We start from the raw sequence: 288,358 nt of genomic DNA, 5'->3' as shown, positions 1-288,358 counted from the left end.
TGCTCACATGCCACAGTCTTCATTAGCCCAAGGCTTCTGATCTGTTCTCATTCATGTTGGCATTTTTGGTTCTCAATAAGTAATAGTGGTCTTAGCTGTCACGTTCATGGAAGCAATTCCTGCTGTCACACTTCCACATGCACTGAGCATCCCCATACTGTATGCTGCCTCCTCACATCACCTCCACAAGGTAGGTTTCATCAGCACCTATTTCCTCTCACTGATAAAAAATGCAGCAAGTGTTGGGGCTCAGGGTAGAGCTTAGGAACCCCTGAACTCTCAGCCCAAATACAAGGTTCCCAAAGATGAAAGTGATTAGCAGTGACAAGCTGGAACACAGTCACCCCCAGGACTTATAGTCTTGAGACCAGAACTGAGAGACCCATGAGAGAAATAATATAGGACCCCATTACAGCACTGGAGAGGGAAAGCCATCTTAGAAAAAAGTAGGCTGAATGAGCTGCCTGTTCACCAGTGATGGCAGGTTGGATGGATGGGCAGAAAGGTAGCAAAAGAAAAAAGATTTTAGGAAGAAAGGCAGGGTGGTCTGTCATTGGATGTTTACCCAGAACATCAAAATTTTTCTCCCCTGCTTCCATCCACCATTTATGAAGCCCTTCATTTGCCTGATATCAAGTTTTTTCCTAATGTATATGCTTTGCTGAAGGTCCTGTGTATTCTTCCTGTAATGAAGGTTGAGAATGACCGCTATGAAAATGGATGAAAGCATCTTAAAGCATAATTGAGGAACACTTTGACAGACCAAAGGTCAAGTAACTTGGCTTTGCTTAACATAAATTTTGATATAAAACATGATCTGGATTTAATGGTAGACACATATATCAAACTATATACAACTAAGTCAGAGCTTCCTACAGATAATTCAGAAACTGTTGAAAATACCTAAAAGACTTTTTAAATGGGCTTTCTCTTATATTTGATATTTGGAAGAAAAGCCATAAGGTATATGTAGGTCACTTATCACTGAATATCTTTGCCTACAGGCCTCATGAATACATTAGCCATTGGTAATCTGCCTATGTACATGGCACCTGTTTGAGCTCTCGTGCTTTGAAAAATTGTTCTTCCAGAAGACTGCATTGGAAGTACTACATTTCACCTCTGCGTGACCTCTGCTAGTAGCACTCTGAAATTGTTTTAGTTAAGTCTTTTAGGTTATAAAATGTATTATTACCATGGATCCAGTTGTCAGGTATTATTATCAATTTTGAAGAAATAAATTTTGAGGAGGTATAAGAAAAGAATGCATCTTATGAAATGTTACAATGAAGCCTACTGTTGACCTTTGTCTATTAGGAGTTTTAAGTGTGTTAAAATGTGTAATGGACAATTAAGGGAATTAACCAGAGTTGTGAGCTCACCAAACAGATTTCAGTATAGATTTTGTCTTTATCAAAAGAACTTCAAGAACAAGTTACAGTTAAAATTTGAGTGGAAGAGCTTGCCGTAGTTGTTCCACATCTGGTTGTTGCTGTTTACATTCCTTTGTTGAGCCTATGTCTTCATAAGCCTACACCTTCATTTTAGCAGGTAAATGGTGAACACTTCTGCTTCACGGTCAAGACAGAATCAGAGGCTGTGGATACGGGCAACTTGTCTGTTTTCTTTTTCCATGACTGTATCTACTGCCTGGTCTTGATTTATAAGCAAAACCTGGAAAACCTTCAAAATAAATGTTTCACGGTTTATCTAGAAATAATACAGAAAATATTGCTGTTATTTTTGGTGAAGAAAATCAATTTTGTATAGTTTATTTCAATCTAAATAAAATGTGAATTTTGTTTAAAAAAAAAATTCTGCCCTATGTAGTGTCTATGACTGTGCACGGAACCCAAGGATGAGCTCTTCATTCCACCTGAAATCACCAAAGCTCAATGCCCAAGGAGGTATGCAGGTGATGTGTACTGAACGCATGAGTTAGTGTTAAGCACCTTTTCTTCACCATGGAAGACTTTTGTGGCATTCGTAATCTGATTCTGCAAAATGCTTAATTGAAATCCACATTATTTAGGTCTCATATCTTGATATTTCCGTGTAATGAAAGGTTGGTCTGCCTCTCTTTCTTCCTCGGACACACACAAATATACTTACAACCTCCCATTGAAAGCCTAATGTATCTTCAGGCTTCCATGAAGTACATTTGACAAAGTCCCATTTCCAGTGTTAACCATCAAGCTCCAGCTGCCAATCAAACTACAGGTCAGACAGGTACAAGTCCTTGGGTTCTCTAAACCAAGTCTGCAAGATCAGATAACAATACAGACTCCCCACAAATTTCCTAAAAGACATGACGTCAAGCCACGGTTGCAGGAGGAAAAGAGTTTCTCAGTGGAACTGCTAGTTCACGTTCTGCCATCAGAGAACAGGGATATTTCCAGAAAGAATCACACGACAAGATTATGTATATGTGTATATATGTATGCATATACACCTCAATACCACATGTAAGCTGAAAATTACAGACACACACACACACATAATGTTTGTATTTGAATTATTTATTTAAAAATAAATGAGGGCTGGGGCTGTGGGTCAGTGGTAGAGTGATCACCTGGCATGAGTGAGGCACTGGGTTTGATCCCTGGCACCAAATAAAATTAAAACAAATAAAAATGAAATAAAGGTATGACATCCTACAACTACATACTATATATGTATGTAATATATATATATATATATATATATATATATATATATATATATACACACACACACACACACACACACACACACACACACAAATATTTGTACATATTTTATGTGTGTGTGTGTGTGTGTGTGTGTGTGTGTATATCAAATAAAAATCATAAATGAAAAAGGGACTGGGGATACAGCTCAGTTGGTAGAGTGCTTGCCTAGCATTCACAGGGCCCTGGCTGGGTTCAATCCCCAGCACCATCCCCCAAATAAATAAATAATAACAATAAAAATGAGCACACCCATAATCCCAGGAGCTCGATCTGGGAGGCTGAGGCAGGAAGATTTCAAGTTTAAAGCCAGCCTCAGCAACTTAGTACAGCCCTGAAAAACTTAGGAAGACCCTGTCTCAAAAACCAAAAATATGCTGTGAATATGGCTCAGTAGTTAAGCACCCCAGGCTCAATCCCTGGTACCAAAATAAATAAATAAGAAGGAAAAAAAGAGGAATAAACAAAGACACTGCTCAAAAACTACAATGTGTGGCATTTATCTGTATTTGATTCAGGCAAACTCTTAAACAGAAAGGTAAAAGAGTAAGTAAAGTGCAAATACTGAAACAGCTTTATCTTTTAGTGCTACATGTTGAAACTGTCAACATGCAATCCAGAGGTAGTGATAACTACTGAAGTGTGTGCAGGGGCAGGTACATGGGAACATATCTCACCATGCTTTCATGTATGTTTGAAAGTCTTGGTGATAAAAAATAAAACAATAAACTCAGAGGCAGCTCAGGAGGCAGCAGTTTCTACAGAAGGATTGGTCCAGAACATTATGGGAGGGATGACTATTCCAGGATCCCAAGTAAAGCAGGATTGATCATGGTCCAAGTAATGGATTTGTAGGCAGAAGGCCTGGGCCCTATCCGGATCTTATTCTTCCTAGCTGAGTGATGCCAGACTGGTGACACATCCCACTGAACCACAGTTCCTCATCTATGCATGGGGACATTCCACCTAGTCCACCTATTTGAAATGTGCTGTGTACCACAAACACTGGTGTTATAGGTGCTGTCAGTAACATAAACTCCTGTGTAAGCCTACTGTGACTGAGAAGCTATGATTCAAGCATTGACAAGGAGTGTAGTTGGCTTGATTAGAAGAAATATAATTCAGTCACTCCTTAGAAACAGTGAAACTGGGAAAACAGCCCCTTTTCTAGGGAACATGGGAAAACTCCAAGGACACTGCAGATGATGTTTGTGGGGGAAGGCACAACTGTCTGGCTCTTGAAGGCAAAGATCAGCCAGACACCATTTGAGGCAATTAATTGACCTCTGCTCCACACTGCTGACCAAGATGAGCCCCCATGAGATCTACACAGATTAAATTCAGCTGAGAAGTGAGCATAAGACACGGTTGTGAGACTTCCCCTTCTGAAGAAAATATTTATTTCACCCAAGGAAATGGCACCATGAGCCCACAGCTCACCACCTTAGGCAGAGCACTGTGAACAGGCCAACAGAACCAACAGAGCTTTGAAGTCAGACTCTGGGATCTCCATCTGGGGTTCTCCACTGGGCAAGGAATGCCCCACTTGAGGATCTCATCATCAATTTCATCACCTCCACCACTGGCAAAGTGGTCTGGAGAATGGGACATGAAGATATGAGGGTGCTGGATCCATCCCTAATATATAGAAGGTGCTCAAGAACAAAGCACTCCTTGTCACTAAGTGATTAGGTGCCAAGTACCTATCCCATGTATCATGGCAGGAGGTATATGATGATGTCACTCAGTCCTATTACTAGGGATGCTACTCTCAATTTCTTGTTCATGAGGCAAAGTAGACTTCTAGGCAGATACCATCATATCAGGAATAAAAAAGGTCCTTTAGGGAGAAAGGTGTCAATTCATAAGAGCACATAGTGATCCTCAACATTACGCTCCTAAAGAGTGACAAATATATGAAGGAAAAAGCCAGTATAAACAAACAGGAAAAATACACAATTATTAGAGATTTCAACATTCCTCTCAATTTTCAGAACATTGCACCCAAACAGCAGGACAATTTTCCAATTTTCATTGGTTTCCAGGGTACCAGGAAGAATACTTGCCTTGAACTCTCGATCCTCCTGCCTCAGCCTCCCAAGCCATTGGGATCACCAGTGTGTGCCATCAGGCCCGGCTTGCAAAGAATACTTTTAAGACACAACCTTAGTCTGAGCCACAAAACAAGTACCAAAAAAACCATAAGGATTTTAATTATACAAACTATGTTCTCTGATCACAATATAATACATTTAGAAAGTAAAAATCAGGATATCACTGGAGAGCCTATGAACTTTAAGAATACAGAAATAAGGAAAGATTATGAACAGCTTTAGGCCTACAAATTCAACAACTTTGATAAAAGAGAAATGCATCTACATTTCTTAAGAAAACGAGAATTATTAAAGCTTTTATGAGAAAGAGAGAACCCAAAGAGCCCTATAGCTATTAAAATAATTTGAATTGGCTGAAACATTCCCATTAAACCTAGGCTCAAGAGGGTTCACTGGTGAACTCTAAAATATTATTGTTTTAATTGGGCTGAGAATTAAACCCAGAGCATGACACATGGTAGGGGGCAAGGGCTTCACCACTAGCTGTTCTTTTCTTTTTTAAAAAAATTTCCCTCCAGTACCAGGGGTTGAATCCAGGGGCACGTGACCACTGTTCCACATCCCCAGCCCTTTTTTCTTTATGTATTTTTTTAAGAGACAAAGTGTCGGTAAGTTGTGGAGCCTGGCTTTGAACACCCATTCCTCATGCCTCAGCCTCCCAAGCTGCTGGGATTACAACACTAGCTGTTTTCATTTTTAGAAAAGTTCTCACTGGATTGCTGAGTTTGGCCTTGAATTTGCAATCCTCCTGTCCTCAGCCTCCTGAGTACCTGAGATTACAGACATGCACCCATGTGCCAATTTTTACCAAACCTTTAAAAAAGAAATAATGATAAGTTTACACAAAATGATGCAAAAACTTGAAGATGCAGCAATATTTCTGTCCTCATCCTATGAGACCACTGGTATTTGAATTTTTTAAAGGAAAAAAAGGCATCACAAAATTAAACTATAGACCAATCCATCTCAAGAAGACGTGCAAAACCTGAAATTTTTGATAAATTGATCATGGCCATATAAAATATGGACAAGACATCATGACCAAGTGTGAATTATCCTAAAAATGTAAGGATGTATCAGCCTTTGAAATTCAATATTTCTTGTTTAGTTTGTTGATTCTTAATCACAGTAATGGATAAACATCTTAATAGATGCAAAACAAAGCACTGGATGTAATTCGATACCACTCACGATGAAAACTCATCACACTTTAAATAAAAGGAAAATTCCAGATGTTTTAGAGACTGCAATAAAGCAAAGTAAATAAAACCAGACTCTGAAGGAAAATATAAAGCTGTGTCTAGCACAACTGTCTATATAGAAACATTCTATCAAAAAGCTCCTACAACATACAAATTGCTGTAATCTGATCATGGGATACAAGATCTACAGGAAGATCAACCGTATTCATTCAAGAAAACAGAAGGAGGGAAAGTAAAGACATGGAAAACATTCATTAGCCATTTTGAACATAGAAATGAAAACCTCAGTGAGAAATCAATCCACATCCACCAGAGTGACTGAAATAAAGACACTAAAATAAAACCAAATTTTGGCAAAAAGGCAGAGAAACTGGGTCACATTACATATTGTTGGTGGAAATGTAAAGTTATAGAGCAACTTTAAAAATAGATTTGGCACTTTCTTAAACAATTACACATAGTCCCAAAAGTGGCTCTCCTTGGCATTTATGCTGGAAAAATGGAAACCGTTCCAAAATATCCCTAATCACATATGTCACAGCTTGATTCAAAAGCACCCACAAAACTAAAGACACCCCCAATGTACTTTCAGGGGTGGCCAATGAAGGGCTCCATTTCCACGCCATGGAACACCATGGAGCAATAACATGGACAAACATACTGACAGATACAGCAACTTGCATGGAGATTGATGCTGGTTGAACAGAGCTGATCCACAAAATTTTCACAATGTGTAGTTCATGAACACAACGTTGTTGAAATGAGAATATTATGGGTGGCCCCCATCTGCCTGAGTACCTGGAATTCCAGGCATGCAACACTGTGTACAGCTTTTAGAAACAAGTTAAGGAGGAAATAATACTAGTTTACACAAAGTTTTATGGAAATCTAGAAAGGACAGAATGAGGAATGCTTATGATATAACCCTCTATCTTGACTGGTAATCTGCACATGAATCTGCACACATGATAAAGCTGCAGAAGCATTCACACATACCAGTATATGTAACACTGGTGAATCTGAGCAAGCTTAAGCTGCACTACCTGAGACCAACTTTCTGCTTGTGCCAGCATCCTATAGTTATACAAGATGTTATACCATTAAGAGAAATTGAGTGAAATATGTATTTCTGGCCAAATGTGGTGGCACACCCTTGTAATCCCAGCAGCTTAGGAGTCTGAAGCAGGAGGATTCATGAGTTCAAAGCTAGCCTCAGCAAAAGCGAGGCATGAAGAAACTCAGTAAGACTCTGTCTCTAAAAATAAATAAGTAAAATGAGCCCCCAAACAATGGAGGGGACTTGGCTTATGTAAGTTGTGGGTGATTTAGTGTGTGTGTCAAGTCTGGGCACTCAGGAATTTGAGTCCTTGAGCTGGCAGTATTAGTGGCCAGTACCGGCCAGTACCTCAGGAGAAGTTGTCTTAAAAGAGATTAGTGTTTCTAGAGACTGTCACTCCCAGTTTGGATGAGACGCTTTCTCTCCACTTGTGGCCAGTGTTTAAGGTTCATCTTGGGAGAGAAGAAAATCATCACTGTATGGCTTTCTGTTCTATTTATTTCTCCTAGGCTTTACCATCTTTTTTTTGTTGTTGCTTGTTTGTTTACAGTTCAAATCCAATAATGTCATTATCGAATGTTTGGAAATACTGGAACTTTAAGTCCACATAAAACACATTTCAAACATTAAAAAAAAACACACTATAATATGATGATTTTTGTCTTTCATTTTATCTGTACTTCCTAAAATTCTAATAAGTAGAAATTTATTTTACTGATGAAAGATTAAAACTTAAAATAAAAGGATAAATTCTGCAAATAAAGTTAAATATTAAAGTCATTGTAAAAATTATTTTAAATCAATAGTTCCTTTATATCATAGCAACAAATATCAGACAGTGATTTTTTTTTGGGGGGGCGTGTAGTTCTAAGGATCACTTCCAGGGCCAATCACAACCCCAGCCCCCTTCAATTATATTACTGTTAGTATTATTTATTTATTTATTCATTTACTTAGAGAAAGTGTCCAACTAAATTCTCCAGGCTGGCTTTCACTTGTGCCTTCTTCCTCTTGAGTGGGTGGAATTACAGACATGGCTATTTGCCTTCAGCAGTAATTGAACTTTTGAAATAGCACCACTTATGATGGACATAAAAAAAGTTAAGTACTTATAAATAAGTTTCACAACCCATCAAAGAAATGTTCAGATAACAACCCGAGGGAGATTTAGAACAGTGTGGGCAGTAAGGCCAGGATGGTGAAGAAAGAAGCCAGAGGCAGATCCAGACAGTAAGCGCACAATGAGGGTCCCCTAATAAGGCCAAATTCCTAGCTGACAAATGTGCCCGTGGACACAAATGGGGAATCAGCAGAAAGACTAAAATAGATGTGTGCACACGTGATTCCGATGAGCAAAAGTAAGGAGAGAGTAGAGGGAGAAAAGTTTGAAAAAGGAGGAAGGCCCAAAACCTATGAAAAGAACAAGTCAGTACTTTCATTTAGGATTCCAGGTTGTGGTTCCAGGGTACCTTTTCTTCAGAGAAGTCTGTTACTTATCTACCTTTGCTCTTGCAAAAATCCTGCTGCTTTCTTACTATCTTTCTGTCCTGTTCAATTCTTTGCTGAGTGAAGAAACTAACTCAATGGTAAAAATAAACAAACAAATAAATAAATAAATAGAATAAAATAAAAATCAAAAGATTTTTGATGTCGGGAGCGGTGGCATACGCCTGTAATCCCAGCGGCTTGGGAGACTGAGACAGGAGGATTGAGAGTATAAAGCCAGCCTCAGCAATGACGAGGTTCAAACCCAGCACCTCACATTTGCTAGGCAAGCACTCTACCACTGAGGTACAACCACAGCCCCACAGTACACCTTTTTTTCTCTGGACACTGAAAAGTTGAATCTAAAATGCAGTAAAAGAGCAAAGAATACAAAAGAGTTAAAACAGATTTAAATGTGTTAAAACAGCAGAAAAGAAAAAAAAGAATAGAAGAGTTATACAGATTTAAATATAAGAGTTAAAACAGCAGAAAAGAGAAAAGTTGGAGAGGGCTGGGGTTTGGCTCAGTGGTAGAGTGCTTGGCTAGCATGTGTGAAGCACTGGGTTTCATTGTCAGCACCACATACCAATGAATAAATAAAATTTAAAAATTTTGACAATGTGGAACAGTTGCAAAGAAAGTGCTTGGCAGATTCTTAAAGTGTACACCAATCTCATGGTCAACATATTCCACTCCTGTGTATCAACTGAGAGAAATGCAAACATGGTTCTACACAAATACCACAGAGAAATGTCTGCAGCAAGTGTGTTAATGAGAGCTAAATCTCCATGTATATCAAGGGTGAATAAGTGAATGGATAAATTTTAATATATACAAAAGAAATTTTCAGTACTGAAATAGAAGGCATAGATACAACATGTAAAACTCAAAAATATGCTAGAAGATGGACAAGAACACATAGAATGTATGATTATATAACATATTAAAAGGTTGGGGTCATAGCTCAGTGGTATAGTGCTTGCCTATCATGTGTGAGGCACTGGGTTCAATTCTCAGCATTGTATATAAGTAAATTAATAATAAAATAAAGGTCCATTGACAACACACACACACACACACACACACACACACACACAAGATTAGATTGAGAAAATGCACAGCAGCAGTTTCATGCAAATAAGAGGGTAATAAAGGGGGAGCAGAAAAATTCTGGGTGGAATGGATATATTTATTATGAAGGATGTGCTGAAGGTTCTTCAGGGCACAACCTAAACCTGTCTGATTTATTATAAATCAATCATACCTCAACAAAGTGTAAGGAAAAATCCCTGCCAAGTCATGTAGTATAAGCTTAAATAAAAAAAGGGTCCAAGGAACTAAAGGCTTGAGTAGGCAAAGGTAAACACAAGAACAAAATAAATATTCCTAAATAGAAAAACATATTTATATACAAACAAGCCACTGTGAGCAGTAGAACATGGTAAAAAGCAATGATATACAGCAGCATTATCAAGACAGGTTGTGGGAAAACAAGAGTTGCTTCTAAGGGACCACAGGTTCAAAGCTATTTTATTGTAATAGAAAAATGCTATTTGCCTTTTTAATTCTAATTCTCTCAAAAGTATAGTGATGATGTTTCTACAGGTTACATGACACAGGTTGAACATAAAATGTAGAAAGAGGGGAATCTGGCTGTATTTTAATTAGCCAAACAGCAAGATTTTTAAAACTTTCCAACAACGCCACTTCTTCCCTTGATATTTTTTGTGATCAAAATATATTTTACTGGTGCTGGGGTTGTGGCTCAGAGGTGGAGCGCTCGCCTAGCATGCGTGAGGCAGGCACCAGGTTTTATTTATCCTCAGCCCCACATAAAAATAAAATATCGTGTCCACTTACATCTAAAATAAACACACACACATATTACTAATAATTCTATGTGTGTTAATATGTAATATGTTTAACTGAATGCAGTGTTTTTTTAAATTCTCAGTTTTAATTCCCAACAGGGTAAATATTGGTAGATAAAACAAAGATAAATAAAAGCTCTTTAGGTTTTTCACTGTTGGAGAAGGGCTATTAATCTACCATCAATGAGTTCTCAGGCAGGCCCCTTGAGAGGGACAACTGCACTGCTAAGGCATGGCCTACCATCCTGAGGGAGAGTCACCACATTCTAGAGGGATGTTTCTCCATATGTGGGCTGCAGATGTAGCTGGTACAGACCATGCCTCCATCGTAAAAAGATCAGCATAGGAATCCAGACTCAACCTTTAGAAGCATGGACCATCTAACACTGACACACAAACCAACACCAACAAGATTTGCATTGTGAGTATCTCAGATGTTTTCATCTCATTTTTCTACATATGCATTTTCATTGTATCTCGTATGAGTGTTGTTCTACAGCAGTTTGGAATTGTTTAAAAATTGTCCTTCACCATGGAACCATGGAGAAACAGTAAAGTACATGTCTTTCAATAACTAACAATTGGTATGATCCCTAAAGCAAAATGTTATGATTAGAAAGTAATTCTACTTCATTAACAACAATGAAGAGGGCTTCCTCTCTATATACACTATTTCTAATACAATTATCAATGCAATGACACTTACAATGTGAATTGGCAATGACAAAGAAAATTATGCACACTCTTTTCAGTGAAGAACTTTTCCATGGGTCTCACAGATGGATTGATTTCATGAAGTTCACCTTTGCTATGTTCGGGAAATAAGGAAAAAACACAGAGAGAAACACTTTATTAAAAATTACATGTTAACCAAAACGTCCATCATGATACAAAGGGGAAGAAAAAGACCCACTGAAGGATGGGGAAAGCAAACCTCTCAGGGTGCTTTAGATATAGGAATTAGGTGAAAGACTCCACCTCCTTTCTCAAACAGGTTTATTCCTGATTTGGATCAGCTTCCTGTAATCAAAAATAACCAACATGGTTTCATCACCCTATGAAAACACAAAAAAGATCAGCAAATTTTTCTCTATTCTGCAGTAGAGACAATCAGTCAGGCATCGTAAGGGCTCATTTTCTGGGTAGAAAATGGTTGTCAGTTACAGAAGGAGTCCGAGTTTTAGTTTACAATGAGGTGAATTAATCATTGAAGACTGAGGCAAATGGGTCAGTTTAGGCAGTCAGGAAAAAAGTTGTAAAAAGTCTGAAACTCATTGTCGCTGAGAACAGCTCACAACTCTGTGTTCACTTCTTACCTTGTTCATCTGGGACTCACTGTTACCTAGAGCTTCACTATTTGTTTTTCTCTTTCCAGGACTCATCAGTAATGGGGGAGAGTCAAAGTCCAGAGCTCAGTATTTCAGTATTTGCCTCCTCCCTTCAGCACCTATTGTGGTTGGGAAGAGATGAAAAGTTTGCTTTTTCCCTTGGGGCCTACTGTTACTGGGAAAGGATGTGTTGGGAGAGGTCTAATTGTTTGGCTAGTTTCCCTCCCTTCCCTGAACCTGGGGGCTATCTTATAGAAATGTTATTTTCCATAGCCCTACACTTCTTATTAGGCATTGTAAGGGCTAATTTTAAAAAAATGAGGACTGTCCCTTAAAAGGGCTCATACTAACAGAAACACTGAACTTAGCCTTTGATATGTTGCTTACTAGTTGCAAATCCATTGGCAAATCACTTAATTTCTCAGTACTTCCATTTTTTCACCCATGATATGTAGGTAGCATTTTCTTCAGCTCTTGTGAGAAGTATGAAAGAAAATGAACATGAAACTCTTTATTAAAATGGAAAACTCTACATCACTTATTTTGTGAGGTCAAAATGCTGCCACTGAAAGAGTATCCCATGGGAACCAGGATGACTCCTTGAGCTGCTGCCCCTATTGTTGCTGACACATTCCCTGTTCTGAGTGAGGAAAGGAGCTGAGGGTCATCCACTGTAGCCAGATCAACCTGAATTCAACCTGGGCTTTGCCACTCTTTAGATATGGCTGGGACAACCCACATAGCCTTTCTCAGTGTTTCACTTCTATAATATAAATGTTTCTTCAACTGTGACATTAAAAAATGGCCACAAGTCCTGGAAAATGAATTAATTACATGTATTAGATTCTGGCTCTGCTCTTGTTCACACTGTGGTGTGGAGAATGACTTAGCTTCCAGTCGCTACTTCAAAGTAAACAGCAAAAATCAAAACATACAAACAAACAAACAAACAAACAACAACAACAAAAACACCAGGATTCCATGCTGGACCCTAAAATCATTCTGTCATGGCATAAGCCACTCTGGTCTACTGGAGTCCACTCCCTCCTTCTGGTGCCTGCATATTAAAGGGTAATGGAAAATAATATTACTACAAGACAGCTCCCCCAAGAAAAACAGAGGGACAGTGTGACTCAGGAGGAGGGAGGGGGAATTAGGCAATACTATCAATGGGGCCTGAGGGAAAAAGCAAACTTTCACCCCTTCCTGGGTTCATCCCTAGCATCTCCACCAAAAGCAAATATTTACCCATTCCCAACCACAATGGGTCCTTAAAGAAGAAGGAAAATTCTGAAACACTGGGCCCCGGACCATTGCAGATGAGTCCTGGTAAAAGGTTAAGCATAGTGAAGCTCTAGGTAACAATGGGTCCCAGAGGAAAGAAGATAAGCAGTGATTACCGAGTTGTGAGGTTTTTCCAGTGACAAGGAGTTTCAAACTTTTTACAACTGCCTGAGTTAAAATTTTAACCTGCACAACTAGGTCCCTGACTGTGCAAACTGCATTTCCACAGTCTCCAATGATTAATTTGCCCTCACTGTAAAACTATAAAACCCAGACTCCTTCCGCATCCTGGGGGCAATTTCATATACAAAGAAAATAAGCCCTCCGTGCCTGTTTGACTTCACTACAGAATAAACGGAAGCTTGCTGACACGAGGTTTGTTTCCCTTCTCCTGCCTCCGCTCATTTGTGGGCCATGCACTTACACATATGATGATATGAACTTGGATGTGCATTTGCTGATCAGTGATGGCTGCAATCTGCCAGGCCAGGAGCTCTGCCTCTTCTCCTGGCACCTCTTACCAAGTATCCAAAGAAGAAGTTTCTAGAGAAGTCATTAGCCTTTCTCCCAGGCTTTGTACATACAATCAATCACCTGGTTCCTCTTCTCTAGCAATGGGCCCCCAAATGTATTAGTTCCTCTTTGGTCACAGTGAATAGGAGAATAGATAAGAAAAAGATCAGGCAACCAAGATAACAGGCCCCAACTCAGGTTTTGTTTTTTTTTTAATTTTTTATTTTATTTTTTAGCTTTATTTTATTTATTTATTTCTATGTGGTGCTTGTTATTCTCGAATTCGGGATCCCCAAAAGACCACCAGAGACCAAGATCGATGTAAGCAGCAAAGAGGTGTTTATTGCAAGCTAGCTCGGTCCTCGTCGCACACACAGCAACTGGTGACGCTGAGAGGCCCTGAGCCCAGGGTTTGCAGCAGTTTTATACACTCTTTGGGGAAGGCAGGGACTTCACATACATCACAGCATCTCTTAGCAAATCATCATACACCGCAGAAAAATCATAAAACAACTCTAAAACATGATTAGCACATTCACTGCCGGGAATAAGTTGGGTAGGGGTGATTGGTTAGTTCAAGAGGGGGATTTGTTTGAACTGATTGGTTTAAGCCACGAGGGGAGTACGTGCTGAACTACATGATTTCCCAACATGTTATCAACCACCATAAACTACTGGGAGGATCATCTGGCATCCCAGGTATTTTCCCTGTCTCATGCTGATTGGTGGGTTGCTATGGGTCCCCACCTAGCCTAACTGAGTCAAGGACACCTGGCTCTGCAGATCTCTCTAGTTATTTGTAGGTAAACAACTCAGGTGGGTAGGTGCCTAGGAGTGCTCTGTGGGACTTTCCAAGGACAAGGGTCACGCCCTCTTCCTTGGACAGGCTTTGCTCTGAGGTGGAGGCTGGTTTTCAGTGTTGAGGATCAAACCCAGGGCCTCACATGTGCTAGGCGAGTGCCTTATACAAAGGCTGCTCCAGGAGGTTAGCCTGTAGAAACATTCCAAATAAGTCTTTGTCCCAGAATGGTAGGGAAAATGGAAGTGAGGGTGGACCCAAATGGAAGTTATAGGAATGTTTAAACTCAAGGGCTAAAAAGGACACAGCCAATTAGAAGGTTATGGGCTGAACCTATACCTTTGGTACTTTTCCAATATTTGTTTGCCATAGATTGTAACTAACAGTCTTGGTGCTAGGCTAGTATATCTAAGTGGAAACCTGCTATCAGGTTCCCTTTAACCTTTTCAGAGTTGCCTTTCCTTCTCACGCAAATATATCTTACTGCTTTCACTCCCTCCTGCCATGGTTATCCATGGATTTCATTGTTCAAATTTATGAGACAAAAACTCAGAAAGACATTGGTGGTGAGCTGCTGGGGTCTGCCAATAAGAGCTACAAAGCTATTCACTTAAAGGAATCCCTGTATCTATCACAACCCTGTTCTCAAACTAGTCTATAAAGAGGGGGAAAAAAAGGTAGATGAGCCCATCACTCAGCCTCTCAGAACAAATATTTCTCCTTCACAGAATCCACAGAAGTTCAGCCTATCCCTGCCACAATTACCTTCACAGCCTTGTGCCATGGGCAGGAACTTTGGAACCAGACTTCTGAAGAACCCCAGTGGCAAGGTGGTGCTTCATGGCTCACAGGAAGCTGGGGGAGGGGAAATGGCTGGGGGCGGGGGCGGGGGCGGCCAGTGTCAGTGGATAAGCAGAGATGGAGCACAACCCAACTGATGGTGGCTTAGTGACCACCACCCCTTATGCTTTCCCCAAATCGCCTGATAGGAAAATAGCTGCAACACTGTACCAACACTGTATAAACCACGTTTCCCAGCGCTCCTTGCTGTGGGAAGTTGTAGCTTTCACTCCTCAGGCTCCAGTGGGTCTCGGGAACATAGTTTCAGCATGCCCTACCCGACACAGGTGTGCTTGTCCAAAGGGTCTGGGGACAGTGACAAAGCTCAACCCCAACATGGCCTACAGGCAAAGAGTCACAGACAGCAAGGGTGGCCTGGAGTTTAACGTACTTTCTCGCTTCTGTCCAGAAAGAACTCTTTGGCACAAACTCGGCTACCATACAGCACGACTCTCGCTTTGGAGTCCAGCACAACCTCTCTGTCCACGTTGGAGTAAGAGCGCCTACGACCGCTCAAGCAGCTCACCTGTGCTGGCTACAGAAGGCGTCATCACTACGCGCCAGGCACCGCAATGACCAGCGCTAGCCGCGCCCCCTGATGACGCCACCTGCGCGCGCCGAGGTCCCAGCTCACCGCGCCAGCGTCCGCACCTCCTGGCTTCCCTCCCTGCCCTTGGGTTCGTGCTTCCTGTCCTCCCCGGAGGTGGTGGGTACTCTCCGCTCCTCCGGGGCGAGACGTAGGTGAGCCTGCTTGGCCAAGGGCAGCAGAAACGTGTTTTTGTCTTGTACCAGGAGCGTGGGGGTAAAAACCCAACTGATCTGTGGATATCCAAGAATCGGAGGGTGGCCCGGAGGCCTCCACTGTCCTTTTCTCTGTCCCTGGTGGCTACTAGGTTTTGTAAAACAGAGGAAACATGAGTGGGTGGAGGAAATTAGCCACCCTGGTGGAGGAAGCTCACAGTAAAAGGAATGCACTATTTGTAAGTGGCTAATGTTAATAATGGGAATCGCTTGGTTTCGCTTCCTAGCTGGCGGTCATCACAGTCTTTGTTTAGGGTAAGTTCCATTGACATGAAAATGCCCGCCACTGAGGACTTATTGCCCTGTCAAACTCCCTCCTGAAGGTTTGGCATTCTAAAATGACCAATGAGGATGAAGTGGTCAGTACTCTCATTTGACTTTGTAGAGTAACCAATGGGGAAAATTGGACAGTGTTTTTGTCATGTGTTATAAAGATAATCGGTGGGAACAAATAGTGTAAGGTCTTCAATCAGGTCCATATAGGTAAGCGAATGCCTCAGAGCCCAGCTTGTAAGATCCATTTGCAGACATGGGGGTCTTGAGTTTCTCTCTCTTGCTCGGCCCATTCCAGTCTACCCTACAGAAACGTTGTTTTCACCTTCACCGCCAACAATTCTTTACTTTGGGGCTGGGGCTGTAGCTCAGTAGAGCACTTGCCTAGCACCTGTGACGCACTGGGTTCGATTTCTCAACACTGCACATAAATAAATATCCATTGACATATTTAAAAAGCAATTCCATACTTTGCCTGTTTGCCTGTTACTTCTGTGTTTTTTGCTCAGTTTTTTCTTTAGGGGATCAAGGACTTGGATCCCACGTTGTGCCCCGACTATAACGGTACCTGAGCACTGTATTGGGAATATGCATCTTGTTGTAAACTGTGGGCAATAAGGCAGAGGCAAGACCAAAATTTAAAGGCAAAAATGATGAGGATTACATCTGCTATTTTAAAATAGTAAACCTTGGCCACCATGGTTAAAAACAAGAGTGACATCAATTTGAGGTTGCCATACAATTGTTGGTCAGATCCTCATAGAAGCACTTTTTGTATAAAGTTGTGATGGTCTCTGTGCAAGTTGTGATTATGGCAGTGTATTTTTTACTTGTCACTAACAAGTAACTATTGCCCCCTCTTCATCAGTATTCAATTATAGCCCGTCTGAACTACAAGTCAGGGATGAGGAGGCAGGAATTAGGGGCTATGGTCCTCCCTCAGATTCATGGCCATCTTAACAGACTGCAGATGTAGGAGGAGAGGTATACCACTGAGGCTGGTTTAAAAATACTTTTGTTTTTGCTGTATTAAAAATCCCACCAACTGGCCACTGCACTGTTGCCAGCCCTGGTACTGAGCCTTGCTTTCCACCCCTTCACCTGGCATGCACAGGCAGTTGGGCTTGACACTGGCATCTGCTCAGGGTGGCAGCTGCAGCAGCACTGGACAGGTAGGAAGCACCTGGACCTGGTATCTGTGACTAAGCTCTAGTGTTGTGTATTCTGGGAAGGAATATAAGAACAATACCAATAAACAGAATCAGTAGAAAGCCATGGGAAACTAAGTTGAAAGCATTTCTGCCAAGGTGGCTGCAGTATGTCAGCTTGCCCAATTCCTGACATTTACCCATTGTCTTCTTGTTTTTGCTATTCCTCCTCTCCTTCAGAGAGACATGGGTGCAAACCTCCCCAACCCTACCTGTCTCAGACCCCAGGTGCTAGAGCTTCTCAGTGCTTTAGAGTATTTATGCCTCTTAGTATCTATTTTATTCAACAAAGGGCAGTGGTTCTGCATTTTATGCTTTTCTTTACAACTGGTGCCTGTCCCCTGAGGTTTCTAAATGTGGTTAACCATCCCTGGCTTTCTAAACCCTCTGGGTGGGGGGAGGGGTCGCAGCTCTGGCTATCACTGGTCTTTAGCAGGAAGGTTCTAGAATCCACACTTAACCCTGTGCTCTCTCTGTTGGATGTTTGCTCAACTCTTAGCATCCAGGCTCTGCCGTCCCCATCAGTTCTCTGTGGAGTTTGGATGGCTGTCTGCAGTCAGGATGACATGAGACTGCTTAGTTAGCATGTGGGAGGAAGAACACCAGGAAAGACAGGAAGAGCTAGTGGGTTTCAAGAGATGTCATTTGTCCTCCAGCCTTCTCTCCAGTATTTTCTACATCTTAACCTCAAATTTCAGGTCTTCCTCTGGGTACTTTTTCTTGCCCTCAGCTCAGTGGAGAGGTACCAAGGAGTGTTTAGGTCAAGATTTCTGCAGTAACTTGAATCCCTTCACAGGTACATTTCTCCTCCTCCATCCCTGTCTACACACAGATCAAGGGAACTTTCACCCAGTCACTGTGACCTCAGACCTCAGGCATGCTGCAGGGGAAAAAAATGCTCATTAGTATTAGAGTAGATATGTCACTTGTGCTGAAGCTGCTGCACAGAAATGAGGTCACCTGTTTCCTGATGTCACTCCTACTTTTTGTGAGGGTCCAGCTCCCCCAGCTGTCTTGTACAATAGCATGAGAAAAGGTGAGAGCCTGAGTCCTGACTACCCTGCTCCAACTCTTCCACCAGCGAGTTGAGGTAAAGATTGGTCATGGGTAAAATTTTATATTCAAAAATCCTTTTCATGTATATGCTTCAAAATTTTTCTTAGTTTTTATTTTTCAGTCATGGGGATTGAACTCAGGGTCACCATAACCACTGAGCTGTACACCCCAAGACTTTTGTTTTTGAGATGATATAACTAAGTTATCCAAGCTGACCTCAAAGTTGAGATCCTCCTCAGCCTCCCAAGTCACTGGTACTACAGGCATGCACACCATACCCGGCTAGTGTTTTTAAAATCTTTTAATTTTGATTTCTATGAATTTTATTTGGGAGAATCCATCATTACCAGTTCTTGTATGTGATGGAAAGCTATATTAGCAGAGGAATATCCCTATCACTCTAAAGCATGTCTAATTCATCCTTCTTCCTACACTCCTTATTTGGAGAAGGTGTTCAAAGGACCCTGTCTAGGCCCACTGCCCTTGGCCCTAGTCACATCTCACTTACATTTGCCAGTCCTCTAGTACTCACAACACTCTTCCTGGCCATTATCTGGGGCCTACAGATAATGGGTTCATGGGCCGGCTTCATGGGCACCACATCCAGTACATCCACCTGTGTCAGAATCTCCTTTCCTCACCATGCCAGCACATCCAGTATGCCCATCAACATTATTCTGATTTTCACTATGGGGAACCCACCTGTTGAGGTATATGTGGACGGCAAGGAGCCATTGCCTTCAGACACCAACCTCCACCCAATCCATGTGGGACAATATTGCACCATCACCAGCAGTCCATATGCCAGCACGGACCAGCAGCAAACCCAGGCCTGGCACCTTTGTTTCCATTTCTCCATCACACAGCACAGTCAGGATGGAGCCCCATAAATCCACAGGGCTCATGTTTTTTGGGGGTGGGGGGCATGGGTTACCTGGGATTGAAGCTACCCAGCGAGCCATATCCTCAGTCTTATTTTGAATTTTATTTAGAGACAGGGTCTCACTGAGTGGCTTAGCACCTCAGTTTTGCTGAGGCTGGCTTTGAACTTGCAGTCCTCCAGCCTCAGCCTCCCAAGCCTCTGGGCTTACAGGTGTGTGTCATTGCACCTGGTCACAGGGCTCATCTTTTGTGGAAGAGCACTCCCGATTTAATTTTGCCTGGGTGCCCTGGGCTCCATTCACCTAGATCTTGCGGGGTGATCTTTAGCTACCATAAACCTTAAAATAGGTCCAAGTAGATGTTGAACTGCCTTCCACCTGACTGCTTTTAGCTTTCTTCTCCTTAATTTTACACACATATGAAAGACCAATCTAGAAACAGAAAACATCCCCCAGCCCCCCCCAAAAATTCCACAAACACAAAGAAAACCAAAATAAACCCAAATCTTACTTTATTTTTACTCTTTTATTGAAAAAAGGCAAACATTTAAGCATACCTGATATGGTTAATGAAAATATTTTTTTTAACTCAAAATGCACTATTGGTTAAAGGTATGAGAAGCCATTTTATGTACATTCAAGTATATTATTTAATTAAAGTAACAGCATAATTTAGAATTGATATTTGTTTTTTTTTTCTTTAAAATCAGTCATTATACTAGGTATTCCAAGATTTTTCCTTAAATCAATATCCTATTTTAATGCATTTAACAGTTTCACAGTTAGAAGTCTATGTGCTAAATTTGAACAACAAAAAAATTCCTCGGTATACATTATATAATATAGACACAGGCTATAAAAATATTGACATTAGTCATATTCTCATAATGCAATTTAGCTCTTTTAGTAATGACTATGCAAATAATCATCCCATAGGAAAATAATTTTACATCTACTACAGTTACCTACTATCACAGAAGTACTTATTTTCTGCTCATTGAACTTCAATAATAACTCTTTTTTTTAAAGAGAGAGAGAGAGAGGAAAGAGAGAGAGAAAGAGAATTTTAAAAAAATATATATTTATTTATTTATTTTAGTTTTCGGTGGACACAACATCTTTATTTTTTATTTTTTTATTTTTTTTTCTGTGTAACACCTTGGTTTTTTTTATTTCAAAGATAGATTGATCTAAACTGGCTGTTAACTATACCCCTACCTGAAATTAACATTTGAATGGAAAAAATTTGCAGGGAAATGGATGGCATTAGAGCAGATTATGCTAAGTGAAGCTAGCCAATCCCTTAAAAACAAATGCCAAATGTCTTCTTTGATATGAAGAGCATAAGATTAACATTAAACAGGGACGAGAGAGGTGGGAGGGAAAGGGAGAGAGAAAGTAAACTGCATGGAAATGGAAGGAGACCCTCAGGGGTATACAAAATTACATACAAGAGGAAGTGAGGGGAAAGGGAAAAAAATATAAGGGGGAGAAATGAATTACAGTAGAGGGGGTAGAAAGAGAAGAGGGGAGGGGAGGGGGGGAGGGGGGATAGTAGAGGACAGGAAAGGCAGCAGAATACAACAGACACTAGTATGGCAATATGTAAATCAATGGATGTGTAACTGATGTGATTCTGCAATCTGTATACGGGGTAAAAATGGGAGTTCATATCCCACTTGAATCAAAGTGTGACATATGATATATCAAGAACTATGTAATGTTTTGAACAACCAACAATAAAAATTAATAAAAATAAAAAATAAAAAAAATAAACACAACATCTAGGAGAGCCAATTTCAGTTCTGGTTTCACCACTATTAATAGGAAAGCTGAGACAGGTCACTTTGTCTTAAGGACGACCTGAAAAGTCATAATAGCATTTTAAATCCAAAGACCTTTAAGTCTTTTCACACCAAGTAGAAATTGAGGAAAGTACAACCTGATAAACAATGATACTGTTCCTCACATGTCACTGGGTCACTAGCAGTCACCCAAATCACACCTCAATTCCCAGTGACTTAAGTTAGAAGCTCCTTGCCCTGAAACACATCATTCTTCAGTTGAGCAAGACACGTTGACACCCTACCTGGGGTCCAGAGTAAAATACACAAATCATCTTCTATTGGCACCAACTGACTATCTACATACACACAGGACTGACTTAAAAATCTATTAAATTCTTCAGTTCATTAAAGAAAACAAAATCTAAATTACATGCTTAGTCAACAGAAGTTTAACTTTAGTTCAGTGAATTTTGAATTGGCCATTAGTGGTAAATACAACACTTTGCATTTGTTGTAGAAACCAAACAAATCAGGCTTTTCCCTTGACAATACAATGTTCATTTGTGTGTAAAGTGCCAGTTTTATTTACAAACTAGTTAAGTAAACTTTAAAGTCTTCTTTATAGCAGTGAGACTAACATCTGAACTCTCTGGTGGTTGTAAATGTTCAATCCTGCTGGGGCAGGCTTGCTTGAGGGTCCCTCACTTTGAAGCCGGATCGTCATCATTAGTGCTGGGAAGCTGGACAGCCTGCTTGCCAAAGCCAACAAGGATTCTGAGGTAGCTACACGGTTTTTTAGATGCCATTAATGAACATATGGACAATGGTGTAGCTGGTGGATTCATTTTAGCTGATTTTGGGGGGTGGCAGGTGGGTGATAAGGGAGGGGGGGAAAATCAGCCAAATAAAAGCACATCTTCTGTTCATTTAAAAGTCAGCATCCAAGGTAAAAGAATTATCTGTTGGATTCGACATCACTCCCATCCTCTGATACTCGCCTAATCTCTTCTCAAAGAAGTTAGTCTTCCCTTCTAGTGAAATATTCTCCATAAAGTCAAATGGATTTTCTACTTTGAAAACCTTGTTAAAGCCCAGCTCCAGCATAAGCCTATCTGCCACAAATTCAATGTACTGCTTCATCAAAGTGCAATTCACCCCAATTAGCTTCACAGGCAAGGCTTCTGTGAGGAACTCCTGTTCTATCCTGACAGCATTGATAATTATTTCTTTTACTCTCTGCTCTGATGGTTTGTGCAGCAGGTGTTTGAACATCAGGCAGGCAAAGTCACAGTGTAAACCCTCATCTCTGCTAATAAGTTCATTGGAAAATGTGAGGCCAGGCATCAGTCCTCGTTTCTTGAGCCAGAATATTGATGCAAAAGAACCAGAAAACAAGATTCCCTCCTCAGCAGCAAAGGCTACAACACGTTCTCCATAGGTAGCCTCTTTGTCCCCAATCCAACGCAAGGCCCAATCGGCTTTCTTCTTCACACAAGGCATTGTTTCAATGGCATTGAAGAGAAATTCCCTTTCTTTGGGGTCTTTAATGTAAGTGTCAATAAGGAGACTATAGATTTCAGAATGTATGTTTTCCATGGCAATCTGGAAGCCATAGAAACAGCGGGCTTCTGTAATTTGAACTTCTTGGCTAAATCGCTCCACCAGATTCTCATTTACTATGCCATCACTTGCTGCAAAGAAAGCCAGAACGTGGGATATAAAATATCTCTCCTCAGGCTTCAGGGATTCCCAGTGCTGAATGTTCTTGGAAAGATCCACCTCCTCGGCTGTCCAAAAGGAAGCCTCAGCTTTCTTATACATCTGCCAGATATCATGGTATTCGATAGGAAAGATGACAAAGCGGCGGGGGTTCTCTCTCAGTAGTGGTTCATCCTCCACGCTGTGGGCAGGTACTTTAGTTTTCGGCTCCTCCGGATCCTGGAAGATCCTCCTAGCGGTCTTGCTGGCCAGGACGCGGGTCGCGTTGAGGGTCGGGGGCGTGTTCTCCTTGTTGGCCAGGCTGAGCCTCTTCAGCGGCGAGAGCTGCAGCTGCTGCTGGTCTGCGATGGTGGCGAGTGGTGCGCGGACTGAGAGCATGGTGGTGGCGGTGGCAGACGTGGAGACGGTAGTGACCGAAGTGGCTAAGCAGGACCCCGAACACTGGCTTTATTTTTTATGTGGTGCTGAGGATCGAACCCAGCCGCCCCGCGCATGCCAGGTGAGCGCACTACCCCTTGAGCCACATCCCCAGCCCTTCAATAATAACTCTTGAGGTGCTAAAATAGTTCAAAGCCATTGGCAAGACTCATCTGGCAACTATAATTACCAACATTAAGGAGGGCAGTTTCAGATGAACATGAAGCAAGAAATTATCCCCAGAAGTTTTGTTAAGTTCCAAACTTTAAATGGGGAAGAACTGATGTCTGGTGATAGGTCCTCTTAAAGCCTCCACCATGCAACTTTTCACCTGGGCAAAGTCAGCAGCTCTAACATGCTCAACAACAATAGAAAGAAAAAACACCATGATCCCAACAAGATTAGTTTTGCCTCTGAACAACGTCTCCTTTTAACCAAGTTCATAGGGGATGGGGGTGGGGTGGTTGTACTTCAGGAAGTTCAAAATTTCTATTTCACTTTGATTCAGTTTGAGTTTTTGAAAATGGCTCTGCCATCTTGAAAGAGACTCAAGAGCTCTAGTGGTCCATTGGTCATCTCTGCCAAAGTTCTTCACCAAGTTTCCATTCAACTTCATCTTTTCTACCAGTACATGGATAAGGAAGGCCACAGGGCAGACAAGAGGGCAACTTACCTCATTCAATAAGTGCTAAGGCCACCCATCACTGCATATGGCTTAGTGGTCCATGACTGGGCCTCACCAAGCCCTGGTTACATTGGAGGCCAAGATGTTAACTTGCCTATTTTCTGTTTTTCTCTCACACCATACAGCAAATCCATCTGAGAAAGTTTTAGCTGCCTATGAAACTCACAAGTAAAAGCTCACTGTGGGTGAATCAGGCCTGTGGTCTCCTAGCCAGAAAGAGAATCCACCCCCCTAGGTTTTTGTCTCAATTCACCCAAAAATCTTGAAATTCAGAACTGATGTTAGCTGACCTATGTTCAGGGGAATCCCTGTCCAGGGTGACCCTAGAGATGGCTTCTTGCAGATCAGCAGGGCTTCTGGTTGAAGATGGCCCATCTATTGACTTCTTTATCCAGAACCTCCTCTTGGGAGCCAACTCCACTCTGGCTCAAAGGGAGTGCTGGTTGCTTCTTGTTTCATCCAGTTATCCATGTCCAGAACTGGTACTTGTGTAGTCCAGGGTTGGCTAAGCCCTAGCTCTCCAGAGGTCATGGGTATCAGGGGTATTTCTACCTTGTTTGAAGATGCCAGAGTACTCTTTGCCTTGACCCCTCTGGAACGATTTCAAAATACCTGTTGCTGGCCATCATCTGCTTGGACAGGGAGTGCGGTATCCGCTGATAGTGGCAGAGGGTGGCAGGGGCATGGCTCCCATCCTTGTCCTCTCCTTGAAGAAAATATTTAAATACACTTTCTCTCTCTCTCTCTCTCTCTCTCTCTCTCTCTCTCTTTCTCTCTCTCTCTCTCTCACACACACACACACACACACACACACACACAAACAAAATGTGGTGTATGTAGAATATGCATCTTAAGGAAAGAAAATTTCCAGTCCCTAAATTTTAAAAATGTGGACTTTATGAGAAACTCCATTTATGAAAGAATGAAAAGAAACATCAAATTAAAATGTTGGGGGGAAAATCAGTAAAGTAAATGTGGTAGAAAAAGTGAAAAAGAAATAGAAAAAAATCAGTTATAAAGATTTTAAAGCTATAAAGCTTATTTTATACAACAAGAGAAATAATGAAAAAGTATCTGAGGAAATTATTAAAACTGAGAAAAAATTTGGAGTTGAATAAAGAATGGTACACTTCCCATATTGAGTAGCATTATTTGCCAAGAAGATGTGAATTTTTCCCAGTTTAAAACCTTTGGAGCAGGGCTGGGGATGTGGCTCAAGCGGTACCGCGCTCACCTGGCATGCCCAGGGTGCTGGGTTCGATCCTCAGAACCACATAAAAATAAAATAAAGCTGTTGTATCCACTGAAAACTAAAAGATAAGTATTAATCTCTCTCTCTCTCTCTCTCTCTCTCTCTCTCTAAAAAAAAAAAACCTTTGGAGCAAGGTTGAGTCATATTTTACAGCCAGAAACAGGCCTAATTTCATGAAAATCTAAGAGTAATAAGGCATTGCAAACATTTCTTGAAAGCAATGTTTTTAAATGGTGGTGTTTCAGTTAGACTTTACTGCATAACAAAACACTCCAAATTTGACTGGCTTAACCCACAGTAACAATGTGTTGCCTCTCATCAAACTGAAGGTCCCTTGGGAAGCTCTTATGGTTCCAAGGAGCATCTTTCTTACAGAAGTAGTATGTTTAGTCATGGGTGGTGAAGAAATTGGTGGGCTACACCAGGCCAGATTTGGCCCACTATTTGGGGGTAAGGATCCCAATCTTGGAATTGTGATGTGGGAGTGGTGATAAGAAAGAGTGTGTGAGATGTTAGCACACAGGGAACTGCAGTTGGAACTCACTGTTGGAGTACAGGCAGAAGCAGCCGCAGATGGAAAAAAGTCAGATGTCCTGTGAAAAATCAGATGACCAGAAAGGCCCACCTCTCCTTCCTGTGGTCTTCCCCCAAAGTCTTCATTGCTAAGAGTAGAAGAGAACATTTTGAACTCAAGATCCATGATCATAGAGCAAGGCAGTTCACAATGGATTTGAAGCTGAGAGACAAAATGTCATTAACTACTATAATCCTCCTCCTTTGGCTACTCAACATCCATGTTCTTCTCTTGCTCATGTTTGAAATTCTGTACAACAAAGCAACTCTTCCTTGTAGCAAGATACAGCTACAGTTCAGACATATGAAGAAGTCCCCACAGTGAGATGCACAATCGCAGGGGTCACTGCTATGCATTATGGGCTATTTGAATGACTCATCAAATTCAGTTACAGTTCTGTCAATGGTACAAAGGACTAAGTTGTAAGTTCCACATTAAAACACCCTACAAGGAAATAGAAAATGAGAAGAAGGAAGTAGCATACACAGACACATAATATTTATCAAAGAAAGGGAAAATAAGAAATGCTAGTATTTTCTTTTGCAAACTCAAGGAAAACTGTACTTACATATCCCCAGCCTTCCTGCACAAATGACAGCTTGCTGAGAACACTGTTCTGCATCATCTTGTTTATCCATTAACAACCATTCCACTATATACTTGATGACTATGAGATCCAAATCCACCCTCTTCCTCTTGTTCTGAAATGATGCTGTTGACATGCCTCACGTCCAACTGGTGTGAAGTAAAGTTGGTCACTAGGCGGCATTGGTGGGTTAATAGCCAAGGAAGAGTTTCTTTTTCACTGTACAAGTGTCTCAGCTAGCTCATACCTGGGTATTATGGATTTTTCTTCTGCCAGTCCCAGTCAGGTATTTCCTGCCCAGGATATCTGGCCCACTGCATCCTAGCTGGGGTTTTTCTGCTGGCCAGGAACAGCCCATGACTCCCTACTTGCCAGCTGCCACTTGTAAATACAGACCAGCTCTGGCCTAGGCAACTGAGCCAATGTGCCATCCAAGGAGTAGCAAGCACATCTTCTCCAATGAGGCACGGCGGCGGTGGGTGGGGGGACGGGGGACCGTGGTGGATAGGACTTCCCTCTGTTCCTATGTCTACCTCTTTCTTCAACTTCTTCACCACCATAGGGTAATCTGCTCTATCTCTTCTTATCATTTACCCATCTAAATAGTTAAAGCCTCACATACTAAAGGTGCCTTTCTCATTACAGCATGCTTTGCATCTCCTGGACTCTTGACAGACACACAACTGGTGCCATGAGTCGCCCCAGAAGATATATCTAGAGTGGTGAAATGGGTAGAATGGTTAAATGGAGTGCTCTGACTCCAGGCAGTACTGTGTTCCTTGCTGATGGGACCGGGCTGTTGGCAATCCATGACATGCAGTGGCGTCACAGGGAATCAACCTGTCTTCTGTAGTTGATTGTGATAAAGTGTCAGTGGCAGCAAAGGAGTTTGGAACCAAGAAGTCCCTGAATTAGAAGACTATGGCAGTCCTGAGGATCACAGGACTGGGTGTGCCATGGATTCTCCTGAGATCATTCGAATATTCACGAGACAACAGGGCATGCTTCAACTCCCAGCCCTGTCTCTGCAAGGTAGACAGAACTCGGAGTTGAAGTTTGGCAGTCCTAGGCAAGGCTTTAAGTTTTTAACATACAGGACTGATATTGCTAAAATCAAGATAAAAAATTAATGTTCTAGACATCTGGATTTATAATGACAAGTTTATTTTTTATTTTATCATTATGTTTTTAATACCAGGGATTTTCTTTTTACAAACTCAAGAAAAAGCTGCACATATGTATCCCCAGCCCCTCTGCGGGCACTCAACCACTGACCTATCTCCCCAGCCCTATTTTCTATTTTATTTAGAGACAAGTTCTCACCAATTAGTGAGAACTTAGTGCCTCACTTTTGCTGAAGCTGGCTTTGAACTTGCAATTCTCTTGCTTCAGTCTCCTAAGCCATTGAGATTAAAGGTGTGGGCCACCGTGCTTGGCTCAGTCAAATTTTTTCCTACCAAGCAGTTCTTCCACATTTAGGAGCTGTAATTTTACACATCATTCTTAGCACAGGCTCAGGTTTATGACTATAATATGATTGATTGCAAATCTCGTGGTCAATGGACATTGTCAATCACACCTTGACTTGGGTGGCCTAGAAGTCTCACCAATGAAAGCCAGGGGGTTCCAGGAATCAGCATCTACCCAGGAGCACCTGATGTCTAAAATCTTATAATTGAGGCATGGGACCCAATATTTAGGGTCTAAAAACTGCTACAACTGGCCAAAGAATGTCTCTTTTAACTGGAACTGGGACACCCCTGAGGCAAGGTGGAATACCCACGTTTGAGCTGGTGAAGGCTCACAAACAGGGAGCATCTTCTGGGGATCAGGGAGGCCAAAACAGGCCAAGGCCTTCCATAAATACAAGGCTTGGTGACAAAGCTCTTCTCTTCTGCATGTGTGAGAGTCAGCCCTAAGTTGACTAGAGTCTGACCCCCTCTCACTGGGAGGTAGAGTTTGTGGCCTGATTCAGGTCAAAGTCATGTGAAGAGTGTTGAGAATGGAGCCAGAGCCTGGGCTCCAACCCCAGTTCCCACACCAGTCTGTTGAGCAACCTTGAGCAAGTTGCTCAACCTCTTTGAGCTTTGCCTTCTTTAAGATGAGAAGAGGAATGTTGTTTACTTTACAGGGTCATGTAGACTCCAAAAAAGTGCCTAGACCCATGGCTGGAACACCTTGAGTGCGGTGGAACATGCCTTTGCTTCTCTTCATTGCTGTGACCATGGAGTGATGTTAAGAAATCAGGAGATGACTGCCCTGGGAGGTCCCAGTACCCCTCACATGACCACATGGGGAAGGTATAGTATTGGTCAGAAGCAGATGGATGGGAAGAGTGGTAAGAGCATTTATTGTGGTTTCTTCAGGAAAAAAAAAACTAGTGAGGCAGAGTAAGCAGGCCTAGGATGGGCCAATTGAATGGCTTCAGACTCTGGGGTACATGGTCATCCTTGGTTGACTAATCTTGTCCCTGGGGTGCTTAAGGCAGGGAATTTGGCTCCAATGTGGGAATACAGTAAGGGTATTGGCATGTGGACAATGGAATGGCTGGATCACATTTAAAGATCACACCCCAGGGGAAAGAATTCTGATGGCAGAAGGGAGGGTGGGTGACGAGTGGAGTTGGGCCAAGGCCTGATGACTGAGGCATGTTACCAGGCTGTCTAATCAAGGAACGTCTGGCACATGTATGTAAGTGGGTGTTAGATCAGTCAAGTCCATGTTAGCCAGAAACATGGTCAGTATGAGGACAGAGCTCAAGTGTCACCATTTCTGCCTATGCCTTCTTCAGTGACGGCCTCCTCAACCGATGTCTTCCTCACTACTGTCCTCTTCATTTCCTCCATGGGATTCCACTCTTATCCACCTATGCTCAGCAGCTCTTGTGGCTCCTGACCACCTTGATTCACCTCATTATGGTGGACACAAGCTTGTGTGACCTGGGCCTCATGACCTCCCTTGTCTCCTTTCCTGTCAATAACCAGCCCTCTCAACCACTCCACCTCCACCCCTGCAATCCTGATTTCCCTCCACCCTAAGAGATATTCAAAGCACTTGTTTCTCCTTCCACCTGTGCCATGTTCCTGTGAGTCTGTTCTCCACACTGCTAGTTCCAAGAAACAGAAAGGATATTTTATTTTATTTTATTTATTCCTTTCTGGGTGCTACAGTCTTGGCCATTGCCAGGCATACAGTCATGGCTCAATGAACAGCAAATGAAAACAAAACAAAACAAAACTGTGACCCTTTGAGAAATCTGTGGCCTATGATATTCACCTACCCAGTGAATCAGGCAGTGGTGTCCGCTGTCATGGATGGGCAGCCTAATTGGGGTGACCTAAAAAAATTAGGTAAAATGTAGGAGCTGGGGCTGTAGCTCAGTGGTAAAGTGCTTGCCTTGCATGTGAGAGGCACTGGGTTCATTCCTCAGTACCACATGAAAATAAATAAAGATACTGTGTGCTCATCTATAAATAAATAAACATTTTAAAAAATAGGTAAAATGTAAATTAAGTCAGGTGATGATATGTGCCATGGAGAAAGGCAAGGTTAAAAAATGACTTTCAGGAGGCTTCTGGAGGTGTTTAGAGAATGAGCTACACATGTTGTTTATGTGTTAAGCTGAAACAACAGGGAATTGAAAGGCTCTGAAGCTGTGGTGGGCTGAAGGTTTGGCAAGAGGAGTTTTCAGTCTGGATTCTTAGCTTCCCCTAAGTGTGGATTTTGTTTCTTTGCTTTTAATGGTTTATCTCACCTAGCAAATTCACCTGAGACCAAGTCATCAATATGTTCAATTCATCATATCCTACTTGAGAGATTAGAAATGGAAACAGAGGTGCATTAAACTCCTATACAGTCCTATAAGACTGTATAGTGTCCTATACAGTCCTATAAGAAGGATCCAATTACACATGGCACAGAGGCCACACAACCAGGTCTCTAGGGATAAATATGATCTGTGTCGCAGCTAAGGACAGAAGAGGGATTCCCCATTATTGCTTGTATTGAGGGTAAATGGGCATGAGGGTGTGAGACAGGAACCCTGCCATGACCTGTCCCGTCCCACTACTCCCCAACTTGCACTATGCTTCCAGCAGTGGGCTGGTGAACTGCCTCACACAGAGCCCGGGCACTGAGTGCTCATTGCTCATGCTGTCTTCATTCGCTCACACATGCTTTACTCATGCATTTGGTTACTGAGCAGTGTCAGATACTGGCCATGTGTTGTCTGGAACCTGGATGGCCAGCTATCAAAAATCATCTCCTCCGTGAGGTCCTCTAGACACTTGCACTATCCCCAAGACCATTCTGGCCCTCATCAGGGACCCTCCAGTGTGGGTTCACAATATGATGACCTCCGTACCCTGTGGGCTGTGTGAGGGCCCTGAGCCAGACACCAAAAGGATCTTAGAAAATGTGAATGTGGACAAATATCTGAATAAAAGAAACCCCAAGCTCCTTTTGTGTGAATTTCTCCAAAGTCAGATTTCTTTCCTCTTGCTCTCTTTCACTGCTGATTTCCCTCCAGAACCCAGGTTTCTCAACACCATTACTAGAGCCTTAGCAGCTTGTGGACAACCTGATGTCATTCATACTACAGTTGGTATTTATGTTTAATTTTAAAATTTGATTTAACTTTTCAGACATCTCACAGCTGTACCCTCATTAGTGATACTCTGTCACCTCACGGACAAGAATACCTTTGTGCTGCCTGAGTAAAAATAGGACAGTATAGAAGCACCATATAGAAGGGTCCCTACCTTTGGCAGGGCAGGGTGTAGGTATGCAGAGCAAGAGGAGTCTCAGAGATATTCGGTTCGAGCTGCCAGGGTCTGGCTCAGGCAGAAGCAGATCTAAGTGCTGGCAACTCTGACACATCCTGCTTCCCGTGCTTCCATGCAGGAGCAGATAACCCAGGCTGAAGATCACCTCTCTGCCTAAGCTGGGCCTTCCTCACTGATGCTCTTTCACTCCAGCTGATAGCCCCTCTTACCCTTAAGACTCTGTCCTTCTGGAGAAATTGTTTCTGCCCCTGACTGTTCCACTGTCTCTGTCCCACCCAACACAGTCATCCTTCTGTATACTCAATTTGGTGTCAGACAATACTGAGTTCATGAGGGCCATGTTTAATATTTTAGTGTGTGAATTTTTTTAATCATAAAGGCAAAAAATCATTGGGCAATAGGAATTTACTGACTTGACTTTAATCAAGATGACTTTGGTGCCACATGTTAAACAGAATGGAATACCTTGTGTGGGAGCCAGTGATCAAATCAAAGAGCTCTAGGCAGGGTGAGGCAGAAAAGAGCTTGAGGATGTGGAGAGAAATAGATGGTTCCTGGAATCTTTGGAGGGTGAAATTCCTAAGAGCTTGCAGAGAGAATGGGTTGGGTAGCCAAGGACACGGGACAAAAATCCTAAATTCCAGGTTGCCGACCAAATGGTGACAACATCTTTCAACACAGGGGACAAAGGAGAAGACGTGGATTCTTGTGTGTGTTGCTGTGCCTATGATCATGAATCTGGTCATCCCGGATGTAGTTTATATCCAGGCAGATGTGGCCTAGTAATCTGTTTCTTTTTGAGATTGACGCCATGCGCCAAAGAGGGCCATAGGATGCCTATCTGTTTCTTGGTCTCTGCTGGAACGGGGAGTGTGAGTGGTTCAGTGAGCAAAGCAAAGCCCAGGGTAGTGGGCCCAGGGTGGAGATTGGAGAACAACAAGACTCTGAGAATGGCCTAGCCATCAATCATGATTTACTCAAAATAGGGAAGGATAATTTCTGGGAAAGAGAGGATGTGATGGATATTTGGACAAAAGAGGGAGGAAGGAGCCAGAGTGAGGCTGGAGAGGCTAGTCTGCTTTATTATCCGAAGCAGTCACTTTTCAGGCTTGGGTACAGAGGGGAGGCAAAGGCTTGCCTGTATTGGAGGTGAGTATGGGTCCCCCAGGCCTTTCTTCAGAGGGGACCAGATGTTGGACCTTCATATGTATTCAGGGAGTTTAGTCTCAGTTGTCATGTCATCTGTGTCCTGAGCTCAATTTGCAGGATAATCAAATAATATTTCAGACTGGACTACAAATGGATTAGCTTGAGAATTTGAAATTCTTTGTCCATGTGGTGGCTAGAGAATTAGGAAAGTCTTTCCCCAGGCCCTCTGATGGGCTCCAAGAAGTAGAGCAAAGCTTGAGTCCCAAGACCTAGATCTCATCAGTTGCAGTTTCTAGACAAAGGATTCTTCACCATTTCTCAGTACCCTCACTCTGCTTCCTTCAGGGACCTGGGCTTGCAAGCTTCCCTACCACACAGCTATGGGGTAGGCCAGAAAAGACCTGGGGTATCTTATCGGTGTGGGATCAAGAGGGTACCCACATTACCACCAGAGAAATATGAAAACACCTAAGTTCAGCAGCATCTGAGTGACCCAGGAACTTCTTGGCTCTGATATCTGGAATTTACTCTCTATATTTCTATTGCTTCTCCATTTTGTTCATGTCCACATTGGGCGTTTATGGGTCATTGGTGAATTTCTTCCAGTCCTGAGGATTGAGAGCACCAAAGTTTGTTAATTTTGGATGTCTGCTCTGAAGGCAGTGGGTGAGAGCCAGATGCCATGTGGTTGTCTACAAAGTGGGAGGAGAAGGGAAGATCTTTGGATTCTTTGCAATCTTCTCTCTTGTCTTCTCTCTGCATTGGAGGTGAGTATGGATCCCCGCCCCCCCCCCAAAAAAAGGCCCATACTAGCGGGGAAAGGAAATGCATCCAAACAGATGCATAAACAAAGAACAGGCTGAATTTTGAGTGGGCCAAGGGAAGTGCTTCAAGTTCCGTCACTGGGCATCAGCATGTGGGTGGAGGAAAACAGGCTCATCACCTGTTCCTGGGTTCTTGTCAAGAAAGGATGAGGCCAATCTGAGGGCAAAGCCATCAGGGCTTTCATTCCCCACAATCTGAAGGCCAAAAGATGGCTCTTGAGTTTTAGGCCCTTGGTCATTCTGCCAGGTATCAGAGGAGGAGAGAAGGGGCCTCTTGAGCATCAAGGGAGTGTCCTATACAGTCACCTCAAATAATTTGGGGCAGCAGACTGGACTTTTTCCTCTTCTGAATGGCCTCCAGACTCTGGATAACTTGAAGCTAGCTGTGGGTGTACCAAACCCAAGACCTATGTCCAGACCTTCCTGTTTCTACTTCTGAGCTCCTGAGGTCTCACACAGGGACATCTGCTGGTACAGCAAAACCAGAGAGAATTGGCACAAATTTATGGACATCACATGTTTAAGGTGTCTCAGTTGATATCATTCCTGTACCCCTTTAGAATAACAGAATTGTTAATTATAGAAGAACAATCACAGTATTTACTGCACATATCCTGCTGTATAAACACAGTCATCTGATCCACAAGAAGGACCCCTACCCTTGTAAGAACTATAGAGAAATTGGGATCCTCAAGCTCTGATACAATACAAAATGTATAAAAATACACTAATCACCATCAAAGAACTAGCAGAGAAATTATGCTCCAAAATCCATTTGGAAATACATTGAAAAATTCACAAAAACCTGGTATCACAGAACATTTTTCCAAGGGAAGACTGTGCCCTCAAAAGGCCCACACAAGGGGGAAAAGGAAATCCATCCAAACAGATACACAAAACCCAATACAGAAGTGTGAACATTATGAAAAAAATAAGATAACATGTCACCTCCCAAAGCTCATAACTTCATAACAACTGACTCCAGCGATATGTAGGTGGATGAAATGTCAGATACATAAATCAACAAAATGCATGAATCCCTTAAGAGAGAATTCAAAATAATGATTAGAAAAGTGAGCAATGAATTCTAAGAGAGCACAGAAAAAACAACAGAATGAATTAAGGAAGTCCATATAGGACGTGAATGACAGATTTAATGAAGACATAGAGACACTGAAAAAGAACAAAACAGAGGTCTTGGAAATGACAGGCACAATAAATCCAATAAAATGTTCATATGAATGTCTCTCTAACAGGGTAGTCCATGATAAGAAGAAGACAGAACCTCAGAGGTGGAAGACAAAATTACTTGTCTTGAAATTTAGACAGTGTTAATAAAGAGAAAATACGTGACCATGACCAGAATGTCCAAGAATTTTGGAACAACATGGGGAGGTCAAATTAAAAATCATTGGAATTAGAAAGAGTTGTGAGAGGCAGAATAAAAGCATTGATAACCTGTAGAGCAGGGCCCATTGTTGCATGCATTAATCCTAGAAGCTTGGGAAGATGAGGCCAGAGGATCACAACTTCAAACCCAGCCTCAACAATTTAGGAGGACCCTGTCTCTAAATAAAATATCACAAAGGGGTGGGATTGTGGCTCAGTGGTTAAGTGCCCCTGGGTTTAATCTCTGGTATCAAAAACAAAAGTGAAAACAAAAATGAATGCTATCAGAACTCTCAGTATGCAAGAGTAAAAAAACAAAACAAAACAAAAAAAACCTATGTTCATAATACAGAAAAAAAAGGAGGTTTGGGGATATGTCTTAGTTGATAGAGTATTTTCCTTGCATGCACAAGGCCCTGCATTCTATCCCCAAAACCACACACACACACACACACACACACACACACACACACACACACTGCAGGATAAAATAAAAATTTAAAAGCCTGAAGATAAAAAAATCAGGTCACATTTTGAGACAAGTTAATCAGAATTACTGATGGTAACTCTGATGAAATCCTCATACCTTGAAAGAATATAGCCCCAAACATTGGTTAACCTCATCTCCTGAAAGACGCTACTTGATTAAAGACTCAGATAGACTCTAGTACAATAATACTGAGTGATTTGAACATGTCTCTCTCACCAATGAGTAGGTCACTCCATCATAAACTTAGTAAAAAACTCTTCAGACCTACAAGCTTATAATTCAAGTGAACTGAACATACTTCCAGCAGTTTCAGTTTCAGAACATCAGCTCAAGTTGTCAGCTTGGAGTGGGCCATGTGTGATCACCAGAGGAAGCAGAAGTCATACTCTGCTGAAGCTCAATGTAGACAGGAAGTTAGAGGTTTGTCACTGTGGTGATTTTCCCAGGCAAGGCTCATGATGTATTACCAGGTGAGAGGGGTTAGAGATGTGTTGTGTTTATTCTCAATGGGGTCCTCCTTTTATGGTCCTGGATTGAGGAGGAGATTGCATCTGCTGAGATCAATAAGCTCCTGCTTCTGGTCTTCCTGATATAGTTTGGAATGTTCCCATGACCAGGTGCACCTTGATTAATTTAGATAAATTGACACATATAAGTGAGTTACTTATCAATTTGTGCTTTATGGTTGTACTGGGCAGGTGGTGGTTGTTTTCTTTTACAAACAAGTTATGAAGCTATTCCACTTTGGATCTTGTACTCAAAATGTAGTGGCTCAAGGCCAATTGCTGCTTTACAAAATATAGAAACTCAAGTTTAGGTGTAGCCTACTATTTACATCATAGTGTAATCCAGAGCAGGGCACAGCTCGCCCTCCACATGGCGCTAGCTGCTGCCCCACCTCAAGTCCCCAATAACAGGCACCTGAAACACGGTGCCAACGAGTGGCTGATGAGGACAGGGAGCTCAGATATCACTGGCCCTGTGGTCCACTCCTCTACTGCCTTCACCCAGCCCTCTCTCATTTCTTCCTCAATATAGGAACAACCCCCACACCCCAGAGAGAATTTCTGCAGCATCCTGGGCTCTATCTCCCATCAGTAGCCCTTTTCCTGTTCCTTTTATTACCCTTCCCCTTTGCAGAAATCTCCCAGGCTTCTCAATCCTTTGGTCTTTCAGAATTTTTATGAGGAATGCATTAGATCATACACACAGAGGTGTTCAAATACATTATTTTTATATAATTATTTTATTATCAATTAAAATGCATGACTATCTTTCTATTAATTTCATTTTATATTCCATTCATTTTTTTTCTTATAACAGCTGATACAAAGTTTCATCCTTCCCTTTGAATTTGTTCAAACTAAAATATGTGGAATACATAAAAAACATTTTAAGACCTGGTCAATATGTTATTTTTGAGAAGTAATTGCAACTTGGTTTATTCCACTTTTACACAGTACTGTTCTTTTCTATGTTATTTCCAACATCTCTCTCGAGTCTACTCCAAGGACAAACATTTTTCTGTAATGGTTTAGAAACTCTTTTAGTTTTTGGGAGCCAAGGGGAAATAGCATTCTTATATGGGCATATATATATATAATGAGAGAAAAAACATTTTCAAGATTTTTTTAATTGACTTCATTTTGTTTATTTATTTATTTTTACATGGTGCTTAGGATTGAATCCAGTGACACATAGATGCTAGGTAAGCAGTCTACCACTGAGCCACAATCCCAGCCCTTCTAAGAGATTTTAACTGATGGAATTAAAAATATAGTAACAATACTTGCATAAAGTAATTTTGTTTTATTCATTTTTTTTTCTTGTGACCATCCTGGATATGGAACCAAGGGCCTTTCATGCACTAGGCATGAGCTCCTCCTCTGAGCTACACCCTCAGCCACAGAGTGTAACATTTTTATGGGATATTGCTTAATTTGGTGCTCACAGCTAATGTTTCCTGTTATCAAGTTGGTTGCACATGTGCATCTAAAAAACACAGTCTTAGCTGGTACACAGACATCGTTTGGGCCTTAATTTGCTGACTCCTGATCTTGACACCAGCTTCTCTCACTTTGACTTGTCTCTTCAGGGTAATGCAGGACAGATTTATTTTAATTTTTATGAAAGATGATTTGATGAAGGAAAAAAAGAGATCTTCGGGACTTTTCATGTAACTGAGAAACTACCAGGTACAGAGGGTAGGGATTCCTGTCATTCACCAGCTCTTTATGAACCAGTGCCCCACTGACATATGTCAAATCGGAGGCATTATGTCAAACCTTGGGGAGCATCCAAGACTTGCCTGATTGACTTTTATCCATGTTCAGTGATGTTTATTGCACAATTATTTCAAATTGCAAAAAATAAGATATCAACAAGAAAAATTCCTGAAAACAACACAAATATCCCTTCACTGGGGGAGAGCAGAAGAAACCACAATGTGAGTATGGCCTGGAACTCCACAGCACTCTTCCAACCCAGACCCATAGTTTCTTTTAAGTTGACATGTAATTTAATACACCATCATGTTTACCATTTTAAAGTATACAATTCAAAGCCAGGCACAGTGGTGCCTTTGTGTAATTCCAGCCACTCAGGAGGCTGGGGAAGGAAGACTACAAGCAAAGCCCTGGGTTCAATTCCCAGAAAAGCATTTTAAATTAAATTAAGTTTAATACAAATAATGCAATTTATTATATTTTAGTATATTCATAAAATGGTACAACCATTACAACTGTAAAATTTTCAAATATTTTTTCACTCTCTACAAAGCTTCATGGCTTTAGTGATCACTTCTTAATTCCCCACATGCTCCAGTCCTGGAAGCATGAATATAAACCCTTTTTCTATAGCCTGTCCTACTCTGGAACCATATGTTGTGATTGGCTTTTTCAGTTCTCATGTTTTCAAGTTTTATTCATATTGCAGCATGTAGCAATTTTTGCTCTTTTTATTGGAAATATATTATATATATATACATATATATGGAAATAAATGTGTATATATAAATACACACTTATATATAAAATATTAAACATATCCTTTTAATCATTTTCTTTTTTGCAATAACTAGGGATTGAATATGGGGTTACAATGACTGTGGTACATCCCCAGTTATTTTTAATTAATATTTTTATTTTGTGCCTGCTATTTTTTTATTTAGCATATTTTTAAAAGAATCAAACCTGTTTTAGCATATATCAGAACTTATTTCTTATTAAGGTCAAAAGGTATTCCATAGCATGGTTAGACCATGAAAATGGCATCTTGATATTAGGCTAACTACCAGGAAAGATAGCCAGGGTATAAGCACCAAAGGGCAGTGTCCTCAGAGACCAGCAATTCTGGTGTGGATAAGAAATAAACTCAGATGTGCCATCATGCAAAGGTCAGGAAGATGAGGATACCACACAGGGGAAATTGGCATAAATGTGAAAGTGTATCTGCCTTATGTGAGGATCCAGAATATGAGCCATCAAAGAGGAGCTGGTCTGCAGGGACTTGTGCTCCATAGTGTCTCGCTACATACTAAGATTGAGTCCCTCTCTGAGGACTGATTTTTGTCTCCCCTAAAAAGGGACAATTTAGTCATCAATATAATTTCTCACCTATTAAATTGGCAAGGAGAAATGATATTTATAACTGGTTAAGAAAAAGTGAAATGGACTCCCCTAGTAGAATACAATTTGGCAATAGATATCAGGATTAAAAACAGCCACTTAACCGAGGACATCAGTTCCAGTTATCTCTCTCTCATAAAAGTTTGCTGGTGCACCTAGGATTTACTGCAAGAAACAGAGTTTGCTACCAATTTTGCCTCTCCACTACTCTCACCTCACTTGGCAGTCTCACAGAGCTGAATATCAGCCTGGGCCAGCCATAGACACCCACACCACAACACAAGAGGCCTGGCACATGGGCGTCTCACTTGGGCAGATCTCAGCCCTGCATTTATCCTTCACAAGAAACATCTGTTACTTAAAATGATGTCACATTACCCACCTAGCCAAAGTCTCTTTGCTGCTTCTCCTGGCAAAGGGACTTTCTCGCTATTTCATGGTGACCAGCCAGTGAAGGTGATCTGTAGTTATCACACCCATTCACAAGCCACTGTGACATCTCCTCTGGCCAATGCTGAATTTTTATTCCATTGTTACAACATGCAAGGTTTGCCTTTTTTGGTTATGCAAAGTGGCATATGTGCTTATTTAAGGATTTAAATTTTCAATTTCATAAAAAAAGTTGTGAAACTATAATATGTTAACATGGCAGCAAAAGTTACATATAACTCATCACAAGTTACCATCGCAAGTCTTCAGTAAACTCATCATTTTGGCTGCCATTTTCAGCTGTGAACTGCAATTATCACTGTGGTATTTCAAAGTAAATACAAGATACAGCTTCATTAAGTTTATTGGAATCGGAATACCTCTGTCTGATGAAAGAAAAAGAAAAACAAATGAAATAGCCAATTTAATATAAAACACAGATAATATTCAAATATATACAAACCTTCCAGATTCTGTTAAATTTTTGTGTGTGGTGGGGGGATGTATGGGGCACTACAATACCCATTGGCTTTGCATTAAAAATCTTGAATATTTTATGTCTAATATTTAACCTAGCATCCCAAAATGACATTAGATACATATGTATTGGTCAGTGTGTCATGATAGAAGAAATGTCTCTGAAGAAGTGTATAAGAAGTTCCAAGAGAGAAGGGGAAATTCAACTCAGGACCAGTGTGAGTCTTGGTATACATGATGGTAAAGAATTTCAGCATTAGCCAAACAAAGACATAGACAGAGGCTTATTTAGGAGTATATACACATTCAGGAGAAAATGGGATCTATCTTGAGAGTGAGATGTCCCTCCTTGGTTTTGGGACTCAATATTTATAGAAGGGCTGTTTTAGGTGGCAAAATGGAATTGGAGCCAGGGTGGAGCTGGCCTTTTGACAAATCTTAGCTCAAGTGTTTTAGTTTTAAAGCTGATCTTTGCTTCTTTTTAAAATGTGACTTTACCAAGTTCTAATATGTTCTTTTCTGTGTCTTTCTGAACATCAGTTGTTATAACATGACATTGCATAACATTACATGTGAATATATAAATCATGCAGATAGGCTAGGGGAGCTCTGAACTTCCATTTCTGTGTGGAAAAATGTTTTCAAGGTTCACATTGTCAATCTTTAAACAAATTAGTCTCTCATTACCTTTATAAAAATACTTTAAACTCCTCTCCTAGGGTAAAGCGTAACAAAATTTATCCAGTTACACAACATTAAAAGTCATAAGTAGATCTTCAATTATTTTTTTAACTTTTATAGAAATTTGGAAAAAAACTATTGTTTCAAATAACTTTAATTTGGAGAGCACTGTTTTGCTAAGTGTTCTCCTAAGCTTTGCATTTTAAAAAACTTGTATACTTGGAGAACATGAATAAATCTAATATACAAAGGAGCCAGTGATAATTACCATCACAATTATACAGATATCCTGAATATGTTAACTTAGATTTTACTTCTAAAATGAAATTTAGAATCTGTAAAGTAAGTGGTAATTTAACCAGATTTTTATAGTGCTCATTAAAAATACTTTAAAACAAAACAAATAATTAGGGTTATTATTTTAAGATTCTGTTTCTGTACGTAAAAAACAAACAAACAAACAAAAAACACCTTGTATACACAACAAATTATCTTAAGAAATAAGCAGATCAATATTTTAAGAAACCCTTTAACACATACAGGGTTGGATTCTGGTTTGTATCAGTATATTATATGGTGACTTTATAAAAACCCTTAAGTAACTAACATAATGTGATAATTATAGCTGACATAATCACAATTTTTTTAAGATTTACCTTCTAGTGGCTGGGGTTCTGCCTCAGTGGTAGTGCGCTTGCCTAGCATGTGTGACGTACTGGGTTTGATTCGAAACACCACATACAAATAAATAAAATAAAGGTCCACTAACAACTAAAAAAACACAAAGATTTACCTTCTATAAAGATTTTAAAACATAGACTTTATCATATAAAATATTTTTATCCAGGGACTGCGCTATAGCTCAGTGGTAGTGCAATTGCCTGGCATGTTTTAGGCCCTGGATTTGATTCTCAGCACTGCATATGAATAAATACATAAAATAAAGGTCTAAAAATATTCTTTAAAATATTTTTATCCAGAACTATTCTCCTTTCCTTTTAATTTTTCTTACCAAAATATGCTTACCTGCCTGTAACTATTTTCTTTTCTTTTCTTTTTCCTTTGTATTTATTTATTTATTTTTTGCTGTTGACTCCTTCTTAAATTTACTCTGTGAAATATCCTTATAAAAATTGTGGATTTAGAAAAATTACTTGTAAAAAATTAACAAGATGATATATTTTCCCTTTTACCGACTTTCTCCATCAAAGTACAGCTTAATTTTTGGGGTATTTTTTGTACACAATTTCATGTATTAATTAGAATTTTAGCTTTTAATAACCTTGATTTTAGTGAAGAACTAGAGTCAAAGCAATCTTAAACAATTTCTCTCTATATAAACATCTTATAAAAACACACTTATTAATAAACCCAAATTATAAAATTTATGAAGCCAAATGTATTTGAATTTATAATTTAGTAGCTGATGTTTTAGCAATTTAACTTTACAAATGTTTCAGATATATTTTCTAATACATTTATAGATCACATTGATATCAAACCATTTTTTAACAGCAAATTTTAGGTTATGCATAAAAACCATGATATCATATGAGCATAGTTAATATTTTAGGTCATTTTTCTCTGTCAAAGAAGAATCTTAAAAGCAATGGACATTATACTTTAAACATTATAGAAAACACACTCTTCATTGGCTAATCACCTAGAAAAACTTGTGATTACTTTAAAGACAACTTTACTCTTTTTAAAAAAATTTACTCTTATTATCATTTCCAAATTAATTTAAATTGATTTTTTGTTAAAGGTTTATTGAAGTCACATGACCTAAAAAGCATTTGGATCTGTCTTTTTAATTTTATGAGTGCTTATTTATTAATAATCCAATTTGGTACCAAGTGGATACAACATACAATACACACGTGTGTGTGTGTGTGTGTGTGTGTGTGTGTGTGTGTGTGTTTGTGTGTGTGTATATATATATATATATATATATATATATATATATATATATATATATATAGAGAGAGAGAGAGAGAGAGAGAGAGAGAGAGAATATGAGACAGAGGAACAAAATATTTTGAAGACAGAAGCAAAAGATTTTGTAGTTTTTAATCTAGATTAACCATTTTCCAGGGTGGATATTTTAATTTTTTCAGAATCATATATAGGACAGATATCCTCTTTAACCAAAAAGGAAAAGAAAGTGTGTCTTGAAAGAGGCAGAAAAGATAAAGACAGAACCTCTTTTTCTAGAATTTGCATATGCCAGGCATTGGGCACCTATAGACAAAAGATAGGAAAGTTAGAGCCAGTCATTAAACTGAGTGAATTAGTTTGCATTAAGAAAACTGCCACAATGTTAATTCCTCCTCATTCTAAGTATGTTTTCCCCTTAAAATACTTGATTTTTAAATTTAATACATTTCATATTTATGTAATAACTGTCACTGTAATAATTATGTGGATAAACATTCATAAATATACCTTAGGGCTGGGGTTGTGGCTCAGTGGTAGTGCGCTTGCCTAGCACATGCGAGGTGCTGGGTTTGATCCTCAGCACCAAAATAAAAATAGATAAAGATATTGTGTCTAATTACAACTAAACTCACTCACTCTCTCTCTCTCTCTCTCTCTCTCTCTCTCTCTCTCTCTATATATATATATATATATATATATATATATATATATATATATATATAATTTCTTTTAATCTTGGAAAAGAACAAGGAATATATTTTATTTTAAACACTAAACTTCAGTATGATCATGAATAATAAATACCTGGCATCCTATTTTCTAAGGTTTAATTATTTGTAATACTGAACTACAAAAAATGCTTTTATTCACTTCAAAGAAGTGAAATAATTTAAATACTTAAAGAGAAACTATATTTTGTACCACATCTCATAGAAAATAAATACACTAATTTCAAAAACATTAAAACTCAAGCTATGAATGTAGGTGTAATTTGCTTTATTGACACTATTTATAACCTCAGCTGTGTATCAGTGATACATGTCTATGGTATCACTGTTCAATGTTTCCATCCACAGATCACTGAACCATGCTCCGTCTTTATGGGTTTTGAAAGTTTCAAATCAATCTGGTGCTTAGAGTATCTTCAGATCCATACCACAATTTCAGGCAATATCCCTGTAGATATATCCAGTAAAAGCTTGTTTATTGTTCTAAGTTCTACATATCACAATTGTCCCCAGTGACATATTAGCGGAGGTAAGAACAGATGAGTTCATGTGAGTTTCAGTCAATAGGGATAAGGCTAGGGTCTGGGTTGGTGGGTCACTAGGTCTACACCATGCACGTTCCTGTGTATCCACATCTCTGTTAGATGGCCAAGGACTGAGCACTCAAATGGAACAAATTCTGAGGGAAATTCTCTCACCCTGCCCCATCATGCATATGTGTGAGGACAACAGGTTAGCTGTGCTTCTTGCAAAACAAGGCTACATCCTCAGAAATCATTGTCATGGTGCCAGAGCTCCCGCTTTTAAGTTATGGAAAGAGCTTTTTATCCTCTACTTTTTTCATAGAGCACTTACTTCAGAAAGGTTTTAATTGTAAATTCTTTCTCTGAATTTTAACTCATGTACAAACCCTTTTAAACTGAAATGAGGCTTTTGTTAGACTTTTTACCAAGGAAAGAATAATTTCAGAACCTGAGACTCATCTTCTTCAAATATAAATTTCAAAGATGATTGCACATTATCTCATAGTTTAAGTAGAAGAAAATTAACCTAGCTTCAAGAATCAGCTACCTCAAAGATACAAAACTACTTCTTTTAACAGAAACATATATATATATTTTTTCTGTTAAATAAACCCAATTAGAAAATAAGGTGGTTTTGAAAGCTGCCAGATAAAATTTTGAATAACATATGACAAGTTATTTTGCTAAGTCTACTTATGTAGAGCCAGTTATAATTTAATTGAAAACTTACATGCAATGGGTTGAATATGTTTGATTATATAAAAATGGCAGGATTTTTTTTGTCTTTGCAATACATTTATGGATTTCCTATAACCTACACTACATTTTTTTAGTTTATACATACATATATATATATATATAAACTATATATATATATATATATATATATATATATATATATATATATAAACTATATATATATTTGTTTTTCATACAATTTTACAGATTATTTTTCTGTTTTGAGTGTAGATTGTATTTGGAAATGTATTTTTTTTAAAAAAACTGTCCAGAAATAGCAGACCAATATAAACACAAAAGTGTGCACAGGCTTCATAAGAGACGTGTCTTGCATTTACTGGCTAGATTTCCATGACAAATTCCAATCCTTAATGCTCCATTGTGGGTCAAAGAGTTTGGCTACCCTCTGGATCTGCGTGTGGAATTGTGTCTACAACATATTATAGAACACAATTAGATCACTTTTTCATGGAAATAATTCACAAGGTGAATGACTGGCCATAGCCTATATTTTTTAAAAACTTATATATTTTTATTGGTGCATTTGGTTTTGCATTCTAGGCAGAATAGTTGTTAACATAGTGTCACATATCATTTTAACATGAGGCCAGACTCAAACATAAAGAGATTCTGGCTATGTTTAGAAGAGTTGCGTTTGGATTTTTTTTTCCAAAGCAAGGTAATAACATATGGGAACTTATTATACCTGAATCTCTCCATCAACACAGGACTGGAAAGTTTTGTCTTTTCTGCATCACAAGTCACTTCTGCCTTTGGATACAGAGGTAGCAGATGAAATGATTGTACTGTCACCTTTAAAAGCATATTATGAACATTCAGGTGTGATTTGTAGAGATAATGGTTTCTGAGAGAAAAAAAAGAAAAACAGAAAGTAAAAGGAAGAGAAAGAGAATGAGATAGGTGATTCTCAGGTGAAAATATCCCAGGGGAAGGTCTGTGTTTAGTTTCCCTCCTAATGATACTATCTGGACATCTTAGAAACATTTACTCCGACACTTGTGGTGTTCCTCCATAATGATTTTATTTCCAACTACATTTATTTATTTTTTCTCATTAGGATGTTAAAGATTCACTTTTTTATTTTTTATTTTTGGTACCAAAGATTAAACCTAGGGGCATTTAAACCACTGAACCACATCCCCTACCCCCAACCCCAACCCTCCACACCTGTTTGTAAAGTTTTGAAACAGGGTCTCACTGAATTGCACAGGTCCTTGTTGAGTTGTTGCTCAGGGACTTACTAAGTTGCTGAGGCTGGCTTTGAGCTCACAATCTTCCTGCCTCAGCCTCCTGAGCTGCTGGGATTACAGGCATGTGATAGTATGACTATGCATGTCTTTTTTATATTCTTTTGCTTTAAGCCTCAAAACCTGCATGTTGAGAATGGAAATGCATGACTCTAATTTAAGAAATCAGTTATCTCTAAGGAGAAGGAAAAAAAAAAGGATATGTGATCCCTATTTTTCTTTTTATTATTATCATTTTTAAAACATCTGAATTAAACCTGGGTTAAATTTTAGAATTGTTTTTTCTTCTTTTTAATCTCTGAGTATAATTACTTTTATTTGCATTTCAAGCACCTTCCTCCTAGGAAGGTCAAATTAACCTTTCAAATAGAATTATAGGGATATAAATCAATGAGACAGAAGTGTATATAACCATGGCTCAAGTGTCTGCTGTAAAAGGAACAGAAAGCCCAATCCCAACTGGTTTTAAACACATAGCTTGACTACTCCCATGGAATGTTGTCCCAGGGGGGTATTGATCTGTCAACCTGACATTATCTCCAAGGATAGTATTCTGCCCTCCACTTTATTAACTTTAGCATAATTCTGGTCCCCTCTAGGTCCAAAGACAGCTGCCAGAAGCAATCTGACATCAAGCTGGTATGCTACACATCCAGTTGGACTGGATATCTCAACCTGCAGAAGAGATAGCCTTTCCATCCTCAGTTACTTCCAGGACCTTTCTGATTGTACCTGAGTAGATTCTATGATCACCCTGGATTAAGCTCAGCACAGATTACAGCATGCATATTTTTTTGTTAACATATCCTGCCTGCCACAGCTGCACCATTAGGGTAATGATAAAATCAGGTGCCATATAAAGAAGGAGGAGCAATTGAACCCTGTGTAGATGTCCCCAAGAGCTACTACAGCTTTCATGACAAATACTCTTGTTAACATGAACCTCATACCAGACCCCATGGCAGACAGGGGAAGAGGCTATCATGTATGGTGTGGCAGCTGTGTAGAAAGATACTTATAAAGGAAATTTTATAAGCCAAACTTTCTGGGCAACAGCAGCCTCTTTCATCCACGGCCCTTCGTTAGTCATGTGGATTTTTAGAGATTTTTTTTTCAAGTGTTTTGCTCTAAATACCTGATTAACATTAATATCAGTTCAAGGTTGTGATCATTAGGAAGCCTTCTGGAGTTCTCTCAGCATAATGCCCTTTGACCAACTTTTTTTAGCCCTCTTCTTTGTCCCATTTTAAGGGCTGAGAGAGCCCATGGAAAATCTGCCTTTCATTCCTTTGAAGATAGGCATTTCCAAAGCCTTGGCTTGTAGAAGCATTGTCAGGATTTGTGGAACTTTTTGATCTAGTTGTGTTTGGATTTCTCACAAAGCACGTCTAGGTTGTAGGAAGTAGATGGTGAACATCATGGGGTTTGTGCATTTGAGCCATCTTTCTTGTAGGTTAGTAGTACTCATCACCCACCCTCAGGACTGAAAGGTCATCAGTAGTCTTTCTGACCCAGACATGCAGCTTGCTGTGAGGGCTTTGAAAACAAAAGAAGTGAACATGGCACGTCTGTCTTACAATTTTCACACATGAGGGTTCTATTATTTTATTCCCCAGAACTACAAAGCTTTTCTGTTCAAATTATCCATCTTAGGAGTACATAATCAAAGGGTTCTTTTCACTTTTTCCCCATTCTGCAAACTGCCCCAGACTATGAATAGCTAGTGACAGGCCTGGCTTTGGAGAAGTCTGTTTTTGCCTTTCAAAGATCTAGAATTTTATCCCGCTATTTTTGGAGAAATGAGTAAAGATGACTCCACAGGGACAGTAGAGAAGTGGAACAAGGGGGCACCTTCTAGGGAAAAGGACAGAATACAGAAGCCATTGACACTGATCTTCAGAAAAAAGCATCATGACAGGTATAATGGCATTTGCCCCCAAACTCTGGGTTTAGTGAAATGGTAGCATTGTGTATGAGATTCTCAAAGGGATATAAAACTCTATAGAACTCTCTGTGTTACCTCTCCACATGCTGTGTTCAGCAAGAGATATCTCCTCATTATGCCCATATTTTCCTAGACATATCTTTAACACTGTGTGTGTGTGTGTGTGTGTTTGTGTGTGTGTGTGTGTATTGCTTTCCCTTCAAGTTTGCTAGTCTATTTTGAAGATGAAGGCAGGAATAACAACAGGTTCACATATAAATCCAGCCCCCGCCCAAAACCCAGAACCTGATAGATTCTCCACATAGCCAACTAAAAGAATGAAATAATATATAAATGAATGAATTTATAGATGATTTAATGCATAAAAATGTGAAATTCATGCATAGACAAAATATATAATTTCCAGTAGCTTCAAGGACAATATTCCTGTAAAATCTTTCATGCCTTTTGCAAAGGAGTATTGGTTAGGAGCAATAGAGATAATATGCAATTTAGCATACTGAGTTGGGATCAGATCTTGGCTTCACTAGCAAAATGAATTTAGGCAAATTATTAGCCCTTTATCCCTCAGTTTTATCCTCTGAAAATAGAGATACTATAATGACCTACTTATGCACTTATAGTCGTAATCAGAGATAAAGTATACTCTATGTCTGGTACATAGTAGGTACTCAGTAAGGTTGTAGCTAATATCAGTATTTTCCAAATTATGCAACTGAATAACCTAACTCAAGATGAGGCACCCATTTGCAAGGCCAGGAGAAATTAATCCTGTAAGTTATGTTACCTCTTTTTCAAATAAACCCTGCTTTATATACTTGCCTCGGCATGCTTCTCTAATGTTCAACATGGGAGGGAGCCAAACTTGTTGCTGATAACCAGTGGTATGAATATTAGGTATTACATATCATCTAGAGATGAAGGAAACTATAAAATAAGCTACTTAGGTAATATGTAAATATTCTGCTATTTTATAAAAAAGACTTAATCTTTGTTTTTTTTTTATGTTCTCCTAAGCCTTTATTTTAACATTTTATAGTTCTTTTTTTAATTTTTTATTAGTTGTTGAAAACATTACAAAGTTCTTGACATATCATATTTCATACATTTGATTCAAGCAGATTATGAACTCCCATTTTTACCCTATATACATAACACAGATTCACATCGGTTACACATCCACTTTTTTACCTACTGCCACACTAGTATATGTTGTATTCTGCTGCCTTTCCTAACCTCTACTATCCCCCCTCCCCTCCCCTTCCCTCCCCTTCCCTCCCCTCCCATCCCCTCCGTTCCCATCTTCTCTCCCTACCCCATCTACTGTAATTCATTTCTCTCTCTTGTTTTTTTCCCCCTTTCCCCTCACTTCCTCTTATATGTAATTTTGTGTAACAATGAGGGTCTCCTTCCTTTACTATGCAATTTCCCTTCTCTCTCTCTTTCCCTCCCCCCCTCTCATCCATGTTTAGTTGTGATCTTCTCATGCTCTTCCTCTCTATTCTGTTCTTAGTTGCTCTCCTTATATCAAAGAAGACATTTGGCATTTATTTTTTAGGGATTGGCGAGCTTCACTTAGCAAAATCTGCTCTAGTGCCATCCATTTCCCTGCAAATTCCATGATTTTGTAATTTTTTAGTGCAGAGTAACACTCCATTGTGTATAAATGCCACATTTTTTTTTATCCATACATCTATTGAAGGGCATCTAGGTTGGTTCCACAGTCTAGCTATTGTGAATTGTGTTGCTATGAACATTGTTGTAGTTGTGTCCCTATAGCATGCTCTTTTAAGGTCTTTAGGGAATAGCCCAAGAAGGGGAATAGCTGGGTCAAATGGTGGTTCCATTCCCAGCTTTCCAACGAATCTCCATACTGCTTTCCAAATTGGCCGCACCAATTTGCAGTCCCACCAGCAATGTACAAGTATACCCTTTTCCCCACATTCTCACCAGCACTTGTTGTTGTTTGACTTCATAATGGCTGTCAATCTTACTGGAGTGAGATGGTATCTTAGGGTGGTTTTGATTTGCATTTCTCTGACTGCTAGAGATGGTGAGCTTTTTTTCATGTACTTGTTGATTAATTGTATGTCCTCCTCTGAGAAGTGTCTGTTCAGGTCCTTGGCCCATTTGTTGATTGGGTTATTTGTTATCTTATTGTTTAATTTTTTGAGTTCTTTGTATACTTTGGATATTAGGGCTCTATCTGAAGTGTGAGGAGTAAAAATTTGTTCCCATGATGTAGGCTCCCTATTTACCTCTCTTATTGTTTCTCTTGCTGAGAAAAACTTTTTAGTTTAAGTGAGTCCCATTTGTTGATTCTTGTTATTAACTCTTGTGCTATGGGTTTCCTATTAAGAAATTTGGAGCCCGACTCCACAGTCTGTAGGTGGGAGCCAACTGTTTCTCCTATCAGACACAGAGTCTCTGATTTGATATCAAGCTTCTTGATCCATTTTGAGTTAACTCTTGTGCATGGCGAGAGAAAGTGATTCAGTTTCATTTTGTTGCATAAGGATTTCCAGTTTTCCCAGCACCATTTGTTGAAGATGCTTTCCTTCCTCCATTGCATGCTTTTAGCTCCTTTATCAAATATAAGATAGTTGTAACTTTGTGGATTAGTCTCTGTGTCCTCTATTCTGTACCATTGGTCCACTCGCCTGTTTTGGTACCAATACCATGCTGTTTTTGTTACTATTGCTCTGTAGTATAATTTGAAATCTGGTATCGCTATACCGCCTGATTCACATTTCCTGCTTAGAGTTGCTTTTGCTATTCTGGGTCTTTTATTTTTCCATATGAATTTCATGATTGCTTTATCTATTTCTACAAGAAATGTCATTGGGATTTTGATTGGCATTGCATTGAACCTATAGAGAACTTTTGGTAATATCGCCATTTTGATGATGTTAGTTCTGCCTATCCATGAACAGGGTATATTTTTCCATCTTCTAAGATCTTCTTCTATTTCTGTCTTTAGGGTTTTGTAGATTTCATTGTATAAGTCTTTCACCTCTTTTGTTAGGTTGATTCCCGTGTATTTTATTTTTTTTGAGTATATTGTGAATGGGGTGTTTTTCCTCATTTACATTTCAGAAGTTTTGTCGCTGATATACAAGAATGCCTTTGATTTATGCGTGTTGATTTTATATCCTGCCACTTTGCTGAAATCATTTATTAATTCTAGTAGTTTCTTTGTAGGTCCTTTTGGGTCTTCTAGGTATAGAATCATGTCATCTGCAAATAGTGATAATTTAAGTTCTTCTTTTCCTATTTTTATACCTTTAATTTCTTTCGTCTGTCTAATTGCTCTAACCAGTGTTTTGAGGACTATATTGAATAGAAGTGGTGATAGAGGGCATCCCTGTCTTGTTCCAGATTTTAGAGGGAATGCCTTCAATTTTTCTCCATTCAGAATGATGCTAGCCTGAGGCTTCGCGTAGATAGCTTTTACAATGTTGAGGTAAGTTCCTGTTATCACTAGTTTTTCTAGTGTTTTGAACATAAAGGGATGCTGTACTTTGTCAAATGCTTTTTCTGTGTCTATCGAGATGATCATATGGTTCTTATCTTTGAGTCTATTGATGTGGTGAATAACATTTATTGATTTTCATATATTGAACCAATCTTGCATCCCAGGGATGAATCCTACTTGATCATGGTGCACAATTTTTTTGATGTGTTTTTGTATCCGATTCGCCAGAATTTTATTGAGGATTTTTGCATCTAGGTTCATTAGAGATATTGGTCTCTAGTTTTCCTTCTTTGAGGTGTCTTTGTCTGTTTTCGGAATCAGGGTGATGTTGGCCTCATGGAATGAATTTGGAAGGGCTCCCTCTTTTTCTCTTTCCTGAAATAACTTGAAAAGTATTGGTTTAAATTCTTCTTTAAAGGTTTTGTAAAACTCCACTGTATACCCATCCGGTTCTGGGATTTTCTTGGTTGGTAGTCCTTTGATTGCTTCTTCTATTTCATCCATTGATATTGGTCTGTTCAAATTGTGTGTATCCTCCTAATTCATTCTGGGCAAATCATATGACTTAAGAAATTTATCGATGTCTTCACTATCTTCTATTTTATTGGAATATAGGGTTTCAAAATAATTTCTAATTGTATTTCTGTAGCATCTGTTTTAATATTTCCTTTTTCATCTCGTATGTTAGTAATTTGAGTTCTCTCTCTTCTTCTCTTTGTTAGCATGGCTAAGGGTCTGTCGATCTTATTTATTTTTTTCAAAGAACCAACTTTTAGTTTTGTCAATTTTTTCAATAGTTTCTTTTGTTTCAATTTCGTTGATTTCTGCTCTAATTTTAATTATTTCTTGCCTTCTGCTATATTTGCTCTTGTTTTGTTCTTCCTTTTCTAGGGCTTTGAGATGAAGTGTGAGCTCACTTATTTGTTGTTTTTTTCTTTTTTTGAGGAATGACCTCCAGGCAATAAATTTCCCTCTTAAAACTGCTTTCATTGTGTCCCATAGATTCCGATATGTTGTGTCTGTATTTTCATTTGTCTCTAAGAATTTTTTGATTTCCTCCTTTATGTCTTCTGTAACCCATTGATCATTCAGTAACATACTGTTCATTTCCCATGAGATGTATGATTTTTCCTTCCTTCTTTTATCATTGACTTCCAGTTTCATTCCATTATGATCAGATAAAATCCATGGTATTATCTCCACCCCTTTGTATTTACTGAGGGTTGCCTTATGGCATAATATATGGTCTATTTTTGAGAAGGATCCATGTGCTCCTGACAAAAAAGTATATCCACTTGATGATGGTTGATATATTCTATATATGTCAGTTGAGTCTAGGTTATTGATTGTGATATTGAGTTCTATTGTTTCTTTATTCAACTTTTGTTTGGAGGATCTGTCCAATGGTGAGAGAGGAGTATTGAAGTCACCCATAATTATTGTGTTATGGTCTGTTTGATTCTTGAACTTGAGGAGAGTTTGTTTTATGAATGTCGCAGCACCATTATTTGGTGCATAAATATTGATAATTGTTATGTCTTGTTGGTGAATGGTTCCTTTTAACAGTATATAATGTCCTTCCTTATCCCTTTTGATTAACTTAATCTTGAAGTCGATTTTATTCCATATGAGGATGGCCACCCCTGCTTGCTTACGAGGATCATGTGCATGGTATGTTTTTTTACCAACCTTTCACCTTCAGCCTGTGTATGTCTTTTTCAATCAAATGTGTCTCTTGGACGCAGCATATTGTTGGATTTGTTTTTTTTTTTTTATCCATGTTATCAGCCTATGTTGCTTTATTGGTGAGTTTAAGCCATTTAGGTTTAGAGTTACTATTGATATATGATTTGTATTTCCAGCCATGTTTGATTATTTATCTTGTTTTTTTTTTAAATCTGGTTTGTTTCTCCATGATTAGCTTTTCCCCTGCTCTCTGTCTTACTGAGGTACTTCCCACTGTTGGTTTTGGTTACTGTTTTTCAATTCTTCCTCGTGTTGTGTTTTGCTCAAGATGCTTTGCAATGCTGGTTTTCTGGCTACAAATTCTTTTAACTTTTGTTTATCATGAAAGATTTTTATTTCGTTGTCGTACCTGAAGCTTAATTTTGCTGGGTACAAAATTCTTGGTTGGCATCCATTGTCTTTCAGAGTTTGAAATATGTTGTTCCAGGATCTTCTCGCTTTCATTGTCTGTGATGAAAAATCCGTTGTCAACCTTATTGGTTTATGGCTGAATGTAATCTGCCTCCTTTCTCTTATATATTTTCTCTTTGTTCTGTATATTGGATATCTTTATAACAATGTGTCTTGACGTTGGTCTAATGTGATTTTGTATGCTCGGTGTCCTGTATGCATCTACAATTTGTACATCCATTTCCTATTTTATGTCTGGAAATTTTCTATAATTATTTCATTTAACGGGTTGTCCATTCCCTTGGTTTGAACCTCTGTGCCTTCCTCTATCCTGATGACTCTTAAGTTTGTTTTTTTTATATTATCCCATATCTCTTGGATCTTTTTCTCGTGATTTTTTACCAGACTTCCTGAGTTGGCTAGACTCTTTTCAAGATGATATACTTTGTCTTCATTATCTGATGTTCTGGCTTCTACGTGCTTCACTCTGTTGGTGATACTCTCAATTGAGTTTTTAATTTGGGTTATAGTTTCCTTCATTTCTAAAATTATTGTTTGATTTTTTTATAATCTCTATCTCCTGATAAAGATGCTTATTCGCTTCTTTTATTTGCTTGTGTATTTCATTTTCAATGAGTTTTTTCATTGTTTGAATTTGCTGTCTCATATCCTCTCTAAGATTCCATTCCATCTGTCTAAGGTATTCTTTGAGTTCTTTATTTGGTCATTTTTCTGATGCCTCTAGGTCCTCCTGTATATTTAGGCCGTCTTGCATTGTTTGTACTCCTTTTCTTCCTTGATTTTTTATGCTGCTTATGTTACTTCTTGCTCTGTTTGACTGCTAAGTTACTGTTTACTCTTATAAATTTATTTGGTTTTGTGTGTCTCTGGGGTCTCTCTTTTGTGATGGGAGAGTATGACTAGAGATGATGAGTTTTGTTGCACTTTAATGTAGATTCATTCATTTCCTAAACTGTGTACGGATTCTGATGGCATATAGCGGTCTGCAGTTTGGTCTTGGGACTTATATTTAGATCGAATGATGTGATGGTATTGAGGTTAGTATCTCTTGGCAACCTTGGAAGGTTGCTCTACTGATGAGGGATATTAACAGGAGAATGGTCTGGAGTATTTGGGGGAAGTTAAGGTCTTGGTGGCACTATGTAATGCCTTGGAATATTGACCTATATATATTTAGTAAATTACACATAAACAGCGTTGTATTGCTTGGGAGGAAAGGTATTAGAAGGGAAGGGAAGAAGTCACTAAAGAGAATGAGAGTAAACAGATGGAATTCAAGGAAAGGGGAATAAGGAAATTGAAAAGTAATGGAAAGACAAAAGAAAAATATAGAAAATAAAAAAAGAAGACATTTAAAAAAATAAAAAAAGTGATAGTAAAAAATAAATAAATAATACGAAAATATTTTAAAAAATTAAAAAGAAAAAAAATTAAAATTAAGAATTAAAAAAAAAATTAAAAATGCAGTCTTAGAGTTTGATTACCTTCTCTTCCAGTAGGTGGAGCTGTGCCCACCGGCCAAGCTTCTTCTCTCAGTGCGTGGGAACCAATCACTGTGAAGCCGCTCCTCCTGCCCCACTGGGTGGGTCTCCACTCCTGAGTGTCTCGGGCCGTTTCTTGTGTCTAGCCACTAGCCACTGGCCTCATTCACAGGTGACGGTCACCACAGTACTGGCTACATGCCAGGTCTGCTGCTCACGGGAGCCCTATCTTCTTGAACAACTGGGCACCCTATCCCTGCTTGCCAATCCCTCAGCCCCTAAGGTTGTGGAGAATGGGGCTGAGAGCCCTTGGCGTATTTTGCTTGCCCTCAGGTAGCCATGCCCCCAGGAGCTGGTGCAAGAGACCTCAGTTGTCTGCGTTGGTGGGAGTGGTAGCCCCGGGGGTCCCATGCCATGGGTTCTGCGCCACTCCTGAATTCCTCGGTCTGACTATCGCGCTCACAGGAGAGCTGGGAGGGGCTCTTGAGGTTTCCCCGCTGTGTGGAGGCGGGGGCTAGGGGATTACACACCTGTCGCCGCTGGTATCAATGAGGTTATCTTCTCTGCCGCTTTCTGATGACGTCAGATCTCTGCCATGTTGGTATCCCATGCGTATGGCAGCATTTCGTTCCCATTGCCAGGTGACCAAAGCAACGGGTGGGTCCTGACCAGCCCTCTCAAGCCCCATCTCAATCCTGTTGCCACTGCCTATGAAGGCTCGGTTGGTATTTACCTCCACAGTATTCAGCAGGACCTGGACGGAGAAGCAGTTTCCGTGGGTTCTTTAGCCCTGAGCCAGAGCGGTTTTTCTGCGAGATGCAGGCGAATGGGAGCCGGATTTCGGCCGTTCCGGGCTCCGTGTATGTTCTGATAGGAGCAGGCTCCCAGAAGCAGTTTCCGTGGGTTCTTTAGCCCTGAGCCTGAGCAGTATGTCTGCGAGACGCAGGCGAACGGCAGCCTGAAATTACCTGTTCTATAGCTGAATGAGCTGGGATCAGTTGAAAACAGGCAATGGTGACGTCAGCTCTTCAAGATGGTGGCCGCTGGCTTCCTCGGTGGTCTGACTCGTGTGGAGAACTGATCTGGACCGCTTTCTTCCCCCGTCTCAAACCCAGAATTCAGCACTGAGAACAGTGAGGGCACAGCCGGCAGGAGCCCGCAGAATCCACAGTGCCCTATCTTTGCGTTGCTAGCTCATCATTTCTCAGTGTGCGCCACAGTCTCTAGTGCCGCGTCCGGCTATGGGAGCCACGTCCAGGTATGGGAGCCGAGTCCCGGCGAGGGATGGCGAGGTTAAGAAATACACAGGACACCAAGGTTCTTCATCCAGGAGGAAGCATGCGCTTTTTTTTATTGCCAAATTTGTTCCCCTTATATATCTTTTGAAACAGCTGGGGAAATGACTCAAAAGCGAGGAGGGAAGAGTAATAACTGCGTCCTTGGGTTACCATCATCGTCCCCTATCAGGAGGCTCTGAACAGGTCAAGATGTTCCCAAAGAGGCACATATGTCTGGGGCAGATAAACGGGAAACCGCAAACCTGCGTCACGACCCTGTGAGCTGGCCACTTTGACATGCAGAACAAGAAACTGGGGGCTGGCCCCGGGGGCCAGGGCGGGCCTGCTACCAGCAAGTCCCCCTTTATTGTTTTCTGCATGTCAAAGGGAATCAAGTAGCCCCTGTCTTAGGTCATCCACCACCCCTGCACTGCTTACCCGTCTCTGGGGAGGCCCCATTCCCCTGGCTTAGGTTGCAGTGCAAGCGTGGAAGTTGCCCCTCACTGGGTACTACAAGATCAGCTCTTGTCCTACGTAAACGGACACTTTTCAGTTAGGGTGTCATGGCCAGCAGGACACAACTGCAGATCCCAGTCATCATCTTTGCCAGTGGGATAGCTATGACCAGGGAACTTTCTGAACGTAAGGGTCTGGGATGATGGCACCAAGTCGGCAGGGTAATTAGGGACCTGGGCAAAAGCAGGCATACATAGGAGGGCTCGGGTATTGGCTCCTGTCCAGTTACATCTCATCTCCGGATGGGTCGTAAGTACACCTCGTGGGCGGAGTCGTCCATCTCCAGGCATTGGTAGTGAACCTGTATTGGCTTGGAGGTTAAAATGTTAATCTGGTCCTTAATGAATTGAGTTATCCTATTTGCAATACAAGGTCCCAAGGTTGCAATCAAAAGAAGACCCAGTAAGGGCCCCAGGAGGGGAAGAAGGTAGGGCAGGAACCCATTCATCCCAGTCCAAAGAGGGTTCTCGAATAACTCTTTTCTCCTTTTCTCTAGGTCTTCTTGAAGCTCCTTGATTTTAGTGCGAACTATGCCCGATTTATTGGCATAGAAGCAGCACCTTTCTCCTAAGGCTAAGCAGATTCCCCCCTGATTGGCAGTCAGTAAGTCTAGGCCTCGCCTATTTTGGAGGTCCACTTCTGCCAAAGAGTCAATTTGGTCTTGTAAGTCCCTAATAGTGCCAGATAGGGTCTGCACATCATCTATAAGCTGCTGAGATAGACGGCGATAAGAATGTATCGCTGTACCCAGACCAGCTGTGCCTGTGCCCACAGCAGCCGTTATCCCCAGTGTGGCGAGTAATGGTAGAGCCTGTATAGCTCACCTGTGTCTTCTCACTAGAGTGTCTAGGCTGGGGATGGGCAGGGGCTCATCCCCAGGGACAATGGTTATGTCAGAGAGGAGCAAGGCGAGAACACAGCCACCTGTCCAGTTGGCAGGGAGTCGGGGGAAGGCAGAGTTCCCACCACACATAAAAACAGTGCCATTAGGGGGACAGAGGGCTGGAGTGGGTGAGGAATATTTCTTGGCTGTTGAGATTGAACAGTTTCCAAAGGAAGTTAGTCCAACATCAACATTATAGGCGTTGTTTTGCATCATACCCAGGAGACATTCTGTAAAAGTGCCCATAGGTTGGACCTTGAAAGGCAGTCCAGGCTGGCAGGTCTCATCATCAGATATGGTGACATTGATAGGAACCGCCACGGGCATGACCACCCCTGTTGTTATGCAGAGCCAGCAGTCACTAGCAAGCGTGGGATCAGAGTTGTTAAGTAAGATAAAGGTGGTTTTTAAGATATCCCACGTATTGGCATCCAGATCTGGGAGCTGAGACTTAGGCAGCACCAAGGGGTGGTAAATGAGGTCAGGGACCTGTGGTTTCAAAAGCCTGATGATTTGAAGATGTTTAACAGAATCAGTAGGTCCCCCCCCCGTCAGATATTCCTGTAGGGGCTACAGTGGGCCAACAGGAGGACTTACCAACCTCACCCTGGCACCCAGCCAACTGGAGTTTAGATTCAACTCCCCCTTGGCCAAAAAGAGATGGAGTGAAGTGATAAGTTACTCCCACCCCCTCCCCCGACCGGGTCTCGGTCAATCTGGCCTCAAAATACTGTTGTCCCTTGTGTACACAAATCGAGGCCATCTCATAGCAGGAGACATGAAATGCTGAAGTATAAGTACAAGTTGTGGAACAGTTACTGAGGGTTTTTTCGGGACCAGGGGGTTAATCTTTGGTTTGTTCACTCATACCCACTCAGGGTGGTGAAATCCCCCAATTTGTTGATGAACTTCAGCCCGGAGGTAGGCTACCTTAGTAACACAATCGGCCATCTGAGTCCAACTACTGGGGGCCTGATTCCAAATCCTTCCCCTGCACTTGCAGGGGGTCCCAAAAAGATGCTGGTAGATATTACCTGGTGGGGGACCCATTCCTGCATCCACAGGCCTACATACCAGGACTGTTATAAGGAAGATCCAACCCGCAAAACTCATTCTGTCACTCCTTTGGAGAAGCGAAAATGGCCGAACCTGAAGTCCCAGGGTCGTCGCTCCTTCCCGAGTCTGCGTCCACCGGTCTTGTGCAACGTTCTGAGACCCAAATGGGTTTTTCCGTCCCTGGAGGGAAGATTGTCAAGCTGCCCCATGAAACAGCTCCTCTCACTCTAGCCAAGAGTGGAGCAGGGGGTTTCCCCTTCTCTGTAGCCAGATCCTTCCATCTAATCTGTGCTTTTTGCATGGTGGGAGAGGAGAAGTGACCCTGTGCCGCTGTATGGCCTTCGGCGTCAGTGAGCAAAAAATTTAAAGTGAATAGAATTATATTTAATAGTGCATGTGGTCCCTGACAACTCTGGTATATCTCCCCCTCTTTTGTTTTTTGCAAATAGGTTTTAAGATGTTGATGGGCCCGTTCAACAATGGCCTGTCCTTGGGGGTTATATGGGATTCCTGTTTTGTGTATAATATCCCACTGTGAGCAAAATTTTTGGAAGGTTTGACTAATATAAGCTGGGCCATTATCTGTTTTTATACACTGAGGGGTTCCCATAAAGGAAAAGGTTTTTACATAATGCTGTATCACATCCTTAGCCTTCTCTCCTGAATGTAAAGTAGCGGAGATAAAACCAGAGAACGTGTCTATACTGACATGTACAAAGGACAACTTCCCAAAACTAGGAATATGAGTTTCATCAGTTTGCCAGATGTCGTTTGGCTGAAGGCCCCTTGGGTTGACTCCCAGAGAAGGGGAATGGATAAAAGGTGCACAAGTAGGGCATAGGGAGACAATTTTTAAAGCTTGATCCCGGGAACATCCTGAGCGAAAGCGTAAGGATTGTGCGTTTAGGTGGAATTTATTATGAAGTTGTAGGGCCTTATCATACTCAGTTATTGTATATACAAGGTTAGTGGCATGTGTGGCAGCATCTGCCATGGCGTTGCCCACCGCCAGAGGACCTGGAAGCCCGGAATGACTTCTAATGTGACCTATGAAGAGGGGGTCTGCCCTGGCCCATATAAGAAGCTGTACTGTCTGTAGTTGGTCCATAATAGTGGATTGTTTTCCAATATAAGGTGCCGTCTCAATCGTGGAGGCAAGCCTGGCAATATAGAGACTGTCTGTGAAAACGTTAAGGGGCACCGAGCTATAGGTCTGTAAGGCCAATATCAAAGCTGCAACTTCCGCCTTTTGGGCTGAGCAATCAGCCACTCTGTTGCGGATGACTTGGGTCCCATCTGAAATGACAGCAAACCCATTTTTGGCCCCGTCAGTGAAGACGGTTTGTGCCCCTGGAATAGGGTCCTGTTTTAGGATCTTTGGGAAAATTATTGGACATGTCTTTAGATTTTCAAGGAACCTGCTTTTAGGGTAGTGATTGTCAAGCTGCCCCATGAAACTACAGAAGAAGAGACACCAGAGATCATGTTCCTGCCTTAATTTAGAAAGAATGTCTTGATTATATGGTAATATGAAAACATCAAAGGTTTTTTCAAACAAGACATCTCCTAGATATTTTGCTTTCCAAACTAATTGTATTACCAGATCATGGAAAGGTATCAAGACCCGAGAGGGAGATGCAGGTAAGTGAACCCAATAAATAGGACCAGTCTGCCAAAAGACTCCAGTCGGGGTGAGTTTTGATGGCAGAACAATGAATAACAAGGACTGGGAGTAGTCCACCTGCATCACCTGCATCTCTTGTAGGGCTGTTTCTATTAACCTGAGTGCTTTCAATGCCTCTGGAGTGGGTTCACGTGGGGAGGTGGGAGAAGGGTCCCCTTTCAAGAGGTCATACAGGGGTTTAAGTTCACCAGTAGGGACATGGAAGGAAGGCCGCAGCCATTGGATTTCCCCCAGAAATGTCTGCCATTGGTGCAGAGTTCTGAGCTGGTTTACCTGAAATTGAGGCCTCTGGGGAGTAATCCCTACCTTGTTAATAGTATATCCTAGGTAGTTATAAGGATATTGAATCTGCACCTTCTCTGGGGCTATAATCAGTCCGGCCCCCTTTAACAGGGACTGAAGGACTTCATAAGATCGAAAAAGTGCTTTCCTATCAGGGCCTGCCAACAGTATATCATCCACATAATGGACGAGATAAAAGTGTGGAAATTTCTGCCTAAAGGGCTGCAGAATTTTTGCTACAAAGTATTGGCACATAGTAGGACTATTAGCCATTCCCTGAGGTAAGACGGTCCATTCAAACCGCTGGTAGGGTTCCCTAACGTTTGTTGATGGTAAAGAGAAGGCAAAACGTTTGCGATCCTGGGGGGCCAGGGGAATAGAAAAGAAGCAATCTTTTAGGTCCAAAATAATAAGATGCCAATCTTTAGGGATAGCCGTGGGGAAGGGTAGTCCTGGCTGTAAAGGTCCCATGGGCTGCATGGTACTATTAATAGCCCGCAGGTCCTGGAGGAGCCTCCATTTTCCAGACCCCTTTCTTATGACAAAAATAGGAGTGTTCCAGGGGGAAGTGGAAGGCACCACATGTCCCATTCTAAGCTGTTCCTGAACCAGAAGGGTCGTGGCCTGCAATTTGTCCTTAGTTAGGGGTCACTGTTCTATCCACACAGGGTCATCTGATAACCAAGTAATAGATAGAGGACCTGGCCGCACTTCAGTGGCCCCTAGGAAAAATTTCCTAGCCCCCTCCGGTCCCCACCACTTTGGGTGATTTCCTCTGGAGGATCCACAGGCGTTGCCCTTCCCTCATGTCTTTTCCCCAGTCCTTTTCTGGGAAGCCATCCCATATCTAACATCATATCATTAACAAATTTATTACTCCCTTTTAGAGTCTAAGTGGTGAGGATAGCTCCCATTTGTTGAAGTAGGTCCCTTCCCCAAAGGTTTGTGGGGAGTCCAGCCACTACGTAAGGCTGAAAATAACCACTGTGTCCTTCCTCATCTCTTATTTTAGAAAGGAGGCACTTTTTTCTGGTCTCATCTGCCCGATCCCCTGTAATACAGCTGAGGGATCTTGGAGAGGCCAAGCAGATGGCCATTGTCTCTTAGAGATAATAGAGACATCAGCACCTGAATCTAATATCCCCTTGAAGATTTTATCCTGTATTTTAATGGTTAATTGTGGTCGGGAGTCCAAGCGTGCTACACAAAAGGTTTGGGGAGTGCCGGTAGAGCCAAAACTGTCATTACCCGGGGCTGCCTGTAGGGCGCGGCTGGGTAGGGGCGCCGCCGGCAGCAGCAATAATTGTGCTATGCATTCTCCGGGAGGAATGATAATGATCCCTTGGGTAGCTTCGGCAACAATTTTTAACTCCCCGTGGTAATCACCATCAACCACACTTGTAAGAATCTGAGCCCTTTGTGTAGAGTGCTGCCCCTTCCCAGTATCAGTCCCACAGTTCCCTCCGGCAAAGGGCCAAAGGCTCTAGTCGGCAGGGTCTGGGGACCCATCTGCAAAGTCAGTACTGCTCGGGAGGCGGAACTAAGGTCCAATCCTGCACTTCCTGGTGTTCCCCTGGGGAGCTCCCAGATAGAAAGGGGTTGGTCTGTGGGAGGTGACGAAGTCACCCACTCCCCAGGGCACCATTCCGTCCCTGGATTGCCCCGTACACCTTGGCTTCCAGGGTCCAGGGCGGGCCCCTGTTTCCATTTCCCGGATGCAGTGGGCGTCCCTGAGCATCAAACTTGGAACGACACTCGCTGTTCCAATGATTCCCCTTGCCACATCGGGGACAGGGGCCAGGTGTTCCCCTACGTTTCCCCTCGCCACCTTCGGGACAATCTCGTTTAATGTGTCCCTCTTTCCTGCATCGGAAGCAGCCTTTGGGTCGGGTCCCTTTACCATTAAACCCTGACAATCCCGTTTTGAGGGCAGCAGCCAAGACCTGTCCAGTAATGTGAGCTCCATCGATATTCTTACAAGCTTGAATCATATCATCAATACTCTTTGCTCTGGAAGATTTAATGGCATTTTGGCAATAGGAATTTGCATTTTCAAGAGCCAATTGTTTAATGACCGGCATGGCTTGTTCCAAATTAGGGAATATCTTTCCTGCTATCTGCATGAGTCGGGCTCTGAAGTCAGAATATGGCTCAGAGAGTCCTTGAGCAATTTTTGAAATTTTTGTTTCAGCATTTGAAACAGGTAGAGCCTTCCAGGCCTGAACGACTGCTGTGGCTATCTGAGCATAGACCCCAGGATCATAATTAATTTGCTGATTTATGACAGCATATTGTCCCGAGCCTGTTAACATTTCTATGTTATGCCGCGGGAAGCCGGCGTTCTGATTGACTTGGGCTAGCTCGGGACACCTCTCTTGATTTTCACTTTTCCACAGTAAAAAATTCCCTCCGGACAAGACAGCCCTGCATAGCTGTTGCCAATCAGTAGGTGTCAGTAGATTGGCAGAGAAAGACTCGAAAGAGTCAATGTAAAGGGGGCATGGGGTCCGTAATTAGTAACTGCCTCCTTTAGTTGTTTAATATCCTTAAAGGCTAAAGGAACATGCGCTCTGACCGGTTGTCCATCGGCATTCAGGCTTTCAATTACTGGAAAAGTTTGGACTGTCTTAGGCTGCCACTGAACACCCCCGCGCCTTCTGGGGTTGTCCTCATCCCAATCGGGATTATAGGGAGGGAACGGAACAGCGATCGGGGCCGTAGGCGCCTTTAATCTTGACTTCCTCAATCGACCCTCTAGTTCTTCTATCTCTCTTTCCAGTTCCTCCTCCTCAGAGAGAGAGAGAATTAAGATCCTCATCACCCTTTTCTGAAGCGGGGACCTGAAGGCACCTTTTTGCCTTACCATTTAGGTCTTCTGAGGGACCTTCATCCTTCAGAGACGCAGCCATCTGTTCCTCCTGAACCTCACTGAGTGCTTGCTCTCATTCGGCAAGTTGTTCCTTAATTTTTACTTTATCAGTTAGGAGAGTGTCCTTAACCAATCTCCATAGAGAGAAAGTAGCAATCGGGACTCTATCCGGACCCTGGTCTCTCAACAACTTCTGGAGATCCTGCTTCACTAAATCTCAATCACTGTTATTGTGAAAACCTCCTGTCAGAAACCAAGGACAAGCCTGGGCTATATTTTCAATAAATTCGGTTGCTGTTTTAGTCTTAATTCCTGTTCCTTGTTTGCTTAACAGTTCTTTAACTTCGTTGGCCAGACGAAGCTTCACTGTTGAGTTACCCATGGTATGTATCCTGTCTCTTTAAATTATCTTTAAACCAATCCTCCCCCTTCTCCCTTAGAAGGTGAGCCCCGTCCGCTTACCCCTGCTTTCCAGGTCTCAGTGAGGACCTCCACTTGCCGCGTCCAGCTACGGGAGCCGAGTCCTGGAGAGGGACGGCGAGGTTAAGAAATACACAGGACACCAAGGTTCTTCATCCAGGAGGAAGCGTGCGCTTTTTTTTTTATTGCCAAATTTGTTCCCCTTATATATCTTTTGAAACAGCTGGGGAAATGACTCAAAAGCGAGGAGGGAAGAGTAATAACTGCGTCCTTGGGTTACCATCATCGTCCCCTATCAGGAGGCTCTGAACAGGTCAAGATGTTCCCAAAGAGGCACATATGTCTGGGGCAGATAAACGGGAAACCACAAACCTGCATCACGACCCTGTGAGCTGGCCACTTTGACATGAAGAACAAGGAACTGGGGACTGGGCCCCGGGGCCCAGGGCGGGCCTGCTAGCAGCGGGGTGATTTGCTGAATAAGCAGCTTGACCCTCCATGTGGACAAATCGCTCGTGTTTGAGCCCCAGTAACTAATCCTCAGGCAATGGAAATCCTTCCTCTAGGTTTTGGAGCACCCCAATTTTGCTGGAAATTCCTAACAAGATAGCTTTTAGCCGTTCTAAGTCATCATTCTCCCGCACAGTGACGCGGTACACGGGGGTGATGCACTCCCTTCGCAGCCATCTGAGACTTAATCTTTGGTATTCATAAGGATCCTGGGGCCAGTCCTCTGTAGACACTGATGACTAGCTATAATTGATCAATATTGCCTGTGTTACACAAGTATAGTAAACCAGTAAAACATAAATGTGGATTCTTGCACAGGAGTGAAAAATGCTTCTTTACTCAATTTATAATTGAGTATAAAATACACAAAGAAACAGATTTCTTCTGGGAATCTTACATGCTAGGGATGACTGTGGTATTAGTAACAGCAACACCCTTTGGCTCTACCTGCCTTACAATGGACTCAGGATAGAACCTCATTTTCTGAGTCAAGATCTTTAGGGAGTTTATGAACACCTTTGTTTCAGAATCATTTCATAATTCTTTCCTGTAAGACCTACATAAAAATGGACTGAGGAACCATTTCTTGCAGGAATTTTAGTCAGCCTTTTCATCATTTGACCAAAAGAGCTAGCAAGAAACAGTAGAGGAGGAAAAGTTTATATGAGACTCATGATGTCAGAGGTATCCATCTATAGATGGCCAATTCCATTTTTGTGGGTCTGAAATAAAGGAGAACATTGTTGTGGAAGTTTGTAGAGGAGAAAAAGTAGCTCAGGACACGGTGATCAGGAAACAGAGAAAGAACTGCTCACCAGGGACAAAATATAAACCCAAAGGCAAGCTCCCAGTGACCCACCTTCTTCAGCCATGCCCCAACTGTGTTCAGTTACCACCCAGTTATTCCATTCAAGTGGATTAATCCATTAGGTTAAGATTTTTATGCCCCAATCATTTTACCTCTAAACCTACTTACATTGTCTCACACATGAAATGTCGGGGGACACATCATGTTTGAGTTGTAATTAACCCATCAACACTATATAATGGAACAGAAAGACACTCAGCTGAATGGGGAGGAACAGGCAGGGGTGTTGACAATAATTTCTGTACTGGATTCCAGAGTTAGATGGTACCTTTCTATTGGATGTCACAGGAAACAGACACACATGCCTTCAACAAATGGGGCTGAACATTTGACAAAAGCAGAGTATGACTTTTGTATGAGGCACAAAGAAAGCCATTTGCAGCTCTTTAAGGGGCCACAGGGACACAAATGGAATTGGAGTTTTATTTGAAAAGTAGAAAAACTTCAGGATGCAGGACTGGCACCAAGCACTCTTTTTCCTGCCCTGCAATTATTTCAGAAGGAATGGCTGAAAGGGAATAAGAGGGAAGGTCATTTTAATCTTTCATTTATTCACAGATACCGCCACTGACTTTTACTGATTTTTGCTGTCACTGAAATATCTCCATGATAATCGCACCGTGATATTAAAATGGAGCCTCTCTTTTACTGGGGTTTTATTTGGTAGCCTCTCATCAATTTCCATCTCACAACAGGCACATATTAACACTCTCTGCAAGCCCTACTACCCTGAACTCTGTGAGAAGTGACAAACCCCAGAGAAGGCCCAAAGTAGGCATAGAGATGTAAAGAATAATACTAAAGAAGAGACACAGACAAGGTGCAGGAGCAGGAAAGGTGGCAGAGTGGCTTTTTGTCCAAGCGGCCACGTTTATTTATACCAATGGGTGTCACTATTTTTTAGAGTATCAGTAAAGTTGCTTATGCTAGAGTTACACTTCACAGTTACAATATGCAATGTTAGGAGCTTTGTGCAGTTCTCAAGAAAGTCCATTGTCTAAAGTTATTATTAGGCAGGCAGCTCCAGGAACATGGTAGCTTAATGAAACATTGTAGTTATCTTTCAAACAAATTCTTCTATTCCCAGGAGTTATGTGCCTAAGATCAAGGTCAAAACCCTCCTGAAGAGCATTGCTACAGTGGTCAGGCATCCCATGTCTTTGACATGGGAGTTTCCCCATAATCAGGTGTTCTGTATCCTTACACAGAAACTTCCCAGCAGCCAAGAATTCTGTACCTTTTTCCAGAAACTTCCTAGTCTCTAAGCACGCCACAATCACGAAGAGTGTCAGAGACCCAAACACAAACACAGAACTCCTACACAGGCACATCTGTGCAAATTCTACACAAGCGTGCACTTATTTGTTTTTCACATTGGTCACCAGTTTTCAGCCAGGGCAATGATCACCCCCAGGGAAAATTTGTCCTGGCTAGAGGCACTTATTAAATTAATTATTATTATTATTTTTAGTTGTTGATAGTGCTTTATTTTTATTTATTTATATGTGGTGCTGAGAATCAAAACTTTGGTGCTTCACTTTTCCTAGTGCCTCACACATGCTAGGCAAGCACTCTACCACTCTACCCTGGCTAGAGGCATCTTGTTTGTCCAAATTTTCAGGGTGCCATGCTAGGACTTCTAGAAGTAGGAACCATGGGTATTATTAAACACATTATCATGCACAGGGAGCACCTCATCACAAAGAAGCATCTAGTCTCTTATGTTAATCCTGCTGAGGTTCAAGAACCCTGGTTTAGATTATAAATGCTATACAGGAAGGCACTTGGCCTTTTCTAGTTCACTTTTTGTCTCCAGTGTTTCCAACACAGTGATTAACTCATAGTAGGTATAGGAGGGAGAACATAAATAAATGAAAGGGGAAAGGGAGACACACAGTATATTTTCAGGACAAACTTCAAGCCTGAAAGCAGAGGAATTATTAATTTGGCTACTAGTGCTACAGTCTCTGTGTCAAAAAGATTTGCCTTTCTCCCAGAAATTTTCCAGTTTAAGTCCAGTTGTTGATGTTGAGTCAAAAGCCCCTCCTCGAATATCAGAAAAGACTCCTTCTAAGCAGTAACCCCCAAATGAGAAAGTAGTCTTTCCTCCTTCTGTATCCCCAGAATGCACAATGAATCATTGAGCGCTTGACCTGCATTCACATATGCATGTGTGCATGCACACGCACACACACACACACACATACATAAACTAACATGTAGGCCATCAGAATTCACTGCACCATTCTGGAGCTGGTGGCCTGGGAAGGTCTCAGGCCAACTTCAAGAAAACCCTGTTAGCTTCTGATCCCATGCATTCCACAGTGGTCTGTGTGGTACTTCACTTTCCATTCCAAGTTGCCATTAAAGAAAATACAAGCTTCGGTGAAACGTAATGCTCCACAAAGGCAGCCCACTGCCTTCTTCTCTCTACCTGAGAAGACTTTTTTTGTTCCTGCTTCAGGCAGACATCTCTTCATGACAGTTTGAAAATCAAAGGACAGACCATTGACAGACCTCTGCATTCTATGCTCTGCTGGCCAAGCTTTATACCACACTGGAGAATTCTACATTAAAACAAAGAGTGATGCTGCTCTGCAGTCACCCAGAGGTCTTTTAGTGTTCATGAAGCAGGCAAAGCAGAAGTCCATAAACACAGGCCCTGGCCTGGATGGATCAGAGAGCAGTCTTGCTAGGAGCACCTGCAGAGCTATACTTATCTTCTTTTCTTGGGATGAAAAGTGCTTGTGTTTACTGTTATTATTCTATTTCTTTGACATTGGGACTTTGGTGGACCTGAAGGACATGCACTCCTAAGCGCTCTCTCTCTCTCTCTCTCTCTCTCTCTCTCTGTTTGTGTATGTGTGTGTTTATGTTTGAGGGTGAGTATTGATATTGACTTCAGGAGCACTCTCCAACTGATGTACAACTGAACCAGATTTCTAGGCCATTTCAAATTTTATTTCAAAACAGGGTCTCATTAAATTGCCCTGGCTGTCTTCAAATTTGCAATCCTCCTGTTTCAAGCCACTTGGATTGCAGGCATGTACCACTGCACCCATCGTATGCCCTTTTGGGACTAGCAATTTCTATAATAGTCAGCTATCTCCCCAGCATATTCACCTTCTTAAACTAACAGATCCAGTTCTCTCTCTCTCTCTAGTTCTTGTTCTCTCTCTCTCTCTCCCGTGAATTGAACTCAAGGACCCTCAACCATTGAGCCATATTTCCAGTCCTATTTTGTATTTTCTTTAGAGACAGGGAGTTGCTTAGCACCTCACTTTTGCTGAGGCTGGCTTTGAACTCACAATCCTTCTGCTTCAACCTGCTGAAACACTAGTATTATAGGCATGTGCCACTGTGCACAGCAGATCCAGTTCTCATGCCACCAATTCCCTCCCTTTGGGGCTTCCACACTACTAGGCCACTCTCTGCCTGCCCAAATTATGCCAGGTTCAGATACCAGAGAACCAGGAAGTGTCTTTGCCCCTAGAGCCGACTGAAATTACTGAAAAATACTCATCGTAAACCTCAACTTTACTTTCTGCACAAATGCAATGAAGTCTCATTCCTGTTTTCACCCTCACCTTCCATACCCTCTGCTTTCTGACAAATACTGATGCTTCCCACATGACCCTGCACAAGCATTTTAAGAAATTACAGAGGTCTTTTGCCTTTCAAATCTGTTTCTGAGTCTTACCATACCAGATTAAATCAAACCCAAGTTACCCTTGCAACAATGCCAAACATGCAAAACTTCTCAAGAGGGTCAGGGCAATCGCATCCATGACCTGCACCACTGGGCATGGGTCATGGGAGTGCACCCAGTCTTGTGCTTTCTATTAGGCACTCCCCATCTTCATGCGGGTGAACAGGACTGGCTGCCAGATGCAGGAGGGGAGAAAGGTTGCTGTCATTGGGAAGCAGATGCTGTGCAAACATGGTTCCTCTTGCACTGAATGTGTTCCTAGTCCCTTCGTGGTCAATGGTCACTTGGCTACCATGTCGCCAGGGAGGTAGAGACGAGGAATCAACACACAAACTCTGGGAGCTGGTGAGAGAAATGGCTGGAGACCCACCTCAGGTCGTCATCCAGTAGCTCAGTTTATTTTTAAAATGCACACAACTGTTGTAGGGTTTGAGTGGGGCGTGCATTTCAATCATACATAAGCAAGACAATAGCCATAGGCCAATCATCTTCTGCCTAACATAACTGGACTGTGAGGAAACTCTAAATATTGCTGTCGTGGCAGAAAGCAATCTGGAAGGGTTTTTATCCCTTACTGACTCAGGGGTTTCATGCCCTGAAGCCCCTGACTCTCGGTTTCCTGGCAGGGCAGTTTGGAAATACTAACCACAAGTGCTGAGGATGTGGTTTCACCCCATCCTGCAGGTGCTCATGTCAGGCCTGAAGGAAGGTGGATTATTTCAGGCATTTCTGAGCTGCTAGTAGCTGCTAGCTGAGACTGAAAGTTATTCTAACATTGCACACACTCTCTTCTGCCATGGCTGCAAACTTGGATTACAGAAGAGGCACAGGAACAGACAAAAGCCCTTGATAGTAAGGAGTAGAGCCTGACTTGGACCTAAGATTTAAATGCTATTTCTCCTGCCTCCTCCTCACTTACCTTCACAGTGGACAATGCAAGGAGACTGGTCTTTTCTGGGCGTCTTTATAATCAGATTAGACTTTCTATGAGAAGAAAATAGCCTGTTGCCACCTTATGTGCTCTTATATTTCCAATTGGTATCAGGGTCAGTGACCAGAACTCTGTGAGCCTCCAGGACTCAGGGCTATGGGAAAATGGTCATGCTGCCCTGCACAGAAATGAGGACCTGTACAGTTGTAAAGAACTTTTCTGCTACAGTATCACAGCAATTTCTCTCTCTAGTCAATGCCCCTGGCTACATAGCACTTCATGGACACCGCAGTCCAATCGGCCTCAGCACACTGACACTTCAGGACTTTTGCAACACAGAGAACCCAGAGCCCATCTGTGAGGACAGAAAAATGAAGCCTCGCTACCTAGTGGTCATGAGGGGCAATGCCGGGGATCTGCTCATCAGAACCCAGGATCTTCCATAAAAGAAAAATCGTGGTCCCAAACTTGTGAACCACAGAGATCACAGCGCAGAGACTCTGTTTTCAGAACTTCTTAAACAACGTATTGGCTCTTGCTTCCACTTCCAGAAAAAAAACGATGGTTCTTTCAGAACATGCTTTTTGTTACAAGAAGAACATTACCCACATCCCTGCCTGGTCTCAGTGGAGAGGCTATATCCCATTCATCAGCAAACTATCTGTTATCAGCAAGGAAAAAAAATAGGCCTGAGGGTAATATCAATAAGAGGAACCCAAGACCCAAGTTACCTCGAAGGGTGAGATTTTTGAGGTCCTTTCCACAGACCAGAACCTGAAACTCAGGAAGAGTTTCCTCTGAGTCATAAAATCTGTAAAAAATTATAGTTAAGAATTTAATGAAAACTGATCAGCATGGACCAAAGTGAGCTAGGCTTGTGATGGCAGTGGGATCTTGACAGTCTGAAATCATCCAGCTGTCAGACAAAAGTCAAGAGGTGGACCTGGTAGGACTCTCTGGGAAGAAATTGGGTATCCCCAATACAACTGGGATACAAGAGAGGCACACTGACTCTTGTCTGAGAGGTCCTACTCTGAGAGGTCCTACTCTCTCCCTTGAGAGTGTCCCCTTTCCCTTGTTTTATTCATTCAATAAACTCATGCCTGTTATTCTGAGCAACATGTCTGAAATCTTTCTGATTTGAATATAAAAATCTGGATTTGAAGGGGGATCTTTGTTCTGCCTCAGTTTCCCAGAAGCCACTAACCCTGTATCACTAAACTTTTAAAAAGTTCTCATGATCTGCACTGATCTTGCTCCAGTTACACTCTTAAGATTTCTGGAATCCCAGTTTCTATCTCTTTCTGGAAAAGCCAAAGAGAGAATGTGTAAGATAGAGATAACCAACAGGAATATTATTCTCTTTCTCACACTCTAGTGAGGGGGGGGCACCTCCCCTCCCCCCACGAGAAAAAGTTGGACCTGGTTTCTGAGCGGCAAAGCTCTTTGGTCCTCACTGTAGCATCCAAATTATCAATGAGGACAGGAAGGTAATTATCCACAGTCTGAGAGCCCACGTTATAGATGTCTCCACAAGATACATGCAGATTTCAGTTTCCACCAATTTTACAGAAATATTTGCATGAGGAGACCTTTGACCTTCCCCTTCTTTGTGTTTGTGTGTGTGTGTGTGTGGGGGGTGGTGGAGGCAGGAATTACAGGGGACCAGAAATGATGGGAGTAAGTTATTCCATGTTGAATCTGTGGCAGAAATTTCATGTTTGTACCACTGGACATGGCTGGTAGGGTGGATATTTAAATGCTGAATACTATTTTGTTTCTTACTCAAATGTTTATCCATAGACCTTATTCTGTATCCCAGTGTTACCACTGTATGGAGGCCTATGTATATATTTATATATACCTGATCTGGGTATAAGAATTTTAAATTGTGATTATCCTCTGTGGAGTCAGCCAGTATGACCAACATTAATTTTCCTCCTGCATATTAGACCGTCTCTTTGCAGAATTCCATGCAGATCATCATGGAGCTACTTGTTAATTCTGTCTCCTTGGGGAATGAGCAAGTACCACACATAAGACTTCTGGAGAAGGGCCTTCACAGGCAGGATTTGGAGATAGCCAAGACAGGTTCAGAAGAAATACCCAAGTGTGGGTACTCCCCTAAATCTTGTCCCAGGAATTTACCACTTGTATGACTCAACATTCCTATCCCCAAAGAAATCTAGACTGCATAATTTTTCCCTGGCAATATAATAGGTATAAAAATCCAGATTACATACTTGTAGAAGTTATAAACAAAATATTTTCACATCATTTTAAATGTTTATTGGGCACTGAATATTTCTTTTCTGTTGCTACTCTTTTTGTTTTAGCTCCTGCCCCTGGTAGTCCATTTATCAGTCATTTCCACTGTACTTTTTGTTCTTTTACAAGTCTTAAAAAGTAACACCTTTACCACCAGTAAATTATCGACACTGACAGGAGTAAAGGTTATGCAAACAAATGAGATAAAAGTAATTTACACTTTTTTTTTTATTGTGCCATAACCCCCTCCTTCCCCCCACACCAATTACTATAGCCCTATCAGTTAAGGAGTGTGTCCTCACATGCCTTCATAATATTTAAGTAAGAAATATCATTTCTTGCAACACTTCAGCCTTTCAATGCTGGTGGAATGTGATGTGACTCAAATATACCTTCATTCAGCCATGCTGCAGGGAAAATGTACATGTGTCCTAGTGGGTTGCATCAGTATCATTGGGTTGTCATGATAATGCCACAAATGGGGTTAAACAGAAATTCATTTTTGCTAATACCAGAGATGTATATCAAGGTGCTTGCTGGAATAATTTTCTTTGAGACCCAGTCTTTGATATGTAGATTGTCATCTTCTATTTCTATATTTGCACGGCATTTTCCTGTGCTTCTCTTTGTTCTTATTGCTGCTTTTTATAAGTAGAAAAAGTTAATTCGATTAGACTTTAAACCAATTAATCGTGTTAATATTAATCATGTCTTTAAGATCCATATATTAAAAAGAGTCACAATCTGAGGCATTAGGTATTCGAAACATCCATATAAGAGATTTGTTGAGAAGACACTTCAGCTGGTTACATAAACTAGTCTCCTTCTGAAGACATACTCCCAGGAAAGGAAATACTGAGTGAAGGGATATGCCCAGGTAACATTTTAATAGCTACAGTCAGATTACATCCCATCATAGAAGGGCTGCTGAACTTACATTGCCTCAAGAAATCTCTAGTTGTAGCTGCTTCTCTGCATCCAGGATTCTCTGAGCGTTAGCCCTTTGGTTAATGTCTTGTGTATTTGGAAAATTGAATCACACTGTTTCTTTTGTTCGTTTTCTTCTAATTTCTCAACTGACAACCTTAAGTTACCTTTCAGTTGATTATCAGCTATTTACTTTTTTTTTCTTCCCTACATCATTCTCAGATTCTGGAAACTATACTGTGCTTTTCTGTACCCTGGGTCTCCAAGCAACTTGGTTTGACATAGCTCTGTTACTGAAGACTTCCCTTAACATGCAAAAAGTATAAAAAATAGTCTCTCAAGTCAAAAGAACCTCCTGGGATAGCTTCTCTAGGCTCTCTCTTTAATATGGCAAAGAAATAATACTATTTCTCTAAATGGACATCCCCTATACCAGGAAATCAAACTTTGAGAAGCTTAGAAGTAATTCCATAGGTTCTGTCCTGGGTGCTTCTCAGTTCTGACACATGCTGCTGATAAAGCGTTTGATATCTAGATGCCTGTGTTTTCTCATCTCTACAATTGGATGTTTTTAAAGGACTCAGTTGGTTTAATGAATTCTTCAGGACTATTGATAAGTAGGTACTGTTACTCCATACCTGACAAGACACCTTGAACTTACTGTGCAGACACTGCTTAACCATTATTTGAAACCATACCAATTTTCTTTTAGAAACTTATAACATTTTTATCATGGACACTTATGTCATCCATGTGCCAAAATAAAATATGTCAACTCTTCCTTGTTTGCAATCCAGAGTCCAATTCTCTGAGGTTTTATGGTAGTGACAATAATTATATGCCCTTCTTGGTCTGCTTTTGCTCTGTGCCCTCACTAAAAACAAACAAACAAAACAAAACAAACAAACAAAGAAACAAACTAAAAAACTGCTGCATGCCTCTATAACCCATGCCCCTCTTTGTTTTGAAAACATAGGATTTAGGGGTCCTTTACATCCTTCCAGATTAGCTTGTTCTATAATTGTTAAACCCTGAATAACTTACCACATACTCAATATCAACCTATATTCTGATATTTAAAGAGGTGCTGAGGTGAATTCTAGATGGTGTTTGCCCTTGATGTAACCTGAACCAGGATTCCCTGGATCCTGGAATGGGAACCTCAAGGTGACACAGATACATAAGAAAGTTCTGTTTGTGTTATGTTATGTAACATAACATAGGACTGGATTTTACATACATATATCACAAATCCTGCTTTTCTGAATAACTGTCACTTTCCAAGTCTGATGAAAATAAGGGATGTTGCAAGAATCTTTTGATCTGGTGGAGGGATTTTGGCTTTGCAATCAGACACAGTTCATCTTGAATCCCAGCCCAGCTCTTCATTAGTTTTGGGAGTTTGTCCATAGGAGGAAACAGATATTACATCCTGGTCATTAGTTCTAAGCCCCAATTGTGAGATAAATTTGAATTTAATGTATTTAAACAATAGAGTCAAGGCCATGGAAGATCATGGTGTATGTGACCCCAAGGTCTTCAGACCCCATCTCCTTGTGTTTGCTATCTGATATCTGCAATGGGAAAGAACCTGTGATAAGAATCAAGTGGCAAAGAATAATCTACTTTTGGACACTTCCTGGTTGGAGGTTCCTGTTCCCATGGAGGGCATTGTTCTCCTACTTTTGGGGCCTGAGGAGAAATATTAGGAGACCAGGCCCTTGACTCACTGATATCAGGGGACCCATAGCTCTGAAAACTTGCCTACTGTGAACTGGGATATGACAGAGAGATTCACACTTGATGGTGTAGTTCTCAAAATGTTACTGCTGTTTACATTTGCTTCCCCAAATGCTGAAGTAACACCAGAGAAGCACGCGGAGGAGGCAAGTTTAGAGTGGAAAGTAGAAGCTTTATTAAGGACAGCAGAAAAAGACTTCTCTGTGGAGGAAAAAGGGGACCCATGAGGTGGAATCCATGTTAGGGGGAGGCCTTCCCTCTTTTATGGCTAAGGTCCTCTTTTCATTTTCCTGCTTTGTTCCTGGCTTTAATTCTGTTATCTTGCGATGATAGAATGTAGGTGGGAAGACCCAGAAGGTGAGGGGCAGATGGGCTGGAGGAGTAATCTGGGCAGGAAGGGTCTGGGGAGGCCTGGTTTGCTGGGAGCTGCCTCATTAACATTTCTTTAGAATGGGCTCTGGGCTTTGGGAACATTAACCTTTCAATTTCCCCAAGTGCTGCTCTGCTTTCCTGGGCTCCATTCTCAACATGGCCTTCATTTTCAATTTTACTCAATATTAGAACTGATTTACCTAACTACACTAACTACCTATCTTTAAATCTGGCTTCAAAAACACATACTTTATTAGTAGTATTTTATTAGTCACCTAAGTGTACTATGCTGGGTTATGTTATTAAAATCAATTTTAGCTGTTTCTTTTTCTATTGTTAATGTGAATACTAAAAATACCTAAATTACCCTTGTGCTGTTTTCATTGGACATTGTCGCTTTAGGAGGTTGCTTCCCAGTTCAATCTGCCTCCTAACAAGAGCAGAAAAGTAAAATGAAATTTTATAGCAATTGTCACTATATCACTTTCAACCATGAATAATATATAGGCAAATAATATATAGGCATATGTAATCCATAAACTGAAATTACATGCAAGGTTAAATGAAAATGTTATGCTGGTTGGAGTCTCTGGGGTGCAATTCTCAGACCTCGAAAGAAAACAAAACAAAACAAAAATCCCGAACCAAAAAAGACCCCCCCCAAACAAAAACAAAAACAAAAACAAAAAGACAAAACAACAAAAAACACGATACAACCAAGAACCTGCCATTGTGGCCTTATTCATGCCTGGATTGGACATATACCTGTCACTCAAAAAGAAGGCTCATACTCGGGGGTGGGTGGGCACCCTGGTGGGTGGGCACCCTCCGAAGCCCTGTCCAATCAGGAGCACCTCGTGACAACTGTCCAATCCTGTGTGCAGGCAGCGAGAAGGGGGCGGGCTTCCTCAATCTCGTTGGGTACTTTTCTTCCGTGTCCGCCATTCCTACTGTTCAGCTGCAGGATCGTTTGTCACGTTTGGAGTTCCCCGTTGCGGTGCTGTGCGGGTGCTGAAGATCCCTGGGTCGTAGGCTTGGCTCCTGAGCACGAGGAAATGGTGAGTGTGGCGTGGCATCCGGAGCCTGAGAGGGAGGCGGGCGGCGGCGGCAGGGTGAGTGGAAGCAGAGACTGTTGGAACCGTGGCTGTGGCCGAATGGGACTCCAGGCAGTCTCGCTCTGCTCTGCAGGCTTGAGCCTTCCCAGGGGCCAGTACCTCCCTTCAGTCCCAGTACCCTCTCTCAGTCCCACTGGCCCTCCAGATGGCGAGTGTGCCCGTGGCAGAACCGCGAACAGCCTTCCCCACCCAAGGGCACTCTCAGCCCCCCGTTCTAACCCTATCTGGCCGCCCTGTGCCTGCAGCCAGTGTCTTCCCAGATGGTGGTGGCTGACTGGGGGCAAGATTATCTTCATCCAGTCTCCACCTGCGGGTTTCCCGGGAGAGGAGGTGTAGGATATAGGGAACTCGCTTCTTCCTGAGCTAGCTCGTTTACATTTTTACTTTTTTTTTTTCCTTTACTTTCTTTTTGTAAGTATAGGTATAGTTTCATAATATGCATGGATGTCAAGTAAGGCGAAGTACTTCTTTTGCTCTAATCATTAAGTTTCTTGGCTAAATTCATATTTATTTTAAGTTTGTGGATGAATGTCAGAACTTTATGCATCTTTATTTATTTAAAATTTATTTATTTTTGCATTATGATATTTTTTATTTGTTTTGATTAGTTACACATGACAGTACAATGATCTTGACATATCATACATTTGAATCAGATGGGGTATAAATCTTTGTAATGATTTTCCTAACATAATTGTACAAGCATTCTGTTTGGATTTGCATTTATTTCCCTGTTTGCTAAAGATGTTGAAAGTTTTTCACATAATTGTTGGCCATTTGGATTTTTTTTTTGAGAAGTTTCCGTTTCCTTTATTTTCAAAAATGATGAATGGATAATTTGATTTTCCTTTCATGTTGAGATTTTAAAAATTCCTCATATATTTAATATTAAACATATGCCAGATTAAAAAATGACAAAGAATTTCTCTCATTCGGTGTTTTGTCTCTTAATGTTGTTAATTTTTTTTTCTTTGCCAAGCAGAAGCATTTTTATTTTGATGCCATTTGTTTGTTCTTGATATTATTTCTTGAGATATAGGAGTAGTTTTGAGGTTATCCTTAGGTTTTTTTTTTTTTTTTTTTTTTTTTTTTTTAAAGAGAGAGAGAGAATCTTCAAATATTTATTTATTTATTTATTTTTAGTTTTCTGCAGACACAACATCTCTATTTATATGTGGTGCTGAGGATCAAACCCAGGCCACGAGCATGCTAGGCAAGCTTGCTACCACTTGAACCACATCCCCAGCCCCATCCTTAGGTTTTCTTATAGAAGTTTTTAAATAGTTGGGCTCATTTTCAAGCCTTAAATACAGTTTGGGTTGATATTTACATATTGTGTAAAAAGGACTTCTCTCCAAAGCATATTTGGGGATTTTTATCATTAATTAGATGGTGAAACATTTCTAGGTCTCTGTAGCTCCTGTTTTGCTTAATTGTCTCTGTTTTTGTTCCAGAAACACACTGCTTTTGCTATTATGGCTCTGTGGAATAAATTGAAGTCAGATGTTTTGAGGTTTTCGGGTTTACAGTTTACAAATTGCTTGCTATTCTGGGTGTTTCATTATTCCATATGAGGCTGAGGGTTTTTTTTTTTTTTTTCCTTCTAGTTATGAGAATAATATCATTGTTATTTTGATCAAGATTATATCGAATCTGTAGGTGACTTTAAGTAATCTGATGGCTTTATTCAGTCTATAGATGACTTTAGTTTATTTAGTTCATTTAATGTACATGGCTTTAGTTTATATGTAGATGGTTTTAATGTTTTCAGTGTTTTGTAATTTTTCTCATGGAAATTTCTCCTTTCTTTTGTTAGACTTGTTACTAAGCATTTTTAAGTTATTTGCAATAAAATGAATTCTTTATTTCTCAACAGATTCATTATTGTAGGAAAATTATTGATCTTCCTACATTTCTTTATTCTGTAACTTTGATGCATTTGTTTATCACCAGTAGGAATGTTCTGGTGGAAACATTAGGATTTTCTAAGTTTAACCTTATGTCATCTGTAGACATATAATTTGACTTCTTTCTTTCCTATTTCTAACCCTTTAATTTTTGCCTCTTTCCAAAAGCTCCAGCTAAATTTGAGTATTTATTGTACAGGAGTGGTGGGGGTGAGTGTCCTTTCTATTTTTCATCATTTAAAGGCACCGAATTCAGCTCTTCCCTATTCAGTAGAAAGCTGGCATTAGATTTGCTATGTAGCCTTTGATGTTGAAACAAATTCCTTCTCTTCACAGTTTCTTCAGGTTGTATATTCGGATGTGATATTGAATTTATGTCAAAGGCTTTTTTTTTTTGCATCTATTGAGATGATCATGTGAATTTTATATTTGGTTGTATTTATGTGGTGTATTATATGTATATTGATTTGAGTTTGTTGCAGTTCTGCAATAAAAACAACTTTATCGTGCGGTATGATCTTTGTGATGTGTATTAAATATGGTTTGGTTTGCTATCACATTGAGGGGGTTTTCATGTAAGTTCATTAGTTATATTGGTTTGACATTTTCTTCCCTCAAGAAGTGTTCTTATTTTGCTTTGGTTTTTGTTTGGTAGTACTGGGGATTAAACCCAGGACCATTCAACTCCGAGATACAATCCCAGTTCTTTTAATTTTATTTTGAGACTTGGTATTAAGGTTTTGATGTGAGGTGTTCCCCAAATGCTCAAATGTGAGACAATGCAAGAAGGTTCAGAGAGGAACTGATTGGATTATGAAAGCCTTAACCCTATCAGTGAATTAATTCTTGCATGGGATTAACTGAGTTGTCACTGGAGGGAATAGTGCATTGGGGTCAGGGATTTGGGGTATACATTTGTGTCTGGTATGTGGAGTTTTTCTCTCTGCTTTCTCATCACCATGTGAGCTGTTTTCCTCTGTCACACTCTTTCTTTCCACCATGATGCTCTGCTTCACCTTAAGCCCTGAGGAATGAAACTGGCCTTCTTTGGACGAAAACCTCTAAGACTGTGAGCCCTCAAATAAACTCTTCATCCTGTATAAATGTGCTCATTATTTTAGTCACAGTGGTTAAATAGCTACTAACTAAAACACAAGGTCTTTCTAAATTACTGAGGCTGGCTTTGAACTTTTGATCTTCCTGACTCAGCCTCCCCAATTTTTGGGATTATAGGTATGCAACACAGTTTGGGATTATAGGTATGCAACACAGCTGGTCTTCTGTCTGGTTTTTAAAATCATGATGATACTGGCTTCATAGAATGAATTGGGGAGTGTTCCTTATTTTTCTAGTTCAAGGAATAACTTGAGAAGCATTGTGTTAATTCCTCCTAATATTCTGGTAAAAGTTAGTATTGAAGTCATCTTGTCCAGGAGATTCTGTGTTGAAAGGCTTGGTATTATTGCTTTATCTGCATTACTTTTTTTTGCGGGGTGGGGATATACTGGGGTTTGGACTCGGGGGCACTCGACCACTGAGCCATATCCCTAGCCCTATTTTGTGTTTTATTAGAGACAGGGTCTCACTGAGTTGCTTATCGCCTTGCTAAATTGCTGAGGCTGGCTTTGAACTCATGATCTTCCTGCTTCTGCCTCCCTAGCTGCTGGGATTACAGGCATGTGCCATTGTGCCCATCTGCATTGAATTTTATTGTTATTTTATGTTTTCAATATGCATTTGTTAAATTTTGGTAGGTCATGCATACCTTGAAATTTAATCATTTCTTCTAGATTTTCCAATATATTAGAATATGAGTTTTCTAAATAGTCCCTGATAATCCTTTCAGTTGCATTGCCCTCTGAAGTGATATTGCTTCGTTCATCTCTAATTTTATGAATTTCTCTTTCCTATGATTTGTCTAAGGTTTACTCATTTCGTTTATTTTTTCAAAGAACCAACTAGTTTCTTCATCAATCCTTTGTACTCTTTTTATTCTCTATTTCATCTCTTATCTTTATTCTTTCCTTATACTCAGTTGGAGAATAATTTGATTTTGTCTTTATAAGACTAACAGATGTATTACTAGGTTATTTTGTTTGTGTCTTTCTGGTATTTTATGTAGGAACTCATAACTGCATTTTCTTTTTTTAGAACTTCCTTCATGGTGTCCCAGAATTCTGGTATATACTATTTCTGTTGTTTGATTCTAAGATTTTAAAAATTTCTCTCCTCATTTGTTTTATAACATACACTCAAAAGTATTTTATTCAATCGCCATGTGATTGTATAGTGTCTTTAATTTTTCTTGCTTCTGATTTCAGGCAGTAATGACCTGATAAGATACAAAGCATTGGTTGCACATTTTTCTCTGTTAGGACTTCCTTTGTGGCCTTCAATATGACCTACTTTGGAGAGAGTTCCATGAGCAAGTTAAAATAAAGTGTGGTCACCTACTGTAAATCGAAATATTTTATAAGTACTTGTTAAGTCAATTTTGTATGTAGTATGCTTTAGCTGCAGGCCATATTTTTTCCTCAAAAATCAGGTCTGATTTTGTAATTGAAAGGTAAATTTTGTCATGTTTAATCAGTTTCATATGATTGTAGTGAACTTGGAATAAAAGCTGTGGCAAACCTGTGAGAGTTGGACTTTGAAAAAGTGGAGTTGGTAATAAAATTATAGATAGAAGGATGGCTATCTAAATTGGATTTTGTCATGAGCATGTATCTGCATGTTTGTAAGGACAATCTAAAAATAACTTGTCAGATATTTTTTTTTGTTCTCCACTTATTTGTCAGGGTTGTGTTTTCCTTTTATTGTTTGTCAATGTGGTTTATTTCTCATGGAGGTGACTTGTTCAATTGCTTCTGTATGAATATGGGAATGTCAGATGACAGCATTTTTTTGTTTGTTTATGTTGGCACAAGGTTTTGTGTAGGTGTGTGGTAGATACAAATGAAGGGCTTATGCTCTAGCTAGATTAGAGGTATTATCAACCCTAAGCTGGAGCCAATGCAAGAGTGAGGAGACTGTAAAGTCCAGAGGACTGAATATTTGGTGAGATTGTTGACATTGATCATTAGAGAAATAAGGTTTGATTTTGGATTAGATGCACAAGTGATTGTACAAGACATAAATGCAAAATAGTACAAAGTTTTGGCTGGACACATGGAATTCTTAACATGTTTCAAGAAAATAATGATGATAATGATGTTAATAATAGAATATTACTTAAGATATGAAAAAAGATTATTTTAATAATAAATGGCTTAAAACAATAAAACAATAAATATGAGAAAGAGTGACAAGAGATGATCTTCCAAAAATAAATAAAGATTAGAAACATACATTTATGTCGGGTTTGTGACTCAGTGGTATAGAGGTTTCCTTCCTTGTGAGGTAACCTTGGTGTAATTCCTACCACTACCAAAATAACAACAACAACAACAACTAAAAAAAGGAATTTTTCTAATTACAACATTATAGCTATACATATTAATTGTGTTTACTTTGCCAAAATCATACATGATTCAATTTGATTTTCTCCCTTTTAATCCTCATTATCTTCTTTTCCTTTCCATCTTTCCTCCTAATATTCTCCTTAGTCTAATTTACTAATCTTCCTTTCCTTCATTTATTTATTTTTCATTGGTATTTTATATATACATAAAATAAGTAATTTACATATATAACTTTTTATATGTAATTCATATATGCACATAACATTTTGTTCAATTCTGTCCACATTTTCCTCCATTCCTGTCCCTCCTTTTCTCAATCTCTTTCTAATCTCCCCTGTAAATTTATGATATCCAATCCCATTTTCCTAGTTTTGCTCTTGCTGACACATATGAGATAAAACATTTGACCCTTGATTTTTTTAAATCTAATTTGTTTTACTTAGCATAATATTCTCCATTTCCATCCATTTACTGGAAAATGCCATAATTTAAATTTTATGGCCATGTAAAACACACTCTCTCTCTCTCTCTCTCTCTCTCTCTCTGTGTGTGTGTGTGTGTGAGAGAGAGAGAGAGAGAGAGAGAGAGAGAGAGAGAGAGAGATTGCCTAATGCATTCATCTGTTGATGGGCATCTGAACTGTTTCAATAATTTGGCTTTTGTGAATTGTGCTACTATGTATATAAATGTGAATATATGAAAATGCAGTTTAAGTTACATTTAGTTATGTATTTAGGGAACAATTGACAGATATCCAATATTCATGACTATTCAGACATGTTTTTCTCATACAAATATAAATGAGTCATAAGAAGAAACACTAATGATCAAATATATATAGCCATGACATATTAATGTAAATTTTTTTTAGTAAGAAAAAGAATTTTCATTTAGAAAATATCACTTGCATTTTTGTGTGTCTCTTTTCACAATTTCTTATTAGTTATACATGAAAGTAGAATTCATTTTAGAATTGACACATTGTACAAAAATGGAGGACAGGTTTTCATTCCTCTTGCTGTACATGGTGCAGAGTCACAAAAGTAGGGTAATCATACATGTGTAGGGTAATATGTCTGTCTAATTCCATCATCCTTCCCATACCCACACCATTTTTCCTCCCCTAACTCCTCTCTGCAAAATTCAAAATTTCTTCACCCCCCCACCACCCTTGATGGATCATCATTGGCTTATCAGAGAAAACATTTGGCTTTTGTTTTTGGGGGGTTTGGCTTATTTCACTTAACATGATTTCTCCAACTTCACTCATATACCTGTAAATGCCATAATTTCATTCTTCTTTAAGGCTGAATAATATTCCAGTGTGTATGTGCACCTTTTTTTTTTTTTTAACTATTCATCTGTTGAGGGTCATCTAGGTTGTTTCCATAGTTTACCTCTTGTGAATTGAGTTTCTCTAAACATTGATGTGGCTGTTTCACTGTAGTATCATGATTTAAAGTCCTTTGGGTGCAAACCAAGGAGTGGGATAGCTGGGTCAAATGGTGGTTCCATTCCAAGTTTTCTGAGAAATCTCCATTCTGCTTTCCATAGTGGTTGGCCAATTTGCAGTCCCACCAGCAATGTATAAGTGTACCCTTTCCTCCCCATCCTCACCAACACTTATTATTGCTTGTATTCTTGTAATTACTCTGGGCCTCTTAATTTTCAAAATGAATTTCATGATTGCTTTTTCTTGTTCTATGAAGAATGCCCCTGGGATTTTAATAGGAAACAATTTTGGTAGTATTGTTTGCCCTTTTTTATTGGCAGTGAATTTGACTGTTCTCTGCCTCCTGTACAAACTTATGTCTTCTACTTTCTGGTAAAATATGCATAAAATTAAATTTACCTTTATAACTCTTTGTAAGGGTAAAATTCAGTACCATTTAGTGTATTCACAGTGTTGGAAAACAATCAGAACTATCTAGTTCCTGACACACACACACACACACACACACACACACACACACCAGGACACACCAACCAGTGCCTTCCAACACCCATTTCCATTTTCTTCTTCCCTCATGGCCTGAAATGACTGACACACATTTTTTTTTTTCAATGCATTTGCTTTGTCATAAAATTTAAAATAATTTGACCTATGCGGTATGTGGCAAGTTCCTCTAATTTATTTCCCTTAACATGATACTTTCAAGGCTATTTTTGCTATATATTTTAGCATATTCTAATTAATGTATTAATGAATAAATTTATTTGTGGACATACTAAATTTTAGTTATCAGTTGTGGTTTTTATTTTGTCATTTGCAGTACTTTGGATAAATCCAGGTGCACTCTACTACTATACTGACCAACATTTCCAGACTTTTTTTTTTTTCCCCCCATTTTGAGGCAGGGATTCCATAAACTTGCTTAAACTTGTGATTTCCACTTTTTACCCTCTAGAGTTCCTGGGATTCTAGGTTGCACCACCATAAGTGACAGTTATCAGTGAATCTGCTATTAGATATTTGGGTTGTTTGAACCTTTGGTTATTATTATTACATTTTGTGTGTGAGTGTGTGTGTGTGTGTGTGTGTGTGTGTGTGTTAGTATGTGTGTGGTGCTAGGGATTGAACACAGGCCCTTGTGCATGTGAATTAAGCACTCTAGCACCTGAACATGGCCCCAGCCCAGCACCTTTGGTTATTTTGAATAATTGAACTATAAATATACATATACAAATTGTTTTCTAACTATGTTTTGAGTTATTTTTGCACATATCTGAGGTGAATTCTGATTTATTTTGCAATTCATTTTTTATTATTTTATAATTATTTATATATTTATTACTTATAATACATGAAGGTGCTTTCCACACTACTTGTACCACTTTGCATCCTCCCAAAGGTGTATGGAATTTTCAATTTTCCATAGCTTTGATTTTGTTTTGTTTTGTTTTGCTTATGCCCAGTTTTAGGTTTTGGTAAATTTTAATATTTTTTGTTTATAGCACAAAACAACAACATTTAGGCAGATAGAAGATCAAACAATCTGTTACATATGGCTCTGAAGAGAAATGTCGTGATACAAAGGAACACAGAGGGCTTATGCAGTCCATGATTATCAAAGACTAGTTCCCTAAGACACAGTTTGTGCATTTCAGTTTATATCAGATCAACAAAAGTTTATGGAACCACATTGATTGAATAAGTGAAAAAATTTGGGTGACTCTGGAATGTGCAAGTTGTCCCTAACAGTATGGTCTCTGGCATTTGTGTTTATATGGAGGATGCATATGGGCACTGCAGTGTGAAAGCCTGAAACAGAAGTGTTGTGTGTGTGGCTCTAATCATATTTTCAAAAAGGGGAAATAACTGGCCTTCAGCTCAGGCTACATATTTGTTGACACAACTTTTCAAAAACAAGAAAACAGTGTTAAAATTGTCTTTTTACTTCCCTGGTAATATAATATTATGCACAGGACTTTTATTTTAGTAGAGATTAAATATTTTTGTTGAATTAATTTTTGCAGCCAAAGGCTCTATTGCCAAATCAAAATTCATGAATATTTAATTTGGCTTTTGTATAAACTTTTATAGTTTTGGCATTAAAATTAGGTCTGTGGTTTCACTTTGTGATAATGATTGTACAACAGTCTCACTTTTTGCTTGTAAATTAACATCCATCTTAACCTTATTTGTGGAAGAAATTGTTCTTTATTAAATTATCTTGACAACCCTGTCAAAAATAAATTGTCCTCAGGTGTATGGCTAATTTCTAGACTTCAAGATTTTTTCTCTTGCTCTATTTTTATTTTTATTTTATTTTTTTTTCAGGTTTCATGTGGATCGTTTTTCTTTTCTTTTATTTATTTATTTATTTATTTATTTATTTATTTTTATTTTTTATTTTTTATTTTTTTTTATTGGTTATTCAAAACATTACAAAGATTGCGGAATCACATCGGTTACACATCCACATTTTTACATAATACCATAATAGTAACTGTTGTATTCTGTTACCTTTCCTATCCTCTACTATCCCCCCTCCCCTCCCCTCCCATCTTCTCTTTCTACCCCATCTACTGTAATTCATTTCTCTCCTTATTTTTTCCCCATTCCCCTCACAAACTCTTATATGTAATTTTGTATAACAATGAGGGTCTCCTTCCATTTCCAAGCAATTTCCCTTTTCTCTCCCTTTCCCTCCCACTTCATGACTCTGCTTATTGTTAATCTTTTCCTCCTGCTCTTCCTCCCTGCTCTGTTCTTGGTTGCTCTCATTATATCAAAGAAGACATTTGGCATTTGTTTTTTAGGGATTGGCTAGCTTCACTTAGCATAATCTGCTCTAGTGCCATCCATTTCCCTGCAAATTCCATGATTTTGTCATTTCTTAGTGCTGCGTAGTACTCCATTGTGTATAAATGCCACATTTTTTTTATCCATTCATCTATTGAGGGGCATCGGGGTTGGTTCCACAGTCTAGCTATTGTGAATTGTGCTGCTATGAACATCGATGTGGCAGTATCCCTGTAGTACGCTTTTTTGAGGTCTTCAGGGAATAGTCCGAGAAGGGCAATAGCTGGGTCAAATGGTGGTTCCATTCCCAGCTTTCCCAGGAATCTCCATACTGCTTTCCATATTGGCCTCACCATTTTGCAGTCCCACCAGCAATGTATAAGAGTACCCTTTTCCCCACATCCTCGCCAGCACTTGTTATTGTCCGACTTCATAATGGCTGCCAATCTTACTGGAGTGAGGTGGTATCTTAGGGTGGTTTTGATTTGCATTTCTCTGATTGCTAGAGATGGTGAGCATTTTTTCATGTACTTGTTGATTGATTGTATGTCCTCCTCTGAGAAGTGTCTGTTCAGGTCTTTGGCCCATTTGTTGATTGGGTTATTTGTTTTCTTATTGTTTAATTTTTTGAGTTCTTTGTATACTCTGGATATTAGGGCTCTATCTGAAGTGTGAGGAGTAAAAATTTGTTCCCATGATGTAGGCTCCCTATTTACCTCTCTTATTGTTTCTCTTGCTGAGAAAAAAGTTTTTAGTTTAAGTAAGTCCCATTTGTTGATTCTTGTTTTTAACTCTTGTGCTATGGGTGTCCTATTAAGGAATTTGGAGCCCGACCCCACAATATGTAGATCGGAGCCAACCTTTTCATCTATCAGACGCATAGTCTCTGATTTGATATCAAGGTCCTTGATCCATTTTGAGTTAACTTTTGTGCATGGCGAGAGGAGGGGATTCAGTTTCATTTTATTGCATATAGATTTCCAGTTTTCCCAGCACCATTTGTTGAAGATGCTATCCTTCCTCCATTGCATGCTTTTAGCCCCTTTATCGAATATAAGATAGTTGTAATTTTGTGGATTGGTTTCTGTGTCCTCTATTCTATACCATTGGTCCACCCGCCTGTTTTGGTACCAGTACCATGCTGTTTTTGTTACTATTGCTTTGTAGTACAGTTTGAAATCTGGTATCGCTACACCTCCTGATTCACACTTCCTGCTTAGAATTGCTTTTGCTATTCTGGGTCTTTTATTTTTCCATATGAATTTCATGATTGCTTTATCTATTTCTACAAGAAATGCCGTTGGGATTTTGATTGACATTGCATTGAACCTATAGAGAACTTTTGGTAATATTGCCATTTTGATGATGTTAGTTCTGCCTATCCATGAACAGGGTATATTTTTCCATCTTCTGAGATCTTCTTCTATTTCTCTCTTTAGGGTTCTGTAGTTTTTATTGTATAAATCTTTCACCTCTTTTGTTAGGTTGATTCCCAAGTATTTTATTTTTTTTGAGGCTATTGTGAATGGGGTAGATGTCCTCATTTCCAGTTCAGAAGATTTGTCGCTGATATACAGGAATGCCTTTGATTTATGCGTGTTGATTTTATATCCAGCCACTTTGCTGAATTCATTTATTAGCTCTAGTAGTTTCTTTGTAGACCCTTTTGTGTCTTCTAGGTATAGGATCATATCATCCGCAAATAGTGATAATTTAAGTTCTTCTTTTCCTATTTTTATGCCTTTAATTTCTTTCGTCTGTCTAATTGCTCTGGCCAGTGTTTCAAGAACTATATTGAATAGAAGTGGTGAGAGAGGGCATCCCTGTCTTGTTCCAGATTTTAGAGGGAATGCCTTCAGTTTTTTTCCATTTAGAATGATGCTAGCCTGAGGCTTAGCATATATAGCTTTTATAATTTTGAGGTAAGTTCCTGTTATCCCTAGTTTTTCTAATGTTTTGAACATAAAGGGATGCTGTACTTTGTCGAATGCTTTTTCTGCGTCCACCGAGATGATCATATGGTTCTTATCTTTAAGTCTATTGATGTGGTGAATAACGTTTATTGATTTCCATATATTGAACCAGCCTTGCATCCCAGGGATGAATCCTACTTGATCATGGTGCACAATCTTTTTGATATGTTTTTGTATACGATTTGCCAGAATTTTATTGAGGATTTTTGCATCTAAATTCATTAGGGATATTGGTCTGTAGTTTTCTTTCTTTGAGGTGTCCTTCTCTGGTTTGGGAATCAGGGTGATATTGGCCTCATAGAATGAATTTGGGAGTTCTCCCTCTTTTTCTATCTCCTGAAATAGATTATGGAGTGTTGGTATTAGTTCCTCTTTAAATGTTTTGTAAAACTCTGCTGTATATCCATCCGGTCCTGGGCTTTTCTTGGTTGGTAGTCTTTTGATGGCTTCTTCTATTTCCTCCCTTGATATTGATCTGTTTAGGTTGTTTATATCTTCCTGATTCAATCTGGGTGGTTCATATGTCTCAAGGAATTTATCTATGCCTTCACTATCTTCTATTTTATTAGAGTATAGGGTTTCAAAATAATTTCTAATTATCGTCTGTATTTCTGAATTGTCTGTTGTGATGTTGCCTTTTTCATCCCGTAAGCTAGTAATTTGGGTTCTCTCTCTTCTTCTCTTTGTTAGTGTGGCTAGTGGTCTATCAATCTTATTTATTTTTTCAAAGAACCAACTTTTAGTTTTGTCAATTTTTTCGATTGTTTCTTTTGTTTCGATTTCATTGATTTCTGCTCTAATTTTAATTATTTCTTGCCTTCTACTGTATTTGCTGCTGATTTGTTCTTCTTTTTCTAAGGCTTTGAGGTGTAGTATGAGGTCATTTATTTGTTGGCTTTTCCTTCTTTTAAGGAATGAACTCCATGAAATGAATTTTCCTCTTAGTACTGCTTTCATAGTGTCCCAAAGATTTCGATATGTTGTTTCTGAGTTTTCGTTTACCTCTAAGAATTTTTTAATTTCCTCTTTGATGTCTTCTGTAACCCTTTGTTCATTCAGTAGCATATTGTTTAATCTCCATGTGATGTAGGGTTTTTCCTTTCTCCTTTTATTATTGATTTCCAATTTCATTCCATTATGATCAGATAAAATGCATGGTAGTATTTCAACTCCTTTGTAATTGCTAAGCTTTGCCCTGTGACATAATATATGGTCTATTTTTGAGAAGGATCCATGTGCTGCTGAGAAGAAAGTGTATCCGCTTGATGTTGGGTGGTATATTCTGTATATATCAATTAAGTCTAAGTTATTTATTGTATTATTGAGCTCTATGGTTTCTTTATTCAATTTTTGTTTGGAAGATCTGTCCATTGGTGAGAGAGGTGTATTAAAATCTCCCATGATTATTGTGTTGTGGTCTATTAGACTCTTGAACTTGAGAAGAGTTTGTTTGATGAACATAGCTGCACCATTGTTTGGGGCATATATATTAATGATCGTCAAGTCTTGTTGGTGTATGGTTCCCTTGAGCAGTATGTATTGTCCTTGTTTATCCCTTTTGATTAACTTTGGCTTGAAGTCTATTTTATTTGATACAAGTATGGACACCCCTGCTTGCTTCCGGGGTCCGTATGAGTGATATGATTTTTCCCAACCTTTCACCTTCAGTCTGTGTATGTCTTTTCCTATCAGATGAGTCTCCTGTAGGGGGCATATTGTTGGATCTTTTTTTTTAATCCATTCTACTAGCCTATGTCTTTTGATTGGTGCATTTAAGCCATTAACATTTAGGGTTACTATTGAGATATGGTTTGTATTTCCAGCCATATTTGGTTATGTATGACACTTAACATGATTAGTTTTTCCTCTATGCTTAGTTTTTCCTTTATTGTACTACCTCCCGTTGTTGGTTTTCATTGTTATTTTTCATTTCCTCTTCCTGTAATGTTTTGCCAAGGATGTTTTGAAGAGCTGGTTTTCTAGCTGCAAATTCTTTTAACTTTTGCTTATCGTGGAAGATTTTTATTTCATCTTCAATCCTGAAGCTTAATTTCGCTGGATACATGATTCTTGGTTGGAACCCTTTTTCTTTCAGCGTTTGAAATATGTTGTTCCAGGATCTTCTAGCTTTCAGAGTCTGTGTTGAAAGATCAGCAGTTATCCTGATTGGTTTACCCCTAAATGTAATCTGCTTCCTATCTCTTGTGGCTTTTAAGATTCTCTCCTTATTCTGTATGTTGGGCATCTTCATTTTTATATGTCTTGGTGTGGATCTCTTATGATTTTGTATATTCGGTGTCCTGTAGACTTCTAGTATTTGGATTTCTTTTTCATTCTTTAAGTCTGGGAAGTTTTCTAGTATTATTTCATTGAATAGATTACTCATTCCCTTGGTTTGGACCTCTGTACCCTCTTGTATCCCAATAACTCTTAGGTTTGGTTTCTTGATGTTATCCCATAATTCTTGGATGTTCTGCTCATGATTTCTTAACATTCTCGCTGAGCTGTCTATGTTCTTTTCAAGTTGAAAAACTTTGTCTTCGTTGTCTGAAGTTCTATCTTCCAAGTGTTCTACTCTGCTGGTAATACTCTCATTTGAGTTTTTAATTTGGTTTATTGTTTCCTGCATTTCCAGGATTTCTGTTTGTTTGTTTTTTATATCCTCTATCTCCCTATAGAGTTGATCTTTTGCTTCTTGGATTTGTTTATGTAATTCATTGTCAAAGTGAGTTTTCATTGTCTGAATTTGATGAATAATGTCTTCCTTGAGACTCCAGATCATCTGAAGCATGTATATCCTGAACTCTTTGTCTGACATTCCATCAGCTGCAGATATTACCTCATCTAATGTTGAATTGACCTGTATTGTTTGTGGTCCTTTCTTTCCTTGTCTTTTCATACTGCTCATGATTCTTTCTAGCTTTGTGAAACTGCTGAGCTAATGTTTTTCCCCTTATATATTTGTATTGTTCTTGAATAGCTCCAATATCCCTCTTTTTCGGAGAAAGACAATGTTAACAGATCCCAATATCAACAGTACATTATCTAAGGACAAGTTTTCATTATTAATACATTTATAGTTAGATTCTAAGACTATAGATATTGGATTTAATTATTACTTAAGAATATATTCCTTAGTTTCATAAAAGGCGTACCATATCTGGTGGCATATAGAAAACTTAATTTCAGACGAAGGATGTTATACTTAAAGAGAAAGGAGTGAGGGAATGAGGTTAAACTAACTTAGCACCTTTGGAGAACTCTAACCACTCGACTGGTAATTTATGGAAGAATGTATAGATTCAACCTCCTATTTAGATAGTTACCCTATGTATAGATAGCAAAAGTTAGGAGACTGAAAGTGGTATAGTGAGAATATGAATTAAAAAAAAAAAAGAAAAGAAATAACAAGGAAGAAAAGAGAAATAAGAGAAGGGAAGGGAAGTAAGATAGAAATACAGAAAAAAATGGGGGGGAGGTGGGGTATATGCAATTCCTCTATATTATATTACTTTGGTAATTCAGTTGTTCATGCTCAGTTCTTGGTTTCACATATGCTGAAGTTGTGGAAGAGAGAGAAGAAAAGAGAAAGAGAGGAAAAAAAAAAAAAACAAAAGTCTCTCAGAACACTGTTTTCCTTGCTTCCAGTAGGTGGCGTTGTCTATTCCTAGTTTGAGCCTCTGTATTCAGGGTGGTGGGTATAGCCAGTGTGAAGGGAAATGAGCTTCCACCTGTATCTTCCCTACTCTAGTCTCTGAGGTAGAAACCAGGTGCCTCTACAGTTGTTGTTTTGTGTTGATAGCTACAATCCCCAAAAGCTTGTGGGAAATATTTTGAGTTATCGCAGCTAAGGGTGGGGGAGTTGGAAACCGGGTACCTGGATCAGCCGCAACTGTGCTGGTAGCCACACCCACTTTGATGGGTTTTAAGGGTTGATGGGCTTCCTGGAGACTAGCGCTCAGGGCGGGACCGGACTTCCTCCTCCGGTCTGGCTGAGCAGCTGGCGCCTTCCTGCTCCGGTCTGGCTGGCGGCTGTCGCGGCTTCCTGCTCCGGTCTGGCTGGGCGGCTGTCGCGGCTTCCTGCTCCGGTCTGGCTGGGCGGCTGTCGCGGCTTCCTGCTCCGGTCTGGCTCTTGCTCTATTTTTAAATTGTATTCTGTTAATCTCTTAACAAAGCTTCAAATAAATATCATGCTTAAGGTTATCAGATTCACTGTGATCACTAAGGGATATGATAAGTCCTGTTTTAAATGAATGATATTAGAAATTAATAAGAATTTTTAATGAGAATAATGCCAATAGAACCTTCTCATTTTAAAGCACATAGTTTTTGTTACACGTGGCAAAAAGAGAAACTCATTGAATTTTTGTTTTTTCCATAAAGATGATATAGATTAAATTCCCCAGATATCGTTTAGAATGTCAGTACATTATCATGGTCTCACTGCAAACTGTTGCATTTATTTTTGTGTTTTTGGTAATCAAACAGGGTCTTTCACATACCAAACAAGTGCTGCACTATTTACCTACAACCATAGCCCCACAAATGTTGTTTTTTAAACTTTTTTATAAGTGAAAAGCTTATAGAATATTCTATATTAATGCACATATTATTCATATTACAAATAATTATACTCATAACTATTGTAGCCTGTATTCACTGAGTATAAAAGTTGTGGGTGTAATCAATGAAAATAGTACATTGCCTAGCTCAATTTGAGTTCTTTTAAATATCCATTATGTATTTTCTCTTTGTTTTTTTGAAAACCTATAATTATTTGAAGCAAAGATGATAACACTGTATTGTGAAAATTATAATGCACAAATACAAAACATTTCTTGAAAAAAATAAAAACAGTCCAAATTGTTCATATATTTCCCTTATTTTGATAGTGTAATAGTTATGCAAATTGTAATATGTTAAGATGCATATTGTAATCCTTAGAACATCTAGTAAAAATCAAAATCTACCACATTTAAATCCTGAGTAAAGAAATTTAAAAGTTTACAACAGGTATTTGTTTGAGAATGTACGTAGGCCATGTTATCCTAATAGTGCAAAATGGGAAATAACTCAGATGTTTTTTCAATTCTGGTGTAAATGAACAAATTGCCATGCATTTACCCAATAAAACACTGCTGAGAAATACAAAGGAGGATATTACTGAAGCACACACTCTTGGTTAATGTCCCAAATATTGTGTCCTGAAACAGATGTACCAAAACTCATGTATTTTGATTGATTTTCTTGGAATATTGTAAATATTCTATGCTTAACAGCAATAAAATTTTTTTGGTGTACTTGTCAATACTGCACAGTTAATATTTGTTAGATTAAATATGTGTCCATCTGAACATACCCAAAACTTAATAAAGTGGGGTTTGGATGGGAAGCAGGTAGGGACATAGAAAAAGTAAAAATAGCAGATAATTAGCAGATATTGAAATCTAGATGCATATTGTACTATTCACTTTATTTTACATATTTTTAAAATTTTATGTAATAAAACATTTGTATCAATGTAATTAGTTGATGTATACTAGTTCTTAAAATCTTGGTTGCTTATTGGATTATTATAGAAGGAACTGATTATTGGTGTATTCTGATCAAGACTGATTTTATTCCTTTGTTATGCAAAAGTGTTTACTGTGTGAACATTTATGAATCTTCACATGAATACTTAAGTCTGTGTGTATTTTTTGTGTGCACATCAGATATCAATGCAAATGACAAATGTGATTGATTTGCCCAAAGTAAAGTATCTTAGAATAACCGCAACAATTTGGTTTTTTCTTTAAAGTAGGACATGTTTACTCTTCTTATGGATTTTAATATTCTAAGGCATTTATATATGGCCTAACCCTGGTGGAGGAAGAAATGTTATCTATTCATTTCATTTTGGCCCCCATTTGGTAAGTGGCCTTGTTTTTATTTATTTATTTTTCAATACAGGTATGAGCCCAAATATGCTTTTTCACTGAGTTGTATATTCAGCGCTTTTAGTTTTTGTTTTAATTGTGAGACAGATTTTCACTAAGTTGTCGACACTGGTGTCTAACCTGCATTTCTTCTGCGTCAGCCTCCTGAGTTGCTGGGATTACAATATGCACCATCATACCTAGTTTGACTTTCTTTTGTATTGAAATATTTCCCAGGAAAACCTTTCCCTCACTGATGCTCATCATGAGCAGAGTACAAACTACAGTGCCATGTCAATATTGTAATCTCAGAAAGTGTGAACTGAGTTCAATGAAAAAAATTATGTCTCTCAAAGATGACTGTGTGCAAAGGATGGAAATTAGGTAATGCAAGTGCTGTGGTTTGTATAGGTCTTCCACAAAGGTTAACATATTAAAAGCTTGGTTCCCAGTGTACTTGTCACTGTTAAAATCAAATGATGACTTCCACAATACTCAGGTGTTGGGTTATATTGTAGCTGGAGGAAATGTTTCCCCAGCAGATCTGTTTTGGGTACTTGCTTTAAGAGGTTGTGTCAGGTACAGTGTTTTCTGTTAGTCTAGGTTAAAAATGATAAATAGCTTACAAATACCAAAAAGGAATTAAAATATTGCATATATATGAAGTGCAGTGAACACACTTTCCAGTTTAACCCATGATAAGAAATTTAAAAAAAAACTTTAAATTTTATTTCTTAAGCTTTTATTTATTCACATTATTCCAGGGTTTAATGCTGCAGTCTGGCTGGGAACAATTCATGAGCCACTTATCAAGCAGAAAGGAACTTTATTTTTAGAACACATGAGGTACCACACAAGCTCAGAGCCCAACTGCCACCACAGGCTTCCCACAAGCCTCTCAACCCCCACCCCCCACTTCTCCTGCTCTTGAGGCCGATTGGCTGGGTTGCATGGGCGGAGCCAAAAGAAGTCCCCCAGTGAGCAGCTCCATGGTCTGAAAGGGCGGGGAAACAGTCCAATGAGCATCACTGCAGAGGAGCCAATCAGCTGGCAGCTGGAAGTTTGCTGGAAGCTGGAAGTTTGTTGAGGCCCCTTCGGCTGTGGCTCTCAACAGTGTCCAAAACAGATAATGTGTTCTCTTGTAACATTCTAAAAATAAGTACACAGGATATATAATTCTAAAAGGAATCCTGGCTTTATTGCAGATATTTTGCTTCATTTCCTTGTTGTTCTAGAGCATCTGCAGGATTAGTGTGGTATAGAACAGGTCTTTGAATTTTAGAGTCTGGCAGTAGTGAGTATAAGTTTCATCCCAGACTAGACTTTTAGTAGATACAGTGTTTGAAAAATTTTCCTAATTTGAAAAGTCACAAAAACTTTATCTGTGTTGGGGTTGGGGGGAAGCAGAATGAAAGACTGCAAAAACAGCCCCAGTTCTTCATTCTCTCCAGCCCTTGGCACTGTGTTTTTTTGTATTGTTTTTGTTTTTTTCAGTTCCATTTGTAACCAGAATGTTCTTGCCAAGTATATAGGATGGTCTATATACTTTGCCAATAGAATGCAGTGAGCATGACAGTGTACCAGTGTCCCCCCCCCCCCGGGATTTTTTATTACTATTATTATTATTATTATATTTGTATGTGACAGAGTGCATTACAATTCTCATTACCCATATAGATCACAATTTTTTCATGTCTCTGTATATAAAGTATGTTGACACCAATTCATGTCTTCATACATATACTTTGGATAATAATGTCCATCACATTCCACCATCATTTGTAACCCCACCCCCTCCCTTCCTTTTTCATCCTTCTGCCCTATCTAGAGTTTGTCTATTCCTCCCATGCTCCCTCTCCCTACCCCTCTATGAATCGGCCTCTTTATATCAGAGAAAATGTTCGGCATTTGGGTTCTTTTTGGATTGGCTAACTTCACTTAGCATTATCTTCTCTAGCTCCATCCATTTACCTGCAAATTCCATGATTTTATTTTCTTTTATTGCTGAGTAATATTCTATTGTGTATATATGCCACTTTTTTTCAATCCATTTATCTATTGAAGGGCATCTAGGTTGCTTCCACAGTTTAGCTATTGTGAATTGTGCTGCTATAAACATTGATGTGGCTGTGTCCCTGTAGTATGCTTTTTTTTTTTTTTTTTAAATTTTATTTATTTATTTATTTATTTTTTAACATTTTTTTTTCTTTTTCTTTTTTTTTTATTGGTTGTTCAAAACCCTACAAAGCTCTTGACATATCATATTTCATACATTAGCATACATTAGCTTCAAGTGAGTTATGAACTCCCTTTTTTACCCCAAGTACAGATTGCAGAATCACATGGGTTACACATCCACATTTTTACATAATACCATAATAGTAACTGTTGTATTCTGCTACCTTTCCTATCCTCTACTATCCCCCCTCCCCTCCCCTCCCATCTTCTCTCTCTACCCCTTCTACTGTAATTAATTTCTCACCTTGTTTATTTTCCCATTCCACTTATAACCTCTTATATGTAATTTAGTATAACAATGAGGGTCTCCCTCCGTTTCCATGCAATTCCCCTTTTCTCTCCCTTTCCCTCCCACCTCATGTCTCTGTTTAATGTTAATCTTTTGTTCCTGCTCTTCCTCCCTGCTTTATTCTTAGTTGCTCTCATTATATCAAAAATGACATTTGGTATTTGTTTTTTAGGGATTGGCTAGCTTCACTAAGCATAATCTGCTCTAGTGCCATCCATTTCCCTGCAAATTCCAAGATTTTGTCATTTTTTAGTGCTGCGTAATACTCCATGGTGTATAGATGCCACATTTTTTTAATCCATTCATCCATTGAAGGGCATCTGGGTTGGTTCCACAATCTAGCTATTGTAAATTGTGCTGCTATTAACATCGATGTGGCAGTATCCCTGTAATACGCTCTTTTAAGGTCTTCAGAGAATAGTCCGAGAAGGGCAATAGTTGGGTCAAATGGTGGTTCCATTCCCAGCTTTCCCAGGAATCTCCATACTGCTTTCCAAATTGGCCGCACCAATTTGCAGCCCCACCAGCAATGTACAAGAGAACCCTTTTCCCCACAACCTCGCCAGCACTTGTTGTTGTTTGATTTCATAATGGCTGCCAATCTTACTGGAGTGAGATGGTATCTTAGGGTGGTTTTGATTTGCATTTCTCTGACTGCTAGAGATGATGAGCATTTTTTCATGTACTTGTTGATTGATTGTATGTCCTCCTCTGAGAAGTTTCTGTTCAGGTCCTTGGCCCATTTGTTGATTGGGTTATTTGTTATCTTATTGTCTAATTTTTTGAGTTCTTTGTATATTCTGGATATTAGGGCTCTATCTGATGTGTGAGGAGTAAATATTTGTTCCCATAATGTAGGCTCCCTATTTACTTCTCTTATTGTTTCTCTTGCTGTGAAAAAACTTTTTAGTTTAAGTAAATCCCATTTGTTGATTCTTGCTATTAACTCTTGTGCTATGGGTGTCCTATTAAGGAATTTGGAGCCCGACCCCACTATATGTAGATCGTAGCCAACTCTTTCTTCTATCAGACGCAGAGTCTCTGATTTGATATCAAGGTCTTTGATCCATTTTGAGTTAACTTTTGTGCATGGTGAGAGGAGGGGGTTCAGTTTCATTTTGTTGCATATGGATTTCCAGTTTTCCCAACATCATTTGTTGAAGATGCTATCCTTCCTCCATTGCATGTTTTTAGCCCCTTTATCAAATATAAGATAGTTGTAACTTTGTGGATTGGTCTCTGTGTCCTCTATTCTGTACCATTGGTCCACCCGCCTGTTTTGGTACCAGTACCATGCTGTCTTTGTTACTATTGCTCTGTAATATAGTTTGAAATCTGGTATCGCTATACCGCCTGATTCGCACTTCCTGCTTAGAATTGCTTTTGCTATTCTGGGTCTTTTATTTTTCCATATGAATTTCAGTTTCAAATTTTAGTTTTCCGCGGACACATCATCTTTGTTTGTATGTGGTGCTGAGGATCGAAACCCCGGGCCGCACGCATGCCAGGCGGGCCCACTACTGCTTGAGCCACATCCCCAGCCCCCTGTAGTATGCTTTTAAGTCCTTTGGGCATAGACTATGGGGAGGGAAAGCCGAGTTAAATGGTGGTTCCATTCCCAATTTTCCAAGAAATCTCCATACTGCTTTCCATATTGGCTGCACCCACTTGCAGTCCCACAGGCAGTGTATGAGTGTACCCTTTTCCCCACATCCTCACCAACACTTACTGTTGTTCGTCTTCATAATAGCTGCCATTCTGACTCTCATTCTTATGAGTGAGATGAAATCTTAGAGTAGTGTTGATTTCTCTAATTGCTAATGATGATGAACATTTTTTCATATATTTGTTGATTGATTATATATCATCTTCTGAGATGTGTCTGTTCAAGTCCTTGGCCCATTTGTTGATTGTGTTGTTGTTATTATTATTATTATTATTATTATTATTTTGGAATGTAGCTTTTTGAGCTCTTTATATATCCTAGAGATTAGAGCTCCATCAGATGTGTGAAGGGTAAAGATTTGCTCCCACGATGCAGGCTCTCTATTCACTTACAGATTGTTTCTTTTGCTGCAAAGAAACTTTTATTTCTTTGTTTGTTTCAGTCCATTCCATTTATTTATTCTTGATTTTAATTCTTGTGCCAAAGGAGTCTTATGAAGGAAGTTGGGGCCTAATCCCACATGGTGGAGTTTGGGCCTACTTTTTCTTCTATTAGACACAGAATCTCTGGTTTTATTCGTAGATCCCTGATCCATTTTGAGTTGAGTTTTTGCACATTGTGGGAGATAGGGGTTTAATTTCATTTTGTTGCATATAGATTTCCAGTTTCCCCAGCACCATTTGTTGAGAGGCTATCTTCAACAAATGCATGTTTTTGGCACCTTTGTCTAAGATAAGATTATTGTAATTTTGTGAGTTAGACTCTGTCTCCTCTATTCTGTATCATTGATCTACCCGTCTGTTTTGGTACAATATCATGTTGTTTGTTTTTACTGTTCGTCTATAGTATAGTTTAAGGTCTGGTATAGTGATGCCATCTGCTTCACTCTTCATTCTAAGGATTGCTTTAGTTATTGTGGGTCTCTTATTTTTTCCAGATGAATTTCATGGCTTCTTTTTTCTTTGTTGTTGTTTCTATGAGGAATGTCATTGGGATTGTGATTGGAATTGCATTAAATCTGTATAGTGCTTTTGGTAGTATGGTCATTTTGATAATATTAATCCTGCCTGTCCAAGAGCAAGGTAGATCTTTCCATCTTCAAAGGTCTTTTTTGACTTCTTTTTTTAGGTCTCTGTAAGTTACATTATATAGATCTTTCACCTCTTTCATTAAGTTGATTCTCAAGTATTTTATCTATCTTTTTTTTTTTTTTGAGGCTATTGAGAATGGGGTAGTTTTTCTCATTTTCCTTTCTGAGGGTCACCAATATAAAGAAATGCCTTTGATTTATGGGTGTGGATTTTATATCCTGCTATTTTGCTGAATTCATTTACAAGTTCTAGAAGTTTTCTGGTGGAATTTCTTGGGTCTTTTAGGTATAGAATCATATCATCACAAAATATTGCCAATTTGATTTTTTTTTCATATGTGTATTCCTTTAATTGCTTTCATCTGTCAAATTGCTCTGGCCAGTGTTTCAGGAACTATGTTAAAAGAAAGTGGTGAAAGAGGGTATCCCTGTCTTGTTCCAGTTTTTAGAGGGAATGCTTCAATTTTTCTCCATTTAGAATGATGTTGGCCTGGGTTTTAGCATAAATAGCCTTTATGATGGTGAGATATGTTCCTGTTACCCCTAATTTTTCTAGTGTTTTGAACTTAAAGGAGTGCTACATTTTACCCAAATGCTTTTTCTGTGCCTATTGAGATGATCATATTTTCATACCGATACCGAGACATTTAAATAACTCTGAGAACACACATCGCCATTCTAATTAAGTCTTTATTGCTGGCCAGCAGTGAACCCTCTGCTCTCAAAGAAAAAGATACAGTGATGGGCCCGCCCTCAGTTGGCCTCATATGTAAGCCAAAAAACCACAAAAGGTATGTTTAGGGGTTTAGCCATCAAGTACAGAAGCTGTATTGGGCAGTTAACAAGAGAACGCAATGGGTACATGATATTTCCCACAGGACTTTCCAGGTTGCCAGAGCAGCAAGCAAGCAGAAAGGAAGTGGGTTGAAATGACTCTAGTTGAGTAAAAGTTGGAGAATGGTTACTAACGTCTAGACAATTAATCTCTGACAAGGTACATTGTCCAGGAAATATGGAAAGCAAAGAGAACAATTTTACATTATATAAGATTTGCTGTTTTGTGTTGCCAAGTATGTTATGCCGGGTAACTATCAATGGGTACAGAGTTGAGGCTTTCCCATTCGAGAAGCATTTCTTACATGATATGGAGTCTCAGGATAAATTGAGTCTGTTTGGTCATTGCCCAGATAGCCTGGCCCATAACAAATATGATTCTATCTTTAAGTCTATTCATGTGGTGAATTACATTTCTTGATTTCCGTATGTTGAACCAACCTTGCCTCCCTCGGGCAAATTCCACTTGATCGTGGTACATGATCTCTTTGATATGTTTTTGAATTTGATTTGCCAGAATTTTATTGAAAAATTTTGCATCTATGTTCATTGGAGATATTGGTCTAAAAGTTTTCTGTTTTTGATGTGTCTTTGCTTGGTTTTGGAATCAGGGTGATATTGGCCTCATAGAGTGAGTTTGGAAGTGCTCTCTCATTTTCTGTTTCCTGAAATAAATTGAAGAGTATTAGTGTTAGTTCTTCTTTAAAGGTCTTGTAGAACTCAGCTGTGTATCCATTCGGTCCTGGGCTTTTCTTGTTTGATAGACTTTTGATGGCATCACTTGAAATTGATCTGTTTAAATTGTGTTATTCATCCTGATTCAATTTGGGCAAATTATATGAGTAATTTGTTGATGCCTTCGACATTTTCTATTTTATTGGAGTACAAGTTTTCAAAATAATTTCTAATTATCTTCTGTATTTCTGTAGGGTCTGTTATATTTTCTGTTTCATCAGGTATGTTAGCAATTGAGTTTTCTCTTCCCCTTTCTTTGTTAGCATGGCTAAGGGTTTGTCAATTTTATTTATTTTTTCAAAGAACCAACTTTTTGTTCTGTCATTTTTTTTTCAATTGTTTCTTTTTTTTTTTTTTCAATTTCATTGATTTCAGCTCTGATTTTAATTTTTTCCTGTCTTTTATTGCTGTTGGTATTGATTTGTTCTTCTTTTTCTAGGGCTTTGAGATATAATGTTAAGTCACTTATTTGTTGACTTTTTCTTTTAAGGAATTTACTCCATGCAATGAACTTTTCTCTTAGAACTGCTTTCATAGTGTCTCAGAGATTTCAATATGTTGTATCTGTGTTCTCATTCACCTCTAAAATTTATTAAATCTCCTCATTGATGTCTTCTGCAACCAAATGGTCATTCGGTGCCATATTATTTAGTCTCCAGGTGTTGGAGTGGATTTTGTTTCTCATTTTATTATTGATTGCTAATTTCATTCCATTATGATCTGATAGAATGCAGGGTAATATCTCTACATTTTTATTTGCTAAGACTTGCTTTGTGGCATAGTATGTGGTCTATTTTAGAGAAGGATTCCTGTGCTGCCGAGAAGAAACTGTATTCTCTCATTGAGGGATATATTTTATATATATCAGTTAAGTCTAAGTTATTGATTATATTATTGAGTTCTGTAGTTTTTTTGTTCAGCTTTTGTGTGGAAGATCTATCTAGTGATGAAAGAGGTGTGCTTAAGTCACCCAAAATTATTGTTATGTGGTCTATTTGACTCTCAAACTTGAGAAGAGTTTGTTTGATGAACATAGATTGTTTGGGGCATATATATTTATTGTTTGGCATATATATTTGTCTTGTTGGTGTATGGTTCCCTTGAGCAGTAGGTAGTGTCCTTTTTATTCTTTTTGATTGATGCCTGCTTTATTTGATACGAGAATGGAAATGCTGCTTGCTTTCGCAGTCCATGTGAGTGGTATGATTTTTCTCAATCTTTCACCTTTAGTCTGTGGATGTCTTTTTCTATGAGATATGAGTCTCTTGGAAGCAACATATTGTTGGGCCTGTTTTTTTTTTTAAATCCAATCTACTAATCTGTGTCTTTTAATGGTGAGTTTAGGCCATTGACGTTAATGGATATTATTGAGAAGTGATTTGTATTCCCAGACATTTTTGTTTATTTTTGGCATTTAACACACTTTATTCTCCTTTGATTAGATTTTCCTTTAGTGTAATACCTCCCTCTGCTGATTTTTATCATTATTTTTTATTTCCTCTTCTTGGAATATTTTGCTGAGTATGTTCTGTAGTGTAGATTTTCTAGTTGTAGATTCTTTTAACTTTTATTTATCATGGAAGGTTTTTATTTCATCATCAACTCTAAAGCTTAGTTTTGCTGGATTAGATTCTTGGTTGGCATCCATTTTCTTTCAGATCTTGGTTTATGTTGTTCCACAGTCTCTTGGCTCGGAAGGTCTGGTTTGAAAAATCCGCTGACATACAAATTGATCTCCTCCTATATGTGATCTGATTTCTCTCTCTTGGGGCTTTTAAGATTCTATCCTTATTCTGTATGCTAGGCATTTTCATTATCATGTGCCTTGGTGTAGATCTCTTGTAATTTTGTAATTTGGTGTCCTGTAAGCCTCTTGTATTTGGTTTTCCAATTCATTCTTCATACTTGGGAAATTTTCTGGTATCCCATTGAAGAGATTATGCATTCATTTGGTTTGAAACTCTGTGCCTTCCTCTATGCCAATAACTCTTAGATTTGTTCTTTTGATGCTGTCCCATAATTCTTGGATGTTCTGTTCATTGTTTCTTACCATCTTCACTGTGTGATCAACTTTATTTTCCAGATTTTATACTTTGTCTTCATTATCTGACATTGTTTTTTCCAAGTGATCTAGTCTCTTGGTTATGTTTTCTATTGAGTTATTTATTGGATTTATTGTATCCTTTATTTCAGGAATTTCTGAGTACTTTTCCCCCCCCCTTGAAGGTGATGGCTGCAATAGCCGAGGTAACTGGAGGTAATAGTTAAGGTGCCCCAAGATGGAAGCAGTGTCTTTCAGAGATGGGGCTGAAAGGGTGGCCTCACCCTCCCTTTGGGATGCCTGCTCTGAGATGCATCAGATTCTGGGCCCTGTCTGCTGTCAGAAAGTTAGGGACTACTGGGTGGGAAGACTGTGGTGATGACTGCAGTGTCCCAAGATTGAAGTGGGTTAGGCTTAGGCTCTCAGGTAGAGGGCAGGCAGACTCAGACCTACTGTGGACCCGGGTCCTGCGCAAGTTGGTGTGGACAGATCTGGGCTGTGCCTGGGCTCCCGCGGTAGTCTGCTGGTTGGAAGAGGCGGTCGTGTGCCAGAGGCTGGCTCCTGTGGGTGTCTGCCCCTTGGGTGGAGGGGTAGACCCGGGCCTACTGTGAGCCTGGGTCGCACGCAAGCTGGTGTGGTTGGATCTGGGCCATCAGGGCTTTAACTCCTGTGGTAATGTGCTGGTGGGAACAGTGTACCAGTTCTATGTTTAGGTCTTAAATGTTTTGAAAGCTTCTGCTTTTCCCTTTCAAACTCCCAACAACTCCATGAACAATAAGATCTCATGGGGTGGAGTAAAAAAGTGCCCCAGGGGACAGTCAACTCTCTCCAAAAAATACAAAATCAAGCAACAGAATATATTCCTGATGGAGCCTGGCAGACACTAGAGGAATAGCCTAGATAAACTGAGCCTAAATTGTCTTAATTATAGTCTAAAAACTTGGTGGTGGCTTGTTAGGCTTAGTAGCTGTGCAAGAAACACACATTGCAACCAGGATGCCAGTAATAATGGCATGCCGATTTCAAATTAACCGACAGGCAGCAGACATGTAATAGGTACCATGTTCCTGTTCTTCTGATTTAATATTTACTCTCTTGTTAGATCATTTGATTACATAGAAATGCATAGAGACATGAAAACATGTTAACAGTGCTTAAAGTCTCCAGGACTCCACATCAAAGGATAAAACAACCATAGCCTAAGGCTAGAGTTAAGGGTAAAATGCAAAATAAGAAGTTTGTCTTTAGTCTATTCCCTTCATATATAAAAAAAAAAAATGGTGTCTAAGGTGAGGACAGATCTAAAGTCCACATGGGATTCATTCTTTCTTAGACCACATCACCCATTGTTCACTGTCTGATGTCTGTAAGAGGAGGTGCCACTGATGAACAGCAGTTGGGAAACAGCATTCTACCTTTGGTGACTTACTTTTTTCAGGGCACCATCTCTTCCCCACTTGGGCCAAAAGAGATCTTGGAAGGAAAGTCATGTTTTCTCACCTCTGGTCAAAAGAAAAAAAAAAAAAAGAAATCAGGTTATTCACTATTCTGGTCTCCGGCATGAGAGTTCTCAGATCTGCATATGCAATATGGCAGCATCTTGTCACTGAGGGTGTGGCACACCTGAATGTGGCTGGCCAGTTTTGAAATGTTGAAATTTAACACACAGAGGAACTTGTGAAGGGTTAGTGCGGAAAATATGTACAATTAATTAATAATTTTAAATTGGCCATGTATTAAAATGAAAGTGTTTCAGATTTTTTGGATTAAATAAATTATTATAAGTTTTTTCAGGGACTATGTGACCACTAAAATTTCAAGGTTACATACATAGCTCATATTTGGTTTTCATGGACAGTGATGTTGTACTGACCTTTCTCCTTTGGAGAGATCAAGCTGCCTCTTCAAATTATAAGAGGATGATCTGTGTGTAGTTGTTCATGCCTGTAATCAATGTCTGTCTGTCTGTCTCTCTCTCTCTCTCTGTCTCTCCACACACACACGCGTGCACACACACACACACATGCACACACACACACACAAATATTCAACCAGAACATGAAAGTTATAAAACCTGAAAATTTAAAATTATACTCACTATTATTATTTATTATATGTTAAAGTAATTCTCACTATTTGTGAATATGCATTATTGATATTATTATTAGTAAATTGATATAAATTTACATTCCAGGTAAAATTCAAATATACCCTTTTCAAAGTCAGCTATTCAAGGTGGAAAACTCTTTGTGAAAAAAGTTGTAGCTAAGAACCTTTCAATCTTTTGCTCTGCAACCAGACTTTGAATTTCTTCTCTTGGCACTCAGGGCTAGAGGAATCTGAGCCTGGAGCCTTTCCACTCCAGTTTTATAGGATGAGAACTTTCCAATGAGAGGCACAGATAGATAATAGAGGGTAGACTTCATGATCTAAAATATTTTTGTCTATGGCTTAAGCAAAGCTCTGAATTCATCTTCAGGTTCCTTGATATCTGGGTGGTTTTGTCATAGTCTCTGTCAATCTGCTATTCATGTGATGGCTGATTTGTAGAGAGGTTGCAGAAGCCAGAAAATGATAAGTCTGTGGGCTTAGGTATTCTGCAACAAGGGACAAGGGTTGGTTGGAAACAGCTAGAACAAGCTGTGGGGACCTGGGCATTTCTAAGGTCAGGTACTCAACTGAATTTCATTTCAACACAGATATAGCTCAATATTTTGTCTTTTCTGGCCCACATGGTGAGAGTGGACTAGCAACTAGGCCCTGCTTGTATTGTCCTTGCCTGATTGGCTCCGATTGTGTGATTTGCAGTCCTCTTTGTGTAGCCCCTTGCCTGTACCTTACACTGACTCAGAACGGGTCATGAAAACAGGGAGGGTCATTACAGGAGAATCCTGATTCATGTAAGGGATTCATATTTGGAGTAGCTATGGTTTGAAGCATGGCTTGTCACTCTTTTCTACCTAGAGATCACCCACCTGTTTTGTACTGTGTTTGCCATATTATGGAAAATGTAGTCTTTCTAAATGCTTTCTTTCTGCATGTATTTCACTATGTTATTAATGCTTACCCATGCTACATTTCAACTAACAGAATATTTTAATTCATTTTAATTCAAAATGCCTATTCATGGCATTTTGAAAAAGATCTTTTGTTGCTGTTTATGATCATTCTCATAACAGGAAAGCAGAGAATAGTTATTGAAAACTTATATGAAAACACCTTTGTACCTCTTCATTTATCCTCCTGAGGCACAGATATCATATCACAATGTCTTTTTGTTGAGTTTTCCTTTTGGAAACATGATAGGGTGACATGTCCTCAGTCACTGCCATATTTTTACCTGGTCCTGCCTTTAAGACCTGCATGGTACCCACAGTTGCCATGTTTCTTAGAGTTCTTAGAGGATATCTGCCCCTGTGTAGCCAACTCCTCATGCAGAGCATCTTGAGGTTGGGGAATGGAGCCTCTTGTGCTAGCAACTGGTTACCTTGGGTAACACAGGAATGTTATATTGTAGGTTTCATCTAAGTTGATCCTAGATTAGACATTAAAATGATCTTTTCACAACTTTTTTTTTTTTTCTATTCCTTGCAGACCCATTGTTGGTCAGTCACTTTGATTCTAGTATTGAAGGAAAAGACAAAGATCATCCTTGTAACCGGGTGTTCAGATTTGTGAAAGAAGATGAAACTATTCCAAAGAACTAGAAAGATTATCCCAGTTAATTTTTACAGGTATTCCAAGGCAAAACTCGCTTCATGCATATACAAGGGCACAACACAGTGCCTCTTAGTGGAGAAGGTCATCCAGTCCTTAAATGAGCCAAATGTCTTGAGAGAATTTCCCTTTTGATAGGATAACCTGATTTAGACATGTTTTTGTTGCAATCAGTGGTGTCCCTCTCTGGGCTTGTCAACTTAAATAGCAGATGTTCACTAATTTCAGCCTCAGTTTTTCATGAAATATATTGTATCAATAGTATTTGAAAGATAAAAAAGTGTTTCTTAAGTGGCAAGATACAGCTGGATTTTATCTAAAAAGTTATAAACTAAGGCCAAAGTGTGTGTGTGTGTGTGTGTGTGTGTGTGTGTGTGTCTGTGTGTGTGGATGGGGGGGGGATATTGAGCACTGGAAAATTTGGGATCCAAAGGATCCAAAATTAGTGCTTCTAATTTTGATGAAATGAGGAGTTTGATGACTCACACAATTTCTAAAAATAGTGATGTCTTTCCATGGTTTGGTGAGGAAGAATTGCCTAATTTACATATTTGGGAGAGCCTTGGTAGAAAATGATTTAAAGATTGCCTTTCAGCTAAATTACCTATAGTGCAATAGATAATATTCAGAAAGTTTGGACTGCTTTAGAGATGTCATTCCTCAGATTGAAAGGATGACCACTGGTCATCTGAGGACTTACTGGAAGGGCTGCAGAATGCAATTTCAGAGACTTGAACATGACAAGCAGCCTTGCTCTGCTCCAAGGAGAATTTCTCTGTGTGTGTCTGCACTAAGGGTGGAGTCAAATCATGCTGGTCTGGGTCTGTAGATCAAAACCTCAGACAGAGCCTCAGGGAAGACCTAAGGCTATTCCATTTACAGCAGATCTGGAGAGAGAGTGAGCCACTAGTGCATTACTGAAACTCATTGATGTGGTGTGTGCTGAAGAGGATGGTAGTAACCCAAGTGGAGATTCAGGAAGGGAAATCCGAAAGAACAAACCGCATGGGGGAATTCTAGAGGCTGAGCTATGGGATTCGGAAGTTTCCCAGTCAAGTGGAGAATGTGAGCTGGAAATGGGTTTTGTAATCTGCCATGGGGTTGTCCAGCTTCTGCCATTCGGATATGGCCGCTTCCCTCCAGGAGAAGGAGGTTTAGCTTTCTCGACATGGCTGTAGCCAAACTCTCCCCACTTCAACATGGTCTTAGGACTGAATTGGGGAAAGGAAAAGACATTACAAGTTTCTAGCTTTTTCCAATTTTTGAGATGATAGACAAACAAAACAAGTGTGTTTGAGTTCATTCTGTGGTTCCTTTTAAAACTAAGATAGAGCTTAAATATTCTTGCTTCAGTCATGTCTGAAATTCACCTTCTGTTCAGAGCCTAATTGAACCAATTTGTAGTGAGGCATTACTACCTATGACTGGGTCACGCTAGCAAAAATGTGTCTGTCTGGAGGTGATTTTTTTTTTTTTTTTATTGTGGTGATCAAATTGGATGGGTTTTTGTAGTGAATAAGCTGAAAGAAATTTCACACATGTCATTGATGTTCCAGTAGAGATGTTAACCAGAATAGGGCCATTTGCTGATTTACAGCAACAGTTAAATTATGATTTATCGATTTATGATCAAGTTAGTTCATATGCCAGAAAAACCTGGAGAGATTTACCAAAGGTGAAAAAAAATTTAGATTTTAGTCAGATCCGGCAGGAACCAGAGGAGAAATTTGTAGCATGGCCTTTTCAGGCAGCAAATAGGATGATTGGTGATTCAAATACTTCTGAGGTTCTGGTCAAACAATTAACCTTTGAAAAATGCTAACAAAGTCTGTCAAGAAATTATCTGACTGCATCGGTAAAGAGGAAGTGTTTTACATTTATTCACCTTTTTTTCCTGCTGTGGGTTTGATGCATTTGCAAGGTTTGACCATGGCTGCAGCTTTAAAACAGGCTGTATAGCCTCAGTCTAGGAGATGCTATTCTCAGAGCAATGTTTTAACTGTGGTAAGACTGGGCACATGGCTAGGGACTGTGGATTGCCATGAAGCTGGGGAGATCCATCGGGTTTGCACCTACACCATTGGAGAGGTGAACACCTGGTGTGGGGAGGCCCCAGCAGACATGGTGGAAATAACTAACAACAATTTGCCACTCCACATATGTCTTCACTGCCTCCATGAAACTGGGGGCGGGACATGCCTACCCTTGCCAAACAGTAGGGGTGTTACAGTTTATACAGGAAGAGGAGCCAAGGGCTCACCAACAGACATCATCAAGCTTAGCCCAGCTGGTCCAGCATTACTATCCTTTCAGGATGTTTCCACCCAGGGCTGAAAACAGGACTCTGACCAGCCATGGGACTAATTTTAACTCCTGAGATGGGCCCACTACTTGTCCCTATAGGGATTCATGGGCCACTGCCACCAGATAACATAGGATTAGTATTGGGACGAAGCGAATTTACTTAGAGAGGAATTCAAGTCTTGCCATGTGTGGGCTCTCTCTCATACAGTGTGGAGGCCCATCGAACAGGGTAGAGGAGGGGTGGCTGTGGAGTCGCTAATAAAGACCTCCAGAGGCTAAGCAGGATGCAGGTCTGATTTTATTGCGCAGTTACCATGTATATATACTCAGGCAGTAGCTAAGCGGGTTACAGGCAGCCACCAATGCAATTTCTGCTAATGTCCTTGCAGCAACCAGTCAAGGAGTGGGCCATGGAGCAAGCACAGGGGCTGTAACACATGGCCTCATGCCCAGGGCTGTGCCTATGGGTTAAATGGCCTGCCAGTCATGCGCCTAGCACGAGGGGAGTAGTTTGTCACTCAGAGGCCCTTAACCCATGCCACGTATGCAGTACTCCATGCACTTGTCCCCACATCTCTGTTCTCTGACTGTGCTGCGAAGACTTCAGCCAGCATCGCTGTTTTTCATTCAGTGGCATTTACATGGTTACATAAGTGTCTCACAACAGAAGGAAAAAAAATCATCACTATTTTAAATAGTAGGGCCAGAATAATAGCAGTTTAAAGATTAGTTAACTTGGATATCAGGTTTTTCCAATGTTCAGTCAATCCCTGGAAGAAGGAAGAGGTCGTCAAGATTGATACCGTAGTCTCATTGATTTTGACAATTGCCTTAGGAAGATTATGTGTAGTAATAACATAGTTAGCATCCCAAGCACCCTTAATATACTGACAAAAATTGGAGAAGTGCAAGGTTACATCTTCAATAATAGCAAATTGGGTGACATAAATACTATGAAATTCACAAGTTGCAACATAGGGTCACAAGTGAGCCTTTGCAACATTAACAGTATCTAGTTATTCCTGGTGGAGGTCTGTTCTTGCTGAATGACTAAAATCGCGGTGTCATTTTGAACAGCAAAGGCTTCTGCCCTGGCAGTAGACAAATTGTTTATAGTCTGAGTTGTCTGGATACTCTGAATGAGCGAAGCAGCCACAGTGGCTGTGGTGGCGATGGCCACTACCAGGGCAATAATTCTAGCAATGATGAGGCCAATTGCACACCTTGTCTGGCAAAGGATCTCATTCAGAAGATTCTTCATCTTCGGGTTCCATGGACTCCTCCACTCTCTGGACAGGTTCACTGGTTGCCAGATTGCTGGGGGCACTCTGAAGATAAATATACGTTTAGCTTTCATATCAGGGGTTAGACAATTTATAAGCCAGTAGGATGTATTGATTGCACAAGGGATCTCTATAGGAATGATATTTATGCCATCAGTATCATTGATTATTAGCATGGCAAAGGGTAGCATAACACAAGCTTGTGTATATTAGGTATGGGTATAATTTGGCACAAAGCCAAATCCATGGTCAGGGACTGGACTCAATATCGATCCCTTCATCCAGCTGACTCGTGCCCATTTGATGGATCTAGCAGCTAGTAATATTGGAGTGATATCCATCATGCCATACTGATTTGCTGCATAACAGTTGGTAAGGGCTAGTCCCATTTAGCAGGTACAGTAGTAGCCCATGTGGTTTTTGGGCTCATCAGTTACATTCCAGGGAGCTGTGACCACCCAGGATCATAGATAATTGTTCTTTCCCAAAGAAATTCTGCTTATCAAGGACATAAGATATGGCAGGGTCCCATTGATTCCATTGGATGCTCTCATAATCTGAGGGCAGCTTTCCAAAAAGTGTTTGTGGGCATGTTGGCAGCAAAGGTTTCTTGCATTTGCCATGGGGGAGTGTATGGTAGCATTAAGTATAACTTTATTATTAACTATTTACTTCATTAATAGGTAGCATTAAGTATAACTCTAAGGTCGGTGAGAGAAGCCCAATGTATGGCTTATTATAGTTATCTACAATAGTTTCACTAGCAAGAGCAAAACAGAGGGGACTGTCTAGATTATAGGTATTCTTATCCACTAAGTAGAAACATAGGCAGAGTTGGTATGGAAATGATAGTATTCCAGGGTATGATTACCTCTTGAATGGATATTTATAACCAAGATCAATAAGTTTGGAATTATTTGAGAAGAGCTTGGGTAATGTCCCTTCCCAATTAGCAATTGTTAAAGATGGTGGCCTAATGTCCAAACTGATGGGAGATTTCACTGTGAGCAGTGAGTGTTGAACACAATAGGACAATCACCACAGGCCCAGGGGTGGTATTGCCATCTGTCAAAGGGGCCAATCTGGTGGCTTGTTCAACAAGACCTTGAATATCACCCCAGGTTACTTTATGTGAGGTCCGTTTGCATTGTTGAGTCCTTTGTGTGTTGGGTTTCTTCTCCAGAATTAAGTCCTTGCTCTTTTTGGGTGGTGATTCTTCAGGTCCAGGGCTTGACTTTCTGGCAGACACCCAGGTGGGGTGAGGCTCCTCTTAATATAAGCAAACTCTCAACCCATGTTTACAAGGGGCCCCAGAGCATCCCATGCATTTTTTGTGGGATCCTTTCATGAGACCAAAGGTAGATGGGAGGGCCTTGAGAGAGGGCTCTGATGATCATGGGCTGTTTTTTCTATAGAAGATTGTGACATTGAAAGAAAAATTAAAGCAAATAAGGTTTTGTTTAAGCCATTGAGTGGGGTCTTGGTATAGTTTCCCCTTCTGTTTTGTAGCATAGTCTTTAATTCCTTAGATGCTTTTTGTAGTATGCCTTGAGCCTGAGGGTTATAGGGGATCCCAATTAAGTGTTGTATATACCAATGATTGCAATCCACCTGAAATGTCCTGGTAGTATAGGCTTGCCCATTGTCAGTTTTAATAGACATGGGAACATCCATAATTCCAAAACATTTAAGTAGATGGGAGATGACCTTTTTTGTGCTTTCTCCTGTGGACTCTATGGTCATTAAACAGCCTGAATAGATATTGATGATTACACGAATATATATATATATATATATATATATAAAATTTAAAGTAAATTATATATATATATATATATGTATGTATATGTATGTATATGTATATATAATTTATTTTAAATTTTTTAGACATTGATGGACTTTCCTTTTATTCATATACTTGTATGTGGTGCTGAGAATCTAACCTAGTGCCTCACACATGCTAGGCAAGTGCTCTACCACTGAGCTACAACTCCAGCCCCACATGAATATATTTTAAATTTCCAAAAAGAACATATTGAGTGACATCCATTTGCCATAAAGCATTAGATTTTAACTCTTGGGGATTCATTCCAGCAGGTTGTAAAGGGTCAATGGGAAAAAAAAGGGTGCACACTTTTTGAAGTCTCTGACTAGCTGTCTGCAAGCCTCTTTACTTCTGCCTTTGTGCAACTGCCATGGCTGAGGCAAGCAGAGAGGCTTGAGCTTCTTGTGTCCCTGGGTCCTGGGTGGCCAAAGTCCAGTCATCCAGTGTGCAGTGTTGTACTGGCACCACTGCTGCACTATGTTCCTTATTTAATCTCAGATCAGTTCTTTTGCTAAGGCCTCCCTAGGTCCTTCATGAGACCCCTTTCCTTCTACCACCTTCTTTACTCTTTCAATAAACTGTGGCAAGTCCTCAGTGGCTTTCTGCCTTAAGTCCTGTATAAAAACTGTACCTCTCCCAGCTGGTTCCTCCAGGCCCTTAAAGCACAGAGTTGTACCTGATTGAAATAATTTGGTAGGCCTGTTCACATTCATCATAGAAAAATGTCTTTCACTTAAAAATGTTGTGGGCTCAAGATGCTCTGCCTAGGTCTTTCCAGTCTCAAGGACAATTAAGTTCAAGACTGAGCAATCCGAGCATCTGCTTTGTAAACGACCCCCAGGGCTCATCCTCTTTCACTGCCTTCTTTAGCTTTTTGGAGAACCCAATGTGTGTGGATACTAAGTGGCAGGGTACTATAGTGTGGGAGCCATGCTGACTGGGAAACCTTGTATGCCCTTACCCCATTAACCTTCTTTTATGCCACATTGATCTTCAATAGGATCTCTGGCCTCCTGCAATGGGTTTCTGGGAGACCATGGCTTTGACCTGTCTGATGGCCTGGTCATTTCTAAACTGTCATAGTCCCTTGCTGGCTTTGGCATTGTCTCATAAGGAGGCAGTTGCCCTTGACTTAGGGAAGGATGTAATCTTTGCCTGTCAGTAGAAGGCACACCTGCACCATTTGTGGTCACCTCTTTCTGCACCATGGAGGCTAGAGGTACCATTTCTTGCCTCTCTCCCTCCTGCAGCTGTTGTGGTTGCTTGCTTTGAGGTAGATTGTCATCCCTGCTCCCCCCCACCCCCCCATCTTGTTTTCACAGCCTCATCTTCCCTCAGGGCCATCATTACATGACAAGGGTCTGTTGCAGGGCCCCCTAAACCTTGCTGAATGACTGTCACAATAGGAAAAAAAAAAAGTTGGTAAAGTATACCCCTGTCTCACTTCAGCTTGCCACACATTTCCCATTATCTTGTCCCATATCGTAGGATCAAAAACATCAGCAACATTTATCCACGGGTTGGTTTTTATACCCCAGAACTTCTGCGCTTCTCTTTTATTCAGAGTTAAACCTCTAGTATCTAGGAGAGTGTGTAGCACTTGCATCTGGGAGTCTTTGGTGGAACTCTTTAGGTTCTCCATTTCTTCTTCCTCATTGCTCTGTGGAGGGGCCACACCCTGTCTTATAGGCTTACCTCAGGTCCCTGCTTGGGTGTCACATGCAGGGCCTCTCTCATCCAGCAAGGAGGTCTACAGAGCAGAGTAGAGGAGAGTGTGGTTGCAGAGTCTCAAATCAAGACCTCCGGAGACCAAGCAGGAAGTAGGTCTAATTTTTTTCACACAGTTACCATGTATATGTATTCAGGCAGTAGGTAAGCAGATTACACTCAGCCACCAATACTAACTGTCCTTGCAGCAACCAGTTGAGGAGTGGGCCATGGAGCAAGCGCAGGGACTGTAACACATGGCCTCACGGCTGTGCCTATGGGGTAAGTGATCTGCTGCTCACCTAGCATGAGATTAGTGGCCTGCCACTGAGATGCCTTTAATATATGCCATGTATGCAGTACTCACTCTATGCACCTGTCCCCACATTGCCAGATGTTATTGATGCCAGTTTGAAGGAGAGATTATGATTATAGTTCAAAGAAAATGTGTTATTCAGCTTTCTTCAAGCGATGCTATAGCACAAATAATATTCTCGCCTTTAAAAGGGCCAAGGCTCGTCATCGGAGATTAAAACGCACACACAGATAGCAGTGACAAAGAGGAAGCACCTTATTGCAAACTGGTGCTAGCTTATATAGAAAGTGATAGTTATCTTAAACCAGGAAGCTCCCAGGGCCAATCATAGTAAAGGTCAGGTCATCAACTATGGTGCATGCACGTTCGCCCTGCATAAGATTCATAGGGATCACAAACTGTTCACGAGTATGGAAGACTGGAGGGCCAATTAGAAGGTTTTCAAAACAACTTGTTATCTGCCCACTGGCAATTTGCCCACTGCCATATTGCATTAGGGGCTCCTTATCTGAAAGGCCCGGGGAGTTCTTAGCTGCCCACTGGCAATTTGCCTGCCGCCATGTCTGAAAGGCCCCGGGGAGTTCTCAGGGAGACCCCCAACATTCCCCCTTTTTTGTTATGAGTCGTTCTGGCTATTTCCTGCTGAGTGGGAGCGTCGCCGGGAAGGGGTTTGAAGGAGGGAAGTTAGGAGTCCCTACAAGAAAGCTGCAAAGATTGGTATAAGGTCAGATGTGACATCACAAAATGTTCCCTGTAGCCAAAGGTACATTATCACTTCAGTCCAGGCAGTATAATTCTCTATGGCGGGTACAAGCCAGGCATCATCAGGTATCGCTCTCAAGAAGGTATCCCAGGAATATTTGAAGGGTTTTTCAGCATTGTGAGGGATGTTCTCTAGAGAAGGCAGTTGATTCATCTGTGGCCAGATGCTGATAATTTCTAAGTAGAAGCTGGTTAAAAGTTTGGTTAGAGATTTTACCTACTTGAGTTTGAATGAACTTTATAATACGTGGTAAAAATAGATACATTATAAGATTACAAACAGTGGTCCAAGGATAGGCCATACCCACACCAGAAAGGGAGTGGACATTAAGGAATAGAAAAGGTTTTGACTTGTTGGGTTCCTTAAGGTGGCTGCCAGATCAGTGAGCTTAACAACATGGTTTTATACAAGACCCGATTCATTGATATAATAACAGCATTTTTCCCTAAGGAAAAGACAGGTTTTGCCCTTTTCAGCGGTGAGTAAATCTAGGGCCCTGCGATTCTGAAGGGTAACTTGTGCCAGTGAGGTGACCTATTTTTGTAAGGATGTTAGAGATTCTGCTGTGGACGTAAGTACTCCTTCAAGTTTTGAATTAATGTCCTTGACAGCCCATATGGAATGACCTGAAGCTCTTCCCAATAACCCTGCGCTTGCCACTGAGGCCATTAATGAAATGCCTATTACTAATGGAAGGAATGCAGCCCATTTTCCTCATTTTAGAGGGTTAAGGATGGATTTTATTTCAGAGTTGCTATAGAGAGTGAGTTATGGAACTGTGGTGACCAACAAACATGGGCTAGACATGTTGGAGAGTATAATGGCAGTGAGAGTGCCATTGCACCAGAAGAAGAGACCCCGTGGGGGAATAAGTGGTGTGGTTAATGGTTAGGTTACGGTGGCAAAAACCTGCCAGAAGGGAATTGGGAGTCGTGGAACCCAGAAGGCAAACCTGAGGAATCATGGTGTGGTTATTTTCCTTGGATTCCCATAAAGGAACATTCTGCTGGGGTTTAATAGGATCCATTTTGTAGGATGAGTTGGGCAAGCTGGAAACATCCGTGCTGGAAGCTTTTATTGGAACTGTGGCAAGTAAGGGCCGTGCTAGGGAAGCGCACAGAAAGCAATTTGATGGACTTGCAGCGGGGAAAGTTTGGTTTAGGTAGGACAGTGTGTCAATGATGATCTGTAACCAGGTATAGATTGGTGAAGCCTGAGAGTCAGAAGTGCGTTGGCTTTCTAGGGATGCAAGCAGCCATTGTTCTGAGTGTTTTATGTTGGTTGAGACAAGAGAGACTGGGGACTCTATGGAAACATATTCCCGGGTAATGGATAAGGAACCACAGGGAATGGAAGCATACCCACCACAATAAAAGGAAGCTTTTACTCCTGCTGCCTAGCTTGGGTTCCCAGGGTCTGGGATGGTCAGCTTGTATTGGTGGGAGGCAGACTCAAGTTTAAATCTTCCTACATTTAATTGCCCTAAATATGCATCATGAATTCTGCATGACCAATAGGGGTAGCCCCCGTAGGTTTCCTTCCACTGTTTGCAGTAATCCTTATTTTGGTCATATAAAAAACATAAGTAAGGGCGGCTGGCTTGCTTAATGAGCTCAGAGGAAGAAAGTACAATATAGATGACTGAGGAGCACCCTGTTAGGGGACAGTGAGAAGCGGGTGGTCCAGGTATTTTTTTTGTGTGTATGTTTCTCTCACCTTGAATCTCCAGACATACGATGGTGAAGGCATTACCCTTGGGGTGAGGATGAGGATGAGGATCAGAAAGTTAAGGTACATTTTCGGATATGTTCTCAGCTATGGGTGTAAGGGCAGAAACATGAGAGAGACGAATTTTTAAAGGGTCAGTAGGGTGGGGAGAGCAAGAGTATTTAGGTATGGATTCTTGCGAGTCCTCTGGTCCGATGTTGCCAGAATCAGTTTCCTGGATGCATGATTTAAGCCTGGAAATGTGAATCCATGGAGTTAATTGATTATTTGTGAGTCTGAGTTTTGCTGCTGAGGGAGTGCACATGAAACAGGCGGGGCCCTCCCATTTGGGGTGCAGTTGGGGTCTTTCACCTGGGGGGCAGGAATATAGCTGTTGGCCTGGTGTTAAGGTGAGGGGGTTTTGAGTAATGGTTGGGTCAGGTAAAAGCCAGTCCTGGTGTTTCCAAAGTTCAGAGCGTAGATGGAAAAGGAGAGGTAGAGCGTAGGAATCAGGTATAGGTAATTGTTCAGTCTGTATTCTGGGGGTTAAGAATGATCCATCGTACATAACCTCAAATGGGGAATGGTTGGATCGTTTCTTTGGTAAAGCTCTGAAATGCAACAGGGCCAAGGGGAGGATCTTAGTCCAATCTAAGCTTAATTCCATGGTGAATTTGGTGAGGGTTTCTTTGAGAGATTGATTAGTTCTTTCAACTTTCCCAGAAGCTTGGGGATGGTAAGGGCAATGGAAATACCAAGGGAGTGATAGTGCGCTTGCTAGCCCCTGAGTTATCTGCGAGGTAAATTCTGGGCCATTATCTGATTGGATGGAAGTGGGCATCCCGAAACGAGGGATTATGTCAGATATCAACTGATCCACAACCGTGGATGCCCGCTTATTGGATGTGGGAAATGCCTCTATCCACCCTGAGAATGTGTTCACCAGTACTAAGAGATATTTGATGTTTTTTACCCTGGGCATGTTTGTGAAAACAAAATTGCCAATCAGCTCCCAGGGTGTGACCACAGAATTCATGAGAAGGATAGGTTCTAGATTTTAAGGGGGTGTTGGTATTGGTCCTCTGGCAGATCTGGCTTGTGGATGTAACCTGTTCAGAAAGGTCTGATCATCGGAAGAAAGAGGGAAAAAAAGATTGAAGTAAAGTTGATAAGCTCTGGAGCCTAGAATGGAACAGTGCATGGAGAAATCTAATGAGCTGGTGAGGGTCAGGTAGTCGTTCTCCAGAGGAAGGGTTAGGGTCAGGAGGTCGCTCTTCAGAGGAAAGATGGAGTAATGAGGAAGAGGATGGGGCCTGTAGGGTGACTGACTGGGCGGGCTGTCTGGGTAGCTTTAGAGTTGCCCACTGTGGTAGAAGAGTCGGTCTGATGGGCTTTACAGTGGACTCAGAAAGGCAGCGTGGAAGCTGTAGCAGATTAGAAATAAGGGTGGCATTTATAATAGCAGTTCCTGAAGTAAGACTGAGTCACCCAGTTGAAGAGGGTCCAGTTCAGTTTGTGATTGTGCTGGAATTGAGTCAATGAAGGGCGCAGGAAGGCACCGGTCTGCATGTTCCCTTAGGAGTTTGTGTAGAAGTGTGAGATAGGGCAGGTAGGACACAAGGGGGGGAGGAATGATTGAAAAGCTTTGGGTAGTTAAGAAAGGGCACCCATGGAGTTGCTCAAAGGGGCTAAGGCCTGAGGAGGTCCTTGGGGCTGCCTGAATTCAGGTGAGGGCCAACAGCAGGAGGTTGGGCCAGAAGAACCTAAGTTCAATAGTAAGTTTAGTGAGATGATCCTTGAGAATGCCGTTAGGCCTCTCAACCTTACCCAAGGATTGGGGTTGGTAGGAGATGTGGAGCCTCCAAGTGATGTTGAAGCCTTTGGAAACTATTGAACAACCTGAGAAGTGAAGGCCAGACTGTTGTCTGACTGGATGGAGGCAGAAAGTTCGAACCTGGGAATGATCTGCTCAATGAGGATGGAGGCAACAGTGTCAGCAGTTTCCCTGGATGTAGGGAAGGCTTGTATCCAATCTGAAAAAGTATCAACCAAAGTACGTAGGTCACTGCATATGAGTGAAGTTGATCTACCAGTCTTTGCCTGGCTAGTGGCTCCTCATCTGAGGTATGGGGAGTTTAGGTTTGATGCTTCCTTGTGGGGATACTGTAGAGCAGACAGAAAAAGCAGAATTGACCTGCTGGAGAGTAGTTCTCATTCCTTGGAAGTGAAAGAGGGGTTGTGAAAACTGGAAAAAGGGGTTAGAGAGGGTTTTAGATGGGCACAGAGTCTCTGGAGCCAGAGGAGTTGTTCATGAGTTGTAGGTCTCCATCTTGGGCACCAGGGCTGGTAGTCTTAAAGAAGTAGTTGATTGACTGACTGGTTGGTGAATTTGTGTGTCTGATCTTGCAGGAACTTCTGTAGGCAATTTAATAGACATTATTAGGAGAAACATAAAGAGGACTAACAGGGGTCCTGTGAGGGGGAGGAGCCAAGGCCATACTTGACTGAACATTCCCCATGGAGACTGTTGGCTAGTTTCTGTCTCCTCTTTTCTAGCTGTTCTTGTCTTTTATTACTCCTAGGAATGACTTTTTGGCTTAACTGTTTTTGGTGGGTGTTTAAGATCAAGCTGGTCACAATTAACTTTGTTTCTATCTATTGTTAAGAGTCAGCCAAGTTCCCTTAGGGGTCACTCCTGGAGGAACTTGAGAGCAGCTTCTTAGTTCTGCTAGTGCCATTTGTACTAGGATGGGTCGAGGTCTTGCTTGACCATGTGGCTTCCCTTGGAAGTATCAGGGATGTCTCCCTTCTCCAGTGACCCTCCTATTCACAGCAAATGCACGGATTGGCTTTTCATTCTCCAATGGTCCCATTAATCTCCCTGATCAGGAGGTTATATAGCCCAGAGTTGCAAAGGTCTTTAGAGAAGTTCTCTGTTCTCTGGAATCAGATTGACTCAGAGGGCTAGAGCCAAATATTGGTTTTCTTGGCCATTTTAATTTAACTTTAAATCTTGATCATAAACATCCAGCAAAGTCAGTTTTACTTTAAATTAAGAGTACTGGGCTTTACCTGAAGTCTGACCTACTTTGGAGTCATTCTGACTTGTAGTAAGATGGGAGGCATAGCCTTATCTCAGGTCAGGTGGGGCTCTTCATAAATCTTAAGTGCTGTAGTTCTGAAGCTGATCTTTGCTTTTTAAACATCATTTTATAAAGCTTACATAAATTGTTGCTCAAGTTCACATGAATATTAGCTAACCACAATATAATATCACATCCAAAACATGAATTAAAGAAAGGCTAAAAGCTTTTAACCTTTTGTAGAAAAGTAGCAAAATACTTTTGTGATTTGCAGTACACAATTAATCACATCTGTTGACTATCTCATGAAAACAAACAATGTTTAGGTATACAGAATTATACAGTTGTAGGGACGGACAAAGGAAGGCACCTAAGGTAGCACCGAAGATAGGGAAAGTCTTATTTGGTTGCAGCCGGATTCAGAGGGCACATCTTCTGCTGTAATCAATCAATCCCCTGAACCCTGACCTTTAGGTAGTTTCAGAATTTTGTACCCAACATGTAAGAGAAGGGGCTCAGAAGTTCACAAAAAGTAGTCTTTTTTTTTTTTTTCCTGTTCTGGGCAAGCTAACTTTTCAAGGACACTTGGGAGGGGGAGAGCTTTTTCTTCCCTTTCTTTCCTCCCCCTGCCAGCTGTTACCATGGAGCCCAGTTGGTGACTTCCTTATCTTAGAAATGTAGCCATCTCTGTGAAGCCCAGCTCATGGCCAAAGGACTTATTTACATATTTTGTGAAAAACTAGTAAGGGAGTGTCTAGCTTTTGGAGTGCTGATTTTTCCAGCCAGTGACCAAGTAGAACAGGGCAACCGGAAAAGAGGAAGTTTATCTACACTGAACTCTTTTATAGGGATTCTTTTGCTGAAAGTCCTAAAATCAGCCATGGTGAAGATTTCTGGGGAAGGTCAGCTAAAACTTTTCTGTGGGCCTGGTAGGGAGGGGGAAGACAGGAAGGCGGGCCTGAGAGCATCTCTGGTGGATCTGAGAATGAGGAAGGAGAGATGTAAAAAAAAAATAATGGGAAAGGGGTTGGGGATTTTCCTAGCAACGAAAACTTGAGCAGTAGAACAGGTAGAGCAGAGGGGAAGACGAGAGTGAGTATCCCCAAAAGCCTGTAAGGGACTTTAAATTCTTAGTAACATGTTTTCAGTGATGACAAAGCAAATTTAAAGGCCATTTTCACCAGATCTTGAATAGGGGTCTGAGGGATCTCCTCAGCTGGTTTGAGCTTTGGGTTAGCTGGTAAGAGGACCTGGTGGGACCTGGTGTGGGCACTGGCAGGAGAAGAGAGGAGTGAGTGGGTGGAGGGCTACCTCAGTACCTGCTACCTCAGCAAGGGGGCCATGTCTGAGAACCGGCAGAGGTTTGGGTTTTTGACCTAATGATTGTAGGGGAGAAATCAGGTTGCTGAAGTGGGAGTGACAGCAGAGAGTCTGGGGCAGAAGGCTGAGGGTCAAGATCTATTGGAGAAGCATAGTTCAGGGTAGGAGGGAAGAGGCCTCCACATAGAGAGATCTCCTTCCACCCTTTTGAGCACTTGTAGAAGTTAAAAAGGTCACGAAGAATTTGAGGATCTAGAGACCTCTCTGGGGTCATCGGTTTTGGTTGTCTAATTGGTAATACGGCCAATTTTGTGAACTGAATTTGATGAGGAGTTTTGGGTTTGATGTCAGGAGTGAGGGACAACCGGTTAAGATTAGCCAGGAGGCATTTGAGAGGGGAATCAGCAGGGAGGGAAGAAGAGGCTCCCATAATGACTCTTGGCAGGAAAAAGAGAGATGAATGGCCTGGACTGGAACAGAATTTGGTTGAGTTTCCTACAGGCGTCCCTGAAAGGAGAAGTCAACCAAAGACACTCGGGAGAGTTGGGGCCCGCAGGGCAAATGAGCCCAACCAGCGAGACCTTAAGGCCGGGAGTCACAGGCCACCTGACGTCAGGGTTTTTCCAGGAGAGGAGAAGGAAAGAGAGTCAGAGAGTGCCTATTCTTCTGTTCCTTATAGCTCATCAACCAACCATGAGATGGGCATCCAGAGAGTCCTCCTAACTGTGAAAGTTGTGGTGGGGTGCGTTCTCTCCTCCAAACTAGGCATCAGAGGCCTTGCTGGATGTTCACAGCCAAAGCCTTTGCATATAGCCCTTTGGAGATGGATTCCCATAGAGGGGGAGGGGGACTTACCGATTGCTGATCAGAAGGAATTACCTGTTGGAGAGCCAATGGTGTGTGGAATATAACAGCATTCAAAAAGGTGAACGAGGACCTTGGGAGAGGGGGTCCTCAGAATGAGGAATTTCCCCTCCGGGGTTTTGGCACCAATGAAAGGCCAAGGCTTGTTGTTGGAGATTAAAACACACACACAGATAGCAGTGACAAAGATGAGGCACCTTATTGCAAGCTGGTGCTAGCTTATAAAGAAAGTGAGAGTCAGTTATCTTAAACCAGGAAGCTCCTGGGGCCAGTCATAGTAAAGGTCAAGTCATCACCTACAGTGCATGCATGTCCGCCTTGCATAAGATTCATGGGGATCACGAACTGTTCACGAGTACAGAAGACTGGAGGGCTAACTAGAAGGTTTTCAAAACAACTTGTTATCTACCCACTGGCAATTTGCCCGCTGCCATATTGCATTAGGGGCTCCTTATCTGAAAGGCTCGGGGAAGTTCTTAGCTGCCCACTGGAAATTTGTCCGCTGCCATGTCTGAAAGGCCCGGAGAGTTCTCAGGGAGACTCCCAACAGGCTAGTTACTCTGTGAATGGTCTGGGTGAAATCTGGACTTCTGGTTCCCCAGCTGGGGTGTATTGGGCTCTTTTGATTAGACAGGAGTGCAATCTATTGGATCTTACAATCAACCTTAAAAATTTCAGAGGTGTGCTTGATACAGGAGCAGACAAATTAGTTATTTCTAGAAGGTAATGAACAAGAAGTGGCCTTTACACATTGCACCTGCTAGCTTAGAAAGGATTGATCAAATTGTACAATACGTTCAATGAGAGGATAAAGATGTTAATTCTGGAATTTTTAAACCATATATCTTAGACACTTTGACAATGAATTCATGGGCTTAAGATATTCTAAGCATCTTGTGTTGTTATTAATAACTCCAACCTCTATTGTGTCATCTCAGGAACTTAATCAAAAATTTATTTCTCCTAGTGAATTTGAAAGGAATCAACAAGAAGGGTATTTACCTAAAGCCCAGTCTTCTCAGGAAAGACAAGTTAATTCACCCAGTCAAAATTCTTGGCAGGGGCACTGACTTCCTTCCTGGCCCAAATCATAGCAGAAAATATTAAGTGGCTTATAGAAGAGCCAATTTGGTCTGTTAGTGGCCCTTAACGGTGGAAAAACTAAGAGTAGCCAATATTTTGGTCCAGAAACAACTTCAGGCTAGTGATATAGAGTCTCTGGAATATACCAACTGCTGTGATTAAGAAGAAATGAAGTAAGTGGAGGTTGTTTTAAGATCTTGGGACAATTAATTACATTATCAGCCTCATGGGTGCCTTGCAAACAGAACTTCCTTCTCTTATAGCCATTTCTTTTTGATTATCATCTAATGATGATAGATCTAAAAGATTACTTTTTCACTATACCCTTGCATCCAGATGATTGTAAATAAACAAAGAAACAACAACAAAAATTGCTCTTACTGTTTCAGCAATAAATTTTAAGAAACCAGTTAAGAGATATTACTGGAAGTTGTTACCTCAGGGTATGTGTAATAGTCTTTGTTAAAATTTTTGGCATAAGCTATCATAACTGTAAGAGATAAATTCCCTGATGTATATATTATTCACTTTATGGATGACATAATTTTAGCTCATGATAGTCCACATGTACTTTAAAAAATTTTTGCTCATTAGAATATTTACTGAGTGCAATGGGTTTGTGCACAGCACCAGAAAAGGTGCAAAAGACATCTCCTTCTCAGTATCAAGGTAATATAAAAGAAGGATGCACATTTCATCCTCAGGGATTGTACCCAGGTGGGTATTAGCATAAATTCACATCCCCAGCACTTTCTGTTTTTTATTTTGAAACAGGGTCTCATTAAGTTGCACAGGGTCTCTCTATATAGCTAAGGTTGGCATTGACTGTACAGTCTTCCTGCCTAAGGCTTCCAAGCTGATGGGATTATGGGAATGTGCCACTGTACCTGGCTCACTAGTGTCTTTTTTTGAAGAACATCTGACCCAAATTGATTTATGAGTTTAAAAAAACTTGACATTTTCATGTATATGCATTTGATCCATTTGATATTGTTTTGTTCTTAAAGTGTTTCCCTTACTCTTCTCACTAATTGTTTTAACATTCACAATTCCTTTTGCCTTTAGTGTTCCTTTTATTTTGAATTACAGCTCACATAAACTCATGTAAAACTTGAGCTCTACCATTTCCTGGATGCTTCATAAAATGTCCTAAATTGTGAATATTATTACTGAAAGCAAAAGTAAGTAAAATGGTGACAGACCTTGATGGATCAGTGATGCTTTATTAAAAGGCAGAGGGGCACAGTTTCAAGAAAGAAAATGGCAACAGGTTACATAAAAATAAAATCCCCAACAATAGAGAATAGCTCAACAACAGACCCTATATTAGTATATAGACACCACAATGGAGGAAATGTCAGAGACGGAATTCAGAAAGTTCTTGGTAAAGCTTATCTACGAGGTAAGAGCACATAAAAACAACATTAGAAAGATAATACAGGAAATAAAATATTACCTCAATAATGAGATGGATATCATGAAGAAGAATCAGTTGTAAATCCTTAAAATGAAGGCATCAATGAAACAAATTAAAAATTTGATGGAAAAAAAATCACAGACTAAACTATGGGAAAGAAACATGCATTTCCAGGCCCTCAAGACAAAATATATTATCTTGAGGGTGGAGGGAGGAAAAGATGACTATGGAAAAAAATGTTAATGGACCATGTAGAAAACTTTTAAAATATACGGGATTCCATTAAAAAGCCAAACTTAAGATTCTTCAGGATAGATGAAGGCTTTGAAATATAGACTAATGTAATGCACAATATTTTCAGTCAAACAATATCAGAACATTTCCCATACCTTAAAAAGAACATGGAAAATTAAATACAGAATGCATACAGGACTCCAGATATTAAAAAAAAATTACAACATACCTACTTTAAGACATCATTTTGAAAATCCCTGACATACAGAAAAATTATAAAATTTTAAAAGCAGCAAGAGGAAAACACTAGTCACATTTAGAGGCAAACGTATCCAAATCTCAGCTGATTTTTTTTTTTTAACCCAGACCCTAAAAGCTAGGAGGTCTTAGAATAATATATACCAAACTCTAAAGGAAAATGGGTATGGACCTAGAAAGGTTTACATTTGAAGAGGAAATAAAAGCCTTTCATGGTAAATAAAAGTTAAAAAAATTCACACCTATAAAATCTATAAATCCGGCACTATAAAACTTACTCAATAAAATATTTCACAAATACATGGAGAATAAAAACCCAAGCCAGCAAAAGGAATAACAACAATAGAAAATAAACAAAGGAGAATCTAATTCAACTTAAAAACTAGAAATAACTTAAAATGAAGGGAAATAAAAAGCATCTTTCGATAATAACACTCAGTGTGAGCACTCTTCAGATGATTCCATCTAAAACTGCTGAAATGCTGTTTGAGCTGCAATGGAAAGAATACTTTAACATTTCATCAAGATTTTTTAAAATTCTTTTTCTTTGTTTAATTGTGACCTTAGTGGTACATGAACATTTATATATATTCATATTTTAGTTTCTACCATTTTGGAAGGCAGCTATTTTTCATGGGTTAGTTTTTTGTAAAGTAGGATGTTTGATTAGTATATTTTAATTTTGTTTTATATTTTTAATTTTTTAAAACTTCATATATATATATACATATTTTTTTTTCTCCTACCTGTTTCTCCTGATACTCTTTTCTTCTGCAAACTGCTCTTCTCTATTTTTTTCTCTTTTACTATTTTTAAAATTTTACTTATTCTTCTCTCCTCCTCCCTTATAGTCATCACATTGTATATGACTTCTTTCCTTTCCTTGTCCACCATTTGATGTTATAAAACCTTTTGGAAACTTGGTATTTTTATAGTAGGCAATATCTGATCATATCATTTCTCTTTACTGTGATAATTAACTTTTTTGACAGCATAGTGGCAACTATTTGGTTTAATGCTGCATATTGTTGTTCTTATTATTTGTATTCCCCTAAACAATGGTATACTGGAAACCTCCTACTACAGTAAAGTCCACAAGGTTGAAACTCTCCTACTTGATCCATACTATTAGATGGGTAGACACACAAACATGAAAAATCAGGGGGAAAACAGTGCCCCAAACAAACCAAGATACTTCAATAACAGAATCCATCAATACCACGTGGAAGAAATGTTAGGGAAGGAGATTAGAATGTACATAGTTAAATTTCATTTGCAAAGTAAATGATGATATGAGAATTGAAATTCAAGAGAAAATACATGAAGTTAAAGATCACTTCAATAAAGAGGCAAAGATTTTGAAAACAACAATAATAGCAGCAATGACAACAACAACAACACAAGCATGAATTCTCAAAATAAAGGAAATAATAAATGGGATTAAAAATTCAATAGAATCAATTATCAGCAGACCAGGCCCCTTAGAAGACAGAATATCAATCAATGAAGACAAAATATATAATCTTTAAAATAGAGTTGACCATGGAGAGGATGTTCAGAAACCATGAACAGACCTTCCAACAACTATGGGATAACATAAAACAGCCAAATTCCTGATTTATCAGGATAGATGAAGGTGCAGAGATACAAACCAATAAAGTGCACATTCTTTCCTACAAAATAATATCAGAAAATTTTCAGACCGTATGATTAAAATGGAAAATCAAATACAAGAGGCTCACAGGACCCCAAATGTACAAAATTGCAACAGACCCAAGGCATATTATAATGCCTAACATACAGAATAAGGACAGAATTTTAAATGCTGTGAGAGAAAAAAAACAATGTCAGATTACATATAGGGGTATACAAATTCCAATCTCCACTGATTTCTTAACCCAGACCCTCAAAGCTAGGAGATCCTAGAGTAACATGCATCATGCTCTGAAAGTAAATGGGTGTCAACCAAGAATCCTATACCCAGTAAAACTGAGCTTCAGATTTGAAGATAAAATAAAAACAAAAGTTAAAAAATTTGCAACTAGAAAGCCTGCACTACAGAACATTGTCAACAAAATATTCTATGAAGATGAAATGGAAAAAAAAAATCAAACCCAGCAAAAGTAGGAACTACAAAAAAGAATATAGGAAATCAAAGGAGAAACTAAGGGATCATGGGAGGAATAGATGAACTCTAGATAGAGAAAAGGGGAGGGAGAGAAAGGGAGGAAGGGAGGTGCATGGGGGTAAGAAAGACAGTGGAATGAGATGGACATTATTATCCTAAGTACCTGCAGGAAGACGAGAATCGTGTGACTCTACTTTTTGTACAAACAGAGATAGGAAAAAATGTGCCATCTATATGTACTATAAATTGTAATGAATTCTGCTGTCATATAAAACAAATTAGAAAAAAAGGATAAACTAATTCAAATTAAAAACTAGAAGTAAACCCAAATGTCTGTAAATATAAAGCACATCTTAATAATAACCTTGGATGTAAGTAGATTAAAATCATCAATCAAAAGACACAGACTGGGTGACTCACCTCATAGACTCACCTCATAGGCAAAGACATCTAAAGGCTGAAGGTGAAAAATGGAAAATATCATTTCATTCACATGGATCATGTAAGTAAGCAGGGATTTCTATGCTCATGTGAGATAAAGTCCACTTTATCTGAGAAGGGACAAAATTAATGAGAAGGGACAAAGGTTTCTATCCTCATGTCAGATAAAGTGGACTTTATCTGATATGAGAAGGGGCAAAATTAATGAGAAGGGATAAGAAAAGCCATTTCATATGTATTAAGGGAATCAAACATCAACAAAACAATCATAAATATTTATACTCCAAACAATAGATTATCTATGTACAGCTAACAAATACTTCTCAACGGAACCAACCTAGGTGTCCCTCAATAGATGAATGGATAAAGAAAATGTAGCATATATACTCAATGGAATATTACTCAGCTTTAAAGAAGAGAGAAGTTATGGCATTTGCCAGTAAATGATGGGAGTTGGAGAATGTCACGCTAAATGAAACAAGCCAGTCCCACAAAACCCAACGCCAAATGTTTTCTCTAATATGTGGATGATAATTCACAATAAGGTGTGTGACTGTGAGGGGGGGCACTAAGGCAAAATAGTGTTACCTTAGATTAGGTAGAGGAAGTGATAGGGAAGGAGGGGAGGAGATGTGGGGATAGGAAAGATAGTAGGATGAAACAGACATTATTACTACATGTATATATGTGACTACATGATCAATAGGATTCTGCAATATGTACGCTCAGAAAAATGAGAAATTATATTCCATCTGTGTAAGATATATCAAAGTGTATAAATTCATTCTACTGTCATGTATAACTAATTACAACAAATTAAAAAATAACATAAGTTTATGCTAACTTAAAGAAGAAGAAATAAAAAGAAATAAAAAGAAATAAACCACAATTCAATAATACTTGGCACTTTTAACATGCCTATGTCATCACTGGATAGATCTTCAAACAATAACTAAATAAAAAATTTATAGAAGTAAAACATACAATTGATAATTTAGACTTAAGACATATATGTATGTATGTATACATATAATATTTCATCCATCAGTGACTGAATACACTTTCTTAGCAGCACATGAATCCTTCTAATATAGAGTCGTTATGTAAGCTGTCACATATGTTGGCATACAATTGTAATATTACTGTAACATATTTTTTGCATCTGTAAAGTTATGTTTTTCTATTCTTTCTTCCTGATTAGACTTGTTTATTTTAGTCAAATTTTAGCTGTATTCTTTTTAATTTTATATATTTTGGCACCTACTTATTTTTTCTCCTACTACATATTTAAAAAACAATTTGTTATTCTAGCTTCTTTGTGATACTAATAATTTAAGTTATAATTATTGTTCCCAGTACTTTTACATTCGAGATATTTTGATATTTTAAGCTGTTTTTAGTACTTTATTCAAAGCCCTTTTTATTTACTTATCTTGTATTTTCTTTCTTGACTTCTCAGATATTTATAAGTATTCCATTTAATTTTGAAGTATTTGACTGGTGAGAGTAGGTGAATAATTTCTAATACAATAGTAATGCACAAACAGTCTGCACGACTTAAAAAATACAACAAAACCACTGAATGTAAATGGTCTAAACTCTGATAAAAATAATAATTAATTAAAAAAGGCAGATTGAATAAAAAATTAAGACCCAACAATTAGTTGTCTCCAAATGACTTACTCAAAAAGAAAGAGATCTGCAGTATCAAGGTAAAAATTTTGGGGAAAATCATTCACATTGTCCTCATAAACAAGCAGGAGATTCCTATCCTCCTATAAGATAACATGGACTTCAAACCAAAGTTAATCAGAAAAGACAAAGAAGGCCATTTCATACTGATGAAATGAAAGGAGAAGAAATAAGGAGTGAAATAAAAAACACTTAGCAGTAAATGAAAACAGCATTACAACATATCAGAACCTCTGGGACACTATGAAGGTGGCTCTAGGAGGTAAGTTCATAGTATTGAGCTCATTTAATAAACAGAAAGACACCAAACAAATAATCTAACATTACATTTCAAGACTCTAGATAAAGAAGAACAAATCAGTATGAGTGCCAGTACTAGATGGGAAATAAAATCAGAGCCCAACACATTGAAATTGACATTAACAACAACAACAACAAAAATAAATAAAAAATTAAAAAAATCAATCAAAAAGTTGGTTCTTTGATAGAATATGAAATTCATAAATTTTTAGTCCAGCTAAATAAAAATGCAAATTGTACAACCCATAAAGACAATGAAAATATCACCAGAAACACTACAGAAATATAAATGAGTACTTTGAAAATTTATGCTTCAGTGAACCAAAAAATCTTGGTGATATTGACACATTCCTAGTGACATATGATCTGATCAAATTGAACCAGAGGGATATAGAAAATTTAAGCATAAATTTCTAATAATAAAATTTAATAAGTCATCAAAAACCTACCAAAAATGAAAAGTATAGGACTCTATGGATTCTCCATTTTAAAGACTAACATCAATCCTCCTTGAACTATTTTACAAAATAGAAAAGGATATGAAAACCAGACAAAGACACATGAAGGAATGAAAACTTCACACCAATATCCTCAATGAACATAGATGTAAAACGTTCTTAATAAAATACTGGCAAATTGCATACAAAAACAAATTACAAAAATAGTTCACAATAGCGAAGTGGGTTTTATCCCAGAGATGCAAGGTTGGTTCAACATATGGAAATCAATAAATGTGACACATCACATAAATAGTTTTAAAGACAAAAAACACATAATTATCTCAAGTTGCAGACAATGTATTTGCCAAAATAGAGCCTCCACTCCTGTAGAGAATACCGGAAAAACTAGGGATAGATGGAAATTTCCTCAACATTGTAAAAGGTATATATGACAAATTAAAGGCCAGCATCATTCTAAATGGAAAAACTGAAATAATTCCCATTAAAAAGAGGGGCTTGACAAGGATATCCCATTTTACCACTTACATTAAACAAGGCATTTAGAAATAGAAAAAGCAGCCAGCAAAATTCATTTGGAAAAGTAAGAGGCTTAGAATAGCTAACAATTCTTAGGGAGAAGTATGAAGCAGGATGTATTACAAAACTAGGCCCTAAATTATACTACTGAGCTCTAGTAACAAAAACAACATGATATTGGCACCAAAATAGGCAAAAATGCCAATGGAACAGAATAAAAAACAGGAAAATTCACATAAAAAGTTACCTTGGGACTGGGGTTGTAGCTCAGCAGTAGAGCACTTGCCTCTCATATGTAAGGCCCTGGGTTTGATCCTCAGCACCACATACAAATAAATAAATAAAAGGTATTGTGTCCAACTACAATGAAAAACAAACAAACAAATACATGCATACATACATACATACAAGTTACCTCATATTAGACAAAGTACTGAAAATGCATACTGGAGAGAAGATAGCCTCTTCAGCAAATGGTCTTGGGAAAAGTGGGAATCTATATGTAATAGAATTCAAGTTAATTCCTGTTTCTCACCCAGCACAAAAATCAAGTCTTAGTGGATCAAAGACTTAGAAATTATACTAGAAGCCTTGTAACTACTAGAAGAAAAGGTAGGTCCAGTGCTTCAACACCTTGGCAGAGGAACTGACTTCCTGAACAAGACTCTATAATTAAAAAAAATGAATAAATAGGGGCTAGGGTTGTGACAAAATCAAGATATTGTGTCCATGTATAACAAAAATATTAAAAAATGAATAAATGAGGTGGCATCAAACTAAATGTCTTCTTCACAGCAAAAGAAACAATAACACTGAGATTAGCTCAGTGGCAAAGCAACTGTCTTGCATTTGTCAAGTCCTGGATTTTACACTGAGTTCCAAAAAAAAAAAAAAGAGCATGAAGAAATAACCTACAGAATGGGAGAAATATTTGCCACCTGCACATGTTGTTAATTTCTAGGATATACAAAGAATTCAAAAAGCTTAACACTCCCCTCAAGGAGGGGCAGGAATTATGTTTCATACTTAAACTTAACCATGACTTCTCCACCAATGGTGCCAAAGGTGTTTACACAAATAGGAACAAGATGCACATCTGAAGGAAAGCAGATGTGTGCAGTCGAGGGTCTTACGCAAAGTGAAGGAGATTATCAAGTGGCTAGTTGTCATGACTTTACTGCATTCATTTTCCTTTTCTCCAAAGTAAACCAATGGTGGAGCAATTCATACCATAAAGGTGGAGAAGACAGAAATTCCCTGAAGCAAAAGGAGCCTTGGTAGTTTCTGGGAAGGTATCTTTCTTTTTCCCCTTTACTTAGAGGAAAAGCACCTCCAGTTCAATTTGAGGCAATCTTACCCCATCTCCTAATTTTCCAGTGATTAGGCTTCAACAGGCTTATCAACCAACCACTTTGTATCCTCTATAATGGAAGCAAAATTACACAGAGTTCCAGGCCTGCTTATGAAGGCTGAAGCAGGTGCACTGTCAGGTCCCCTGGTAGACACCAAATTTGATACAGATGTTGTGGTCCTTGTTCCAATACATCAGTAATGAGTACAAAGTTTAGAGAAAAAGGAAAATCGAGGTTTTATTGCTTTGCTACCAAAGGAGAAATTCAGGGGATTTCTGTTTTAGAATCTGTGTTTTTAACTTTTAGGGGAAAAGGGGACCAGGCGATTTCAATGGGTACACTCCAGGTGGCCCTTTCAGAATACATAATTTACTTGTAGTCCTGAGAGAGTGGGTGTCATTCTTTAGATTTTTTTTTTTTTTTAGCTTTATTTGTTATTTTGGTTATACATGACAGTAACTTTTGACATTTATACCAATTTGGAGTACATGGATTTCTTCATTTCTGTGGTACAGGCTCTGAAGGATGGAGAGCTTGGCTAATGACTGGAAGGTCCATCTCATTTTCTTTATGGCTATAAAGACATTGTGGAAATAGAGAAAAAGGGAAAAAAAGTTAGTTTTAAAGTAAGCCACAGTGATAGAACAGCAAGTGTTATGATCAAAGCATGAAGTGGACTTATTTCCCCCCACCCCATAGGAAGGAGCAAATAAAACACAAGGAAGTTCAGAATTGGAGGCATTGATGAAAATTGGAGAATTTAGATCGAGCTAGGCATAGTGGCCCATGCCATTAATGCTGAGTACTTGAAGTAGGGCAAGAAAGTCACAAGTTCAAGAAAAGCTACATACTTAAGACAGGGCATAAAAAGAGTACATTTTGGCTTAGGCTGAAGCAGGTCAATTTTAATGGGATAGAAGGAGGGAGGGAAATTAAAGCCAAGTTTTGTTAAAAATATCTTGTTCTTGCCACTGGGTAAAATGCTGTCTAGTAAACTATCTATGAAAGAGTAATTGGGAATATGCAAAATCAGTGCCTTGGTTGTTACAGATAAAATTGGGAGCACCATATATGTGATAATAGGGGGTTACTCTTTGCAGTAAACTTCTGTAGAACTTATTCACCCATTGCACTGCTTATGGAGTTTGAATTGTTTGATGTTTTTTCTTTTGATTATGTGGACAGTGTTATTTTTATTTGTCTCCAAATAATGTTTCATAAATATTTTACACTTTACATGAAACAGTGTATTGTATAAAATAGATTGACACAAATTGACTGGTAAATATTAGTGAAACATATCAGCCATGGTGCCATGCATGCATGTGTGTTTATTCCTTAAGAACATTTACCCTTACTTTTCATGTGAATATATATTACTTTTTATTGATAACCTACAGCATTGAGTAAACCTACAACATTGAACACTTTCCTATGTGATCTTATTCTGCTTAATCATTTTGTATGTTTATTACTTTTATCCTTTTTTTTTACATATTTTACTGATAATTCATTTCTATTGATACTCTTTTCATATACATATTTTCTCTCAGGTAGCACTATCTCTTTTCACTTCCTCTTACCTTTTCATGGACTTTTAAATTTCAGTGGAGTTTAATTTATCAGTTTCTTCTTTGGGCTTGCTTAATTTTCTCAAAAAAAAAAAAAAAAAAAAATCTTAAAAGGGACCAGAGGGGATATTAAGCTCTGAGAATTAAAGCATATTATTCCCCTGCCTCATCTCCAGAGAATGGCTTTTTCTGGAGCTACTCTTTATCAATTAGAATCTGGAATGTGTAAATGTATATTCTTCTATGAGTAGGTTTTCCTTTTGAAATGTGTTTCAAACAGACTCCTTATCCTAGTGAGTTAATAAGTTATTTCATTTAATTTAAAAAAGTGCTTCTGTCCAACTCCCATTTTATGTGTTTAAAAATTGTTTTCCTTTTGTGAAATCTTTGGTTTTCTTTGATGAAAATAGAGTGAGAGAACAATTGTTAGAAGTCTTGGTTGTACAGCCACCAGCCTCTACTATCTCCTTCCTTTGTATGGTAGTCTGTTCTTTCTTGTGTAGTTCTGTCCAGAGTCCAGATTTTTCTTGTTTGAATATCATCTCTGTAATATGACAAAGAGACAATGGTTATTCCATGTCCGAAAGGAAAATAAAGGAGTAGCCCACTAAAGGAACGGTAAGAAAACTCCCAGTTCTGGAAAGCCAAGGTAAAGCTCTGATAAAATGCAAAGCTCCCTTGAAAAGAAGAAACAGGTTTAAAAGAGCTTCAGCTAAGGATGTATTATTCTGCCATCATTCAGGCAGGGTTTGAATTGCATCTACTGTTATTCTATGTCTGTGTGGGGCCTGGAACTCTCTCTAGTAATGAATTCTTGGTGTGAACTGTTCAACTGGGTCAGGAGTCATAAATGAGGGGTCGTCCTTCTACAGCCTCACAGCACTTTGTCTATCATGCCTCTGGAACTCTGGCGTCTTCTCTGCTTGAGAGGTCCATGTAACTCTGTAGAGGCCTCTTCTGAAGTGCAGTCATGCAGAACTCTAGAAAGCATGCTGAAATACCTAGAATGCCAGATAGTTAAGAATATGATTAGCTGGGTATACTGAAATGATGAGGGTAGCTCATTGAAGAAAGGGTGAATCAGCTGTGGAGAGACTGTGTCCTGCCTAAAATTATTTTTACATTCATCTGATCAAGGACGACCACTGCTTTGACCTCATGACCCTATGACCCTTCTGGGACATGCTGTGGCAAATGAGCCAGCAGCTAAAACTTCTGGACAGTGTCTGCCAGGAGCTATTACTGGATATTCTGTGTCTCCACAGTTTGTGCTGAGTACACAAAAAGTCAGAGAGTAGCATTGTTGACTGAGGACATTAGTTCTTCCTTTTTCCTCAGGGTTCATTCATTTTCTCTGATTCTTTCACTATATGAAAAGCAGGATTTCAAATTGAAGACCCCCATTCCCTCATTCTGACTGCTCACTGAGCTGACATTGAAGCCTTCAATTTTGAACTCCTTCCACAAGTCCTCAAATATCTTTTATCCTTTCCCTGCACTATTTGAAACTGGCATAGTGTTTTAATTGTTATTTCCCCATGAATAATGGATGATCCTTTCAAAAATAATTGGTTTAAAGAGGATGTTTCTCATGGTAAGAAAGGAGAGAACATTCACTGGATTCTGCCTTTCCCACTTTTGACTTTCTTGGGCGCAGACACTTTATCAGAATATCTTTGACAACTGTTATGCATTTATCTAAGATTTCTCCCAAATCACACATGTTGTAATCATGGTCCCCAGTTGCAGAAAGGTTAAAAGATAGACTTTACATTGTTTTATGAGTGCTCTATATGTTCAGTATATTAGCCTAACTGGAGTTGTGGAAAGACAGAACTGATTGGAGGAAGAAGGTCACAAGTATAGCCCTGAATCTGATTACCTTCTCTCAGTAATTTGGTCTTTCTTTACTGCCTGATTCCCTAAAGCTGAACACCTTTTCTCCATGTCCTTCTTCCATGATGTTTATGCCATGATAGGAATGAGCCTACCACAAACTGCATTCTCTAAAACTATGACGTAAAATAAATGTTTTCACCTGTAAGTTATTAGTTTTAGTTGTTTAGGTCATAGGAACTGAAAAGCTTACTGAAAGAGAAACTTTACTAAGTGGAATGCCCTGATCCACTGTCCTATTTTTGTACCTGGTCATGGATTTGAGAACTGCTTGCTGAATAGCCTTGGTACCCACAGGGGCCATTCACTTGAATTGTCAACAGAGCACAAATGAGAAACTTTGTTATAAAATCTTCCTAGAAGACATCCCCAGGGGTGCAGTGGAGACATAGGAAAAATTAGTTGTCCTGTGGCTTAGAAGCATCTCCCATTATTCAATTAATCTACTTATGTAACTGCTCCATATGTATTTTTTCCTTAGCCTCAATTCACTGCAGATAGGATGTATTCTCCTGTCTTAATTTTCTCTGAGTTGTGAATGCAAGAAGATTATCCCAAAGTTCCAACAAAACCCACACACAGTTGTGCATATAAAAGTTCCACAATGTATTTCAGGAGTAAAAAAAAGGGATGGGAGAATGTCTTAGATGCCAGGATTTTCTTATACCCTTGGATCCTGCATGTGTTTTTTATTCAGCACTGTTTCCCTTGGCTTGTCACCTTAAGACAAAACAAAATACAAAGGAAGACAAAGACAAAGAGACAAAAACAAACAAGGGACCAAAACAACAACAACAACAACAAAATCTTTTTTCATGTTTAACTTTTCTCTAACTGTAAAGTATATTTTGTTTCTGTAGCTTCAAATGTAAAAGATATATCCAAAACAACTGGATATAATTTGAGTTTTAGAAAATATGTTGCCCTTACATTATATAAGAATATTATTTGACCTTCTTCTACCCAAAAATGTTTTTAGTGGTTTCTCATGTGTGCTCTATTTGGTAGTTTATTTTAGATAAAATTCCATGGCTTATCTGTAAGTAGAAAAAAATCTCTCTTCCATTTTGGCTGAAGAAAAACAAATTCGATTCTTTGAAATTGTGTTGTAATTAAATCGATGAATTCCAGATATATTAAATAATCTGTTCCTTTTCTTTGAACCCTTGTAAGAGTCAAGCATATATATTATTATCTGGACATTTTAAGCTAACATTAAATCATGTGAAATATGGCTTGGCAAATCCTAGAATTATTCACATATGATTTATATTAATGATTTGTTATTGTGGAGATAGCACCAAAATTATATATGTTCTGGGAAAATGGGTGCTTTTGTTTATTTATGTTTTGAAATATAAAATCAGCCCTGACAAGTTATGCAGTCCCTGTTTTAAACAAATAAATAAATGAAAAATGAATAATATTTCAGTGGATATTTTTCGGTGGTAAATCTGTAAATTGACACTAGTTTCAACCCCTAATAGAAAACAAAACAAAAAACTCACTAAATGCGAATATTTTTATGTATTTACTCCTTTAAAGAGGTCTTTTCTCCTTTAAAAGTATATGAATAAAATTTGGAATCAGGGAGGTCTGAGCTAAATGACTTCTAGTTAAATTAATCTTGAACCTACAAATAAGGTCTTTGAAGACCCACATGTTTTGTTTCTTTAGAAGCCTATTTTCAAGATGTGGATTTGAATTGTGGGCAGTCACTCCTGAGAAAGAAGCCTAGGGAAGAACAAAGGAAGAAGACATGCTTGGTCTCCAGTTGTGTGGTCCAGGTCAGGGGCTGCATTAAATTTACCTCCTAAAGTACTTCATGTTTAGAACTTGAAGTCCTCCTTTTCTATCTTTCGCATCTGCGTTTAGCATATTTACCTACTTTACTTCCTTTGCTTCTCACAATAGTCAAATTTAACTCTACATTATATATACCCATATATATCCCCTATATTGAGAGCCTTCCTTCCATTCTTACACTTTTGTAAATTCATGCCATGACTGCATGACCTGCAAGATTGAAAAAGTTTTCTTTTTGAAAAAGGAGCATAAAAAATCTTGGTATTCTAGACTTCTGTTGGGGATGTTTTGGGTTCACTGAACATTGCTGAAGAAATGAAACATGCTTTGTTTACTTTATGTTTAGATGTTCCATTGTCTTTAAGTACTTGAGAAATGCACATCCATTGTCCCTAAAAACTTAGCTAGCCCTGAAAGGATGCAGTAATTAGGACAGAATCATTCTGTAGAATACTAAAGAAAACCTACTGACATATTCTATTAGAGCATAAGAGAGGTGTAAAGCTAAAAAATTGCATAAAACTAATGTATTTTTATGAGTAGACTGACATCAGGCTTTACATTTTATTATATTTTGACTTGTCCACTGGTATCACGGCAGTGATATGTCCTTCTATGTCAATTGAGACTTCATACCAATCTGCTCTTGCACAGATTTAGCCTTATTTGCTTGGTCTAAATCCTCTCAGTTTCTCTTTAAAGATAAACATTTTCTTGTTTTCATTAAGAACATTGTCAAGAGTTTTCTAAATAACCTTTGGAAACCATCATATTTGATACAGAATCTCTTCTTTATAACTTTTTTTTTTTGTGCTTCTCTTTGGACAATGAATGTTCTGCCTGTTGTTTACCAGAGGTGTTTGCTTTATTATTGGCGGTCATGACGCCGACCACAACCTGTAGGCTTTCTTTTTATTTTGCTTCCAGTTCCCAGACACAAACCACAAAAGTTCCATGCATTTTCAGTTAAGGAAACAACAATCATATGATTGAAATGTCTGAAAATTATGAAATAGATATCAAAGCAAATTATAAATAATAAGGGAAATTGAAGAATGTTCAAGACTCACAAATATAATTCTTGTTTATTTTTTATGTTTAAATGTGGTTATCTCTATGGTGTCTTTTAAAAAAGGCTCAATCCCCATAGATTTATAACTTTTTTAAAAACCAAATTTGCTGTTTTACATGAAAATCCATTTTTATGTATACAAAGTGAAAATTTTATGTATGTGCCCATAAAATAAATATCATTTCCTTGACTTGATTATGTCTTCTTAACATGTGTCTATGACTCTTCTTATTTATAATAGCTCTTGCTCTGAAAATTGTTTCGATTTATTTTGAACTCAATGTTTACCCCCCCCTCCCGAATTACAGGACAAATAAATTTTGGTAAATATCAGGTTGTACCATTTAGTGTATATTTCAGAAAATGTCATAAAATATAAATACTATTATTGCTATCAGATTATTGCTATCAGATTATATTGGTTGTTATGAATCAATATGTGTAAATTTGAAATGGTCAAAAAGGATTGTCATTGATGCTTGTTATTTTATAACATTTATAAATCCCATAATATATTTTAAACTCACATTCATCAATGAATGTTCCCCTTAGTTCTACCTAAAAGTTTCTTATATCATTGTTATTGAAACAAACTGTCAGATACAAATATGAGCACAATGCAGGAGAGGTTACACACCATGCAATGGAGTCTGTCATCAATGTTGGTATAACTGCCTATAATATTGACAACATTGGTATCAAAACAGTGGTAAAGAAAACTGCAAAACAAATAGGGGGGAAAAACTCCTTGAGGACTATCAGATAACTGATTCTTCTTTGAGAGAAAAGGGAGTAGCAAATGCAAGTATGGGAAGAGAGAAGGATGAATAGAAGAGGAAGTAAAAAATAAAGAAGCAAAAAGGAAAAAAAATAAATGATTGAAATGGTAGGAGTCACCTATACGAAAACCTTACCAGATGGAGAAAATTTTGTTAAATATGCCTATGTGGAATTCCCTGCAGATTAATCAGTATTTTTAAAATGTACTGAACCCTACAAAGTGACTGTCATACATTGTATGACAAGTATTTCACTTCCAAGGAGAAAATAATCAGTATTCTTGCCCCCTTTAGAAATATGATGTTATATTTTCAGTAAATTTATATTTTCCCCAAAATGCTGCCAAAATGTTTTTTTTTTAAGAGAGAGAGAGAGAGAATTTTTAAATATTTATTTATTTATTATTTGTTTTAGTTTTCGGCGGACACAACACCTTTGTTTGTATGTGGTGCTGAGGATTGAACTCAGGCCACATGCATGCCAGGCGAGCACTCTACCACTTGAGCCACATCCCCAGCCCCCAAAACATTTTTGTAGGAAAAATCAAGCTTACAATACATGTGCTATGCCTCTCATTAAACTTTTGTAAAACTAGTTTGATATCTGTCATCTTTCAGAAAGAAGGTTACTTCTCTACATAAAATTTGGTGTTTACTAACCTTAGTTCTATTTATAGTGTGAAAGAATGACTTAATATACTGCCTTCTATTTGTGCACCAATTGTCGATATGTTTAGACCCTTCTCATATTTTCAGTGTGTAAGCTAAACTAAAACTATAATTCTAAACTAAAAGAATAGTCAGATAATATTTTAAGTGTTTCAGAAAACAAGAATGAAGTTGATCATGGAAATGAGGTTCTATAAAAAATATTTTGTACCTTATGTGTTGGTTCTGAAATGACATTTTTTAAAAATTTGAAAGAAATACAAAGACATCTGCAAATCTTTTGCACTGAAAATGGTATTTATCAATGAAAGTCCTAGGCATTGTTTTTCAGTATGATTGTTACTGCATTAAAATTTGAAGTGACTATTTTCAGCTTAATTGGATGAAAAGTACCCTAGGAAATAATTTTACCCTATGTTCTTATGTTTTTCTGAAAGGCTAACACTTTGTAAAAAAATTAAAAAAAGAGAGAGAGACAGTGAATTTACTGATAACTAATATGTTTTTAATTTTGGCTTTAGCCATTGCAATTTATTAAAAAGCCAATAAATTCTTAAAAGGGAAGGTACTATTTGTGATCAAGGCAAATAATATGAAAAATTTAGGCACAGCCCAGGGTGTGTAGACAGGATAGTTTCCACTTTGGTAGGTAAATATACATGTAAATAACTAATACCTAATGGCATTTTGTTTTTGCTTACTGATTTTTAAAAACTCGTATTTTTTTTATAGATATAGTCTATTGTAATCCTTTCTGAACCTTCATTGGCTAGTTTATTGGACTTTACAAAAAATATCTAAAGAAAGTGCTTTGTGTATGAATTGGCCTTGAATGTTTTCACTGGGCTTGTTGTTTAGGATTGTAGATTTGTGGAGATTTTCATAAGGCCAAAAGTAATGCACTAGTTGATAAAATAGAAATAAAACTGAATAGGTCAATTAACAAAAACTATGAATAATCATATGGTCAGTGTGTTCTTTACTTTCCTTATTTATTAATTAGTCTCCTTATTTATTGTTTATCTTATTTCAGGAACTAGTGACATTCAGGGATGTGACCATTGATTTCTCTGAAGAGGAATGGGAATGCCTGGAACCTGCTCAGAAGAATTTATACAGAGATGTGATGTTAGAGAACTATAGAAACCTGGTCTTCCTGGGTGAGGATAACTTTCTTCGGGATTTCTAAATAAGTATTAATATTTAATTTTCTTTACTTGAAGAATACTTTTTTACATCTAAAACCTAGTTTTATTTATTTGTTCTTTTTTAAACTTAAATTTTCTTCTAATTAGTTTTATATGAGAGTAAAACACATTTTGACACATCATACATAAATAGAGTGTAACTTCTCTTTCTTCTGTTTGTACCTGATGTAGAAATACAGCAGTCATGTAGTCATATATTCACCTAGGATAAAACTGATTCATTCTACTATGCTTTCTACATCTTTACCCTCTCCTCTTTCTTCACTCTCCTCCATCTAATCTAAAGTACCTCTGTTTTTCCCTAGCTACCCCCTTAATGTGAATTAAGTAGCATTTGTATTCTAGAGAAAATATTTGGCCTTTGGTTCTTTGGGATTGGCTTATTTCACTTAGCATAATGTTTCTTGTTTTAACAGGGCCTTAGAGCATCCAAAGCAGTGGGGGAAATTTAATGGGATTCGAATTATACCCTATTTTTGGACAGTTAGATCCACATAATCCAAACCAAAATATAAGAATTCATATTTCTGTTCTTTTTAAAACATTAAAAGGGTTAAAATCCGCTTGCTTCATGCATGGCTTAAGCTCACCTTTTGTTCAAAGCTTGGTAGAATCAGTGTGTACTGAGGCCCTGTCCTCTACTGATTGGGTTGCCCTGGTGAAAACTTTTCTTTCAAGATGTGAATATTTGTTGTGGAAATCTAATTGGATGGAATTTTATTCTGAGCAGGCAGAGATAAACAGAATGCATGGAGTATATATCACTTTAGAATTGTTGACTGGGCAGGATCATTTGTGATTTGGAGCAACAATTAAATTATGATTTACAAACTAATACTCAGATAAGTGTGTGTGCAAGAAGGGCACAAAGGTAATTACCTACTAAGACAGGGGAAGAAAATTGGATTTTAGCCAGATCTGGCTATCTCACTCTCCTCAAAGTCCTTGACTGCATTACATGGTTTTGTGATTTTCAATTACTCATTAAGGTAGAACATGAGTCTTACATTTGGTTGGATCAGAGCCTTCTATTATTGTAACCTCCTTTTCTATCCAATAGCATAGTTGGCTCTGGCAATCTTCCAATATTTTGAAAATAGCTTTTGCTTATTTTCCTAGTCAAGTAGGAAGTCATCATTCTCATATAATGTTGTTCAGCTTGGTCTTGTAACTTCATTTATTTTTTGAAGAAATTGTATGTGCTCATCCAGTAGCCACAGCAATGGCAGTTTTTACTGATTGATCAAATTCAGGAAAAGCAGATTTCTGTAGCCGTGCTCATACTGAGATAATACAGACAACATAAACTACTCAACAGTTTGCAGAACTTCAAACCCTCATATGCTTTACTTCATTTTACTAATGAGCTAGTTAGTGTTTCATAGTGATAGTGTATATATTGTGGGAGTTCCTAAACATTTTGAAACAGCTACTATTGTAGATATACCACCCAAAGCATCATTTCATTTGTTCCATACTTTACAAAAGACAATTCAAATGCATCAAAAATCTTCATTTCATTGGCCATATCAGAGCGTATTCTATAGAAGCTTCCAGATCCTTTGGCATCAGTTAATGATAATATTGAAAAACTTATTGCTGTTTGTCATCAAATATCTTTATTTGATTTTGTAGAAGCCTCACACATTTTTCATCATCAGAATTCTTGTAGTTGCTTATCAAATTGTTTGCCAGTATTCATAATGTGTTATACATATTCCGTCTTCACCAATGGTTTATTGCCAAATCAGCTATGTCAAATGTATGTAACTCACATGCTTCATTTTGGCAAAAATTATTATGTTCATATTATTGTGAATACTTGTTCTTAATTTATCTTTGCCTCTGCCTGTGAAAAATAGACTATTCAACATATTATTTCTCATTGCCTATGGGCTTTTGCAGCATTACACTGTCATTCACAGATTAAAACTGATAATGCTTCAGAAAGAACTAGTTCTTCTTTCAAGTTTTGTCACAAATTTCATGTTAATTATAAAACAGGCATTCTTTATAATCCTCAAGATCAAGCCATTGTAGAGTGGGCTCACTTATTTATTAAACTACAATTACACAAAAAAGGGGAGGGTAAGACCCCACTAAATAACCTTAATCATGATTTTTTTGGTTCTAAATTTTTAAAAATTCTGATTCTGAAGACCATAGTGCTGCTGAGACAAGTCTTCCACTGTAACAGGTCTGTTGGTCCTAGTTTGGTGGAACAATTTACAAACAGGATAGTGCAAAGGACCAGATTCAGTGATAATAAGGGGTGGAAATCATGCTTGTGTCTTCCCAGAAGGTTCATTTTGTCCTATTTGGGTACTGAAACGTGCCATCAAACATGGACCTAGAGCCAACATTCAAATGACTAAAATTTAAACCGGAGATGTCAATCCCCACCCCAGCAGGAATAGGAAGGTAATATGGAGGAAAAGCATGAGCATGGATGGCCCTGCCATGCAAACACTCAAACTGCCAGTGTGTAAGCAACTGAAGAATCTTATCCAAAAGACTGAGCAGATGGTTCAACAAAAAGGAGATATTAAATCTCCAGCCACAATGTTTGTGGTCATGATAACTCTATTGAACTGTCAAGGGATGTAGGGTCCATGTAGAAACTCATTGGACCTATTTTCCATATCCATCTATAGTACACATGGTGGTGTGGACTGGAGAATCCATCCCAATATTTACTAATGATACTGATATGATGGGATGTTTTACAGATATTCACATTATACCCATCCATGTAACTGGATTTCATTATATTGGCTACAGTGAGCAGTTACCTATATGTGGGTTCTATGATAAACATGCTGGCTGTTTAAAACTATCTTTTGAGGGAAAGAGTATATGGAGGACCTAGACCAGCCAATCATGCTGGCCCATGGGACTTAAGATTATATGTCAGGACAGTTATTAAAATAGTACGTTCTCATAACAAGCCAGTCATTTCCATGGAACATTTACCAATACCTTACTGCTCCAATTGTTCTGCAATAGAATTTTGTACCTTTCCTAAATGAATGAAATGTGCAAATGTCATGCCAGTACAACATAAAGTTTGTAGAAATAGTGATTATATTTTTGGATTGGTCTCCAAGAATTGGCAAAGGACATCCCTGTAAGGATGCCATGACTCCTGGCAGTTTTATTGGTAATGTTTTAACTTCCAGTGGAGTTGGTATTTTAAAAGATCTCTGGTGTTTAATTGCAGCCTGAGATTTTCTACATTATATAAATGGCCCTCTGCCTGACTTTGTAGGCTAGAATTGCAAATAGGTTTTCTGCTATGGCCTGTGAGACTGTATTCAATCTCCTTATGCTTTAAACCTTGAAATATGTTTCAACATATTATGCATCGTGTATTATTGGAATGATATGTTTGCTACTAGTTCTTTTTTGTATCACAATAATAGGTTGTTAGGCCCTCAGAACAATGATCCAGGATCCTTAAATAACTGCCCATCATTTGCATTTAAAAAATAAATAAGGGGGATACGCAGAAAACCACCTGTGAGCTGTGTGGGAACTAAAACAACATTGAAGCCATTAGGTAGGAAAGTCTTGTGTCTGGAAATCCCAGCAGAAATCCTGCTGTTTTGAGAATGTGTGGCTTATGTGGCTTCCTACATAGCTCCATTATAGTTCAGAACAGCATCAGTGATGGGCATAACCCATTAAGAGTGAAACAAGCTGCCTACCCTCACCCATATCCTATTATTGTGTGAAGAAGAAAGTACAGAGAAAGAATCCTCCCACACTGAAATTTTAATATCTATGAATTCCCTTTCATCTATACTGCTATAAATACAGCAAGTGCTGGCTCTATCTTTGTTGGGTGCCACCCCCCTTATGGTTGGCTTAACCCATCATTGCACCAACTTTGTAAAACATTTGTTCTCTTTTGTGTGTATATCATGGTTTTACTTTCATAGGTTTTATTTCTCAGCCCACCCATCCCTCCAACAGAAACACCCATGTGGGATGTTAGCAAGAACATGTACTCTAATATGGTTTTGGTAGTTCTCACAATGTAATTTTGTCTGTACACTTTTACTTAGTTTAAGTATTTCTAGAGTAATGATGGCATCGTATTTATTAAACTGTTCTCCTGCTGATGTCCCAACAGTGCTATAATTTCATATGGTACATTTGCAAAATATATTCACCTCAGTCTATTAAGTAATACCAATTTTATTTATATTTATTTCAGCCATGACTTCTCATCATACTGAAGAATTTTCACCAGAGCAGGGCATAACATATTTATTACAAAAAGTAATAAAGGGAAGATATGGGAATTGCGACCTTGACTATTTACCAACAAGAAAATTATGGGAAATTATAAGTGAGAGTGAAGTTCAAAAATCATATTATAAGGGAGAAAACCAATTATCAGTGAGTGTTCATAATGAAAATTTTACTGGTAACAGATATCAAGAACAATTAATATCTCAGGAAATACTTCCATTTATGCTTGCTACTTTTCAAGAACTCTGTATGTTGTTAAGAATAAATCCACAGCAATTTTGGAAGCATATATTTTCTCTGAAAGAAAATATGGAAAATCTGAGAAGAGATCTGGTCCATGCTTCAATTTTTAACTTGACCAATTTCAAATGTAGCTTTGATTTAAACTTCCTTTGGAACATTTCTATAGACAAGAGATTTAAAACTAAAGGACTATCTTCTAAATGTGATTATTTTGAGAGTTTCTTTACAAAGTGTCCATTAGTCAACAATAAACAGATAATTCCTTCATGTGCTGAAGCATACAATTTTAACACTTGTGGGATTGTCCCTACTTACCCACTATTGTTTAATGAAAATTCAGATACAGATTTCTGGAAAACTTTCTACATATGTATTGAAACAAATAAAATCTTTAGCCAGGTCTCTACCCCAAGTTATTACCAGCATATGTATATTACTGATAAAAATTATGAATATGAAGAGCCTCATAGAAAGTTTATTATTGGTCACAATGCCAGAAAACATCTGTATACTCATTTTCCAAAGATGTTTTGCAAAGATAAAAAGTGTGGTAGTTTTTCTCTTCAGTGCTTAAAACTTGTTACCGATTCAAATATTCATAAGCAAGACAAATCTTACAAATGCAAGACATATGAAACAGCTCTTAATCCACTTGCAGTCCTCATTCAATACAAGAAAATTTGTACTGGGAAAGAACCCCAAAACTTTAAAAGTTGTATTAAAGTATCTGGTTGCTCAACCCTTAGTAAATACCACATATACTACAGCAGTGATAAACCCTGCATGTTTAACGAATATGACAAAACTTTTAATCAGAAATCACTCCCTGTCAAGCATCAGAGCATCCATGCCCAAGAGAAGCCCTGTAATTGTAAAGCAAGTCTCAAGTTTAACAATTTCTCAACCATTTCTCAATCCTTGAGATGTCATAACAGTGACAAATTCTGCAAATGTAAAGAATGTGGCCAAGCTTTTAATCAAAGCTCAGTTGTTGTATCCCAGAAAATTGATGTTAATGAGAGCTCTGAGAAATGTAAAGAAAGTTCCAAAGCCTTACAACAAAATTCAAGCCTTACTCCAAACCAAAGGGATCATTCTGGAGAGAAGACTTACAAATGTGAAGTATGTGGCAAAGCTTTTAATCGAAGATCTCTTGTTATTCAACACCAGAAAATTCATACTGGAGAGAAACCATACAAATGTAAAGAAATTGACAAAGTTTTTAATGAAAGATTACTGCTAACTGAACATCACAGAAAACATACTGGAGGGAAGCCCTACAAATGTAAAGAATGTAACAATGCTTTTAATCGAAAATCAGACCTTACTAAACACCAGAAAATTCATACTGAAAAGAAGCCCTACAAATGTAAAGAATGTAGCAAAGGTTTTAATCGAAAATCAGATCTTAATAAACACCAGAAAGTTCATACTGGAGAGAAGCCCTACAAATGTAAAGAATGTGGCAAATGTTTTATTCAAAGATCAATACTTACATATCACCTGAGAGTTCATACTGGAGAGAAGCCCTACACATGTAAAGAATGTGGCAAAACTTTCAGGCACTATTCAAGCATTTTCAAACACCTGAGAATTCATACTGGGGAGAAGCCTTACAAATGTGAACAATGTGGCAAATCATTTAATCAAAAATATAATCTTGTTCAACACCATATAATCCATACTGGAGAGAAACCATATAAATGTAAAGAATGTGGCAAAGGTTTTAATTATAGATCAGTGCTTGTTGAACACCATAGAATTCATACTGGAGAGAATCCCTACAAATGTAAAGAATGTGGCAAAGCTTTTAGGCGTCATTCCAGCATTATCAAACACCTGAGAAGTCATAGTGGAAAGAAGCCCTACAAATGTGAACAATGTGGCAAATGTTTTAGTCAGAAATCAAATCTGGTCCAACACCAGAGAATTCATAATGGCGAGAAACCGTACAAATGTGAAGAATGTGCCAAAGTTTTTAGTCAAAAATCACTACTTAATGATCACCGTAGAATTCATACTGGAGAAAATCCCTACAAATGTAAAGACTGTGGCAAGGCTTTTAGGCAATATTCATGCATTTTCCAACACCAGAAAATTCATACCGGAGAGAAGCCCTACAAATGTAAAGAATGTGGCAAAGCTTTTAAGCAAAATTCAGCATTTACTAATCACCAGAGAATCCACACTGGAGAGAAGCCCTACAAATGTAAAGAATGTGGCATGGCTTTTTCCCAAAGATCAGCACTTACTAGACACCACAGAATTCATACTGCAGAGAAGCCCTACAAATGTAAAGAATGTGGCAAAGCTTTTAAGCATATTTCAGCATTTACTAATCACCAGAGAATCCACACTGGGGAGAAGCCCTACAAATGTAAAGAATGTGGCAAAACTTTTAGGCATCATTCAAGCATTATCAAACATCAGAGAATTCATACTGGAGAGAAACCCTACAAATGTAGAGAATGTGGCAAATCTTTTAGGCATCATTCAAGCATTATCAAACACCAGAGAATGCATACTGGAGAGATGCCCTACAAATGTGAACAATGTGGCAAAACATTTCATCAGAAATCAAACCTTGTTCGACACCAGAGAATTCATACTGGAGAGAAGCCATACAAATGTAAAGAATGTGACAAATCTTTCAGTGAAAGGTCAGTGCTTGTGGAGCACCACAGAATTCATACTGGACATAATCCTTACAAATGTAAAGAATGTGGTAAATCCTTTAGGCATCGTTCAAGCTTTATCAAACACCAGAGGATTCATACTGGAGAGAAGCCCTACATATGTAAAGAATGTGACAAAGCTTTTAATCAAAAATCAGGCCTTGTTCAACACCAGAGAATTCATACTAGAGAGACTAAATACGTTTAAAGATTGTTTGAAATGGCAACATTTTAAATGAAAGGTTCTTGCTTACTGACCATAGGAGAGTTTATCTGGACAGATGATCTATGAATGAAAACAATGTGGATGAACTATTAACAAAAGATCAGTCTTTTAATATCTCTAATGAGCATACATCCAAAAATCCTCAATAAAATTCTGTCAAGTCGAATACAAAAACATATCAAAAAGATTGTGCACTATGATCAAGTGGGATTCATTCCAGGGAGGCAAGGTTAATTCAACGTATGGGAATTAACAAATGTAATTCATCACATCAACAGATTTAAAGATAAGAATCATATTATCATCTCTATAGATGTAGAAAAAATTTTTTGACAAAATACAACACCCCTTTAGGTTCAAACACATTTGTAAAGGCTATCTACACTAAGCCTCAGGCCAACATCATTCTAAATGGAGAAAAATTGAAGGCATTCCCTCTAAAATCTGGAACAAGACAGGGATGCCCTCTCTCACCACTTCTATTCAACATAGTTCTTGAAACACTGACCAGAGCAATTAGACGAAAGAAATTAAAGGAATAACTAAAAAACAACAAGTACTTAAACTAGCACTATTTGCTAATGATATGATTTTATACCTTGAAGACCCAAAGAACTCCACCAGAAAACTTCTAGAACTAGTAAATGAATTCAGAAAAATAGCAGGATATAAAATCAACACCCATAAATCAAAGGCATTCCTGTATATCAGAAACAAATCCTCTGAGAAGGACATGAGGAAAACTACCCCATTGACAATAGCCTCCAATAAAATAAGATACTTGGGAATCAACAAAAGAGGTGAAACATCTATACAATGGAAACTACAGAACCCTAAAGAGAGAAAGAGAAGAAGACCTTAGATGGAAAGATCTATCTTGCTCATGGATAGGCAGAATTAATATTATCAAAATGACCTTTCTACCAAAAGCACTATACAGGTTCAATACAATTCTGATCAAAATCCCAATGGCATTCCTCATAGAAATAGAAAATGTAATCCTGAAATTCATCTGGAAAAATAAGAGACCCAGAATAGCTAAAGCAATCCTAAGCAAGAAGAGTGAAGCAGGTGGTATTGCTATACCAGATCTTAAATTATACTACTGAGCAATAGTAACAAATAGCATAGTACTGGCACCAAAACAGGCCAGTAGAGCAATGGTACAGAATAGAGGACACAGAGACTAACTCACAAAATTATAATTATCTTATATTAGACAAAGGTGCCAAAAAAAATGCACTGTAGAAAAGATAGCATCTTTAAAAAATGGTGTTGGGAAAACTGGAAATCCATATGCAACAAAATGAAACTGAACCCCTGTCTCTCACTATGCACAGAACTTAACTCAAAATGGATCAAGGACCTAGGAATTAAACCAGAGACTCTGCATCTAATAGAATAAAAGTAGATCCTAATCTTCATCACATGGGATTAGGCCCCAACTTCCTTAATGAGACTCCTAAAGCACAAGAATGAAAACCAAGTATCAATAAATAGGATGGATTCAAACAACAAAATTATGAAAATATGCTCATCATCTCTAGCAATTGCAAATCAAAACTATTCTAAGGTATCATCTCACTCCAGTCAGAATTGCACCTATCATGAAAACAAACAACAAGTGTTGGTGAGAATTTAGAGAAAAAGGTACACTCATACACTGCTGGTGGGACTGCAAATTGGTGCAGCCAATTTGGAAATCCCTATGGAGATTCCTTGGAAATTTGGGAATGGAACCACCATTCGATGTAGCTATTCCTCTTCTTGGACTATACCCAAAGGAGTTAAAAATAGCATACTAAAGGGACACAGCCACTTCAATGTTTATAGCAGCACAATTCACAGTAGCTAAACTGTGGAGTCAACCTAGATGTCCTTCAGTGGATGAATGGATAAAAAGATGTGGCATTGATACACAATGGAATATTACTCAGCATTAAAAAAATCATGGCATTTTCAGGTAAATGGATCGCGTTGGAGAAGGTAATGTTAGTGAGGTCAGCCAGTTCCCCTGCCCCCAGAAAAAGCAAATGCTGAATGTTTTCTCTGATATAAGGGGGGCAGCTCATAGTGCAATAGTGAGGGAGAGCAGGGAGGATTAGATTAATTCTAGATAGGGAAGAGCGGTCGAAGGGATTAGCAAGGATGGTGGAATGTAATTGTCATCATTATACAAAGTACATGTATTAAGACTTGAATTGGATGTCAACATACCTTTTATACAAATGGAGATATGAAAAATTTTGGTATATATTTTATTAAGAATTGTAATGCCAGTTAAAAGAACATGTATGTTGGCATAAATTGGCGAGAACATACTTTGTATAGAGATACAAAAATTGTGCTATATATGTGTCATAAGGAGTGTAATGCAAAAAAAAAAAATTCAGTTTTTATTAATCTCTGGAGAATTCATACTGGAGAAAAGCCCTAAAAATTTAAAGAACATGGCAAAGCTTTTAGAAGTTGTTCAAACATCAAACTCCTGAAATTTCATACTGCAGAGAAGCACTACACATGTAGCAAAAGTTCAAAGATTGCTCATTAAATATCAGAGAATTTGTAGGGGAGATAAGCTCTATAAATGAGAATATTGTTTAAATACATTTTGGATGATTCAACTGTATACCATATCAGAAGAATCAGCAGAGAAAATTTACCTTTACTAATTAAAAATAAATAAAAATAATAAAGAGAAAAATCTCCAGCAGTTGTTCACATCTTACTTAGCCCCTGAGAATTCATACTGGTGAGAGTTGGTACAAGTGGAAAGAATGAAACAGATTATTCTCCATTTCCAAAACTTTACCAAACACAAGGGAATTCATAGTGCATAGAAACTCTAAAAAACATTAAAAAAATAAGCCTATATTCAAATTGAAACTTTCTTCATCTAAAACCTCATTGTGTATTAAATTTCGAAGACATTTTTCCCAGAATATATGCCTATATATAGATAACACCAAAATATTTACCACAAATACAAAACCTTGAAAAATATTAAAAGTAAAGTCTTATCAAGTCCTTATATTTTGATTGACTTTCGAATTTGTAAGAGAAGGCATTTAAGTATAGAAAGTGGGAAATTGCATTTAAGTTTTGTTTAAAATTTATATAGCATTAGCTAATGTGGTAGAAATAATTAAATCCTCATAGTTTTCATACTGTACTGTGGATATTTCATTTCTGATTGAGAATAAATTAATCATAAATTAAAGATGATTAAGTGTCTTCATTTCTGGAAATTGGAGTAAATCTATTTTTTATGCTCTATTAAATCAGAGGAAGACCTATTCCAATCATTTTTAACCTTTTTTTTTTTTTTTTTTTTTTTTTTTGAGGCACATTTCCTTAGGGCCTTGGTAAGTTGCTGAGGCTGCTCTTGAAACCTCGACTATCTTTCCTGAAGCCTCCTTGATCATTGCAGTAATAGGCATCTGCCATCATACCCTGGTATTTATAAATTTTTAGTTAACCATGTTATTGTGGAATTTGTTATTAAATAAAAGTGAGTGTTAGCTTGCTAATCCATGTCATGTATTGAATCATGTTACTGTCTTGGCATTCCATTTTACCAAAGATTCTATATAACAGTAAAACATATTAAATTGTGACATAACATCTCCACCAATTTTCTAGAAAACTTAAACTCACTTATTTGGGGAATACAAGTTGTATAAGTCAGATTGTTATGCATTTCTACTGCTTGTCATTATGGAAAAATGAAGGATATAGAGGCCACTGCATGTCTGGAGAGTCACACATCATCCTAATAAGAGGGATCATGAATTCCCCAGAAACTAGGAGTCACCAATTCATATTCTGTGGAAAGGAGGGTCACTGATGCTTTCACTGGTATCCATGTACTCTGTATTGCACTAGCCCATTTTGGCAATTGGAATGTCTGGTAACCAAAAATACTGAATAAAGCATGCAATTCTTCATGAAGTCTATAAGAATAAACTCAGAAGATTGACTGGATTGACTTTAGAAAGAGAGCCCAATATGAGACTACCTGTTTGGTCTTAGGCAGACGGGAAGGAACTCTTACCAATAACATGTAAAATAATGGTTGTAACACAAGAGATAGATATGCATAGAATAATTGAAACTTCTACATAATTTGTTTCACTGGATTTTTTTATATTTAGATATCTTTTTTATTCTACTTATAATTTGTAATGCTTATTATGTTTTTAGAGTATAATATACATGGCATGGCATGATCTCACAAAGCTTCTATACAATTTAATTCTAATAGGTCTGGATTATTATTGTTGTTGTTACTTTCAGGTCTTACAAGCACAGGAACACATGCTACAACACAAAAACAAAATTCTTATTCAAATAATCCACTAGTCTGTATGAGTCTTGTTTGAAATGTAAAATAAATAAAATTTATCCTATATTTTCTCCATGTGTTAATCCTTTGGTCAATAAAACCCTCAGGAATATTAATTAAATTTAAATTGATTGAGAAATAAAAGTAATGCAAAAAAATATTGAGAATCTTTGAAACAGAAATAATTGTTGTGGTTCTTGATTATTATTTTCAGCTACATAATTGTCACAGCTATGCTTCTCTCCAAAGGATATGGTTCTACCTTTTTTTGTTAATCTCTACCCCTTGTCATCCTGCACAGGAAACTTTAAAAAATAATTTACATGTAAGAAGCCAAGCATTAAAGAAGCCAATCCCATTAAACCAAATCTCAAATGTTCTCTGTGATAAGTGGATGCTGGTCTGTATTGAGGGTGGGCTGGTGAGAATGAGAGAACTTTGGGTAAAAGGGAGGGAGAAATGGGGAGGGGTATGTAGGCAGGAACGATGGTGGAATGAGATGATCATCATTACCCTAGGTATATGTATGACTGCATATGTGGTTTGACTCTACATCATGTAACAAAGAAATGAAAATTTGTGCTCTATTTGTGTACAATGAATTGAAACAGATTCTGCTACCATGTGTAACTAATTAGAACAAATAAAGAACCAAAACAGATGTATTCTAAATATGATGAGTGTGTGATTTCAGAGAGAGTTAGTATAACTTCCAGAAACCATAATAAGATGTTTAGTTTGAAGGAACATCTGCAGTATATTGCCTTGATTTATTAGAGGCATTTTCCCAGGAGTGAAGAAAAAGCAAAAAACATCTTTATCATTATCGGTTTCAAAAGTATCCCATTCTATTTAGTTAATGAACATCTTATTTTAAAAATTTTTTAAAAACCATAGTTTCCAAGAAAAAATAAAAATAGAGAAAAGAAAACATGAAAGATTTTTGCAGTCCATGTGCCTGCCATGACCTTTGCACTTCCTTGATGAAACATTTTGATAATGTTTTGAAGTGTACTTGAGTGGATCACTAGATTACACAGGTTTTTAGAATAGTTTTCTGAGTTCTAACTTTTTAAGTATCCTTACTGGGAAGATTTTAAAGTTATGACCATCGAGAGGATGATGTGGCTGGCATTTCCCAGTTAGGGCTCTGAAAATCTACCTTGACCGTTACCAGCTAGTTGGCTTCAGATGTTGATGTTTCCCTGATTTGTAAGTGTATTTTCTTCTCTTGTATGCCTATCAATTTCACCTTTTTTTCTTGATTCCATATTATCACTAAATTAAATTGGATGTCATGTTAAGGTAGTGCCTTTAAGTTTCTCTTGGATCTGATCTTCCAAATTGAGTATGTCCACATGTATGTAATTACATATGCATGTTTGTATTATACAATGAAAGCAGTGTTTTTAGCATGTCTGTCACCTCAAATATTTTTTATTTGATCAGGAGAAAATTGAGAATGCTTTCTTTGAATGCATAATGCATTACCAATAGCTATAGGTAGCCTACTATATATTTGCCCCTCTCTGACCTCTGGTTTTATGTCTTTCCATATGCTTTTTTTCTCCTTTCCATGTTAGCAACACGATTCTATACACTATGATATAATATGTAGGAAAGTTTGTAGTCACATCAGACTGATGGCACCTATTGATTTTGGACTTTCAGCCTCCAAAATTCTTAGTTACTTTTTAAAATTATAAAGTAAGCACTCTTGGGTATTTTCTTATAGCAATAGAAAATGGACGTTTACTGTGCATTCAACATTATAAGAATTGTTTTGTACTTATCTGTAAGATTAGACTGTATATTTACCTGCCTAGCCATATATGGGTTAAGATACTCTGTTTAATCGTTTTATTTAAGCTTGATGGCTCTATTAGCATTTCTTAAGGAGTTTTTTTTTTTTTTAACTTACACTAAACTTCTCAACATAGAAATATGAAGCAGATTTTTCCAGGTATAAAATTATTGGTTGATAGATTTTGTTTAAAAAGTTTAATCATGTCCTTCCACTGCCTTCCAATGTCCATGGATTCTGTAGAGATATCAGCTAATTTTGGATGTTCTCTTGTATATAAGACAGCACTTCCACTCCCAAGTTGTTTCTCTCTTCACTTTTTTTTTTTTTTTTTTTTTTTGTAAATTAACTATAGACAATTCCAGAAACCACAGTTCATGAGTTTTAAATTGCAGAGTGTTCTGAGTATAGTAATTGAAATGTCACACTATCTCACCTCCTCCCACCTAGGGTGTGAGTCACTGCTTTCTCCAGCATTTTCATGCCTCATATACTGTTTATAAAAGTTCCTTCATATTAGACACCATCACAATCTTTGTTATAACATTGATCATCATGGTATTGGTGTACTTGTGCTGAGATAAAACTTTCATGTTTTATTTTGTTGCATTGTTAGCAACTTGGGAGCCTGAGAATGCAAGAAAGACCTTAACCCTTTACTATCTGAAAACATGATTTCCCCTGAGAACTTTATCCCATAATTTGAGATGTTATTAGTGACCCACAACTGTGACTGGCCTATATCACATAATTTGAAGAGAATGTACCAGTTACTAGAAAATGAAATCTACCTCATTGTAATGCCAACATATCCAACCAGGAAGAAAGTGGAGACTGATTTCCATAGCTACATGTTGTATGCCAGTTGTTACTTTTATAAATTGCTGAATTGTAAACAAGCAGACATTTAAGTTCATGATTTCCTGGATTGATCCCAGTTCATTCAGCAACACAAGGTAACCCCATGGCCAGCATAACCTGAGGGGCTAGGTGTCAGTTCCTGGGGACAAAGAGGAACCAATGGAGCCACTCATTTTGTCAATAAGGACAATGCTATAAATCTCACCCACCACAATATTAAGCCTCCATACCAAATACTCAATAAAATAAGTATGTATTTTTAGTGATCCTGAACTAACTTACCCGAACCTCTACATGTAGATATTTCCTTCCTGAAAATGTTTATCTCAATGTAATAAAGTTACATATTATGCCCAAATTATGGGGTCACTTATTTCAAAGAGATTTTCATTGTGTATTTTTTTACTGTAAATAAACTTTGCTTTATGTAAAAATTTTTGGTTTTGCTTTGTTTCTGGGGTTCATACTCATGGCATAACACATGCTTTGCAACTGCTCTATTACTGAGCTACACCCTCAGTCTAGTGATAAAGATTCAATTTTAATTCTGCAACAAAAGTAGGTCATTGAGATTGCTAACAAAATCATCCAGCCAAGTTCATAATTGTCTGCTTAGAATTTTTCCCCCCAACAATAAAATATGATTCTCCAATACCAGCAAAACATTAAGGGGCTATGTCTCATTAACTGGGGAAACATCAAAACTACTCATGCCTACAGGAATGACACTTCCATCCCCATCTATAGATGTTTAGGCAGCAAGGCCTCACCTATATGTGGGCACCTGGTACAACCAAAGCTCATTCTATTGTGAAATGAAGGCACAAATATGTCAAAATTTCTTCTGTCTTGCATAATTCAGGAAAATAGTGTCCAGAACCTGATGTGACAGTTTCTCTTTGATACACACACGAACATTGATGCAAGTGTCCCATACTAAATGACTTGGGGAATGATGAAGTAAAATTCTTTCAGCACTGTTGGCACACTTACAAATTAGCACCAACTGCTGTAGTGACTCTGTTTTTTACCTCATTATTCTGGGATTTGGGGCAGGCACTTATTGCCATTTTGGCAATTTTACATCCCAGCATGGGAAGGCAGAGCAGCTCAGCCTCACAGAAAATAAAATCCCACGTGCTTATTTTAGCAGGTCAATTACAGACTATAATCAAATGAGATCTCCTAAAAAGACTTATTAAATAAGAAGGAGTCTCTAGTCCATCTCTAAATGACAATTCTAGAAGGGATTAAACAGTAAGAAATTAAAAGTTTAAGCCCCACTCTGCCAAGAGTACCTGCAAAAGGATTCAAAAGACACTTGTAAAGTTTTGTTTTCCTGAGATTCTTTTTTTCTCCTATAGTATGATTCCAAACAATGTGTAAAACTATAAGCATATATAAAAAAGTGAAAATATTTAATCTATGTTCACTTATTAGGTGTTGCAAAGGTTATTCAAGGTCATTTAGCTTTATTGTTACTTTCTCCCCCCCTCCTAACACATAAATACCTTATTTTTTAATATTCTTCTCTTTTCCCTCTTTCCTTAAATTTTTATGTGAAACATTTTTTGATTCACAAATGCTCCATGACTCCTAGATTGAATAAAACACATATATACTGGAAAATATAAAATAAGTCCAATTTTTATTTCTCCATGAGCTATGTGAATAAACAAAACACATACCTCAGAACACAGTTTAATTCAAACATAAACCAAGAATACATAAAACACTTTTCCACTCTACTGATCAAACAGATTTATCTATGGTAATTTTGGAACTTTAGGTTAAATATTAAAGTATTAAGTCATCTCATGCAAAATTAAAGGAAATTGTAGAGCTCAGGTCATACTATCGCATAGATAAAAAGATATCTGGAAGGTATATAAATAGTCACACTTGAATATTATTTGTGCTTTTTTTGGCTTATGATATTTTCATTGTTCTTTGTAATTCATCAGGGAGATAGAGGTACTGCAATTTTTATATACTTAATGAAGTATCTTTTATTTACTTCAAAATACTATAAAGATAATTGTAGAGCAGAAAATAAAAGGAAAATGATGAGTGTGGGGAGCAGAGATGTGAATCAGGGTGTCTGATTACCTCATGTTTGTGTTATGCTTGTGCTGAGATTTCCTCTGTGTAAAAGTACAGGGCTAACATTTCCCATTTGCTAAGGCAACTTGGTCTCTCTGGGCAAAGGTCCCCAAGACATCAGTTTTAGCCTTGAGATGGAAACATTGACTCCTAGAGTCAAGAGAATTCTGGGCATAGTAAGATAACCACAATGCTTCTTCAGCACTTTGACCTTCAAACATGTCTGCTAGCAAAAACTTTCTCACAAAAGAACCTTTTTATGATAAAACCTATATGATAAACATAGTGACAGTGCTGTGTCACTGTTCTTAATCAGAGTTCAGTTTCCCACCCTATCTTTCTTTTCTCTCTAAATATTTGTTTTTCTTAAGTCCATGTCACCCTCACCAGTTTCTGGATTAGAAGCTACACAGGTCGATGCTGATGAGAATTACTGAAGACTCATATTGGCAACTTATAATGAGTTTTATGCAATTGTCTCTGCCTTGTTAACCTTTTGTAGTGTCATTACTTTTACATAAAAATTTAAGAATGTTATTTTTAAAAATTTCTGCACTGCACATATGGCACACTGTAACAGAAGTCTTGTGTGTTCTGCTTGTAAATTTTGAAATTCAGTATTTTATTGAGATACCACAAATTCTTGTGAATGAGTGAGAATAATGCAGAATTCACCTCTCCTCATCTATTTTCAGAAAGCAGGAAGCAAGATTATTTGCCCATTTAGGGATAAAGTGTCATTTTCAACAAGAAAGAGATCACTTATGAAGGAAAAATGAGGAATTGAAGGCTGCCCATGTTGGAAGTCCATGTGCCAGACATAGTTTTGAATTCTGCATGGATGGCCTAGGCTGGACTTCAGATATTTAGGGAATGCCAAGTAAGGTGAGAGGCCATGTCCACCAGCATGTTTCTGTGAAACTGATATTCTGGGTTAAGGGTGTATGTATTTAAACCTGATAGATATAGCCAAATTGTATTCCAAGGAGCAAGTACATTTCACTCTGCCTTCACAAATAATGAACACTCTTTATATTTGCCAATCACATATGCAAAAACTGATGTTGATGAATAAATCTGTTTATTTTCAGGGTGAGGGAAGTATAAGATCTGAGAGAGAGGAACTGAATCTAATTGTCTAGTGATAAACTACTGGGTCCCCCCACCCCCTGCTCCAGGCCACCTTTTTTTTTTTTTATTTATTTACAGCCTGAATTCTTATCTAGTACAGATATGTTCTTACATCTATATCCATCCCTCCCAAGAGGCTCTTTCATATTTTACATGGTTGCACCATGAGATCATTCCTGCTTTCCTGAGTATACTGGATGCTATGGAGTAACTCCACAGCAATAGACCATCATTATTCTGTGCCAAATGCCAATTAAATGATTTCTAACCTTTTACCAATCCCATTGGAAAGCATTATATTTGACTGGTATAACACAAACAAATTTGTAGCTGACATGGCATCAAAATGTTTGCTTAAATTTGAGAGCAGCAAGCTCATTTCTTATGACAGTAGCTTCCAAAGCATTTAATTTAGTCTCAATCTTCTAATCAATGTTTACCTGACTGTAAATAGGATAAATAGGATGAACACAGGTCTGCTTTTAAACCAGAAGCATGTTTATTGTGGGACCAATATGTAGGCTTTGGAAGTATTTTGAGAAATAAAGAAAATGAGCCTTTTGAATGTTTTGGGACAAGGCTGTAGCAGATGTCAAAATAGAAACCAAAATAGATATCAAAGTAACTACCTGAGGTACAATAAAACCTACTGAACACCAGGGTCTAATTACCTAGGGTTAGGGTTAGGGTTAGGAGTTGGGCATCCGTTTTAGTAGTTGAACTCCAGCATCAGAATACCATGGATCTGAAATATTAGCTGCAGGTAAAACAAAAGAGTGTTGGTATAATACAAGTTCTTCCTTTCTTATTTTATACCTAGGGATGCATTTCATCACATTACATCTTTTACACATTGCATGATATCTTTCTTCTTTTTTCCTTTTCCAAAAATTAAAACATAAATAGGATGGACACAGGTCTGCAGACCATAGCAGGGGGTTGCTTTACAGCTCCTATCAATAAAATCAGGCACGGGACCATTTGTAATTGATAAAGTCTGAGGCAGCTATTAAATGCCAAAAATCTTTTTGCCTGCTACCACCAGTGAAAGTCAGGACATTACCAACAAATCCTCCAGGAGTCATGGAATTTTGACAGAGCTGCTTCTTATCAATTCTGGGAGACCAATCCAAAATATATCCATTATTACCAGGAACTTTATGGTGTACTGGAAAGACATTTGCACATTCAATCCATTCAGGAAAAGTACCAAGTACTATTTCAGAACAATTAGGGCAGTAAGGTATTGGTGGGTGCTCCATGGGAAACACTGGAGGGGAGTCCCATTTTATTAACTGCCCAGACATATGATCTTAAGTCCAGGGCCAGTGTGTTTAAATGCCCTGAATCCCACATATGATGTCTTTTCCCCTAAGGCTACTTTTAAACCACAAGCATGTTCATTGTGGGACCAATATGTAGGTAAATTCCCACCATATGCAGCATACTTAAATCCAATTGAATGTACAGGTATAATGTGTTTGAAAAACATTATTCATGTACCCAGAAAGGATGAGTTTCAGTTTCCTGAAAAGTACAAGCATGATCTTTGCCCCATATTATTATGGAAACTGGTTTATTCCATTGTCATGTTTGTAACTTTCTCCACCAGACTAAGCCTGATGGGCCTACTCTAGTAGAAGTCATGTGTTGCTGAGAAGGAGTGAGAACTTTGACAACATGATTTATAAATAAAAATTAAAACAGAGCATGATTTAAATGATTTTGTGGGGTTCTATCTACCTTTTTTTGTTTTTGTAAAGTTGTTGAAAAGAAGAGCCTCCATAAGCTGGAGTATTGTTAGTTTTAAAATTTAGAAAACATCCCAGCATGGTATAATATATTTAAACAATAAGAAACTACTTAGTGAGTATTTTCCCTTGGCCAGGAAGATGAGCAAAAATCACCTTTAGAAATGTGTTTATCGATATAATCAAGGTTGTTGTTAAGCTGAAAAGAGCAGTGAAAGAAGGCTAAGCTTCCGTCAATTGTATGACTTAACTTTTGTCTTTAGTAATAAGCTAAATAATGAAATTATGAAATTGGGTCTGTATGGATACTGAAAGTCAGTGTTATATCTTGTTTGTCCTTGATGGCCTTATTATCTTAACTTAGGTTGTTATATTAGAAATTATAATTGTGTAAGACATTAACAGGAAATAGTTGTAAAGTTTAAAAGGAAAATACAAAATAAAATTAACAAGAGAAAAAACATTTAGTTTTTCAGATAGCTGTAAATCAAGGAACTTATTTTTTATAATTCCAAGCCTTTACTTAATTATGTATAGTATTTTTGCTTAAGATTATAGTAATCCTTACAACAAAAAAGCACATCCTGATCTTAATTCTAAATGAACTTGAATAGTTATCCTAACATGAAATTAGTTGTAACTCAGGTGAGGTGACTTCTTGACAAGTGTTACATAAGGGTTTTATTTTTGAAACTAATCCTTCTCTTTTTTAAATACTATTTTGTAAAGTTTTTATATATCATTTTTTAATTAGTTGACATAACATTACTTCTAAAACATGAATCAAACAGGTTAGGAGAGATTTTTACTCTCTTTTGTGGAAAAGTGGTTAAATGTTTTTATATTGCATATTGTCCACCTTTAAATAAACTAGACTCTCTTTATTCTCTTGAAATTGTTTATAAGTGTATTTCTCAGTGTAGAGAGTAACACAAAGTTTTATAGTTTGTGACGGACTAGTTTTATCTAATTACAAAATATTAAATGGCAATTTTTAAAAATAAATTATATTTGTTATTTTAGGGGATAACTTAGTTGTGACACAGAAACCCTAGACTTTTTTTGGGGGGGAGGGATAGTTGAGTCTCATTGGGCTCATTTGTAAAATGAGATCATTCGATTTTTTAAAGTGAGAGTTTCCAAAGATGAAGATCTTAGTCAAAAAATACTTTTGAAACTGATTTTCACAAAAAGCTCCCGTGTGAGACAACTAAAAAATTTTCAAGGTAAAATGAGTAGATTCTGAGAGGTCTCACCTAGTCAACAGCTTAATTCACTGATAAAGAATAGCAGTGCGCCAGCCGGCAGGCATGCACACTGTCTTTCTTGGTCCTCATGGCCCCTTTTCTTACACTCTCTCCTCTTCTCTCTGGTGAGAGGAGAGAGGAGCCGCTCTCTCCAAGTGGTGAATTCAGGGGATCTAGCCCGAGCCTGCTGTCAAAGTGGCCTATGGAGAGCTACTAGAAGCTGCGATTGGGGAGAAAACCCCGGAGTCCCCATCAGAGAGGAGCCAACCAGAGCAGCCACCACCAGAGAGGCCAGCCCACCGGTTCACCTGTCCCCCTGCCCTGCTCACAATCCAGCTTCTGCAAAGTGGACTAGGTCTTCATTGAATTTTGTTTTGAAGACAGTAAAGATGTTAACGTAAATTTTGAAAAATCCAAACTGACTTTCAGTTGTCTTGGAGGAAGTGATAATGTTAAGCATTTAAATGAAATTGATCTTTTTCACTGTGTTGCTCTAAATGATTCCAAGCATAAAAGAATGGACAGATCAATTTTATGTTGTTCATGAAAAGGAGAGTCTGGCCAACCATGGCCTAGGTTAACCAAAGAAAGGGCAAATCTTCATTGGCTTAGTGTGAACTTCAGTAATTGGAAAGATTGGGAAGAGAATTCAGATGAAGACATGTCTAATTCGGATTGTTTCTCTGAGATGATGAACAACATGGGTGGTGATGAGATGTAGATTTACCAGAAGTAGATGGAGCAGATGATGATTCACAAGACAGTGATGATGAAAAAATGCCAGATCTGGAGTAAGGAATATTGTCGTCACCTGGATTTTGAGAAAGAAAATTATTTCTCCACAAGATTTCATGATTGAGAAAATTCCTGAGTTATAGCTCTAAAGGCAGCTGCTGTATTTGCCTCCTTTAACCCATTTTTCAACCTGTCCCCCCCCCCCCCGCCTTTTTAAAGGCTTCACTAAGGGTTGATAATGTACCATTGTATGGGGCAAATTTAAGTCAGCTAAGGCACTATTCCTATGCATGAGCATTTCCCAGACTGCCATGAAGCTGCGGAGGTCCTAGGCAATTGATAACAGCAGTTGTGATAAGTAAGAACATTTCACCTGTCTCCTTTACTTCATAACATAATTACTGAATGATAAGAAGCTTAGGGAAAGATAACTAAATTTTAGGTTTTAGGATATGGACTCAAGAGTGGCTGAAACAAATTGGCTGACACCTTAAACTGATAACCTGCCTTTCCTCTGGATTACCCTACAGTATTGTTACACTAAAGTTTATTTTTCAAAAATTTTACTGCATATTATTGTATGTAAGTGATTATTTGTCAGTGTTCTAGATGTATCTTAGCTAAAACTAGTGAATGCCCTTAACTTAGATGGTTTTTGAAGCCTATACATTTGGCATTATTTGGCCCTTAAGCTTTTACATGTCTTAGCATGGAGGGCCAAGAAAGCTGTACATTGTTGCTTGAGAATCTGTACATTTAGACCAGATTGGTGTTTGCACTGTCAGTATTGCAACTGAGTGAAAAAATTTTAATACGCTATTGGATTTTTTTTATTTCTTTTTTTTTTTTTTTTTGGATTCAGCTTATATCTGGCTGAAAACATCAATTTATGTTCATGACAGTGGGGATTTTTTTAAATGTCTACATTCTTTCTAATAAACCATTGGAAGACTTAAAAAAAAAAAGAATACCAGCACTATCTATGCACAGATGGGGTATGGTAAGAGAAGGTAGGTGACTGGGAGAATGCCTTCAGGTATGTAGTCTGTCTCTAGTTAGCAGAATTCTGTCTCTGCTTTCTGATTGCCATGTCCTGAACTGCTTTCCTCCTCCAAACTCTTCCACCCTAGTGTTCTGCCTTATATTGGGCTCATGGCAATAGACAACTTTCTATGAACTGAGACCTCTGAAACCATGAGTGCCAAGTGAACATTTTCTCCTCTCTATTGTTCTTGCTACATGTGTTGGTCACAGCAATGAAAAAAACTGACTAGAACAGATTTTTTTTTTTTTTTTTTTTTTGCTGAGAAGTAGAGTCATTTGTTTTATTAACTTAAGTAGCTGTGACACTTTTTGAATTTTTTCAGTTGGTGGGAAAATTTGTCTTTTTTATCTGTTCTTTTTAGTCATACATGATGGTAAGATGTATTTTATTAAATTATATATTCATGGATTATAACTTCTCATTCTTCCATTCTTACATGATGAAAAAATTACATTGATCCTGTAGTCATATATGCAATAGGAAAATAATGTCTTATTTATTCCACTATCTTTCCTATTCCCATTTTCCCTTCCTTCCCTTTATTCCTCTTTGTCTAATCCCAAAACATTTTTACTCTTACCTTCACACCCCTTATTGTGATTTAGCATCTGCTTATCAGAGCAAAGCTTTGGCCTTTGGTTTTTGGGAATTGGCTTAGTTTAAAGATCCAAACTGGAAAATAAACATTTTAGAATGTTGTAAGCAGAGTTTAGTGTGTAATTCTTGTGGGGATTCAGAAGTTCAGAATGCTGATAGGAGTCTGCAAAGACAAGAATGGGCTCAAGAGTTGCATAGGCAGACTATTAGAAATTTATAATTAGAGTTCATTCCCATTAGTTATGTCAAATAAGTTTTCTACCTTTTGCCCATTCCCTGAGACTTTCTGTGTGGTTGACTTTAAAGATGATGGACTAATCGGGCAGAGAAAATTTCAAGGCAGCACAAAATCCAGGCAGTGATATTAATATTCCTGAAGGCTTTTATTTTACTGGAACTATTACAAGCAGAAAACAGAGAAGAACTTTTTTTTATTTTTCTAATTTAAAAAAAAAGAAGTTTTTTTTTATTAGAAAAACTTGGGTGTTTGTCCAGAAAATTGCTCGTAAATCTAGATCTATTGAATATGTAGTTTTTAAAAAGCATTAAAGTCACTAAGAAAGTCCTAGGTACATTAGAAAATAGAAAATATGGCTTGAAGGTAGCTCATAAATGGGCATACCACATCCATTTTAGGCTCAGGAGTACAAAAATAAAAATTAAAGATCCAAAAAAAATCTATGATTTTCAAACATGGTCTTTGAAAAAAGACCATGGTAATACCTTTCTTGCATTGTGGAGTCTAGGAAGTGGCTTCACTATGCTGAGTAAAGCAGAAACTAAGATGCTACTACAAACAGGGCACAAGAAAGCTTGTCTATTGCTTCAGATCATGGGAGACCATGGTGTTAATCATGTCATTCAGTTCCTCAGGAATGCATAATGCTGAATTTAGGGGGTCAAGGAGGCTTCCACAGAAATTTCAAAGGAAGGCTTGTAGATGAGGAAGAGTTTCAGGGACAGAATCCTTGTGGACTGCCCTGACAGGGTGAGGCATGAAGATGTGAAAAGGAAGCTGAAATGAATATACCTGAGATTAAGAGATACCAGTACTGTGGGACATCTGCTGAGGAAAATTAAAAACTTTTGAGAAGAAACAAGTAAAGAGATGCTATGTGGTCTGCAACCAGCAAAGATATAGGGATGGAGCACAGAATCTCTTTGGAGAGAATATCAGCATAGCATATTCACCACATCCTAGATGCAGAGCTACAGGTCTTGTATGCCAAGCTGAATTTGAGTCTTGGTTTTATCTTACACCCTATTTCTCCCTAGTGGAATGAAAATCTTTATTCTGTGCCATTATATATTGGATCTGGGTGACTTTCTTTTGAATTATACAAGGTTCAGGTTAAGTTTGCCTTTAGTCTCAGAGCAGACTTTGTACTTGTACTTTTGGGCAATGCCAAAACTGTTAAGATGATGGGGACTCTTAAAAATGAAATGGGCTTTTGTAAGGAGTAGAATGTCTTTTTTTGGATCTGTGATTTCTCTCAGAAGCTCATGTGAGACTGTACAAAAAAAGTTTAGAAGTGAAATAATTAGAATATGAAATTATATCCTAATCAGTGGCCTGTAATTTATCTCCAGTGAATTACTGGCTACACATTTATAAATTTTCCAGTAAATTGATGGATCTGGAGATCCTCATGCTAAGTGAAATAAAGAAATCCCCTTAAAGCCAAAGGTTGAATGTTTCTTTCTATATGAGAATGCTAACACACATGGGAGGATGGGGAAATAGAAATAGGAAAAACAGTAGAATGTATTGGACATAACTTTCTTATGTTCATATGTGAACCCTTCATCAGTGAAACTCCACATTACGTACAACAGAAGAATGGGATCCTAATTAGAATAGGTTATATTCCCTGTATGTATAATATGTCAAAATACCCTCTTGTCATGTATATCGAGAAAGAACAAATTCAAAAATTCACTCTAATTTTTGTCATTAAAATAAAAATATAAGAAAAGATTCTTGAAAATTCCCAACAACATTTACATTGTTGAACTCGTGATCAAACTCTCAATGAATAAATTTTGGGGGATAAACTTAAAGCATATCCAATCCTCTCATTATGCCTCTCATTCCCTGAGATCATGTCTTTCTCACAATTCTAAATGAATTCTCTTATTCTCTTGAGTCTCAAAAATTAGCTGGTTACAATATCACTCAAAATTATAAGTTCAAAGTCTCTTTTGAGATTTAAAGAATATACTCTTTCATGTTTGGGCCTATTTTATAAAAAAAAGTTCCATACTTCTAAAATATGATGATACAGGACAAGCATTCCTATTCCAAAATGAAGAAATAAAGAAGTGAAAGAAAGGAGCCAGTCTCAAGTAAGAAAGAAATTCAGACTGGTAGAGATTAAATCCCAAATCCCCATGACCACCATCTGGTGTATATTCTGGTGAGGTGTACTCTCCCAAGGCCTTGGAGAACTCAAGTCCTGGAACTTTGCTAGTTTCAGTGGCTGAAATTGAGGGCCTTATGCTAATATCAGTGATTTTCAAACATGATGCAAAAAATTGATACCCAGGCAATGTTTTTCTGGCTCCATTCCATGGGGCTTGAGGTGAGGCTAAACATCATGGTGGGAGAGTGTGGTAGAGCAAAGCAGCTTACATCATGATGATCAAAAAGCAGATAGAAAAATCTATATATTCAAAGCCATTCCCCAATTTCTACATCCTCCAGTTGTACCATACCAGTTCAGGTACCACTCAGTTAATCCCTATCAGAGGATTAAATCACTGGGCTAAGATTCTTAAAACCAAATCATTTCATTTCTGAACCTTCTTGTATTGTCTCACATGTGAGATTTTGGGGGACACATCACATCCAAACTAAAACATTCCACTCCTGGCCCCCAAGAACTCAAAACCATGTCATAATGCAAAATACATTTTATCCCTTTCCACAAGTCTCCACAATCTCAACAGTTCCATGATTCTCAGAGTTCAAATCCAAAGTCTTCTCTGAGGCTCAAGAAAATCTTGCATTGAGAGCTCCTACAAAAGTAATAGTAACCTACAAGTATCTAATATATAATGGTATAAACATTTTCATTCACAAAATTAGGGGCCTAGAAAGAAGGGCTAAGACCAAAGAAAGACCAAAATCCAGAAGGGCAAGCAAATCCTATAACTCCACATCCAGAACCTTGGGCTCATGACTTGTTAATGTCTCTTCAAAGGGCATATGCACCACCAACTCTGTGGCCTTGTTAGTTGTAGCCCAAGTGGCCTTTTTGTTGGCTTGTCTCTGCTCAATTCTTGTAGCTTTCCTAGAACAATGTCTCACATTCCTGACATTTCTTAATCTCCTGGTTCTCGACTGCAATTTTACCTTTCTTTTTATGTCTTTAAACTTTGACCTCTCAAGGGGATACCCACAGTGACTCTGTACCCTGCTGCACTTTGTCTGGCCTTCTAGGCCTTCTTTTAAAATCTTGGTTGAAACATCCATGATCCCTAACTCCAGCATTCTGCATATCTGCAGAACAAGCACCATGTGGTTGAGGCCAAGGTTTGCCACCTTCTTGAGCATTAGTAAAGGCTTCAGAGTCCCTGGCTGCAGCAGCCCCTGAGCATTTGGGTGGATGAGCATATTGAAAAAACTTCCTAGGCCCAGTTTTACACAGGGCTTTCTAATTCAATTTTTCCAAATATTTTTTTCTCTGCTTTCTGCTCAGATTATCACAATAAATTTGGCTAAAGATATCTAGCAATGTCCATGCCACCTTGTGATTGCTATGCTGCCTAGACATTTCTTGCACCAGAATAAGAAGTTCATTGCTTCTAAAATAAGCCTCAGAAAGTCTCTGGACATGGACAAAAAAAAAAAAAAAAAAAGAAAAAAATCAACTTCTCACAAGGAGCATAACACAAGTGGCCTCTACTCCAAATTCTACTACAGCCCTCCTTTCCTGAACCCTCTTGAGCCCTGTCTTCACTGACTGTGATCTTATTGTTATTCTGGTCTTATGAGCTCCCACCAGAATTTGCCTTTAAGCTCCACTTAAGCATTTCCAACATGCATTGCTAAGCTTCTCAAAATTCCTCCCACCAATTCCAGGAGCTCAAAAGTCTTCTGAACCACATAGTCAGGTTAAGCACAGCAATGACCCCACTTCTCGGTGCCAATTTCTGTTTTAGTCAGCTTTTCCCCTACTGTGACTAAAAGGCCCCACCAGAACAATTGTAGAGGAGGAACATTTATTTGAGAGCTCATAGTTTAAGAGGTCTTAGTCCATAAAAGGCCAGCTTTATTCCACGGGGCTTGAGGTGAGGCTGAACATTATGGCAGAAGAGTATGGCAGAGGGAATCAACTCACATCATGGTGATCAGGACGTAGACACATCCCATTAGCCGGAAAAGATATATACCTAAAGTCATGCCCTAATTCCCATCTCCTCCAGCCATACCATACCACTTTAGTTACCATTCAGTTAATCCCTATCAGAGAATTAAATCACTAATTTTTAACCCAAGATTAAATCACTGGGTTAAGACTCTTACAACCCAATCATTTTGCTCCTGAACCTTCTTTCATTGTTTCACATATGAGCTTCTGTGGGACTCATCACATCCAAACCACCATAACAGACCTTAAAATAAGAAAGTCATCATTTCAAGTTACTTCCTTATTGAGTATTTTCATTGCATATCAGTGTTAAGACTTTGTCTTTGGAGACCATTTTAATAATGCTATCATAATATGCCAAACATATATTACAACACATTGCTTTTAGTGGTGCTATAGAGTGCTTACACGATATGTTGTTATAAATCTTCATGTACCTTAATTCTCAAAGAAATACTGTAGGATTGGTGCAACATTATCCACATTTCACAGAAGTTTAAACTCGTCCCAGGCTCACATTGAGGCAAGTGATAGATTCAAAATTCCAACATAGTCTGTCTGGAAGTTCAGTGTTTTTCAAGATCCAGAGATCATTTTAAAATGAATTTGCTTTTTGTTATATTCACACTTATACCCTAGATGCTTCCCAGTTTTATGTTTCCATTGTTCAACTTAGATGGCTACTTTTCAACTAACAATATTACTCTCTTCCTTTATTCTTCTTTTTAAATTACTGAGTAACTATTTGTTATTTGAAGAAACACCTCATTTTAATCTGTTCTTGATTTAAGGGCATTGAATTTTCAAATCTGAGACTTATTAGTTTACCAGTTTCTTATGTCAATGTGATGACTATTATTTCAGTAGTTAGTAACCTATAAAAGTAGATACCATATCCAATTTTGTGATCAAGCAGCAGTACTAGGGAAAGCCCACAAACAATCCAGTCTTTTTTCATGGGAAGAACCTGTTGAGTTAGATTTTTGACATGCATTATGATAGGTTGATGCCAAATGCTCCTTCCCTCTATAGAGTATAGAGTATAGAGGGTATAGAGTATACCCTCTATACTCATCCCTCTATACTCACCATAGATTGAAACCTCATCAGAAAGTGAACAAATAGCTGCAGAGGAAGCTGCACACAGGAGACAGACAAATACACCATCTTGCCTGCACAATAGCCCTTGTTACACAACTGAATGTAACTAGGGGATTACTTTAATTCTCCCCAAGTTATGTGTCTACTTGTTTTCTGCAACTTTATAAGTAACTATGCCTGGTCATCTCCCAGGATTGTATAATGGATCTATGTACATGGTGACAATACAAATCATAATGGATTACCAGACTAAATGCAGTTACCATAAATCTACAGCCTAACTCTTAGTAATCAGACCTCAATGTAATGGTTAAGGTACCCTGTTTTTAAGACCTTAATGGTGGATGAGTGCCATGCACGGCACTGTTTATAAACCATTTCTATGTAACGAGAATGTTCATGTGTGGGAAGAGATGACAACACATGGTATAACTCTTAAGTTTTTGATGACATGAGCCAAAGGCCATCAACATCTGTTGGTTCTGAGAATATGACTCATACTTCTGCTTGTGTTATAAATGGTTGTAATAATTTCTCGATGAGCCCACTGATTATAGAAAATAATACCCTAGGTTACTGAGACAAACGCATGACAACCATCACATGACAGATGGGCTGTACATATTCACTGTTGAGCATAGGCGATCACTGTAAGTTCTCCAGAGCCATTAAGGGTAGCTGAGAGTACAAACTGTTAGCGAGGGGGTAAGACTATATAGTATCATTAAAGCAAGTTTCTAAAAATTGGTTTGGAATAATTAATTGGGCTTACTGGAAGAAAGATGAATCATTTTATACTACATATTGATAAGTTTTTAAAACTACATTATAAAACTATTTAATACAAAATACTATAACATCAATTGCATACAGTTTAAGTACATTTACGTATATTATCATATAAACTAGTTATTTACAATGTAGTTTCATACAAACTACCATGTCTCCTATGTACTTTACACAATGTTGTGTGCACATATATACACTATGTGTACTAGCTAATAATGTAGGATATATTATACCAATATATACAAAATTTTTGAACATCAAGACAAAAAGCATCAAAATATTAGAAAAATGAATATAAAAGCCTCTTATTCCATGATAAGAGATTTGGTCAGAAAAAACAATGTTTTCACATTTTAAAATCAATATAACACACATGTTCAGTTCCAGCATTCATTATTCACTTCTGAATAGATACAGTAAAAATAAAGGCATCCCCACTTTCCATGCCTTAGTAGTGTTTTTCTCAAGACTGAATTATTTTTTTTTTGTTTTAAAATGAATATGGTAAAACATTACCACACTCTTGACATATACATGACTTTTCTCACATTTGAATAATTCCATGTATTTTAAAAAAGTAAAATGGAAAATTGAAAGCATGATCAGATTTATTAAGGTTATGAGGTTTTTTTCTAATAAAAATCATTTAGTATTTTTGAATAAAATTGGAGAAGTTGAATTCTATTCCACACTGTTTACACAGAGACTTCTTGCATGAGTTTTATTTATGTAAATAAAGAGGTATGGGTTGAATCTAAAGTGTCCCCCAAAGGCTCAGGTGCTGGAAATTTGACCCACAGCCAATGGTTCTGTTCAAGGAGACAGCACCTTTAGGAGGAAAGGTCTAAATTGATGAAATTTACAGATTCCTGTTTGAATTAAGATGAACTTTTTTTCTGCTGTGAGAAAAAAAATCTAAAGGGCTACAATTGTCCAACTGATAGGTAACACAAAGGATAATAGTGGAAATCACCCACTCCTCAGGTGTCTGTACATTTGAACATTTTTTTTGTTTTATTTGACTTTGTTGTCCCTGTCTTCTCTACTAAGCAGAAAAGGTGGGTAATTGAGATATAACCTTGGAAGGTGTATTCTTTAACACACTGCTTACACTCATAAGGCTTTCCTCTAGGATAAATTTATAGATTTTTTGTGGTTGTTGTTTTGTTGTTGGTACCAGAGTTTGATCCCAGGGGTGCTGAACCACTGAGCCACATTTCCAACCCTATTTTCCCTATTTTATTTAGGGACAGGGTCTCACTAAATTGCTTAAGCTGTCTTTGAAATTGTGATCCTTCTTTCTTAGTCTCACAAACATCTGGGAGTATAGGCATGCATCACTGCACTTGGCTTGGTCATGGTTTTGAATGGAATTTTAATAAGCCAAGACCTTACCACATTGTTTCCATTCATAGTGCTTTTTCAAATATGATTTTTTTCATGTTTTCTAATGGAGCTAGAATAACTAAAAGCTTTTCAATATTGTTTACTTTATAGGAATTGTCTTTAGTATAAGATTTTTATGAATATAAATAAAACTGTAATAAGTGAAGGCTTTACCACATTGATTATATCCATAAAGATTCTCTCCAGTGAGATCAAGAGATCATGTTTTTGAAAGTCCTTGAAAAATTGAACTCTTCCCTATGTAGCATTCATTTTTAAATGAATTACCATTGTACCTTACCTTGTCTATGATCATGTGAGAGAAGTTCTTGTGACTTCTATCCACACTCTTATCTTTCATATGGCTTCTTGCCAGAGTAAGTTACAATGTGCCTATTGAGTAATAGATGGCAAGAAGACTTTTCCATAAATACTGTATTCACATGTATTTTTCTTTTTAAGTTTCAGGTTTAAACACTATATATATATATAGTGTGTGTGTGTGTGTGTGTGCGTGCGTGTGTGTGTGTGTGTGTGTGTGTGTGTGTGTGTATGTGTGTACTGGAGACTGAACCTAATGCCTTGTTAATGTGAGTCAAGCACTGTACCAACTGAGCTATATCCCCAGTCCAACACATTATCATTTTTATTTTAAAAGTGCCTCAATCATGATTTATGAGAAAATGACAGTTTTATTGTTGTTTTTTTAATGTTTTTGTATTAATAGAATTTTACTTACATTATTACCAATATAAGGGGAAGTGTGTATGTCATTTCTAAATTGTTTGAAAGGAAATGCACTGATTAGTTGACTGACTGCTTCCCAATAGTTACAAAAAAAGTAGTATCCATTAATACACATTCTTAGTAGTGTTTGCGAATCTACTGTATTTAAAACACTAAACATCTATATTACATTGAAGTATATCTTTCTGGTTATATATTAAAAAAAACTTCTAGGAATAAATATTTCAAATTGTGCTTATTTGGTTTGTTTGCTCATTTCTGATATTACCTGGTGTGCTAAGATTTTCTCAAGGAAAATTGCCTCTTGCAAGTAGAAATTACTTTAGACTTTTCACAAGATATTGTTCAGATCATTAATGTTCGAATTCTCTGATTTCCTACACTGAAAAACCAAGAGAATCATTATGAATTATTAAAAATTATAAAAAATATGGGATTTGATGCACTAGACAATGACATCAAGCTGGATGTATTTCCTAAAGTATTTGATTTTGTAAATAAATGTTATTCTAGACTGGGGATACAGATCAATTTGTCAAATGTTTGCCTCACATGCCCAAGGCCCTGGGTTCAATCCCTAGTGCTCACATACGCATGCATAAATGCATGCACTAACACACACATACACACACACACAAATGCTAATCTTACCTAGGTTTCTGAAGACTTCCTGCATCACATCTCTGCATTGATTTTACTGGGCAGGATCCAGCAAAGTCTAATCCTCCAGAATGAAGTTAATAGACGTTTTCTTTTTGGTCTCTGAATTTTAAAACATTACACAAATGTGTAGTAGAGGCTGTGTAAGTTTGATACAAGTAGAATATATACTCAAAATGTCCAAGATATATATATATATATATATATATATATATATATATATATATATATATATATATATATAATCTCTAAGTTTCTCTCTCTCTCTATCTATACACACACACACATATATATATATATATATACATATACATATATGTGTGTGTGTGCATTCTATAATTTGGTCATCAAAACTTATAAGTAAAATATATACTCAAAATGTCCAAGATATATAATATATATATATATAATCTCTAAGTCTCTCTCTCTCTCTCTCTCTCTCTGTCTCTCTCTCTTTCATATATATATATATATATATATATATATATATATATGTGTGTGTGTGTGTGTGTGTGTGTGTGTGTGTGTGTATTCTATAATTTGGTCATCAAAACTTATACTGTGTGCAGTTTGTCATACTCCAGCATCCCAATACTAGAAGTAAACTACTCAGAAAAGCAACAGCAGAGCACACCATTCTTATTTGTAAGTACAGGGAGTAAGATGTACTCCTTGGTCACCCCTAACTTTTTTTTATATGTTCTAACAAAGCTGTACTACTTCTTGTGAAGAAGAAAGATAATATTAGGCTTCCCCATAATACCTATCCTTAGAAAGGCCTATTGAAAAATTTGTCCCTTTGCTCAGAATTTTAGAACAGTCTCAACAACCAATTCAATAAGAGACTCATGGTGCCTAAGTAGTTTTATGTATTTTCTGAACTGCTTTTCTTGTGAACATCTATATTTTGTTCAACTCTTATGGCAGAACATAGAGGATTAGCTGTCATTCTTCCTCAGAAAGAAACCTTTGCACATGTATTTCATAAACACCCCTCACACAAAATTTTTCACTTAGATTGTCACAATGTGTTAGTTGGAGATTGAGCTCATCCTACATGAGTAGATCAAGAGAACAATTGGAAGTTTGCAAGTGGTTTACTCCAAACCAGATTAAGTCAAATGATAAGCAAGAACAATAATTAATAAACATATGATTGATAATGCATATTGTTTAATGTCAAACCAGAATTTTGAATGGTATTTTTATCAAATTTCAAAAATCTACAAGACTTTATAGTAGTCAGCAGAAACTACTTTCCCAAGGCTAATGTTGAATGTATAAAAATTTTCTTAACAACAAACTATTAGATTATCTGGTATATTTTGTTAAATAACAGGATACACTTACATCAGCTCATCTGCTCTAAACAGATGGGTAAACTGTTATATATTCATGTATATATCAGGTTATATAGTATCCTGAACTGAGTTCTCTGCATTCTTGCCAATCCACAATATTAAAGATGTTCCTTACATGTCTGTTATTTGTTATATTAACTTCCCTAAATGTACTGAGGGACAGAAAACTTCTTGCTGAAGTGTGGCAGAGAATACATATATCGGATTGATTCTGTGTGTTTTTAAGAAATTGACAGAAATTATGAGCAAGGAATATTCCACTCACCAAGGAACTTAATTGTCTAACATGAAACTTTTTTGGTGAGTATAAATTAGCAAAAGTAGCTATGTATGTTGAATGCACCCCCAGGAAAATTATACATTTTGATGGGAACAAGACCATCAAGGGTTCTGAGGCAAGAGAAGGACTTTGACATTGACAGTCATAAGTATGTCGTTTGGAATACTCTGTAATTATTTTTCTTACTCCATTTCAGGAACTTCACATGGAAGAAATACATCTGTGCATTTTCCATTTATCTAAGTCTGATTATAATTTATACCAAATGTTTCTGGCCTTGCAGCTCAAGTTTTTTCAGTATAAGAATATTTTTTTTAAATTTTATTGATTTTATTTTTTTAAATACATGACAGCAGAATGCATTAGAATTCTTATTACACATATAGAGCATAATTTTTCATATCTTTGTATGTAAAGTATGTTCACACCAATTCATGCCTTTATACATGTACTTTTTTGCATTATAATTCTTATTACACATATAAACCACAAATATTCATATATCTGTTTTTATATAAAGTATATTGACACCCAATTTAAATCTTCATACATGTACTTTGGATAATGATGTCCATCACATTTTACCATCCTTGCTAATCTCCTGCCCCCTCCTTTTCCCTCCCACCCATCTTCCCTATCTAGAATTCATCTAATAACAATAATTCTTGATGTCACAATGATTCAGCTAAAGGTGGAAACCCTGAATTTGGGGAATGGTCAAATCATCCAGGGCATGAATATAATTTAATGGGTTTGTGTGGGTATTGAATCTCAAAATTTTTTTAATCTATTCATCTGTTGAAGAACACCTCAATTAGTTGAGCTGCTGTATACATTGATGTGGTTCTGTCATTGTTAATGCTGGTTTTAAGTTCTTTGAGTACATACCAAGAAGGGCAATAATTGGGTAAAATAATGGTTCCATTCCAAGTTTTTTTGAGGAATCTCCATATAACTTTCCAAAATTTGCATTGCACCAGCAATGTATGAGTGTACCTTTTACCGCACATCTTTGCCAAAATTTATTGGTGCTTGTATTCCTAAATTTGCCATTCTGACTGGGGTGAGATGAAATCTCAGTGTATTTTTGATTTGCATTTCTTTAATTGCTAAAGATATTGTACATATATTTATGTATTTGTTGATTAGTTGTATTTCTTCTTCTGTGAAGTGTCTTGTTCAGCTCCTTAGTCCTTTTAATGACTGGATTATTTAGTTTCTTGGTGTTAAGTTTTTTGAGTTCTTTATGTATCCTGGAGATTAGTGCTTTAAGAGTTTCAGGTGGAAATATTTTCTCCCATTCTGTCATTGTTCTGTTCATGTTCTTTTCTCCTTTGCTATGAAAAAAATATTTTTAGTTTGATTCCATCTCATTTACTGATTCTTGATAATATTTCTTGTGCTTTAGGAGTCTTGATAAGAAGTTAGTTCCTAAGCTGACATCATGTAGATCTGGGACTACTTTTTTTTTTCCTGTGTGGCACTGTGTTCTAGTGCCTATGTCTTTGATCCACTTTGAGTTGATTTTTCTGCAGGGTGAGAGATAGAGGTTAAATTCATTTTGCTACATATGTATTTTCAGTTTTTCCAGTACCATTTGTTGAAGAGGTTATCTATTTTCCAATGTATGTTTCTGACACCTTTGTCTAGTATATGATAACTGTATTTATGTGGAGTTTTCTCTGTGTCTTCTATTCTTTGTATGTATCTGTTTTGCTGCCAATGCCATTCTGGTGTTTGTTACTATGGCCCTGTAGTATAATTTTAAGGTCTGGTTTTGTGATGCATTCTGCTTCACTTTTCTTTTATTTTTTTAAAAAATATATTTTTTTAGTTATTTTAAGTGGTCACAATATCTTTATTTTATTTTTTTATGTGGTGCTGAGGATAGAATCCAGTGCCTGATGCATGCCAGGTGAGCACCACTTGAGCCACATCTCCAGCCCTTGCTTCACTTTTCTTGCTAAAGATTGCTTTCACTATTCTAGGTCTCTTATTTTTCCAAATAAAAAAATTAATGAAGTAACTTTTTTATAGCTTTATTTAATTCATTTGTTTTTACTGAGGATTGAACAGAGGGCCTCACATGTGCTAGGCAAGCACTCTACCATTAAGCCACATCTCCAGGCTCCAAATGAATTTTATAGTTGCTGTTTCTATGAAGAATGCCATTAAGATTTTAATAGGAAATTCATTAATTATGTTATAATGTTTTTAGTAGTATGGCCATTTTGACAATGCCAATTGTGCCTATGCAAAAGCATGGGAAGTCTTCCCATCTTTGAAGTTCTTCTTCAATTTCACTCTTAATTGTGTAGTTTCATTGTAAAGATCTTTCACCTCTTTTGTTAAATTGTGCATCTTGTTTCTTACCTCAGGGCTAAGTTGTACTACACAGACCTAATAAGCTCTCATGAATATCTCCATATAAATATTCATGATTCTTTCAAGACCCATGGTAACCCAAGATGAATCCTCTAAATCTATGCCAGTGCACAATTTAAAATAGATTTATTGCATGACGATTATCTGCCAGACTGTGTTTCTTTTATATACTGATGGAAAAAAAAATGTTCTTCATGAAGAGCTGCCAAGCAGCACATAAATCCAACCAGGTAATTTTGTGTACTTTTTGGAAAATGAGAGTAATTCTGGGTAAGATACATTCAGTCAGCCAGGAACTGGTTGATTATCATAATAGAAATCTCCTTAGGAGAATAAATAAGAGTAGATAATTACAATTAAAAATCCACATGGAAGCATGTATGTTGTGACACACAGAAACTCACTGTGTATAATGAGGCAGAAAGAATACCTTGACATAAACAGTGTTATGATTTAGATGTGAGGTGTTCCCCAAAAACTCATGCATGACAAAATGCAAGTAAGTTTATGTGTGAAATGATTGGGATATGAGATTCTTAACATAATCAGTGCACTAATATTCTAATAGGGATTAACTGGGTAATTGTAGGCATTTTAAGATGTGGCTAGAGAAGGGGGGTCATTGAGGGCATGATTTTTGAATTTATATTTTGTCTGTGGTAAGAAATGCTCTCTCCTCCCCTCTTCCTTGTGGTTATGTCCTGAGGCAATTTCTTGTACCACATCTATTTATTATGATCTTCTGACATACTTTGGGCAAAGAGTAATAAAATGAGCTGTCTATGGACTGAGGCCTCTGAAATGATAAGCACCAAATAAACTTCCTTCTCTGGAAATCCCCATCAAAATACAATGAAAAGCTTCAAAGAATTAGGAAAAAAATGTCCTACACTTTGTTTGGAAGAATAAATGATCCACAATAGCCAAATCAATTCTGAGCACAAAAGTGATTCAGGAGGCTTCACAGTATCTTTTGCAAATTATACTGCAGAGCTATATTAGCCACAACATCATGGTACTAGCATCAAAGTAGACATAAAGGCCAATGAAATAGAATAGAATAGAATAGAATAGAATAGAATAGAATAGAATAGAATAGAATAGAGTGACAAAGCTGAACTCTTACAGCCATCTGATTCTTGAGTTGCAGAACATAGAGACTTTATATTAAAGACATTGTGAAAAAATGGATATGTATATGTAGAGGAATCAACTTATATTCCTATCTTTCATCCTGCACAAAACTCATATCAAAATGGATCAAATATTTAGAAATAAGGTAAGAAACCTTGAAACTTCTAGAAGAGAAAGGGTTAACACTGCATCACAAAGTTGCAGGCACTGACTTCCTCAACAAAACCCCCAAAGTCCACAATGTAAAACCAAAAATCAATAAGATGGATGTCACCAAATTAAAAAGCCTTTGCACAGTAAAGGAAATGATTAAAGGGGGGAGGTTATGGAATGGGAGAAAATCTTTGCCAGCTACTCCTTTGACAAAGGACTAATATGCATAATATATAAAGTCAAAAATCTCAATGCCAAACAGAAAATAAATAGTCCAATCAATAAATGGATAAAAGAAATAAACATAAACGTCACAAAACAAGAAACACAAATGGCCTAAAAATATATGAAATGTTCAGCATCTCTAGCAATTAGGGAAGTGCAAATCAAAATTACAGAAAAAATTCATCTCACCCCATTCAGAATGTCAACTAATAAAGAACATAAATAATAATAAATGCCAGCAAGTACATGGGGAAAAAGATACATTCTTACATTGTTGGTGGGACTGAAAATTAGAACAACTGGAAATCAATATGTAGATTCCTGAATTTAACAAAATCATGTTATAAAGATACTAAGGGAATTTCTTATGCACATGTAGAAGAAAGGGAAATTTAACAGAGTTGAGAAGAAAGAATTGGGGGAGAAAGAAAAAAAAGAACAGATGGAACTTGAAATCAAATTCTGTGCATGTATACTTTTGTCAAAATAAACCTAATTAATATGTATAATTATGATGCCTTCATAAACAATTTTTTAAAAAGAATATCCCTTCCTGTTCTTTATCTATCAGACTAGTTTCCTTTAATGTAGTGATCAAAAAACATATTCTTTCTGCTTGTCATCAAAGTAAGGCATCAATTCACCCCAGTTATTCTATATGTTTTATGGATACTCACAGAATCTCTAACTAGTAAACATTTTAATCTCCAAGTAACATGTCAATTATCATATTAGAAAACTCTTTCAGTGAGTAGAAGAGAAGCAGTGTAGCTGAGTACAATAAATACACCTTCTGGAAATTTATATATATATGATACATGCAAGCCTACTAATACTACCAAGGTAGGAAGAAAAATTTGGTTTGTTCAACTATTGGTTTGTCCTAAGAAATATTTCCAGACTATTTTCCCAATCACAGTGTCCTTATCTTGAGCAAATACATCTAGGCAATTCCCTTTTACCTGACTTTTTTCTGGGAACATTGACCACAAATGTTTTCTTTCATATAAGAGCCAGTTTCAGGGCTGGGGATGTGGCTCAAGCGGTAGTGCGCTCGCCTGGCATGTGTGCAGCCCAGGTTCAATCCTCAGCACCACATACAAACAAAGATGTTGTGTACATCAAGACTAAAAAATAAATATTAAAAAATTCTCTCTCTCTCTCACTCTCTCTTTAAAAAAAAAATAAAGAGCCAGTTTCAGTTGTGCCACAAAAACGTGTCTTGATTTCATAAAAAGTTTGCTGTAGGCAGGTTCTGGGTGTGGGGCTTGGCAAAAATAATGGGCCAAACTTTATGCCAGCTGTGAAACAGTTTATCTTCAAAGTTTCTCTGTGAATACCTTGGGAGAGAAATTTAGGCCTTGCTCTAAAAATGATGAACTTGGAAGAGTGAATAATATTGAGTTTCAGGCAGAGCAGATCATAGATGGATGGCTCCATACTGCTAAGTGCCACTTTTGTCAGAAATAAGGTGCACTGTATGAACACTTGTTGTATTTGTTAGTTTTTTAATGCTGTGGCTTACAGCCTAATTAACAATTTAGAGAAATGAAAGTTTCTTTGGGCTCATGGATTCAAAACTTCAGTCTATAATGGGCTGGCTCTATTTCTTTGGACCTAGAGTGAATCAGAATATCTGGGTGGAAGTACAATGTGGGGAAAATCTGCTTACCTAATGACAGCCAGGAAGCACAGAGTAAGCAGGCAAAGCCAGGAACAAAATATATAATTCCTAGAGTATGCCCCTAGTGACACACTTACTTTAATCAGGCTCCATGTATCTACAGTTACCATCCAGTATAGTAGTACTCTCAAATTATCAAATCATCAACTGCATTAATGCACTGATTAGGTTATAGTTTTTATAATCTAACAATTTTACCTCTTAGTATTTCTGTATTAACAGAGGATTCTTTGGAGCACAAACTATATCTAAACCATAATACTCCTTTTCTAACCCCCCTAATGCTAATTTGCATCATAACAAAGCAAAACATTTTGCCCACCTTCAAGATTCCCCACAGTAAGAATACTTCCAGGATTCCCCCAAAGTTCAAGTTCAAAGCATACTTGGAGATTGGAGGTGAATTCTTGGCCATGAAGCCTTTTAAAAATCAAAAGCAAAATATACACATCCAATATATAATGTCACAGTGTACAAAATCCCACTCCGAAAGACATGGATATAGACATAGAAAAAAGGAATGTGATCAAAATAAGACCTAAATCCAGTGGGGGAAAACATTAGGTCTAGTAGCACCAAATCTAGCATCTGGGGTACATTGGCAATGAAATGTGCTTTCAAAAGGACACAGGTACCCCACCCCTGTGACTTTGTTTGTTGCAGCTTACATGCCTCTCCCTTAGGCTGGCTTTGTCTGCAGCCAATAGTTTTCATTGGTACATATTCCATGTGCCAATCTGGAACAACTCCACTGCAGCACTGCCTCCCTTCTCACACTTTCATCTGTCATACTTGCAAGATTTTCACCCTGGTATGTTTTTCCTGACCTTCAAGGGTTTCTTTGGAAATCTTGATGGAAGCTCTAGGGTCCTTTAACTCCAGTATCCTGCATTCCTTCAGAAAACGAAGCCTATCGGTGAGGCCAACGTCTGTTTCCCAGCTTGTGCGGCAGTAGCTATGTGCTCTTGAACCACAGCTGCAAACTTTTGAATGCCTGGGCAGCTGAGCATGTTGAAACGAATCCTGAGATTCATTTCAGCATCCGTATGCTGTACAGTGCTCCAAAGGTCTTTTTTATTTTTATTTTTTCTCATTTGTGAAGTAGTTAATATATTTATTTTTAGAATAAATCCCATGTTTAAAGGTATTTCAACATAAAATTACAGTATATGTTTTTAGCATACACAAACTATGAAACACATATACAACAGATAGATTGATATATAAAATGTGGCATATATACACAATGGAGTATTACTGGGCTCATAAGATGAATTTATGATATTTGCCAGTAAATGGATGGATGTGGAAATCATCATACTAAGAGAAATAAGACAGTCCCACAAAACCAAAGTCAAATATATTTGCTGACAGGCTATGGTTATTATTCTTTCTTATTACTAGTATTGTAGTTTCACTTGCCTTCTTTTTTTCCCTTGATTTGATATTGAGAAGCTGGGCAAAGTGGCTCTTGCTCATAATTCCAGCACTTTGGAAGTGGAAGGCAGCAGGAGAATCCCACATTTGAAGACAGCCTGGGTACTTTAGCTTCTCAAAATTAAAACTTTTCATTTAAAAAAGACTGTATGTACAGCTCAGTGGTGGAAAATCCCTAGATTATATTCCCAGTACTGTGAGTAAGGGTGATTGACATCCACAAATTTAATAATCACTTGTATTTTCAATTATATGTTTGATAGATTTATCCCCAATAATTAGATTTTTTTTTTATTATTGGTTATTCAAAACATTACAAAGATTGCAGAATCACATCGGTTACACATCCACATTTTTACATAATACCATAATAGTAATTGTTGTATTCTGCTACCTTTCCTATCCTCTACTATCCACCTCCCCTCCCCTCCCATCTTCTCTCTCTACCCCATCTACTGTAATTCATTTCTCTCCTTATTTTTTTCCCATTCCCCTCACAAACTCTTATATGTAATTTTGTATAACAATGAGGGTCTCCTTCCATTTCCAAGCAATTTCCCTTTTCTCTCCCTTTCCCTCCCACTTCATGACTCTGCTTAATGTTAATCTTTTCCTCCTGCTCTTCCTCCCTGCTCTGTTCTTGGTTGCTCTCATTATATCAAAGAAGACATTTGGCATTTGTTTTTTAGGGATTGGCTAGCTTCACTTAGCATAATCTGCTCTAGTGCCATCCATTTCCCTGCAAATTCCATGATTTTGTCATTTCTTAGTGCTGCGTAGTACTCCATTGTGTATAAATGCCACATTTTTTTTATCCATTCATCTATTGAGGGGCATCGGGGTTGGTTCCACAGTCTAGCTATTGTGAATTGTGCTGCTATGAACATCGATGTGGCAGTATCCCTGTAGTACGCTCTTTTGAGGTCTTCAGGGAATAGTCCAAGAAGGGCAATAGCTGGGTCAAATGGTGGTTCCATTCCCGGCTTTCCCAGGAATCTCCATACTGCTTTCCATATTGGCCTCACCATTTTGCAGTCCCACCAGCAATGTATAAGAGTACCCTTTTCCCCACATCCTCGCCAGCACTTGTTATTGTTCGACTTCATAATGGCTGCCAATCTTACTGGAGTGAGATGGTATCTTAGGGTGGTTTTGATTTGCATTTCTCTGACTGCTAGAGATGGTGAGCATTTTTTCATGTACTTGTTGATTGATTGTATGTCCTCCTCTGAGAAGTGTCTGTTCAGGTCTTTGGCCCATTTGTTGATTTTGTTATTTGTTTTCTTATTGTTTAATTTTTTGAGTTCGTTGTATACTCTGGATATTAGGGCTCTATCTGAAGTGTGAGGAGTAAAAATTTGTTCCCATGATGTAGGCTCCCTATTTACCTCTCTTACTGTTTCTCTTGCTGAGAAAAAACTTTTTAGTTTAAGTAAGTCCCATTTGTTTATTCTTGTTTTTAACTCTTGTGCTATGGGTGTCCTATTAAGGAATTTGGAGCCCGACCCCACAATATGTAGATCGGAGCCAACCTTTTCATTTATCAGACGCATAGTCTCTGATTTGATATCAAGGTCCTTGATCCATTTTGAGTTAACTTTTGTGCATGGCGAGAGGAGGGGATTCAGTTTCATTTTATTGCATATGGATTTCCAGTTTTCCCAGCACCATTTGTTGAAGATGCTATCCTTCCTCCATTGCATGCTTTTAGCCCCTTTATCGAATATAAGATAGTTGTAATTTTGTGGATTGGTTTCTGTGTCCTCTATTCTATACCATTGGTCCACCCGCCTGTTTTGGTACCAGTACCATGCTGTTTTTGTTACTATTGCTTTGTAGTACAGTTTGAAATCTGGTATCGCTACACCTCCTGATTCACACTTCCTGCTTAGAATTGCTTTTGCTATTCTGGGTCTTTTATTTTTCCATATGAATTTCATGATTGCTTTATCTATTTCTACAAGAAATGCCGTTGGGATTTTGATTGGCATTGCATTGAACCTATAGAGAACTTTTGGTAATATTGCCATTTTGATGATGTTAGTTCTGCCTATCCATGAACAGGGTATATTTTTCCATCTTCTGAGATCTTCTTCTATTTCTCTCTTTAGGGTTCTGTAGTTTTCATTGTATAAATCTTTCACCTCTTATGTTAGGTTGATTCCCAAGTATTTTATTTTTTTTTTGAGGCTATTGTGAATGGGGTAGATGTCCTCATTTCCAGTTCAGAAGATTTGTCGCTGATATACAGGAATGCCTTTGATTTATGCGTGTTGATTTTATATCCAGCCACTTTGCTGAATTCATTTATTAGCTCTAGTAGTTTCTTTGTAGACCCTTTTGTGTCTTCTAGGTATAGGATCATATCATCCCCAAATAGTGATAATTTAAGTTCTTCTTTTCCTATTTTTATGCCTTTAATTTCTTTCGTCTGTCTAATTGCTCTGGCCAGTGTTTCGAGAACTATATTGAATAGAAGTGGTGAGAGAGGGCATCCCTGTCTTGTTCCAGATTTTAGAGGGAATGCCTTCAGTTTTTTTCCATTTAGAATGATGCTAGCCTGAGGCTTAGCATATATAGCTTTTATAATTTTGAGGTAAGTTCCTGTTATCCCTAGTTTTTCTAATGTTTTAAACATAAAGGGATGCTGTACTTTGTCGAATGCTTTTTCTGCGTCCACCGAGATGATCATATGGTTCTTATCTTTAAGTCTATTGATGTGGTGAATAACGTTTATTGATTTCCGTATATTGAACCAGCCTTGCATCCCAGGGATGAATCCTACTTGATCATGGTGCACAATCTTTTTGATATGTTTTTGTATACGATTTGCCAGAATTTTATTGAGGATTTTTGCATCTAAATTCATTAGGGATATTGGTCTGTAGTTTTCTTTCTTTGAGGTGTCCTTCTCTGGTTTGGGAATCAGGGTGATATTAGCCTCATAGAATGAATTTGGGAGTTCTCCCTCTTTTTCTATCTCCTGAAATAGATTATGGAGTATTGGTATTAGTTCCTCTTTAAATGTTTTGTAAAACTCTGCTGTATATCCATCCGGTCCTGGGCTTTTCTTGGTTGGTAGTCTTTTGATGGCTTCTTCTATTTCCTCCCTTGATATTGATCTGTTTAGGTTGTTTATATCTTCCTGATTCAATCTGGGTAGTTCATATGTCTCAAGGAATTTATCTATGCCTTCACTATCTTCTATTTTATTAGAGTATAGGGTTTCAAAATAATTTCTAATTATCGTCTGTATTTCTGAATTGTCTGTTGTGATGTTACCTTTTTCATCCCGTAAGCTAGTAATTTGGGTTCTCTCTCTTCTTCTCTTTGTTAGCGTGGCTAGTGGTCTATCAATCTTATTTATTTTTTCAAAGAACCAACTTTTAGTTTTGTCAATTTTTTCGATTGTTTCTTTTGTTTCGATTTCATTGATTTCTGCTCTAATTTTAATTATTTCTTGCCTTCTACTGTATTTGCTGCTGATTTGTTCTTCTTTTTCTAAGGCTTTGAGGTGTAGTATGAGGTCATTTATTTGTTGGCTTCTCCTTCTTTTAAGGAATGAACTCCATGAAATGAATTTTCCTCTTAGTACTGCTTTCATAGTGTCCCAAAGATTTCGATATGTTGTTTCTGAGTTTTCGTTTACCTCTAAGAATTTTTTAATTTCCTCTTTGATGTCTTCTGTAACCCTTTGTTCATTCAGTAGCATATTGTTTAATCTCCATGTGATGTAGGGTTTTTCCTTTCTCATTTTATTATTGATTTCCAATTTCATTCCATTATGATCAGATAAAATGCATGGTAGTATCTCAACTCCTTTGTAATTGCTAAGCTTTGCCCTGTGACATAATATATGGTCTATTTTTGAGAAGGATCCATGTGCTGCTGAGAAGAAAGTGTATCCGCTTGATGTTGGGTGGTATATTCTGTATATATCAATTAAGTCTAAGTTATTTATTGTATTATTGAGCTCTATGGTTTCTTTATTCAATTTTTGTTTGGAAGATCTGTCCATTGGTGAGAGAGGTGTATTAAAATCTCCCATGATTATTGTGTTGTGGTCTATTAGACTCTTGAACTTGAGAAGAGTTTGTTTGATGAACGTAGCTGCACCATTGTTTGGGGCATATATATTAATGATCGTCAAGTCTTGTTGGTGTATGGTTCCCTTGAGCAGTATGTATTCCTTGTTTATCCCTTTTGATTAACTTTGGCTTGAAGTCTATTTTATTTGATACAAGTATGGACACCCCTGCTTGCTTCCGGGGTCCGTATGAGTGATATGATTTTTCCCAACCTTTCACCTTCAGTCTGTGTATGTCTTTTCCTATCAGATGAGTCTCCTGTAGGCAGCATATTGTTGGATCTTTTTTTTAAATCCATTCTACTAGCCTATGTCTTTTGATTGGTGCATTTAAGCCATTAACATTTAGGGTTACTATTGAGATATGGTTTGTATTTCCAGCCATATTTGGTTATGTATGACACTTAACATGATTAGTTTTTCCTCTATGCTTAGTTTTTCCTTTATTGTACTACCTCCCGTTGTTGGTTTTCATTGTTATTTTTCATTTCCTCTTCCTGTAATGTTTTGCCAAGGATGTTTTGAAGAGCTGGTTTTCTAGCTGCAAATTCTTTTAACTTTTGCTTATCGTGGAAGATTTTTATTTCATCTTCAATCCTGAAGCTTAATTTCGCTGGATACATGATTCTTGGTTGGAACCCTTTTTCTTTCAGCGTTTGAAATATGTTGTTCCAGGATCTTCTAGCTTTCAGAGTCTGTGTTGAAAGATCAGCAGTTATCCTGATTGGTTTACCCTTAAATGTAATCTGCTTCCTCTCTCTTGTGGCTTTTAAGATTCTCTCCTTATTCTGTATGTTGGGCATCTTCATTATTATATGTCTTGGTGTGGATCTCTTATGATTTTGTATATTCGGTGTCCTGTAGGCTTCTAGTATTTGGATTTCTTTTTCATTCTTTAAGTCTGGGAAGTTTTCTAGTATTATTTCATTGAATAGATTACTCATTCCCTTGGTTTGGACCTCTGTACCCTCTTGTATCCCAATAACTCTTAGGTTTGGTTTCTTGATGTTATCCCATAATTCTTGGATGTTCTGCTCATGATTTCTTAACATTCTCGCTGAGCTGTCTATGTTCTTTTCAAGTTGAAAAACTTTGTCTTCGTTGTCTGAAGTTCTATCTTCCAAGTGTTCTACTCTGCTGGTAATACTCTCATTTGAGTTTTTAATTTGGTTTATTGTTTCCTGCATTTCCAGGATTTCTGTTTGTTTGTTTTTTATATCCTCTATCTCCCTATAGAGTTGATCTTTTGCTTCTTGGATTTGTTTATGTAATTCATTGTCAAAGTGAGTTTTCATTGTCTGAATTTGATGAATAATGTCTTCCTTGAGATTCCAGATCATCTGAAGCATGTATATCCTGAACTCTTTGTCTGACATTCCATCAGCTGCAGATATTACCTCATCTAATGTTGAATTGACCTGTATTGTTTGTGGTCCTTTCTTTCCTTGTCTTTTCATACTGCTCATGATTCTTTCTAGCTTTGTGAAACTGCTGAGCTAATGTTTTTCCCCTTATATATTTGTATTGTTCTTGAATAGCTCCAATATCCCTCTTTTTCGGAGAAAGACAATGTTAACAGATCCCAATATCAACAGTACATTATCTAAGGACAAGTTTTCATTATTAATACATTTATAGTTAGATTCTAAGACTATAGATATTGGATTTAATTATTACTTAAGAATATATTCCTTAGTTTCATAAAAGGCGTACCATATCTGGTGGCATATAGAAAACTTAATTTCAGACGAAGGATGTTATACTTAAAGAGAAAGGAGTGAGGGAATGAGGTTAAACTAACTTAGCACCTTTGGAGAACTCTAACCACTCGACTGGTAATTTATGGAAGAATGTATAGACTCAACCTCCTATTTAGATAGTTACCCTATGTATAGATAGCAAAAGTTAGGAGATTGAAAGTGGTATAGAGAGAATATGAATTAGAAAAAAAAAGAAAAGATATAGCAAGGAAGAAAAGAGAAATAAGAGAAGGGAAAGGGAAGTAAGATAGAAATACAGAAAAAAAATGGGAGGGAGGTGGGGTATATGCAATTCCTCTATATTATATTACTTTGGTAATTCAGTTGTTCATGCTCAGTTCTTGGTTTCACATATGCTGAAGTTGTGGAAGAGAGAGAAGAAAAGAGAAAGAGAGGAAAAAAAAAAGTCTCTCAGAACACTGTTTTCCTTGCTTCCAGTAGGTGGCGTTGTCTATTCCTAGTTTGAGCCTCTGTATTCAGGGTGGTGGGTATAGCCAGTGTGAAGGGAAATGAGCTTCCACCTGTATCTTCCCTACTCTAGTCTCTGAGGTAGAAACCAGGTGCCTCTACAGTTGTTGTTTTGTGTTGATAGCTACAATCCCCAAAAGCTTGTGGGATATATTTTGAGTTATCGCAGCTAAGGGTGGGGGAGTTGGAAACCAGGTACCTGGATCAGCCGCAACTGTGCTGGTAGCCACACCCACTTTGATGGGTTTTAAGGGTTGATGGGCTTCCTGGAGATTAGCGCTCGGGGCGGGACCGGACTTCCTCCTCCGGTCTGGCTGAGCAGCTGGTGCCTTCCTGCTCCGGTCTGGCTGGCGGCTGGCGCCTTCCTGCTCCGGTCTGGCTGGGCGGCTGTCGCGGCTTCCTGCTCCGGTCTGGCTGGGCGGCTGTCGCGGCTTCCTGCTCCGGTCTGGCTGGAATAATTAGATTTAATAAGTCATTTTTCTTTCATTATTATTAGTATTTCAGAATACTTTTAAAACTTCAGTGTTTTTGTTGTAAAAAAATAAAGGGAGACACTGAGACAAGATGTAGAGGCAGGAAAAGAAAGAAAGAATGGCCGGCTCTTCAAGCAGCCTCATTTATTTATCCCAAAAAATTACATTGGATCATCGGTTCAATGATTACATTAGTATTTTGTTTTACTTTAATCCCAGGCGCTCAGAGTTCTGGGTGATAAAACACAGAACCTCTTCTTGAAGGGCATTATCATAGTAAATAGATATTGAACATGTTTTAGTTATCTTTCTAGCTTCACAGAGAAACTGCTGAGCATTCCAAGCATGGGAAACAGAGTGTCAGTTACCCCCCATGAGTTTGCTCACCAGAGGAACACTTCCCTGTACAATTCCACTGTCAGAATACTTACATTTTGTCATTCTTTATTTCTGAACAGAAAAACTTAAGTAGTCTTGTTTTCCAGGTCTTTCAATTTTTAAAGGATAGCACAGCTCTGTTTTCTTCTTTTTATTGGAGTGCTCCTTAAACAAATTTTTCTGTGGCTGAGAATTTCAGTCTCTCTCCTGAGTGGCTTCATACAGGAGAAAAATTTCACCAGTTAAATAATTTATGTATTTAAGGGTTTCCGTGACCTTTCTGTGGATTTATTTTCTCTGGACACTTAGCTTTCCAGGCAGAGAGCTGTGTGTTTCTCTCAGAAGTGTATATCTTCTTCCTCCACCTGGTATTCAATGGTTCTTCCTCATTCTCAGTGTGCCTAATTATCCAAAGTAAAATCCAGAATGTTGGAGTTGCAATCTCCTCTTTTCTCTGACCCCCCCCCACAAAAAAAAAAACAAAACAAAAAACTGAGAATTGGGCAGTTTCTTCTGATCATACAATAGTGTTTCAATTTGGAGGAAAAGCTCATCTGCAGGAAAGATAACAGCTTTTCTTCCCAATTCAGTGAGGCTGATCTTTGTATTGCTCTCTATTCCCAGTTTTCATTAGTTTTACTACAACTAATTAGATAAATTTGGGGGCTGTGTGTATATTTAAGTGAGGTTGTGGAAAAGAGAGCCATTTTGTATAATTGTTTGTGCAGAATCTAAACTCTCTTCAGCAGGGTGGACCTTCTTGTTTTTAAAGTGGAAATATTTCATTGCTCAATGAGTAATTGTAAAATTCAGTGCATGAAATTACATTTAGATGTGCTAATTTGAAAATTAGTGGTAATTTTTGGAATAACAATTATTTAAGGTGTGTAGGAAGAAAATCATGAGTGATTTTCAGGAATAAGTGTAGGGCCTGGGATATGGCTTAATGATAGAGCATGACCTATGTTAGATCCATATCACCAAAAAGAAAACGAGAATGTTTTTCTGCATATTTATATTTTTTTATTTCATACATTAAAAATTGATAAAATTTTTAAAAATATAAGTCCAAACAAGATTATTGTTGGTATTTTCTATTTTAATAACATACATAAATACTATAAAATGTTTGAACTTAAATTTACTATTGAATGTTTTCTTTAAGTGGTCTGTCTTCCTTGTAATATTTAAAAGTTTTTCTTATGCCATTGGTGTTGGAATTACTAGAGATCTCACTACATATTCAGAAAAGCCAGCTCCATTACAGAAATAATATATAGGATTCTACACCTGAGTAAATTTCTGATTAATGGTTGGACAATTAACATTTGAGGTTTCCCTTTCTTATTACCAATTTTTTTTTTCATCTGAATGACATGTACAATTTAGCTCATGCTATAAAAATTATGAAATGTATATTTTTGTGGTGATGCCTGAGTTTTATACTGTATTTCATAAATGTGTAGTATATATACTTTTTTGAACTTAAATACTTTTTCTGCAGAAGTAGATAATAGTGTCATCATGTTCAAAAACAACTTAATAATTAGTCACTACCTACATGATATTCTACTAACTCTCATTTCAACTTCAGTTACATTACAAACTGTGCAAATGTTCATGTGGTCAATGTGTTATTTATTTACATATTCTTATTTCAGGAAGTGTTAACATTCAGGGATGTGGCCATTGATTTCACTGAAGAGGAGTGGGAGTGCATTCAGCCTGCTCAGAAAAACTTTTAGAGATGTGATGTTAGAGAACTACAGAAATTTGGCCTTCCTGGGTAAGTATAATTTCCCTTTAGAATTTTAAATTAATAATTATTATTTAATTTACTTCTCTTGCAAAATATCTTCTGGGAACTTCTCTGTAAGAATGAGTTTCAATTTTTTGCTTCAAACAAAAAGGGCATTTTTTAGCACAGATATTTTACTCTTTAATAGATACTATTTTACTCTTTAATCTCTTTATTTTTTTGGTTTGTTATGTATCTTTCACTTTAGATAAGTAGTACCTAGCATAATTCAGTGATGTAAACTATTATATCCTACACATAGCAGTTGAGAGGCCCAAATGTCCAGGAGGAACCCAAACTTAAAAATGTTGATGGAGTAGTTATCCAGCAGAAAGGATTTTTCAGAAGCTTAGGTTTATTTCTTTTGTTATCATTGAAAACATACAACCCTATGTTTATCACATTTTCAAATTCTTTTTGGTTCTCTGTTTTTTTTTAAGTGATGTCCCAGTTTATTCAGATTGACCACCAATACTTACCTATCATTGTGAGGGCCAGCATGATCTGTTACAAACCTTCTTTTGAAGAAACCTGTAAGGAAGCAAACAGAAGACAAACACACACACACACACACACACACACACACACACACACACACACACACTGCAAAGGAGAAAAGAAGAAGTGGCTACTCCTCTTCCTCTTCATGGATGCATGTAGTATACTCCAAAATTACATAGCTTCTGTTACCATGACTACATTTCTAACCTAGTATTTTCTCAATCCCAAATGCTAGCTAAGCAAAATAAGGTACAGTTAATACAAACAAAGAGTCCTTTCTCCCTAAGAACATTACCACAGAAACTAGATAGTGTACCTGTATAGTTATCTTAGTAGCTTTAGGGAGAAACTGCTGAGAATTATAATTGTGGGACTCAGGGTGTCAGTCACCATCACCTCCACACTTTCCTGTCTATTTCCATGATCAGAATACCTACAGCTCCCCTTCCCCAATTTTTTAAGGCATCTTGAAAAAATAATATCAGTTTTCTCCTTAATAATGGTGGGGGCAAAAAATAGGGCAGGCATAGACTACAGCAAGTGCAATGTAAGTATCCCAACATCAGTAAATATCTACCTATGAATATTTTTTGACCCAGTTGAAATTTAGTAAACAGGAAGTTATCCAATCCAACAAATCTAAACTTCTATCATCTTGTTGGGCCTTATTAATGATATCTTTAAGGTAATATAACTCTTTTGAAATAAAATTACTATTATCACTTAAATTGAAGGAACACATGTTATTAAACTTCTGGCATCCTTTTTGATGTAACAATAGCACATAATCAATTGCAGTCTGATTGTCAAGCATGGCTTGGCAATGTTGTTTTTGTTCTTCATTAAGCATATTAATGGCCATGGAGGCATGACAAATACTTTTTATAATAGAATAGGCTAGTTTCATAGTGGTTTTGTAAGCCCCTAGAGTTAGTCCAGGGATACCCACTAAGAAGAATGTCAAAGCATCAAATTCTGCCTTAGAGAGAAGGTTCACTGAATCATCACAGTTTTTATCAAGGGGAATAGATCTTTTATGAATACATTACTCACCATAGTGGCCTATTACCATGAGGATGGTTAGAACACAGTCTGCTAAGACAACAATGGGTACCATGAGACATTTTTGCAGGAATATAACAGAAAAGTGAGTACAGACATTATAATGGGTTGTAGAAGTCCAGGATCTCACAGTGAAGAATTTCCCACAGCTGGTGTACAAAAACTGAGCAACATTGCTATTAAGATCAAAGCATTTACAGAGCTTTTTGTGAGTTTAGTAGTCAAAGAAGTAACTAAGTAATCTAGAGTACATTCTAACCCGATTTGAGCCAACATCTGTTGAGCTGAGGCTGTTAATAATTTTATATTCCCCCAAGTCACTGCAATTATAGTATCTTGGGATCCTGTTTTAATGTTTATTCTCTTTCAAGGTGAATGATCATTGTCCTGTTCTTTGGGGGGACTCTCCTCTTCCAGGATTAAATAAAACTTAGGAATCAGCTTGGAAGTCCCTGTTATCTATTCATAATTGGTACATCTCATGCATTGAGCTAGAGTCCAAACAGGACCTGTTGGCACAAGGATAGCAGTCTGTGCTTTTCCCCATGTGATCATAGGGTCTTGTCATGCTGGGTCTGGTGGAATTTTATATATTACATATTTTTTGGTAATGGCTGTTTGGGAATAAAATGTCTATTCAAGGCTGTTGACTAATTTTGAGCATTAATTTTGTGTTGTATATTGATCACATTAACTATAAATAAAACAATGTATAAAGCATCATTAATATGAGAGAGGCTAGATCCCTTTTTTGTTTCTGTTTTAAAAGGCAAGTTTTAAGGATATAATTTGCTCATTCAACCAAAGCTTGTCCAGGAGGATTATGAGAAATGTCATGATTTAAAACTATATCTCATTGATAAAAAAAAAAATGTGCAAAAGAATGAGATGTATAGGCAAGGGCATTATCTGTCTTTAAATTAATAGGGCCTTTGAGAGTAGATCATGCTTGATTCCTTGCCATGCTCTCTGGTGGAACTGACTTGGCAGTTTTTTCTTTTAGATTCAATTCCATTAGTAATTTTTTTCTTTTGATTGTGTTTTGCAATAATGCATTAATAATCATAAATATTTTGAAGTGAAAAACTCATTATACTTCTACTTTGAAAGTTGTTTTCTATATTTCTTATATTTTTTTCTATTTTGATTAATAATTTAATTCTGGTTCATTGTTTTTCACTGTGGCATGCTTGGAATATATATATATATATATATATATATATATATATATATATATATATATCCCACTTCCCTTTATATATCCTATAGGTTTTTAATTTTTCACAATATCTCACTAAGTTGCTTAGACTGGACTTGAAATTATAGTCCTGCTTGATAAGCCTCTCCCATATTGGTAGAATATCAGCTTTTTACACCAGAAATGCCTCTCTCATTTTTTCTTAAAGAATTATTCATACACATAATTTGTGCTCATTTATATTAACATTATTCATCTCAATTTCATTCACTAAACTTTCTTTAAATAGTTATTTAGTGTTCTCTGAATTATTCATAATTATCAGTATCCTAATGTTCAGTTGTTAATGTTTTGTTTGGTCACGGATTAAGCCGTGCTTTTCTTTATCTTTATTAGATGTACTATTTTAATTGATTTGTTCATTAAAACAGCCCACAGTAGATTATATAGTCATTTTTTGGGAAAAAAAGTATCAAAACTTTTAAATAAATAAAAATAGGCAAGTGCAGTGCTACATCCTTATAATACTAGCTAATTGGGATGCCATGCAAAAGTACTTCAAGTTTGAGGCAAGTCACAGAAATTTAGAAACAACGAGACTCAAATAATTTTAAAAAGACCTTGTGTTTATTTAGTGATATAGAATTTGGGGGCTTAATTCCAAGCATCACACATAAAAAAAAATTAAAAGTTGGATGACCTCAAGATCCAGAAATGCCAGTACTAAATATATATCCATGAACAATTAAATCAGCAAATTGAAGAGATACCTCTGCTTTTGTGTTCAGTGCAAATATTGTTCTTGGACTCAATGTATGTGCCCATCAATGATTAAATGAGTACAAATATTGTACTTATATACTATTATTATTTAGTTATATAAAATATTTTGTCTCTTAAAGTGTTATAAGATATATATACAGGACTTTGCATTAAGTAAAATATGGCAGGCAGAGAGTCAGTTGCAGGAGCTTTTGATTCACATGTGGAAGTCAGAAATTTAGTGAGTAAAGTTTTGCTCACCAGGTACTGTGTTTTGTGTAGGGTTCACATTGTTAGTCAAAGTCTCCATATTTCTATTTTAGTGGGCAAAAGAAGGTCAAGAGTTTTGTTTACCACATGGTGAGTGTAGTATATTATGTTCTTCATAAATACTAATAGAAGAAATACAATACCTTGTAAGTACAAAACTGATAATTATATAAAGTAATGCATGTGTTGACTCATTTTAGTCATTTTACCTTGTATATATGGTATAAGATACCATAATATATGTAGTAAATACACAACGTCGTATTTGTCATTAAAAGAAATCATCATATCACACAAATTTAAAACTATAAAAATCAATTTATTATACTTAATTGCCATATGTTGATTTCATCCAAGAATTATGGCCATAGGCTATGCAAGGTTTTTATAGTGTTTTAAACATGTTTTTATGGAAAATTTTATAGACATACATTTGTATATTTCTTAGTAAAATTTTTGTTCATATTTCTTTTTAAGAGTCCATAGCCACTTTATCCTTATTGAATATTTGTGGTATTATCACCCAAAATCTATTAGTTATTTTCATGTCTCTATGTCATGGTAGATAAAAACCAGTTTTCAGACACTTTTTGAAAAAGCTACAGATGTTTGTATGTGTTTTACATTTTTCTTATTCTACCGAGAGTGAAGGTAACTAGTATAGAATGCTATCTTATGGAGGACAAAAGTCTATGGTTGATAAAAGTAACATACTTTCCTTCTCTCTACTGTATTACTCTACTTAATGATGTACTCCTCTTGATACTGTGGTCTCTACAAGAATTTGGGTAATATTCCCAAGGTAATTTTGTCTGTACGTTTTTATTGAACTGATATATTTCTGGATTAATGATAACTTTGGATTTACAAATCTGCTACACTCCTATTGTACTTATTTTACTTTAATTTCATGTTGTGTATGCAAATATATTTATCCCAGTGTAGTATGTAATTTAAAAAAATTTTTTTTGTTTACTTCAGCCATGACTCCTCATCACAACAAAGAATATTCACCAGAAAAGGGCATAAAACATATATTTCACAAAGTGATAAGTGGGAAATATAGAAATTGTTATCTTGACTATTTACAAGAAAAGAAATTATGGAAAACTATAAGTGAGAGTAAACTTCAGGAATTGTATCAAAAATCAGGCCTTGTTCACCAACAAAAAATTTATACTGGAGAGAAGCCCTACAAATATAAACAATGTGGCAAAGCTTTTAGTAAAAAAAAAAAGTCTTATTTACCACAGAAGACCCCATGCTAGAGAGATGTTCTACCAATGGGCAGAATGTGGTAAAGTTTTTAAAGAAAAATCAATCTTTATTAAGCAAAGCAGAATTCACACTGAAAAGAAGACCTATGAATGTAAAGAATGTTGCAAAGCTTTTAATCAAAAGCAGGCCTTATTTGCCATAGAAGAACTCATACTGGAGAGAAGCCCTACAAATGTGGAGAATGTGGCAAAGCTTTTAGTCAAAAAACAAGCCTTATTTACCACAACAGAACTCACACGGGAGCAAAGCCCTACAAATGTAATGAATGTGGCAAAGCTTTTAGTCAAAAAGGAAGCCTTATTTGCCACAACAGAACTCACACTGGAGAGAAGCCCTACAAATGTAAAGAATGTGGCAAAGCTTTTAGTCAAAAAGCAGCCCTTATTTGTCACAATAGAACTCACACTGGAGAGAAGCCCTACAAATGTAAAGAGTGTGGCAAAGCTTTTTATCAAAAATCAGGCCTTATTTTCCACAATGGAACTCACACTAGAGAGAAGCCGTACAAATGTGAAGAATGTGGAAAAGCTTTCAGTCAAAAAACAAGCCTTATTTACCACAACAGAACTCACACGGGAGCAAAGCCCTACAAATGTAATGAATGTGGCAAAGCTTTTAGTCAAAAAGGAAGCCTTATTTGCCACAACAGAACTCATACTTTAGAGAAGCCCTACAAATGTAAAGAATGTGGCAAAGCTTTTAGTCAAAAAGCAGCCCTTATTTGTCACAATAGAACTCACACTGGAGAGAAGCCCTACAAGTATAAAGAATGTGGCAAAGCTTTTAATAAAAAATCAGGCCTTATTTGCCACAATGGAACTCACACTAGAGAGAAGCCCTACAAATGTAAAGAATGTGGAAAAGCTTTTAGTCAAAAAATACAGCTTATTTACCATAGCAGAACTCACACTAGAGAGAAGCCCTACAAATGTAATGAATGTGGCAAAGCTTTTAGTCAAAAAGGAAACCTTATTTGCCACAACAGAACTCACACTGGAGAGAAGTCCTACAAATGTAATGAATGTGGCAAAGCTTTTAGTCAAAAAATTCACCTTGTTCGCCACAGCAGAACTCACACTGGAGAGAAGCCCCACAAATGTAAAGAATGTGGCAAAGCTTTTAGTCAAAAAATTCACCTTGTTCGCCACAGCAGAACTCACACTGGAGAGAAGCCCCACAAATGTAAAGAATGTGGAAAAGCTCTTAGTCAAAAAACAGGCCTTATTTGCCACAGGAGAATTCACATTGGAGAGAAGCCCTCAAATATAAGGAATGTGGCAATGATTTTAGTGGAAAAACAGGCCTTACTTGCTACAGAAGAACTCACACTGGACAGTAGCCCTCCAAATGTGAATAATGTGGCAAAGCTTTTAATAAAAAATAAAACTTTATTTACCACATCAGAGGACACTCTGGTTAGAAACCTTCAAAATATGAAGAAAGTGATAATGCTTTTAAATAAAAATCAAACCTTAGTAACCACAGAATTTATACAGAAAAGAACCCCTATAAAAGGAAACAGTGCAGCAAATCTTTTAATAAGAAATCAAAACTTTTTCACCACTACTAGGCTATTTATTCTGGAAAGAAGACTACAAATGTAGAGAATATAGAAACATTTTTAATTATATATCACACACTATTAGACATCCAAGAAAACACACTGGAGTGAAGCTCTACAAATAAGAACTTTTTACCATTTCTTTAAGGATGGGTCAACATTTAATCCTCTCCACAATCATCACAGCAGAGAGAAATTTTTGAAATGTGAAAATTGACAATGTGACAATGCCTCCATAATTGGTTCACCGATACTCAGCTCCTGAGGATACATACTGGTTAGAGAGAATACAAATGGGGAAAAAAAATGTTTCAAAGCTGCATGTTTCTTAAACACTACTGATTTTTAGAGAATTCATTGTGCCCAGAAATCCTAAAAAGGTAAATAATATTTCCAAAACTTGATTCAACTTTTCAATTCATTGAACATTTTAAAACTCATACTAGTAGTGAACATTGAACATATTTTGTCCAAAATGAATGCCTTATATAACAACAAAACATTTACAATAAACAACTTGACAAATATGAGAGTATAGTAAAGTCATTACCTATACATTACACCTTGATGTATATGAGGATCAGTGAAAGACAGAACTAATATAAATATAGAAAATGAGTAGTTTAACTTTTGCTTAACTTTATTAAACATTATCCAGTTATTTGGTAGAAATAACAATCATAATTATTATACATGCATAGTGCAGAAACCTCATCTTTGAAAGTGTATGAATTTTTTTCTAAATCAAAGATTACTAACTATTCTCACTTTTGAATATTGGAGAAAATAATTATAAGAAATCTATTTTTGAGCTGAGGATGTGGCTCAAGTGGTAGCACACTCACCTGGCATGTGTGCGGTGCTGGCTTCGATCCTCAGCACCACATACAAATAAAGATGTTGTGAATGCTAAAAACTAAAAAATAAATATAAAAAACTCTCTCTCTCTCTCTCTCTCTCTCTCTCTCTCTGTCTCTCTCTCTCAAAAAATAAATCTCATAACAAATTTTTAAAAAGCTATTTTTGATGTTTTACACTGAATTTTAATGTTTGAAATATTACATTTTGTACTGCAGTTTAAATTAAGGGATTTTAAAACACAGAGCCACATTCCAAAGTCCTCTCCCACTTTTTCAAATTTTGAGACTGGTCTTGCTAAGTTGCTTGAAACAACACTAAGTTGCTGAGGCTGAATTTAAACTTCTAAAACTTCTCAGCCTCCCAATTTACTTGGATTACAAGCATGGACCATCATGCCAGTTTACAGTGCATTTTTCACCTATATATACCTTATGTATGCAGTATGTTCTTATAACTGAATATTTGTTTATATGTTAACAATCATGTTGAATCCTGTCATTAAATGACAGACCTCACAGTGTTCCACTTGACTAAATGTTCTATGTAAGAGTAAAACATACTATTGAGTAAATAATACTCCAGCATCTCTTAATACTTTTACACATTTTAATCAAACTTATATAATTTGCTTAAATCAGATAATTTTTTTCTATTAGTATTTATGGTGAAATTAGAAGAGTTGTAAGAAGGACATAGAGATATAAAAATAATCCCCAGATTTTCATATATTGAATTAGAAATTTTAATATTTTAACTTCCACTGAAGATTAATTTTGTACTTTAGGTATCTCTCATCCAACTTTACAGTGAGAACCTGGGTTGTAAGTGTTTATATATATATAGTAGTTAGACACAAGAACTATTTTCAGGGCTGGTGATGTAGCTCAAGCGGTAGCATGCTCGTCTAGCATGCATGCAGCTCGGGTTTGATCCTCAGCACCACATACAAACAAAGATGTTGTGTCCGCCAAAAACTAAAAAATAAAAATATTAAAATTCTCTCTCTCTCTTCTCTCTCTCTCTCTCTCTCTCTCTTTAAAAAAATTTAAAAAGATACCTATTTTCTATGAGAAGTCCTGTGATAATTATTTATCTAAAGAGCTTTTGTTAAACTAACAAATGTACCTTGAATGGACAGCCAATTCTGATTAAAGTGGATATAGCTCTAATAAGGAGCAATGAACAACCTTTCTTAGGTGTTTACCAGTGTTAATTTCATTTTAAATGAGATCAAAATGAATAACAATTGACCTTAAGTTCAAAGATTGGTATTGTTATAAGAAAAGGAGGTGACATACTTAAAGTTTTAGAGAAGGCCAGAGAAAGCAAAGACAAAAATCGGAATGGTGCAACAACAACCCAGGAATCATGAATAACTGCTGGAAATAACTAGAAGCTAGGGGAGAGCATGGGACAGATGCACCCTCAGGAAAACCAGAAGGAACCACTCTGGCCTAACACCTTTCTTCTCTACTTTTGTTCAATTGAAATGTGAAAAAATAAACTTATGTTGTTTTGAGCCATCTTGTTTGTGGTCATCTATTATATCAGTTCTAGGAAAATAATACAACATATATTACCATATTGCTATTATTAAGTTTATATATTGGTGCTTTTATGAATCAATGTGACTATGTTAAGAAATGTCCTAATATATTGCAAGGTATTATTTTAGAAAGTGTCTGTGAGGGTGTTTCTAGAAGTGATTAACAAATGAATCTGTAGACTTACTAAAAACCATGTGTTTAAATAAAAATGAAAACAGAGAAGGCAGTTAAAAGATAATGTACACTGTCAGAAAAGAGATGATGTAAAAGATTCATTTGTTTGTTAAGGGAGGGGAGAGAGTATGAGGATTGAAAGGATAGTAGAATCAGTAAGACATTATTACCCTGTATGTCTATATGATTACATGACCAGTGCAATTCTTCATCATGTACGACTTAAAAAATGAGAAGTTATACTCCACTTGTTTATGAAGTGTCAAAGTGCTTTCTACTGTCATGTATATCTAATTTGAACAAATAAAAACTAAATAAAATGATTAATTTGTTTGAACTCCTATTAATGTCTGTCTTAAAAGTTCATCTGAATCAGGTAGTGTTGTTAAGTGAGTAGTATCAAACCACAAGATAAAAGAATAGTTTTTCTGTGTTTATAACATGGCAGTCATATCTGAGGTGTGATGAATCATATTTTCCTCAAGAGCTGAAGAAAAGTGGTAGAAGGAAAAAGAGAAAGGCTTAAAGTCCCCTGAGAAAGGCTTAAACCCTCCTGTGTGTGACTACACTAATTGGTCTGGGCAAGCTTTAGGTGGATGGTTCCAAATATAATGGATCTATTTGGTGTTTGACAATAGCTCATTTTATGTTTTCTAAACTTGGAAAAGTAATTACTGAAATGTTTGGCTAAAATAAAAATGGTAACAATGAAGAAGACTTTAATAGTTTTTGAAAGAAAAATGTAAACCTTTTAACGTTTGCTTCCCTTTTATTTTGAAAATCAGAACATGTACCCCAAATGAGTAAGAGATGTAAATAAGGTGGCTTTAAAATGATTTTCTGCATTAGCAGGAACTTAGATGTAGTGCAAGAATGAGGAAATCAATGTCTGTAGGACAATCCAAATCATGGACATATTTGTAAATGCTATCACCATTTTGGCTTTATAGTTATAGTTTATTGCTGCTAGACATCAACCTTAGGGATATCTATGTGCAGTCATGGTAGGTAATCACTCTACCATGACTCTAACACTAATTTGAAATATGTTCACACTCATTGTGTACAACAGATTTCAGACTATAGCCACCAAAATTCATTGCTCCCCAATCCCTAATATGAATAAAGTTATTGATCTCCACATTTAACTTTTATTGATATCTCATTGTAATTTTAAGATATTGATGTTTTTCCCAATATCTCTGGTTTTCTAACTGAGTAATTTCAAGATTGATAATAAAGTACTTTTCATTATTTCTAGTAAATATGTGATTTATCCTTTCCTTTCTTAAATATTTCTGTTTTCTATTTAAGTAGATTTGAATAGTGAATTTTAATTTAATTACTTTTGAATATAAACAGCAAAGGCTGGCATGCTTCAGGTTTATAATTTTAATTGAAAAATAAGTGTCATGCCATCTAAAAACAGTTCTGTCTCTTGCTTTGTAGAACTGGTACTCATTCTTTCAACTTTCATTGCTCTTTTAATTATAAATACTTACTAAAGTGTTCCTTCATCTATATTACTCTTTAAAATATTTATTAGACATGAATTCTGTGAAAGGGATATCTTTAACTTCTGGATTTATATGTATAGAATGTATTTTTCTTATTTGTAGATTCTTTCTATAAATGTGCTAATTAGATTTTTTTCACTTCCATTCATTTTTTTTTCTATTTTTGTGCCAATTTTGAGATTTTAGTATTCATTTTTTATAATTAATAGAATGAAACCCTGAGACATTCATGTTAGGTTTCTGTAGTCCAGAATATTTTTAGAGTCTTAGAATCTAATAATCTGGGTCTTAAAGTTAGCTAGGACCCAGCTATTAACCTATATAATCTGCTTGTCTTTCTAATAGTAGCTGACAGTACACTTGCTGATATGATAATACATTCATTTGTATTTGTCACCTACTGAGTTACTTTTAGCAGTATGAAATTTATTTAAAGAATAGTCCTTCTTTGTTCTCAAATGAAGTGCTATTAATCACAGAAGTCATCTTTTCTGATTTTTTATTAATTTACTTAATAGTATAGGACATTGAACTGAGTAGTACTTTTCTGCCAAACTCCACCCTGATGTTTTTTCATATTTTAATTTGACACAGAATCTCATTAGGTTGCTTAGGGTCTTGCTACATTTACTGCAATTGGCCCTGAATTTGTGATCCTTCTGATTCAGTCTTCCAATTGAAGTCTCTTGAAGAAAATGCACATGTCAATTCTCTGGCCTTGTTGTTTGTTAATTTTTTTTACTAGGCTATGGTTATTATTCCTTCTTATTACTAGTATTATAGTTTCACTTGCCTTCTTTTTTTTCCCTTGATTTGATATCGAGAAGCTGGGCAAAATGGCATTTGCTCATAATTCCAGCACTTTGGAAGCGGAAGGCAGCAGGAGAATCCCACATTTGAAGACAGCCTGGGTACTTTAGTTTCTCAAAATTAAAACTTTTCATTTAAAAAAAGACTGTGTGTACAGCTCGGTGGTGGAATATCCCTGGGTTATATTCTCTGTACTGTGAGTAAGGGTGATTGACATCCACAAATTTAATAATCACTTGTATTTTCAATTATATGTTTGATAGATTTATCCCCAATAATTAGATTTACTAAGTCATTTTTCTTTCATTATTATTAGTATTTCAGAATACTTTTAAAACTTCAGTGTTTTTGTTGTAAGAAAAATAAAGGGAGACACTGAGACAAGATGTAGAGGCAGGAAAAGAAAGAAAGAATGGCCGGCTCTTCAAGCAGTCTCATTATTTATTACACAAAGTTACATTGGATCATCGGTGCAATGATTAAATTAATATTTTGTTTTACTTTAATCCCAGGTGCTCAAAGTCCTGGGTGATAAAACACAGAACCTCTTCTTGAAGGACAATGGCATAGTAAACAGATATTGAACATGTGTTAGTTATCTTACTAGCTTCACAGAGAAACTGCTGAGAATTCCAAGCATGGGAAAAGAGTGCCAGTTACCCCCCATGAGTTTGCTCACCAGAGGAACCCTTCTCTGTACAATTCCACTGTCAGAATACTTACATTTTGTCATTCTTTATATCTTAACAGAAAAACTAAGTAGTCTCATTTTCCAGGTCTTTCAATTTTAAAGGATAGCACAGCTCTGTTTTCTTTTTATTGGAGTGCTCCTTAAACAAATTTTTCTGTGGCTGAGAATTTCAGTCTCTCTCCTGAGTGGCTTCATACAGGGGAAAAATTTCACCAGTTAAATAATTTATGTATTTAAGGGTTTCCATGACCTTTCTGTGGATTTATTTTCTCTGGACACTTAGCTTTCCAGGCAGAGAGCTGTGTGTTTCTCTCAGAAGTGTATAACTTCTTCCTCCACCTGGTATTCAATGGTTCTTCCTCTTTCTCAGTGTGCCTAATTATCCAAAGTAAAATCCAGAATGTTGGAGTTGCAATCTCCTCTTTTCTCTGACCCCCCCCCCAAAAAAAAATAAAAAAAAACCCTGAGAATTGGGCAGTTTCTTCTGACCATATAATAGTGTTTCAACTTGGAGGAAAAGCTCATCTGCAGGAAAGATAACAGCTTTTCTTCCCCATTCAGTGAGGCTGTTCTTTGTTTTGCCCTCTATTCCCAGTTTTTATTAGTTTTACTACAACTAATTAGATAAATTTGGGGGCTGTTTATATATTTATACGTGGTTGTGGAAAAGAGAGCCATTTTGTGCAGAGTCTAAACTCTCTTCAGCAGGTTGGACATTCTTTTTTTTTAAGTAGAAATATTTCATTGCTCAATGAATAATTGTAAAATTCAGTGCATGAAATTACATTTAGATGTGCTAATTTGAAAATTAGTGGTAATTTTTGGAATAACAATTCTTTAAGGTGTGTAGGAAGAAAATGATGAGTGATCTTCAGGATTAAATGTAGGGCCGGGGACATGGCTTAGTGGTAGAGCATGACCTGTGTTAGATCCATACCACCAAAAAGAAAAGGAGAATATATTTTTAATTGAGAACAGACCATCCTTTGAAAGACATGATATCTAAGTAACATAATGGAGAATGTTGTGACTTTGTTCTTCTTTAATTCATTTTTCAATTTTACAAAATGATCATAAGTTTAGAGCATTTTGAAATTGCATATATAGAACAAAATAACTAAAGAAAATATAAAGTAATAAATTTTTAAAAAATGAATCTAAAGTAAAACAAGGCTCCTTGAACCTTTCTTCTTGATTTATCAGATAAGATAATTATCAGTTTCCTCAGTTTCCTTATTTTCCTTAAAAATAACACCAAGAATAAGTTTCAAGAGCTGTTATTTCATGCTGCATAAAAATCCTCTAATTTTTGGATATTGTTTTCTATTAAATATATGCAAAGTAATTTTCATATTGAAATGGTGACTTAAGTAACAATAATAAAACAAATAAAGGTAAATTCAGAAAATAAAATTATTTCATAAACATAATTGTATACGAAGTCCTTGTAGACAAGTGGTGTGATGCATAATAAAGTGTATTGTATAAAGAAAAATTGCACGCATGCAAGAAACCACTGAAGATTCCCTGCACTTAAGTAGACATTGGGTTTAACATGGAGACTGTTAAACAAGGGTTTATGGGTCAAAGATAGCACCATAGCCTGTTTTTCAAATGAATTGTTTGCATTATTGTTGTTGTTTTGCAGTGCTGAGATTGTATCCCAGGCTTCATAAATGCTAGACAAGTACTCTACTGCTGTGTTACACCTCTATCTCCTGAAAACATAGTTTTACTGGAATGTCAACTGGCATACAATTATTATGTATTGTAGATTTCAGGCTATGATCATAGAGAATTTCTGGTTGACAAAGCCTAAAGTATTTATGATCTGACCTTCTGAAGAAAAATTTTGCAAATTCCGCTGATATAATCTTAATGCCACCAAATATATTGAGGTTAGTGGAAAATGAATCCCTATGCACAATCTACCAGCAGCATTCAGGTTAATTTAAGTGTCAAATGTCACAGCATTTACCCACTAGAAATTAAAATGAAAATTTAATCATTAGTAATTTCCTTCTAACCAGGTAGAGTACCAATGTGGAAGGTAGTTTTCTTCTGCAATTTAGCAGTAGCTAGAAGTATTAAAACATAATGAAGTTAAGATATATTTTCAAACTAAATGCTTTAAATATACTTTATGTGTGAAATAATAAGTACAATAAAGATCTCACCTCATTCTCAAAAATTATTGCATACTACTTTTCAGATATAGAAATACAATTTTGGGGGGCTACTGGAGATTGAACTTAGGGACACTTGACCCCTGACACACATCCTCAGTCCTGTTTCATATTTTATTTACAGACAGAGTGTCAATGAGTTGCTTAGTGCTTCACTTTTGCTGAGGCTAGTTTTGAACTATCAATGCTCTTGCCTTAGCCTCCTGAGTTGCTGGGATTACAGGCTTGTATTACGGCACCTTCTGGAAGATAGAATTATTAATAAGGAGTCTTTAGAATATTTCTACTTTATAAGACAATTTTATAATAAATATTCTTAAAGTACATATGTGTATATATCAGTGTGTGTGTGTGTGTGTGTGTGTGTGTGTGTACACACACTATCCTATACACACACCAAAAAAACCCTCAACAGTTTATACAAACTATTTTTCAATATGCATCGTGTGTGTGTGTGTGTGTGTGTGTGTGTGGCCTGAACAGACCCCTATGAATCCATTAAAATAGTAATTCATTAGAAAGCATTCCAGAGACTAATTCCATATTGTTTTTTATTTATTTTTTAAATTATTTTATTTGTAAATATTTTTAGTTGTAGATGGACACAATACCTTTATTTTATTTGTTTATTTTTATGTGGTGCCAGGGATCGACCTCGGTGCCTCATGCATGCTAGGCAAGTGCTCTGCCACTGAGCCACAACTCTGGCCCCAAATGTCTTTTTCTCAGTACAGAATTCAGCTGTTTCTTTTAAACAAATAATAAAAATGCTTTTGGATAGATGTGTTTTCAGGAAAAAAGTTATTTAATAAAAGAACTGGAATGGGCAGAGCTCTTAGCACTGAGAATAATGAATTACAATTCCATGACCTGCTGTCAAACTTGTTGTCATTGCTTAGCAATTATTACCCTTCTGGAGCCTGAGAAGAAAAAAAATGAGTTGAGAAGATTACATTTGAAGTCATAACTATTTGAAAGAGCCAAGAAATAGGTATGCCATCTGTGGAACATGTGAATTTTTCCAACATGATAGTTGAGTTTCTAATGTTGCATTAATAACAGTAACAACAAAAACCCTGCATGTATTGAAAAAAGTAAGCTGAAGTAGCAGAGCCAAGTTAAAAGTGGAAAAGTTTCTGGAAGAAAATGCAATTCATTATGAAAAATTAAATCTTTAATTTCTTTTTACATGGAAAAATAGAAAACCAAGTTTATTAAAACTACAAATGTTCCCTTTTTTAAGAATTTTTTCTTGAGTGTTGGATGAACCTTTATTTTCTTGAACAATTATTTATGTTTGGAGCTGAGAATCAAACCCAGTGCTTCTAACATGATAGACAAGTGCTCCACCACACAGCTAGAACTTCAGCCCCAAATGTTCCCTTTTATATGTGAACGTTATCTGACTCACTTAGTTGAAGGTCTCCAGAGAAATGAAATTGGCTTGTCATTAGGGTCTTCAACTAATAAAATGAGGCTCACCCACATGGTGAGTAATCTGCTTAAAAGTCTACTGATTTGAAGTTTGAGACCAGACTCGGCAATATAGTGAGGTCCTAGAAATTTATCAAGACACTGTCTCAAAATAAAATGTAAAAATTTCTTGCAATGTGGCTAAGTGGCTAAGTGCCCCTGGGTTGAATCCCTTGTTAAAAAAACAAACAAACAAACAAAAAATGAAATTTATCAGTGGAAGAAAATAGTTATTGTAGTGTAAAACTTAGCTACATACCTCTGGTATTTTTTTTTTTTTGTGTGTGTGTGTGTTTGTGTGTGCCAGGAATTGGACCCAGGGGTACTTAACCACTGAGCCACATCCCCAGCCTTTTTCTTAAATTTCATTTAGAGACAAGGTCTGAGTTTCTTAGAGCCTCACTAAGTTGCTGAACCTGGCTTTGAACACATGATCCTCTTGCTTCAACCTCCCAAGCCACTGGGATTATGGGAGTGCATCACCAGGCCCAGCTCTGGGAAATTTATTTTTGACAAGGTTCTCAGGTTAATTCAAGAGACAATAGTCTTTACCATATATAAGATAGAGATAAAATTGCATATTTTTATGCAAAAGAGTGATATTGGATTTTACATGAGATTATGTAAATAACTCAGAATGATTCTGTACCTAAATATAACAGTTAAAACTATAAAAATTAAAAATAAAAAATCCATAATCTAAGGTTCTTGAATTTAGATAGAGTCATGGAGACTTAGATATTCTTCAAAAGTGCATGCACACACACACACACACACACACACACAGAAATAAATTTTACTTTAAAAATTCTGTGCAGAAAAAAAAAGGAAAGTGAAAACAATTATAGCAGGGGTTTTTTTGTATGTTTTTGAAAGATCTGTTTGAACCCACTTTTTATCACTCAATGAGGCTTGTCAATTTTCTTAAGAGGCCTGTTGAGTCCACAGCCTTGCCTCCTCTCTTCTCTGGGTCTTAGAGTTTAGTGCCACTCTGCCCCCTCCAGAATCACCTCAGATCAAGGAACCCTTCTACAGGGAAACTGTATACATCCCAGAGCATGGAAAATTATTTATACTGCTAAGTCAACAATGAGCCCTACTCTCCAGCTAATCTCCTATAACTTATATTTCCCCTACAGAATTTATTTGTTTTGTCCTACCCCAGACTAAGGTCTTCTGCCACAAATCTTATGTGTTCCGTGTCATAAATTATAAAGGGAGTGACCTTTGTCTCTCCAAAGATCATTCTTTTGGGTCCTAAGAACAAATAATTGTCAAGTTTTGTTTTTCAAAAAAACCTTAAATAAAGGAAAAAAGAAAAAAAGAAAAAAAATGTCAAGATTGTGGAAAGTTGGAAACTCCAGACTTCTTGGACAACAATAGAAAATGATGCAATCACTGTGGAAATCCCTTAGTGGTTTCTAGAGAAAATAATGAATTACTAAATACACCACACACTCTCTCCTAAAGGTGTGCCATAAATAAATGAAGAACATGTGCTCAGATGAGTTCTCATTTGCACATTAATATTTATAACAGAATGATTTATAAGAGTCAAAGGATAAAATGACATAAGATAAATGGAGAATAGAAAATTGGAATATCTGCAATGACATATTATTTAGCAATATTATTTTGCAGTGTGGGAACTGAACTCAGGGCCTCAGGCCTGCTATGAAACCACTTTACATCTGAGATACACCCTGGTCACACCCTGTAATTATGGAGTGGAGAAGTAGCTGGGAAACAGTACACTAAGGGAAAACAATGAGAGAAAAAAAAAATGCCATATATTTTACCTGTGAATTTGTATGCTATTTCCAGAACAAGCAAATAAATGAAAGAAAACTGAATTAGTCATCACCAGAGGCCAAGTGAAGAAGAAACAGGGAATAACTGCTGGTGGACACTGGTCAGAAGGACCTGTGCCCTGCATGTTCTGCATGTCAAATGTCTCACATAAGAGGTTTATTTTGGGTGCCAATAATTGAACCGAGAGGCACCTAACCATTGAGACATTTCCCTAGTCTTCAAATTATTTATTTGTTTAGAGACAGGATCTTGCTTAGTTATAGACACTTGTTGAGTTGATTGGGAATCTGGTGTTGCTTGATCTCTCTTAAGCCTTCTCAATGGGAATATTTTTATGGTGTCAAAGATTTCCAAAAGATGACATTGCTTGTCACAGATTTCCAAAGGATGGCCTTGCTTGTTATAGCAAAAGCCGACCAATCAGGAAGCATTTTCTGAGCCTTCTCTTAGAATGTTCTTTATCTCAGACTTGGCCACATTGCCTCAGCCTGTTTCTGCAATCAGGTTGGTTAACAAAATTTCATCTTTTTGTGTAGAGGGTGAGCTGCAGCTGCAGAGCCAGCCAGAATGCTGACAGCATCCCAGATGTCTGTACTTTAGGGATGATGCTCCCTCCTCAGCTCAAATATCCTCCTCCAATTTTTCTGCCAACCCAAGCTTGCAGCAACCCTTCTGAGAACCTGTTGGCTCCAGAGAATCATTTGCTGGCACTCTGGGTCACAACAGCAGATATAACAGGACAGAAAATGGCAGCTGGATTCAACACCCACAATTCAACACCGACACTGAAGCAGAAAGGATTAACTTGTTTACTCACTGATTTCCTGCTGAGCATGGGTGTAATTCAAACGTACTCCTTGCAAAGTTTATTGAGCTCTGGAGCAACTTGTAAGCATACTGGTCACTTGGTCTATTATGCTTCTAATAATTTAAAGAATTTCCTTTCACAGAAAATCACCAAGTAGCATTACCAAATGCCCAGAGCTGCAGGAAAGCTTGTTTCTCATTTGGAAAACTTCATTGAGGAGCTCAAAGAGAAAAGAGCAGCTCCCTCACTACAGATAGCAAATTGGGTTTTCTGAAAACAAACAAACAAACAAACAAAAAAGGAGTCTTTTTTTTTTCCTCCCCTGTTTGGAGAAGAGAACAGGGAGAGCCCCATGAAGCTAATTACTAAATTGCAGCATTTTGAATTCTGGAAAATGAAGCCATTGAGTGTCCCTGCTGAGAGTGCATTTCTACTGAAAAACCTGCTTTTCTACATAGTAACTCCCAATGTAGCAGTAATTAAGAATATCATAAAGTTTAGAAAGACCTGCTGGAATTCCCCAACTACACACTTGAAATTGGATTAAGGTGAAGATAAACTTAAACATTAAATCTGTTGAGAAAATCAAGAATTGTGTAGCAATGCACATATTTTGGGCTATTTGAGAGGGCCAATCTGATGCCCTGAAGCTAGTCTTGGTCTATATATTTGGGAACAGTGGCCCACTTCACTTGTGAATATAGGCCCAGTTGCTTAAAGGGATGTTTTTTGTTTTGTTTTGTTTTGTTATTTAATATGTATTTTCTAGTTGTAGTTGGACATAATACCTTTATTTTATTTATTTATTTTTATATGATGCTAAGGGTCAACCCAGGGCTTTGCACCATATATTTTTATATGGTGCTAAGGGTCAACCCAGGGCCAAGCACTCTACTATTGAGCCAAAACCCAAGCCTCCCCACCATATATTTTTTCTTTTCCACTTTTTCCTATCTCCCTCCCTAACCTGGGGCAAAAACCAAGATTACCTTAAGTTATCTGTCCAAGAGAATAGTCTGCCACCAGAAAGAAATTGGAGGTGACTATCTCCCAAATTAATAAGTAAATATTAATACTCCCTAAGGCCTCACCAGGGGTCCCCTTTGAGTCACCACTTTAAAATCCCTCTTTTCCTGTCGCTGGATAGAATCACAGCTTTTGAGACAGAAGTCACCTATGTTTCTCCTTTGCTAGCAAAGCAATAAACCTTTTTTTCTTTTTTCTCAAAAACCATGTCCTTGTAATTGGTGTATCTGGCAGGGTGATGAAAGCAGCCTATTTCTCTCTTAAGATTGGGAGGCATCTCATCACAAAGGCATGAAAAGTTAATTTCTGCTTTACTAAAAATTACTGTAATTTCTAAACTTGCTTGGAATGCCTGACCATGCCTTGAACTCACTTATGCCTGGTTTTCCCTGACCAGATAACAACCCTCTCTGAATCCGTAGTGGTGCCTCATAAATTCTGATGTTGGAATATAAATTTACTCCCTAAGTGCTGAACAATTTCGACAATTAATCTACTACCTGCCTTTGTATTATGCTTGTCAAAGTCTTGTTATCGGTAAGTTCTAAAGACAACCCCTTTTGCACAATTTTTGTGCTGTAAAACTGCACTTCTAGAGAGCTGGGATGCTGTCTTCTATTCACAGGGGTTTCGGGAGAGACAGCCCCAGCCAGTCAGAATTTCCAAGCTTGCTTTTATTTGGATTTAAATTGGAGTCAGTGGTTATTTCTTTGTGTCATGGTTTAACACAAGGCACAACTGGAATGTAGTCTTTAAATAGCTTCTTTAAAAGCCCTCTGTTTTCTTTTTTAAAAATTATTTGTATTTGTAGATGAACAAAATGCCTTTATTTTTATTTGTTTATTTCTGTGTGGTACTGAGGATCAAATCCAGTTCCCATGAATGCTAGGCAAGCACTCTGCCTCTGAGCTACAGCCCCAGTAAGCCATCTGTTTTCTATGTCAAAGTACATTCAACTATTATTACTGCTGTTTACAGCGATGAGTCCTTGCTTCCCTGAATGCTGAAGTATAACACCTGAGAAGCACTCTGAGGAAAGTGTAGAGTGGAAAGTGGAAGGCTTTATTAAAGAATAGCAGAAAAGACGTCCTCCCGTAGGAAGAAGGGGACCTGAAAGACAGAATCCATGAAATGAGGAGGTCTTCCTTATTTTATATCTAAGATCTTCTTTTGTTCTCCCACATTTCTGTTCTTTATTTCCCTCTATCTTCCCCCCCCCCCATGTGATGGGGGATGCAGATGAGAAGGCCAAGAACTGAGAAATAGGTGAACTGATGATGTGGGGTGAGTGATCTGGGTTGGAAGTGCCTAGGGTGGTTTGATTAACATCTCCCTGTTTTGCTGGGAACTACTACATTAACAGTTCCTTTGGACAGGTTGGGGCCTTGGGGACATTAAATTTTAATTTCCCAAGTGTAGTTCTGGTTTCCCTGGCTCAGATCCAACTCCATTTTCTTTATGGACTCCATTTTTTATATGGTCTCCATTTTCTTTATTGGACCCATATTAGACCTGATTTGCCGAACCACACTATCTATCTTTAAATTTAGGTTCACTATCAAAATAAACTAAGAAGGGATTCGCACGGCCTGCCCTGCAGCTACAGATAGCAGGGCACCACAGAGAAGCGATTAATTAGCAAGCAGGGAGAAAAGTGGCTGCGATCCTGTGGAATCCTGCTGGCTGAGCCTGCACTGATCCCCGGGCTGAGTACGGAATTTCAGACAGGGAAGGAAGTGGCACAGTCCTATCCCCCACATCAGAAACTCCACCAAGGCAATCAGTGGCCACCATCTTGGAGAGCTGAAGTAACCACCGCCACTCTCCGACAGATTGCAACAATAGAACAGGTGTGTGTCACTCAGCTCATCTCCCATACATCGGGGAATTTGAATAAAATCTCTCCTAGGTTTCCAGGGGAGGGATTATCACAGTGAGCCTGCATAAAGTCTCGGGGAAAACTAGAGACACCTGACCTTCAACTCCCCCTCCCATCTGCAGCCAAAACAAAACCTGTCTAGCCAGCGCTGGGGGAGGGGCAAGCAGAAAAAATCAAAATGATAGAGTGCTGGGGATCCCAATAGCCAACTGTGTGACTGGAGATCCGGGCTGACTGATTCGCGCGGCCTGCCCCGCGGCTACAGACGGCTGGGCGCCAAAGCGATTACTTAGCAAGCAGGGAGAAAGGTGGCTGCAATCCTGTGGAATCCTGCCAGCTGAGCCCACACTGACCCCCGGGCTGAGTACGGGATTTAAGACAGGGAAGGAAGCGGTACAGTTCTATCCCCCACAACAGAAACAAAACAATAGATTGCGGGGGTTCCCAATAGCCACCCTCCACACCCAACAAACGGTAGGCCCAGAGTACAGTTTGAACTGCCAAGAGCCACCACTCAGGGGAAATCTGGTCTCGCAGGAGAAACCAAGACTAGCAGGAGAAACCAGGGGACTAGAGGACAGGCCCTCGGGACTGGGCGGCTGGAAACCGCAGGCCAGCCTGCGACAGTTCACCCACTGACCGTGTAACTGGGCGGCAGTAGAACGCCCGCCTGCCGGCTACCAACCACGCGACTGGGTGGCTAGAGATCGCCTGCCCACCAGGGACATCCGGCCCGCTGCCCTCGAGACTGGGCGACTGGAGTCCACCCCCTCCCAGAGAAGTGACGTCACTGGAGTTCAGTCGTCGGAATTCCTTCCCAGCGGAATCCACGTTAGCAGGCATAGTTTACCAACACAAAGGAGAGACAATGGAGTAATACAGAACCAAAACAAATCTATAGAAGAGAGCAGAAACACGGCAATCAAATAGAGCTGGAAAGTAATGTGAACATCATGAGAAAACAAGGGAAAAAAGGAATACAAACAATGCAGGACAACTTAATTCTACAGTAGGACCTAGAAGCATCAGAAACAGGGATAGGGAAAGAACTCAAGGCATACCTAACTCAAATGGAAAGGAATATTAGAGAAGACATGAGACAGCAAGTCCAAGCAATAAAAGTATATTTTGGAAATGAATTAAACAAACAAATTCAAATGGCAAAGAACGAGCTCTACCAGGAGATAGATATCTTTAAAAAATCAAACAAGAATCCTAGAATTACAGGAAACTATAAACCAAATTAAAAACTCGAACGAGAATATTACAAATAGACTAGATCAAGTAGAAGTCAGAACATCAGATAATGAAGATAAGGTTTATCAACTTGAAAAGAATATAGTCAACACAGAAAAGATGCTTAAATCCCACGAGCAATCTATTCAAGAGATATGGGATGTCATAAAAAAACCAAATTTGAGAGTGATCGTGATAGAAGAAGGCATAGAGATTCAAACCAAAGGAATGGACAGCATATTAAATGAAATAATCCTAGAAAACTTCCCAGAGATGAAAGATGGAATGGATTGCCAAATCCTGGAAGCCTACAGGACCCCAAACATTCAAAACCATAATAGACCAACTCCAGGACATATAATTATGAAGATAGTCAACATACAGAACAAGGAGAGAATATTAAAAGCTATGAGAGAAAGGAGGCAGATTACATTCAGGGGTAAAACAATTAGGTAAATGACTGATTTTTCATCAGTCGTTTCTTTGAAAGCAAGAAGATCCTGGAACAATGTATTTCAAATGCTGAAAAATAATGGATTCCAACCAAGAATACTGTATCCAGAAAAATTAAGCTTCAGATTTGACAATGAAATTAAAATCTTTCACGATAAACAAAAGCTAAAAGAATTCGCAGCAAGAAAACCAGCACTGCAAAGCATTTTGAGCAAAATACTACAAGAAGAGGAATTGAAAAATAGTGCCCAAAACTAACAGCAGGAGGTATCTCAGTAAAGGGGGAGGAAAATAACCAAAAAGTAAAACTAGCCAAACTAAAATAAATAAATAAATAAATAAATAAATAAACATGTCTGGAAGTATAAATCATATCTCAATTGTAACCTTAAATGTTAATGGCCTAAACTCACCAATCAAGAGACATAGGCTAGTAACCTGGATCAAAAAAAACAAATCCAACAATATACTGGATTCAGGAGACTGATATGATAGGAAAAGACATACACAGGCTGAAGGTAAAAGGTTGGGAAAAATCATACCACTCACATGGCCCTTGGAAGCAAGCAGGAGTGGCCATACTCATATCGAATAAAATCAACTTCAAACCTAAGTTAATCAAAAAGGATAAAGAAGGACACTATATACTGTTAAAAGGAACCATCCACCAACAAGACATAAAAATTATCAATTTGTATGCACCAAACAATGGAGCTGCAACGTTCAAAAAACAAACTCTCCTCAAGTTCAAGAGTCAAATAGACTACAACACAATAATTATGGGTGACTTCAACACACCGCTCTCCCTATTAGACTGATCCTCTAGACAAAAACTGAATAAAGAAACTATAGAACTCAACAGCACAATCAATAACCTAGACTTAACCAACATATATAGAATATATCAATCATCATCAAGTGGATACACGTTCTTCTCAGCAGCACATATATCCTACTCAAAGATAGACCATATATTATGCCATAGGGCAACTCTTAGTAAATATAAAGGTGTGGAGATAATACCATGCACCATATCTGATCATCATGGAATGAAATTGGAAATCAATGATAAAAGAAGGAAAGAAAAATCCTACATCACATGGAAAATGAACAATATGTTACTGAATGATCAATGGGTTACAGAAGACATAAAGAAGGAGATAAAAAAATTCTTAGAGACAAATGATAATACAGACACAACATACCGGAATCTATGGGACACAATGAAAGCAGTTTTAAGAGGGAAATTCATTTCTTGGAGTTCCTTCCTCAAAAAAAGAAAAAAACAACAAATAAATGAACTCACACTACACCTCAAAAACCTAGAAAATGAAGAGCAAAACAACAGCAAATGTAGTAGAAGACAAGAAATAATTAAAATTAGAGCAGAAATCAACGAAATTGAAACAAAAAAACCATTGAAAAAGTTGATAAAACTAAAAGTTGGTTCTTTGAAAAAATAAATAAGATAGACAGGCCCTTAGCCATGCCAACGAAGAGAAGAAGAGAGAGAACTCAAATTACTAACATACGGGATGAAAAAGGCAATATCACAACAGACACTACAGAAATACAGAAGATAATTAGAAAGTATTTTGAAACCCTATATTCCAATAAAATAGAAGATAGTGAAGATATTGATAAATTTCTTAAGTCATATGATCTGCCCAGATTGAGACAGGAAGACACACACAATTTAAACAGACCAATAACAAAGGAAGAAATAGAAGAGGCCATCAAAACACTACCAACCAAGAAAAGCCCTGGACCAGATGGGTATACAGCGGAGTTCTACAAAACCTTCAAAGAAGAATTAATACCAATACTTTTCAAGCTATTTCAAGAAATAGAAACAGAAGGAGCTCTTCCAAATTCATTCTATGAGGCCAACATCACCCTGATCCCGAAACCAGACAAAGACACTTCAAAGAAAGAAAACTACAGACCAATATCTCTAATGAACTTGGATTAAAAATTCTCAATAAAATTCTGGCGAATCGAATACAAAAGCATATCAAAAACCTTTTACACCATGATCAAGTAGGATTCATCCCTGGAATGCGAGGCTGTTTCAATATACGGAAATCAATAAATGCTATTCATCACATCAATAGACTTAAAGACAAGAACCATATGATCATATCGATAGATGAAGAAAAAGCATTTGACAAAGTACAGCATCCCTTTATGTTCAAAACACTAGAAAAACTAGGGATAACAGGAACTTACCTCAACATTGTAAAAGCTATATATGCTAAACCTCAGGCTAGCATCATCCTAAACGGAGAAAAACTCAAGGAATTCCCTCTAAAATCTGGAACAAGACAGGGATGCCCTCTATCACCACTTCTATTCAATTTTGTTCTTGAAGTACTAGCCAGAGCAATTAGACAGACAAAAGAAATTAAAGGAATAAAAATAGGAAAAGAAGAAATTAAATTATCGCTATTTGTGGATGACATGATAATATATTTAACAGACCCAAAAGGGTCTACAAAGAAACTGCTAGAGTTAAAAAATGAATTCAGCAAAGTGGCAGGATATAAAATCAACACGCATAAATCAAAGGCATTCCTGTATATCAGCAACAAAGCCTTTGAAATCGAAATAAGGAAAACCACTCCATTCACAATATCCTCAAAGAAAATAAGATACTTGGGAATCAACCTAACAAAAGAGGTGAAAGATTTATACAATGAAAACTACAGAACCCTAAAGAGAGAGATAGAAGAAGATCTCAGAAGATGGAAAAATGTACCCTGTTCATAGATAGGCAGAACTAACATCATCGAAATGGCGATATTACCCAAAGTTCTCTACAGGTTTAATGCGATGCCAATCAAAATCCCAATGGCATTTCTTGTAGAAATAGAGAAAGCAATCATGAAATTCATATGGAAAAACAAAAGACCCAGAATAGCAAAAGCAATTCTAAGCAGGAAGTGTAAATCTGGAGGTATAGCGATACCAGAGTTCAAACTGTACTACAAAGCAATAGTAACAAAAACAGCATGGTACTGGTACCAAAACAGGCAGGTGGACCAATGGTACAGAATAGAGGACACAGAGACTAATCCACAAAGTTACAACTATCTTATATTTGATAAGGGGGCTAAAAACATGCAATGGAGGAAGAATAGCATCTTCAACAAATGGTGCTGGGAAAATTGGAAATCCATATGCAACAAAATGAAACTGAATCCCTTTCTCTCACCATGCACAAATGTTAACTCAAAATGGATCAAGGAGCTAGATATCAAATCAGAGACACTGCATCTGATAGAAGAAAAAGTTGGCTACGATCTACATATTGTGGGGACGGTCTCCAAATTCCTTAATAGGACGCCTATTGCCCAAGAGTTAATTGCAAGAATAAACAAATGGGACTTACTTAAACTAAAAAGTTTTTTCTCAGCAAGAGAAACAATAAAAGAGGTAAATAGAGAGCCTACATCCTGGGAACAAATTTTTTACCCCTCACACCTCAGATAGAGCCCTAATATCCAGAATATACAAAAAACTCAAAAAATTAAACAATAAGATAACAAATAACCCAATCAATAAATGGGCCAAGGACCTGAACAGACACTTCTCAGAGGAGGACATACAATCAATCAACAAGTACATGAAAAAATGCTCACCATCTCTAGTAATCAGAGAAATGCAAATCAAAACCACCCTAAGATACCATCTCACTCCAGTAAGATTGGCAGCCATTATGAAGTCAAACAACAATAAGTGTTGGCGAGGATGTGGGGAAAAGGGTACACTTGTACACTGCTGGTGGGACTGCAAATTGGTGAGGCCAATTTGGAAAGCAGTATGGAGATTCCTGAGAAAGCTGGGAATGGATCCACCATTTGACCCAGCTATCACCCTTCTCAGTCTATTCCCTGAGGACCTTAAAAGAGCGTACTATAGGGATACTGCCACATCAATGATTATAGTGGCACAATTCACAATAGCTAGACTGTGAAACCAACCTAGATGCCCTTCAATAGATGAATGGATAAAAAAAATGTGGCATCTATACACAATGGAGTATTATGCAGCACTAAAAAATGACAAAATCATAGAATTTGCAGGGAAATGGATGGCATTAGAGCAGATTATGCTGAGTGAAGCTAGCCAATCCCTAAGAAACAAATGCCAAATGTCTTCTTTGATATAAAGAGAGCAACTAAGAACAGAACAGGAAGGAAGAGCATGAGGAAAAGACTAACAGTAAACAAAGATGAGTGGGGGGAGAGAAAGGGAGAGAGAAGGGAAAGCATATGGAAATGGTAGGAGACCTTCAATGTTACACAAAAATATAAGAGGTTGTGAGGTGCAAGGGGGAGGGAAAAAAAGGAAGAGAATTGAACAACAGCAGAGGACGTAGAGAGGGAAGATGGGAGGGGAGGGGGATAGTAGGGGATAGGAATGGTATCAGAATACAGCATTCACTAATATGCCATTATGTAAAAATGTGAGTGTGTAACCCATGTGATTCTGCAATTTGTATTTGGGGTAAAAATGGGAGTTCACAACCCAATTGAGTCAAATGTATGAAATATGATATATCATGAGCTCTGTAATGTTTTGAACAATCAATAAAAAAAAAAGTTAGAAAAACAATCAGTCCACCATCTTTTTGAGATGGACACCAATACCCTAAGTACTGTATAAAGACACAATTGGTGTGAATATACTTTGTATACAACCAGAGATGTGAAAAATTGTGCTCTATATGTGTAATATAAATTGTAATGCATTCTGTTGTCATATATAACATATTAGAATAAAAAATAATGAAAAATAACAAAAAAACTAAGAAGAACAAATACGACATTAAAAAAAAGGAAAGAAAAAAAACTTTCTGTATTCCCTGTTTGGCAGACTCACAGCCTCTGTGAGTCCCTTGTGATTCTCCTTTGCTAACAAAGCAATAAAATTTCTTTTTTCTTATTTCTCAAAACCTTATTATTGAATTGGTATTGAGGACAAGGACCACACTCTTGGTAACACAATGACTAAACTTTCAATAACATTTGGTTAAGTTAAGCTGTTAGAAAATGTTGCTAAATGGCATGAAATATATCTTAACCCTACTCCAGATTTATTTATTTATTTTTCCTAAATGAATTTCTGTTATCCATTTAGGCATCTCTGTGAGATGCTTACCTAATATTTATTTCCCCTTTTTCACTAAAAGCATTTATTTTAAGGGAGACAATATACAGTCCAAATAACATTTAGACATATATTGGTATCTGAGGGGGAATGCTTACAGTGTTAAAGAACTGGGGCTGTTGCTGAAGGCTGGGTCATTTTCCCTAACACCAATCCAATAACAAGAACATAGTTTTTAGGAAAAAGAGAAAGGGTTTATTGTTTTGGTAGCAAAGGAGTAACACAGGAGACTCCTGTCTCAAAAGCTGTGATTCTGCCTGTTTTCAGAAAGAGGGGGTTTTAAAGTGGTTACTCAGAGTCTACCTTACCTTTGTTCTATGTCTGGAGTTTTAATTCACTTGCCAATTTGGGAGATAATCATTTCTGAGATTTTCTGGTGTCATGCCCATAGTCTGGATTACTTCATTCCTATGGGGGGTGTGTATTCAGGGACAAGTGACTCTGCCTAGGATGGGGAGGAAAGTAACCCTATTTCTCCTGAAATCAGGTGGAGCAGAGAGAGAGGAAGAAAAATATGTCCATTAAAAACAACAATAAAGCAAGTTGCAGCAAGCTGCAAGGACTATATTCAAAGCATAAAGTGCAAGGTAGAATATGGTGAGGGAGTTGCAAAGAGAGACTATGAGGTTGAATGAAGAAGCTAGAAAGCACCAGGGAGAAAAGCAAATTAAAAAATGTGGAATCTCATTCTCCAGAGAGGTGAAGGTTTCTGTGTTACCTGCAAAAATAGCATTCTATAATTATATTTGAAGAAGGAAAGAGGAGATATCTCAGGCAGAGAGAGAGGAGAGGATGTATTACTTGAAGGAATAGCATACAGCAACTGTGGTGCTCGGACAAGAAGAAAGGTAACAGGTGGCAAAAGGAGCCCAGGGACAAGCACTTCAGGAAGGAGGCCTAGGGATGTGGGTGTCTTGAGCATGAGGACAGGGGCCTATAGCAGGCAGAACAGAGGGAGAATGTGGATGAAGAATAAAGAGGGAGAAATATATGGAGTTTGGGAACAATCAGGAAAATGGGGAGAAATACAAGAGGTGAATAAAGTTGCAAGAATGGGTAAGATCAGGTGGAGAGAAGGAATAGAGGGGAGAAAGGGAGAAAAGCAGGAGAGAAGAGGGAAGCAAAATGAGCAGGAACCCAGCTGGGATAAAGAAAGAGAATAGAGATAAGGAAGGAAATTGCAAAACTGCTGTCTATGAGCCTTATACATGTTTATATTATTGGTCTAACAATATAGCTCTCTTACCCAGAAGTGGATACACTCCTTTTGTCAAGGACTGAACTCATTGTGTTGAGTGTCACCCTCCTTCATTTTCCTGAATTGTGGTGGGTTTTGTTTTGTTTGTTTGCTTTACACTGAATGCACCAATGGCTACTTAGCAATGAGCAGTACTACTTCACCAACTGCCACCTAAATGTGCATGAATTTTTCCCCATCAGCAAAAGGTTTCTGTGTTACCTGCAAAAATAACATTCTATATTTATATTTGAAAGGCAAGTGACTCACCTGAGATGCAGATTCGACCAAGAGATTTCATTGAGGGGCTGCCCAAAGGAGAGGCAGAGAACAGAGAGGAGAGAAGGAGAGGAAGGAGAGGAGAGGAAAAGGGAAGAGAGCAGAGGGAGGAGAGAATGAGGAGGAAGAGAGCAGAGGGCAGACAGGAAGCGGGCAGAGAGCAGAGAGAGAGAGAGAGCTTCCAAGCTTGGGCTTAAGAAGGGTTACCTAGGCAACGTGGGGGGTGCTGATTGGCAGGGTGACTCAGGAACTGCAAGCGGACACTGTCCTTAGGGGATTGGTTGAGGAAACCTTTGAATTTGGTGCATTTCTGCTTGGAACCCTTTGGAAAGGAGGAGGAGGGGTAAGGGATTCCATGATGTTCTCGGAAGAAGGGGGAGTCTCCCAAACACCCAGCAATATTAATATCTGGCAGTCATGACCTAGACATAGCATCAGATGCCACAGGCAGAGAGTGTTCTACAATGCGGTCTCCGCTAGGTATGCAAATCTCATGAAGAACTTGGAACCCCCTAATAGGTCCTGTTAATTTGCCTGAGGGTTCACAACCATCAGGGTAATATTGTACTTTTGTTTCTGGGGTTATTATGAAGAAAGTTTTACAGGTTACAGAGAAACAGGTGGATGGAAGAGCCATCCTAAAGATTATTTGAACCCAAGAAGGGGGTTTTTGGAACCATGAGATACAAGAGAGGATTCTGTCAGAGAACTGGTCATTACTGGTAAAACCCCACATGCATTTTGGTGAAGGGAGAGAGGGTATTGTGTGTTGAATGTCAGAGCAGGTAAAAGAGGGTGGCTTGTTCTTGAAATAATAAAGGAAAGAGATCCTGTCCAACCCACCTTCCTCTCTCTCAGGGCCTCTGTTCTAACTCACTGCTGCCTGAATTAGATGTGCCTTTGACCCTGGCTGTAGCAGGACCTGTGGTCATGCCCCTGCCAACCCCTGTTCCACTCAGTGTGAATGAAGATAGTGTGGCATCCTTCCTCTCTGTACTGTGAGTATTCCCACAACAGAATTACTTTGGTCATTATCAAAAGATACTGGTACTGATCATTTATACACATGCAAAATAAAGCCTTCTTTCGCTTTCTATTCTTCTGTCTGTGGAAAATAAAATTCTCTATTAATTACATTTTTCCCTATAATAGATATGTCCATAGAAAACAACAACAACAAAACAAGTTGCAGCAGCAGAGCAGCAAGGACATATTCAAAGCATAAAATGCAAGGTAGAATATGGTGAGGGAGTTGCAAAGAGAGACTATGAGGGTGAAAGAAGAAGCTAGAAAGCACCAGGAAGAAAAGCAAATTAAGAAATGTGGACTCTCAGTCTTCAGAGAGGTGAAACCCAGCTATGAAGGGAAGAAGGAGTAGTTAAAAGAGGGTGGATTGTTCTTGTATTAGTAAAGGAAAGAGATCCTGTCCAACCTGCCTTTCTCTCTCTCAAGGCCCACCCTGTTAGTCTGTTTACCTGCTGAAAACTTGTTTATACACTATCTTCTAATTCTGGAGTAATCTCTTCCAATCAAGCTTTTTCCCAAAGCCTAAGCTAATGGTTAAATTTTCATACTCTTTGTGATCTCAGCATTTCTAAATCCATCTTATATGTCTTGTCTTCATATCTCTTTTTCTTTCCATAGCATATTACCCAGTTGATGACTCCTTCTTTTTTCTTAGCTCTGAGGACATCCTACCTATCTAAAAAATCTCCTTGCTTTCATTTTATCTCCTTCCTGATTAACTTGGCAATGCCTCTGCTGGTGGGCCCCACATCCTCTTCTGTGAATGTAGGACAGCCTTCCATTTCAGCCTTGCAACTCTTCTCACCTTGTCTGTGCTCTCTGTGTCTCCCTATTATTTCTCTCTTGACTTTGACATCATTTAAGTCTCCATTTTCAAGAGACCTCTTCAATAAACCTTAGAGTCCCATGTCTAGTTATATTCTCAATACTATGCTGAGGGGCTGAGGATACAGCTCAGCTGGTAAAGTGCTTGCCTCAAATACACAAGACACCAGGTTTAATCCCAAGCACCACACACACACACACACACACACACACACACACACACACACACAAAGAATCCCACCATGCTTGGATGTTTAAGAGGCCTTTTTACATCTATGGTCCATGACCTCAACTTCCCAGACAACTTTTCCTGTGGTCTTCAGCATCTCGAGTAGGGTAATCCTGTACTTGGGGGCTTAGGTGGACACCTTCACACATCTTGAAAGTGTATAATAAATTATGACATTGGTAAGTTTTATATTTTAAAGAATAAAGAAAAAACCACATAATAATATTATATAAATTATTATATAATTTACTAAATGTTATATAAATAGTATATAAATTATTAGATGGTCAAGGAAATTAGTCTACATTGATCGTTTTTTAAAATGTATTTTTTATTTATAGGTGGACACAATATTTTTTTAAATTTTTTCAATTGGTTTTATTTTTTAAATTCATGACAGTGGAATGCACCATAATTCTTATTACACATATAGAAGAATTTTTCATACCTGTTTGTATATAAAGTATGTTCATGTCTTCATACATGTACTTTGGATAATGATGTCCATCACATTCCTCCATTATTGCTGACCCCCTGCCCCCTCCCTTTTTAATTTATTTTTATGTGGTGCTAAGTATCAAACCCAGTGCCTCATGCATGCTAGGTGAGCACTCTAACTTTGAGCCACAACCCCTGCTCAGTCTACACTGCTCTTTAGGCTTGGGAGTAAGGTGTGGAAAGACTTGGGTCCTGATCAATTTTCTACCCCAGGGTCTCTGCTCTCATCTCCTGTGACTTCTCTACTCAGTCACCTCTAGCCACACAGACGCCTCTCCTTTTCCCAGTATAACTTTGCTCCAGCCTCAGGACCTTCACTGGGTCTTGTTCCTCTTCAGGGCCATCTGTGGCACCTGGGCTTCAGGTGGCCCATACATAAGGCTTTTGTTCTGTCATCATCTGCTCCATGGAGACTCCTGTGATCTCCCCAGCTCCTGTGAAAATTCCCACTACACCCTGCCCCACCTCTGCAACACCTCTTCACCACCCACTGTCTGGATTCTGTGAAAACAAGGTCCCAAGAAGGGGTAAGAGCAAGGTGGGATGGGCCTGGTTCTCTGGGAGGTGCTCAACTCTGGCTTTCCATTAGCATTCTGAGGCTTTTTGCAGTAAGTCTGTTTCTCCTTACTTGACATTACATTCATGGGATGATGTACTCCACCTTAATATTATTTAAGGTCTGTGTGTAGCTTGAGTACCCTGCTCTGTATCATCCATCCTGAGGCTTGAGAATAGCGTCAGATCCCAGGGGAGGTGATGAGGGCTGTGCTTGTAGTTCATTCTGGTAAGAGCAAGGCTGTGCCCTGAAGGGGAGCCCATCACACCCAGCTTCCCACTGCTGCAGCCTGTGTGTGGAATTCATAAAGCAAAACAAATCCAAAATAAAGGAGTCATAGAAGTCTCCTGTGGGATGTTGAGAGCTACAGCTGAAGGGGCCCCAGCAAACTTCCAGCTGCCAGCTGATTGGCTCCTCTGCAGTGATGTTCATTGGGCTATTTCCCCGCACTTTCAGACCACAGAGTTGCTCATTGGGGGACTTTTTTTGGCTCCACCCAGGCGACCCATCCAAGCGGCCTCAAGAGCAGGAGGAGTGGGAGGGTTGAGAGGCTTGTGGGAAGCCGATGGTGGCAGTTGGGCTCTGAGGGAATTCCTGAAGAGCTCGTGTGGTGTGGTGTGTGTGTTCTGAAAATAAAGTTTATTTCTGCTTGGTAAGTGTCTCCTGAATTGTGCTCAGCCAGACTGCGGCATTTGGTGTCCTGCACGGGGAATGACTGAGGGTAAGTAATAAGGTAAACTGCTTGCCCCTTAGGACATGGCGAGAGGATGGGTAGCCATTTTAAGATTCTTCTTTTCTTTTGTTTTGTTTTTGTTTTAAGTTGCCTGTCCTTGGAGATGTGTAAGAAGGAAGAAAAATCGCTCACATCTGAGGGAAAAACTATTTGCGTCCGAGGAACAGATTGGGAGAAAGGACGGATGGACATTTCAGAAGGATAGAAAGGCTATTATAATGATTTTTTGTTGTTTCACTTTTGTTTCATTCTTTTTCAGTTTTGCTTGGTGTTATCTTGTTGGGTTGTATTATAGTTATAATAGAAATATGGGATCAGAAATTAGTAAAAAAACAAACCGAAAGACTGTTAAGTAAATTGTTAGAGGAAGGAGGCATCTCAGTAAAATCAAAAACAGTCAGGGCATATGTTGATACAATACAAAAATGTAGCCCATGGCTTTTTAAATAATGGAACCATCATGGTTAAGACTTAAAAAGAATACAAAAGAAAAGCCCAGGGACTCTGCTAGTTGGCACATCGCCATTTTGGACGTTTGTATCTTGTTTGCTTAGTCCAAAGCCTTCAGTTCAGACAATGGTAGAGGAAGGAGAAGACATATTGATTCAAGTAAAAGAGAAGGTCTCTCAAGTTAGTCAGACAGAGGAAAAAATTCAAGAGAAGGTCTCTTGAGCTAGTCAGACAGCAGAAGAAAATTTAGAGCAGAAAAAGCCATTAGGGGAAAAGGTACAACAGGAGACTGCTACTGACACCTTTCTATAACCAGAGCGCATAAGTGTCCAACCAACAGTGCCACCTCCATATGCTGGGAGGCCCCCAACCCCCATAGTTGATAGATGGGATCCTGAGACAGGATCTCAAAGATTAACATGCCCTGTATTTGAGCAGCAGGAGGGCAGCAAATTCACCATGCTTTAGATTTCAAAACAGTGAATAGTCTAAAAGAGGCTGTAACAACCTATGGTCCTCAAGCACCCTTCACTGTAAGCATGGTCGAATCCATTACCAACTTGAACATGACGCCAGCAGATTGGGCTAGTATGTGTAAAGCTGTGCTAAATGGAGGACAATACCTGTTATGGAAGGTTGCCAATGAGGAATTTTGCAAGAGGACGGCTAGGCAAAATGCAGCTTCCGGTTATCCTCAGAGAAATCTAGATATGTTGTTAGGAAAGGGACCTTATGAGGATCAGCAGCAACAAATTGCATATGATCCTGCCATATACTCACAAATTGCTGCAGATGCAGTTAGGGCATGGAAGACTTTACAAGGAAGTAAACTTGGAAGTTTACAAGGTCTAAGGTAATACAAGGAGCTAATGAACTCTACCCTGAATTTGTAGATAGGCTTATTCAAACAGCTACCAGAGTTTTTGGGAATACAGAACAAGCAATGCCATTAATAAACCAACTGGTGTATGACCAAGTGAATCATTGGTGCAGAGAAGTCATTAGACCATGGAAACATGAAGATTTAAACACATAAATTATGTAGAGACATTAATGAACAAGGGCAAGTCTTGGCATCTGCAGTTCAACACATTTTAGATGCCAGGCCAAAAACATGCTACAATTGTGAACAAACAGGACATTTTAAAAGGAATTTCCCCATAGGAGGAGGGTTTAACAAAACTAGGTATCAAAGGAGTGGAATACCAGGTATTTGCCCACGATGCCATAGAGGGAGACATTGGGCTAATGAATGCCCTTCTCAAACCACCATAGAGTGTACTCCTTTATCAAAAAACGAACAAGGATCAGGTGTCTATCCACGATATCATGGAGAAAGGCATTGGGCTCCATTGCCAAAAAACAGACAGGGGGGCCCAATGCTCCGGGGCCCAAGACCACAAATATACAGGGCACTGGAGGAACCCAGCAACCCCATCAGGGTAGTGCCTAGGACACATTGACCATTAGATCCCTCTGTAGACAAACCAGAGGAAGCGCAGGATTGGACATTGGCGCCTCTGCCAGAACAGTACTAACTCCAGAGATGGGAGTTCAAATCATTCCCACAGGGGTAAAAGGATGTCTTCCCAAAGGAACAGTAAGCTTATTATTGGGATGCAGTTCTTCTACTCTAAAAGGACTTATGATAAGTCCTGGGGTAATTGATCCCGTTTATAAAGGTGAAATAAAAATTATAGCCAGTTCTCCAAAGGGTATATCAGTAATTTCACCAGGAGATAGAATTGCACAGTTACTAATAATACCAAGCCTACATGATAAATTTTCCAATCATACTGTAGAAAGAGGTTCCAGGGGATTAGGCTCCAAAGGTGTAGATTGGGCTATGCTTTATTTAAATTTAGATTCTTGCCCCATGATAAAACTAAATACTCAAGGACATGAATTTAATGGGCTACTGGATACAGGTGCAGGCCTTAGCATTATCTCTCGTCAACAATGGGCAAAACATTGGCCGTTACAAAAAGCCATTCAAATGCTTTAAGGCCTAGGAGTGGCAACTAATCCTCATAGAAGTCCAATGGTATTAGATTGGAAGGATCCTCAAGTATGTGAAGGAACTATACAGCCATATGTATTGGATCATCTTCCTATAAATTTTATGGGGACGAGATGTCCTAGATCAATTAGGAGTAACATTAACAAATAACATCAATCCAAATGTGCCCACTATTATGGCTAGACAAGGTTTTAGGATAGTAAAAAGATTAGAAGAACAAGAACAAGGTATAGCAGCACCAATACAAATAGATCAAGGAACAGACAGACATGAATTGGATTTTCAGAAGGGGTCACTGAGACAATAAAAATTTCTTGGAAATCAGAAAAACCAGTATGGGTTCCTCAGTGGCCCCTAACTAAAGAAAAGATACAAGCAGCCCATGACCTGGTCAAACAACAATTAGCAGAAGGACATATACAACCTTCTGTATCTCCCCATAATACTCCCACTTTTGTCATCAAAAAGAAATCTGGTAAATGCAGATTATTGCAAGATTTAAGAGCCATTAATAATGAGATGGTTATTATGGGACCTGCTCAATCAGGGATTCCTCAATTGTCTGCTTGCCAAAAATCTGGTATGTTTTAGTTATAGATATTAAAGATTTTTTTCCAATTCCAATTCATCCTGAGGATAGTCCATGTTTTGCATTTACTATCCCTGCATTGAATCATGAAGGTCCTGATCAGAGATATGAATGGAAAGTACTCCCTCGAGGGATGGCTAACAGCCCAACTATGTGTCAAATTTATGTTAACAAAGTAATCCAGCCACTTAGAAATCAAAATCCTGAACTACAAATATTTCACTATATGGATGATGATTAGCACACAAAGATAAAAACACATTGCTAACATGTTATGCCACATTTACAAACTTATTAAAAAATTATAATCTAGAGATAGCAATAGATAAAGTACAATTAAATTTTCCAATTAATTATTTAGGAGTTCTATTATCCTCAACCATGGTCCATCCACCAAAAATTCAAATACGAGTAGATCAACTCAAATCACTTAACGACTTTCTAAAGTTATTAGGAGACATAAATTGGATAAGCCCTTATCTAGGTATACCAACAGGAGAGTTGGGACCTTTATTTGATATCCTTATAGGTCCATCAGATCCAAGTTCACCCTGAATGTTAATGCCTGAAGCAAGAAAGATACTAAAAATCATTGAAACATATATGGAAAATATGCATTTGGATTGAATTGATATAAGTTTGCCTTTATTATTTATTGTAGTACCAACAAAAATATTCCTACAGGGGTATTTTGGCAAGAAGGCCGATTATTATGGATACATTTATCTTATTCTCCTAACACTATTCTTACTAGATATCCTGAGGCTGTAGGACAATTAATACTCAAAGGAATAAAAGCAACAAAGGGAGTGTTTGGAATTTCTCCCAATAAAATTATTATTCCATATACTATGGATCAAATTGATGAGTTAGCTAATGAGCTAAATACTTGGGCAATAATCATGTGCAAATCTAATGTTTCATTTGATAACTACTTACCATCAAATCCTTTATTGTCTTTTTGGTCATCGCATCCTGTAATTTTTCCAAAAATGGCAAGAAAACCACCTATCATGAATGCTCCAAATAGATTCACTGATAGGTCAAATAATGATACAGCAGCAATAGTTACACCTGATCAAACTTTTACATTTTTAGTACCCAAACAATCAGCTCAAAAGGTAGAGCTTAATTACAAGCTTTTGTGATGTTTAAAGATTCTATATTTAATTTATTTTCTGATAGTCAGTATATTGTTAATGCTATAATATCCCTTGAAGATGCTGGTAGGATTTCCCCTTCTTCTACTGTTTTCTCTTTGCTTTTCACTATACAAAGTCTAATCTGGGACAGAAAAGATCCATTCTTTATAGGACATATCAGGGCACACACAGGATTGCCTGGAGCTCTTAGTTTGGGCAATGATTTAGCGGATAAAACTACACATGACATATATATTTTCTCTACAGTAGAAGAAGCTACAAATTTTCATAAATAGTTCCATGTCAATGCTAATACTTTACAAAAGCATTTTAGGGCTGGGGATGTGGCTCAAGCGGTAGCGCGCTTGCCTGGCATGCGTGCGGCCTGGGTTCGATCCTCAGCACCACATACAAAGATGTTGTGTCAGCCAAGAACTGAAAAATAAAAATATTTTTTAAAAAAAAGCATTTTAAAATAACTAAGGAACAAGCTAGCAAATAATAAAACAATGTCAAAATTGTGTGACCTTTTTACCACAAGTTAATCTTAGAGTCAATCCTAGAGGATTGATACCTAACCATATTTGGCAGATGGACGCCACACACTTGCCAGAATTTGGAAAATTAAAATATTTGCTTGTTACAGTTGATATTTCTTCCAGATTTTTGATGGGCTCCCTTCATGCCGGAGAAAAAACTAAAGATATTATAGCTCATTGCTTACAAAATTTTGCCACTGTGGGCGTTCCAAAACAGTTAAAAACAGATAATGCCCCTGGTTATACTTCTACCTCTATTAACAATTTTGCTCATCATTTGGCATTACTCATATAACAAGAATCCCATACAATCCACAGGGACAAGGCATAGTTGAAAGAGCTCATGAAACTATTAAAATGTACTTATTAAAGTAAAAAGAGGGAATTGGGAAGAGGTATATATTCCCCAAAGATAAACTTAAAATAACCCTTTTTACTCTAAACTTTTTAAATTTGGATTCATCAGGGCTTAGTGCTGTGGAAAGGCATATATGTCCAAAAAATGTACACAAGCCCAAGGTACTTTGGAAGGATATTCTAACAGGACAATGGAAAGATCCTGACGCAGTAATTGTCTGGAGTCGGGGGTCTGTTTGTGTGTTTCCACAGGGAGAACAGCAGCCGATTTGGATTCCAGAGAGATTAACTAAAGCAATTTCTACAGACCAAAAAGAAGATGATTTGTCTCAAATCCATAACAGCTGATATCCAGAGCTCCAGTTTGGCTATCCTTACATCTGCGACAGAACCAGGATGCTCTTTTCAATATCTATTTTATTATTGCCCTTTCACACATCATGAAGTTCTATTTTGTTTTTTGAGCTCATACAGACTTACGTTAATGTTTTACTGATCAGTTCTATTTTTTGACTATAGAGTTTTTAAACATTGCCATGGAGATTTCACCTGTAAAAAGTTATAAGGCCTTTACTATTATGTTATGTGTTGTATGTATTATATTATGTGTGCACACTTATGTTTTGTGTTGTATGTTTGTATGTACTTATGTCCATATATCATATATGATGAGCGCTCATGATCCAAATATTTTTTTTTTATTCACGTGATTTAAATGGTTTAATTTAAATTGGGTAAACAGCTGTTAAGGATTGTTTTAATATGTGAATAAAAAAGAAGGTTAACAGATCTGTTTGTTTACTTTCACCTTTCCTTTTCATTATAATTAATAATTCTGTTCAAGATAATGTAAATTGTTCAGAAAATTGTTTTCTTTTAGTGCCTTCTGGAATGTTACATAATTTTTTCTTTAGCCATTATTGCCAGAATTCCTATCTTCATCCCAGTGCCAGTGAAGACAAAGATAAAACCAATCTACAACTTCTGCAATAGCTATCACTTAACTGCTTGCAGAACTTGCCTGGACTATGTATCACTTGTATGCATTGTGAACTCACTTGTATGCATTGTAAAGTATCTGTTGGTGCAGCAACTTGTGGTAGTTTTGGAGTATTTTTGCTGATGGTGTCATCAGTGGTACAATTTTTCTAAAAGGAGCCATTAATTGGCTTGGTGTATTCTCCTCCCTTCTGCTTGTGATGGTCTTTCAGCTAAAATTTGGGTGCCAACAGAGGTGAGGCAAAGAACCTCACCCCCCCTGCAGTACAAAGACCTATCCACAGGTGTGGCTGTATGCTAGACCGGTAGTCAATGACGGGTAAGATCCAAATGCAATGGTACCAACCTAGGACAGGAGGCTGACACTTTGAGGTCAGCTCATCCGATGACAGATAAGAACCATATGTAGTATTGGACAACCTAAAGCAGGCATGGTCCCTAAGCCACATGCTGTTGTTTAAACAGAGAGGGGGAGATGTTGAGAGCCACAGCTGAAGGGGCCCCAGCAAACTTCCAGCTGCCAGCAAACTTCCAGCTGCCAGCTGATGATTGGCTCACAGAGACCCCAGCAAACTTCTAGGTGCCAGCTGATTGGCTCCTCTGTGGTGATGTTCATTGGGCTGTTTCCCCACCCTTTCAGACCACAGAGCTGCTCATTAGGGGACTTTTTTTTTTGGCTCTGCCCCCACGACCCAGCCAATCAGCCTCAAGAGCAGGAGGAGTGGGGGGGTTGAGAAGTTGTGGGAAGCTGGGGGTGGCAGTTGGGCTCTGAGGGAATTCCTGAAGAGCTTGTGGTGTGTGGTGTGTGTGTTCTAAAAATAAAGTTCATTTCTGCTTGATAAGTGGCTCCTGAATTGTGCCCAGCCAGACTGCAGCAGTGGGCCTTCCTGCAGGAGTTTACTCTCTCTTTCTTACCTTAGTGCAGTGGGTTGGTGAGGACCATCTTCCCACATGCTGAGGTCCCTGTTGTGGCAGGTTGTGGCTGTGGTACATGAAGGGGGTATGTTTCCACCATCCAGGAATAATTTTAATGACTCGTGTGACCTAAGGAAGCAGCCCTGAATAGGAAGCGTAAAAAAATGTGGTTAGAAATGGCTGTCACTGAGTCAAAGTGATGTTCTCAGGGGATCCTGAGTCTGCTTCATTTTGCAGTGCTGGGTGTGGGAGTGCCTGGCCTCCTGTGGCCAACCCTGAAGACTTTCTCCTGACAGGTGTGCCTGCACTCCCCTTGTAACTTAAAAAAAAAAAAGAAAAAAACAACTCAAAACCCAAAAACCTTAACATCAAATAAATAAATAAAAATAACCAATCAATAAATGGGCTAAGGAACTGAAGAGACACTTCTTATTCTTAAAACACTTCTTATTCTTAAAACTAATACAAAGGCTCAACAAATATATAAAAAAAATGTTCAACATCTCTATGATTTTCATCTTACTTCATTTGGAATGTCAGATATTAAGTATACAAGCAACAATAAGTGTGGTGACAATGTGGGGAAGAAGGCACACTATTTGGTAAGCAGTATGGAAATTTCTTAGAAAACATGAAATGGAATCACAATTTGGCTCAGCTATCCCACACCTTGGTTTATACCCAAAGGATTTAAAAATCTGCATTCTACAGTGAAGCAGCCACATGGATGTTTATAGCAGCACAATTCACATTAGCTAACTGTGGAACCAAACTCGATGCCCTTTATTAGATGAATGGATAAAGAAACTGTTATATAGACACAATGGAATATTACTCAGAATTAGAAGAGAAAAAAATCATGGCATTTACTGGCAAATGGATGAAGGATGAAGTTGGAGAACATTATGCTAAGTGAAGTAAGCCAATCTCCAAAAGCCAAAGGCTGAATATTTTCTCTGCTAAGTGAGTGCTGATCCATAATGGGTGTAGGAGGAAGGAGCATGGGAGAAATGGAGAAACTTTGGATAGGGCAAAGGGAAGAGAAGGGAATGAAGAGTGTATGGGGGTGAAAGATGGTGGAACAAGATGTATATCATTACCTAAGTACAGGTATGAAGACACTAGTGGTGTGACTCTACTTTGCGTACAATGATAGAAAATAAGAATTGTGCTCTGAGTACTATGAATTGAAATGCATTCTGCTATCATGTTTAACAAATTAGAATAAATATTTATTAATTTAAAAAATGTAGACTAGATATATACTTTCCCCTATTTCTCTCTCTCTCTCTCTCTCTCTCTATATATATATATATATATATATATATATATATATCCAATATATAACCAAGCACATATATAATATATATAATACATAAACAAAACTTTTTCATACACCTGATTGGTTATGAGGCTCCCTTTCAAGGACCCAGCAAAGTTCTGGTTCAGTTTCTATCAAGGAGAGATATCAGTCAAAAGGATTCTCAACCCTTCTTTACAAATCAGAAAATAATACATTTCTATGTCATTTTCTAAATATAGCTAAACAAGAGAACAGAGGCATTAAGCAGAGAATTATTTTATTGGGAATATAGTGTAAGATGAAGAAAAAGAAAAACATAATTATTTGCACCACCTTGAAAAAACATAATTATTTGCACCAAGAGAACTAGAATCTGGAATTCAGAAAAGGAAGATTCAATATTTTACATTTGCAAATGTGAATAACGTGGATGCCTACAGTGAAAAGATTATTACAAGCTTTTAGGAGAAAATTTATTAGAGTGGCAGATAATGGCTAAACAATTAGTATTAGCACAGTGTCTTCCAGGTTCTTTGTCAGCTGTGTAATACAGCACTGCAGGTATTAATTGCCTCCATGAAGAGCATTAGTCATCTGTGTCCTCTAAAATTATTCTCATTGTAGAGATGAGAAAACTTGGATTTCTGGACACTAAATGGCAATTAAGCAGCACCCAGATACAGAACTGAATAAAATCCCTTGAGGGCCCCTCAAAGGCTGATTTACTCCTGATACAGGGGTGTCAGTCTGGAGAAATATTATTTTCTCTCCATTTTGAAGAGAGAGCATAGAGAAGAGATTCCAAGGAAAAAAACAAATGTGTTTTAATTCTTTCATGTTAAGGAACTCTTCAGGAAAAGAGCTCTCAAACCAGATTCCATAGGAGGCTACATGCTTGAAGATAACAGGGTGCAAAAAACACATCAGAGGTCTTGAGTGACTCAGTAAAGAAATTAATCTAAAAGGCTTATCAGGATTTGAAAAAAATTATGTCACTATTTCTAAAAATTAATGTCTTTTAGTTGCTATCTTCACAACATATCATTAAGTAAGCAATAAATTATGTATGAATACTTCTAGAATTTGCCAAAATATATGAACATAAAATATACTTATAAAACACATTATATATATATATATATATATATATATATATATATATATATATATATATATTTATTTATTTATTAAAAACTAAGAGTAAAAGTTTTTTTTGCTTGGAGTCAAACTCTATTTTCTTCTCCTTGTAGTCAGAAACCACACACAGAAACACACACACACACACACACACACACACACAAATGCAGGCAAGAGCCTTGAACTGTTTATTTATAAAGGAGATATCTAAGTGTTTATCATAAAAAATTCAACATCGTTAGAAATTAGAGAAATATAACATAAGCCACCATCATAGACAAAATTAAGTAGTACTGATGAAGATACAAAACAAATGAATACTCATAAACTCAAGTGGAGTTTTAGTTATCTATTTGTGGAAACTATTTTGCTATTGAAGATATATGATACTAGCCATCACAGACTTACTAAAATTACAGCATGTGTGACCATGATAATATGTAAGAACACAACAGTATTCATCTAAACAATTAAAATCCAGGGGAATAATTCAAAAGAATGTACATCTTAGAATAGACAAATCATAATCTTTGAGAAAAATGATCACTAGGTCAAATCACATTTTTAATCACAGTATATCCAGATAAAAATTAGTTTAAACACTATGTATAACTTTTATATATGTTCCATTTTCATGTGGTATTTTACATGTGTACATGTTTAGAAAAAATATGTAGAACTTATGAAATAATATAAATAATCAGAAGCAAATAAAAAACTCAATTAAAATTCCATGTGTAGATGATAAAACTCATCATTACAAAGATGACAATTTCTCCCAAATTAACCTAAAATATATTCCACCAAAATTTCCATGTACATATATGAATATATACAGTGAAGTCTTCATTTATGTGTATTCTATAAAGAAGTAATTTTAAAAATCTATAAATAAATGGCAGAGAAGTGAAGGTAGAAACTTTTGGGTACTGAAGTGGAGCAAATTATATTTCATATTTGTATGGTTATGTTAAAATAAACCTGGATATTAAGTATAACTATAATGCAATAATAAAAAAATCAACATGCTTTACTTTAAATGAAATAAGGAACCAAATTTTTCTAATAAATCCACACAACATGCACACACACACACACACACACACACAAAGTAAAAACTATATATAACTTTAGCTAAAATACTTTTCAATTATAAGAGCAAAAGATGTAACTATAACTACCTGGCATTTGTGTATATTGCAAAATTATACTATTACAATAATCATGAAAGCATCACAATATAAACAAAATTCACATATAAATCCATATGTATGTAAACATTATAGATTTAATTGCAATAGAAAAGTCTAGATAAATCAAAACAAGTTCAATCTCAGCAACTTAGCTAGAACTATTCCTAAAATAAAAATATAAACACCAGGGATATAGCTCAGTAAAGTATCCCTTGGTTCAACTTCCATTAACAAAGTAAATAAATAATAAACAAAAATAAGAATATAAAAAATAAAAAGGAAAGTAAGGAAACAAAATAGAAAAATGAAAAATTATCTAGCTCAGGAAAATGTGAAGTCCCTCTAAACCACAGCTCCTCCCCTTGCAGGAAAAGAAGCCTGTGGAGATTTGATTATGATAATCATTCCACCTGTCAATCACCAGCATCTGGGAATACACTGGGCTACAGGTACACATCTGCCAGATAGTATCTTAGGCAGGGGCTGAGGATGTTTTCTGAGGACAAGGCAGTGAGGAGTCTCTTCCAATGACATGCTCCCCACTTGGATGGCCAATAGAACTGGAGGCATACTGTCCCATTGGAGGGCTTAGATATGCAATCTCCAGAGACTCTTCAAAGTCCCCATGTGCTATCTTCTGTTCCCACCAGAGCCACTTTTGCAGTTCCAAAAGTATTCCTCCAATAGTCTCCTTTCCCAGGACACTGCACACTCACCATTTCCTGGTGCTCAGGAACCACTCCTGCTCCCAAGGAAGGTTCAGCAACTGCACAGCAAAGCAACCCTGGACTCCCAAGAATGAGAGTGAAGTCCAGAGCTGAATGGCAGAAATGGTAGACTCAGTAGAAAAACAGTGATTGAGGAAGCCTGCCTCTTTCTCTCTGGCATTACACAAGATTGGACTGTTCTCACTAAGTGCTGCTAATTTGACATTGCCCCTCGAATATGAGACCAGTGAGACTTCCTTTTAAACGACAGGGAATAGTATCCAATGCAGGCATGAATAAGGTTATGACAGGTTGTTTTTTGCATTTTTTTTTTCTTTTGAGGTCTGGGCATTGCACCCCAGAGCCTCAGGCTGTTCCTATTTTAAGGCAAGATTTTCTTCCAGAAATAAGATCTAGTCCAAATAGCAGAGCATTTGCATTTAACCTTTCATACGAGGTAATTTCAATTCATAGATTATATATGCCTGCATATTATTCAGGAATAAACATAACATAATGACAATTATTATAAAATTTTCTTTAACATTTTTCTGCTCTCTGTTCCTGTTTATTTGTTTGTTTATTTATTTAGGTATCAGGGATTGAACTCAGAGAAACTTTGCACTGAGCCACATCCCTAGCACCCTACCTTTTTTATTTATTGTATTTTAGTTAAAGACAAGGTGTCGCTGTGTTTCTTAGCACCTCGCTTTTGCTGAGGCTGGGTTTGAACTTGTGATACTTCTGTCTCAGCCTCCTGAGCTGCTGGAATTACAGGCATGTGCAATCATGACTGGATGCTCTCTGTTCTTGTTAGGGGACAGATTGATCTTTGAACTAGGAAGAAATCCCCTAAAGCAAAAACTTGCACTGAAAACAACACATAATGCACAAGGGTAATTTAAATATTTCTAATAGTCATATTAACAACATAAAAAGAAACTTATATTAACAGCATAACCCAGCCTATATAGAATAATTTTCTTTTCTTTTCTTTTCTTTTCTTTTTTATTTTTTTAATTAATTTTTATTGTAGGTTGTTCAAAACATTACATAGTTCTTGATATATTATATTTCACACTTTGATTCAAGTGGGATATGAACTCCCATTTTTACCCCATATACAGATTGCAGAATCACATCAGTTGCACAACCATTGATTTACATATTGCCATTCTGGTGTCTGTTGTATTCTGCTGCCTTTCCTATCCTCTACTATCCCCCCTACCCCATCCCCTCCCCTCTTCTCTCTCTACCCCCTCTACTGTAATTCATTTCTCCCCCCTTATATTTTTCCTCCTTTCCCCTCACTTCCTCTTGTATGTATTTTTGTGTACCCCTGAGGGTCTCCTTCCATTTACATGCAATTTCCCTTCTCTCTCCCTTTCCCTCCCACCTCTCATCCCTGTTTAATGTTAATCTTCTTCTCATGCTCTTCGTCCCTACTCTGTTCTTAGTTACTCTCCTTATATCAAAGAAGACATTTGGCATTTGTTTTTGAGGGATTGGCTAGCTTCACTTAGCATAATCTGCTCTAATGCCATCCATTTCCCTCCAAATTCTATGATTTTGTCATTTCTTAATGCAGAGTAATACTCCATTGTGTATAAATGCCACATTTTTTTTTATCCATTCGTCTATTGAAGGGCATCTAGGTTGGTTCCACAGTCTTGCTATTGTGAATTGTGCTGCTATGAACATGGATGTAGCAGTGTCCCTATAGTGTGCTCTTTTTAGGTCTTTAGGGAATAGACCGAGTAGGGGAATAGCTGGATCAAATGGTGGTTCCATTCCCAGCTTTCCAAGAAATCTCCATACTGCTTTCCAAATTGGCCGCACCAATTTGCAGTCCCACCAGCAATGTACAAGAGTACCCTTTTCCCCACATCCTCGCCAGCACTTGTTGTTGTTTGACTTCCTAATGGCTGCAAATCTTACTGGAGTGAGATGGTATCTTAGGGTAGTTTTGATTTGCATTTCTCTGACTGCTAGAGATGGTGAGCATTTTTTCATGTACTTGTTGATTGACTGTATGTCCTCCTCTGAGAAATGTCTGTTCAGGTCCTTGGCCCATTTGTTGATTGGGTTATTTGTTATCTTATTGTCTAATTTTTTGAGTTCTTTGTATATTCTGGATATTAGGGCTCTGTCTGAAGTGTGAGGAGTAAAGATTTGTTCCCAGGATGTAGGCTCCCTATTTACCTCTCTTATTGTTTCTTTTGCTGAGAAAAAACTTTTTAGTTTGATTAAGTCCCATTTGTTGATTCTAGTTATTAACACTTGTGCTATGGGTGTCCTATTGAGGAATTTGGAGCCCGACCCCACAGTATGTAGATCATAGCCAATTTTTTCTTCTATCAGATGCCATGTCTCTGATTTGATATCAAGTTCCTTGATCCACTTTGAGTTAACTTTTGTGCATGGCGAGAGAAAGAGATTCAGTTTCATTTTGTTGCATATGAATTTCCAGTTTTCCCAACACCATTTGTTGAAGATGCTATCCTTCTTCCATTGCATGCTTTTAGCCCCTTTATCTAATATAAGATAGTTGTAGTTTTGTGGATTGGTTTCTGTGTCCTCTATTCTGTACCATTGGTCCACCCGCCTGTTTTGGTACCAGTACCATGCTGTTTTTGTTACTATTGCTCTGTAGTATAGTTTGAAGTCTGGTATAGCTATACCGCCTGATTCACACTTCCTGCTTAGCATTGTTTTTGCTATTCTGGGTCTTTTATTTTTCCATATGAATTTCATGATTGCTTTCTCTATTTCTACAAGAAATGCCGTTGGGATTTTGATTGGCATTGCATTAAACCTATAGAGAACTTTTGGTAATATCGCCATTTTGATGATGTTAGTTCTACCTATCCATGACAGGGTATATTTTTCCATCTTCTAAGATCTTCTTCTATTTCTCTCTTTAGGGTTCTGTAGTTTTCATTGTATAAGTCTTTTACCTCTTTTGTTAGGTTGATTCCCAAGTATTTTATTTTTTTTGAGGATATTGTGAATGGGGTGGTTGTCCTCATTTCCATTTCAGAGGATTTGTCGCTGATATACAGGAATGCCTTTGATTTATGCGTGTTGATTTTATATCCTGCCACTTTGCTGAATTCATTTATTAGCTCTAATAGTTTCTTTGTAGACCCTTTTGGGTCTGCTAGGTATAGAATCATGTCATCTGCAAATAGTGATAATTTGAGTTCTTCTTTTCCTATTTTTATGCCTTTAATTTCTTTCGTCTGTCTAATTGCTCTGGCCAGTGATTTGAGAACTATGTTGAACAGAAGTGGTGAGAGAGGGCATCCCTGTCTTGTTACAGATTTTAGAGGGAATGCCTTCAGTTTTTCTCCATTCAGAATGATGCTAGCCTGAGGCTTAGCATAGATTGCTTTTACAATATTGAGGTATGTTCCTGTTATCCCTAGTTTTTTCTAGAGTTTTGAACATAAAGGGATGCTGTACTTTGTCGAATGCTTTTTCTGCATCTATCAAGATGATCATATGGTTCTTATTTTTAAGCCTATTGATGTGGTGAATAACATTTATTGATTTCCGTATATTGAACCAACCTTGCATCCCAGGGATGAATCCTACCTGATCATGGTGCACAATTTTTTGATATGTTTTTGTATTCGGTTTGCCAGAAGTTTATTGAGGATTTTTGCATCTAGGTTCATTAGAGATATTGGTCTGTAGTTTTCTTTCTTTGAAGTGTCTTTGTCTGGTTTAGGAATCAGGGTGATGTTGGCCTCATAGAATGAATTTGGAAGTTCTCCCTCTTTTTCTATTTCCTGAAATAGCTTGAAAAGTATTGGTATTAGTTCCTCTTTAAAGGTTTTGTAAAACTCTGCTGTATACCCATCCAGTCCTGGGCTTTTCTTAGTTGATAGTCTTTTGATGGTTTCTTCTATTTCCTCAATTGATATTGGTCTGTTTAGGTTGTCAATATCCTCCTGACTCAATCTGGGCAAATCATATGACTTAAGAAATTTATCGATGCCTTCACTATCTTCTATTTTATTGGAGTATAAGGATTCAAAATAATTTCTGATAATCATCTGTATTTCTGAAGTGTCTGTTGTGATATTGCCTTTTTCATCCCGTATGCTAGTAATTTGAGTTCTCTCTCTTCTTCTCTTCGTTAGCGTGGCTAAGGGTCTGTCGATTTTATTTATTTTTTCAAAGAACCAACTTTTAGTTTTGTCAATTTTTTCAATTGTTTCTTTTGTTTCGATTTCATTAATTTCAGCTCTGATTTTAATTATTTCTTGTCTTCTACTTCTTTTGCTGTTGTTTTGCTCTTCTTTTTCTAGGATTTTGAGTTGAAGTATTAGATCATTTATTTGTTGGTTTTTTCTTTTTTTAAGGAATGAACTCCAAGCAATAAATTTTCCTCTTAGAACTGCTTTCAATGTGTCCCATAGATTCCGATATGTTGTGTCTGTGTTTTCATTTATCTCTAAGAATTTTTTAATTTCCTCCTTGATGTCTTCTGTAACCCATTGATCATTCAGTAACCTATTGTTCATTCTCCAAGTGATGCATGATTTTTCCTTACTTCTTTTATCGTTGATTTTCAATTTATTTCCATTATGATCAGATAAGATGCATGGTATTATCTCTACTCCTTTATATTGTCTAAGAGTTGCCCTGTGACATAATATATGATCTATTTTTGAGAAGGATCCATGTGCTGCTGAGAAAAAAGTGTAACTGCTTGCTCTTGGGTGTTATATTCTATATATGTCAATTAAGTCTAGGTTATTAATTATGTTATTGAGTTCTATAGTTTCCTTATTCAACTTTTGTTTGGAAGATCTGTCCAGTGGTGAGAGAGGTGTGTTGAAGTCTCCCATGATTATTGTATGGTGGTCTATTAAACTCTTGAACTTGAGAAGAGTTTGTTTGATGAACATAGCTGCACCATTGTTTGGGGCATATATATTTATGATTGTTATGTCTTGTTGGTGTATGGTTACCTTGAACAGTATGTAGTGTCCCTCTTCATCCCTTTTGATTAACTTTGGCTTGAAATCTATTTTATTTGATATGAGTTTGGACACTCCTGCTTGTTTCCAAAGTCCATATGAGTGATATGATTTTTCCCAACCTTTCACCTTCAGTCTATGTATGTCTTTTCCTATCAAATGCGTCTCCTGAAGGCAGCATATTGTTGGGTCTTGTTTTGTGATCCATTCTACTAGCCTGTGTCTCTTAATTGTTGAGTTTAAGCCATTAACATTTAGGGTTATTATTGAGATATGGGTTGTTCTTCCAGCCATATTTGTTTATTTATGTTACTAAACATGGTTTGTTTTCCTCTTTGATTATTCCCCCCCCCCTTTACTGTACTACCTCCCGCTGTTGGTTTTCATTGATATTTTCCATTTCCTCTTCCTGTAATGTTTTGCCGAGGATGTTTTGAAGAGATGGTTTTCTAGCTGCAAATTCTTTTAACTTTTGTTTATCATGGAAGGTTTTAATTTCATCTTCCATCCTGAAGCTTAATTTTGCTGGATACACAATTCTTGGTTGGAACCCATTTTCTTTCAGTGTTTGAAATATGTTATTCCAGGATCTTCTAGCTTTCAGAGTCTGTGTTGAAAGATCAGCTGTTATCCTGAGTGGTTTACCCCTAAATGTAATCTGCTTCCTTTCTCTTGTAGCTTTTAAAATTCTCTCCTTATTCTGTATGTTGGGCATCTTCATTATAATGTGTCTAGGTGTGGATCTCTTATGATTTTGCACATTCAGCGTCCTGTAGGCTTCTAGGATTTGGGATTCTGTCTCATTCTTTAAGTCTGGGAAGTTTTCTCGTATTATTTCGTTGAATAGATTGTTCATTCCCTTGGTTTGGACCTCTATACCTTCCTGTATCCCAATGACTCTTAAGTTTGGTCTCTTTATGTTATCCCATATTTCTTGAATGTTCTGCTCATGGTTTCTTAACAGCTTTGCTGAGCTGTCTATGTTCTTCTCCAGTTGAAATACTTTGTCTTCATTGTCTGATGTTCTATCTTCTAAGTGTTCTACTCTGCTGGTAGTATTCTCAATTGAGTTTTTAAGTTGGTTTATTGTTTCCTGCATTTCCAGGATTTCTGTTTGTTTGTTTTTTATAACCTCTATCTCCCTGTATAATTGATCTTTTGCTTCTTGGATTTGTTTATGTAATTCATTGTCGAAGTGGTCGAAGTGGTCTTTCATTGTCTGATTTTGCTGTCTAATGTCTTCCTTGAGACTCCAGATCATCTGAAGCATGTATATCCTGAATTCTTTATCTGACATTCCATCTGCTGCAGATATTACCTCTTCTAAAGTTGAGTTGACCTGCATTGCTTGTGTTCCTTTCTTTCCTTGTCTTTTCATACTGATAGCGTTTCTTTCTGCTTGGTGAAACTGTTGTGTTATTGATTTTTCCCCCTATATATTTATATTGCTCTTGTATAGTTGCAAAGTCTCCCTCGCAGGCTTTGGCGGTGGTTCTGCCCCTAATCCAATTGGGGCAATGTGCCTACCACGCCGGCAGGCCGCTGGGCCTGTACTTTCGGTGGGCCTGTTCTTTCGGTGGTCACAGGTCCTCCTACCTTGCAGGCGTGAGCAGCGGCTCTGCCCCTCCGCTGGCTGCTAGGCCTGTTCTGTCTGTCGGTTGCAGGTCTGTCTACCTAACAAGCGCTGGTGGCGGCTCTACCCCTCCCCCAACTGGGGTGATGTGTCTGGCGGGCCACTGGGCCTTTTTGTCAGTGGTCACGGTTCCGCCTACCTTGCAGGCATGTGGGGTAGCTGTGCCCCTCCGCAGGTTGCTGGGCCTGACCTGCCAGTGGGTCGCAGGTCTGCCTACCTTGCAGGCTCGTGGGGTGGCTCTTCCGCTCTGCGGATTGCTGTGCCTGTTCTGCTGGTGGGTTGCGGGTCCGCCTACCTTGCAGGCGTCTGGCGGCTCTGCCCCTCCCCCAACCGGGGCGATGTGTCTGGCGGGCCACTGGGCCTGTTTTGTTGGTGGTCACGGTTCCGCCTACCTTGCACATACGTGGAGCAGCTGTGTCCCTCCGAGAGTTTCTGGGCCTGACCTGCCGGTGGGTGGCAAGTACACCTACTTTGCAGGCCCATGGGTGGCTCTGCCGCTCCACAGGTTGCTGGGCCTAATCTGCTGGTGAGTCGCAGGTCTGCCTACCTTGCAGGCGCCCGGTGGCTCTACCCCTCCCCCAACCGGGGCGGGGCGATGTGTCTCCCCGGCCACTGGGCCTGTTCTGTTGGTGGTCACGGTTCTGCCTACCTAGCAGGTGCGTGGGGCAGCTGTGCCCCTCCGCAGTTTGTTGGGCCTGACCTGCCGGTGGGTCGCAGGTCTGCCTGCCTTGCGGGCTCCGGGGGTGGCTCTAGAATAATTTTCTTATGTTACTAATAAAATACTACACACTCAAGTTTGACTGTCTTCATTACAGTACCCACATTCTCTTAGTTCACAATACCCACATTTCAGTTTTGAGAGCTATGATAACCTGATGTTAGAGACTTAAAGGGCTTGGTCTCTCTCTTTATATGCTAGAGTTCACAGATAATGCTTTTTGTCAATATTTCTTCTCAAGCCCCCAAAGTATGAGAAACAATGCCCTGAGTGAGAGGAGGAAGCTCCAAACAGGAAGTGCCCCAATACGGATTATTCTTTCCAACTTTATACTGGTTATATAGTTTCATTTGTTTGTTTGCTTGCTTTTTTCCATTGCAAATATCATATAGGAAAAAAAAAGAAAGAAAGAAAGATGAGGTCCCAGTAGATTAGGGACACATAGCCTGTAATCTCCCCCAGCCTTGACTCTATTGTTTAAATATAGAAAATACAAACTTATTTGGTAATTTGGGCTCAGCCATAATAGCCAGGCTGTAGTATCTCTTTCCTCCTCTGAACAAACTCCCACAACTAATAAGCAAGTGAACTGGAATTCAGGATTAGCTCTGTCTGATTGCAAAGCAAAAACACCTCTGCCAGATCTCAGAACTCTTGCAACATTTCTTATTCACCTCAGACTTGGAAAGTAAAAATTATTCAGAAAGCATAATTTGTGGTATATGTATATAAATACAGTCCTATAAATTACATAGTAAGACACATATAGAACATTCTCATTTATCTGTGTGATCTTGGGGCTCCAATTCCACTATAGAGGAAATCCTGGTCCAATTGTTAGAACAAATGAAACACACATGAAAAAGGCACATGAGGGGAAGAAAATCTGGGATCAGCAAGTTTTACTTTAGTCAGATTTAGCAGTGGAGTCAATGGGTGGAGCACTGGTGAGGCTATTTTTTTTTTGGCTGAGGCAAGGGTCTGCATTCTTTTTTTTTTTTTTTTGGTACATTCATCTATAACCTTTTAAGTATTTTTTATTTATTTTATTTTTTACATATATGACAGTGGAATTCATTCCAATTCTTTTTCTTAAGAGAGAGAGAGAGAGAGAGAGAGAGAGAGAGAGAGAGAGAGAGAGAAATTTTTTAATATTTATTTTTTAATTTTTGGCGGACATAACATCTTTGTTTGTATGTGGTGTTGAGGATAGAATCCAGGCCGCATGCATGCCAGGTGAGCACGCTACCGCTTGAGCCACATCCCCAGCCCCAATTCTTATTATACATATTACATATAGAATACAATTTTTTATATTTTTGTATATAGAGTATGTTCATGCCAATTAATGCCTTTATACATGTACTTTGTTTTTTTTTTATTTCAATTCTTATTACACATATATACCACGATTTTTCATCTGTTTATATATAAAATAAGTTGACACCCAAAGTCTTCATACGTTGGATAATGATGTTTATCACACTTCACAACCCTTGCTAATTTGTTGCCTCTTCTCTTTCCCTCCCATCCCTCTTTCCTATCTAGAATTCATCTAATCCTCTCATGCTCCCCTTCCCTACCCCCGTATTAGTCAGCCTCCTTAAATCTGAAAAAAAAAAAACATTCAGCATTTGTTTTTTTCAGATTGGCTCATTTCACTTAGCATTATCTTTTCCAACACCATCCATTTACCTGCAAATATCATGATTTTATTGTCTTTTAAGATGATTAAAATTCCCTTTTGTGTATATATGCCACATTTTTTTATCCATTCATCCACTGAAGGGCATCTAGGTTGACTCCATACTTTAGATATTGTGAATTGTGCTGCTATAAACATTGAAGTGAATGTGTCCCTGTAGTATGCTATTTTTAATTTCTTTGGGTATATTTTGAGGAGAGGCATAGCTGGGTCAAATAATTGTTCCATTCTCACATCTCCAAGGAATCTCCATACTCCTTTCCATAGTAGCTGTACTAATTTGCAGTCCCACCAGCAATGTATGAGTGTGCCTTTTCCCCACATCCTCTCCAACACTTATTGTTGTTTGTCTTTATAATAGCTTACATTCTGACTGGAGTAAGATGATATCTTAGAGTAGTTTTGATTTGAATTTCTCTGATTGCTAGAGATGATGAGCATTTTTTTTTCATATGTTTGTTGATTGATTGTATATCCTCTTCTGAGAAGTGCCTGTTCAGGTCCTTGGCCCATTTGTTGATTGGGTTATTTGTTTTTTTGGTACTTAGCTTTTTGAGTTCTTTATATACTCTAGAGATTAGTGCTCTATCTGATATGTGAGGGGTAAAATTTTGCTCCCAGGATATAGGCTCTCTGTTCACCTCACAGATATTGTTTCTTTTGCTGAGAAGAAACTTTTAATTTTGATTCCATCCCATTTATTAATTCTTGGTTTTAATTCTTATGCTATAGAAGTCTTATTAAGGAAGTTGGGGCCTAATCCCACATGATGAAAATTAGGGCCTACTATTTTTATTTCTATTAGACTCTGGTTTAATTTCTATTAGAGTCTTTGGTTTAATTCCTAGGTCCTTGATCCATTTTGAGTTAAGTTTTGTGCATGGTGAGAGATAGGGGTTTGATTTCATTTTGTTGCATATGGATTTCCAGTTTTCCCAGCACCATTTGCTGAAGATGCTATCTTTTCCCCAGTGCATGTTTTTGGCACCTTTACCTAATATAGTTATAATTTGGTGGGTTAGTCTCTGTGTCCTCTCTTATGTACCACTGGTCTACCAGTGTGTTTTGGTGCCAATATCATGCTGTTTTTGTTACTACTTCTCTGTAGTATTATTTAAGGTCTGCTATTGTGGTGCCACCTGCTTCACTCTTCTTGCTAAGGATTGCTTTAGCTATTCTGGGTCTCTTATTTTTCCAGATGAATTTCATGATTGCTTTTTCTATTTCTATAGGAAATGCCATTGAGATTTTGATCAGAATTGCATTAAATCTGTATAGTGCTTTAGGTAGTATGGTCATTTTGATAATATTAATTCTGCCTATCCAAGAGCAAGGTAGACCTTTCCATCTTCTAAGGTCTTCTTTGATTTCTCTCTTTAGGGTTCTGTAGTTTTCATTGTATAGATCTTTCACATCTTTTATTAAGTCGATTCCCATGTATCTTTTTTTTGAAATTTTTGTTGTGTCTATGTTCTCTGTGAATGGGGTAGTTTTTCTCATTTCCTTCTCAGAGGCTTTGTCACTGATATACAGAAAAGCCCTTGATTTATGAGTGTTGATTTTATATTCTGCTACTTTGATGAATTTATTTAGTAGTTCTAAAAGTTTTCTGGTGGAGTTTTTTGGATCTTCTAGGTGTAGAATCATATCATCATCAAATAGTGCTAATTTAAGGTCTTTTTTTCCTATACATATTCCTTTTATTTTTTTGACTGTCTAATTGCTCTGGCCAGTGTTTCAAGAACTATGTTGAATAGAAGTGGTGAAAGTGGGCAACCCTGTCTTGTTCCAGTTTTGAGGGAATGCCTTCAATTTTGCTCCATTTAGAATGGTGTTGGCCTGAGGCTTAGCATACATAGCCTTTACGATGTTGAGATATGTTTTTGTTACCCTCGTTTTCCTAGAGTTTTGAACATAAACTATATGTTCAAAATATGTACTGTATTTTGTCAAATGCTTTTTTTGCATCTATTGAGATGATCATATGATTCTTATCTTTAAGTCTATTGGTGTGATGAATTACATTTATTGATTTCCTTATGTTGAACCAACTTTACATCTCTGGGATGAATCCCACTTGATGAATCCCATGGTGCACAATCTTTTTTATATGATTTTGTACTCAATTTGCCAGAACTTTATTAAGATTTTTGAGTTTATGTTTCTTAGAAATATTGGTCTGAAGTTTTCTTTCTTTGATGTGTCTTTGCCTCATTTTGGGATCAGGGTGATATTGGCCTCATAGAATGAGTTTGGAATTACTGTCTCTTTTTCCTGAAAGAAATTGAAGAATATTGGTGTTAGTTCTTCTTTAAAGGTCTTATAGAACTCAGTTGTGTATTCATCCAGTCCTGGGCTTTTCTTGGTTGGTGAATGGGGTAGTTTTGATGGCTTCTTCTATTTCCTCATTTGATATTGGTCTGTTTAAATCGTGTATATCTTCCTGACTCAATCTGGGTAAGTTGCATGACTTAAGAAATTCGTCTATTATTTCAATGTCTTCTATTTTATTGGAGTATAAGATTTCAAAATAATTCCTAATTATCCTCTGTATTTATGCAGTGTCTTTTGTAATATTACATTTTTCATCATGTATGCTGGTAATTTGAGTTCTTTCTATTCTTCTCTTTTTTAGCATGGCTAAGAGTCTGTCAATTTTATTTATTTTTTCAAAGAACAAACTTTTTGTTTTGTCAATTTTTTTCATTTTTTTGTTTCAATTTTATTAATTTCAGCTCTAATTTTAATTATTTCTTGCCTTCTACTGCTTTTGATGCTGATTCCCCGCCCCCCACACACCCCTAGGGATTTGAGATGTAGTGTGAGGTCATTTATTTGCTGACTTTTTCTTCTTTTAAGGAATGAAATCCATGCAATGAATTTTCCTCTTAGTACTGATTTAATAGTGTCCCAGAGATTTTGATATGTTGTGCCTATGTTCTCATTTACCTCTAAGAATTTTTTAATCTCCCCCTTGATGTCTTCTGTGACCCATTGTTCATTCAGTAGCATATGGTTTAGCCTCCAGGTGATGGAGAAAATTTTATTTTTTATTTTGTCATTGATTTCCAATTTCATTTTATAATGATCTGATAAAATGCATGGTAGTATCTCTACTTCTTTGTATTTGCTAAGAGTTGCTTTGTGGCATAATATACAGGGTCTGGATTTTGTAAGCTTTCTTTTTTGTTTATTTTATTTATTTATTTATTTTAGTTTTAGGTGGAGACAAGACCTTTACATTATTTTTATGGTACTGAGGATCTAACCCAGTGCCTCACACATGCCAGGTGAGCATGCTACAACTTGAGCCACATCTCCAACCCCTCTGTAGGTTTTCTTTAGGTTGTGAAAGCAATTTCTGGGGTTTATTATATTGGGGTCTTGCTGAGTCATTAGCATGGGACAGGAATGTGAAAAGGGTTTTCCCTGGGGCTTATCATATTGGAGTCAACAGACTGATTAATGTGGGGGGTCAGGGATTGGTCAGGTACTTGTTCCTTTTGTGTCCCTTTGCTCTGGCTGAGTCCTGTAATTTTAAATGACAAAAACTTAGGGAAAATGTGCTTCAACTTATTTTCCATATCTTTCACAGTTTTTGTCAAAGGCAAACACCAGCTAGAGTTTGTCTCAACACCACTTTGCATATCAAAATATTGGTTAATATTGAATATGTGAGAAATTTAATTAAGGTTTATTAATTAGAGAATAGGCAGATCTAAAGAGATTTAAAGTACCACCACATTGTCTATAGAGGCATGCAGCAGAATTGTTTTTTAATAGAGAGAGGGTGTAGAGAAAAAGGAAATTAAGGTGGGACATATAAAATTACTGGCAGTACCATGAAAATTCAGAGAATTGTAATCTGGATTTCAGATGAGAAAGAGTTGACATATTGTATTTGGGCATGTGGTGACATGGGTGCCCATGATAAGGTTATAGGCTTCTGAGAGAAAATTATATGATAAATGAAGCCTAAGTAACCCAGACTCTTGTTTTAGCCAACCACCATTTTCTGCCTCCCAAATAAGTCTTTCCAGGTTGTGATAGTAAAAGCAAATGTGACTCCATTTTCTTTTGTGACTCCATTCTGTAAAACAACTCCATTCTGTAAAACATGCCAAGTAGAAGGGTCATGACTGGGGCAAGATGTTCTTTTCCTTTTGCTATAGAAACCTTTAAGAACATGGAACTCCCTAATGTGGCATTGTTTCTGTAACTAGAGTAATGTGGCTCTGTTTCTGTAATGGGGTTACTGGGCTAACTGTGATTGGTTAGGCTTCCCATCGCTTGACTGCACACTTTCTCTTCTGTAACCTGGCTTGCTTGACTTGGCTAAACCCCAAACATCCCTTTTGTGGTTTTCAGGCTTATAAGGAGCACCCTTGCAATTGTTCAGGGCTGATCAGGGGAACAGCTTTATGTTCTGGTCAGCCACCACTGGTGTGCTTCAATAAAGGCTTGATTCAATTATATTTGAGTCATCTGGAAGGCAGTTTATGACACCCCAGGATGAAGCTTTAACTATAACAAGGTGTTCCACTGATGGACTCTGATGCTGAATATTGAAGAAAGGAAAGCTTTTCAATGAGAGGTTTTCTTTCCATATCTCATCTTTGTCATGTTTGTGTCACTTGTGTTAATGCTAATCAATCCAAACACAGGAATGATGTTTCAGCCTCTTGAAAATTTGTCATTAAATTCCTGCCCATTTTGGTGGAGGCTTACAGCAGGCCTGGCAGATGCCTGGAGAAGACTTGGACCTGAGTGGCAGCATTAGAACCTTATTTTTTTTTCAACTGAGGTTAATCAACATCTTAAGCCTACATTCTAGCTAGAGGCAGAAAATGGCAGTCATTACAGAAGATATGATAAGAGTTTAGACAGTGTAAAACCCAACTGGACATCTGGGATCCATAGCTCACTGGTGAGAAATATGTGCAGTGGCCACAAGATGACAGACTTGCACAAACCAAAGTCAACCTGGATGGTTGCCCTGATTTCAAGCCAGTCACCTGGGTCCCATGTACTAGGCACTCACCTGACTTCCTACAAAACCTGCAAAGGCGGTGTCCAGGTGTATTGTAGCTGAATACTCTGTGATTTTCAAGAGAAAAATAATTAAATAAATGAATAAAACAGCATAATGAACTGCTCACTCTGCAAACAGAGCTTATCTGTTCCAAAAGGGAGCTAAGTATGCTGTCTTGCTACCCAAGTTTCAATGATGAAAAAAGTCACATAATACAGAGAAGACTTATTGTTAAGATGGGCTCAAGTGTCTCTCTCTTTTCTTTTTTTTTAAAGAGAGAGAGAATTTTAATATTTATTTATTTTTTAGTTTTTGGTGGACACAACATCTTTGTTTGTATGTGGTGCTGAGGATTGAACCTGGGCTGCATGCATGCCAGGTGAGCACGCTACCGCTTAAGCCACATCCCCAGCCCTAATTTTTTTTTTGGGGGGGGTGATGCTGGGGATCAAACCCAGTGCCTTAGGCCTGCTAGGCAAGCACTCTACCAACTGAGCTATGTCTCTCTCTTTTCAAGAAAAAAATATTTGTCTTTCATTTTGAGTCCAGGAAAGCTGATTCTAGATTTTTCTTATTTTGCAAATAACTCTATAGACTTGACAATAAAGAAATCCATTAGTAGTCTCACTAATCCACTAAAATGTATCCTGCTTCTCTTTGCCCTAGTTAAACATGGGAGGCCTTGAGACTTTCTTCTCCCTGGGATCCCTTCTTGGATGAATGGAGATGGGATGTGGAGTTCTTTCTTCTCCTCTGTGCAGCATCCTGAACCTCTACCTTTCTCTCAGTTTCTGACATCTTTGGCAGCCTTCACTGGGGTAGAGATTCAGATATATTGGAATGTACTTAAAGACATTTCATCATCAGGCTACAATGACATCAATTTGGTTGCATGCTTCTTTTAAATAAATTTGATTTTTGTTTCTCGGTAACAACATCCAAGTTATTTTGGGGATGAGTTTTTCTCCATTCATAAAATGGAAACAATCTTTCTCTTGAATGATTAACTGGGAATCTTAAGGCACATATTCAGATTCCCATAACATAGTTATCTAAAATAAATGTTAGATTAGAAGAGGGAAGGGATCTATGGGAAGGACAAAAATTACGACCTGTTGGGGCAAGGAATTCCACTTTCCCCATTATTGTAGGCTATCAGAATTCAGGCCTGGCCCACAGGTTTTGGTGAGAGGGATAGGCCATTTTTCTATCTAAGACAAGTTCTAGAAAGGCCATTTCTCTAGTGAAGCCAAGCTTAGATTAGTAACAAAGTGCCAAATATCCTCCCAGTCATAGCATGCCATACATTTTTGGGAGTCACAACTTGATGTCAGTACAGTTTTGTCTTATTTTGGTTCAATTAATGCAGCCATCCCTTTCAGTCATATTGGGCCAGATGCTGTGCTGAAGGCTGTCAGACTATAGCATGCATGGTCTGGTCTATCTTAGAATCTTCTGGACAGTACAAGTAACATCCCAACAAGAAGCAACAACAGCAAGAGAGAGCCCTAGTTTTACCCTAGTCTTAATAAGCAGTATGTCAACATATGGTCTTAAACTGTGCTAATGAAGGAAATCCCTGATGGGGTCTTGGTGATGGTGGTGGGCAGCAGGGAGAGAGACAAAGGAAGAGATACAGAGAATTGTGGCAGTGGCTGGCAGCAGGGTCTGGTGACTTTGAGTTCCAGTTCTAGAAGCAAATGGTTCACTTGTGAATATTCACCCTGGATTGTAAACTGGCTGAGGTTAGGGTCAGGGATCAATGCCCAAGCAAACACTGACACATTCATTCCCATGTGCATTGAACATAAATGTTCAAACCTAAACATTTAAGAAAAAATAACCTCAAGATGACTTGGATTCTGCAAAATTCAATGTCATTCTTCCATTACAGCCCCTTCAATGAGGCAGGCAGCCTAGGCACACCTGGAAGAGCTTCCTAGGTTGAGCTTTCAGTGATTGTTGTGTAGGGCATGCAGGGAAGAGTTGGCTGTCTGTAAAGAACATCTACCATATACATTCTGGGACATGCTGGGACTCACTATGTTGCTACTTATAAGGAATAGTAGGCATAGGCATACTTAATCATGTCTGCTTGCAATTGATAGGGAGATATAAGGGGAATTGGCCACAGGCATGTTTAGAATGACTGGTTGCAATTGATAAGGAGTATATCTCCATGGAAATGAACAAAGAACATATATTGTTGCAATTTCACAACCTCACTGGACATTTCCAATTGACATTGACTCTAACTGGGTGTACCAAACACCAACAAACATCACAAACTTGGAACTATATTTAAACCACTTGTCCCGGCACATCAATGAGTCTGCTACAAGGACATCAGTGAGACTGGCCACACTGCTGTCCATCCCCACATGGACTCCACCATTTCCTGACATGCAACCATTGGCCAAAAGAATCACAGGAAAATAACAATGTCTGCTCTTTGGCTAAGAGAACTTGCATGGCATCGGAGGTCTTTTGGGTCTTGTGGATGCCCTAGGATTGTTTAATTTGCTTGTAGTGTTCAATTACTGTGCATTAAATGCTAGATCCAGCACACCCAACACATTTTTGCATTAATTCTTTGTGTTTGATGATTTGTGTGGTACAATATACACTTGAATTTAAAGACAATCTACTTATGAGTAATTATTAATACCATCAGCCCCTACAGTGTCCCAGGCAGCTCTGAGGCTCTGAGTGTGTACAAGGACTATTTCTGTGGCACAAGCTCTGCCCTTGAATTGTTTGGATCCCTGTACCATTAGTCTCCATGTGTCATTCATGCCTACTAAGCTCTCCTCCTGTTGTAGTTGTGCTTGATCTGGGCAGGTGGAAATCAGTATGCTCTCCTAGCCATCCCCCACCAGCACTAAGAGAGGAGCCAGAAGTGTCCAGGCTTAAGCTCATTTGAGAAACAGGGCTGAGCAGCAGGAAGTAGAGTGGCCACCTGAGAGAGACAAAGGCTTATGCCACAGCCTGCCTCCTCTAAGACACAGTTATTCTATATTGCTTCCTGAGAAAGATAAATTTGAAAATATATGCAGTAACTGATTTGAGCTTCATCTTCCACAAGATGGGAAACACTGGAGTCTTTAGTATGACTGCAGGTGGAAAAGGTAGGCTGTTTATATTTTCTTAGGTGACCCAAGCCTCTGATTTCTAACTCCATAGAATCACTAGAATCTATCAGGTCATGTGGTTCTTTTTCCAGGGATAGAATGTCATTGTGACAAATGGCCATAGCGCAGAGACTAGACAATTCTAGTCTTTTCATTCTCTATCCTTGGGTCTATGAGCTCAATGCAATTTAGGTTAGAAATATTCTGAGTTGAATAAATGATAAACTTGTGCCAGGAGTCAGGGGACTTTGGTCCAATATCTCTCTGTCCAAGATGGCTGTGCAAGACAGAAAGACAAGAGCACCCAGTACTGGCTTTCTTCTCTGTGAACGGCTTCTCTTTCATGCTACCAAAGGTCCTTCTTGTTTAGGAATTGGTGACTCCTCTGTCTTCCCATGGTGATTGTACTCTGGCAGACATTTGAGCAGATGCTGGACAGAAGTACAGAGGGCAAATGTGTGACTCTGCTCAACTTAATACTGCATGGCTTCCTGGAGATATTGTGCAAACCTAGTTTCTTCTTCACAGAGCAAACTGGGAATTATCACAGAAGAGGTAAATTGGGAATTTTGATATGACTAAATTGTCAGGCCAAAGAGTATTGGAAGGCACCATAGCCCCTGAATATCATATGTCTGCAAGGGTATATGGTCAGAAACTAAGGATGCAGTGGCCAAAACTAGGAGCCTGGTGATGATGCCACATTTGGGGTACAACCTCCTGGACTCATCATTGGAAGGAGTTGAGACTTCCCTTATCTTGCTCAGAGTTCAAGGGAGAATGCAGGCATGACTGGAAAATTGCTTGTGGAAGATGAGAACAGAGTTTATTTGTGTTGTGGCGTGACCTGCTAGCTCTAATTCTCCAAGCTGAGCCTGAGAATGGTTCACAGATGGCCAGTATTTGGTTTAGTATTTCTATGGGATTTGAAAAAAAATTGGGGGGAGAGGGTACCTGGGATTGAACTCAGGGGCACTCCACTACTGAATCACATCCCCAGAACTTTTTTGTATTTTTATATAGAAACAGGGTGTCACTGAGTTGCTTAACACCTCACCTTTACTGAGACTGGCTTTGAACTCACAATTCTTCTGCCTCATCCTCCTTTGCCTCTGGAATTACAGGCATGTGCCACCATGCCTGGCTAGAAATTAATTTTATTTGAGGCAATTAATATTCACTTGATTGATAATTGCTATAAATTGTTGAGGTTTTAAATACACTTTTGGAATTGTAACAGGCAAATCAAGTTAAGAAAAATGACCAAACAAATAATAACACATGTGCCAAAATTACAAATGTGACATGGGAATAAATATGGAAATGCCTAGAAGACAGGAGTAGACAGGAATTCTTCCAAACTTTGCAACTTACTGATTAGTGCAGGGTCTCTGTGAGGGTTTCTCTCTCTCAGGGTGCCTTCATCCTTCCTGCTCCCCCTTATTCCTCCTTTAGGTCTCTAAGAATCTTCTTGTACCTGAGGTAGACAAGCAGTGATCTGGAAGCTGAAAACTGATTCAAAACCCATCTTTATAGGGTGGACTTGGCTTCATATTCTGGCTATACCACTTTCAAGGTCAGTGGTCTTGGGCAGGGAGTTTAACTTCCTCTCAGCCCTGGTCTCTGCATCTGTGAAGTCAAGATGTTCTGGTCCCTAATTTCTTGGACAGTACTATGAGCTGGATACAGTGGCCAGGACCCGGAGCCTGGTAATGAAGTCACATTTGGGATACAACCTTCTAGACTCCTCATTGGGAGGAGTTGGGACTTCTCTCATCTTGCTCTCAGTGTTCAAGGGAGACTGTAGGAATGCCTAAAAAATTGCTTGTGCAAGAGGAGCACAGAGTTTATTTGTGTTGTGGTTTGACCTGGTAGCTCTAATTCTCCAAGCTGAGCCTGAGACTCTGCCTCAGATGAAGATGCAGATGCTTCAGATGGAGGCTTCCCAGGTTTCTAGTGAACACAGCTGTTTCCCTTCAAGTCAGAGTGGTGTCTGTCCAAAGGTTTTTATCTCTCTTCAGTATTAATATTATTGATATTTTGTCTTCCAGAATTAGCTTCTGAGTTTTCTGGGTCCCCCCCACTCTTCATTTCACTCCATATGGGGTGAGATTGGGCAAGTGACCAAGCCTAAGGAGTCAAATCATTGAAATCTTATAAATAAGAAGGCACTTAGCCTGCCAACTTGGCTTGGGATAGTCCAGAAAAATTGTTTCAGAGTCCCCAAATTACTCAAAGAAAGTGAGCATGAAAACCTTACTTTTGTCTTAAAGATAAAAGGGTGGTCAAAAAATGGAATGGGCACTGAAAAATGAAGCCTTTGGATCACTGATACCAGCTGTGCCTGCATTCACAAATACCCTCAGGGTTTACTTGTAAAAGTACCCCCAAACACACACAACCATTACCTACATTAGTTTGGGTTGCTTTTCTGTCAATTGAAACCAGGAGTATTGACTCACCTATTGTTTTCTCTTTTTCTGTAGTAATGGAGGGACAAGAAAATTGTAACAAGAAACAACAGAATAATGAATCTAAAAAAAAAAAAATCAAACAACCCAAACAATACATGGGAAAAAGAACTAAACAGACTTCTCAAAAGAACAAATTCAAATGTGGCCAAATATATGAACAATTGTTCAACATTATGAGATTTCGTCTCACATCAGTCAGAATGGCAGGCATTAAGAATACAAATAATATATGTTGCCAAGAATGTGGAGAAAAAAGGAACACTTTTATACTTTTTTGGGGAAATGTAAATTAACACCACCACTATGGAAATGAATATGAAGGCTCCTTGAAAGCCTAGGCATGGAAACACTATATGACTCAGCTATACCACTCTGCACTATTGATTCTTATGAACAAAAGTCATCATGCTACATTGGTACATATATACCCATGTTTGTAGCAGCACAGTTCAAAATAGTCAAACAATAAAAGCAGCCTAGGTGTCCATCAATGAATGCATGGATAAAAAAAATGTGATATATATATATATATATATATATATATATATATATATATATATATATACACACACACACACACACAATTGAGTTTTATTCACCTTTAAGAAAACTCTAATTATGTATTTGAGGAAAAAATGTATGAAACTATTTACCATCATATTAAGTGAACTAAGCCAAACACAGAAAGTTAAGTGTCATATGTGATATATGGAAACTAGAGAGAAAAAAGAAAAACAAAGCAGGGGGTAGTTCTTCTAATAATCAAAGGAAGTTCAGTAAAGGTAAGAGACAAAGGTGTGAGCAGTAGGGAGAAAGGGGGTGTTTTAATCACCTTTTTCATTGCTGTGAATGAAAGAGCTAACCTGAAAAGCCATGCCCCCCAGTACACACCTCCTCAGGCCATACCCTATCCACCTTCAGTTACAGCTTAGTGAATCTCTATCAGGGGATTAATTTTCTGATTGGACTAAGACTCCTATAACCCAATCATTTCTCTTCTGAACATTCTTGCATTGTTTCATGTATGAGCTTTTGGGAGACACCAAGCCTACAATCTATAACAGTGGGAAAGTGCTGGGGAGTGATATTAGCCAAATTGCATTGTTATATTGTGTGCAAGAACAAATATGTAAGCACCAATCTCAGCATTATGTACAATTGGAACTGGTCTTGAAAATCAGAATTGGGTCCCCATGTTTTAATGATTAAATACCCAAGAAATGCTGAGAGAAGAAAACAAGTTTTATTTAAAGAATACAACACACACACACACACACACACAAAGAGGGAGAGAAAGAAAGAAAGAGACAGAGATAGAGAGATCAAGAGAAAGATTGAGATACTGCTCTGTAGATAAGGAAGTCCAGAACTGATGCCTGAAAAAGTGGGGTCATTTATTCCTTTTATATATTTTAGGTTTTCTTTCTTTTTATGTCCCCTCCTTCTTTTATTTTGCCTATGTGACCAAAGTGACCAAAAGAGTAGGAAGAGAGCCACCCAGGGGGTGAATACTTGTGTTGAAAATGTGATCCGTTCTCTCCATCAGATGTTGGAGTCACTATCTACCCATTTCTTTCTTTTTTCTTTTCTTTTTTTTTTTTTTTTTTTTGACAATCAGCTACTTGTTCTTTGCCCTGGTTTCACAACTATACTGCCTGGATAAAAAAATGTAAGAAAAAAACTATATGTCCATAAAAACCTGATAATAACCTAATACTGGTCACATGTTGGATCATGGCTTTAAACAGCTCTAGAGACTTGCTTCTGCCTTCATGGACTCATCTTTGTGCAAAGAAGGTAAAAATAATGTTTTGCTACTGGCCTGGTATAAAGATGAATATAATCCAAGGGAGATTGTATTTTTTTTCCTTTGGGATTTTAAAATAAAACTTTCCCATGGGATACAGGCACTATGTCTATGGTGTGCAATTGTTATATAAACTGGGAAAGTGCTTGCTTTTTTTTCTTTATTATAAATAACTTTTTTTGTCAGGAGGCATACAACTGTAACAATTTCTGTCTAGTTTCAGGAAAACACTTTTCACTAGATCTGCAAAGCATATTGAAAACCACATCAGCAGAGGCAAATAAGTGAATAAAACAGATAATATAACTAGTTGTGGATTCTCATTGGTGGAGTGTCAGAGCAAGGATCATTTCTGATTGGCCAAATGTAGTTGCTCTTTGATTCGGTAAACAAGGTGGAGGGAGGAGCTCAGAACACTGCTCATGTTTGATTGGCTGAAAGCACAGTTTGCTTATTGGACCAAGAACCCATTAACACCTTATTCTGGAGACTGCAGGCTGTCATTGACTACCTTATGAAAAATTATGCTGGTTGTATGGTGCAGAGAGACTTTCCATTTGTGTTTTTAAATTTCTAACATAGAAAATCTCACATGCATATCTTTGCATAAAACAAATAGAAATTTATATCTATCTTGTGAAGACATATAAAACCTGGCCTTGGGGAATGTGGAGAATGAGTATCTGGCATCACTGAACATTAGCATGTTGCAGTGGAGAACAAGGGCCCTTGATGCTCGGGAAAAGGTTCAACTTTTTCTCCTTTTAAACCTATCTAATAGAGTGTGTGAAGGAAAAGACAGTCCTGGCATTTATCTCTATTCTAACACTTTCTTTCTTTGGTTTTCCTGAAATAGCTTTTGACTAAAGTTGAAGAAATATTGACAGTGTATCTGGAGCAATATCAATAAAGACCATGTAAATGTCTTAAATTAGTGTCACAGGCCTTGTGACTTCTGGGAAACTGGGGCAGTGCAGACTTTCCTTCAAACACTGATTCTTGTGATCAAGTCAGAAAGATTTCAGCTATGTCACTCAGAATAGCAGGCATGAGTTTATTTAAGGTATAGAACAAGGGAAAGAGATACTCTTAAAGGAAAGAGTGGGAACTCTCTCAGAAATGAGAGAGTCTGTGTGAGTCTTCTGAACTCCCGTTTTATTTAAGGGTCCCAGAGAAATTTCCAGAGTCCTACTCATGACCACATATTGGCTTTTGACTGACAGCTGTATGATTTCAGACTGTCAAGTCCTCACTGCCATAACCACTCTAGGTCACTTTGGCCCTTGTAGACTGACTCTCATTAGATTCTTAATCATAAAATTTTACAGATTTTATGATTAGAAGGAATTATCTTTATGTTCCTGAGTTTCAAAATCTGGTTTCTAGAAAGGATTATAGAAGTCTTGCCCTTCAAGATCACTTGGGTTTCCCTTATCAACATTATTTCAGGCCTGTATTTCTCCTACAGAAAACAGAGAGTTTCCTGAGAAATGTGACATGTCCTATGTACTGAGGCCAGGCAGAGATGCATGCAAGTCGCTTCTTAAAAAGAAAGCATGTGAGAATCAGCACAATGGGCCCACTGCATAGAATTATTCCCTTAAATCTCATGTTCTCACAACTCACATCTTTCTGTCTCTTTAAAGATAAAGCAGTATGTATGGCCTAAGTCACACTCTAGTTGGGAATCTTTTAAAGATAGGTCACAGACGAACATAAGTTTCACTGAAGAACTTCATAGCAATGCAGATTCTCAGGCCGCAGTCCAGAACTACAGTATCAGTCACAGGGATTCTAATTTTTATAATCCCTCCAGGTTCACAATTGGAGCTGACAATCTGTTTTGGTCTTTCCTTCATGGGCAGGATCTTTTTCATGAATTTTAAAAAAAACTTTTAATGCTGGCCTTATTGGTAGACACCCCAGGCAGACAGGCTTCCAAGGTTGTCTAGGTCCAGTCCAGGTAGACAGATGCTGAGACCCAACGTGCTACACACTGTGTTCTCTAGTACCTAGGAGTCCAGAAAATCCTGTTGCAGTGTACCCTTTAAGATCCTCAACCAGCCTGAAAACATCATGACATTTATTTCTATTCCAGAGGTGAAAGCATTGGCTAATCTGTTGTTTAAAAATCTCTTAAAGCCATGTCACTGTGCTGTGTCTACTATTGGAAGGGACACATTTTTCTTACATGGAAGATCCTGGGTCATGGTGTGCAGAACCCTGTACTTGCACCTTGCAAACACTAGATGGCGAGAGAGCAGTTTCCTACTGGCACCCCAGTGGCACTCTACAGCCAAGTCATCAGCTTCTCTGAGTCTCATCAGAATCCCTAAAGTGTCAGAGTGCTGAGGGTAATTTTACTGCGGTGTCCAGGAAGTGATATGCACCAGGGGCATTGATTAGAGAGAGAAATGACCATGGAACTATAGTAGAAAAATCTTTTAGAATTTTACAGGTCCTAGTCCCTGAGCATGGCAGGCTGGCCTTTTTCCCACAGTCCTGAGTCCTGGGGGTGGCAGAGTTCTGGTCACAGGCCCCAATAACAATAACTGTAATCCATAGGATGAGGGTTCAAGTTGTGACAGGCTATTTTTTTCTTGTGGTTAGTCTAATATGATTGTAAGGACAACTAGAAAAGAAAATGACCTGCCTTTTTTGATGCTGTAAAGTGTTTATTGATGGGGGGCTGATGTTGTGGCTCAGTCATAAGAGTCCTCACCTGCCACACATGAGGCACTGGGTTTGATTTTTGTACCACATAACAGTAAAATAAAAACTATTGTATCCACCTAAAACTTAAAAAAATACATATTTAAAAAAGTACTCATTGGGAAGGTAACTGAGGAGGTGAGACAAGAACTAGCATTTGATTCTTGTGCCCAAGTCTAGCCCTACTCCAGACTGTTGTTGGCTTTTTATCTGCTCCTGTGCTTCTTCTGTAACCCAAGGTTGCAGCCATGACAGAAGAGAATGTGTGCAACAGGAATAGTGCTTGCACAATTTCTCCTTGTGGTGGGTGCAGCCTTCCTCCACCCACCTCTGGCAGCTTTTCCTGTTCCTCAGCACTAAAAGAGAATGGGTTAACAGAAAATAAAGGACAGGCTTCCCTAATGGCCCAGGCCCAGGGGTTCAAGCTATGGATGTAATTGCCCTGGTTCTTTTGAGAATGCAAGTTTGGTCTTGTTGGAAGTGTACCTTGGGTTTGTTTTAATTGAGTATAGTAAGACACACAGAAAGAAATTTGACTCTCACAGACTGGTACAGTTTTTTCAAACAGTTGTACCAGGTAATGTGGGAAGAACCAGCATTTGTCAGAAGGTAGAGAGCATGGAAGGTAAGGGAAAACATGGAAAAGTGACTTTATTTTATTTGTGCAGAAAAAAAAGATGAGTCAGCACAAGCAGGTTTGGTATTGGTATGAAATTATTAATAATTTTAATTGACTTTAGGGGACAAGGGCAATTACATGTAATCTGGCACTTGGACCTGGTGTAATTAGGGCATTTGGATAGTGAACTAAGAGTGTGGGATCCCAATAGGGAAGAGATTGGTGATGTGGGACCTCTATAAGTTAATTTGATAAAGGTGAACATGCTGGGAATATGATGACTCTCTAGGATTTAGCTTTCTCTAGAAAGGCATGCCCTGTATGCAGTGGTACATGTCTGTAATCCAAGGGACTAAAGGGACTGAGGCAGGAGGATCACAAGCTTGAGTCCAGCATGCACCATTTAGAGAGACCGTGCCTCAAAATATAATTTTAAATGGGGCTAGAGATATAGTTGTGTTGTGGGTCAGTTATAGAATGCTCCTGGGTTCAATCAGAGTTCCCACTCCTGATGGGCAAACAAACACAATGCACACAAACATACACTCATGCACAAAACAGCTTAAGAAGTTATGCCCTTTAGGGTCAGAAAAGCTATAGTGTCAAAAAAAAAAAAAACAGTAGAAACAGTAAATGGCATAGTTATATTCTTTGCCATTTAACTTTCATTAGATTTCATTTTAGTCTCAATTTTATAAATTGGAAGGGTGTTTATTTTCTAAGTACAACCTAGTTAATTTTGACTGTGCTTCTCTGGATATAGCTGGGCCTTCTTCAGTACTGAGATGTCTCATTTTATTACAATCTATTTTATTGTCCTTCTCAAATATTGCATATATTTCCTATATGTACTTTTGTAAAACCTGTCTGAAGCAAATCTATCAGCTCCATTTTTCAAACAGATAAGATGATCACTGCTACTTTTAGCAATAAAGGTTTTTTTAAATCAATGTACACACTTTTCTAAGACATAGTTTCTGCATAATTAATGAACTACAATATATTGTAAATATATTTTAATATCCAAAGAAAACCCAAAACAATTGTGGGACTCACTTTAATTTGCTATTCATCTTATTGCACTAGACTGGAACAAAATCCACAGTGCTTTCAAGGTATGCTTATATACTAGCATCTAGTGGCCTCTTAGAGAAACCCTTGACACAGACAGCACCCACAAATTTACTGTATCATTTTCCACTGTTTCTATTGAAAGACAAACTTTATTTACAGTAAGAGTAGCTATGTATGAAGTCATGAACTAGTTACACTTTGTGATTATGCATGATAGCATGCTACATTATGATCTTTAGGTTCACACAGTCCCAGATTTAAATTTATGGTGCTCCATTTAATAAAAGTTGAACTATTAAATAAAACAAAATAAAAAAATTAGCAAACAAACAAATGAATAAATAATGTGGTACATCAGTAGTGCATTACAAAACTTAATGGCAAGTCTGTTCTTTGTTAGAAGAATAACAGTTTGGATTATTATAGTTATCTGACTCCAGGACTTTGCCCAGGTAGTTTTATTGTAATGGGAAGAAAAGAAAAATAAAAATTTCCAAGTGTATGTGATGAACACTTACTCTTTAAGTGTATATGAACACTTGAGTTTGGGCATAGCTTGTCAAAATTATGGGTAAGATTTTTCATATGCTCACCCTGGGCCAGAAAGTTCAAACTAAACAAATTCAGAATAAGAATATGAGGGCTCGGGATATAGCTCAGTTGGTACAGTGCTTGCCTTGCATGCACAAGGCCTTGGGTTCAATCCCCTGGACAGGAAAAAATATGAATATTTAGTATTACTGCATTCTTCACAATCTCATATAGTAATGACTTGAGGAATTATTTTCCAACCAAAATCTAGATTTGATTTTCACTCATACATTTCATATATACCAAATCAAAACTGGAGATACAATTAAGAAAATTCAGTGTTTCACAATATTGATTTTATTTGTATATTAAAAACAATTTGTTAAAATGTAAATAACATAAACTACTATTTAAACTTAATCATTTTTTATAAAATTTGCCACAGTGAAGGTCTGTCCTTGTAATGATGAATCCAGCCTAATTCCATCTCAAGATTGGGAACCATCTCATTACATATTCATGAAATCAGAGTAATTTATAGTAAAACAGAAATTAACTTTTCATGACAAGTTGTTTGAAATTCTCACTCATGCCTGGCTTTTCCTGACCAGATAACAAACCTCTCTAAAACCTTAGTTGTGCCTCATAAATTCAGATTTTGGGATATGAATTTTCTCCCTACCTTAAAATATCATGCAATGTAGATCATTAACCTACTATCTGCCTTTGTATTGTGCTTGTCAAAATCCTGTTATCTGTAAGTTCTCAAGACACCCCCATTTACAGCTTTTTGTGCTATGAAGTCTTGTTCCTAGAAAGCTGGGGTGCTGGTCTCTAGCCCATGTTAGGAGAGACTGTCACTGATCAGCTCTCTTTGTGTACACAAATGCAAGCTTGCTTTAATTTGATTTAAAATTGGAGTTAGTGGTCTTTTCTTTGCATCAGGGTTCAACAGTAGGTTGACATGACTGATGAGATCCTAAAATCCCAATGTGTAAAGCAACAATTCATTAGAAATATAGGATTCAGTGGAGGCAGTTTTCTAGAGATCCTACCACACTATTTCATGTTTATGTTTCTAAAAATTTCCCTTCATTCACGTTGTTTTTGTACTTTTAACCCTTTTACAAACACTGTTGAAATGCAAGTAAGTTTCCCATGTTGACACATGAGTTTCATAGATTTTAATAAAAAGGGCTATAAGATAAACATAAGGTACTTAAGTATTTGGGGGTGTGTGGTTAAAAGGTATTGAAATAGAATAAAATGTTTCAAAAAGTTATAGCAACCAAATTTGATTGGATCTTTTTTTTTCTTTTTTCCTGACATTATCACAGCAGTGAAGTCAGGCAAATATAGAAAAAGTAACAGTTCTTACCTAATGTGTCCATGTAATTCTCGTGGGCCAGCCCAACCCAAAGAAATTGATGTTGGCTTCTAAAATTTCATCCCCATAGCTTACTGTCCACATATCCATTAGTTTTATTGTTTTTAATCTTTGAGTTATTATGTCTAGAAAGATAAAAACCAAACAGTAATTCTTGGTATATCATTTCTTAAAATTTACAGGAACCTCTCTGTTTGTTATAACGGGACATTAGCCAATAATCATGGTCAAAGAATATCTCATGGTGTTTATATTCAGTGTCTAGCAGAGTAAGTTGTAACATGCTTGAATATCTAGGCTCAAGTAGGCTTTTAAAATATTTGAAGAACATTTTCACCCTCATGCTTCTGTTTATGGCGGCTTTGTTTTTAATTTTTTTAACCTACATATTTTAGTTTTCTGTATGTTGAGTAGTACATTTGGATTAAATTCCTAATTGAAATTTACTGTGGTTATAAAAATTCATGAATCGTTTGCATCTTTGTTACTTTTGAAAGTCTTAAGCAGTTGGCTAATTACCATGATTTATTAAGATGTTTACAAATATACTTTATGGTAGATGTTCTAAAATACTTTAACTTAATTAGAGAAAAGTATTGTACTTTTCAACTTCATGGTTGCAAGATTTGGTAACATTTACAAGTGTAAGATACTTTCAATTTCACTTTTTTATGATTTCATTTACCTTTCCCCCCTATATTTTGGCAGAAAACAAACAAACAAAAATAGAAAGAATAGAGTTGACACAATCATCTTTTATCTCTAGGAAGATCAATTGTAACCTACTTTTTAAAGTACCAGAAAAACTGTTTTTGACAATTTCTATCAAATTTCATTATGCCATTGATATGGAAACCACAATGGCTTTTGATTTTATGGGCATATTAATTCTCATGAGGATCAAAGACTTAAATTCATAGCAGGCCAAGAGATGAGCAAATACTCAGGAAAAGCTGGAAGTTCCTAGCATTCAGAACCATTTGAGTAAATGATAAAAGATAAAGAAAATTCAACGGTAACCTTATGTAGAAAGAGCCCTACACCTCATTTTCTTCATAGAACATCTAATGCTGAAACTTGTAAGTAGAATTTAAAAATAAAAATGATTTTGGAAAAACTATATTTCCATGCTAACATAGATTAAAAACCACATTTATGCTTTTCATAGTGTTCACTTACTTTAAATATCAGACAATGTGCTTTGTGAACAATGGCTTCTTTCTCTTTTAATATTTTTACCCCATTTTTGTTAATCTGTAGTTTTATTTATTTGTTTGTTTTTTGTTTTTTGAAACAGACTTGATTACCAACAAAAATATTATTTCTTGATAAAATCTAGGTAGCATAAAAGAAAAACTGAAATTCTGATGTGTGGAAAACTATTTTTTGTCCATATTTAGTTTTTATTCAGATCTCTGAACTGGATATCATGCGCAAACTTTAGTATCTATTGACCTAGAAACAGTCATTCCAATACTCCTTTCTCTAGATCAAAAAGCACCAATGTTTTCCATTCCTGATGTCAAGAAATGTGCTTTTAGCAAGTATGACAATGTTTTCTGTTCTCTACTAAAAATAATAGCTGGGCTGGCGATGTGGCTCAAGCGTGTGGCCCGGGTTCGATCTTCAGCACCACATAAAAACAAAGATGCTGTGTCCGTCGAAAAAACTAAAAAATAAGTATTAAAAAAATAATAAAAATAAATAAATAAATAAAATAATAGCTGATGTTTACTGAAAACTCACCAGGTACCATTGTGTAAAGATATATGATATTACTTAGTTTAATTCTCAAACACTGTATCCATAAGCAAATGGAATCATAGAGATTAACATGCCAAAAGTGAAATAGCATAAAGCAGCAGTGCTAGAATGTGAGCAGGGAGAGGGTACAATGCTGAGTTTACTTATGGTCTTAACTCCTACACACCTGCAAATACCTGGAAATTGTGATTCCTATAATTCAAATGGATTGAAGACACTTTCTGTAAAATCTCATAAGCTTTTCTGTCTTAAGTCTAGTCTTTTCAGCTACCTCAAGACACAAGAATTATTGAGATGATTATTTTTGTTATGGGATTGGAAGAGAAAAATTGTGAACAGTTATGGAGGTAAATGTAGAATGTCTAGCTCACAAGAATTACAAAAAAATTCCACTAAAACTTTATATTAAAATGAACAGTCTCTAGGTCATAGTATACTTCTTCCAATTTTTAGTCTCAGTCTCTAATAATATTATAATACAGAAATTGTAGAATATGTATGTTTACTGGCTTTATCAGTATTGCTATTATCATCTGCAATTACACTACAACCAAAAGAAATTAAATAAAAATTTATTATTATTACATTATAGTTTTACATAATAGTGGTTCTCATTGTTTCATATTCTCATATGCATGTATTATAATTTACTTTAATTCATTTTCTTGTACTTTCCCTTGTCCTCATTACCTCCCATCCCCTGTTCCCCTTCTTCTACTCTTCCAGTCTTCCTTTAATTCATTTACATTTTTTTTTATTGGAGAATTATAATTATACATAAATGTGGGATTCACAATGGTATATTCACAATTCATATAGTATAATTTTTAAGTGGTATGCAACAGTTCTTTCCCTTTCCCTCCTTACCTCCATCCCCTAATTTTCCCTACTTTTATTCTAACTTCTATATTTGAGGGGAATTTAACTGATAAAAAAAAAAAACAATAACTTCCCAAAATCAATTACTTTTTTTTTTGTACACGTACTTCATTGCTTCCAAATTTTTAAGATGACAGGTACATTGGGACCTGTATCCTGGAAGAAATTCTTGTGAACTCTTGAAAAATAGTTGTTTTCCTTCCCTTATCATAGAGAGATATGTTGTAATTACATTTTGGTGTAGATTCCCCAATTTATGCCACAAATATTTTATCAAAATTTTAGTGCAAATTAATAATCAGAAGGTTGTTCAAAATCTCTCTTAACTTTAGAGAATTAATTGCTTATCAACTAAAATATGAGATTAGTGATGGCTTGAAGTGTGTGTGAGCTGAGTAGTCATTTCTGTTTATCCCACTTGGTTTTTCTATGGCTAGAAAACATTATCTTCTCTCTGGAATATTAATGTTCATAAAACAGATCTTGTTTTGTAAAATTAAAGCCCATTTGTTTTTAAACATTTCTTTTCATTTTAGTATAGAAAAGGCTGACAATAAACTCAAAATAATTCTCAGCAAATACTGTGACATTCAGCACAAAATGGAGCAAATATAACATTTTAGCGAATAAATGAATTATGGGATGGTGTACAAGAGACTGAACTTAGGAGCATTCAAACACTAAGCCACATCACCAGACCTATTTTGTATTTTTATTTAAAAACAGGGTCTCACTAAATTACTTAGCACCTCACTTTTTCCGAGGCTGGATTTGAACTTGTTATCCTCCTGCCTCAGTCAACCAGGCCACTTGGATTACAGGCATGCACCACTTACACCCAGCTAAACCCTCTCTATTGTACTTAATGACATTCACCTAGTTTAATTAAATAACTATGTGGCAGCCATTCAAATATTCATCACACTTAAGATTATTCTGTGAGCTCATTCTAATGACTGAAAGCAGTTTCCTAAGGAGCCTGAAAAAGAGAAGATGAAATGAGAAACCTGAGGCTGCCACTTGCCTCTTGTGGCTGAGAACAGATGGACTAAGTACGGAACACTAAGTGCTGGTCTCAGATTATTTCAACAATGTTGAGAGCCACAGCCGAGTCAGAATGGCCCCTGGCATTTTGCCAGAAGTAATGGTTGAGAGGTGAGCCATTAAGATGATGCTGGATTGAAACAGGTTATGTATTCAATTGTATATATGACCTTTACTTTCGGGCAATAGGGCAGCTCTTGCTGCCTCCGGCGCCCGCTACTTTGGAGTTCCCATTGAGTTCTCGCAGAGTTCCCAGAGTGAGTGCGTGTGCAGCCTGATGGGGTTCCGGGAGAGTTCCTGGGGAGTTCTGGATGGTGTGTGGTGTTCCTGGAGGAGCCGCGTGGGTGGTGTTTGGGAGAGTTCCTGGGGAGTGTGCATGGAGTGCTGTTGGAGTTCAGGCAATAAAGTTTCCTGTTTGAACATACAAGTGCTTTGTGGTGGCTTGGTGATTTGTGCCCAGCCAGACTGCGGCACAGCAAATTAAATGACCAAGGACACCATCCAGTATTTCATCCATGTCTGAGAAAGGAAAAGACACAATTTTTTTTTTAATTTCAAGGACTGCTTCTTCTTGGTTGTTGTTTTAGAAAATATTGTTTTTTATTAAGATGATTTCTGAATATGACTAAACATTTAGTATGAGAATGGACCTGTAAACAAGATCTAAAGTATTGTGGTCAGAAATTTCACAAGGCAGCAGTATTTGATAATTATTATTCCATCAAACATTTATGTACTATTTTAAGGGTAAGAGTTTTCACAAATAATTAATAACATTTAATAATACTAATAATAGATGGCCTATGTTTCAAAATATCTTTAATAACATATAAAATACTTATAACCTTTTATAAACTGATTACTGTTGATAATATTTAAGCCAATTGACATACAGTTTGTGACTTCATGAAAATATTCAAGAGGGCCAAAGAGTGACCTCAGAAGCATTATGTGGAAAACACATGATGTAACCTTATTTGAGATGGGAAACTTCAAAATAAAAAGTCATATACAGAAGTAGATTGTGGATACATATTTTGCCAATATATGTAAAAATAACAATTCTGAGTGGAAAAGAGTGTATTTAAAAGAAGTTTAGCAAAAACAGATTACCAAAAAAAGAAACCCGAATGGATGCTTGCAATATTCAGAGCAATAGGAAAATTTAGCAAAGAAAAAAAAGCATTCTATTTTGAACATTACCATATTTGCTAAGAAAAATATCCAAAAAAAGGATGCAGAAAAATGCCTTTCTCCTCAACAACTGAAAGTGAGTTACAAGTAAATAGTTTCTAAGGTCTTATAGAATTCAGGAGTTTGGATATTATAGTATATGTTGTTTGCTAATTGGCCTCCAGGCTGAGCAAAGGCCAGACACCTGAGAAGAATATAGTCAAGTGGAAAGAGTTAGCTGTTAGAATTAAGCCCTGTGTTCAAACTCCATCTCTGCAAATCCCAGTATATAAAGAACCTCCTGAACCTCAGTGTTTAATATGGAAAACAAATCTTAACTTGAGGGATTGTTAGGAAAATTAAATTTGACCTATCTGATTCTCTTATTACATACTTAAAGTATAGAACATGTCTGATATTTTTTAAATAAATAAATGATGAATGTTGTATATTTTAAAAGAAATGATTTGTTCCTCTGCAAATAGTCTCCCTACTTAAAGCTTCAATGTACCCAGTGCAAAGACTTGGATGGAGAGATTACTCTCTTTACTTTTTATAACATCTTATACAATTTCAAAGTTTCACTGTAGATATTCCTTTCATTGAAGACATAATGTGGAACTGTTCTTCAATTGTATTTGAAAAAAAATTTGTGTGGGCATGGTAGAAATTGCCTGTAACCCTGCTTATTCAGGAGACTGAGGCAGGAGGGTCACAAGCTAGTCAAGAAAATTTCATGGAACTCTCAGCAACTTAATCATGTGCTGTCTGAAAATAAATTTTAAAAATCTACATAAAAAAGACTGTGAATGTAGATAGATGTTATTATGCACCTAAACCATTCAATAAAACTTGTATTTTGATTTTTTACTCTATGAATATTTAGGAGAAAATATTTTCACATGAAAAGTTAAGATGAGTGCTGAAGATATAACTCATTTGTTAGAGTGCTTGCCTTGAAAGCACAAGGCCCAGGGCTAAATCCCTAGCACCACAAAAACAAACAAAAATAAAAAGTTAAGAAAAGCTGGGTATGGTGACACACACCTATAATCCCAGCAGCTTGGGAGCCTGGTGCACAAGAACTTTAAGTTCAAAACCAGACTGAGCAACTTAATAAGGCCCTAAGCAACTTAGTGAGACCGTGTCTCTAAATAAAAAATAAAAATGGTCTGGGAATATGGCTTAGTGATTAAGCACCCCTGCGTTCAAACAAAAAACTTACATGTTTACAACATCTAAGAAATTTAGAAAAATTCAGCAATGCAGACAGCAAACTCCATATTGATTTATCGAGTAGACTTTGAAATAAAATGGACCTATTTACCAATGTGGGTTTAACTGACTACAAAATTGGTAATTTAGAAGTCACTTAACTTCTCTGAATATAAATTGTTTATATAATGAGAAAAATTATACCCTGAATAGTTTTAATGCTTAGTGTCTTTAAACTAATTCCTAACATACCATAAGATCCTAAGTTTACTTGTAATAAGACCATTCATGTTAATTATAAAGTTTTGCCAAATTTGGGTGTAGCCCTCCTGTGACTTATTAATGCCATGGCATAATTTAGATGTGAAGGTATAGATAAATAAAAATAAAGCATTTACTATTCTCTGTTGACTAAATTCTCATTGTGCAAATGTATTTGTTAAAATACTGTTTCTTGATTTTTGATCAATAACAAAGAGGAGTAAAAGATAATTAAGAGACCCTTTTTTTTGGCTGGATATTATCTGCCTTGGTATTTATTGTGGAAAACAAATGAATCCTATTAGGTATTCCTAAAATACATTCCAAATACATATATATCCAAATGTTTCTGTACAATTGTGTACCCAGATATAGTTCTTGTTCTCTTATTGGAACAATGATAATAACCTTGTATTAATAATAACTCTATATTTCTTCTTGACCACTTTCCAACTTGAGGAACATTGAATAACTTCAGTAAATATTATTATCTAACTTGAGTAAATGTTTCAAGATATGAATTATAACACTTTCCAATGAAAACACTGTAAAATAAAATCCAAGTTTCTTATGATAGCCATTGTGGTTTCAAGCTTTTTTTGATCCCTGATTCTTGATATTTTATCCTCTGTGGATCCTTCTATGTTGTGCCATGTTTGGTTTGTCTGGCCAAGAGCATACATCAGAAATGGTGGTACATTGCTTCAAAAAGCTCTTTCACTTTGAAGAAGGTGACCTACTAAGTTATGAGAAGAACTGTGCAGAGGCTCACGTGGAAGGAAGTAAAGTCTTGGACCAATAATCAGTAAGGAGCTGAGGCTGCCAGCACCCTTATTTGTAAGCTTAGAATACATCCACCTGTTGATTCTTGAGATGACTGCAAATTTCTTTTGGTATTTGAGCCAGAATCACCCAGCTAGACATTTCTAGATTCTGACTCAGAGAAAGTACATGAGATGGTTAGTTATAAAATGTTATGTTTGGGGACAATTTGATATACAATTCTTCTTCTCGGATCCTGAGTGGTAAATTGCTTGCAACAAATAATAATTTTCCCCCTGGATATCTCTAAACAACCTCTGTCTTTTATTTTACATGTTACCCTCTTTTCTCCAAAGAAAGCCAAATAATCTAATTTCCCCACATTCATGTAAAATATAATTTCATGTTAAAATTTAACACCTAAAAGAATAGGGACCAGATCATCACATTCTTCACTGTATCTCCTATATTTACTCAGGGTATGACCAAAGAAAGACCGCCTAAATAAAAATGTGTTGATTACATGAAAATTTGATTCATTTTTTGGAAAAACAAACAAACATATAGCTCACTTTAGGTATTAACTCTAGTGATGGAGGCCACGCATTTTTACCGTGAGCATGTGTTAGTGGAGATATAATCTAATAAGTTTACCGCATACTATCTTCTATTTAATGACAAATAGAAGATAGTATGCAGTATACTTACTAGATTTTGGCCACAATAAGACAATCATTGTAGAGAAAGAGATGCCCTTTCACCCTCTGCAGGCCTCTTTTGTGTTTTACCCATCCAGCAATCCAGTAGAGCCCTCCTGGAGCACACAAATGATGACAACAATTCACATGTATTGTCAAGAGCAGAAGGAATTTCCCCATAACAGAAAAAACCTCATATCGATTAGTCACATCAATAATTGTAGGACAAAGTTTTTATAAAATTATACCTTAGAATTGGTAAGAAAGTAAGTCTATAATATTTCTAATTCAACAGCATTGTGTCATGAATTGATCACCTGGCCAATTTGACACACATTTATTTTTCATACTTCATCATAAACATTTTGAAATATGAAACTTGAATTAGTTTTGTAATAAATTATATGACATGTTTGGTTTTCAAACAATGTGTTCTGAGGTAATTTGTTTTACAGTACTTCTCAGTATCTGAATGGTTAACTCCTTTGCATCCTACTCTATTACATATGCCCTCTGTCTTTCAGTATAAATCTTGGTATAATCCAAACTAGATTCTAAAATTAACATTTTATAGGCATCCAAGAATCTGGTCTTCAATTGATTAACTTCTTTCATTTTTGGCATTTTAGTGTGAACTGCAAAAAAACAGTTCATTATTCCTTAAATACTACAACATAACTATCACTAACTACAGTTCAATTTTCTTCACTTGCTATAAAAACTTACATAAAGAAACCACAAATATACAGATTTAAAGTATACATTTACCAAGATTTGGTTGATTTATTTATTTGTGTACTCTAAACTCCTATCAAAATATACATAATTATTATCAATCCCCAAAGTTCTCTTTTTCTCCTTGTCATTAATTATTTAAACTAGCAAGAATGGTCTCCATGTGCTTGCTCCTGGATTAAATATTCACTACAGACATAAAATCATTGGATAAAAAGTTCATGAATGAGAAATCCAAATTTATTTACCACTAATTATATTAAAAATATAAATCCAACCAGTAAAAATTTAACCACTCACATCTCACCTACTTTGGACACCTAGCATCTGATGTACAATTAAAAGAAAATGTGGTTAATAAATCCCAAGGTGCTATTACCCTTCAGATATCTATAACCCCTGCCATACTAATAGATATATCACCTGGAAAAATAATTCCCATAGACAACTTCTCTGACTCTCTTCTTTCTCATGAGTTCCCTCAAACTTCTCCTTTGTGGATAATCCTCTGGACAATTTCAGACTATGAGGGGTGTCATTTCTTTTCTATTATTTTTTTATTTTAATTTAATTTAATTAATTTATTTATTTTTTGGTACTAATGATTGAACCCAAGGGCATGCTTAACCACTAAGCCACATCCCCAGCTCTTTTATTCTATCTATCTATCTATCTATCTATCTATCTATCTATCTATCTATCTATATTTTGATACAGGGTTTCTTTAGGTTGCTTACAACTTTCCTAAGTTGCTGAGTCTGGTATCAAAAAAGTGATCCTTTTTCCTCATTCACCCAAGCTACTAGTATTAGAGGCATGTAACACCACACCCAGTGGAACATAATTTCTTATGAAACCCTGTCCCATGATTGTATCTTCATGACTGATAAGCATCCAAATCCCCCAATTCTTTATACCAGTCAATTTCAATCCCATCACTCCAGAAGCAATCAGTATTTTAGTATTTTCTTAACTGATGACTTGCCTGTGCTAGAATTTTATGTAAAACATATCAGGGTTTATGTACTTTTATATAAGATACACTTTAGTTATCCTGTTTGATTACTCATTCATGGTACATCAGTAATGCACTAAAGGACTTTACTGAATACTACTCAGTGTATAAGTAAATTTGCCAGAGTGTATTTATTTTCCTATCTGTAGACTCCAAACTAGAGTTTTTAGTTATTATGAATAAAATATTACTAAATACTACTTTTGTGACCTATGTTTTCATTTCTCTGGGGTAAAACCTCAGAATGGAATTTTGGGACTCAGATTTGGTGTCTATGTTTAATTTCAGAAACAAAAATAAAAAATGCCAGTATATTGATACCATTTTTTATTCTCAGAAATTCCACATGGGATTCCCAGTTACTGCACAATCCTGCCCACTTGAGAGGTTTTTAACATTTTGTATTTTAGCAAATCTAATAGATGTGTAATAGTATATTACTAAGATATTAATATGAATATCTCTGATAACTGGTTTCTTTCTCCTTCTTACTGGTACTTTGTACATCTTTATTTGTGAACTGTTTTCAAATATTTTGTCCACCTCTAGAAAATGGGATATGTTTCTTTATCATTAAGTTTTAAAGGGGGAACTTCCGTGGATTGGGAACATGGTGGCGGGTGCGGAGAGATCAAGTCTCTGACCTCTTCAGCTGCGCAGGCATAGGGAGTCTTAAACCATCTAAATGCTGTTTGCTCAGGATCACTAGGCAATGCTGAGCTAATGTGGATCTGGGGTGAACAGTCTGCACCTCTCAGAACACACACTGAGCCCTGATTGGCTGAATTCAGGCTCCCATTCACCTGCGTCTTGCAGACAAACTGTTGTGACTCAGCACTAAACGATCCCACTGAAACAACTGGTCAGCTTTTCCTGATCCTGTGGAGGTTAATACCAACTGAGCCTCCATAGGCAGTGGCCACAAGATTGAGACGGGGCTTAGGAGAGCTGGTCAGGACCCACCCGTTGCATCTGTCACCCGTCAAAGGGAACGAACTGTTGTCCTTCGCATGGGATACCACCATGGCAGAGAACTGACGTCACCAGAATGCGGTGGAGGAGATAACTTCATTGAAACTGTTGGTGGCAGGTGTGTAACCCCCTAGCCCTTTCTCTTCAAACACTGGGGAAACCTCAAGGGCCCCTCCCAGCTCTCCCATGAGCGCGATAGGCAGACCGAGGGAATCGGGAGTGGTGCAGGACTGCGGCATGGGAACCAGGCTGCTGCTCCCACCAGTGCTGACAAATGAGGTCTCTTGCACCAGCTATGAGGAGCGTGGCTACTGGAGGACAAGCAAAATACGCTGAGGGTTCTCAGTCCCAAGCTCAACAACCTTAGGGTCTGAGGGAATGGCAAGCAGAAAGAGGGTGCCCAGTCGTTCAAGAAAATAGGGCACCCGGGAGCAGCAAACCTGGCGTGCAGCCAGTATTGTGGTGAGCGTCACCGGTGAGCGGGGCCTGGCTGGAGGAAAAGTGGGGAAGTGACTAGACACAAGACAAGGCCCTAGGCACTCAGGATTCGAGACCCGCCCAGTCAGGGAGGAGGAGCTGCTGCACAGTGATTGGTTCCCGCGTATTGAGAGGAGAAGCTTGGCCCGGTGGGCACAGCTCCACCTACTGGAAAAGAAGTTAATCAAACTCTAAGATTGTATTTTAACATTTTTTATTATTATTATTTGGGTTTTTTTCATTTTTTCATTTTTATTTTTTTTAAATTTTTTTAAATTTTTTTCAGTATTTTTTTATTTTTAATTTTTTTTGATTATTTTTTTAAATTTTTTTCTTTTTTTCTTTTCTTTTTTTTCTTTTGTATTTTCATTTCTTTTCAATTTTCTTATTCCCCTTTCCTTGAATTCTACCTGTCTACTCTCATTCTCTTTAGTGACTTCTTCCCTTCCCTTCTAATACCTTTCTTCCCAAGCATCACTATGCTGTTTATGTGTAATTTACTAATATGTATAGGTCAATGTTCCGAAGTGTTATATAGTGCTACCAAGTCCCTAGCTTCCCCCAAATACTCCAGACCATTCTCCTGTTAATATCCCCCATCAGTAGAGCAACCCTCCAAGGTTGCCAAGAGATACCAACCTCAATACCATCACATCATTCGACCTAAATATAAGTCCGAAGACCAAACCGTAGACCGCTATATGCCATCAGAATCAGTACACAGTTTAGGAAATGAATGAATCTGCATTAAAGTGCAACAAAACGCTTCATCTCTAGTCATACTCTCCCATCACAAAAGAGAGACCCCAGAGACACACGAAACAAAATAAATTTATAGGAGTAAACAGTAACTCAGCAGTCAAACAGAACATGAAGTAACATGAGCAGCATGAAAAAGCAAGGAAGAAAAGGAGTACAAACAATGCAGGACAGCCTAAATACTCAGGAGGACCTAGAGGCATCAGAAAAATGGTCAAATAAAGAACTCAAGGAATACCTTAGACAGATGGAATGGAATCTTAGAGAGGATATGAGACAGCAAATTCAAACAATGAAAGAACACATTGTAAATGAATTACATAAACAGATAAAAGAAGCAAATAAGCATATTTATCAGGAGATAGAGATTATAAAAAAAATCAAACAATAATTCTAGAAATGAAGGAAACTATAAACCAAATTAAAAACTCAAATGAGAGTATCACTAACAGAGTGGAGCAAGTAGAAGCCAGAATGTCAGATAATGAAGACAAAATATATCAACTTGAAAAGTCTAGCCAACTCAGGAAGGCTGGTAAAAAATCATGAGAAAAAAATCCAAGAAATATGGGATAACATAAAAAAACAAACTTAAGAGTCATCAGGATAGAGGAAGGTATAGAGGTTCAAACCAAGGGAATGAGCAACCTGCTGAATGAAATAATTATAGAAAACTTTCCAGAAATATAAAAGGAAACAAATGTACAAATTGTAGATGCATACAGGACACCGAGCATACAAAATCTCAGTAGACCAACGCCAAGACACATTGTTATGAAGATATTCAATATACAGAACAAAGAGAAAATATTAAAAGCTACAAGAGAAAGGAGGCAGATTACATTCAGGGGTAAACCAATAAGGTTAACAACAGATTTTTCATCACAGACGCTGAAAGTGAAAGATCTTGGAACAACGTATTTCAAACAATGAAAGACAATGGATGCCAACCAAGAGTTCGGTATCCAGCAAAATTAAGCTTCAGGTATGACAACGACATAAAAATCTTTCATGATAAACAAAAGTTAAAAGAATTTGCGGCCAGAAAACCAGCATTGCAAAGCATCTTGAGCAAAACACTACATGCAGAAGAAATGAAAAACAATAATCAAAACCAACAGTGGGAAGTACCTCAGTAAAGCCAGAGGACAGGGAAAGCTAATCATGGAGAAACAAGCAAAATTTTAAAAAAAGAAGATAAATAATCAAACATGGCTGGAAGTACAAAACATAAATCAATAGTAACTCTGAACATTAGTGGCTTAAACTCACCAATAAAGTGATGTAGGCTGGTAACATGAATTAAAAAAACAAATCCAAAAATATGCTGCCTCCAGGAGACACATCTGATTGGAAAAGACATACACAGGCTGAAGGTGAAAGGTTGGGAAAAAATATACCATGCACATGGTCCTCGTAAGCAAGCAGGGGTGGCCATCCTCATATCGAATAAAATCAACTTCAAGACTAAGTTAATCAAAAGAGATAAGGAAGGACATTATATACTGTTGAAAGGAACCATTCACCAACAAGACATAACAATTATCAATATTTATGCACCAAATAAGGGTGCTGTGATGTTCATTAAACAAACTCTCCTCAAGTTCAAGAATCAAATAGACCACAACACAATAATTATGGGTGAATTAAACACACCTCTCTCACCATTGGACAGATCCTCCAAACAAACATTGAATAAAGAAACTGTAGAACTCAATATTACAATCAATAACCTAGACTTAACTGACATATATAGAATATATCAACCATCATCAAGTGGATATACTTTTTTGTCAGTAGTACATGGATCCTTCTCAAAAATAGACCATATATTATGCCATAGGGCAACCCTCAGTAAATATAAAGGGGTGGAGACAATACAATGCATTTTATCTGATCATAATGGAATGAAACTGGAAGTCAATGATAAAAGAAGGAAGGAAAAATCATATATCACATGGAAAATGAACAATATGTTACTGAATGATCAATGGGTTACAGAAGACATAAAGGAGGAAATCAAAAAATTCTTAGAGATAAAACAAAATACAGACACAACATATCGGAATCTATGGGACACAATGAAAGCAGTTTTAAGAGGGAAATTCATCGCCTGGAGATCATTCCTCAAAAAAAGAAAAAACCAACAATTAAATGAGCTCACACTTCATCTCAAAGCCCTAGAAAAGGAAGAGGAAAACAATAACAAATGTAGCAGAAAGCAAGAAATAATTAAAATCAGAGTAGAAATCAAGGAAATTGAAACAAAAAAAAACTATTGAAAAAATTGACAAAACTAAAAGTTGGTTCTTCAAAAAAATAAATAAGAATGCTAATGAAGAGAAGAAGAGACAGAGCTCAAATTACTAGCATTTGGGATGAAAAAGGCAATATCACAACAGATGCTACAGAAATACAGAAGACAATTAGAAATTATTTTGAAACCCTATATTCCAATAAAATAGAAGATAGTGAAAACATCAATAAATTTCTTAAGTCATATGATTTGCCCAGACTGAGTCAGGAGGATACACACAATTTGAACAGACCAATATCAATGGATGAAACAAAAGAAGCAAGCAAAAGACTACCAACCAAGAAAAGCCCAGGACTGGATGGGTATACATCAGAGTTTTAAAAACCTTTAAAGAAGAATTAATACCAATACTTTTCAAGTTATTTCAGGAAATAGAAAAAGAGGGAGCTCTTCCAAATTCATCTTATGAAGCCAACATCACCCTGATTCTGAAACCAGACAAACACACCTCAAAGAAAGAGAACTACAGACCAATAACTCTAATGAATCTAGATGAAAAAATCCTCAATAAAATTCTGGTGAATCAGATACAAAAACACATCAAAAAAATTGTGCACCATGATCAAGTAGGATTCATCTCTGGGATGCAAGGATGGTTCAATATATAGAAATCAATAAATGTTATTCACCACGTCAATAGACTCAAAGATAAGAACCATATGATCATCTCGATAGATGCAGAGAAAGCATTCGACAAAGTACAGTATCCCTTTATGTTCAAAACATGGAGAAAAATTGATGGCATTCCCTCTAAAATCTGGAACAAGACAGGGATGCCCTCTATCACCACTTCTATTCAATATAGTTCTTGAAACACTGGCCAGAGCAATTACACAGACAAAAGAAATTAAAGGCATAAAAATAGAAAAAGAAGAACTTAAATTATCACTGTTTTAGGAAGACATAATTCTATACCTAGAAGAACCGAAAGGGTCTACAAAGAAACTATTAGAACTAATAAATGAATATAGCAAAGTGGCAGGATATAAAATCAACATGCATAAATCAAAGGCATTTCTGTATATCAGCAACAAAACTTCTGAAATGGAAATGAGGAAAAACACCCCATTCACAATATCCTCAAAAAAAAATACTTGGGAATCAACCTAACAAAAGAGGTGAAAGATTTATACAATGAAAACTACAGAACCCTAAAGAGAGAAATAGAAGAAGATCTTAGAAGATGGAAAAATATACCCTGTTCATGGATAGGCAGAACTAACACCATCAAAATGGCAATATTACCAAAAGTTCTCTATAGGTTTAATGCAATGCCAATCAAAATCCCAATGGCATTTCTTGTAGAAATAGATAAAGCAAGCATGAAATTCATATGGAAAAATAAAAGACCCAGAATAGCAAAAGCAACTCTAAGCAGGAAGTGTGAATCAGGCAGTATAGCGATACCAGATTTCAAACTATACTACAGAGCAATAGTAACAAAAACAGCATGGTACTGGTACCAAAACAGGCGGGTGGACCATACAGAATAGAGGACACAGACTAATCCACAAAGTTACAACTATCTTATATTTGATAAAGGGGCTAAAAGCATGCAATGGAGGAAGGATAGCATCTTCAACAAAGGGTGCTGGGAAAACTGGAAATCCATATGCAACAAAATAAAACTGAATCCCCTTCTCTCGCCATGCACAAAAGTTAACTCAAAATGGATCAAGGAGCTTGATATCAATTCAGAGACTTTGCGTCTGATGGGAGAAAAAGTTGGCTCCGATCTACACATTGTGAGGTCTGCCTCCAAATTCCTTAATAGGACACCCATAGCACAAGAGTTAATAACTAGAATCAACAAATAGGACTTACTTAAACTAAAAAGTTTTTTCTCAGCAAGAGAAACAACAAGAGAGGTAAATAGGGAGCCTACATCCTGCGTACAAATTTTTACTTCTCACACTTTCAGATAGAGGCCTAATATCCAGAGTATACAAAGAACTCAAAAAATTAAACAATAAGATAACAAATAACGCAATCAACAAATGGTCCAAGGATCTGAACAGATACTTCTCAGAGGAGGACATACAATCAATCGACAAGTACATGAAGAAATGCTCACCATCTCTAGCAGTCAGAGAAATGCAAATCAAAACCACCCTAAGATACCATCTCACTTCATTAAGATTGGCAGCCATTATGAAGTCAAACAACAAGTGCTGGCGATGATGTGGGGAAAAGGGTACACTTGTACATTGCTGGTGGTGCTGCAAATTAGTGTGTCCAATTTGGAAAGCAGTATGGAGATTCCTTGGAAAGCTGGGAATGGAACCACCATTTGACCCAGCTATTCCCCTTCTTGGACTATTCCCTAAAGACCTTAAAAGAGCGTACTATAGGGATACTGCTACAATGATGTTCATAGCAGCACAATTCACAATAGCTAGACTGTGGAACCAACCTAGATGCCCTTCAATAGATGAATGGATAAAAAAATGTGGCATTTGTACACAATGGAGTATTACTCTGCACTAAAAAATGACAAAATCATGGAATTTGTAGGGAAATGAATGGCACTAAAACAGATTATGCTAAGTGAAGCTAGCCAATCCCTAAAAAGCAAATGCCAAATGTCATCTTTGATTTAAGGAGAGCAACTAAGAACAGAATAGGGAGGCAGAGCATGAGAAGAAGATCACCATTAAACAGAAATGAGAGGGGGGAGGGAAAGAGAGAGAGAAAGGAAATTGCATGGTAAAGGAAGGAGACCCTCATTGTTATACAAAATTACATATAAGAGGAAGTGAAGGGAAAGGAGCATAAATCAAGAGAGAGAAATGAATTACAGTAGATTGGGTAGAGAGAGAAGATGGGAGGGGAGGGGAGGGGAGGGGGGATAGTAGAGGATAGGAAGGGCAGCAGATTACAACAGACACTAGTATTGCAGTATGTAAAAAAGTGGATGTGTAACCAATTTGAATCTGCAATATGTATACAGGGTAAAAATGGGAGTTCATAATCTGCTTGAATCAAATGTATGAAATATGATATGTCAAGAGCTTGTAATGTTTTGAACAACTAATAATAAAATAGAGCTGATTAAAAAAAGTTTTAAAAGGATTTTTCATACATTGTTTACCAGATGTTTGTAAAATATTTCTTTTGGAAAATATTATCGTTAGGTGAGTCAAATAAAGTATGACTGTGGACCCTATATTTCAACTTCAAAATTCAATTTGCATCCTACTTTTATATATATATATATAATTTTATCATACAAAACCTGACTTATTTTAGAAAAAACCAAAGCAATCATATTAAAGAGAAACTTCAGTCTTAGTTAGATCTGCCTTAACATATCACAAGTGTTTCATGCAAACCTCTGGTAGAAAATCTAATCTAATCTTAACATTCACCATTTGAAGAAATTAAATTTAACATACTTTCTATTTCAAACAGAAGCAAATATAAGCCTTTACATTAAAACTAGATGTAATATATACAACAAATGTTGGTAACGTGAACTGTCCTAAAGGACTTTTAACAGTAAAAAGAAGTAATTTTTGTATTTAGTATTGCATAGTAAATTATTTTCCAATTATTAATGTTTTCACCTGGTGCTATCAAATATATTCATATTGGTATAAATATCTCAATGACATAATATAAAACATAATTTAAAAGGCCTGGAATTTTAAAACAATCTTTTACTCTGTATAGTATTAACCTCTTTTTCATTTCACAGTCAACAAAACCAAGAACAAAACAGAATTCTTCTAAATAAACCAGGAACATATTAATGGCCATTCTTTACTGAAAGCACTGTATTTAATATAAAAATGATAGAAACTTAAAAATTAAATGAGAGCTCAAGTGTCAAGGTAATTTAGAAGGTTAGAAAGTTTCCTTTTATAATATAGGTGGTAAAATCGAAAGATAGAACATGTGCTGGGAGGAAGACAAGAGTTCAGAAAAGGCTTTGAGAGGATTCAGCAGAGATGTGAGTCTTTCTCAGAATTATGTTTAGGACAAAGGAGTAAATTTGCAACATAAATATGTCAGGTAATGTGCAAGAAAATCACAATTTTCTTATTACAAAAAATCATATCTACAGCAATGGTTCCAAAGAAGTAGTCTTTTGGTCAGGCATAAATATTTTGACAGGAGTGGCAGTTTTGATAGTATTTTTGTGTAGTTTTACTCATAGTGAATAACCTTTACCCATTTATCCATCTTATTGGTTGGAATTAATTACAATTTAAATATCAGCTAAAAGGGCATTGAAGGCAGAAAAATATCAGTGGCATTTTTTAAATCACTTACATTATTTGATCTTTTCCTTTTTAAACCAATAAACCTACATGAAACTGTCTCTTCATAAATATCTGTAATCATGGTATATTAGTAGTGACTGATTTATGAAATATGCTATTATTACTTGTCTCTTCATGTAGTTATAGACTATGAATGTTCTGCTTAGCACTTAGGTATAATTTTCTATGATGTTCTCTACTTATTTTATTTCTCTATGCCAAGTTTTATACCAAGCTCCAAGTATGTGCCTTAATTACTCTGTGTATCAAGGTAAGATCCATGTCTTATTTCTGGAACTTTCTTCCCAGAACTGTGACTAAAAGAGAATATGTACAGAATGATTATCTAGGCAGAAAAAAAGAAAAGAAAAAATTCTATCTACAAAATAAAGTAGATAACTCATATTATTTGTATCATTTAGAAACCCACTTTGGTCTAAAACTACAGTGCTCCTAATATATTTTAGCTTGAACTGGTTTTGAGAAACAAAATAAATTTTTGTGGGGGAGCTGGTGATTTTTCACAATCTCAGGAACCTAGTGAAGAATGGTGGAAATAAGTCAGTACCTTTCTTGTTTGAGGCAAATCTGATAATTTGATCCTTATTTCTATTTTTAGAATCATAGATATACCTTTATACCCACACTGAACCACTGAACTTTTTGGAATTCTTTTGTGTTATTATTTCTTCTTCTTCTTTTTCTCCTCCTCCTCCTCCTCCTCCTCCTCCTCCTTCTTCCTCCTCTTCTTCTTCTTCTTTTATTTTATTTAGTTGTAGTTGGTACAATAACTTTATTTATTTATTTTTATGTGGTGCTGAAGATTGAACCCAGTACCTCACACATGCAAGGCAAGTGCTCTACCACTGAGCTACAGTCCCAGCCCCAATATTTCTTCTTAATAAAATAAAAAAGGGAAGAAGAATGCTAGAAAGATAAATAATTGATTATATACAATTTATTTCTTAAGGCAAATAATTATTTTTTTTTCAAAAAATTAAAAATTCTAAAAATGAGAAAAGTTGAAAGCTATTAGAAATAATCTAAGGCAATTTTCTCTTTTGCTCAGGACAGTACACTATATCTCCAACTCATCCTTCTCTAAGAATTAGGCTGTGTACACATATATAAAAATATGTGCTAAAATGCCCCAAATGGCTTATGAAGTTTAAAATCCCAACAGGAGCTCAAATCTCTCATTTTTGTTTTTTACAAATACAAAATCTGGAATTTTTGTACTCAACAAACATCTGCTGAACTGTAATTTAAAATGACCAAAAGAAAATAAAGAAACCTTGAAGGAGTTATCTACTATTAGTCATAGAGAGCTATAATATTGAAGACATTACATTAAATGTCTTTTTCATCATTCTCAAAATGTTTCATGTTTATGTTATTGATATATTAATCAAAATTTTTATCCACTTATTAACAAATATCTTAGTTTTTATTTTATTATAGAAATATTAGTAATAATGGAATATTAATAATTTAATGCTCATAGATGTTAAAGTATGAAACATGTATTTAAAAAACTATGGCTTTAGCTGGGTGCTATGGTGCATGGGATCCCAGGAAGCAAGAAGTCACAAGGCCTCCCATGTTTAACTGAGGCAAGGAAAAACAGCATGTACTTTAGTGGATTAGTGAGAGTCTTGATTTTTTTTATTTAAAACCTATGAAGTTATTTACAAAAGAAGGAAAATCTGGAACCAGTGTTCCTAGACTCACAACGATAGCCAAATATTTTTTTTTTCTTAAAGAGAGAAAAACTTTGAGCCCTTTTAAAGTTTAAGTTCTCTGTATTATGTGTATTTTTGCATCATTGTAACTTGGGAGCAAGGTCTCACACATAATTCCCTTTTGAAACTCATCAGCTCTGTAGCAAAACAAGCCAGCTGGGGTCAGTAGTTCATCAGGCTGTTGTTTTTTCCCCTGCCCAGATTGTTCTGCTGCAATTAAAAATTAACACCTGAGATTAGAGTTGTAGCTCAGTGGTAGATCACTTGCTTTGCATGCATGAGGCACTGGGTTTGAAACTAAGCACCAAAAAACAAACAAACAAACAAACAAAAAAAACCGAAATATATTGTATCTATATACATATGTAAATAAACAAACACCTGGGCACTGCCTTTGTCGGTTTGGTAAGAAGGCAGGTGAGTGTCCCATGCCTGGCCTCCAGGTGACTGGCCTGGAAACAAGTCAAGCACCCAGGTTGACCTTGGTTTGCAAAAGGCTGTCATCATGTGGCCATTGCAGATATTTCTCACCAGTGAGCTAATGAGCCCAGACACACAGTTTGGTTTTACACTGTTCTGAGCTCTCTAAATCTTCTGTAATGATTTTTTTTTTTTTTTTTTCTGCCTCCAGCCAGGATGCAGGCTCACGATATTGATTAACTTCAGTTGGAAGAAAAGAGTGTTCTAATGCTGCCATCCAGTTCCAAGTCTTCTTCATGCACCTGCCAGGCCTGCTGTGAGCCTCCGTGAAAGTGGGCAATGATACATTGACAAATGCACAAGGGGCTGAAACACCATTCCTGTTTGTATAGTTTTGGGTTGAGAAGTACTAGCACAAATGACACACACATGACAAAAGTGGGAGAAGGGAACCTCACATCAGCAAGATTTTCTTTATTCAGTATTCAATGGTGAACTCAATCAATCACCTGGCATGACTTATTATTGGGGCAGAAAGTGGTTGTGGGTTAAATAAGGGTCTGGGTTACATGTTCTTCTTTTAGGATGGTACAGAAGGATAATTTCTGGAGTTTATTTTATTGGATCCACTTATCCATTTGTGTCCAACTGGAAAATAAGCAGGAAATTTCCTGGGGCTTATTGCTTTGGGGTCAGCTGACCCATTGAAGTGGGGGATCAGGTGCCAGTCAGGCACAAGTTCCTTTTGGGTTACTTAACTCTGGCTAAGGCTTGGGATTTTAAATGACAAAAGCTTAGGGAAAATGTTCTTGGACTTACATTTTACATCCTTCCAGGAGAAGATGACAAATCAAGCACTCCAAAGGACATTTTGGGACATTTTATTGTATTGCCACAAGAATTCTCTGGTTGCAATTGTTTCTCTGTAGGCAAGATTCTTTTGGTATTGGCATTTACTTTTTTATTTTTTATTTTTTTCCCTTGGGTCATCACTTGTCCATGTGGCAAACAAAATCACATCATTTTTTTTTTTTTTCAATTTTCCAACAGGCAAGCTTGAGTTGAGTTTTTCAGCAATTTAGATATTATTTTCTTCCCTGAGTCACACTCAGATTTTGGATTCTGTATTGTGTTTTGTTGCTCCCTGAAGTCTCCAAGCATTTGCCCAATCAAGGACCTAGGAATTAAACCAAAGACTCTGTGTCTAATAGGAAAAAAAAAAAAAAAAAACTAGGCCCTAATCTTCATCATGTGGGATTAGGCCCCAAATTACTTAATAAGACTCCTATAGTTCAAGAATTAAAACTAAGAATCAATAAATGGGATGAAATCAAATAAAAAGTTTCTTCTCAGGAAAAAAAAAATTGAGGTGAACAGAGAGCCTACATTCTGGGAGCAAATTTTTACCCCTCACACATCAGATAAAGCTCTAAACTCTTGGGTATATAAAGAACTCAAAAAGCTAAACACCAAAAAACTAAATAACCCAATCAACAAATGGGCCAAGGACCTGAACAGACACTTCTCAGAAGAGGTTATACAATCAACAAATGTATGAAAAAATGCTCATCATTTCTAGCAATTAGAGAAATGTAAATCAAAACTACTCTAAGATATCATCTCACTCCAGTCAAAATGGTAGCTATTATGAAGACAAACAACAATAAGTGTTGGAGAGTATGTGGGGAAAAAGGTACACTCAAACATTGCTGCTGGGACTGCAAATTGGTGCTGTCCATATGAAAAGCAATATGGAGATTCCTTGGAAATTTGGGAATGGAACCACCATTTGACCCAGCTATCCGTCTTCTCCAACTATACCCAAAGGATTTGAAAACAGCATACTACAGGGACACAGCCACGTCATGTTTATAGCAGCACAAGTCACAATAGTTAAACTGTGGAGCCAACCTAGATGCCCTTCAGTGGATGAATAGATAAAAAATAATGTGGCATATATACACAATGGAATTTTACTCAGCATTAAAAGACAATAAAATCATGGCATTTGCAGGTAAATGGATGGCACTGGAGAAGATAATGCTAAGTGAAATTAGCCAATCCCAAAAGAACAAATGCAGAATGTTTTCTCTGATATAAGGAGGCTGACTCATAGTGGGGTAGGGAGGGAGTAGGAATGGATGAATTCTAAATAAGGCAGAGGGGTGGGAGGGAAATAGAGGGGGCAGGGGATTAGCAAGGATAGTGGTATGTGATAGACATCATCATCCAAAGTACATGCATGAAGACACGAATTGGTGTCAACACACTTTATATACAACCAGAGATATGAAACATTGTGCTATCTACATGTAATAAGAATTGTAATGCATTCTGCTGTCATTCATTTTTTTAAAAAACTCAATTAAAAAAATAAAAATAAAAATAAATAGATGAATGAATGAAGTGAAAAAAAAAGAACCTGGGTTGATACAGACTTGTTACTAAAAATTTCCTTAATGTAAAAAAAGAATAAATAATAGTCTCTCAAGTCAAAGGGAACTACTGTGATGTCTTCACTAGGATCTCTCTTTAAAATAGAGAAGAAATGATAATTCTCTAGACAGACAATCCCTAAATAAGAAGCAAAAGAAATTTTCAGAATACTAGAAGAGATTTCATAAAGTTCTATCATGGGCATTTCTTTGATCTTACACATGCTGCTGAGATATTTGATATCTAGAAGCCTATATTTTTCTCATCTATAAAATTGGCAGTTGGATAATGGCTTAATGGGGGATATTCATATAAGTAGGTGCTGTGCTTCCACAACTGACAAACACCTTGAAGACAATGCTTAACTATTATCTGACACACTATCAATTTTCTTTCAGAAGCTTATAACCTTCTCATCATGGGCACTTCTTATGCTCAAATTCAGGACCCCCAAAAGACCACCAGAGACCAAGATTGATGTAAACAGCAAAGAGGTGTTTATTACGAGCTAGCTCGATCCTCCAAATACACACACAGCTGTGGGAGGCCAACCTTGCGGGTGACTTAATTACACTCCCCAGCTGGGTGCTGAAGTGCTTAGTCACAGAAATGGGTGTGTCTTGCTACAGCCCCATGGGTGAAGCTATGCTCACCTGTTCCTTTGTAATATAACCCCTTGCCCTATTTAGGATAAAATCTTCCATGGAAGTGCCTTGTGTGTGTCCCCTCCTCTTACTGTGCCCTTGGGTGTGGCCTGCCCAGGTGTCAGTCAACCTGCTGATAGTGGACATCATAAAGATAGACTCAACCCCCTGAAACTTGACCCCTTGCCTCATTTGAATAGCTTCTCCTCAATAAAAGGGGTCAGCACATGTGTGCTCTCTCTCTCTCTCTTTCTGTGGACCCTTAAGGTCAGAGGAGCCATCACAGCAACCCCAAAGAAAAAGGTATTTGTGTCTCTTGTGTGGTTATTTTGTGCAGCCCAGTTAGCACAGTTTAACTAGAGTGACCCCTGAGCCTTTTAGTTGGGAGAACAGAAACCCGGCAATTGGTGTCCCTGGGTGGGCAGAAAGTCGCTGGGACAAAAGCTACAAATGCTGGCTCCTAAAGGGACTCCAATTTAAATATTAAAGAAAGTGAAGTTGAAAGTTCTCTCCAGAAGTTAAGCATGCTTAGGATTGCAGAGTATTGTGGGCAGAATTGTAGAAAGTAAGTGAATTGGACAAAAGGAAAATCTGTGACGTTAAAATTTTTAATATTTGGGTATAATTGTAGAGACTCTAAATAAATATAGTTATTAAGATGATTGATGGGCTATGTTGTTGAGTTGAGTCCTCTCCATGGAAAGCACGCTTTTGTGGATTTTTTAAAATTGTTTTTATAAATCTTTATAAAAGATTTTTTGGGGGGCTAGGATTGTTGCTCAGCAGTAGAGTGCTTGCCTAGCATGGGCAGAACCTGAATTTGATCCTCAGCATCACATAAAAGAATAAAAAAACCTAAAAAAAAGAGATTTTTTGGCCTTTATGTTCTAGAAGTTTGCGCTAGGAGAGTGAGAAAAAGGGAGAGAAAATGTGATGTTTACCTGGAGAGAAATAAGTTTCAATTTTCTATTGTTTTTTTCAGTACTCAGAAAGTATGTACTGACCTTTTTACTACATGATTGTCTTATGAATCAGAATGGCTATAACTCAGCCGCCTGGGACAAGAGACTGCATAGCTGCTGCTTGCTGCTTGCTATGGGGTCCTAGCCCCTGCGGCCAACAGTGCTTTTAACCCTTGAATTACTTGACCTAAATGCCAAACACAGACTTACTTAAGATCTGATGGTAATGGTAGCGTTTGCTGCTAAAAAAACCTTTGGAGCACCCATGTGCCACAGAAAAAAGTGCAGGATGTACACAAGCTGCAACCGCAGGTCGCAGAGACAAAACAAGCTGCTACCGCAGAAGGATCTTGGCCAGGCGGGGGAAAATGCAGGCAAAATCAAACAAAATGCAGATAAATCAGCTAGGAAAACTTGGGGAACTTTTGCCCCAACAATGGGCAGCGGACTCCTCCTTGTTTGCATCACCATGGTAACCAAGGGGTGCCTGGCCGGAAGAGCGGGCTTCCTGATCCCACCTCTCACACTATCCCGGGCTTCCGATTGGTTCTTCCACAGTCACTCAGACAGGACTTCTAGTCCCGCCTTCCAGTCATGAACCTGTACTGTGTTTCAGATTTTTACTGGAGCTGTTCAGAGCCTGTATTTTTAAGAATGCCTACCTGTAAATGCTAACGAAAGATATCTTTTTCAGACAAAATTTAATTCCACATGTTTCTATGTTGTAGTCCTAAATTAAAGTTAGTTCTGAGTTAAATAACCTGACTTTTCTCTATAGTTGTGTTACTAAATAATGTTCTATTGATGAGAGATATCAAACATGCTTCTTTATATTTTACTTTTAATTTTGGAGGTTATGAGGATGCATTTGCTCACCACAGGAACAAAGCCAGCAATGTTCCTGTGATGACCAAAATATCTTTATTCTCATTCCTAAATATAAAAAATAAATATGTATACTCAAGGATCTTATTTCAGTTATATCAAGTGACGTCACATAGAAGAGTGCACTCCTGGTTAAAAATAAATTAAAATGGATCCAAATATTTTAAGACCACGTGGTTACATAAAGTTAATACAATTATAAGCTATGTTTTTATTCTTAATATATATATTTTTAGATATTTAGATAACCTATATTTGTTAATCTATAA

General features: G+C 37.7%; 2 protein-coding genes and 1 pseudogene across 4 annotated transcripts; 2 read left to right on the top strand and 1 right to left on the bottom strand.

Annotated features, from left to right (window-relative positions):
* Nucleotides 1–22,134: 22,134 nt before the first annotated feature.
* Nucleotides 22,135–23,949, bottom strand: LOC143408209 (ribonucleoside-diphosphate reductase subunit M2-like). Of its 3 annotated transcripts, none has more exons than XM_076867693.1 (2): nt 23,939–23,949; nt 22,135–22,735 (listed from the first exon to the last, which is right to left on the bottom strand). In XM_076867693.1, the coding sequence occupies exons 1-2, from the start codon at nt 23,947–23,949 to the stop codon at nt 22,135–22,137; spliced, it is 612 nt and encodes a 203-aa protein (XP_076723808.1). The 3 variants fall into 3 exon arrangements, with proteins under 3 accessions (XP_076723808.1, XP_076723799.1, XP_076723817.1); XM_076867684.1 differs by lacking the exon at nt 23,939–23,949 and adding an exon at nt 23,122–23,304 and having other exon boundaries at nt 22,135–22,986; XM_076867702.1 differs by lacking the exon at nt 23,939–23,949 and having other exon boundaries at nt 22,135–23,307.
* Nucleotides 23,950–75,785: 51,836 nt separating this feature from the next.
* Nucleotides 75,786–199,347, top strand: LOC143408547 (uncharacterized). The gene is made up of 5 exons (XM_076868432.1): nt 75,786–75,913; nt 139,966–140,092; nt 144,360–147,473; nt 194,785–194,856; nt 195,037–199,347. The coding sequence occupies exons 1-5, from the start codon at nt 75,911–75,913 to the stop codon at nt 196,512–196,514; spliced, it is 4,794 nt and encodes a 1,597-aa protein (XP_076724547.1). The 5' UTR covers nt 75,786–75,910; the 3' UTR covers nt 196,515–199,347.
* Nucleotides 160,161–161,706, top strand: LOC143412051 (prostaglandin E synthase 3 pseudogene; annotated as a pseudogene).
* Nucleotides 199,348–288,358: the final 89,011 nt, after the last annotated feature.

The sequence above is a fragment of the Callospermophilus lateralis genome, chromosome 1 (assembly GCF_048772815.1).
Source record: "Callospermophilus lateralis isolate mCalLat2 chromosome 1, mCalLat2.hap1, whole genome shotgun sequence".
NCBI lineage: Eukaryota > Metazoa > Chordata > Mammalia > Rodentia > Sciuridae > Callospermophilus > Callospermophilus lateralis.
Note: the sequence above shows the minus strand (reverse complement) of the source record. Positions and strands in the feature narration are given on the sequence as shown.

What these genes read in the sequence shown, in the direction of transcription:
- LOC143408547 (XM_076868432.1), top strand. An exon ending in TAGAAACCTGGTCTTCCTGG is followed by an intron (nt 140,093 to 144,359) that starts GTGAGGATAACT and finishes TATTTATTTCAG; the next exon opens with CCATGACTTCTCATCATACT. An exon ending in ACAATGTGGCAAAGCTTTTA is followed by an intron (nt 194,857 to 195,036) that starts GTAAAAAAAAAA and finishes AATCAAAAGCAG; the next exon opens with GCCTTATTTGCCATAGAAGA.
- LOC143408209 (XM_076867702.1), bottom strand. Translation starts at nt 23,304, where the DNA reads ATGCTCTCAGTCCGCGCACCACTCGCCACCATCGCAGACCAGCAGCAG.